General features: G+C 46.3%; 2 protein-coding genes across 2 annotated transcripts; both read left to right on the forward strand.

Moving 5' to 3' along the window:
* The first annotated feature begins 16940 nt into the window (after positions 1–16940).
* On the forward strand, positions 16941–190415 carry ARNT (aryl hydrocarbon receptor nuclear translocator). Its single transcript, XM_086947454.1, has 21 exons — positions 16941–17092; positions 46872–46983; positions 47565–47609; positions 48484–48528; positions 65963–66176; positions 66530–66743; positions 67311–67413; positions 78078–78143; positions 94548–94633; positions 97332–97408; positions 98079–98213; positions 99130–99204; positions 100270–100421; positions 104678–104788; positions 105081–105150; positions 114883–115006; positions 117565–117667; positions 137697–137844; positions 146721–146871; positions 168810–168955; positions 187511–190415. Exons 1-21 carry the CDS (start codon positions 17077–17079, stop codon positions 187598–187600), a joined length of 2283 nt encoding a protein of 760 aa, XP_086803580.1. The 5' UTR covers positions 16941–17076; the 3' UTR covers positions 187601–190415.
* Positions 190416–259733: 69318 nt separating this feature from the next.
* LOC147673571 (cathepsin K-like) lies at positions 259734–282105 on the forward strand. Its single transcript, XM_086947455.1, has 7 exons — positions 259734–261601; positions 267743–267865; positions 268804–268953; positions 272773–272991; positions 275749–275914; positions 278735–278840; positions 280906–282105. The coding sequence occupies exons 1-7, from the start codon at positions 261410–261412 to the stop codon at positions 281003–281005; spliced, it is 1056 nt and encodes a 351-aa protein (XP_086803581.1). The 5' UTR covers positions 259734–261409; the 3' UTR covers positions 281006–282105.
* Positions 282106–288358: the final 6253 nt, after the last annotated feature.

Raw genomic sequence — 288358 nt, forward strand, 5'->3', positions numbered from 1 at the left:
TGCTTCATTTCTAATCGTCCATGTGAGGGTCCATTAACCTCCCTGCCTTTTTTTTTCCACTAGTGAAAATAAGGGAAGGCCTGGGTCCTGTACTCCCCAAACTGGACCACCCAAATGTTGAAATCACAGAAAGGCGTCAAGGGAGGTTTATTTTAAATATTCGCGATAAACCTGAGACCACTAATTCTGAGGTTTTTGAGCATTTATTCTGCTTAGTTTTGATACTTCAAAAAGACATTCATAAATCAATTGGGCATGTCTTTTAAAAGGAAACACCACATTAGTAAATCACACTATTGAAACATATTTGTATAAGCCTAAGCCATTGACTTGGATGGCCTTAGGTGTCGAGCCCAAAAGACATCTTTAGGTTCAAAGACAAAAGTATGCCAGTGTTCGCTATCTGTGTCACCAGAAAGGCTAGCTACAAACAAAAGGCATAAAGGGTCAAATGACTCGTAGGAGGGCTGGGAGCGACACATTTGCGACATCTCTTTCCTAGAGATGTCTGATCCTCCCTTGCTTGTATTGTGATTTTGGAGTCAAAGCGCCAGGATACCCTTTGGGTGACAGCACGCGCTATAAGTTTGTTATACGATACAATACAATACAATACATTTGTTTTCTCTTCTTGCACTTAGGGAGGCCTCTATGCCAAAGTCTCATAGCTGCATTGAGTAACAGAATAGTGTTGGTTCTACAAGTCTGATTGCGTATTATATACATTGATAGATTGTGCCTAGTACGGCTGTGAGGCATGAAGCCAGACTTGTCATCAACACTGTATTCAGATGACTCAGTTACTAGGGAAATGAGTTATTATGACTCAGATAAAGTTTTATGTTTCCCTGTCTTATGAATAAACATAATTGTAGCCATTCGTAGGCAATAGGGCATGAATCACCCAACCCCACCCGCCTCATACATCTGGAGGAGTTGTGTTCCCAACCTACGGGATGTGCATTTTAAACAAATCTGAGGGCAAGTTAATTGGGCATAAGGCTTTCCTACTTGTCATCTTGTCCATTCTACAATCTCCTCTGTTGTTAGTGGGCTCTCTGTGGTTCCAACCAAAATACTGGACAATACTGGGTTGATATTACATCAAAAAAGATAGGGTGATTAGTTTTCCACCTTTGTCCAGTAGAGTTAAGTATTTTTCGGTGTGCTGCAAACTCCTGTGCAATCTCGTCAATACCTGTTAATAGGGATCTTCCCTTATTCTTTATCTCACCAATCCTCGGATGGCCCTTCTCGAGTTCAATAAACTATGCTATTTGCTTTCCAGCCTTGTCTCCAACCATAAATAGTCTATTTTGTGCAGCCATGAAAAGATGCCAGGCTTCACTGGTAAACACTAAGTTAAATTCTGTATTTTTGAGTTTCAGTTGTGCCACTTCCTCAGGATCTCCGTTCTCTATATATCACTTTTCTAAGAAAGTGCTCATCTATGATCTTAGTTTCGACCTTCTTTTTCTTGCTCACTCGTCTTACCCAATACACTGGAGATGCTTGGACTTATTACAACAGTTCTGAATGTCTCCTGTACTATTCCTATATTTCCTTTAAAGTAGTTTTTGTTTATTCCAGCAGCTAATCCACCAGTACCCTCCTCACCTCAGCTGGATTCTACCAGTCTTTTCTCTGTTCTAGGGACACTTCAGAGTCTTAGCTGTGACCCCTTTTTCGTTTGTGGTGTGCCTGTAGACCTGTAGTTAGGATGTGCAGTGTCAGGTGTTCAGATCTTCAGGGGTGATGGTGCTTCTAGACCAGGCGCCCTCACTCCCCTCTCTGTGTCCCCCAGCTTTAGTTTCTTCTGCTTCTCCACCAAGTTGCACCTTTAGCTCGACCACCACTGCTCTTCTGTGGGCCCTTCATGGACTGGGCCACTGTCTCCTTCAGGTGGCAGTCGTTGAGGGGACTGGATTCTTGAGATACTGCGATGACAAATGCAAGCCACGAGCGTTTGGTATGGGAGGACCGGTGCCACATTTTCTTCCATCTTTCGGAGTATTCTCCTGCTTTCTCCTAATCCTCCAAGCTTTTTTAAATTCATCCTCACTTAATTTCAGCTCCTTCTGGATGTTCCGGTAGGAGTTTAAAACAAGACTCGCTGTTCTATGCTGAGCGTTTCAGCGAGGAAACCATTTTGAGTCGTGGCCAGGATTTCTCTACTTATGAAAATGTTAATTTAAATTAAACAAGGATCTGATATTTTATCAAAACCTAACATTATGTATGGACTAAAGGCAGGTTGGTTTGTTCTTTGTACTGATTATCTAGCTGTTTCCTATAATTAAGTCATCAGCACAGATTTATAGGCATTAGAGCAGAACAAGGCCCTGATTTCAAAAGAATATTTTCCTGACTTGAACATTGTCCAACAAATAAACTTGGTGGCTGTATATGGTAGCTTCCTCTGATTCCTAAATACATCAGGAAACAATGTGCATTCTGCTGTCACTACCGTCCAAGCTAACTGGAAGCCTTAAAATATGCAATATGTATCGTTGGTTCCTATTCCTAAGTCCACAACTGCTTTACTAAGAGGTATTCTTGCCAGTAAAGGCTTAGACACTTCAATTGACTTGAAAATGTCAACTTTTTTATCCAAATGAGGAGTTTGCATGTTTAGGTTGGCAATTGTTTTAGTATGAGTGAAATGTAACTTTTAATTTGATTGTGATTTCTTTGGGCTTTCTTATATCAAGCAAAATAATATACGAGAAATGTAGGTCTGCACACTCTGGCTTACAGTTAATAGTCGTTAAGGGCAGAGAATCAGAGGACTTATGTCTATGCCAAGGGCTTTGTCATAGTTTCTTTTTCTTTTGAATTATTTATGGTTTATATTATGAGAACATATTAGTTGTGAGGTCCATATTAAAAAGTAATTGAGATTATAGTATTTGTTGTAAAAGGTGCACCAGGTCGACACAGCATCAATGTCCAAGACCCAGGCTTTTCATGTTTCACCCTTACTCATTTGGCATGGCAGTGTTTGTTCATGATCCTTAATGTAAATGGTTAAGACTCGACAAACTGTATCTGGTCATCCCTAAGGGACATGGCCAGCTCAAGTCTTCCACAAGGATTTTTCCTGAGCGTTTGCTTATTTCTGGTCTCTGCTGCAGATCTCAAACTTGAGCAATAACCAAATATAGGCGTTAGAGAGGGAGGCTAGGATTAATAAAGCTACAGTGTCCTTTCACATTGTTACATCCTTACACTGTGGGATGATTAATTGTAGGTCGTTGATGAAACACCATCATGAGGTATACACCATGCTGGAAAATATGGAACTGGGTGCTCTTTTTTTAACCGAAACCTGGACTACATCAGAGTTACTGGTGCAGTTGGGTTTTGTATGCCCAGTTGGCTACAAAATATTCCATAAACCAAGGACTACTGGGAGAGGTGGGGGTGGGGGGGGGGTTGGGATAATCTGCAAGGAAAAATTGAACTTTATACCCCTACAAATAGATGAGATTCATGGGATTGAACAACTGGGCGTCTCACTACAGGAGGTTAAGGGTAGCTTACTCACAGGGGTGCTCTGCTATAGACCCCAGAGGCGGATACCCAATTTCAAGACCTTTTTAGCTCCATTATTGATTTGAGTATTACTCATGCACATCTGCTGGTATTGGAACATTTTAATCTTTGGGACAACGGCAGTCTAGATAACCTGAGGGACCCAAGACAAACTTGTGAGAACCTTGGCCTTTATCAAATGGTAACTCAATCAACGCACCGAGGGGGCCATACTCTAGACCTCTTGTTTGCAAAGCAAGCTAAGACAGAGGTAGTGGATGTTTTGCCCCAAAATTGGACGGACCATTCGCTAATCCACTTTGTTACCACGCTATCTAGTTTAGAGGGCACCAGTAATCTTCCATTGAGTTTCCCAAAGGGAAGAGAATGGGCCAAGCAGAGAAAAAATAAGACTCTATTGCCTCTTCAGGGCTGGATGTCCTTTACCCCTTCCTCTTCTGTAGGGGAAAACTATCAGACCTACTGCAAGATTATGGCAGACTCCCTTGATACAGTGGTGCCAATAAAGTGCCTAAAAAATAGGAGCTAAATTTCTGCCCCTTGGTTCACCGATGAATTAAAACAGATGCGGGTAACATGTAAAAAGGCAGAGAGGAAATGGAGGAGGGCATATCTGGATTTGGATAGGAAAGCTTTGAAACTGGCACAGACCCATTATAAGGAAACTATTGCCAAGGCCAAGGCTGATTTCTATGCCAACTCTATCCTGCAAGCTCCTAGCGGTACTAAAGCACTTTTTGATATCGTTAGGAACCTATCTAGTCCAGCATGTGCTAGTAATAAGGTAATAGCTTCACAGAAACTATGTGATGATATCGCCAACTTTTTTGAAGACAAAATAACTAAAATTGTCGGGAATTTTCAATCTGACGTTGCGGCTGGCTTAGCTGAGAAACCTGCTTCTGAACCCCAATTAGCTACCTTATTGGATATCTTCCACTCGCCTACAGAGGACTCTTTTAACCAGCTGGCTCAAAGTGTGGCCTCAGGCTCCCCGTTAGATCCTTTCCCTCACAAAATCTGGAAAACCCTGGGGTAGAAACTTTACCATGGCTATGGAAGATCTGCTGCCAGTCATTGGAGGAAGGTGTGGTACCAGAGGCTTGGAAGCAAGCTATTATAACTCCACTACTTAAAAAATCATCCCTAGACGCTTCCGACACAGCGAGTTTTAGACCAATCTCCTTACTGCCCTACCCAGTCAAAATCCTTGAAAAGGTAGTTAGTAAAAGTTTATCTTGCTATCTAGAGGATAACTTTATGCTGGATAGGGATCAGTTTGTCTTCCACCCGGGACATGGGACTGAGACCGCACTGATTACGGTAATGGATAACCTGCGAATGCGTGCTGACATTGGGGTTTCATCTGTCCTGGTACTATTGGATTCGTCAGCCGCATGTGATACGGTCTACCGTGCAGTGTTGGTTGAGAGACTGGAAGACATAGGGGTAAAAGGACAGGCTTTAAAATGGTTTCGATCATACCTGTCAGGAAGACAAAAGGCGGTATCCCTATCTCCATTAACGTCTGACATGTCTCCAGTACTCCATGGGGTACCACAGGGCTCGGCAATAAGCCCGATCCTTTTTAATATTTATCTACGCCCTCTATTCCCCATTATTAAATCGTTTGGGGTAGATCTCATCAACTATGCAGATGACACTCAACTGGTGTTTTCATTGGAAGGGAAAAGAGCGGTATCTATTGACACCTTCCAGGAGTGCATGGGTCAAACTGCAGGTTGGGTTAAGAGAAATGCCCTACAATTTAATGAGGGAAAAATGGAGGTAATATACTGTCTTGCCACGAGAATGTCCCGGCACTTACCTATAGAGTTTAAGCTCACTACTGATGGTGACGCTTTGGCCTCAGCTAAAGTGGTGCGCAATTTGGAGTCATAGTAGATGAAAACCTCCAAATGGATGCGCAGGCCAACAAAACTGCCAATACCTGCCTTTTCTTGCTCCGAACTTTACGGAAAATCCTTCCCTTACTCCCCGAGGACACCCGTCCTCTTGTAGTGAGGAGCATAATATTGAGTAGATTGGACTACTGCAACTCCCTGTACTTGGGAGCACCACAATATATTGCACAGGGGTTGCAGAGAGTTCAATCGATGGCAGCAAAATTGGCCTTAAATAGACAACGTAGATCCTCCATGATGCTGGCCCTAAGAGACCTTCATTGGCTGCCCATCAGGGAGAGAATCCGCTTTAAATCCCTCTGTATTGTATACAAGGCAGTACATGGCCAGGACCCAGTTCCCTTACAAGAAACATTCACCTGGTACAATCCAAACAGGCAGCTCCGTTCTTCAAACTCCAGTCTGATAACCACCACCAGATTTAAGAGGTCTCGGAAAGGTGGTAGAGCCTCTGGAGTGATGACCTCTCGTATCTGGAATGAACTGCCTCTAAGGCTTAGACAGGCTAGCTCGCTGATTGGCTTTAGGAAGAGCCTGAAAACTTGGCTCTTCCCAAGCAATGGGTTTTAAGTATATCTTTTTAAATAGCTGATTCTGGTTTTCCCTTTCTGGGCTTCTCTCTGATCCAAGCGCCAGGATACCTGTAGGGTGGCAGTTTTGAGCTATATAAGTTTCTAATAATAATAATAATAAGCCTGGTCTGCATGACACACCAGAGAGTAAAAGGAGTTGTGTAGATGGGTCTGTGATGCTGTTCCCTCTTCCTGGTGTCACAAGGATTGGCCAGTTTCACTCCGCAGAGGTCCGAGACTATAGCCAGGGAGTTGTTGAGGGTCAAAGTGGAGAAAGTAGTCAGTACAATTCAAATTCCATAATTTAGTTTAATTGTATACATTGTGCATGCCAATCTGAATGTCATGCCAAGAGCTCGGCCTCATATTTTGCTTCTCTTTTCTTACTTTATTAAAAAAGAAGCAAAAAGTACAGTTTCCATGATCAACTGTAATCCACACCATTCACAGTGATTAGAATCCTAAGACCCTTATCTGCATCAAGTAAATCTTCTCTTCTTGCTGCTTTAAATGAGATTAGTGAAAAATGCATTATTTATTTCAACTAGTGATGAATTTTATTCTTAAAATGTCTCTTTTTAGGTATCCCATACTGTGAGCATTCCGCTTTCAATGCATTTTTGCTTTCGTATTCAGATATACTTATCCTGCCTGTCTGAACCTGGCATCTTTTTTTGGGCATATTTGTATCAAATTGGACAATACTATGTGGATGATGTTGCATTTTGAGAAAATTGTGGCATTCTCTAATAAATTGGCCCCCTGTAATTTTCATTTATCTAGCAGAAGTTCTCCACTTGGGCATTATGTTTCTGAAACTTACTAGATGGTTTTAGAGGGTGTCGGTTAGCCCAATTGAGGTGGTACGAAAAGTGGCTGAAGTTACTTGACAATTATGAACACCAGATTCAGAGTGCAAGCTTATTCATTCAAACACAAATGTGTTTGCTGCAGCAATCAAGCTTACACATTTTAGTATTGCATGATTCATTAATCAAAAAGTAGGACCTCGCGTGCAGCCTATCAGTGCTTGTTAAACCCATGCTACCTAACCACGTGTCACACACCCTCCTGCTCCCTGTTTGTGCACATGAAAACATCTGTACCAGGAGCAATGTGGACGATTTACAACATTACAGTGGCTGGTGTGAGTTTAACATTTTTCCATACTAATCCTTTTAAAAGTTGATAGTGTAGTGGGTTAGTTCAACCTGGTGGTTTTCAGACTGGTACGGCTATATCAGTGTTGCCCGTAAACAGGCAGTAGATCTTGTCCCATTCATTAACTTGGCTGTTATTGTACACACCAGCATTCTGAAACCCCTCAGTGGGGTATTTATTGATGGAAATGAGGAGAATTACAATTTTCCAATGATGTGCATTGGAGTTTAGGAAGTTGTATGAGGGAGAAAGCTAAAATGCTTTTATTGTTTGCTCAGAAAAATCAGAGTTTCCTGTCTGAATCGTGAATGATGGCATTTATACAGTGGTTGATGTGCATTAAAAAAAAGTATGGGAATTGTGATGCTGCACGCAATGAGGGCGGGGTGAATGAGCGTGGGGACGTGGTCAAAGGCGTGGCTAAAAATAAATATTCTGTATTTTTTTTCTGTCTTTCACCTTCAGGTACCTACACATGAAATAATACACACCTTAAATGAAAATGAAATTCAGGTTAGGTTAAGCAATGGGAAATGTACTATCATACATTATGAAACCACTATTAGTTAATGCACTGCACTAGAGAGCCACGGAACTGAATCCTGGTTACCTCGGCCAGGATACTGCTCTCCCAGGCACGCAGCTCCACCTGAAGTGCCTCTACCTCCTGCTCAGCTCCATCCCCGGTTTGAGGCCAGCGCCCGCTCTACCTCGCATCTCTGCCTGCCTGGCTGCCTGCTTTTGTTTCCCATCCGCTGTATTTCTTTTTATTTCGTTTTTGTTTCTTTGTTCTGCCCTACCCTTGTGCCTGTGCCCTTGTTATATGCCCCCATGCCTGTTTCCCCCGCCTCTCTTTTCCTGCTTTTTACCCCGCCGCTGCTGCCCCCGTGGCCCCTCCCCAAAACTCCCAGTTGCATCTCCCCCCCCCTATTGAATGGTGACCGATGCGTGTCCGTAACGCTGGCGTGCCGAAGTCGCGCCAAAGGCAAGCCTGTCTGCGCCTGTACCCGACCGCGACCAGCGCCAGGACCCATGGCCCTCCAGCACGCCAGCGCTACAGCTCCTCGGCTCTCCACGAACCCAACGCCGGCAAGAGCCTAAACTGCAAGCCCTCCTCACCACTCGACACCCACGGACTCTTCACCTGCCTTCACTGCCGCCATTCCTTCACCTCCGCCGAGACCCAGGACCCTCCTCCTCCCTCTAGCAACAACTCCATCGCACCCTAAACCCTGAGATGCATCCTCCTCAATGTCCCCTCCCTCGACAGACACACCATAGAACTCTGGGACTTCCTTGACAGCACCGCCACGGACATCCCCTTCCTCACCGAAACCTGGACGAAAACAGCCTCCGGCCCAGACATCACGAATGCTATCCTGGAAGGATACAAGTTCACCCGGAAGGATCGCCCCAAATGCCCCGGTGCAGGCATTGCCATCGCCCAGAAGGCCAATCTCCGACTGAGCACCTATACTGACGGTCTCTCAGACCTGATGGAACACCTCCATTTCAAGGTCCAGACCACCCTGTCCTCCACCCTCCAAGGCACCCTCATCTACAGACCCCTTGGACCCCGCGCTCCTTTCTCCGACTCGATCACAACATCATCACGCCGCATGCCATTACCTCCACTGATTTCATGCTGCTAGGAGACCTCAACTTCCACCTTGACAACCTCCAGGACCCCATTTCCACCTCCCTCCTGGACAACCTTCACATCATCGGACTCAAGCAGATCGTACCCGAACCTAGGCACTCAGCTGGGCACTTCCTCGATCCCGTTTTCACAGCAGGGAACTCCATCACCTTCAGCCACACCTCCGAACTCCCATGGTCGGATCGCAGCTGTGTCCACTTCACCTTCAAATCTAACATCCCCCGCAGATGCCCGCATCCGCTCCAATGCAGGAATTGGAACAAGATCTCTGACGACCAGCTCGCCGCCGCCCTCGTCAGCTCCGCTCCCACCACCACAAACGACGATGACCCCACTACCACCGCCCGCAATCTACACAACTGGATCACCTACAGCGCAACACCCTCGCCCCCCTCAAAAAAGTCTCCAAACTCCACACCAAGAAAGCCATCTGGTTTTCCACCGGACTCCAGACGCACCTGCAGACGACTCGAAAAACTGTGGAGGAACTCCAAAACCCCGACTGACCTCAACAACTTCAAAACAGCTACCGCGGGGCACCAAAAGCTCATCAGACTCTCCAGGAAGAAAGCACTGCAAGACAGAATCTCCACCAATGCTCACAACAGCAAGGAACTCTTCAGCATCATCAAAGAGTTAACCCAACCCAACAGCGAGTCCACAGACATCACTCCCTCCCAGGACCTCTGCGACAGACTCATTACTTTCTTCCATCACAAAATCAAGCCATCTACGACAACTTCGACGACGACAACTCCCACGAGGAACCCCCTCCCACTGCTTCCAGCAGCACGCAGCCGACACTTGACAGCTTGACTGCCCTCAGCATCGGAGACACACTGAGGATAATGAAGACCACCCACTCCGGGTCCCCCACGTCCCCCTGCCCCCACCATATCTACTGCAAAGCCACAGACAACATTGCCCCCAAACTTCAACAAATCATCAATTAGTCCTTTGAGACTGCCTCCTTCCCCGATGACTGGAAACACGCCGAGATCAATCCTCTACTGAAAAAACCTTCAGCCGACCCCACCGACCTCAAGAATATAAGAACGATCTCCCTACTTCCTTATCCAGCCAAAGTCATGGAAAAGGCCGTTAACAGCCAACTCGCTGCCTTCATCAAAGTAAACAACATCCTCGACTCCTCCCAATCAGGCTTCAAGGCGAACCACAGCACCGAAACCACACTCCTCGCAGCAACAGACGACATCCGCACCCTCCTTGACAGAGGAGAGCCCGTGGCCCTCATCCTTCTTGACCTCTCAGCGGCCTTAGACGCTGTCTCTCACTACACCCTAGCCCGCAGACTCCGCGACGCAGAAATCTGGAACAAGGCCCTCGACTGGATCCTCTCCGGCAGAATGCAACGATTCTTACTCCCTCCATTCCTTCCAGAACTGACTCTAACCACCAACCACCTGCGGAGTCCCACAAGGATCCTCCATCACCCTGGCCCTGTTCAACATCTACATGGCCCAGCTGGTATGTAACACTTACAACGCAACTTTTACGTCGTAATGCTGTTACAACGCAGCTATTACAACGCAGGATCCATTACATCGGATGCCATTACAACGCATGGCATTACATAGCAGATGGTATTACAACGCATACCATTACATCGTAAGTATTGGTAAGTATATAATTTTTTTTATTTTATTTAATATTATATAATTGATTTAATTATTATTAATTATAAATAAAAATATTTATTTATGTTTTTAAATATTATAAATTAAATATATTAATTTAAGTAATTTTGGGGTACATGGGTGTTTTTAGGTTTTAGGGCAGCATTTGGGTTTTGGGGTACAGGGGTGTTTTTAGGTTTTAGGGCAGGGTTTGGGTTTTGGGGTTCAGGGGTGTTTTAGGTTTTAGGGCAGGTTTTGGGGTACAGGGGTGTTTTTAGGTTTTAGGGCAGGGTTTGGGTTTTGGGGTTCAGGGGTGTTTTTAGGTTTTAGGGCAGGGTTTGGGTTTTGGGGTACATGGGTGTTTTTAGGTTTTAGGGCAGGGTTTGGGTTTTGGGGTACAGGGGTGTTTTTAGGTTTTAGGGCAGGGTTTGGGTTTTGGGGTACAGGGGTGTTTTTAGGTTTTAGGGCAGGGTTTCGGTTTTGGGGTACAGGGTGTTTTTAGGTTTTAGGGCAGGGTTTGGGTTTTGGGGTACAGGGGTGTTTTTAGGTTTTAGGGCAGGGTTTGGGTTTTGGGGTACAGGGGTGTTTTTAGGGTTTAGGGCCGGGTTTGGGTTTTGGGGTACAGGGGTATTGTTAGGTTTTAGGGCTGGGTTTGGGTTTTGGGGTAAAGGGGTATTTTTAGGGTTTAGGGCTGGGTTTGGGTTTTGGGGTACAGGGGTATTTTTAGGGTTTATTTTTTTTTAAAGTACGACTTTAATTAAATTAAATTAATTAAATTATTTTTAATTAATTAAATTTATTAAATCAAATTAATTACAATTTTAAGATTAATTCAATTATATTAATTAAATTAAATTAATTAAATTTAAATAATTACTATTATAAAATTTATTAAATCAAATTAATAAAATTATATTAAATTAATTAAATTACATTAATTCCTATTTTAAATTAAATTAAACTTATTTAAATAAATTATATTAATTACATTTTTAAAATTAATTTAATTATATTAGTAAAATAAAATTAATTATATTAACTTAATTACATTTTTTTTAAAAAGTTATACTTACCTATACTTACGATGTAATGGTATGCGTTGTAATAGCATCTGCTATGTAATATCCTGCGTTGTAATGGCATCCGATGTAATGGAAGCTGCGTTGTAAAAGTTGCGATGTTACAGCATGCGTTGTAAAATAACGCGTTGTAAAATCATAGATCCGGCCCAGCTCGCATCCATCGTCAGAGCACATGGACTCAACATCTCATCGTACGCAGACGACCCCCAACTCATTCTCTCCCTATGCAACGAACCCAACATCACATAACGCACCTTTCACAACGGGATGGAAGCAGTCGCCTGGTGGATGAAGAACAGCTGCCTTCAACTCAACACGGACAAAACCAAGTTACTCATCATGGGCCCTCACCCGGACGCCTGGAACGACACCTGGTGGCCCCTCCGCCCTCGGAGACAACCCCGCACGCAATCTCGGAATCATCCTGGACTCCGAACATAAAATGCACCACCAGGTCAACGCCATCACTTACTCCTGCTACCACACCCTCCGCCTACTCCACAAGACCTTCAAGTGGATCCCCACGAACACAGAAAAACTGTCACACACGCCCTTATCAGTAGCAGACTGGATCACGGCAACGCACTATACGCCGGAATCAACAAGAACCTCACCCGTAAACTCCAGAACGTCCAGAAAGCCGCCGCCTGACTAGTCCTCAACCTACCCCGCCACTGCCAAATCAGCCAACACCTACGGTCCTTACACTGGCTCCCTGTCGAGAAGAGAATCACCTTCAAGCTTCTCACCCACGCACACAAGGCCCTCCACAACAACAGACCCACCAACCTGAACTACCGCCTCGTGTTCCACGCTCCCCAGCACTCTCTCCCATCAGCCCAGCTCTCCTTCGCAACGGTACCTCGGATCAAGAAAAGTAGATCAGGAGGGCGCTCCTTCTCCCTCCTCGCGGCTAAGTCATGGTCCTCTCTACCTTCGACAGACTGCATCGCTCCCTAGGTTCCTAAAGGACCTCAAGACCTGACTCTTCGATGGAACCCAGTGATCCTCCGGACACTGTATGTACTCCACCTGCCTCCCTCCCCCTAGCACCTTGAGACCCGTTCTGGGTGAGTGGCTTGCGCTTTAGAAACCCTGATTGATTGATTGGTTGGTTGGTTGGTTGGTGTCGTGGAGTATAGTGGCTTGTGTATGTTTAGTGCTACAAGGCACTGTGAATATTTAAGTCATTATTTTAAAATGTAATTACACAGTATAAGAAAGGCTGCTACAAAATGGTTTAAGATTAAAAAAGTGCTTCCAAAATATAGATTTGATTAATACCCAGACTGTATGCAATGCAACTTTTTTTTTAGAACTGTCTTTTAAAACACACCCTTCACAGTTTAGCTCATAGCTCCCTTACAATACCTCCCAAAGAGAATAAATCTGTGTCAACAGGAAGCTTCAAGTGATTACATATATTAAAGCCAAGCACACTTTACATTTGGAGATTGACCAGTTGCGCACATTTACATTTCTTTCAGGGAAGCAGGCACCCTGACAAGTAGAGTTGTTTTTAGGTCTCAGCTCTAGAGAGCATGCGCTGTCTCAATAAAACATGTTGTATATACTATGTGGGCTTCAGCCCGCTCATAGATTTATCATTTGCTGGGGCCATTGTTGCTCTTATATTCCTTCTCCCCATTTGTTCATGACATGCATGCGTCATGCCTCTTCCTGTGTTTAGCCCTCCTCAAGAGCATGGACTAATTACTATTATCCCTTCCCAGCTCCAATTTTAGCAAATGTTTTCAGAATTACTTCTTTCTTGGATTAGCAGCACTTTACACGAGCGCTCAGCTTTTCATTCGCTTTGACCTATATTGCAGTATATTCTTCCTGCACTGGCTCTGGTTACTGGCATGGTGGCCAAGTAGAGCAGCAGCATTTCCCATGTTCAGCGCGACACCCTCTTCACATCCGCATCACACTTCATCTTTCAGCCTCTTTGGGAGGATCCACCTTTTTTTTAATGCATTGCACCTGCTTGTTTTGAGAGGGGGGATCATGTCATCCTCCTAGGCAGTAATTATATAGATTCTGGTAAGGAGGAGCCTCATGTTGCCTTGATTGCTTTATATAGATGTTCATGCATATATAACTTAGAGGTCTATCTATATTGGTTTTTGTTCTCCTTTTTCCATTGACTAAACTGTGTGCGAGTCTGGCAGGGGCTAAGACAGCGTGTGTTCACCACTGAGAAAAAGTTAAGATGTAGATCATTTTGTTTAGGATTTATGGATATTTTAGATTCTTTTAAAGACTTATGGTATGACTTAACATTCACCTTATCCCCTGTAAGTAGGGCACCTGCGCTGACTTTCGTTTTTTAAACACTTACATTTCATTCGGGCATCTTGCTATGATTTTTGATTGTTGCGTTCTCCACAGCCCATAGAACGTGCTGACTTTGTTTTTTTAAATAGATAGATTGAATCTGGGCAATCCGTTACGACCTTTGATTATTCCATTCTTCACAGCCCTAGAACGTGGTGACGGGTGGACCTTTAAGCCATATATCTATCAGCGTGAATTTTATGCCCTAAGTGTGGAGTGCTTGCGCTGATTTGGTTATGTTTCGAATAGTTATTATGAATTTAAGCAATTCACTATGGCCCTGGAATGTTTTATGCTCCACAGCCCATTGAACGTGGTGACGTATGGGCTTTTAGACTATGTGTTTATACAAAGTAAAATTGCTTTATTTAGTGAAATTCGCTGCGTAATCCCTGTTACTTTTGGATCAGGGCAATACCATGTAATGAAGTGAAGAAGGATTTTCCTCTATAGGCAGTTTCCTTTTAACAAAGGACCATTGAAAAACATGATGAAGTTTGCCCAACCTCCTCCCTCGTTGCTTTGCAAAAAGAACTTGATAGCTGGCTTTATACGAATAACATTGACGACATTGCACCCAGGGCCGGTCCTAGGCATGGGCGGTATGGGCAGCTGCCCAGGGCCTCGCACTCAGGGGGCCCCGCCGCCGGGCCGCAGAGTAGACCACAGAGCAGGGGGCCCGATCTGAAATGCAGGAAAAGCGCTGAGCGCACTCGTGCAGACAGTAAGGCACTTAGAGGGGCCTCACATCTTCCCTTTCGCCAGGGGCCTCAGAAGGCCTAGGACCGGCTCTGAGTACACGAGTCTCTCCTGGAACATTTGCAAACCTGAGGGGCCAGAGCTGATAACGTCTTTACTGGGGAACCAGGTGCCAATCTCCACATTTTCGATTGGACTTAAGGTCTGTCCAAGGTCGATAAAATAGGGATCAGCGAGTGTGGTAACAAGATCCCTTCCTATTTAAACATGCAAGAAAGCAATTCAGATGCGTGGCGACGGTAAAAGCATAAGATAATACACAACTATTTTATTATGACAAATAATCTAGCTATCGCAAAATGCAATGGAAGGGGTAATAAACAAAGGAACAAAAGTGGAGAAAAGATTACTGTCCTGAAGAAAAAAAATAAATACAAATCACTCATTAAGGACTATAAAGCCTTAATCATTACAGAAAAATCTAGATACTTCACAGACAAAATTAATACTGCTAAACACTCCGTCTAGGAGTTATTCAAAACAGTAAAAATCGTATCTACCTGTAACAATAATAATGCCATCAGTCTTGGCTAATCTTTGTATAACAAACTAGCAAAATGTGTACAGTCTAAAATCTTATCTTTATTGAATTTACTACTAATCAAAATGTTACATCCATGGAAGTCTACGCTCAAATGGTCATTTCGTCAGACGTCTTGAATGCTAAAACGCTGTATCGTATCTAATGTCTTCATGGTTTTTCCCCCCTCTCTGAGGAGAAAGTCACAAACCTTATTTAAACCACCAAATATGCACTCCCCCCCACCCCCCACCCCCAGACAGTATAGCAAGCAAGCATGCGAAGCTAGTCTTGCCCGCTTTCAATCCAGAAGTGTAGCAGAGTTCATAAACAACTGTCCTGTTTATTTATTTATTTATTTATTTATTTATTTTTAGAGTTTTATATAGCGCGAACTTGAACCGATTAGGTTATCAGAGCGCTTTACATAGCACCAGTTCCGTTACATGTTATCAAAGCACTTTACATAGAATCAGTTACGTTACATAAGGAACACATTTCTTTTTGTTCTAGTGAATAGGGTTATCTCTTCACACGGGGGAAGGGATACACCTGGCTATACTTAGGATTACATGCGTCTGATGCATTTTCGATAAAACAGTCACCAATGACGAAAATACTTTTTCAATTGGAGAAGTTTTCGTTAACAGGAGAATAAACCTTTTGACCTCAGAAACATACTTCAGGCCCGTTTCAAAATAGATAGCTAACAGAAGACCGTACGTTCTTTTGTTATGTTCTGAACAGTGCTTCCCGCCGCCACCCATTAGATTTTACAGCCCACCTCTCAGCCCCACTGTGAAAGATCTATGGATAAGCAAATGACTCTGCAGACACACCCCTGCCCCGATGACTTACAAAGCAGCTCATGCTGTGTCCTGGTGACGAGCTCCATTGATTGATGCCGTGACGTGTTTGTTAAAGGTGCTGCCGTGGTATCAGTTGAGGGATGAAGGGAGCGCTGCCTCATTGAAAGTCAGGTCCCCATGAGTACCGGTACTCTCTTCATTCTAGAAAAAGTGCCGGTACTCAAGGGGAGAAAATGAAGAAGTGCCGGTACTCAGTACCGGTGAGTACCGGCCCATTTAAAGCACTGGACAGAGCCAATAACTTTTGCATAGGCAAAACCTATTGGATTTGCCAATGCTTGTTTGAATCAACTGACATACAAGACAGGCTATATAAGAGCATCATTATTGCTGTTTTAAATTTAGATTCACCTTTTTCTCCACAAAAACCAAATATTTCAAGTTGAGTGTGAACACAGACAAAATGTATATAGACATTTCTGTTTTCCATATAACTTGCTTTGAAAAATCTCTGTCCAGAAACATTAAATGCATAAAAAAAATTTGCAAAGATCGTTTTCCAAAAAGTGCAGGATGTGTTTGTGAAATGTGTATGAACCCTGCTTGCGGATTCCTTAAAGGCAGAAAACATTTTTATCTAACACTCCTCTGTAGCGGAACCAATCAACATCTCAAGGTGTCAGTTCGCAACTCTGGTCATTATTGTCCATTTGTTGGGTCAGCCGCTCCTTTAATTGGTTTGCATCATCATCCGTCCTCTTATTACTGACACCATTTAGCTCCGCCGCTCTCCAGTTGAAGCCAATCCTGCCGCACCCTCTGCTGCCAATCACCACTCATCTGGGGTGCAGTTGGCTGAACTGACTATATAGGGCGGGTCTGTTTTGAGGCTCGGCTACAGATTGGAAAAACGACCTGTCACTCTAGAGTTTGGTGTACGGCTCCTCCCCCCAGAGATGCTTTGGTTCTGCTCACACCGCCATCTTTGTTCCGGACACAGAGGGACAAGAACCTACAGCTTTGGATAAGGAGGTGGATTCAGTGCCTTGTCCGGTGATGGCTGCCGCTACCGGTGAGAGGGTGGGGCTGTTAAAGGGGGGCGGGGGCATCTGAGGCAGTGTGCTGGTCAGGGGGAAAGAAGACTAATATAATGGAGGGAGGTAGGCAGGCGCATAATATTAGAGAAAGTGATGTGGTTGTGGGTTGTGGTTGGTGGGGTGAGCAAGTGTGTTAGGAGAATGATGGAAGAAACCGGAGCAGGGGCAATGGCATGGTACTGGAGAGGCGCTTGGTACTGACGAGGAGGATAATTGGGTGCCACGGGTACTCTTGAGAGTAAAGGCTATACGAGTGGTATGTTGTGTACCCTTGTAGAGGATACCTAGCTGTAGCACCTGGTTGTTGGGAGCACAGGGCTGTGTATTACGAATGGGCATATTTATAGTGTCTGGTGTATAGCGTTGTAGCGCCAAGATAAACGGAGCTGTTGTGGTTTAGTAACGTAAAACTCCCGGGCCTGTGTTGATATGGAAATGACAGTTTTTTCAAAAGCGGGATGTACGATAATGTTTATTCCCGGATCCATGAAATGCAGACCTGCTTTGAAGAACCATGGTGTCTGTACGGAGCCCTCAAGTTTCCCAGTATCACACCTGAGTAGTTCTATCAGTCCACAAGTTTACCTTTGCATTCTGGGATTTGTAGTCTTGTTCCAGCAATTATAAAAGCAGGAAAAAGTCACAACATTTATAAGGAAAAACTTGCACTGTTTGAGCTACAGGGAGCTGTGTTTGCTCAAAGTATGCCAAACCATGTTCTCGGGAATGCCAAGCAGTGCAGCTAGGAAAGGCCTTATTTAGCCTCCGGAGATGAATGAATACATGAGGTATACGTAATCTAGCGCTGCAGTCACCTCGTGGAGGTAGCTCGGCATGTTCACATACAGGGGGTGCTGGTAGTTTACCAGGAAATGAGACAAGTGAATAACCACGTTTTAATTGTTTTTTTAAATTTTTATGCAAAGTAAGAGTTTATTATTGGGGGGGCAAATTGAACGCATGCATATACACGTGTGCTGTCCATTACTACGTTAAGCTCTCCCAGGAAGACTTTAACATTTGGAATTTGCTTAATGTCGACGATTGCTTACTTCGGAAACTCTACTGACCCCCATTAGGGGCATAGATTGTGGCGATCTTAAATATGTAGTTGCCAAGTGTGGTTTCAAGTGCTAGTATTCTCCCCCGTAATCTCCTTCCACTCCATGACTTCGCACTTTAAGGTGTTAGATCAAGGGTGTATATATATATATATATATATATATATATATTTTTTTTTTTTTTAAAAAAAACACTTTATTGGTAGGTGGTATGACGTAGTACTGTAATATACTCCATGCAAGATTATTAGCTGTGATGAGCTTCAAGCAGGCATAGGTACTGGAAGTCGAGGTGCGAGGGTGCTACAGCATCCCAAAAGTAAATATGTTGTAGTTAGAAGGTGAATGAGAAATAAAGTTGTCTTTTAATGTATTTTTATCTTGTCACATTTGCTATGTGTTTAAAGAGAGAGGTCAAATGTCAGACTGTGAGTTCTGCCAAAGTGATGCTTATTCTTTTACAATGTAGATCTGTGACAACAAATAACAGATTCTTTTTTTTAAAGAGAACTATTTGACAATCTTGCTGAAGTAAAATAATTGAGATGGGAAAGGCTGCAAGATATTTTTTTCTAACACAAAATTTAAATACCTGTAAATGAATTGTACACATTATTCCAAGTATATCAGCATGAAGGAAAGCACAAATGAAGTACACTTTTTTAAAATTCTGAAGCATGATGTAAACTGATTATTGAGTCAAAACAAATCAAGACACTTGGTGATGCACAAATTATGAATATTTTCTGAAACCTGTTATCTGCACATTATCGCTTGTGCGCTATATATTTTTTTCAGTAATACTGGATGCCTGTGCGCATCTTGTGGCCGTTGCAGTGGATAATGTGCCGTCTGTAAATGACAGTGCAGCACCGCACTATGCTTTGGTGATATATTTGTGATGGTGTGCCCTAAAATTCATCACAAGCTTGCGGTGTATTTTACAGCACACCATCTCAAATATATCACCAAAGCATCGTGCGGTATTGCACTGTTCTTTACTGACAGTGCATTTCCCATTAAAATGACCACTACATTTGCACAGATATTACCACTCTCCTGCTGAGTGAACTTGGCTCATTTGCTACATTTTTTCTTTGTGTGACACTTGTATTTTTCACGATCTTTTAGACTTCAGTTATGTAATATTGATGGTAGCCCCACCACTCTGAAAATTTGTTCCAGGACCATTACAAGCAGGATTGCCAGTAGTAATGAAAAACATTTGTTTTATTCCATTTTGAGTGCCTCTACAGGGGTCATACCTAAAAGCCACAACAGTAAATGCCCCTGGTACCAAAGTAATAATGATTTATAGGCTTCTACAACATAGCATGATTCCTCACTCAAATGTCAGCTTTACATATATTTTAGAAATTAATCAATTTTTCACCAAAAATCTGCATTTGAGTTCTGAAAATTATTAGTTTTGTCTCAAATACACACTTTTCAATTATGGTTTACATATGTTAATTTAACCAAGCTAAAGCTTTTAATTTAGTAGGCTGGGCTACACACAGGACAGCTACTTAACAAGCTACTAGTTGGAGAAGTTTGCTTTAGATCAGCAGGATGGCAAACCCACCCATTATTAGGTCGAAGCCTACCAGACAGTGCAACAGTCTGGTTTGCTAAAGACATCCTAGGCACATTCAGAAAGCTGACTTAGGAATGCGTGCCTGTCTGTTACTGACTATTGGCTTTGTGGTTGTAACTCACATTTTCTGGCTTTCTATTTGCTGGCTTTATTTTCTTTTGGCTTTTTCAGCTTGAGTTCATCCCTCGTGTTGCTCAAACTTTGTTTACTGTATTCTTCCACAAACTCGCTTTCTGTAAACATGCTTTTAAATCTTGTTCTGATCAGGTCACATTTGCTGTGCATTCAAATACAGAGGTCAAATGTCAAGCTCCCTCCTCCAAGGGAGCTTAGTGTTTACTTCTCTTTCTTTCTTTGACTTCACAGTGCTAGAATTTGTGACAATCCTCCTGAGTAGAAGAGGAGAGGGTGTAGGATGTTTTTTTTCCTCTAGCACACAGCAAAAAAATAACTGTGCTGATACATAAGAATAAGTAAAAATGAAGCCCTTTTTTAATGTAATTCTGACGTGTGGTGGAAACAAATATTTGAATTTGATCAAAACACATCAATACACTATGTGATGACATTTCAACACATCATTTGTGTCAGTAAAACTGTATTTCAGTGCAAATGTAATGGTCATTTCAATTGAACATTAGTTGTCTGTAATGGCAGTGCACTACGACACCATGCATACTCCAGTCTATTCCACGCCTCTCCACTTTAAGACGTTTTACACCGCGCCACTTTAATCTACACCACTCACTTCATGACCCAACAAACCGCTGCATGCCCCTCCACAACTCTTACCCCAATCCAATCTACCCCATCCAGTGTACCCCAATATACCCCACTTGGCTACAATCTACCTCAGTCTACCCCACTCCTATTTTCCCACCCCACTTCATTCTAACCTAATATACCCTTCTCCACTGCAATCTTACCCAATCCACCGTACTCAGTTTAACCCAGTCAACCCCACCCACCTCACTCCAATCTACTCCACATCCACCCAGCTCTGCTCCAGTCTACCTCAATCTTCTCCACCCCAATCTATCCCACCCCAATCTACCCCTTTCTACTCCATCCTACACCAATCCACCTCACCCACTGTATCCCACTCTAATTCAACCCAACCCACTCCACCCTACCCCACATCCACTCTACCATAATCCACTCTATTCTTCCCCTATTTATCTCACTCCACTCAGTCTGGACGCTACTACAATCTCGACTGCATTATAATCCATCCAACTCCATCCCAGTCCCAATTAAACCTTCAGGTGGAGCTCACTTTAGAGGCTCCTGTCTAGGGGCACTGCTAATGTAGCTTACAGAAGCTAAACACAAATGAGAGAGATCTACTCTACCCTAGGGACTGTGCAGGTCTCTTTATAAAATAAGTCGAGCAACAACAGCGCAATCGCTGTTCTAGGGTCGACCTAAAAAAGAAGCAAAATATATTTATTTTTATTAATTTAGAACCTGCACCTATCAGTGTTGATCTTTGGTGTCATGCTTAATCATTGGGTTTCTTTCAGTTCTGCAGTGGAACGATGCTTGCTACAACCAATGAGCTACACGGGAGCACTGAATATAAACAAATTATTTGTAGGAGAATAGGAGCTGGGAAGGGTAGGGGTTTTATCAAAAATGCCTGGCTGATAGCAAATGTTACTTTAATAAATGCTATAGCCAGTAGGGTTAAAAGTGGGGAACAAAAATGGGAAGCTCTTAGGGGTATTGTGGCCCTTACGTCCTCCTTTGGTTTGAGCAACATGTTTCTGTCATTCTTCCCTGTGGCTTTCGTCAGGACTGGAAACTTCACTCCCTGAAACCACTACATATCCACTTAAATGAATTTTACACAGTATATACCAGTCGCACACCATTCATGCTAAGGATTTTTCTGTAAATCCAGGCAAGATGACAGTATTTGCAGGTTAATGGCCAGGCGGGGACCTTGAAGACTGTGTGACTACAGGTTTGCCTCACATTCGTGGACCTATGGAGCACTATTAAGTGTTACCAGATGCACAACGGAACAAACACCAAGTAGGAAAATAAATCCTTGGCATGAATGGTGCTTGACTGGGGTGCACCGTTTGAAAAGGTTTTATTATAATAAGTTGCTATCAGCAGGTATTTTATCAGGAACCCCTCCCCCCAAACTCCTATTCTCTTACAAATAGTTTGATATTATTCAGTGCTCCTGTGTAGCTCATTAGTTGTAGCACACCCCATTCTGCAGCGGAACAGGAAGAAACCCAATGATGATGGCCTTCCTGTCTAGCCCTCTTTCCATCATGTGCTGCTCATTCCCCAACCTGCCACTCTCACATTCTTCCCATGGCAGTTCCCCCCCCCCCCTCCCCATGTGCTACTTGCTTCCTCCTCTCATTGCCCCTGATAATTCTTCCCTTCCAGTGGCTTGTCTTACATGCTGCGCTGCTAAGACCAGGTACTTATTTGTTTGGTTAATTGAAACAAAAGGTGAGCTATACTGAAGACCATCTAGGCCCTTCAGTGTGGTCTACTTTTAGTTAATCTGTCAAAAGAAGGATGGGTGTCAAGGTAGCTTTCCTTATTGAAATCCATTACTTCTCGCCCAGGTCCACCACTGAAATACACTCTAAAGCCGCCTCCCTCCTCCCCGCCAAGAACTTCCAGGGAGGCACTCAGAGACTCGCATGGTGGCAGGCAGAGTAAAGTCCAGGCCCATTTGTCACTGATCGGCTGGGCAGTTGCAGGAAAGGCCTCTTTTAGCTTGTTCTATCCCTATAGCTTGAACTGGAGGTCGGCCATAGAACCCTGGGAGTCAACTTCTTTTATCTTGGGTACAAGTGGGAGAGCGGAGATCCTATCCTTTAGGGCCCTATTCAGGTCTCAGGCAGCAGGTTTTAGTCCTGTTTTGATCTGCCTCAGGCCCTGGAGTGTTCAGAAGTGGGTGCCTAGAGATGCCACATTTATGCCTGGCACAAGCTAAAGGGTGCGAATGCCCCTGGGGACACCCTAAACAATAGGGTAAAGGTTCCAGTGGCTAACCCTGCCAACTTCAGGCATTTTCAATATGGCCGCCGTCTTCAACCACCCTGAATTTGGGATCTGAAGGATGGGGTGTGTGTTGGTGTGCACTATGATAACTGGGGAGTCCTCCCACATTTAACACTAAAATCCAGTTTTAAGCAGTCTCTGCACCAAACTGAGGTGGAAGTCTGGTAAAATTGAAACAGACTTTTCGGCAACAGGCAGTGGAAACGGTGTTACTGTATTCTGTTTGAATTCTTTGAAGTGTATCTGTGTTTTTTTTTTTTGTCCTCATATTGCGATAACTGTATGATGCGGAGTATCAGGTATCTGCCTCTAGTTTCTTTCTGTACTGCCCCTCGATCTCTCTTGTCTTGGGAGTTTTGTCATCCTCCTGATGAACTTTAGAGGAGTTTCCTTTGCCCGTTGCATACCATAACCTCTGATTTGGGAGCAGGGGAGCTAGTCACATTGACCACTCAGCAAGTACCATACTTGTCCACCAGAGGATGAATCGCGTTAATCATCGGACTTGTGTTTTGGTCTTACTTGGGGTTTAAGAAATTTTCGAAGCTTTCCCAGAAATTAAATCTCTTACATGTGTTACCCTTCCTATCAAGTTTGTTAATTCTTATGGCCGAATTCAACCATTCTGCATGAGTTGGGCTGGAAGACCCTATCCATTTAATACAGATTTCCCTCCTTGCAAGTACTATCAATACAAAAAGAAGATTTTCTTGCCCTTCATTTGCTGTATCTTCAATCCCAAAAAGGGTAAGGGTGGTACTTACAGTTAGTTGCTTGGTCAGGATAATGCTCAGGGTCTTACCAACTTCGTCCCAGAATTCTCTCAATTGGGGGCAGTTTTTGAACATGTGGATGTCGTCTGCTTTTTCTTCTCCACATTTTGGGCATTTCTTTATTCCTGCGTTCTTTAACTTGAAAAGCTTTCTTGGTGTCCAGTAAGCCCGATGGATGGTGTATAAATGGTTCCTTTTCAAAGCCGCAGATTTCAGAGTGGACCAACATTTCCCTACGGATTTTTCCCAAATTAGATCTAGGTCCGCTATTAGTAGATCTTTCCCCCAGGTTTGTACCTCTATGTTGAGGTTTATGTCATTGGCCTTAATCAGAGCCCAATACCATTTAGCCACTTCTTTTGGTACTGGTGTTGTTTTGACCATTTCTTTTTCCAATTATTCATTTTCGTAGTTGTTAGTGGGTAATGTCTTAGAACAACTTAAGATTTGATAATATTTAAATTTAGATAGTGTGTTATTTGTCAACTCTTGAAGCTCTGTCCATGCTTTCAAGTTAGATCCGTTTAGTATTTGCCCCCAATACTTTACGTTGGCTCTTTTTAGAGGGAGTGCTAGTGTGTCTTTAAAACATTCAGGGGTTCCTGGCGAGTTCCAGATGGGAGCCAGTTTGCTATAGTACAAGATATTCAGGATTCCTCTGATTTGTGCCCACATCTTTGCTGCGTCCCTTAAGGTCTTTAGTTTTATTTTTTTGAAGTACTTGGGATGACCGAACTTATACAAGACATGGTCGTCTGATTCTGTGATCGCTTGGAAGTACCTCGGGTAGTTTTCGTGACTCTTTAGTAGCACTCTGATGTTCTTAAATTGAAAGGCTCTGTGGTATTCTACCAAATCCGGGCTAGCCAGCCCTCCATCTTTCTTCCCCCTCCTTATTTTCTTCCAAGCAATCCTCGTGCTCTTCGCAGCCCATATGAAACTTGTGATGCCTCTCTGTGCCTGAGTTAGTACCATTTTCCCAAACTCTAAAGGTATTGCGTTAAATAAGAAAGTGAACTTTGATATGATGGTCATCTTGACTATGTTTGATCTCCCAATCAGACTTAATGGTAAGGAGGCCCAAGCCTTGAGCAGTTTCCTTACGTCTCCGGCTACCTTGGTCAGGTTGCGTTGCGGAATCATTCCTATATCATGATTCACTAGAATTCCTAGGTATCTAATTTCGTTCTTTATATTGTGGCTTTTAAAGCAAGTATTCCATGTCATGATCTGTTTTCGTTTTATTTATCAGGTACCCTGAGACTTTCCCAAATGCTTCTATGGTTTCTTCGATTGTATCCTTGGCTCTCAGGTAGTCGTCCGTAAAGATCATTAAGTCATCCGCATATAGTGCTATTTTCTTTTCCCATGTATGATGTTTGAATGGAGTAATTTCTTTACTGTTTCTTAACTTGTTCGCTAGCGGTTCAATATATATATTGAAGAGCAAAGGTGAAAGGGGGCAACCCTGCCTCGTTCCTCTACTTATCTTTATATTTTCCGTAAGACTTCCATTTATTAGAATCTTGGATCCTTGTATATTTGCTTTACCATGTGGATAAAGGTTTGTCCAATGTTGTTCTTGGCCATTACTTTCTCTAGGAAGGCCCAGTTGACCCTATCGAAAGCCTTTGCGGCATCAACAGTGAGTATGGTGAGAGGAGTTTTCTCGTATGTTGCAATGTCTATTGCAGTTAAAAGTTCTTGTGTAACTTCGTGCAATTGCCTCCCTTTGATGAACCCTTTTTGATCCTGGTGCAGCAGTTTCGGCAGTACTTTCCCTAGCCGTGCTGCCATGATTTTGGTGAAAATTTTATAATCTGCGTTCAGCAGTGAAATCGGGCGGTATGATTCGCATCTGGCAGGGTCCTTTCCTGGTTTTAGGATGATTGTGATTATGGCATCATTCCAAGATTCTGGTATAGCTTCATGCTGCTTAAGAATTATATTGGCTAGTTCGGTAATGTGTGGAAGTAGAGTATCTCTTAATGCCAGGTAGAATTCATTCGGTAAAGCGTCAGGCCCCGCTGCCTTTCCTTTTTTCAAACTCTTGATGGCGTCAGCCAATTCACCTTCAGAGATTTCTTTGTTTAGATCTTCCCTTTCTTCATCCATAAGTTTTAAGAGTGGAACATCTTCCAGGTAGGAATTAATCAGCTTGTCTTGCGGGTTTGTGTCTTCCGTATAGAGTTCTTTGAAGAATTTCCAGAATTCTTGCCTGATGATATTTTCATCAGAGCTTTGCCCTGTTTGATCATCCTGAATTATACTTCTCACTTTGTTTCTGACTAGATCGGTTTTAAGTTTCCCTGCCAGCCACTTTCCACAGCCCTCGCCATATTCATGCTTTGCTAATTTGCTAGAGTCCCATTTCTTTCTCAGTCTTACTTCCAAGACACCTTCAATCTCATCTTTCTGAGGCTGTTTTTGTTGAAGTTCTTGTTTCCTGACTTCATCTCGTTCCATAGAAATAGCGATGTCTAAGGATTGTATATTATTTTCCAGATCTAAAATCTCTTGCTTTAATAGCTTATTTTTACGAGCCCCTAGACTCAGCAATTTACCCCTTAGAACAGCTTTAAAAGCATCCCATGTTATTTGTTTTGTGGTACCTATAGCGTTTAGTTCAAAGAAGTTTTTTTTAAATTTTTTGAAAACCTTTATTGCGCATGTTGCAGAAGAACAAATACGGGCCTACAACCATCCGGCCGGCCACAAGACTTTTGAGCACAGGTGCCAACAATACGGTCTCCCAATGGCATCAGGCGATATAGCAACAATTAATAACATTTATACTGAAAAAAACATGTCGCCAAGGGGAAGGAGCAGTAAAGGTTAAATTTTAAAGTTTTTTTTTTTCGGATTAAATAGAAATCAATGAAGGATAGGTGTAAAGGAGATCCGAGTCCGTACAGTAGTTCCCACATGAGTAGGCAGCAAGAATAATAGCAGCAATTGCGTGAAGCACCCCATCAGAGTGGCAATACAATAGAAAAACAAAGCAGACGACAGGAACCAAGCTCGTACCACTCCCAGCGCCACCCACTCTCAACCATCCTCTATCACAGACCCAGAAAGGAAAACAGTACAAGAAAGCGCAGGAAAGTGAGAAAAAAGGCCCATAGAAACTAAATAAGAGAAATAATATCTACCCCCCCACCCTACACCAATGCGGAGGCTACGGCCTACCCCCCCGACAATGTGCCTGTCGCCCCATAAAGAACCCGAAATGTAGTAAGAGTAAAGGAAGAGAAGAAAAGAGAAGAAAATAATAAAAATATACACTCTGAGATATAGAGAGTGAGACTAGGCCATTCTAATCTACGACTCTCAAAAACTACCAGTGAAGCGGGAGGAGGAGCCAATCCAAACATTCCCAGCCCCTCAGTCAGGAACACTATCCCCGCTCAATTTGCGACTACTGAGAATCAGACATTAATACAAAAACAGTTAGGGAAAGACAGTATATCGTGTGCGACTTAAACAAGTATGTACCACTTCCAGTCCCGGTCCAACCAGCCAAGCAACCGACTGCGTAAGAAGAACCTAGCCCTGACCCGACCTCGTACAGACCCCAAAACTAAGCACCCAAAGAAGGCCCGCCCCCACCCAGACAAAGAACCAACATGGCCGCATACTGAAGGAGAGTAAAGCAGTCCCACAAAATGGCCATCGAACGGCACCAGTAAATCTTTTGTCCTGCGCAATCAAGTTCCATAGGCCATCAGGGAAATATGGGGTCTCCGGAGCGCAGAATGAAGGCAACAATAGGAAAACCACCGAGGGGGCCAGCTGTTGCGAGTCCCGGGCATGAGGCAGTAACTTTGTTTCAGGCGGCAGAGTGACAAGCCCCGGAGACAAAGGAAACAAAGTATCGCAAACACACACACTGGTCGGCCGGTGGCAGGCATCCATAGAGACAGGGAAATTCACGTCTTCACCGCCAGTAAAGAGAGACACTGTATCCCCCGTAGGTGCAAATGAAGACAGTCCCAGAGTCGGCTGGCCCCCCGCATTACGATCCCTCCGTAGATCAGACGCCATAGTTTCGAGGCAATCACTCAGCGCTCGAAAACCCGCACTCATTTCCGTCCTAAATTCGGTCAGGGCGGCTAGGATAGTTTTGTAGGAGAGCGGTGGTTGGAGCTTCTCACATTCACGTTCCCGGAGAGGAACGAGCAAACTGGCCCCCAGTGCTCGTCGGGCGACATCACCGGCAAACAGGGACGGGTGCTCACCCCCAGTCTCCGAGGCAGCAGACCCCATCCTGGTGGTCGAGGCACAGCGCAAACTTCAATGCGAGTGCAGCGCGGTCCAACAGCAGCACAGGGCTCCAAGCCCGTAAAATCGAGGAAGGTCGAGCTGTCAACACTGGGGACTGCAGCGCTACTAGCCGTCACACCCGGCCAAGGGAGCAGGCATCCAACGTCGTCCCAACATGGCCGTGTGCTCCTTCTCTCTCTCCACCAGCCTCAGACAAAGACGCTCTGTTCGAAATGCATCTTGAGGGGTAATAGATCACGGGGCGCAGGTCGCGGCGTTCCTCAGCAGGCTGCACAACCAGGAGTCCGATTCGGGAGGAGAGTGCCACCCTCACAGCGTCGGCGAATCACAGGCAGATCAGCCGCCCCTCGGCCTCCCAGACTCGGGGACATTCGGTGGCGTAGTCCCGGGGCCAGGGCTCGGTGTCGTCACTCAGTTATCTCCGGCTGCCGGGCGAGCTGAGAGGCCCGGGAAAGTCGATATGAGTCAGCACAACGTGGCGCGCATTCCGCCGCCAAAATTACAGGATAATCAGCGCGGAGGAAAGGTAGCTGCCGGAGCCGGGAGCCTACACGTCTTCACCAGTCGCCATCTTGGCTCCTCCCTCAATTTCCAGTTCCCTTATCTGTTCATCTTGTAGCAAGGCCCTCCCTACTGTGAATCTTCTTTCCATTTCTTTTGCTGTGACCTGTAGTAGAAGTTGCACAGCCGAGTGATCCGACAAATGAGCTGGTAGGTGAGATACTTCTTTCACATTCTCTGTCAATTCACTGCTGACCAAAAAGTAATCAATCCTTGACTTATGCCCCAGCTTTTTATTATGCAGGGTAAAAGGGTGCCTATTTTCTCCTTTTTTTCTCCAGATGTCGACTAGATCAAGATCTCTTTTGTAGATCCCGATCTACTCTCATTTTTTTCAAGTTAGCCTGTCTCCCAGGTGGTGATCTATCTAGTCTTAGATCCATCACTAAGTTGAAGTCCCCTCCCAATATTATGGGAGAGGTGGCTAATAGTAACTGCGAGTACAGTTTTCGCAGGGGGTCAGCGTCGTCAAGGTTGGGCCCATAATAACCTGCAATAGTAAGGGGAGTGTTACCAATTTTTACGCTGGCTGTAGCCCATCTTCCTTTACTATCTACTTCTGTAGAGATTACAACTGCTTTTAGTGACTTTTTAAAGATTATCGCTATTCCCTTGATATTGCATTGTTGTGTGGTGCATACATGGGAGTCTACCCACCATAAGTTCTTAGTTATTTGATCCCATTCTTTTAAAAGATGAGTCTCTTGCAGTATTATAATTTCACTTTCTGCTGTTCTAATGTATTCCAGGATTTTGTTCCTCCTACTCTTTGTCCTAGGGCTATTTACATTCCACGATAATATTTTAACGTCTCTACTTGCGCTTCCCATTGATTTTGTTCATGTCAGTTTTGCTTTTCTGCGCATGCATTGCCTTATTATTTACGAAATGTAACTCCATTTTGTCCTTTCCTGTACTCTCGCAAATGAGGATTTTTTTTTTTCTCCTACTTTGCTCCCCACCCTTTGTCGTGGGATTTTTATGTTTTCTTAAGTGTGTTTTAATGTTGCCCTCCCCGGGGAAGCCTCCATCTTCTTTTCCTTCGGTTATCCTCGTAACCCTTTTAGCTTCCCGTCCCCGTGATTCTTGTCTTTATACGATTAAAAAGAGTTTTTTGATTGCCACGCACCTTCGTGTCTTATACTTCGTACTTGATTGTGTTTAGCTTATATGTATTTTTTCCCCATTGTGGTTTGTATCGTGATCTATATGTTTATGTGGGTTCCCTTAAATCTGAGGTTCCTCCGAACGCATTTGGTCTCTCATTAGCTCTATGAGAGCTTTCACCTCTTCTGGCTCTTTTATGTTTCGCATTTTGTTCCGCCACATCATGCGAAGCGATGGTGGAAATTTCATCTGCACCGTGGCGCCTAGTTGTTGCAGTTCCGACATTAGATTTCCCAGTTCCCATTGCCTGGTCTGGGAGGCTTTTGACATATCGGACCTTATTCTAAAAGTCCAACTATCTTTGTTGTAAGTTCCCTTTTTCAATGCCTCTCCCAGGATCCTGTCTTTCAGCACATATGTTTTGAAGTTGACTAAAATCTTCCTTGGGGTTTTCCTCTCCTTGTTCTTTCCAAAGGGGTCCCTATGTGCTCTCTGTATGTCTTCTTCCAGTACTGTCTTATCCGCCCAAGGGAAATGCTCTGCCAATAATGCTACTACAAACATCTTAATGTCTTTGCCCTCTTGATTCTCCGGAACATTCAAGATCCTGATGTTGTTTTTTCTCGCCTGGTTTTCCAGAGACTCCATCTTTTCGTTCATGATTTTATTTTCTAATCTCAGGGAGTTTATTTCCTTCCTGTTCTTTTCAACCCTTTTGTCCAGGGCAACAACTTCTCTCTCCACTGCCGTAACTCTGTCTCCCAGAGCGTTCAACTTATTGTCCAGTTTTTCACATACTTCCTGGATTTTGTCTTGTTTCGCTTCTGAGACGGAGAATTTCTCTTTCATTATTATTATTATAATTACATTTGTTAAGCGCGAAGCTACCCGGAGGTTTCCCGGCGCTAAGGCAAACAGAACGGTATACAGGGTGAGAGGAACATCAGACCAGAAGTTCAAGTATTGAAAAGCCAGGTTTTAATTCCTTTACGGAATGTCAAAAAGCACAATTCAGAACGTAAAGATTGGGGTAGGGAGTTCCATAAGGAAGGTGCTAGCAGGGAGAACGAGCGCCCTCCCATTTTGGCTCTGTTGATGCGCGGAATCCTAAACTTGTTCTGAGTAGATGACCTAAGTGTGCGGGGGGGAATATATTGCTGCACCAAAGCAGAAAGATAGTGCGGGGGTCTTCCAGTCATAATCTTGTGCATGAAACAAAGTGCTTTGAATTTAACTCTGCTCTCAATTCGCAACCAATGCAGTTTACGCATATGTATGTATGTATGTATGTATGTATAGGCATTTATATAGTGCACTACTTACCCGGAGGGTCCCAAGGCGCTTCGACCGCTGCGAAACCCTTCCTGGCTTCCCTGAGAGATGGTCCCTTAATGGGTATCTCCAGGGTGAGACCAGGCATCCCCGGCGGTCTGGTGGGGCCGTTAGTGAAGATGAGGCAAGCTAATGCCCAGAGTTGCCGAGTGTGATCGCTGTTCAGAGTGGGCACCGAGGCGAGAGAATTATCGAGTCCCCTGACCCTGACGCGGCCGAGGCTCTGGCAGGCAGGTTACAAATAAGGCGAACTGCCATATTCTGTACCACCTGGTACTTCCTGGTTACCTCCTTGCAGGCACCCAGGAGTAGGATGTTCCCATAGTCCAGGCGTGAGGTGACAAGAGCCTGGACTACAGTCCTCAGGGCGTCAGCAGGCAGCATCCACGTGATTTTCCTCAGCCACCTGATGATGGTGGTACAGGTGGCGGAGACTTTCACAGCGTGTTGCTTGAAGGATAGTTGATTGTTGAGGAGGACCCCAAGATTACGAGCTGTCACGGTTGGAGTAGGTAGAGGGCCCATCTCCGGCGGCCAATGTTGTGGGCCCCAGAGCGAGGTATCTGAGCCAAACAGGAGCAGTTCTGTTTTGTCCCCGTTTAGTTTTAATTTGTGCTTAAGCATCCAATCAGATATTTGTTTCAGTCCAGATTGAAGAGAGGAGGAGGGAAGATTTTTATTGGTAGAAAGTGAGTAGATGACTTGAGTGTCATCAGCATAGGAATAAATTGTGAGACCGGCCTGTTCCGCCAAAAAAGCAAGAGGTCTCGCATACAGGTTAAAGAAAAGAGGGCTAAGGATAGACCCTTAAGGGAACACCGTGAGTGGAGGGGAGTATTGACGAAACAGATGTAGAAGAAAAAACTTGAAACGTGCGATCAGAAAGGAAATTAGCAATCCAGGCCAGGGCGGAGCCACCGACACCCACAGATTTCAAGGTGGACAACAAGATGGAATGGGAGACGGTGTCAAATGCGGCACTCAAATCAAGCAAGATGAGTGCCACTGTCTCCCCATTGTCCACCTGTCGTCTGATGGTCTCCGACACACCAAGGAGAGTGGTTTCAGTAGAGAAACCAGCCCTGAACCCGGATTGAGAACCATGGAGAAGATTAGAAGTTACAACGTGGGAATTGAGCAAGGAATTGACGTGTTTCTCCAGAATCTTAGAGAAACATTTCCGCCCATATCTTCTCAAGGAGCTCGTCTGTATGGTTCTTCGGGGTTTCTTTTTCTTTATGACTCCCTAGCGATCTTACATCGTCCTCTTCCTTGTCTTCGTCCTCTGTTGACTTGTGCGCTGTTCCGACAGAGGGCTCAGTTCCGCCCCCCTCCGCCATGTGTACCTTCTGGACCTCAGCTTCTTCTTCTGCTCCGTTTCCCTTGTTGGTTTTCCAAATGTCTTCCAGACACTTCGTTTCTAATTTGGTCTTGTTCTTATTCTTATTCTTATTCTTGGTCCTCCTCCCTTTCTTTGCGCTGTCTGAGACTATTTTTTCAATTAGAGGGGGCGTCTCAGAGTTCAATTTTTGCGGGAAAGAAATGTCCGTATCCTTGATGATCTCCTCTCCTTCTTCCCTCAGGTTATCCGGAGAGGACTGTGCCCGCACGAGGGCCTGACCCTCTGGTTGCAGCCCCTGCTGTTGTACCTTGAAGTAGGTTCTTAATGAGGGAGTCACTTTTATTTTAGATCTCAATGAAGAGGCCAGTTTACCACTCTCTGAGATGATCTTAGTGTATTCTTTTGCTAGGGTTTTCTGCTTTTTTTTTGCTCTCCCTTGGTGAAATACCTTTAGGGTATTGCTCTTGCCTTAAGAAGTTTCTGTTACGCAAGCTGTAGCAAGATACTACTCGTTTGTCCTGACCTTGTGCTCCCTGGGACTCTGAAAGTACCTTGGCTCCCACTGGATTTACTTTGGCGATACTCTCCCCTAACTTGCGATGCGCCTCCTCTTTGCCTTCCTTTATTAAATTTGTTTATTTACTCATAAGCTGATAATTTGCAAGCATCTTAAATTTCGAGTTCTCAGTGTGGCAGGTTTGAGCAATATTTTGGCTGTTTATGTTGCTCTCTAACGTTATACTGTTTGCCTCGCCAGATGACCAAATCCTCTCTGTTAGTCTATTTTTTCCAGTGTCCATGCCATTATGTATACAGAGTATTCCAGATTTAGGTCTTTCAACGACCCAGCATACTAGTCTTACTGTTCCTCTCCCTGTTCGGGATATTTCTCTCTGTACTCGCTTTTGTTGAAACTGACACTGCTCTGCTGTGAGCCTCGGAGTACTGATGGAGGTCAACTCTGATACTGCCGCTCGTGCCCCGGAACTGAAAATTCAGTCTTCCGGAGGCACAGCAGCAACGCGTCTTTGCCTCCGCGGCGGTGCTCCAGAGATCTGACTGCTCCCCCGCCCCGATGCGACTCTCCAAGCCCCGTCCAGATCTGCCGCTCTCACCTATGCCTGCGAGCTCCTCCCTGGGCCCCGAACAGCGTTCTCCACCCAAGGGAATCGTTACAGCCTCCAGCCACTTACCACGCAGCAGACACAGGACTTCCTTCGGTGCACCATGAGCAGACGGGAAAAATACCAAATCAAGGGAACACACCATATCAAAAGGCTCTGCACTCGTGGTAAGAGGACCCACTTTCTCTAGCTTTTGCTCACATGTGCCCGTAAGCTCATAGTCTCATAATTCCGTTCGGTCAATAAGTTTTTTCTTCTGCGGGTGCATTCAATCGTTGCGTTTCATCAGAATCTCGGGTAGTCCGGGAGCTCTCCGACTGAGCTTCCTACCCAGCCGCCATCTTCCCCCCTCAGGTGTTGCCCCAACCTGCCGTATCTCTGTGTTGTATGTAAACATGCCAGACCTGTTAGGAGGCAACCGTGTCACGAAGCCCACCATGTTTGGGGCCTGTCTGGGAAGACACCAGACTGGCCCCGCTAAATTTTAGTTAACATTTGCATGTGACAGTTGAGGCCTCTTTCAAGTATGCCCCAAGTTTTCTATGAAAAGTCCCAGCAGACCTGTCAAAAAAAATGTGATATTCAAGCAGGACTTGACACTTTAATGTCAGAAGGATTGTTCCAACTCCCTTACATATTTTGCTTGATTCAAAGGGGTCATCTTTCCCAATTCAGGTCAGTTTTTTGTTTTGCTCCTGTGAGCAAGTTCACATACCATTATTTAAATGTGAATAACTGGCCAGCCTAAATGGGAGAAGAAAATGCATATTTAGCTTCCAGGGTCTTTAGACAGGGCAAAGGTAATTTTTAAAAGGGGACTTTACTGTTCAATTTAGAAAAAAATCAAAATTCCCCATTTAATTGAGTTTTAATAACTATTTAGAAATAGTTGCTTCATTATTGTTGTAGCTAGTCCGGTATCTGAGATAGAGGATTAGTATTTAATATTGCATTCCTGTGTGTTCCTATCGAATAGCCAAACCTGCTACGTGAAAATAGCTTTAAGGGCATTTTTTCACTGTAATGACATGTTTAATGTTAACCTTTTTATTTTATGTCCTTTTAAATATTATGCACCATGCCTTATGGACAATAAGGCCTACTTATAAATATTTAAAAGGAAGATGTGGGATTTCAAAAAGTTATTTTGATAAGTCGAATTTACAGTTCAGCCCGATACAGCCAGGCTAATATTGGCAGTCCCACTGTCATGTTTACATTGTCACTGTAGAGGATGGCACAAGAGGTGCAGCAGTCCGCTTGTGACTTTAAATTACAGGCACTGGGTACACTTTAGTGCCACATACTAGGGGCTTGTAGGTAAGTTTAATATGCAATCGGGTATTCCAAATATACCATGGTAAAAGGAGGAACACAAGAACTTTACCACCGGCTAGGAGCAGTCAAGTGCACAGATTTCAGTAGACAGCAAAATGTTAGGAGTAACCTAGCAGAGCATATTTCCAATAACTAATGAAAGCTCTCTTGCCTACATATTTGCTATGACATAGAAATAAAAGTGGGGCTGTACTGAATCAATGGAGTTTCAGTACTGTCTGCCTTCCATTTTTTTGGACCTAATGTACTTTGCTTGCATGCGATAGTACATTGATTTCAGACTAATTGATGGTTTTTATTTCTCTATCTGAGGTCCGTCATTAAGCAAAATTTGTCTGTATCCAGATATAGAAATGTGTTTGACACATTCCTAGGCTATAACTCTCTAAAGGACTTTGGAATTGCTTCTAACTTTACTGGAACAAACTTGTTATAAAAGTTGAAACAGATGTCATGTCCTTTTCTTTGTTAATTTGCTTTTAAATGAGTAACTCCTCTTCTTTTTTTTAATATAAAATAGGTTGATTTATACTGAAGATTGGCTGCTAGAGTCTCATTTAAGTATCTGTAAATAACTTAAATGGATAGAAAAAGCGTATCACTTTTTTGGTTTTACCAGGTTACATATTCTGTTTTACCAGACCAGTTACTTTATCTCTTCATCTTGAGCTTGTCATTGTCTGAGCAAATTGTTTGGCTCGTAAATGTGCTGAATTGAAAACAAATGTTAAGGGCATTAGCTTGCATTACACTGTCCTCTATACAATTGTTGTACAACATAAAGGAACATTTTTTTGGGCCATGTCAATGTTGTAGATTAAAATGCCATACTTGTTCCATAATGTTGAATATTTGTATAATGCTTTATAGTGTCACACAGTGCCCTGAAAGTGCTAATGTTGTATACATGAGGGATGGAATAGGGGCAGAGATGATAGGACAGGATTTGATGTGCATGGCTGGGCCTTCTTAAAGGGTAGCAACGTGCAAACATGGAGCCAGTGTGGGAGCAGCTGGTTTTGGGAATATGCTTGGTAGATAAGCCGGAACGAGTCGGTAGAAGGTTAAAGTAAGGGAGTAAGTGAGGGGAATCTACAATGATAGAGTTTGAAATTGTGATTAACTGTTGGACAGGTAGCCAGACTGGCCAGGAAACTCTGCTGGAGGCAAACGACTGCTTCATCACCCACTCCACAGTGTGTCAGACAGATTGTGAATGAAAATTCTCTATAATAGATGCACTTTCTTGTGTGACCATCTCTGTATAGGGACTGGATAGGAGGGAGGAGTCAATGATACTTATTTATTTTTCAAAACATATTTTTTTTCATGCGGCCCAGCCTTCTAGGATGAACTTCCTACTTTTTTGTGGAGGCTTTCTTCACCAAAACTCTTTTCTTTGGCCTTAAATTTATGGATGCATTCTGCATCTGGAAACTAATGGTGTGATTGCATCCCTTGTCTCCCTTCATGTTGTTGTCCTCCTCCTATATTTATTTGTTACAGTTTTTATGGAGAAGGGCCCCACACACCCCTGCAAGCATCTTTCCCTCTATTTAGATCTCGCTTACAAACTGGTTTTTAGCTGTATGTTGTCTATGGACTATTGTGGTCAATACCAACATTTAAAGTGGGGTTTGATTTAGCGTGTTGCCCACTATTTTTTGTGTTTTGTGTACAACCCATTTGCTTATTCAGTGGCTTTACTCCCTCTTTTATGTGTCCATCCCTTAGACCACAGCTTCCTTAGCATGCTATTGTTTAGATTACTTGTATCCTTCCACGGCTTCACAAGAAGAATCTGCTTTTTACAGCTCTTTTTGGGAGGTAGGCATTTGTTATCTTGGGTCTTTCTCCCCATGTTCTGCTTCTCCTCCACCAGACCACCAAACCTCCCCACCTCCTTCACTCCATCTTGTTTAACCTCATACTCATGGATTTGAATCCAGCAGTGTGCAGTCAACCTTTCACCCTTCTCAAAATGAGCACAATTGCGTTGGGTTACAATGATTGGTTATTCCACCCACAAATAATTTGTGATGAACAAATCCTTACAAAAACGCATTTTATGCTATGTTTTATTAGATGTGAGATAATGAGCAGTGCTGAAATTGTGGTTGAAAAGTGGTCTATTTTGAAATTTGGAATTGTACAGTAGTCTCAAGGCTTACGTTAGACTCTGTTTGTAGCCACGTCATACATTACATCCATCACCACAGTAACCAAAGTTTTGTTTGGGTTTTGTAGTGTGGTATACCCATGTGCCCATCCCAGGACAATTTGTTTTCTTAAATGTTTGGGATCCATTTTTAGGTCGAGCCTAGCGCAGCGCGCATGCCCTGCTCTAGGAAAACGACCTCTTGAAATCACTACAGCTTTTGTGCAAGCTCGTTTGTGTGGTGCTCACAAGCTATTGGCCTTTGCATCTGGCTTTCAAAATTGAAAGCACGCAATTTGCCAAGGTTTGTGGATTTTTGGCAAATGTTTCCTCCCACAGCATACAGCTTTCAAGTGCATCCTGGGTGCATCTGTTTCCAGTTATCGTGCCCGTGCTTGTTTATATTTGCCTGTCTCGTGGGCGCGTTAATTAAAAACAGATGGCAGTAGCGTTTACTTGCGGTCACGTTTACTTTTGTTTCCATGTGCCTGCTCGCACTGGCTTGTTAAGGAAGTTGTCAGGTATGCAATCAACAGGCATTGCAGGGTCAACAGTAAGTAATCCCAGGTGAACAGTGACAGACTTTTAGTCTCAACGCAATGTAAAAGTGGCGCAGTTACTGCCAGTCTTGCTTCTCGTAAGCAACGACTAGAAGTACAAAGTGTGTGTTTACGCACCGCTTGCAGGTTTTCAAAACTCACAAATAAAAGGCATTGTCATTTACAGTGCCAATAGCTCAAACTCTCGCAAAGGCGAGACCTATTGCATTGCAAATGCTTGTTACCTTTTAGGTACCAGATTCCTTTGGCTAGAGTGCTGATGCTTACAATGGTATGAAGCATAATGTATTTGATGAACAATTGAATAACTGCCTTCACAGTGGTGGCTTATGAAAGTCTGTGTCTTAGCGAGCAAACCTTTGTTCGCAAATACATTTTGTAATTTTCCACAAATGTAGATTAGCCAGAAGAAATGGTCTCGGGTAAAAGAAATATTCAGCACTTTTGAGTGATCACTCGCACACAGTGTGTGAAAGCTTCTAAGGAACAGCACAGGTTAAAATGTCCCAGTTAATTTGATCCATGGTACCTATCTAGATACATGTTCAATTTTTAAATACAATGCAATATGAATTCATATCATCTTTGCATGATTACAGTTGCAGAGTAGTTTATCTGTGGTGCTGCATTACAACTCAGTCAGTATGTAGTATTATGCATGCGCCCGGGAGATCAAGGATGCATTGGAGTGTGTTTGTTAATTTACCACTGTAGATATATTTTCACTTTAACTGAGACACCAACACTTGATTGTTACAGCAGTTGTAATTGAATGTAACAGCAGTTGTAATGGAATATAACAGCAGTTGGCCCCTTCATATCACGATAGATAGAAGAAAAAAAAACATCCAAATTAAATGTCTAAGGCAGGAGAGACAAGTGTTTGGTGCTGTCTTCTTCTGTGTAATCCAAAGCCAATATGATGTATATTACAGAAGAGGTTTATTAAAATATTCATGCTTCCAGCCACCTTCGGCTGACCCAGGACCATCTCTCCTTCAAGAAGCAGCTCAAGACCTGGCTGTTCGAGCAGTGACGCTCCCCTCTCCCCCAGCGCCTTGAGACCCTCCCGGGTGAGTACTGCGCTATACAAATGCACTGATTGATTGACCGTGCACAAAATAACCTAACAAGAAACGTCATGCTCTCGAAGTGCCTTAATTGGTCCGAGGGTAACCTGATTCATCTAACCAGAGCACTAGTGAGAATGTTCCTTTTTTGCCCGCCTCTCAGATCTCGCTATCTGGTTAACAAAAACTCACTACTATACATGTCGCACAGCTAACAAATAATTCTCTGCCATCCTAGGTCAAAAGGTGTAATTTTCATCTAGGCTAGCAAACGAATGGCCGTGACCACTGTTGAAGAAGGCCTCTTTGTGGAGAGAGCGAAGGGGCCTTTGCTAAAGCTGTACTCTGCTCTACAAGTTCTCCTCTTGTGTGCCTCTGGGTCTTGATATGCTATCGAGCCTCTGACGTGCAGAGAAGGTCAAAGGTGTCGGTGAGAGCAATTACCCGTTAACAAGCCTCTAACAATTGCTGGAGTGAGACTTCAGAGGGAGTGGGGGCTGTTCGACACCGAATGGAGAGGACGAAGTCTGTTGTGATGTACAGCTCAATCCAGTATCCTTGACCGCATGGTGACAATCAGAGTGCCTGTCATAATACCGGGCATGAGCGGGTCATGGCGTGGAACTGCCATACCGTTCTCTGTGTGAGGTTGAGAAGGCAATAATTTCACATACAAGTAAGTCTGCCGATCGTACTGTAGAAATTACTTTTACTCGAACGTGCGTAACTCATAGGTATACGGGGATATGTCTACCTACGAGTTAATCACGTTCGAGTAAAAGTCAGTTCTGTTGCGCGGTAGGCAGACTCAAGTGTTAAAGTATTGCCTTCTCAACCTCACTGTCAGGTGCGCCACAAGCTTACCTCTGCTTGTGAAGCAATTCCGCAGAGACAACAAGAGCCACCGCCCCTGTACCCACCTGACCCTTGTGGACTGTGGTACCCAGCAGGGATGAGATGGACGCAGGGAAGGGAGCCAGGAAATAACGTAGAGGCTTGGTGTGGGTGTGGAGCTGGGGTAGACCGTGGCGTTAACTGGGTAGACCGAAAAAGACCTGATAAGGAAAAGCCAACCCCTCCCTCTGCCCGCACAGACCCTAAACACACACAGAAAAGGACAAACCTGTAGGAAACTCACCAGTGCTCTTGTTAACCTCCGCACTCCTTGAAGCAAAGAAAACCAAAAGCAAGGTTCACATCCAAGCTGACCCCCTACTAGCGATCCTGCACGTAGCAAAGACCAAGAAAACCAAAGGCAAATAGAACACACAAGCTCTCCAGCGCGGTGTATTCCAAGTATCTCCTACTAGCGCTCCTGCGTGTAGCAAAGGTAGAGAAAAGCAAAGGCAAGAGAACACCCAAGCGCTCCAGCGCGGTGTACTCGAAATGTCCCCTACTAGCGCTCCTGCTCGTAGCAAAGGCAAGGAAATGTACAGGGAATGAGCAAGCGCTTCAGCGAAGCAGGAACCAGAGTGCGCACCTGCTCGGTGCGGGTCTTACATCTCCGGGCTCCTGAGAACAAACGGCGTATCCGGAAGCAGGAAGGAATCCGAAGCACTGAGCCGGCGGGAAACGCGATGTTTAAGCGTTTCCCCCGGAAGTGCTTCGGTGTGGAAGGTCGGCATCAAAAGACTGTACCGTGTCCTGACTTCCGCCCAGAAGTGAGTATCCGGCGTTCTGTGTGTGTTTCGGCCGGGAACGGCAAGTGCCGCGAACGTGACACACACGGAGAAATGTGCATCCCTTGGACTCTTAACATGGCAGTAGAAGTCTCTCAGGTCACCCTGCAATTAACGCTGGGTGTGTCCGAAACCCTTGTTCCACTGCCTGAAACAGTAGTTTGATTGCCGCCACTGTAAAATGTATATGGTGCATCAGCGAAATTTTTTTTTTTATAAAGTAAACTCCCACAACTTCATGACGGAAAAAAGGGGCAGGGCGTAAAAAAAAAACAGGAACACCCACGAATCTGCTCCGAGAATGATTGCCACATCTCTCTTCCAATGGCTAGCCTCCATTTATGGAGCTAGCCAATGGAAGAGAGAGGCGAGTTAAAGCCCCATACTGGAGTTTAAAAAATTTCGCCTGCGCGACACTGCTGCGCAGTGAACGCCAGGCGAAACCTAAAAAGTGCCATCAAGAATAAAGCAGGGTTGTTCTCTTAGTTCAACATTGCTCCTACGCATAGTCTGCCTGATCACGATGCTAAGCTATGGTGTCATCCAGAGACCATAAAAAGGTTCATTTGAGTGAACAGAATGTTTTGCCTTCAACCCAGTTCTACTGCTGGGCCTTCTATTTCTCAAACCATCAGTATCTGGGAGGTGACTTGCAGGCCCTAATATACGTAGAAAAATATAGTCGGAAAAACATATTGCAAATTAGCCGCAATCATCAGCAATTACGTACTGCAACACCAAATTATTTTTAGCAGTTTCCCGATTACCTTAATGACTGGGATATTTTAGGAGTGACAATAGCTCCTTACTGTGCTACATGTGCAGCAGCGCAGCCTGGCTTACGCGTGAACAAGCCAAGCATTGTCTGAGAAAGCTGTTTGCAAACAAGTTTTCGGAAGTGCGTGTTGTGTTCGATAAACTGTTCCTTCTGTATTGCTATTACACTCTTATTCAATAACGCCAGTTTTTGGAGAGGCTCTCTTGCTTCTTGAAACACTACCCAGAAACCTTCTTAATAATCTACAGCAGAAACTACCAGCCACTGATTCCCAACGTCGAGAAACAGTCTTCAATTTTTAACAAGTTACTTCAAGAATCATCAATATCACAGAGGCCTCAGACGAGCTGCATGTGCACAGGAAAGATCCTGGGGAAGAAGAGTAGTAGATAGCTACTATCAACAATGAAGAGTAGCCAATGCCGGCCATTTAAAGGCCTTCTTCAGCATTAAAGACCTGAGCTGAAGGAGAGGGCCTTTAAAAAAAAAAAAAAGGAGCAGGCCTTTAATGGCCAATAAAGCCTGCTACGGAGGGCTCTAAGGCTATTAGAACATTCTGCCCCTAGAGGGCAGAATGTTCCAATTTGTAAAACAAAGGCCTCCCAGAGTCCGAGGGGAGGAAATCCCCTTGGGTTTGTGAAGCCTTTGTTCACAGCAACAGCTGTGAACAAACATTACAACGTTGATGCTCTGGGCTTCTACCAGCCATTAGAAGCCCGGAGCACTCATTTGTCTTCAATTGGGCTCCCAACATTCCAAAGTTCTAATATGGGGTTTTAACGAGGGACTAGAAAAGGGAGATAGTTCTTGATCAATGCATCTTTGACAGTCTATGCTGACACAAGGCAAAGCATTTGGACCTGCTGTGATCAGCAGGAGGTATAGTCCATTGGCTATGATGCGGGCCAGGGAGCAAGTAGACCTGGTTTCCATCCTGGGCTATAGCAGTGACCAAACAGTGTGTAATACTGGCAAATCAAGTTAGCTCACATGCCCAAGACAATCTACAAAAAAAAGTAATTTATACAGGAAGCACTGTCTTTGTATTTTACCAATCACTCATCTATTTTAGTATTTCTACACATAGGGGCATATTTACTAATAGTTCATGCAGTTTTGCAAGGCAAGTTGCTGCGTTGCGTGGATGGGAGAGAGCTGAACAGTGCCACATTTACCAATACATCTGAGCCTTTACATGTAGTGCCCGTTTATCTTACCAAGTCCTGCACTGTTTGGATAAATTATATATATTTTGAATAATAACTTGAGAATCAGTATTTTCAGTCTGTTATTAGCTAAGTTAAGTCCTAATAATGCCAAAGGAAAGGTGTACAATCTATTCTTGATCAGAGGATTGCTGGCTAGTAATGCAGTGAAAAGATTTAAGGCCAGAATGATTGGAGATGCGCCCAGGCGCCCGCGAGAAGGTCTCTTTTGTCACCCTAGAGGCCTTTAAGAAGCAGCAACCTCTTGGAACATTTAATAGCCTCCTCTGGAGTCTGATCCTGGTACACCCTGCAACATCCCATCACTTAACCCAAAGGGGTGCACAAAATCAACAGGTTTCTAATACTAGAAGTAGGGGCTACCGGGGGGACTCCTTGTCATCAGCACCACCAGTTTCCTTTCACAAATGACTGGTTTTCAAGTGTGTTAGTCCAGCTGGTTCAATGGGCCAGAACCAGGACTACAATTCCCAGAATGCACCAATGTTTTTAAATTAACTCCTAGTAAGGGGGAAAAGGTGTGTAGAGATGTGATCACCTGCGCTTAGATTGTTAGCGCACTGACCAGCAGTTTGAGGTTCGGCCACCCACAATGCTGTACAACCGTGTGCTCAATTTTCTGTTTTCCAAATAAGTCAGGTTAGAAATGTTATGAAATTACTCAACACAGCCATGTTTCCCGCCCAGCCAGCAAATTTGGTATTGATTTGTGATTCAGACCCCGGGGAAGGATTCAGTCAAATCAACACATTAGATTAATGTATGGCCCAAGAGAGAGATTTGTGCAGTCTTTCATCGGAGTTTACCTCGGGCAGGGAGTTACCTCTAAACGAGGGCGCGGGCCAGGAAAAAACTAGTAAAAATCAAATTCGCTTATAAAAGTCAGAAATGTGACCTGTGGCAGGAAGCCATTGATAAAATATCAGAGAGCCAAGCAGCCCACACACCGCTGAGTAGCCCATGCGCTGCAGGGGTGGAGATCCGATTGCTCCTCTGAAGGGGTGCAGGGTGCAGGCTTTAATCACGCCTGTGGCTTGCAGGGAGCAGCCCAGCTCACACAAAGCATGCATGAGTGTTTCATTCAAGCTCAGCTGCTGTTTCCCCCTGAGTCTTACTGAGACACAGACTTCACATCAGCCAATCGGTAGCCCCACCCCGAGCCTTATATAGGGAAGGATATAAAACATGTTAAATGAAGAAAAAAAACAAAAGCAAAGCAGGCTTCATTAAATAAATAAATAAATAATAAAACACATGTTTGATATTTGATAGGAAAGGATGGAGGAACATTCAACAATGGATTTAAATGTCAATGAAAATTAATTAACTCGGTGTGGGGGCGGCGTTAAGATTCCATTTATAACTAGGCCACCCCAGAATACTATTCAGCTTCTAATGAAAATATATTTAAATCACAGGAGAACACAGACAAATATAGCAATTGAAGAATTTTTTTTGTTAGCAGAGTACCAAAAAAGGCCAGCGACCTGGCTGATGGGTAGGAGAACAGCGCCCACCCTCCACTGGCAGCGGGGGTCTTTATTTCTGAAGGAGTCTGGCTCGTGCGGTTTTAATTTTATATGAATGCAGCTTCAAAATGGACTCTCGAGCAAGACATGTGCTGTTTTATCTAGGATTACAGCAGCTGGCCCGGCTCGCGGCGGAGTCCGAGCACTCTGATCTCTCGAGGCAGCTTTGTGGCGGATGACCCTGGCGTGCCACGAAATGTCAAACGTCTGAGACACGCAAAAAATACATCCACCCTGAGCCCTTTACACAGTCAGTCACTCCCATAGCACCGCCAATCACTCCCATAGCACACCAAATCACTCCCATAGCACCGCTCCACCTGGCCTCGCACCACAATGAATGGGGGGAAGATTCCCCATCAGGTTGCCGAGGCACCAAAATATTCACAGGGTGGCGGAAAGGAGAGAGCAAGCCATTGACTGGAGGAAAGGCAAACACTAATCAGCCAAGGCATCGAGCGGTGACAGCCTGCAGGGCACGCCGAGGCTGCAAACCCCGGCGTGCAGCAGCAGCGTGCGGGATAAAAATACACACGCACCAACCTCTGTATTATCAGAAGCAAGGATTCGGAGACAAGAGAGCGTTGCACACAGAAGCAGCAGGCACAATGAACAAGTGACAGCCTTTCATAGTAACACCGATGCCTCAAAGCTGGGAGCGCCCACACGGACAGCGGAAGGGGGGGGCAGGAACGGGCACACGGATAGCGGGGGGGGGGGGAGCGGGAACGGACAGCGGGACATAGCGCAACCCACCCCTGAAAACGACACTTCCAAAATGGCGAAAACAAAGCTTTAAAAAAAAACACCGCCGACCGCCGCAAGACGATCGCAAAGGGGCGGGATGAGTAAAAATTGCGGGAACGCCCACGAATCTGCTCCGGCAATGACGGACAGATCTCTCTTCCAATGGCTAGCCTCCATTTATGGAGCTAGCCAATGGAAGAGAAGGCGGGACAAAGTGCCCATACTGTGAAACATAAGATTTCGCCTGCGCGAAACGCTGCTTGCGCAGCTGTTCGCCAGGCGAAACCTAAAAAACATTTGTGCTCATTTTCTGTTCTTCTTAGTGACCAATCTAAGATAGATCAGTAATTAAAAAGAAAACCAAGCACCCCAATTGTTTTTGTTGGTGTGAAATTCATGATGAGTGCCCCTACAAAATGATAGCCATTATAAAAATGGGGTGACCCAATAGTGGTCGTGGACCTGGGTTTAATGTGGTACCAAATACAATGGTCTAGACCTATTTTGTAGATGATACAAATCACAACCTACAATAATTACTTAACCAATAATTTCCTGAGCATATACACTGTTGGCTCACAGTAAGTGATACAATCCGTCTATTCTTGTGTGACTCGGGATCCAGGTTAGATATGTATGGGCGTCGACGTTTCGACCCGTCTTGGGGCTCAAGGTGTAATTGGGGGCCTCTGCCTGCGGGTCTTCCTCAGAACGGTGTGGGACAACCTGATTAAGGCAAAAAGCGTCTTTCCAGTACCTCGTGCGGAGCGCAGATGCCGGATATGACTTAAAAGCTCGAGCATTAATTGCCTTGGAATTTGAAGCCAGTACTTTACCCTTCACCAATGGATGAGGACTCTTTTTGCCCTAATTAGGCGGGAGGCTTCCCCAGACTCCGCAAAATCTAGCGGGTTGCCCCACACTGTCCTGAGGAGGACCTGCAGGCCGCAGCCCCAAGACGGGTCGAAACGTTGACGCCCATACATATATAACCTGGATCACGAGTTCCCAACTGTAACGTGCCACACAAGAATTGATTTGTGTATTTCGAAGTCTAATGTAATTGGATTTGGAATGATAAGAATGTGGCCAGGTTGAAAAGAGACTGAGATTTCCTTATCAGTCTAACCAATGAACAATTGTAACCATTCCTTTTATCACATTATCTGAATTTCTATTCACCCTTCCAACACTAGAGCGCTCTTTCATTCTGCACGTTCCCTTGGAGCAACTTCTCCCTTTCCCACTCTGTCCTTTTGTCCCTTGCAGTAAGGAATCTATTGTTGTTATGATGGAATAAAACCTTTGTTTTTCAAAATAATCTGGTTGTTGCACTTCAGTAGACTGATTGTATCAATTACTGTGAGCCAACCGTGTATATGCTCAGGAAATGATTTTTTTAAGTAATTATTGTAGGTTGTGATTTGTATCGTCTACAAAATTAGGTCTGGGACCATTGTTTTTCTTGCCTACAAAATGATACACACACGGGAAGCTGTCTTAAAAGTATTTTGTTTTTTAATTGAGCCATTCTCCACAGCATCGTTGTGCAGAGAGGATAAAGATCATTGTTCTATTTTGTTATTCAGGAGCATCCAATTGCATGTTTAACACTTTATTCTAGCTTTTTTGGGCAGGTGGGGTGGGTCTTAGTTTCTCTTTCTAATTCTCCACTCAAAACCGGTTTCATTCACTTTAGTTTAGGGAGTGTCCTCTGTTGTGGGGTCTTGATCTGGTTTTACAAAGGGGGTCGGTGGGCAGGTAAAATCACCTGTCAACCTAAACAAACGCATCTTTCACTAACATCCAGTCAAACATAACCTACTTTACAGACACTATCCACACTATTGTGGTGGAGATCTACTTTGGGGGTATCCATGATGTGTGTTAAAATGTCAACCTCCTCCAGTGAATTCACAAATAGTTCGGCTGGTGGTTTAACCCAGAAAACAGGCTAGTAAAAGAAGACTGTGCATGGCCGTCCAGTTTTCCCAGTTCACTCTTCAAATGTTGAACCGTACATAAGTGACATCAATGCTGTACACCTGTTCTGTGACATTTAGTGTCTTGTGATATAGCCACTTCCTGACCTGTTTATTAGTACCTATTCACTGCCTGCCTCCAGGACCTGTAGGAATACTGCTAGCCCCTTGCCTTCTGTGACCTCACTGCTCTATCCTCTTGTAATAGTAATGACCTCCTGGCCTGAGCCGCCTGTATTTATTTTTATTTTCTTGATATATATTTTTTTATTTTGATTCAGGTCTCCTGCAGTGTGTGTGTGTATATATACGTGTATGGTGAAACATGTTGAAAACTAACGTCTTTTGCATAAAGGGTGTTCAATAGCCATTATTCGGTATTGTGTTTATATAAGATTGCAGTTACATGTGAATATGATTTTCTGTGTCACTTTAAAGATTTTCCATTCTTTTGTTTCTCTTCACTTCAGAGATGGCATCAGAAGTCCCGAATCTTGGTGGCACCATGGCCTCTGGAAGTAATGGGTCAAGCACCCAAGCGGGTGGAGCCCTTGTCCAGAGAGCGAACAAAAGACGTCCTATGTGAGTGAAAATGAGTGGAACAATGCTAAGTTTCTTCAAATGTTTCCTACATAGCCCTGTTGGGCAGAGGCTTCCCAGTTGATCCTGGTGAGCGTTGGTTAGTTATATCTCCCTTAAGGTATCACCTGATTGCATGTGACTGACTCAGAGGTGTGTAATGCAATGTATTCCCATTACATGCCTTGCATCTCTTAAGGCAGTAGTGCTGGTTGGCGACTCTGTAAAGCGATCCATCCTGAATTTTTGTATTGAAGGCTTTTATTGCATTCTAGCAGACAGTAGGGAGCCAGTTCAGCCATAAATGTCAGTGTGATGCTGGTACCTATTATAGGAAGACTGTGCGTTCAGTGTAGCTCTGATGCTCTCTAAAAGATCTTTTTAGAGAGCAATATTCATATGCAACCACCTACGAAAATGTCATGGAAAGGAGCAGGGATTCATTTTGGGCATGGGTTTGGTAGGTTGTTGTTTAGGACGTCCGATAATTGACATTCCTTGTCGGGGGTCGCGGGCACATTGCAAGCTGCTTGTCCTGAGAGCAGAAAGGTTTTTATTAATGTTTGTTCTGGTTTATTTTGTAGTCTCGATTTTGATGATGACGACGATGACAACAGTAAATTCCTCCGGTAAGTGGTGAATTTATCTCAACTCAAAGTACAAGCTGTTTTATGGTCATTTGGGTACATCTGTACTGAATGTCCTGAGCCAGTCGTGATGCACTTATGGAGGTCTGCAGGATATCATGAGTCATACAGAGGACCAGACAAAGTATTTTTAGATTTACTTGGAGCATGTTGATGGTACAGTTTTCCCTGTTCTCTATTGCTTTTAAGGTACTTTACATTCTACAAAATCGAACACATTTTATTTAAAACTGCTCCTCTTTACCTAATGTCTCGCCTTAAAGAATGCAAGGTGAACGAGGGTTCAAATCGATTCATAGTCCATTTCAGTCATTGGTCCTTTTTTTCTCCTTCTACATTCAGAACTCTGTGGTGGTACTTTCCACTTTTACTAGCCAAATCAATTTTCAGATGGTTTCTCTGGGAATGTGACCGTGCTTGGATGACCATATTTTTTTGCTCTTATCTTTTCATTAATATGAACGTGTCTGCGGAACAAAATACCAAAAGCCATTTACATTGATTTAGTAATTGTCACATTTATATTTGTAAAAAAGGATCTACCCGAATGCTTTACACTTTACTTTTTGTTTGCTACACTCCTTAGTGTCTGGGGACTCTTGCCTTGGGTGACTGGCTGAGTCTTGTTCTTTGTCCTGCAGGCTATTCAGTTGCACCTAGAAATGATTTGCATGTCAGAACGGCAATCTAATTTTCTCCTTATCAAGAAGAACTTTTGTGCAAATTCTGTGTGCATATATATTTAATATATGTATGTGTCTGTCTGTGCACCACTCAGGCCCGAGGAAGTAGTATTCTGAGTTGTCCTTTGTTCTGCGCGTTTTAGTGAATAATCGTTGCTAATATCTCTTTCCAGGTGCGATGATGATTCGCTCCCAAATGATAAGGAACGATTTGCCAGGTAATATTTGTTGACTTTGCTATTTCTCCCAAATGCGTGCTGGTCACGGTCAGCACAACTAAAGCCTCTTCATCCACAGCCTGCAAGACAAATTGCATTCCAATCTTCATTGCCTCACTTCTGCACCTCACTCACGTTAATGGCAAGTGTTCTGTAGTGTGAGGTCTTTTGTGGGTCTTACTTAGATATTGTATAAGTTAAGATCTCCTGTGGGGTTTCACATAGATATTATTCAAGTTGTCTTAGTTCAAAGGTCTATAGTATGGTTTGTTTCCATTCCTACTGAACATGCTAATATATCCCTGTAACGTATTCTTAGTTTAAAAAAGCAAAATGAAACCTACTTACAAAGTTCACTACAAAGCTAAGAAATTGCCACAGTAAATGTTAGCAAAAAATGTCTTCTTTTTACCCCAAAAGGTGAACATAAAAGCAAGTAGAAAGAGGGTTTTACAATGTGAATCTGTGCTAGATTCTCATGCCGTCCATTATTCTGCCATCTACTGGCTGGTTTCTGAAAGTCCTTTTCAGATTTCACGTGAATCAGCACATTTCTGCTAGCTTGTGAGACATTATGTTTACCTACATGGTGCTTCGAGGCTGTTCTGTGATGTAAAATCCGATTCTTGGACATTGCCAGTGAACAGGGAGGCCATCTTGAGTATATGGACTGGGCACTGGTGAATAAGAGTTCCCCAGCTACATGATAGCTTCACTAAAACCAAAGATCTTTGGTATCAAATATCTCTTATTAATAAACCCACACTGATTCCAGTGATAGATTTATTATTACATGCACGCAGAGGGTACCTTAGAGGTGCCCCCTGAAAACCTACCAACCTCTAGTGTACTGGCTAACTGGTGCAGACCAACTTGCCACCACAGACTGGTTTCTGAACCCCTGCAGTTGAGAGCCCACTGTCTAGGAGGGCAGAATAATACCTGCTCCGGCCGAAGGTGTGGTCACCTCCTCCAAGCAGGACGGCAAAAAATCAGCATATCAAGGAAGGAAGCTTCAAAGACCTCTGTCGCCTTTGATATGTGACCCTGTCTTTCCCCAGACAGGGCCTATTTGGCACCAGGACAAGTGGGAAAATGAGCAAGTGTGGAGTGTTCACTATAGGGCCAGTTCCACCACTAAGGCGGGCTACCTGATGTGAACAAAAAAACTAGAATTCTGCCATCTTGGTTTTTTGGTGGAATTAGGCTCACCGGGTCTGGCTTATGCCCACTTCCCACAGGAAGGGGTCAATATAGGGGGAGTAGTCACCCTAATGTTAGTAGTCCATGGGTCACTACCTGTCCCTCCCCTTATTGCCCATAAATTGAGTCTGTAGGTGGCACCCCTGATGCCAGGAACTCAGATTTGATGGACTCCTAAGAAGAGGACAAAGCAAAGCCATGAAAACGAGAGTTGAAGACTTTATGTGGACTTTTTAGCTCCAAACCCTGCTTGCCTACACCAGTCTTGACATTCATGAAGAAACCAAATCGTCCTGCAGCTGAGCCTCTGCCAAAAAAACAGTAGACTCCAGCCCTTCGCAAGTTGCGAGCAGTCTCCCTTGGAGTGGAGGAGCTACCCTCTGAAGTCCGGAGGCACCAAAACAGCAGAGTCTGGTTTACAGTGTTGCCGCTCCCCGGTTGCACCGACGCAGCAGCCGCTCAGGAAGAGGTCACCATTCTCCAGAAGGTCAGATCCCCACCAAGTGAAAATACGCCAGGACCAACCGTAGGTGCTCAGCACCAATACCCCGGGTATTGGACCTCTTGCAGCAACTAGCCTGTTTGAGTCCAATCCAAACTCCAATGACGCAGAGACTGAGCAACTGTTTAGGGTTGTCAGCACTGCAGAGAGTCACCTCAGGAGTGGCCCAGTTGTCCTGATTTTTGCACCCTCAACCAGCGAAACAGACAGCCACCTGCAACGCACCAGCCCAGCCGGCCTAATACCTCTGCACCCGAGCTCCCGGACTTGTCCCCAGGTCCCTCTCTGCAGCATGTTATTAGGTGCCCCCTCCCACCCCCGTTTGGTTTTAGCATGTAAGGCTACCTGCCCGACCAGCATCCAGATGCCATAGCACAGGTAAACTCCTAACGGCTGGTAGTACTTTGGACCATACCCCTCTACTACCAACCTACTTGCAAGTACCTGTATGCCGTTTGTCTTTTTCTCCCTAGGAAAGCATTACGCATTAAGACTCATTTAAGCAAATCTTTTAGTTACCTGCGAAATTCGATATTTTAAAAAGTACTTCTTGGTGTCAAAATGCATTAAAAAAAAAAATACAAATTATTTTTTTTAATTGATCACGGATCTATTCTTTTTGTGTGTGTGTGTCTTCTTTATTGTCTGAGTACAACAAATGCTTAGCACTACCCTCTAAGCCTAAACTGCTTACTCACACTACCACAAAGGGAGCAGTGAGTGTTAACATTTTTGCCTCTGTAAACCAGTAAGGGTTGTCTAGAATCTCCTAACCTGGGGTCCCACTCGGGAACTCTGGGCATTAGCTTGCCTAATCTCCACAACGGCCCCATCAACGCCGGGGATGCCTGGCTCCACCTTGGAGACTCCCAGTAGGGACCATCCCATAGGCGAAAGTCAGGACGCGTTCCCCAGCGGTATACCGCGCCAGGATACTCCGGTAGTAATTGTGCGCGTTACAAAACAGCATATAACGGATATATATATATATATATATATATATATATATATAGCTACCTACAGTTGTGCATAATGTAGGAAAGTTCCCCTTTTTTAGGTCTCGCCTAGCGATGCAGCGCATGCACTGCTTGCGTAAACGAGATCTTTTCTCGCCGCCTAGCTTAGCGAAGCGGGACAGGATGGGTGCAAACTGAAGACATCAGCTTGGGTGAACGCCCTCTTGGAGACATCAGCTGTGCATGCGTACGGCTTGGCTCGCGGTGTTATCACAACGCCTGCTCTCACCATACGCGTGCACATCTGACGGCGTCCGGACATGCCATTTGCACGCTCACTGCGTCTCTGAGACCTCCGATGTGCACACTCATGGCGTGGGTCAGCTAACAGTATGGGTGCCGCCAACTTCAGCATGGAGCCTGCTGCAGCTCAGCGTGGTTCCCGTTTCAATTAGCCTGTTCTGTGTTGTCGATCACGGTCCGTTACGCGCTCCCATGATGTACCCCACACGCGAACATTCCCGCTTACGGTGAGCACCTGCACGCATGCACACTTTCCATTTAGGTTGTCTGTATCCCTACGCATGATGGAAGTGGCCGGACCGTGGACGCAAAAATACAAATGGCCTCAGTTGAAAGCTTAAGTAGGGATCGGGTAGGTGTAGAGCGGCGCGGTAGTGTTAAATTACCTTCGCTGTGTACAGCGGTAGCTTGTTAATGCCATGGTGCCCTCTGTCAGCCCTTATGCACTGTTCTGCACCTTGCAAAGCTGCCGAATGCTTGGTGTGCGCAAGATTGGTTTGCACGTTCAAATCAACAGAAACATTATTTGTTTACTTACATTTCCTTGATGATAATAGTTTCTAATGTGTGCATCTGTGTATTGCTCCAAATCGGGTGTAACTTGGCTGGCTTCCTAAACGGAGGCCAGCCATTGGACGAGAGGGGAGTCACTCAGTTCAAGCCCCGTCTTTTTGCGATTCGGGGGCGTGTTTTTTGCAGTTTTTAAGCTGTGACCTCATCCGTCACTCAACTTCTGAAATATACGTCCCTGAATCGCAAAAATGGCGGCGCGTTTGTTCTGCCATTTCTGGACGACCGCCGCCGGAATAAGTCGAGTCGTGACCACGTCTGTTGGCAGGTATGATTCAGTGCAGCCCTGTCTACCCTCCACACAACACCACTTCAAGGACACCAATGAACGTGAACTTACCTCCGATTAGGTCCTAAACACGCAGAAGCCAAGAAGGGGCCGAGGTGAGGCCGCTGCCGGTGCTAACCGTGGGCTCGGCCGGCCCAATCTGCGCCAGTGGATCTCCATGGCACTGGCAGGGCTCAGCTGTCCGAGGATGTGCGTGTGCCGCGAACTCCCCGCAGAGAGAACCAAATTGAGACAGAAATGCACCCAGAACGAGGGACTCGAAGGCAAAGCAGCCAGAGCGTGCTAAAGTGTTGATAGGGGGCGCGGGCGCAGGAAGAGAATTGTCCAGATGGACTCGATGCAGTGACTGACTGGCACAGCGACAAACACTTTTTGTTTTAGGCACATCTGCCCAATGACGCGTGACAGCCCACAGCCCCTCCCTGTATCTCCATGCTAGTCTCCCAAGGAGCCCTTGAGCGCTTTCTCCTGTTCTCTCTCCCGGGTATCTTAACGATGGGCTTCTCCATCTGCTCCCCCTCGCATTCGCTCGACTCCCCTATCCCTCCTTCCTTTCACTCTCCACCTTTGTGTCTTCTTCCCATGTCTTCCTCTCTCCCTCCAACCACCGCCTCGAGTCATTGTGGTTCTTCATTCTTTTCATTCCACTACTTAACATATCTGCGTCATCTCGCTTCCTTCATCCTGTTCGCGTCTTATTCTGGTATACCGCCTCTTTCTTAATTTTCTTCTCCCTCTGTTTCTCACTGTTTCGCTCTTCTCACAGCATTTCTTGATTCTCGCGCACTATGTCAAACTCACCACCTTTCCTTCCTGAAGCACCCTGTTCATTCATTCCGCACCTCTCTCCACACTCTCAAGTCCCGATCCATAAAACGTTACTTCCCCGCCGTTTGCAAGCGCAACTTTTTCAAAGTTAAGAGCAAGGCACTGTGTCACTTAAACAAACCTTGGCCAGGCGGGCCCTTGTGCTCTTCTCATCCCTGGGCTTTAATTTCAAGGAGCTCTTTCCTCGTGCCCTCACTCTGCTTGTGGCCACGCAGGCTCTTGCCCTCTGCCTCCTTTTCTTTGTATCTTTCTCTTTTCACTGTAACCCCGCATGGTCACCCTGCTGTACAATCCATCCTCACAAATCTGATCCGAATTATGCCGAAGGATCTGGTGGGTTACCTGATCACTCATAGGACACTCAAACCCCGCATGGTCACCCTGCTGTACAATCCATCCTCACAGATCTGATCCGAATTATACCGAAGGATCTGGTGGGTTACCTGATCACTCACAGGACACTCAAACCTCGCATGGTTGTACTTGAGGGAAATGCAGAAATCTTTCTTTAGTCCAACATCTGTATTGGTGCACATCCTCGCCATGAGGCCCCCAGAATACCATATCTATGGATTTCTCGAGTTTGACTCCTTACTAGGGGTGTTCTTTGTACCCCATGTACTCCACGGTGGCAGATTTTAAGGATGACAACGGACTATGTCACTGAATCACATTAGACAACCTGTATTGTCATGTATCTCATGTCCGTTTACTGAACTCGTGGCCCGATCTTCTGGGGCAACCGCACCTCTTAACGTGTTTACCTCCAGCAGCTAATCACTACATTTAAACTGGTATACTATACATTGGTAATGCAGTGCTTTTTCCATTAAAAGACCTACTAGTCCATATCACTTAAAATCTACACAATATTTGCATAAACGCAAATTAAATGAAAAACAGGTGGAACTCATTTCTCTTCAGGGATAATAATTGAAACTAAAACCAGGTTCACTTTGCTTGAATATGCAAAGGTTTATAGTAAATATGCAGCATAGTTTCATTTAAACTCGTGTCTGCAGAATATACCGGAGGCATGGGCGGGGGCGACCTGGTGAAATGGAGCAGTTATGACGGGCGCTGAGTCGATGTTAGGTGCAATTGGGTTGACCAAAGTAGTCCTCAGATCTAGGGACTTGGTGGTTTCTTTCAGCGAGTGGGGCTTTGTAATAGTTGATGTCGGGAGGGGGTAAGGTTGAGGGTCTGTTTTGAGATGGAAGGCTTGTGTGTGGCCAGATCTCTTAATGTTCTTAGATTTCTATGTGAGTAGCATAGCCAAATCTGTTTTTTTCTTTGCCTTTTTGAGACTACTTCTGTTTTTTTTAAGTCGTGAACAGGAGCACAGATCGCAGAATGGACTGAATGAACGAACTCCTTATACATAAGAATGGGACACCTGCGAGCTCGGTGTGACCCAGTGCGCCCAAGTAACTGTCACGTCAAATGATTTGACGACATTAGGTTCAACGAGCCTGTTAAATGCTGCTAGCTTTTTAGCTGCAACTATTTGTGGCCTTTGTTTTCTGTATATCATTGTCCGAACGGACCTGCTAGTATCAGTTTGCAAAGTGCTGTTAAAAAAACACGAATGGTTGAGGGTGGCACGCGTTACAGACAATGCGGGTAAAGCAATTTGTAATTTGGGGCCTGTGTTTGCATGTCCTGCGTAGGGTCATCTAACACCCTGGACTCCGATGGGCATTGTTACGATGAATAGGTACAATGGGGTTGGGCCTTCTTCAAATCTCGTCACTGTCTCTCTAACCGTCCCCTGTAGATTCTACCACACTCGTCATACATTCTTTAATACATCATCTCACATTTTGGGAGGGATTTTATATACCACAACAGTTGCTGACATCTGATGCAAGTCAACACCAAGTGGCCAAGGTATCACAAGCCAATTGTGCCATATTCTACACTATACATGTAGACACTAGGCTTGGCATAGCGGCACATGGCAAGGCACATTGATGTTTCCACCCCCACCCCTCCCCCCCCCCCCCCCGCCCCTCCATTTTCTCCTTGATCCCTCGATGGACATAGGGGCATCAATCAATCAATCAATAATAATTTTATTTGATTCAGACCCCCAACTCAGGTCAACAAATACCATTACATAAAAAAGATGTTAGATTATGTTTTTAAAAGCGGTTTTAGAAAACTTTTTATAAGACAAAATAGTTTAAAATAGTTTTGTGGCTCTGTGTGTGTGGCTCTGTGTGTGTGGCTCTGTGTGTGTGGCTCTGTGTGTGTGGCTCTGTGTGTGTGTGTGGCTCTGTGTGTGTGTGTGGCTCTGTGTGTGTGGCTCTGTGTGTGTGTGTGGCTCTGTGTGTGTGTGGCTCTGTGTGTGTGGCTCTGTGTGTGTGGCTCTGTGTGTGTGGCTCTGTGTGTGTGTGTGTGGCTCTGTGTGTGTGTGTGGCTCTGTGTGTGTGTGTGGCTCTGTGTGTGTGTGTGTGTGTGTGTGTGGCTCTGTGTGTGTGTGTGTGGCTCTGTGTGTGGCTCTGTGACACACACAGAGCCACCCACACACAGAGCCACACACACACCCACACAGAGCCACACACCCACACAGAGCCACACACACAGAGCCACACACACAGCCACCCACACACACACATATTAGGAACTCTGGAACAGGATTAGGCCCACTTGCCACAGGCAGTGACCCCAAGGATAAGTAGGCCATTAGCTACTGCTCTTCACTTTCTGTGCTCTTAGGCGACAAACCTTGCCTGCTCCTGTCCAGACAGTCATGGAGATCTTGACTCGTCCTTCAGCTATGCCTCCTCCCAAAACCTCAGAGGGCTGCCTGCACTTTGCCAACCATCCAGCATCTTCTTTGAAGTGGAGGAGCCACTTGCCTGAAGGCACTGCTGACCACGATGTCCGGTGTACCAATCTGCTGTCCACCTTGCGCAGCAGCCACCCAGGAAGAGGTCACAATGCTCCACGAGGTCAGATCAGTCTCCCCGCTGTGTTTTGAGGCGCCTGGACCTTTAGCACCTATACCTGGGGCACCTGAGCATTTGCAGCTACCAAGGCTTGTTGTGTGTCTAGTGCAGAAACCGCTGCCTGCCAAGGGATCACAGATCCAACTAGGATGCCCCAAAAGTGGCCCTGCTGTCTGTTTTCTTCCCTCTCTACAGGTCTGACCAAGAGCCGTGAGCGCCTTCGCACAGGGCCAGCTGACAAAACCCCTCTACACCCAAGCCCCCCAGCCCAGCCCAGGCCAATGAACACAGACTGTGCCTCCTGCTCCCCAGACCCTCACAAGCTGAGCTCCCCATTGGAAGCGCTGGGACTTGTACCCAAGTTCCCCTTTGCAGCCTGTTTCTAGGGGGCCTCCCTTCTTTGCCAATGGTGTAGCACGTAAGGCTACCAACCCGCCCAGCACCCCTGCACCTCGAAATTCCAGGGCAAGTAAACCTGAACTGCTGGTGGTTCTTGGGACCTTGAGCCCATAGCAACTTATGTCTTAAATGGGACCCCTCAAATAAGTCTGCAAGTACCGTTATGCAGTATATGTTTATTTCTCCGTAGGAAAGCATTACTGCATAAAAGCTCATTTGTGTGCCATTTTGTTTGATTCTAAAAACTGATTGCCCAAAGTACTTGCCCAATTACAAAGTTCTTGGCGTTAAAAATTATATGAATAATACCCGTTATTTTTCTAAATTGGTCTCAAGTTTCATCTTGAGTGTCATTGACTCTGTGTGTACAACACATGCTTAACACTACCCTTTTATAAGCCTAAGCTGCTCCGCCACACTACCACAAAATAGAGCATTTGGGATTATAAATGTAAGCCCTGTAAACCATTAAAGGTTGTCCAGACTTTCTACATAGTGTTTCTCATTTTGGTACACTACATAAAAAGCCAACTTCCTACATAACCTAAAAAAATATAAATATGTTACACCATTTTACCCAAGTAATACTTGATATGCATATGGCAGATTAGACTCTCTAAGTATAGGCTGAAATGCAGATCCCTTCAAGTAATGCTGTATCCACCACAAAGTGGGGAAAAAAATCATACTTTTTCTATGATTAAAACCATTTTTAATTGAACTCTTAATAGGTTAAAAAAACAAGAGAATAGTTTTGTTACATAACCCTCTCTATAAATTGCCATTAAGTGGATAGAGACGAGAAACCCTAGCTGTAGGGGTATGGGTAACTCTGGCTGGGAATTGCATTATATTTCTTGGGAGTAAGAGCTCCAACAGGAAAATTACTCCAGCTCCAAATAGGAGGGGGTTGCATTAGTAGTATTGTGATTGTATTAGATGTATTGGTAGTTCAATTATTAATTACCTTTTACACAGGGACACAGTGTCCTAACACTGTTTGTGTATTCTAAGTTTATTTACTTATGTTGAATGAGCATGTGGCCTCTATCCTACGGTATTCCTTGTTTGGCATTTCAAAATTACCTATGTCATTATTGCTGTCTTCAGTTATGCGACAAATTGAGTCATGTGATCTCCTACTGGATAAGATGTCTTCCTCAAGGCAGTGGTCCGATACACTTACTTCAAGAGAATTGTTATGTAGAGTGCCACTTGTCTTCCCTGACACATGTAAAAGAGTTTTAGGTAGCACAACGATTTGAAAGGTTCAAAGTACCTTAGAAAGGTCAAGGATCTTCTCTTTCTTTGTGATTAAAACCAGAGTGAATGTAACTTCATGCATCAGCTCTCCTGTCCTACCCAGACTGCTCCAGAAGATCTTTTTCCTTCATTTATGTCTGTCAAACCATCATTTCTGGGCTCCCACTGTCTAATAAACATGATTAACAATCATATGGTCGTAACAATTCCAATGTCTAGAGTTACTGTACATCCATTTGTTTCTAGTGGGGGGAGATATATATTATATATTATGTGTGTGTATATATATGTATGTATTCTGTATGTATCTTAACATAGCAACACCGGTTAGGGGAATCTGCTTAATGGTTGTATTTAAATTACTTAAGGAGAAGTTCCCTGTGATTGGATCCCACAATTGTTTGATCACTTACCAAATAAATTCCCTTTTCATCCTTGAAAATTACTAAATAGAAGTATTTTTATCTGGTGCTGACAATCTGCTAATGTGCCATCCTGGCCTATGTAGATGGATCAAGTAAATATATTATTTAGATTAATATTGTTGCTAAACATTTTTTAATTCATAAGAGATAGTTATGGTTTAATTTTCTTCCTAGTTACTAATAACCAACCAACTCTGCTGCTGGTGTCCATTCCTTGTGAGCCTGAGATAGATTCTGCTGTGCAGGTCTCTTTTTATGGCTGAGAACTAGGCTATCCTCGAAAAACTCTTATAAATAAATATATTTCAGTATGATTTCTGAGACTTACTCTTTTTTTCCCCCTACTTCTTGCTTTAAGGGTGCTTCTTGCTTACCCAGAGAGAGACAGATATTGCATTGTGTGACGCAATGTTTTCTGCCAATATTTACCAGAGTTTTCTGATCGGAATCTGAGAAGTCACTTCAAAGTTGTATGCAGTATACGACTTTGTCCTCTTGGAATGCGTAATTCCACTACATAGGCATCCTAATAGCACAACAACCTGTTTTCCATATCCCCTCCTTCCCACGTGTTCAGGAACATCTTTTTATTTTAATGTAGCTAATAGAAGTCAAAAAAAATGGGCTGCAGGCCTGCCACCTTTTTTTTATCCAAGAACAGTCTGTGCCTCGCGCACATGTGGACTCTACCCCATCAGCAGCAGGGAATTTGGTGTGTTAGACATATTTTCCACAACACATTTTGTAAAGTAAGACCTTTCCTTACTGAGTGGAGCCGGATTTTGTCCATGAATGTTTACAGCCAAACTCTCCATATTTAAGCTCTTAAAATGTAGTCCCTGTGGATTCTGTTGCACTTCTTATAAGGCAGTTTGTGCATGTTGCAGAGGATCAAAGTTCGAGGGTGTGATAGTGTAGTGCTGCAGGTCATGAAATAGTGTTCACTATGGCAAGCATTTATCTCTCTTGGGTACCAGCCTCGAGACCTCAATAGTATTTTTAAGTCTATCTAGAGTTACTGACAGTAAATTATTGTATATTATTTAAGATGAAACATGATATATTTGGATAGTGTCGCATTCATTGCATATATACCATCTTTTAATGCGTTCAGGCTCTCAACCAGTTTTCTACTGAGCTTGTATTTTATTCATTTCCTTAACATTCAGTTGTTGCCATGTGCACTGATGTTTCCATTCCTCTGCCGGGCTTCTTTATTCGTCTTGGCAATTTTAATTTAGACATCTGCTTTTTATTTTGGGAACTATGAGCAATTGTAGAGTTTAGTGACTTACAAAATAACTTTTATGCTCTGACCTGTCGCAGTCCTGATGTCTAGAACAACCAGATTCCTAGAGCTGGCAATAAATATCACTTATCGCTAAGCATTTTACTGTGCTTTCATCCCATCATTTATGCTGCTGTAGCATAAATCTTTGTGAATAGAAATCAATAGGAACTGCCTACCTATTACTGAGATGAAATGTTTTCTTTATTGTCTGTTGATCAAACTGAGGCCGTAATGTATATTTATAAAGGTTAACTGTCTTATGCATCAATGTTTGTGTTGCACTTACTCACTAAAGTCTTGTAATGTCAATTAAGCTGTTGGTTTTAGGGGGATTCTGTGAGTGCTCTATCTCCATGGTGCTACCTTTGGTGTTGCTGGGTTTGGACTTGAGCCATGTCACCATGTCCTGCACTGTTGTAGTATGCTGTTGACATTTGTATAGCACATGGTAGGTGCGTAAACTGCCTCGTAGCTCACTTGGCTTTCGATGTGGTGTAGGCAACTGTAGTTTCTATTTTTGGGATTTCCATTGACACCGGAGTCTTACTCATCTCGGGATGAAAATGTTCCAGGATTTGTGTACTGTTACAGGTCTGATTGTTGGTGTTGTGTAATGTGCTTTTAGTGTCTGAGTGGTATTTAGGGGGGCATTATCAAGAGGCTTGTCCTTGTCTTGATCATGTAACATGCGTTTTGCCCGGCGAGCATAGTTAGTCTTGTCCTAGTATTTCTCGCCGTTTGGTAGTTTGTGTACTTTGTCATGGTACATGCGGTGTTTGTAGCAATGTTATAGACCACTACAGGCAATAGCGGTGCTGTGTAGAATGGATATTATCTTGAGCGAATACTGGAAGCTGTGGGTAAGTGTGATAGCGAATATTTGTGTTTCTTGTTTTGTGGTTACCTACGTAGCTGGAATCAAGCCAGAAGAGTGATTTAGACCTGCGCATGTTTGCACCAGAAAGTGTACCCACAGCATGTAGGTCTAATTAATTCAGTCTGACAATAGCAGTATCTGATGCAACCTTTTCAAGTTGAGGAGGCTGCTTTACACTCTGATAACATGAGTACTGTTGCAACAAGAATATCAGTCACATGAGTATAGGCTTTGCACACTTTTAAAGGTGCAAATTTTGACTCCTCCCCTTGAGTTACAATTTTGAGCAGGTATTCTGCATAAGGTGCGCACTGCGCTCATCTCAAACAGTTTGCAAACTACTGCCTAGCCTGGTCAGTCATGCCATCCTAATACCCTCCCGTCTATATTTTGGCTCACAGAGGCCGTTGAGTGCCATTTGTAAATAATGTGGAATTCTCCTTCCCACCTTAACTTCCAACATCTTTACCTTTATTTTCAGTAACAAGTGATATTTCACAGTGGAAAATACAATTCGTAAAAAAATGGGCAACGTATATTTTGTCAAAGGAGACATACCCTACTTCACTAGGTAGCTTTGGTCACCAGCACATCATAGATTTAGAAGGAAAGAGCTTTTTTTCTAGTCTTAGCACAGGAGATCTAACAAGCATTGGCATATCCAATAGGTTTCAGCTTTGGGACCTTATAAGTGGACTACTGTCCACAAGTAGGCAGTACGCCCGTGAAAAGCACTGATGTAGTAAAGAAAATCATTCTGGTTACGGCGCAGTTCTGTCTATGACTTTTTGTTGCAGTTTTTCACATTTTAAAATGGTGCCACCTGTTTTTTATTTCTACGTTAAATGTTGCACTAAAACGTGCAGGCTAGTTCTGCGGGATGTGATAGGGCGCCGACGGGTAGGCGCACCCTCCTCTTGAGGCTAAGGGTCGCACTGGCATTGCTCTCCATCTCTGCCGCCAGGCATTCCAGCTAGCGCCCTTTGACCCTGCCTTCTAAAGCTTGCATCGTGAGAGGAGGGTGCTTGCACACGTGCGCCCCGATCTGAGTTAAAACTAGTGGACGTGGGAGGGGTGGCGATAGCGAATGGGCCACAGACCCTTCAGCCAAACTTTTTGTTTGAAAGAGGGGTCTGTTGTCCTCTTTGTGCCCGTCCATCGGTTGCGGGTGGCTGCAGTCGGTTGTCAGCACGTCTTCTGTACTGTAGTGTACTCACCTCATCGGCGCAACTCTGGGACTTCAGCCGCCACCGCGGGGCTCTCCCTCGGGCATGCGAGCCCCGCGTCATCACTGCTCTTCTGGCCGGGCACTCCTTGGGCGCGCGCTTCCAGCAGAAAACGGAAGTCCCGCCTCACGGAATGTTTCGGCAGTGCACGCGCACGTCTATTCCTGCTTGCGATCATTCCGCTCTCTCGCCCTGGGGTCGCATATCTGGTATGTACGCTACAGTGAGGTGCATTATTATACATTCAATAAAGATATTACAGTACAATATCCGATAAAATGTTATACTAGACTTTTTCAATTCATGTAAATACTTAGATGGCGTCTTCCGGTATCGATACACATACACTCCCCGCGCGAGCACCAGCTGAGAACAGAAAGGGCGTAGGTACCTCCAGAGCGGTTCTCACCACCTCCTGGTTTAAACACGCTGGGCATTGTTTGCCAGCCGCGCCTGGCGCGAGGCGCTCACAGGCTGGCCGCGTTTTTATCTTCTTTCCGGCTGGGACTTTGTCCTCACATAACTAAAAGAAGGCGCCAGCGCATCACCTCGACCGGTTAAGTGGGTTTTTCACTGCTGCTCTAACTGAGATGAAGTAGAGGACAGAGCTCAGGATGCTGAAAAGACGGGGATTGAAAACAGGAGGTAAATGGCAGGTGAAGTGAGTGAGGGAAATACTTAGGTAATTTTTTTGCCACCTTCTGGAACATCTGCAGGTGGTAATTGCCTTTTAAGCAGTGCTTCAAAGTCCATACACCCCTGACGAGGCGCGACAGTGCATAAAGAAGGTATAGTGGAGAAGTGTGGCTCACTGGTTAGAGGAGGCAGACCTGGAAGCAGAGGTCAGCCCGGGACCAGGGTTCAATTCCCGGCTCGGCGGGGTCTTGAGTCCTAAAATGTCCATGGACTCGACAATTCTCGCTCCGGTGCCTACTCGATTCACAGGTTCACACTCTGCGACTCTGGGCAATAGCTTGCTTAATCTCCACAACGGCCCCTCGCGGCGGGATGCCTTGCTTTTACCTTGCGGATACCCTGCCGGGGTTATCTCACAGGGGAATACCAGGACGGGTTCACTAAGCAAGCGTTTAGAAACCGCTCAGTGATTCGCGCTATATAAATTCCTGTACATTTACATATAGTATGCAATCTCGCGAGAAGTCGTTGGTCCGAACAGTGCCGAGTTGCGTTTTAGCCAAAGAGGTGAGAGTTTTGGTGTAGTGGTAGGTGACGGCCAGAGTGGGACATCCGTCACTGCTCTTCAGCGACTAAAAGTTCAAAGAATAATGCGGGGTAAAACGCATGATATTTATATTAACTTTTGCGCCTAGTTGCAAGAGTGGGGTCTAGGAGAGCATTGTATGAATGCAGTGTTTTGATGTGTGTGATATGTAGTGTAAAGTACATACGTGACATGCTAAGCGTATTGTATTTAGTTATTTCCTTCTTTTTTAACTATGTATACCATGCATTAATATTTATATACCAATTGACTAGACTAGGCAGCTTCGATATAAATACATTAAAATACAAATAGTGTAATGTACTTCTCATGCCGCTGGTATAATGGAGCTCGTTTATGCCTGGAGAGGAAGAAGTAGGGTGGGAAGTAACTGTGCCTGTTATTAGGGCTACCATTCTCAAGCAGGAAAGGTTCGGTTTCTTATGTAAGAACGGTCCTCAGTAATATGTCCATGCTTTTCTAGTTAGCAAAATAATTCGCTTTTTTGGTAGGTGAGCTGATGCATCCTTTGTTAGGGCGGAGCCAGGTACTAACTTCCCTTCTGAAATCCTGGCCGTCTTGGACATTTTTTGTTCTGTATTTTGACAGCACACAGCACACGTCACAAACACAACCACACACACACAAACAACCACACACACACAACCACACACACACAACCACACACACACAACCACACACACACAACCACACACACACAACCACACACACACAACCACACACACACAACCACACACACACAACCACACAACCACACACACACAACCACACACACACACAACCACACACACACAACCACACACACAACCACACACACACACAACCACACACACACACAACCACACACACACAACCACACACACACACAACCACACACACACAACCACACACACACAACCACACACACACAACCACACACACACAACCACACACACACAACCACACACACACAACCACACACACACAACCACACACACACACCCCCAACCACACACCCCCCAACCACACACCCCCCAACCACACACCCCCCCAACCACACACCCCCCAACCACACCCCCCAACCACACACACCCCCAACCACACACACCCCCAACCACACACACCCCCAACCACACACACCCCCAACCACACACCCCCAACCACACACACCCCCAACCACACACCCCCCAACCACACACACCCCCCCACCACACACACCCCCAACCACACACACACCCCCAACCACACACACCCCCAACCACACACACCCCCAACCACACACACCCCCAACCACACACACCCCCAACCACACACACCCCCAACCACACACGACCCCAACCACACACACGACCCCAACCACAAACACGACCCCAACCACAAACACGACCCCAACCACAAACACGACCCCAACCACAAACACGACCCCAACCACAAACACGACCCCAACCACAAACACGACCCCAACCACAAACACGACCCCAACCACAAACACGACCCCAACCACAAACACGACCCCAACCACAAACACGACCCCAACCACAAACACGACCCCAACCACAAACACACACCCAACCACAAACACACACCCAACCACAAACACACACCCAACCACAAACACACACCCAACCACACACACACACCCAACCACACACACACAACCACATGTACAACCACACATAACCACCCACACACAACCACACCATCAGTGCACACTTTCCCCGGGCACAAACACCACCAGCCGTCAGTGCACGCTTTCACCAGGCACAAACACCACCAGCCGTCAGTGCACGCTTTCACCAGGCACACACACCACCAGCCGTCAGTGCACGCTTTCACCAGGCACACACACCACCAGCCAGCAGTGCACGCTTGCACCAGGCAGACACACCACCAGCCAGCAGTGCACACTTCCACTAGGCACACACCACCAGCCATCAGTACACAATTTCTACAGGCACACACACCACTAGCCATCAGTGCACACATCAATTGTTAACGCATCCACAATTAACTATTGCAGCAATCGCAGTATGGCACACTTTACTTTTAAACATATTCATCTAAAGTGCAGCATGCCACCATTGCTACAAAAAGAAATACACATTTTTTTGGCCTATAATTTATTGACTTTTGTTGCAATTAGCGTTGCAATATTTAGCAATGCCAAAAGCTCAAACTTAATTACTGCGAGACCTATTGCATTGCAAATGCTTGTTACTTCAACCTCGCGTATGGTGACAAGGCGTTCAAGATTTGCCAGGACAGTCTCATACTTTCACCATCTGTGCTTGCAAATGTCAGAAAGATTTAACATGTCTGTTTTTAGAGAGCATCAACTGAATACAGTAGGAGGAAAGATTATATGTGCTAGTGCAGATTTGGTAATCTCCATTATCATGGAGCAATTTATGACCGATGACACTGCGTGTAAAAAGTTGCATTTAATTTCCATAAGCGCCTCATTGTCTGTTTTCTGTGTGGGTGGACCCTGTAAAGTCATACTATGCCTATTGAGCATTGTAAAATTGTTGTTCTATTTGTATGTTCATGCAGTGGTCCAGTTTTTTAAAATCTGGTCACCACACTCTTTAGTAATTTCAAAACCTTACCAGAGAAGCCCAGTGTTTTTGCTAAAGGTCCAATTCCTCGGCAAAGATAGCTCCTCTGTCTGCCCTATTAAAGACCTATTTTAGTCAGCAAAGTGACTTGTCTAGCACCACGTCCTCCGAGGTATTTTATTATTCATTTCTTCTTTCATTTTAAAGCTTGGAGGTTCTGAGAGTGCTGTGTGTGTTGCTGCGTTTGCATGTCTGGTACCTGCTTTGTGTTCTGTTTGTGACATCTGCAGTTAAGAGTACCTCTCCCAAAATGTTAGTATATCTCCTCCTCCCTCTGAACCCTAACTTAGATACCCATCTCTCTCACAATCACATGCTCACTCACTCTCCATTCTGCTTATGCTTATTGTATGGTCTCTTCCTATATCCTGCATACCAAACCCTAGGTTCTTAACTGACTTTACTAATTGGACCTCTGTTGGTGTCGATACTTGATAGAGTAGCAAACTATAGCATGACTTGCAAAGTGCGCCCATCTATTTCATTATGATCTGGTCTTTGTGCTCAGGGAGAACCACAGTGAAATTGAACGCCGCCGTCGAAACAAGATGACCGCCTACATCACAGAGCTGTCAGACATGGTGCCCACCTGTAGTGCCTTGGCACGCAAGCCAGACAAACTGACCATCCTTCGCATGGCTGTGTCACACATGAAGTCCTTGCGGGGCACCGGTAACACATCCACGGATGGCACCTACAAACCTTCCTTCCTCACCGATCAGGTTCTTGCAAGTTAATGTCTATATTACTTGTTGCTTCTGCTTAATTTATTAATTGAATGTTTCTAATTAGAAAACAGTGTTGGCTCAGGTAATGGCCCTCAGTACATCATTCATCAGTCCTTTTGTGTTGCACAAAAGTGCAGTTCTCCAGTAATGAATCTTTCATAGATTCACATGCTTGAACTCCCTGCATGCCTAGGTATTGAGGGTCTCTTACTTTGTTTCAGTTGTGATGTTTTACGTCCTGTCTGTGAATGCTTTGTTTTGTTTAAAACTAGGGGTTTCAAGTGCTGCATGTTCATGATTTTGCCAGAGATGCAGATGACTCACCAGTGTCATTTACTTCCTCACAGGAGCTTAAACACCTCATCTTGGAGGCAGCAGATGGCTTTCTGTTTGTGGTGTCTTGTGAGACGGGACGGGTGGTTTATGTGTCTGACTCAGTGACCCCTGTGTTGAACCAGCCGCAATCCGAGTGGTTTGGAAGTACCTTATATGATCAGGTGCACCCCGATGACGTGGACAAGCTTCGAGAACAGCTTTCCACATCCGAAAATGCTATGTCTGGTAAGAATCGCTCAGAGGAGACCGTTGTGGTGTTTACACCTTAATATTGTAGAGTGCATTTTTGATCTTGTGTGAGTGAAGGTAAAAATATTTTGCAAATGTTGCGCCATTCTTCAACCGAGATGTTGCAGTTTTGGCATGAGGGTCACACAGGCGTATTCTTCCGATGTAGATTTTGGAGCCCAAGCGCTTTATTCCTTATTAGGAGTTAGAACGTTTTTCTTGCTACAGGTTTTCATGCAGTTAATCAGTGGTTTGCATCTCTGCTTATACAGTACATATAAAGAGTTGATGCCTGTGAACATCCTGTGCAGACATATAGCAAGTTCGGCCTTGTAAAGAGGAATGATTTGTGTAGTCATACAGTTAACACTGCTTTTAAGTAGAGCGCACGTGTTGCCATCATATAGTGTGTAAATTCTTGGACATGGAGGTTGAGCAATCCCGTCCTTCTGTTGGTAGCGCTTTTTAATAGAAGATTTGCTATTAAGGTTACATAATGTGTAACTGTGTCTGTAGCATATCCATGATTTGAATAACGTCCTTTCCTTACTGCTGCTCCTTCAGGCCGTATCTTGGATCTGAAGACTGGAACTGTGAAGAAGGAAGGTCAGCCATCTTCTATGAGGATGAGTATGGGATCCCGGCGGTCCTTCATATGCAGGATGAGGTAAGATTAGGGAACTTACGTAAAGAAGTATTTGTCTGATTCTGTGTTTCTTATAAGCCACATTTTGAACACTTGAAGATTTGCTCATTAATATGTTACTTGCAAGACAGGCATGATTGCTCACAAACATGACTGCATTTAATAAGAAATGTTTACTAGGTATAGGACCTAGAAAATCAAACGTATGGTTTGAATTGCAATGCTAACTATGTTCTCAATTGCTGAAGGTTTTTGTTTAGAAACTCCATAATTTTGACATTATTCCAACTAACAGGACAGACACGGAAACCTTTCCACTTCTAAACATGTAACTTGTGGCTGCTAGGGAGATGACCAATGTTATCTTCTATACTCTTCTTGTAAAGGGCTTTTTGGCAATGTTTTGTTGCCAATCAAAAGCTGAGCAAGTGTGCCCCCTCCATGCACCATAAGGCCATTAAAAACAAGGCTCTACAATGTAACTCATTTTCCAGCTAAGAGGGGATCTACCTGGTGGTCCTTCAATAATATCAGTCTTTGGGTCAATTTAACAAAAGGATAATGTTACTTACCCAGTAAGCATCTGTTCTTGGCATTTAGAGCTGTAGATTCACATGCTTTGCATACTCCTGCCATCTAGTGTTTGGTCCGGATCTTTGCAAATTGTTTTTCTTCTACGAAGTCTTTCCAGTCTCTAAGTAGGTGATGACTCCTTTCGGTGACTGTGCTAGATTGTTTGCCTGCAGAGGGTGAGAATAAAGTTAGTAAGTAAAGAATAGAGATGTCCATGCATATGTATATAGATTGAGAGAGAACTGCAACAGGTACCCAGGGAGGCGGGTGGGCGCATGTGAATCTATAACTTTCCATGCCAGATGCTTACTGAGTAAATAACCTTATCCGTTCGAGGCATCTGTGCTGTAGATAATATGCTTTGCATAGATTATACAGCAGTATTCTCCCAAAGCGGTGGTTAACCTGTAGCTGTTGGAGTTGTCTGAAATAGTGGTCTATGTACTGCCTGGCCCACATTAGCTTGTTGTCTCGCTAACCCATCTACAAAATAATGTTTGGTGAATCTGCATGGTGTAGATCAGGGGTCTTCAAACTGTGGGGTGCGACCCCCAGGGGGGCGTGGAGTGACGCAAAAGGGGTCGCGCCTTCACAGTCATACTTCTGCCTAGGCCCAAGGGCTTTAGCCCCCCTCCTCCCTCATCGTGTGTCTCAGCCCAGCTGCTGCTGCAGAGCAACTCGAGTTGCTGGGTGTTCGGCTGGGGAGTGTCTGAAGTCATCTCCGGCACCTCCAAGTTTTTCACAGGTCTTTAGAGACCATTTGCATATTTAACATGCCTTTGTAAACTCGTTACTGCTGTCTCTTACACACTGAGCCTCAGACTTTATCTCCCAGCCCCTCACTACGTGTCAACAAATATTTAAACAAAGCGAAAAAATCCTGCGTCGATCTAACACCCCCCCCCCCCCCCCCCCCCCATCCGCATTGAAGCCTACAGGAAAAACTGACATTAACTGAATGCTGCGCATGAGGAAATCCATCATAAAAAGAACCTTATTTCAACTTACATATTTATTATTTTCAAAGAAGGTGCTCGAGCAAAAATAAATCATATACCCGGATCACATATCGTGCCTTTTGTAAATATTTTGACGCATCATGCATTCTTGATATAGCGCCAAGTACTATTATTAACGATCCTAACACCTTTCTCTGTTTGCAAACGTCTGATATGCACCCTACGCACATTTCTTGCAGCTCTTTAGTGTGGTGGGCTTGTCTCCTGCTCAGCACCAACAGAAATTTAAAGTGGCATTACACATGTCCATAGCGGACTCACATTCGTGTCAAACTATCACTGAAAGGAAGATTTGTTTCGGTACAATGTGCTCAAGCACCCTTAAGGAATTTTAGATTGGCACTGCCATCCCTGTGGACATTCTATTTGTTTAATTTCATGCCACTTGTGCATATTTCCCTCGTGTTTTCGTATTTACTTTTCGAGCAACATCTGTCTTAATTCTGCACTGCGTTGCCACTCACCTCCTTGTGTCTGGATGCATTCACTCTTTGGGTGGCTGTTTGTAACGGGCACATTTGAGATCTCTGTAGTTTAGGCTGAAGGCCGTGCAAGGGCCTTTTCAGTGGGCAATTTAACAATTCATGTGAATGGATGGATGAAAGGGTGGATGGATGACGGATGGATGGATGAAAGGGTGAATGGATGATGGCTATATGAATGGATGGGAGGATGAAAGGGTGGATGGATGTGTGGATGGATAAAAGGTTGCATGGATGAATGATGGATGGATGTGTGAAAAGGTGGGTGGGTGGATGAATGATGGATGGTTGGATGGTTGGAAGGGTGGATGGAGGAAGGATGGATGTATGGATGGAAGGATGAAAGGGTGGATGGGTGAAGGATAGATGGATGAAGGATAGATGTATGGATGTAAGGATGAAAGGGTGGACGGATGAAGGATGGATGGATGTATGGATGGATAAAAGGTTGCATGGATGAATGATGCATGGATGGATTGATGTGTGAAAAGGTGGGTGGATGAATGATGGGTGGATGGATGGAAGGGTGAATGGGTAAAGGATGGATGTATGGATGGAAAGATGAAAGGGTGGATGGATGGATGAAGGATGGATGGATGGATGGATGGAAGGATGGATGGATGGATGGATGTGTGAAAGTGTTGGTGGATGAATGATGAATGGATGTGATGAGGTCTAACAGGCGCATTTATGGTTGTTAAAAGTTGATGATGAGGAGTACCAGTTTCTAGAAACTTTTGTCGGAAGGGGGTCCTTACGCCTAAAAAGGTTTTACAAGGGGGTCTCGGCATCAAAAAGTTTGAAGACCTCGGGTGTAGACCATGTAGCAGCTTTACAAATGTCAGCTATGGAGATGTTTCCTAAGAAAGCCATAGTCGCCCCTATTTTGCGAATGGAATGCGCTCTAGGAGGTACTGTTAATGTTCTCTTTGCTTTGGCATAAAAAGTTTGAATGCATTTAACAATCCATCTGGCTATACCTGACTTGGATATGGGATTGCCCTTGTGTGGTAGTGCAAAAGCAACGAAAAGTTGTGTAGTCATACAAAATGATTTTGTTCTTTCCATGTAATGTAAAAGGACTCTTCTGACATGACATCTAAGGTGTGTAGAGCTCCTTCTGCCACAGATTCAGGTTGAGGAAATAATACCGGTAATTAAACTGACTGATGTGAAAGGCAGATACTACCCTGGGTAGAAATTTGGGGTTAGTACAAAAAACCACTTTGTCTCTGTGAAGTTGGAAAAAAGGTTCCTCTATAGTTAATGCCTGTAGTTCACCCACTCTCCTCAGTGATGTGATTGCAATGAGGAAAGCAGTTTTCCAGGAGAGAAACTGTGGCTCACATTTATGCATGGGTTCAAAAGGTGGGCCCATTAATCTTGTGAGGACTGTGTTAAGATTCCATACTGGAGCAGGTGGAAGTCTTGGTGGTATAACTCTTTTGAGTTCTTCCATGAACGCTTTGATTACTGGCACTCTGAAAAGCGATAAGTGTTGCCGATTTTGACGATACCCAGCTATTGCAGCGAGATGTAGTCGGAGAGCAGTGTAAGCTAGTCCTGACTGCTGCAAGTGTAACGGTTAACAAATTATATTTTGTATTGAAGCATCAAGAGGATGGATCTTGTTAATACAATAGATAAAAAACATTTGCAATTGGCTGCATAACAGTCTCATACATTCTGGTGGGAGATTTAGATAACCAAACTCTAACTTCAGGAGCCAGATCGCGAGGTTTAGTTGTTTGGGATCTGGGTGTCTGATTTCTCCATGGCTCTGTGTGAGGAGACTGGATGTGAGGTGCAGCTTTTGGTATGGAACTAGTGACAACTCCAACAGGGTGATGTACCACAGTTGACGGGCCCATGTGCGAGATCAGTGTGAGGGATGTTTCCCCAAGTTTCCGAACCACTAATGGAATGAGTGGGAGAGGCGGACAAGCATAGGCAAATATCCCTGACCAGTTCATCCATAGTGCCTTGCCTTTGGAGAGTGGGTGTGGGTACCTGGAGGGGAAGTTTGGGCGTTTTGGGGTGTGGCAAAAAGATCTATTTGAGGAACTCTCCAAGTTTGAAAGTATTAGAGGAGAACCTGAGGGTGAAGTTCCCATTCGTGTATTTGCTGTCTCTGTCTGCAGAGGATATCGGCAATCTGATTGTTCACTACTGGGAGGTGTTCCTCTAGGAGACAGATTTTGTGGTGTACGGCCCACCTCCAAATGTCTTGGGCCATGTGTGACAGTTGGAAAGAGTGTGTGTCCCCACCCGTTTTTGTATGTAATACATAGCTGTCATGTCTGTACACACTAGAACAGCTTTGCCTACCAGATGAGTCTGAAATGCTTTGAGCACTACAAAGACTGCTAGCAGCTCCAGATGGTTTACCTGGAGACATTTTTGCTATTGACTCCACAGGCCTTGCACTGTGTGGTGCAGAAGATGAGCCCCCCAGCCAGTGAGGGATGCGTATGCGGTTAGCATTACCTGTGGAACTGGGTCTGTGAAGGACCGCCCTTTTGATAAATTTTGTGGGTTCCACTACTGCAGAGAGCGAGGAGTACGGCTGCTTACCAACACCAGATCGGTTAACAGACCCTGTGATTGGTTCCACTGACTCGCTAAGCATTCTTGTAGGAGATGAATGTGAAGCCTGGCATGGGGAACGATTGAGGCAAGATGCCATCATTCCCAGTAGTTGCATATACACTCGAGCTGGAAGCGAGTGATTCGACTGAAACTGGAGAACTAGAGCTTGAATGTTGCAAATTCTGGCTGTGTTGTAAAATGGGAGATCCTTTTGAGTATCTAAAGTGGCTCCTAAATAGTTTTGAGTGTTGGAAGGTTGTAGATGTGATTTCAACACATTGACTGTGAACCCCAGTTGATTTAGTAACTGTAGTATCCTGCGGGTATGTTGGAGACACTTTAAGTGCGTACTGGCTTTGATGAGCCAGTCCAAGTAGGGGAAGACCTTAATGTATTTTCTTCTCAGGTGAGCAGCGACTACTGCTAGACACTTTGTAAAGACTCTGGGAGCAGTGGTGATTCTGAACAGGAGTACCTTGAACTGGTAATGTTGGCTCGCTACCACAAATCTGAGAAATGTGCGATGGGCGGAATGTATTGGAATATGAAAATAGGCATTCTTTAAGTCTAGAGTAGATAGTCGCCCTGTTGAAGAAGTGGGAGCACTTGTTGGAGTGTTACCATGTGAAAATGGCAGACTGTGTGTAAAGATTTAATTCTCTGAGGTCCAAGATTGGTCTGAGAGAACCGTCCTTTTTGGGTATGAGAAAGTAAAAGGAGTATACGCCCGACCTGTGGTATTGTAGTGGTATAGGCAGGGATATAGCCCCTTTCAAGAGGAGAGACTGAAACTCTTGTTTGATGAGGTGTAAGTGATCCGGTGACCGTTTGTGTGAACGTGGAGGAATGTTTAGGGGATTGTTGGTGAACTCCAGGCAATAACCAGAACGGATAATTTCCAGTACCCATTTGTCTGTAGTTCTAGACTGCCAGATGGGTAGGAAATGTGAAAAAGACGCTCCCCGCTGGTGTTAAATGGTTGGGGAGTGTAGGGAAGTCACTGTTTGGTATTTTAGGTGGAGAAGCGTGCAATGGAGCCTCTACCTCAACCTTTGCCATTATTGCCTCTGTAACCCCCTCCGAAGTAACCCCTAGAGGCAGAGGTTTGATTGTTGCCTTTATAGGTGGGTGGTGGTGGCATTATCTGAGGAGGTGTTTTTAGACCCTCCATGGTAGAAGGAGCTCCGAAAGGACCCACTTCCTGGTGTTAATTAAAGGGCTCCCATAGATTTGGCCACTTCTGTTTACTCCTTCATTTTTTCTAGTGAGGAATCTATCACCAGGCCAAAAAGGTGGTCCTTGTCAAATGGTGTGTTCAGGATGGAAGTTTTAACCTTTGGTTTGAATCCTAATATACATAACCAGGCCTCCCTTCTTAAAAGGACGCTGGTGTTGACAGCTCTAGCCGCAGTGTTTGCAGCATCTAGGGCTCACTTGATAGAGTTATTGGAAATAAGCTGTCCCTCCCGCACTAGGTCTTGCATCTTGGACTTGTGCTCATCAAGTAGAAAGTGGAGCAACAGCTCCATTTCATCCCAATGGGCTCTGTCGTACCTAGCTAATAATGCTTGTGTATTGGAAATGTGCCAAATGTTCGCAGACTGGGAGGCTACTCTTTTCCCCAAAGCGCCAATGAGCTTAGATACTTTGTCTGGGGATTGTGAATTGGCCCTTTTGCGTGCATTGGAAAGTACCAAGGAATCCAATGGTAACTGCCCCTTTATGTATGCTGGGTCTGATGGTGCCGGCTTATATTTCTTGTCTACCTTAAGGGGGAGAATACGTGCCCTGACTGGATCATTAAAAATATAATCTATGTGCCCGATCATGCCTTTGGGCATGGGGAGTGTGTGCGAGGACTTTTGGGTACTACTAAGAGTCTCGAAAGGGAAATCCTCTTCTAGGGATTCCGTATGCAGCTCTACACAACAGTTCTCTGTATCCTACACTGTTGTCTGCTGGAGAAAGCTTGGTAGAGTACAGATCGGAATCATTCCCTGTGGGGGAATTGGTGTTGTAATCTGTCCAGGGGTCTGTGGGTATTGGATCATTGTCCTCCGGCCCATCGTCCTGATCTTCAGGTGTATGTGTTGGTGAGTGCTCAAGTGAAATTAGTAAGGGTTGAAACTGAGGAGAAGGAGGTGATGGAAGAGGAGGCGGAGAAGGATTAGTACCTACACTTTTCCTTTTTAAAGGAATGTGGGGGACCTCTTCTGTCTCAGGTTTGCGTTTTAATGTCACCTTTGTGGTAATATGTCCATTAGTTGGGTGGATATATAACTCCTGCTGCAGATCCGGTTTGGAGGGTGGAGCATTGAAATGTTGCTCTTTAGATGGAATTGGCACATCCGTTTGTTTCGGTTCCTGGGCTTTTGATGCCATGGATTTCAGATCCGAAGACATATTCAGCGTTGAAGGGGTGGGGCTGGGCCTGCATTTTGTTTCGATCTTGAAGGTTTAAGCTCGATGCCAGTCTTGGAATGACTGTTCAGGCCTGGACGGCTTGTTGGTATGCTTAGGTGCCGAGCTGAAGGGTGGGCGTCGGAAACATGTTCTCGGTCCCGACCGTGGCCCGGAGGCGGGGGTTGGACCGGAGCTGCCTTCTTGGGCTGAGGTTGACTGTAGGGCAAGGGAGGATCTGTACTCAAAGTAAGCTGCCCTTGCGAGATGTCTTCATCCCCCTCGGAGCCGTAGTTGGAGATGGAGATCGGGTCTTGTTCCTCCTCGGCTCCCGTGGTGTCTTCCGCTTCTTGTTTCGAGCCTTCTCCGAAGAGGTCCGGAATGGGACTTGTGTGATGGCTCTGCATGTTGCGACGTCGAGCCTGACGGTCGCAAAGCTTTTTTAGATCGGGAAACTTTACGCACGTCGCACCAAATTCAGAATTTAAATGGAGTCTGTTTCATCTACTGCAAGGCAGACCGACGTGGGTAGGCCTGACTGCCTCCACCAGCTACCCGATCGAAAGAGGGTTTTTTCAGTAAATATGATACGTGGAGAATGGAATTACACGATCGAAAACAATACTGTCAAGGGTGAGTGTCTTGCGCACTGGGGGAAACCGGAGAAACCGCGTCTCATGTCCGAACCCGATGGCGGAAAAAAAACAATCTGAAAATGGAGTTGATGCCCATGCACACTGTCACCCAATGGAGGAGTCACCTACCTTGTGACTGGAAAGACTTCTTCGAAGAAAAACAACTTGCAAACATCCGGACCCAACGCGAGATGGCAGGAGTATGCTAAGCATGTGATCACAGCTCACATGCGCAGTGTTTTGCAACAAGAAGGTACAAAAGCATTTACGATCTTGTCTTGGGACCAGAAGATGCTAGTATCACCTGGTTTTCATTGTAAAACTCCTTTGTTTGTCCTTTTTATTTAACCATTAATAAATTGCTGGTTTTAATGTAAGAACTCAACTCGCTGACCGAACAGTCATGTTATATAGTGAGATTTACCATAACATACTGTATTTGGAGTAAGATTTGAATTTTAGGTACATTGAGAGACCGCAAAATGTGGGAAAGAAAATATTTATAATATTCGATTGGAGTGCGCACTTGGTATGGCTTTGATACACCATTGGTAAATAGTTCAAACACAGGATTCTGCCCATTACCATTGATTACCATAGGACTTCATGAAAAAAAATTTGTAGGAGAAGTGATGCTGCACTGCCCAAGAGAAGAGCAGTCACACGCCCCAACTAATTGGGACCTGCATGGGGGTCGCATCAAGGAAGTATGCTGCCCGGGTGATCTAAGCACCTACAAGTTATTTAGTTGAGCACATGCTTGTATTGGCCTCATTGTAAATTTAGAAATGTGAGTCAGTCGAAGGATCATACCTGTGAATGAGCAGGAACTACCACTTGACCCACCATTTTCACAGCAAGAATGTTAAACTGGACTTCTCAGGTTCCATAAGTGCCTTTGCTGCTGAAGTATGTCAAAAATGACCAGTTGGCTACAAAAAATGACCCGTTAAGTTTGGAACCGACCCATCTGTTCCTAATATGGATGCTAAATCCATTCGCCTCACTTCCTTCACTTTGGTACATTTACTCTAGAGCGTTGGAGTTTATAAGTGGTCGTCCGAACTGGGCATGGTATCCTGTCACTGACTTGGAGAAAGTGCCTCTTTTTGTATGGTTACCCCCCATGTTTTGCCTGGTTTTGATGTGGTTTCAATTGTAGTGAATAGGGTCCCTGCTAACTAGGTCCCCTGTGTAGGAAGCGGACTCTGTATTTACTATACCAAAGTAAGGTAGAGTGTGCACAGAGTCCAGTGGATCCCCAAAGGTAGGCAGAGGCTAAAGTAGAGAATATCGTACTCTCTATTTGTGGTAGTGTGGGCGAGCAGTAAGGTTTTTTCTTGAGGGTAGTGTTAAGCATTTATTGTACACACTCGAGCAAGAAATTATTTCACACACTCTTGGAATAGGAAATTTGCCCACCTCTGCCAACTCCACCCCAAAGTCGGAGGAGGCGAAGTGAAGCACATCTTTCAGTCCCCGCCATCTTAAAGCTGGGAAGACCCCTCCAATCAGGGGTAGGACTATGGCCCTCCCACAGTAGGGTAGCATAATTGAGGGTATTAATCATCCCAGGTAAGGTGCCCATTGATCCTACCTGCTACTCCCCTTAAACGCCCCTAAATGTAGTATTTAGGTGGCTCCTCCAGACCTGGAAACTAGTTCTTAACGACCTAAGAAGAAGGGCGAAGAAGACAGTGCAGCGAAATCTGAAGGCACCTACTGACTTGGCCCAGCCCTATAGGCCTGTCTCCAGCATCAAAGACCCTGCAAAAGTACGGAATGATAACTTTTGGCTAAATGTTTCTTTTCATCCCCTTCATCTCCTTCTCACCTTTTACCTCTCCTTTTTCTACCCTTCTTCAAGACGGTTTAGCTTCTTAAAGGAATTAATTAATTCAATAATGTTTCATCATTGCCCAACGAGTTAGAAGTGTGGCTCACTGGTTAGAGCAGGCAGACCCTGAAGCAGAGGTCAGACCCGGGACCAGGGTTCAATTCCCGACGCGGCAGGGTCTTGAGCTCAAATGTCCATGGACTCGATAATTCTCGCTTCGGTGCCTGACCTAATCATGGGTTCACACTCTGCAACTCTGGGCATTAAGCTTGCTTAATCTCCACAACGGCCCCCCGCGGCGGGATGCCTGGCTTTCACCTTGGGGATGCCCTGTAGGGGCTATCTCACAGGGAAAAGCCAGGACGGGTTCCCAAGGCAAGCGCGGAGATACCCCTTCGGGGGTCGATTCAGGCGATATATAAGAAACATAATAATAATAGTATAAACACTGGCATGGTGGTGGCTTCTGAGATATTTTGTTTTGCTAATGGTGCTGGTTAAAGGTGCACTGTAGAAATAAAAAAATACTTTCTTGTATTGTTGGTGGGAGGGGTGATGCAGTGTAATTGGGCATCTTCACTTGGGTCAGCAAAGACTCCATGACCAGCCTTGTAAATAATCCTTGAACTCTCCTTGCCAGTTGTAAACATTATGCCTGTTCTTGAGACATTCGGCAAGGCTAGTTTCAGTGCTTCAACCAATGTACTTTTATATACCTGGCTCTTAAAATAAGAGCAATGTCATTCCATATTATATTGCATGACAATGAAAAACCCAGTGGGACACTCACCTCTCACAAATCCTTGTAAAAGGACACAACACATCTGGGGACCCAACATGTGACCTTTTCTCGATGCAGATCTTGTGCCAGTAAAGCTGTGTGCTCACTGCAGCACATCTGCGTGGTTTCGTTTTCTTGGCCTTCATATATTTTGCCTTATGTAATTCATATACTTGACAGTATTTTAGGATTATTTTCATTCATCAAAAGTAGTGCTCATTACAGTAATGATTGGAGACCTGCCCTGCCCTAGATCCACGGTACCATTTTGCCAGTCTGCCCTCTCTACATTAACTTCACTCTGAAATGCTCTTAATAAATGTAAATCCTAGTGGATGTTAAAAATGTATGTTTTCCCTTCCTACACAGGTGTGGCAGTGCTACTGTGGATCCTGCCTCCATGAACAGACTCAGCTACATGAGGAACCGATGCAGGTAACCTATTTCCTTTCATTGATCGTATGCATATGGTTTCTAGGAGTATCACTAGAATTTAATGCAGTCGAGAATGGGTGACACTGTATCTGTGAGGGTCATATGGATTTGAAAACAGTGTCCCCTGATAATAGTTTGACGAAACAATTACCCATGTAAAAAGATCAGATCTTTGTCTTTCGGAGACCAGTTGAGAATTTTCAAGGTTCAAAAAGCCTAATACTATCCCGTTCAAGAGAAATACGGTTTTGCTCCATCGCCTTACACATTAAAAAGAAGGAATCCCTTAAAGCCTAGTATTTAAATCGATAGAACAAAAATAACAGAAAAAGGCCTGAGAGGTTTAAAATGCAGCTCTAGCAAATCATCCGGTTTTATTCAGCGGAGGAGACTTTTATAGATTTAGAGTACAGGGAAAATGTTTGTAGAAAGGTAGTTAAGGAATGTTACTTACACTGTAAGCATTTATTTGTAGTCTGTAGTGCCATAGATTCATATGCTTAGCATACTCCTGCCATCTAGAGTTGGGCTCCGACATTTGCAAGTTGTTTTGCTTTGAAGAAGTCCTTTGAATCTTGATGTAATATGACTCCTGCTATAGTCTGTACTGCGCATGTTCCTTTGCTTCTTTGTTAGATTGGGTCTGTGCTCATCGGGTGAGCTTGGGATAGTAGCAGTACAGTGACAGAAAAGGATGATCATGCGAGTAAAGTTAAGATAAAGTTTAATGTTTTAGTAGAAAATTGAATACTTCAGCCAGTAGCTTCCGGAGAGGAGGGTGGGTGTATATGAATTAACGGCACTACACGTTATGAATAGATGCTAACAGGCTAAGTAATATATTCCATTTGTAGCATTTGCTGGCCATAGATAAATATGCTTAGCATAGAATGTGAAGCGGTACTCCCCAAAAGTGGTGGTTAACTAGTGGTTGATGTAGGTGTTTAAAAAAGTGTTTGTAATACAGCTTGACCCACTCTAGCTTGTTGATTAGCTAAGCTATGAACACAGTAGTGTTTTGTGAATATATGTGGGTTATTCCATGTTGCTGCTCTACAGATATCCACTAATGAGATGTTTCCTAGAAAAGCCATTGAGGCTCGGTCCTACGTCACACTGCGTCAGCAATGTGGGCGGAGCCCAAGAGTCCTGTAGTTAGCGTTTCTGAACAGCTACCTAAAAATTCCTGGCTGCTCGAGATTTTTAGTCCTTTATTTTTGCCAGCTTCATTTCAATTGGCCTTCTGGTGCGTGTCTTTTTGGAAGAGAGCACGCAATAGGCCATATGCTGTAGAGTTGCTCTGCTTCCTGCATATTCCGTGCGGACACTTGCAGCAGAAGGCCATATTTCATCAATTACCAGCTGTCGGGGGGCGCGGTAATTGAAGACAGATGCTGGGCGCGCGTGCACCAGTCTCGAGTTTTTAGGGCTCGGGGCTACGGGCGCGCACCACTGCTCGTTATAATTCCTCACGTGAGCCTTCCTGACCTCTTCACATGTGGCTGCAGGCAAGGGAAAGGCAGCAGTAACACCATTATTTTAAGCTCTTCACAAACACGTCGGAGGGAGGACATTTGTTTTTTTGCTAGGGGAAGGGGCTAATGGTCACTGCTGGAATGTTAATCGAAAGTTTACGGTAAAAAAAAAACACTTGTGCAAAGTCGGGGCTACTCTCAGTCGCTGCTTACAAGTCGGACCCTAGAAGTGTCTTCGTTTGAATAAGTATGTTAGTGTTTTTGAGAGGTAGCCAGTGCCGGCAGTAATGCTGGTCGGGAAGCCGCCTGTTCCCTTTACAAGGATGTTTTTGCGATCTTTTCGGAACATAATATTGGGAGCGAGGGATGGTGGGGGTTGCATAGGCAGAGGGAATAGCGGCACCGTCAGATGACTGCAACAGAAAGAGTGAGCGGCACCATTACAGAGTCACACGGTGCAAGCTGACCAGGGGGCATGCTGAATATGATGTGCTCCGGGGTGAAGTTTAACGTAGTAAAACAGGTGCAGTGGCTCCAGGACCGTGATTATAGCTATATTTCAGGAGTCAAGCAGCGGCTAGGGGGCATTTCCTTCTCTGCCCTCGGGCCCATGGCACACTGGCTCCGTTATTGGTCTGCTCATCCTAGTCATTGGGTATCTGCGTGTGGCGGCGGGCCTGGAAAGGATCAGCTGCTTCTTCCATGGCCACCCTCCCACCCAATTCAATAACTGACAACGCACATTAGTAATACCTCCAGGTTCCGAGCTATGAGCACCAGGCTCCTCGCACCAAGAGCCGCAGGATCGTGGCCACCCCCAACCTCCTTGGAGACGCCCATTGCCGGCTCAGCACCGCCCACCTCCACCTGGCACCTCCCACTCAACAGGCGGAACCCTGGAGGAAGAGCAGCAGGCGGGGGGGACTCCCCGAGCCTGGGGGATACTTACACAGTCTGACTTTACTACACGTGTCCACAGAGCTACAACAGGGGCGCGACCCTACACTCCCTGCTATGCGGCTGCTGTACCCTCCGGCCCGGGTCTTGACCTGTACACACCTCCCCCTTGTATTCCACCCATCCCCTGCCCCCTCACTCCTCCACTGTCCCCTTTACCCTCTCACCTGAGAACTTTTGCACATGCTCTCTGCCTGGCATCTTCTTGCCGCGCTCTGTCGCGCTCTCTTTTCTCTCTTCTGTGTTTCCTGCCCCTCACTTTCTCTCCCTCCTTCACTTTCTCTCGCCGGGATTCACCTGCCCTCCCTTTCTGCCCAGATCTCCTCCCGTGCCTTGGACCCAGGTGTTAATGATTCCTGTGGAGGAGTGTTGCCATTGGGGGGGGGGGGGGGGTTGGGGGTGTATGTGTGAGGTTGGGTTCCCTTGGCGTTGGGGCTCAGACCATTACGAGTCACATTCGCAGGTTTTGCCACCTCTCCTGTCGATTCTCTTCACTTGGCCCATTTAAACCCGGCAACAAGCGGCTAAAGGGGTCCCGGGAGGACTGAGCGACGAGCGGCTCTGGCACCTTTCAGCGCCCTCCCTGGGCGAGCTCCGGCTTCCCACACACATAGGACGAGTCCACATCAACGAACAGCATGCGCGGCACGGCGGGATGTTCACAGGAAATCGAGGGGGGGGGGTGCTCCAAAGTAGTTTTTTTCAGATTAACATACTGTCTTCTGGTTGAGGGAACCCGTCTGGGGTAGACAGGGAATACAAAATGCAGGGTGAGCAGTGTGTGTGTGTGTGTGTGTGTGTGTGTGTGTGTGTAGGGTGAGCAGTGGGAGTATGCAGGGTGAGCAGTGTGTGAGGATGCAGGGTGAGCAGTATGTGGGTGTCTAGGGCCAGCAGTTTGTGAGTATGAAGGGCCAGCAGTTTGTGAGTATGCAGGGTGAGCAGTGTGTGAGTATGCAGGGTGAGCAGTGTGCAGGGTGATCAGTGTGTGAGTATGCAGGGTGATCAGTGTGTGAGTATGCAGGGTGATCAGTATGTGAGTATGCAGGGTGATCAGTATGTGGGTGTCCCGGGCCAGCAGTGTGTGAGTGCAGGGTGAGCAGAGTGTGAGTGTGCAGGGTGAGCAGTGTGCAGGGTGAGCAGTGTGTGTGTGTGTGTGTGTAGGGTGAGCAGTGGGAGTATGCAGGGTGAGCAGTGTGTGAGGATGCAGGGTGAGCAGTATGTGGGTGTCTAGGGCCAGCAGTTTGTGAGTATGAAGGGCCAGCAGTTTGTGAGTATGCAGGGTGAGCAGTGTGTGAGTATGCAGGGTGAGCAGTGTGCAGGGTGAGCAGTGTGTGAGTATGCAGGGTGATCAGTATGTGAGTATGCAGGGTGATCAGTATGTGGGTGTCCCGGGCCAGCAGTGTGTGAGTGCAGGGTGAGCAGAGTGTGAGTGTGCAGGGTGAGCAGTGTTTGAGTATGCAGGGTGCTCATACCTTGGGGCTGAGGCTGACCTGACCTGACCTGACTGGGCTCATCATCGTCGTGTACAGAGACAGAAACATCGTTGGATTGTGCTCCTTTGCTCCCCGGACGCGGCACCCGCTCCTCGGCTGCTGCTGGCCTTCGGATCCGCCCACACCGCTGCGGGACTGCGAGGCAATCTCCACACCTGCAGCCTCTTCCTGCAGCGGCAACGCCCCCCCGCCTGGCCATCGCATAAACTTTCGTAGCACCCGCTGCGCGGGTGCTACTCATAGCTTGGGGCTGAGGCTGACCTGACCTGACTGGGCTCATCATCGTTGTGTACAGAGACAGAAACATTGTTGGATTGTGCTCCTTTGCTCCCCGGACGCGGCACCCGCTCCTCGGCTGCTGCTGGCCTTCGGACCCGCCCACTCCACCCACACCGCTGCGGGACTGCGAGGCAATCTCCACACCTGCAGCCTCTTCCTGCAGCGGCAATGCCCCCCCGCCTGGCCATCGCATAAACTTTCGTTGCGCCCGCTGCGCGGGTGCTACTCATAGCTTGGGGCTGAGGCTGACCTGACCTGACTGGGCTCATCATCGTCGTGTACAGAGACAGAAACATCTGCGAGGCAATCTCCACACCTGCAGCCTCTTCCCGCAGCAGCAACGCCCCCCTGCCTGGGAGGATATAAACAGTGTCAGCGTCTCGCGCAGCAGGACACCCGCGGGACGCAGCTCGGGGCGAAGACCGGGCAAAGAGCGGGCCGTTTGAGGCCGTTCGAGTACGGCAGAATCCGGCCCGGGCCCATCCTCTGCCCGATCTCACTCAATGTTGGAGGAACGTATTGATTGAAACCCCAGGCAAATTGTGCATAGGTAAAAGTTATATCATATATAGTGTGGGTTGTATAGATCTACTAATACCCTACCTATTAGTGTGTGAGATATAATATAGCCATAGTTGGCCTAAAGTAGATAGTAACATGCCTTTAAGATCAGGCAAAGAGCGTACAGTCCAAATACAAACCACCAAGGGAGTTGTTTCAGGCCCACTTGATGCTTTTATTACCCGAGCAACAGGGATATTGGCAAAGGAAATAGCGATGGTGGAAAAAAGACTCTCCCTAGATCTTGTTAGCGGGAAGCGCTCCTCGCTGGGTGGGATGGCTAAAATTACCAGTCCTGTAGCCCATGCGGCATTAAATTGTATACACTCTGTCACTACTGAGGCAATAGTTCACATAGATGGAGAGGGGGAGGGCCCCTCTGCTCTCTCTGATTAATGTTGACCAGAATTTGGATGTTACTCAATCAAGCGGGGGGATGAAACCCAGAATAGCGGGGAAAACGACCTCAGTCTAGAAACCATTCATCCATCTTTTAATGCTATTAACGCTGTCTCAGATCTTTCAGCAGAGGCTGACCCCTCTGGTTTAGAACCAATATCCCGAAAGAGAAAGCAAGATTTGAGTCACCAGGGGGGGAGAGATCATAAGATGCCCAAATTAAATGATCCATCTAGTAATGATGCTTTCGCCCTCGAGCATCCCCTAGACCTACAAATACCTCCTGTACTCCCTAATGTGTTATGCCCTTCCCTTATTCCCCTGGGGTCATCTAATCCCTGCCCAATGTGCTTAAATAGCGATGAAGTTTTATTGGTAAAAATGGAGGCCATGATTAAAACCCTCCTACTACCTGTTTTGGAGCGTACTAGGCTGATGACTTCCAAAATAGACGCCCTGGAGTCCGTAGTGAGCACAAATCTGGGCTTGCTACAAAAGTAAACTATTCCCAGTCCAGTGGGAGGTGTTCTAACACAGCCAGCAATCAAGACAAAATGCACTAACAATGCTTCCACTAGTAAAGCCACTAACCCAGTACCAACTGGGGTAGCTAACAATCAACCGACAGCGGGGGGGAGATCTAGAGACACTCTTAGTACTGTAGCTGTGGGCACTCTGTCACAGGCCTATAAGAAGAAGGTCGCTGTCAAACCTTACTCTGATAGGTCTCAAGCAGCCCGTCCGATCGGGCAAAACCTAACCTCAGTACCCCTCGACAGCCACCACCTGGGCAAAAATCTATTCATCAGAGTATCAAAACCCCAATGATGGAGAAACATATTAGTACACTATCCCACGTGCAGACCTACCACCAGAGGCAACCCAATACACAATAGTATTAACAGGTGTTGCCCCATTAAAAGATGGTACTAAGGAGTCATATGGGGATCTACGCAATAAGGTGATTTTCTGGTTGAATAAAAATCGTCCCCTGCCTCCATCATCGCCCACTGAAATTCTCTTCGTAAGGAGAGTTGATTGGGTGGGATATGGCACTAAAGACTTGGAGGGTGACTGCATATTAATTCGCAAGGAAGCAAGGTTTGCTAGACAGGGGGACGTACAAACATTGGGGCTCTCATACTTCTACCCCCAAAGACAGAGTAATATTCCATTAGGCCCTACTCATAGGATACCGCCAGTTAGGAGGCATCCTCTAGCAATGACATCACACCCCCAGCAATTTCCAATAATATTTAATCATTTTGGTCCCCTTTCCGACCTCGAGGCCATAGACTGACTTCATATACCGACTAGGAAGATCAAGTCTGCTGAGGACCGTGGGTATGTGGCAGCAATGCCAAGCCGGGAGGTTTCATCTCTCGCAAATAATGTAGAGGCAAGTCTGGGGGCATTAGTAACCATAGAAGATGCCATAATAGCTGTTGAAGATCCAATAGAGGCTAAGCTGACGGGGGAAACCTTGGATAATCTTGACAGCAATAAGAGTAGGCCAGGAATTGGGGGTGAACTGGCAACCCTGGTAGCATCCGCATCAATGATTCCCTCCGTAGCCCCCCTATCTGAAATAATCAATATAGTGTCTTGGAATGTAGCTGGGGTTAAGGGCCGTATGCATTCCGAAGACTGGTTGGAGTTTGTTGATAAATTTGATGTTATTCTACTACAGGAAACTTGGGCACCAGATCCAATCTATAGGGTAGGTTTTGTAAACTTTTCTAAACCAGCTATTAGAGGTGGTAAAGGGCGATCTTCAGGGGGTTTGTTGATCTGGGTTAAGCAGTCATTGGGATACCACCCAACTGAGATATCTGTAGAGAACCTGGACCTACTGGCAATTAAATTGAGTAAGGATGGCCATCGGGATCTGGTTGTTTTTAATATATATGCACGAGGCCTACCTGGCGGCCCCTGCCCCGCTATTCTGGATGTTCTGGACCATTATCTTGCTGGACTGGCCAGTGAAAATGTTATCCTCCTGGCAGGAGATTTAAATTGCACTTTTGAGCCGCTTTATGATGCAGGGGACAGTTGGGGGTCCGCAGAGGATGCAGTTTGGAACATTCCTGATCTGATGACCAATAAAACTGTTAATTCAACTGAGGCAGCCGTGAACTGGACGGCTTTATGTCTAACCCGGGGTCTACGGGCCATTAATGGTCGCACAAGATCAGATCTATGTGCCAATTACACCTTTGACAATGGACTCAGGAAAAGTCGGATAGACTATCTTTTGTTAAAATTGGAATATTGGCCTCTGTTGGTGGACATGGAAGTGGTACCCCGCACAGAAAGCGATCACAACCCCCTGACACTCAAATTAAGGTCGCCGGGAATGAAGAGATTGAAGGAATCTGACGCCTCCCGGACAGGGGATGTGTTTTTGTCTAACAACCGAAAAAGGCTAAAATGGTCCAGGCTCGCGGGGGATGAGACCCTACAGGAGAATGTTGAGACTGGTTTCTAATGTGTTCAATGAAATATTGCCTTATGATCTGCTGGGGGGTAGCCCCGAAAACACAAACACTATTATTGACCTCCATGAGCGCTGTTTTGACCAACTAAAGATTCTCCTTTCTCTCCCATGTCAGAAGGGATCTACTAAATTAAATGTCCCCCGTCAGAAATGGTACAATAAAAAGTGCAGGGAGGCCCACAGTCACCTTATTAAAGCAGTTAAATCCCGGAATATGTGCACTGTTAAGGCAGCTAGGGCGCAATATAGGAAAATTCAGTGGGATGCCGAGTGGGAGGATATGTATTGGTCTGACCTTTTGGATGCCTCTACTTCGAATAACCCGACTAAATTTTGGGACTTAGTAAAGTGGGGCAAGGATCCAGATTCACGTACTCCTACAAACCATGTACCCCCCGAAGCCTGGGTGAATCATTACTCGGCACAATTCAGTGTGAACACTGATCCCCCTTTTACATCGGGTGAGGCGCTCTTGTCACCCATCTGTGGGGAGAAACTCAATTTTTCTCAAACCGAGGTAGAACTAGCACTTGGCTTGACCCAGTGGGGGAAAGCACCAGGGATGGACCTTATCCCTGCTGACTTGTTTAAAGCTAACCCCGCTCTTTGGGTGCCCTATATAACAAAGATTGCTAATGCAACAGCCAAAGGAGCCAGAATCCCCAAGTCGTGGAAGGGGGCGGAGATAATCCCAATCCACAAAAAATGTGACCGGTCTAATCCGGGCAATTACCGCCCGATTAGTCTCATTGACTCTCTTCAAAAAATTATTGCACGCATGGTTCTGGGCAGGGTTCAAGGTTGGATGGAACTAGAGAACATACTATCTCCCATGCAAGCGGGCTTCAGATCGGGTACGAGCACCATCGACCAGGTGTTCAGATTTTGTCTGATCTACTGGAAGGTGGTCTTGCTCGGCGGTGGTACCATCTTTGCCGTGCTTATCAATCTGAAGTCCGCTTTTGATCTAGTGCCGAGGGACAAATTGTGGTGTGTCCTGAGGGATTTGGGACTACCAATGGAACTGCTTGATCTAATAGTTAAAATGCATGAGGACAACTATGCAAGGGTGAGGTGGGGAGGACAGGGACAAGTGACGGAACCCTTCCCCGTGACCCGTGGTGTCCGTCAGGGGTGTGTCCTGGAGCCAACACTCTTCCTGCTATTAATCGATCAAGTAGTCAAATTCTTCGCAAACACTCCCACTGATGCCCCTTCGCTGGCAGGGACAAGGTTCCCAATGCTCATCTTTGCCCATGACACTCTACTCTTCTCAAAAACTCGTAGCGGTCTACAGCGGGCGTTGGACCGCTTCGAGGAGTTCTGTGTCACCAATGACCTTAAGGTAAATGTGGGTAAAACCAAGTTTATGGTCCTTAGCAGGAACCATCCTGTCCGGAGCTCTGTAAGCATGAGTGGAGTCAACTTGGAACAAGTTGAGACCATGACGTACTTGGGGGTTACCCTGGATCGTCGCTTGGGATGGAAAGACCAAGTCAGTGCTCAAAAGCTTAAACTTGCCCGACTTACTGGCTGTCTTTTGAATGAGCAAAAGAGATCAATCACAAAACGGGTCACCCCAGTGCTAAAGATCTATGATACCAAGATTAACTCTGCAGTTCTATATGGTGCACATCTCTGGGGATACATGGATCTCTCAAGTCTATTCAAAATCCAGTGTAAGTTCCTACGCAACCTGATAGGGTTACCCCAATCATCCCCATCCCTCTGTTTAGATCTGGGGTGCCATCCAATTAATGAGATGGCAAGATTTAGATTGGTGGCCTTTTGGAGGCGCATATGACCTCCCCGACCTTACCCTTTTTGCTAAGGAACTGGCCGAAGTCAGGTCAATTAGAGGTTCTGGGAGAATTCAATGGCTATCAACGGTAAAAACCATTTTGGCAGACATGGGACTAGAACAGCTGTGGACATCTCCTAGTACCAACGTCTTTCCCTCTAAACAGGAATTCAAGGCAATGTATTGGGCCTCGCTTCGTCAATCGCGAGCGTCCGCCTCCAGCTCTGTCAGTCTAACGGGAAGGTTCCTGACTTTTAAGTTGGATCCCTCCCGTGAGACATATTGGGATGCTATCACCAAACCGCTGGATAAGAAACTTTATCATCAGTTTCGGGTAGGAGCTCTACCATTGAACTCCTTTACAAAAAATTGGGCTAATGGAGCTACGGAATTCTGCAGATGGTGCCCAGGTCATAAGGAAACCGAGGGTCATTTTTTGTTTGCCTGCTCGATCTACTCAGCGCCACAAACCAAATGGTTAAAACCCCTGTTCCAGCGCCTCCCCCTCAGAGTCCTCTGAGGCTATTTGGGTTCTAAAAACCAATACCCCAGAGGTAATTGTGGTGAGTTTAGCCAAATTTTTAGGGTGGGCGTGCCTTATCAGGGTAAAAAGCAGACAAAACCCTTAATAGGGCTTCCTAATGTGTTTACAAAAAGTTTAACCGTTTTTTCCCTAAATACAGGATATTGTATTATGTATTTTTGTAATAGGAATGGTTTCGCTTATTTGTACCTTTTCAAACGTTTCGCATTTTAATACGTCTTGGTCAGGTTTGTCTTTGTATTCCTTGGATGTTTAATAACATTTTAATCTCAAAAGTGTTTTTAGTTTAGCTATATGGAATTATGCCGATGTTGGTGTTTTCTTAAATATCATTACAATGTTAAGCTCATTTAAAACTGCGAAACTCTTAAATATGTTACAATGCTGTCTTTTATGATTTTTATACGGAAATAAAGACTTTAAAACCGGAGTGTGCAGGGTGAGCAGTGTGAGAGTGTGCAGTGTGAGAGTGTGCAGGGTGAGCAGTGTGAGAGTGTGCAGGGTGAGCAGTGTGAGAGTGTGCAGGGTGAGCAGTGTGTGAGTGTGCAGGGTGAGCAGTGTGTGAGTGTGCAGTGTGTGACTGTGCAGGGTGAGCAGTGTGTGAGTGTGCAGGGTGAGCAGAGTGTGCAGGGTGAGCAGTGTGTGAGTGTGCAGGGTGAGCAGTGTGTGAGTGTGCAGGGTAATCAGTATGTGGGTGTCCAGGGCCAGCAGTGTGTGAGTGTGCAGGGTGAGCAGTGTGTGAGTATGCAGGTGAGCGTGAGCAGTATGTGGGTGTCCCGGGCCAGCATTGTGTGAGTGAGTGTGCAGGGTGAGCAGTGTGTGAGTGTGCAGGGTGAGCAGTGTGTGAGTGTGCAGGGTGAGCAGTGTGTGAGTGTGCAGGGTGAGCAGTGTGTGAGTGTGCAGGGTGAGCAGTGTGCGAGTATGCAGGGTGAGCAGTGTGCGAGTATGCAGGGTGAGCAGTGTGCGAGTATGCAGGGTGAGCAGTGTGCGAGTATGCAGGGTGAGCAGTGTGAGGGTGTCCAGGGCCAGCAGTGTGCGAGTGTGCAGGGTGTGTGAGTATGCAGGGTGTGTGAGTATGCAGGGTGAGCAGTATGTGTGTGTTCTGGTCCAGCAGTGTGTGAGTGAGTGTGCAGGGTGAGCAGTGTGTGAGTGTGCAGGGTGAGCAGTGTGCGAGTGTGCAGGGTGAGCAGTGTGCGAGTGTGCAGGGTGAGCAGTGTGCAGGGTGAGCAGTGTGCGAGTATGCAGGGTGAGCAGTGTGTGAGTATGCAGGGTGAGCAGTGTGTGAGTATGCAGGGTGAGCAGTGTGTGAGTATGCAGGGTGAGCAGTGTGTGAGTATGCAGGGTGAGCAGTGTGTGAGTATGCAGGGTGAGCAGTGTGTGAGTATGCAGGGTGAGTAGTGTGTGAGTATGCAGGGTGAGCAGTGTGTGAGTATGCAGGGTGATCAGTGTGTGGGTGTCCAGGGCCAGCAGTGTGTGAGTGCAGGGTGAGCAGTGTGTGAGTATGCAGGGTGAGCAGTGTGTGAGTATGCAGGGTGAGCAGTGTGTGAGTATGCAGGGTGAGCAGTGTGTGAGTATGCAGGGTGAGCAGTGTGTGAGTATGCAGGGTGAGCAGTGTGTGAGTATGCAGGGTGAGTAGTGTGTGAGTATGCAGGGTGAGCAGTATGTGGATGTCCAGGACTGGCAGTGTGTGAGTGTGCAGGATGAGCAGAGTGTGAGTGTGCAGGGTGATCAGTGTGTGAGTATGCAGGGTGATCAGTGTGTGGGTGTCCAGGGCCAGCAGTGTGTGAGTGCAGGGTGAGCAGTGTGTGAGTATGCAGGGTGAGCAGTGTGTGAGTATGCAGGGTGAGCAGTGTGTGAGTATGCAGGGTGAGCAGTGTGTGAGTATGCAGGGTGAGCAGTGTGTGAGTATGCAGGGTGAGCAGTGTGTGAGTATGCAGGGTGAGCAGTGTGTGAGTATGCAGGGTGAGCAGTGTGAGGGTGTCCAGGGCCAGCAGTGTGCGAGTGTGCAGGGTGTGTGAGTATGCAGGGTGAGCAGTATGTGTGTGTTCTGGTCCAGCAGTGTGTGAGTGAGTATGCATGGTGTGCAGGGTGAGCAGTGTGCGAGTGTGCAGGGTGAGCAGTGTGCGAGTGTGCAGGGTGAGCAGTGTGCAGGGTGAGCAGTGTGCGAGTATGCAGGGTGAGCAGTGTGCGAGTATGCAGGGTGAGCAGTGTGTGAGTATGCAGGGTGAGCAGTATGTGGATGTCCAGGACTGGCAGTGTGTGAGTGTGCAGGATGAGCAGAGTGTGAGTGTGCAGGGTGAGCAGAGTGTGAGTATGCAGGGTGAGCCGAGTGTGAGTATGCAGGGTGAGCCGAGTGTGAGTATGCAGGGTGAGCCGAGTGTGAGTATGCAGGGTGAGCCGAGTGTGAGTATGCAGGGTGAGCCGAGTGTGAGTATGCAGGGTGAGCACTCTGCCACCCCAGTTCAGACATGGCTATATGCAAATCAGTCTGACCCTGTGCCTCAAGGGAACAGTCCAGCCTGATCGGCCACGCCATGTCTTCCCTGGACCGGAAACAAGCTTCCGAGGACCGGTTTCTGGCATTCCAGTCGTCTTCAGCCCGGCTTGCTTGAATCCAGTGGCAAAGTGAGCCCAGCATGGGTCCAGCTCAGATATCTGGATCAGAGATTTATCAGGCCCACTTGGAGTACCAAGACTAGTCCAAGTTTTGGCTTTACTTTCTGAGACTTCTAGTTCCATATAGTCCATTATAACATAAAGTGTCAGAATGCAAAGCAAAATCAGGACAAGGCAAAGTTCCCCGGTTGAACTTTGGAATCGAAGAATCTCCCTGCCTGCTTTGTTCTGGCCCTTAGTTCGCTTACCCTTCCTCACATTCTCGTGAACCTTAGCTTAAGAGATTTAAAACATAGGGTGGTCGTCAAACAAGGACAATGTTTGTTCCATTTGGTATCGACGCAGTTAAGCATCAATGTGTTTTTCCTCTTCAGCAACTGATGGATGCGGACCGCATGGGTGACACCATGAGTTACCACACTGGGTGACATCAACCCTAGTGATGCCTCTGAGTGGATCGCTAGTGGGGAAGGGGTGAGTGGAGTGGAAAAAAAGACAGCCCCAGGCTTTTTTCTCTGGGTCTCCCACCTGACTCTGGTCTGCCCGCCCCTGAGGTTTGTTTTCAGTCACAAGGGTTCCCATTATGTTAAACGCAATTCAGATTTAACATTCAGCTGTGAGCAGGGGGGCACCCCTCCCGTATGCGCAGCTCATTGTTTTCCGCCAGGGAAGCAGATAATTAGTTAAAGTCCCTGCCTCACCCCCTAGGGATCATGGCGTATGTGGAGTTGTTGCAGAGCCTTCCACATGCACATGGATGTGGTGGGGGTTTCTGAAGAGTTGGTTCGGTGTTTATCTCCAGGCAGATCCTGCCATGCCAGTTGTTGCCTGAATGCGGATTATGCATGCCTGCCTCTGTTGGATAATCAGTATGTCTTGCATACAACTGCTTCTCTCTGGCTGCCCTGCCTGATTTTGTTTTTGATGGAGCTGCCAGTGTGTTTTGTTTTTTAGGAGAAGCGTTTGCTTGCTGTGAATACGCTTGGGGCACCTCTTACAGATCATGTGATCTTAAGTGCACAGCACTTGCCAGCTTCCCATATTTATGCCAGTCCATGTCTTTATATTTTTCATTTGTCTTTTGTTGTCGAATTGGTGGGTGCACAGCGCAACTGTCAGCAACAGATTGTAAACAATTACGTACTATTTAGATTGGCTTTGGCTTCACCCAGTGAATTGCTATTTTTATACCTCATGCAGTTGGTTGTTTTGTGCATCATTCCGCCTTCCGGTGAGTGCTTAACTGTATTGCATTTGTTTCTATCTTAAAAGTACATAACGTCTTCACAGTTTGACATTCATTTTGTATGTATACATTTTAATCAGACACCAGTCTTTTCTTGCCTTCTGCCCCCTGAAGGTGCCGATTTTCTTGCCTCTGTTCCCCTGATTGTGCCGTTTTTCTTGCCTTCTGTTCCCCTGATTGTGGCGTTTTTCTGGCCTCTGTTCCCCTGATTGTGCCGTTTTCTTGCCTTCTGCCCCTGATTGTGCCGCTTTTCTTGCCTTGTGTGTGTGGCTCTGTGTGTGTGGCTCTGTGTGTGTGGCTCTGTGTGTGTGGCTCTGATTGTGTGCAAAAGCAATAGGTCTCGCATTTGCGAGCGATTAAGCTATTGGCATTGTGAATGACAATGCCATTTATTTATGTTTTAATAACAAAAACATAAATAAAAATGTCATGAGCAATGCCAATAGCTCTAACATTACCAATGCTGAGACCATTGCATTGTAAATGCTTGTCTTTATCAGAAGGAATTTATCTGCATGGTCTTCTGAAGGAAGTCTTGTTTGAATGGTGTTTTGGCAGAAATATGTCCTGTATCAGGATGGATATAAAGCTGTTTCTGTTTAGGGTCCAATTTAGCATTGAATGTCTAAAATTGGTTCAAGAAGCTGTCCTTTGATTTCGGTGCTGAAATAGATTTGCTTTTGAGAGCGGAAGGTTTCAGCTCCGAAGCATGTTTTTGTTTCGGAGTGGGGTAGTGTTTCGGCTCTGAACCACATTTTTACTTGGAACCGGAGGGTTTCGGCTCCGAACTAGATTCGAGCCGGAAGGTTTGATTATTTATTTCGGTGCTGAGCCAGAAGGCTGGGTGTCGGAAACATTGTCTCTGTGCCTACCCTGCCCAGAAGGCAGAGATGGTTCCGTAGCCTTATGTTTTTGGAAAAGGTTTTAGGGGGCAAATGGTCTTTGGTACTCGCAGCACTCTGTCCCGGAGGCACGTCTTCGGACTCAAAATTGATCTCCAGTTTAGAATCTGATTCGGTCTCTTTGTCTGCTGCCGATCCCTCGAACTCTTTATGCTCTGATTCTTCACTGAAGATATCTGGAGTGTGTTGAATGCTTTGACGCTGCTTTTCTCGTTGTTAAGCCTGATGATCATGTAGAGTTTTCTTCAAATTAAACGACTTAAAGGCGTTGCAGGCTTACTCTTTGTGCACTGGTGTCACAAGTTACAAACTTGATGTAGGTCAGTGGGAGGGTACTCGGAGTGGCACCATTGACAGAATTGGAATGGAGTTTGTACCATTGGCGAAAGGTGAACCAACACAGCTACGCCCGAGAGCCACCCCTGATGTTTCCTTCCGAAGACGGTGTTTCCCAATCGATTCTACAACTGGGAAACGCGTACGAGAGCAATACCGTTGAGGGAAGAGTGGATTGCGCACCGAGGGGAACCCAAAGAACGGTTTCGAACTGGAGCGCAGCAATACACGTCCAAACCTGATGGCGGAAAATAGAAACAATTTAACAATGGAATTGATGCCCATGCGCACTATCGCCGTAAGATGGAGTCACCTTTCCTCGTTACTGGAAAGACTTCTTCGAAGAAAAACAACTTGCAAACATCCAAACCCAACACTAGATGGCAGGAGTATGCAAAGCATGTGTATCTACAGCACACATTCCTTGAACATGGATGAACCTAAATAGTTTGAATCTTAATTCAGGGAAGACAGAAGTTATTTTGTGTGGAAACAATCCTTCCCTCTTAGCACCTTCCAGGTGGCCAATGGAATTGGGGGTGGTAATGGATAGTAAACTGACTTTTGGGCTGCAGTTCAAAGCAGTTACCGCTCAGGATGCTTAAAAAGATCTTTCTTTTCATCCCAGCCAATTCCCAAAATACATGATCCTGACATTAGTCATGACCAAAAAGGGAGACTGCTGTAATGCTACGTACCTTAATATGCAGCATCAACATCTAAATAAACTTAAGGCCTTACAAAATTCTTCTCCCAGAATGTTGACTGGGATTCTGAAACACAAATCAGTCCCACCCGCTATCCAACATCTTCACTGGCGGACAGGCTGCAAATTAAATTCAAAGCTCTCTGACTTTCTTATAAGGCTCTTCATGGAGAGGGCCTAGAGTTTGTGAAGCAATCCTTTAAATTGTACAATCCAGGGGGAAATCGCAGGTCCTTAGGCGCCAGGAAACTGGAGGTCCAAAGGTTCAAACTTACTAATTGGGGGGAAAGAGGGTTTGTTAATACTAAGGCTAATGAATGGAATCTTCTTCACCCCAACATCAGGAATATCTCAAACCTGCTCATGTTTAGGAAGGCATTACAAATCTGACTGTTTGCTGAGTAGAAGTATTAGGTACTACCTCTACTCATAAGAGTATACTTTTGACATGCAGAAACACTAGGGCTCATCTTTTTTTCACGCCGAGCTAGCGCCTTTCCACCTCCAGTAATTGTATGCACTCAATACATTTCTATACTATAACAATTAAAGGTGCAATCCTATAATTATTGTTTTGTTTTTTGTTTTGTAGGAATGGACTGGGCCTTTCTAAGGAAGGGGATTCTCCTTTTGTAGTTGTACATTGCACAGGTTACATTAAAGCTTGGCCACCAGCAGGTACGTTTCTCCTATAATCCCTCATGCCTCGGCGTGTGTATCTGTAGGAGGGTGTTAGACCCCTGGTGCCTTGTTATTTTGAATGTTTCCCTTCGAGAGATTGAACTCTTGGCCCTTGGTATATTAAAGCATGGCCTCCATTAATTCGCTTTCTGTCTTGGGTTTTCAGCATTTCCACACATTTTAAAATCTTTGTGTTTATACGACTAAAAGCATTGAATCAAGAAAGTTGTGCAAATTACTGCTTCCCACTCCACGATTAAGACCCCCGATGCCAAAGAATATTTAATATTTTTATCTAGCTTGTCATATTTCTTAGTGCCTGGGTAAAAAAGGCATGGCTGATGCAGAGTTTTGCCTCTTATCTCTAGGCATAGTAAATCAGTGTATCTATTGATTTGGTTTGCTTGGTGAATATTAAGGATTTGTATCCAATATTTGTGCCAAGTGCCAAAGCCAGTAGCATCATAGATTATTTGTGTCATGGTATAAAAAAAATAATCGCACAAAAGGTTATGGGAGGAATTCTTGCAATAAGTCTAACCACTGGCAGTCACTAGTGGTAGAACTCCAGCCTTTTGTACTTTTCCCCACCAGGCCTCCTCAATTTGGACCCAGCCATATGCAAATCAGTCTCTTAATCCTGCTCCCCATGGGAACTGTCCAGTCCATACTGCTAGGCCAGGTCCTCCGTGAACTGAAACACATGCAACCCAAGACCAGTTTCACCATGATTGGGATTTGTCAGTGGTGTGTAACCTAATTCAAGATGCACAGTGGTCATGGAACCCACATCTGGACATACCCTTGCCACTTAGGGAGGAGCAAGCACACCTGATGTAATGGGTGGAATGCATGCAAGAAGTCTAACCACTGGCACTTGCTCGGGTGGCACTCCAACCTATTGCTCTTTTGCCTACCCTGTCACATCAGTTTGGATCAAACCATATGCAAATCAGTCTTGGCCCTTCTCCACTAGGAACACTCCGGCCTCAACTGCCATGTCAGATACTCTTTAAACTGGTAACACAATTAACCCAAGACCAGGTTTTGTCCGAGGCTGGTCATTCAGATGTAGCTTGGTTCCATTGACACAGTGACCACGTGACCCCTATCTGGATATACACTAGTCCCTTTGGGTGGTACATCAACCACTGACAGGTGATGGGAGAATGCTTGCAATAAGTCTAACCACTGGCATTCACTCTGGGCAGCACTCAAACAGGTGTGCTTGGTATGCCTGTACTGGGTTGGTGAGAACCAGGCCTGGCAGTTCTGGTTGGACGGTCTCTTTTGAAGCAGTGTCAAGACTGATTTTAATATACCAGTGGTTGGACAAATTCCAAGCATTCCTTCAATAAAATATTTTTTTGTCGGATGTACCGCCGTAAGTGACAAGTCAAAAGGAATATTGGTCCCTATGTTGTCAAGGCGCTAATCGTAACAACTTAAAACAAATGCATATACAATCAGCCTATTAATTTGTAGTTCATTATTGACCTAACTTCATTGGATCTAATGATGTAAATGGACAAAATTGATGTCTTGAAATAACAATCAGTATAAATAGGAATGATTAAAAGTGCTCCTCAACACACTTGGAATCGCAAATTAAATTGCTGAATTTGCAGAATCTTTAATCTAAAAATAAACTGATTATAGTTAGACTGTTTAGATGTTGTTTACTTTTAAATGGTTGATAAAATAATGGGCGATGGTGAGGGGCGGTAGATTTTGGTGAGTCTGTGGCAGCAGTGTTCATCATAATCAGACCCCAAGTTTTCGATATTTAGCAAATTGCGTGTTTACCGCAAAAAAACTGTGTAGTGATGAAAATCCACTCAGGAAGATGTATTTCAAGATGCTTTATTCCATAAAGATAACATGTAATAAGGTACATGACATCATATAGTTTTGTGGTAAATCAGAGCCCCACCAGGAGCTGCCTTTCAGCTGCTCAACCCATGACCAACTGTCACTTCACCTATGAGTCCCAACATTCCGAGGCATCATAAGACTCCAACATTCTACTGAGTCCGAGCACAGGCACTGGCAGAGCAGGGCTGGTAAAACACCTTTTAATATAATATGCAGAATACTACAAACTGCTATGCCTGCAAATTCATGCTTGGGTACCACCACCCTCCTCCCACCCTAATGCATGCTGGCCATGACAGCAGGGCATCATCTTTGCTGCACACCCAAAAATATGCATACCAATGATGGTATGAGGCAGCAGAGACATTGCCTACCCCCACTCATCTCCCTCCTCCACTGGTTTACTGTATTTAATTAGCTAGTGGAAGGGGTGAACGACAAAGCCAGCCCTGTCTCTGTAGATTTGCAGCGAGTTTATGGAGCACTTTCTCACCACCTGTTGTATGCTATGCTCTGCTCTGTATTGCCCCCCCCCCCTTTATTCGTATAAACATGTGGGCAATAAAACATTGCTAGGGGTTGCACAAAGAAGTCTGGTCTGTATATATATACTTGGAGACATTCTGAAAACAAGGGCGATCTTTTTACTTCTGCTGTAATTTGTCTTTTTTCAGAGCCTTGTAAACCTGTGTGCATTAAAATGTTTGATGAACTCTGCACTTCACAGGAACTACCCTGCACCAGCTTCCATGTCACTGCTAGTAAAATCTGTTTTGAATTATCTTTTTGTGTTAAGTAAAAAAGTTATTCTTATCCTCAGGAGTCTCGTTACCGGATGACGATTCAGATGCTGTGCAGGGGAGCAAGTTCTGCCTTGTTGCCATTGGGAGACTGCAGGTAAAAACTGCCCTAAGCTCTACAAGTGCTCACATTGAATCTCAGTCCGTGTTACCAGTGGCCGAACTCTGTACTATAGTAAATGTTCTTGACCCTGGGTGACTCTCTTGTTGGTTCTTAAGTGTGTTATGCGTGGGACTTCTCTCACTTAACTCTGATATCAGAGAATGACTCACTAAAGTGCAGAGTATGTTGAATATATTGACATGTCATGAACAGAAAAATCTGCCTTTCAGTCCTGTAATGAGTGTGCTAGGACTGATTGTGGGAGGTTCTTAATTGGTTTCATCTATCTAGAGCATAGTAATTGGCTGATTTGTATGTTCATTACGTGGTCAGTTGTTCATCCCCCTGTGTGCTTGCTCTAATGTTCAGAATTATACCAAACTTTGATTTAAGACTGCTTCTTGGTATAACATTAACCTCCTTTGAGATTTGTTTTTTCTTATTTGAAGTAGCTTTAATGTTTCAATTGATAGTACATATAATAGACGTTAGACAAGCAATGCAGTGTGTAACCTCTCCATATACCCAAGTAATTGTTTTGTTAGAGTTCAATGCTTTTGCTGGTGATAAATCTGCCATCTTTTATATCTAGTTTTGTCATTATATGTATTATTTTTGCAGCCTGGTCAAAATTGCTAAAGTTATGGAAATTCTCTGGTTGTAGGTCACAAGCTCCCCAAACTGCACGGACATGAGCACTGTCTGCCAGCCTATCGAATTTATCTCTCGGCACAGTACCAGTGGCATCTTCACTTTTGTGGACCACCGATGTGTGTCTACAGTTGGCTACCAGCCCCAGGTAAGGGAGATGAAAGGCAACCAGGTTTTTTGTTTTGTATTCGAGGCTGACAACCTGGCTCAATAAGCGAAGCCCTTACTACTAAAGTAGCCCGATCTGCACTATACAACTTGAAATCCTGGAAATGGCAACTTTTCATTATTCCCAGGTTGATAAATTTAGTACCATTTAAAACAAATAAATAGTAATAATAACACCTAATAGTATTTGTGATTAGAGCAAAAAAGACAGTACAAAATATTTTATTCACCTCATTTTGATAGTGGTTGGCATCCTTTTTCTTAGACTGAACTGGATCAGAAATGCATGGCACTTGTTGCAAGCCGTATCTAGCCTTTTGTCCCCAAAAGTGATTGGTCAGTGAACATTGGTGTGATGGATGGTGTCCCAATCTTTTTTTTTTTTTGTTATTTTTTTATTTTTGGAAAACCTTTATTGTGCATTCGTAGAAGTACATATACGGACCTACAACCCTCAGGCCGGCCACGAAAAAAACTGTAGCAGCACTGCCGCAAGCAATACAATGACACGGTAGCACATAATGAACACAGGCTGATATCAAAAAGTTACACCATTAAGTAGCGTGATATCGCGTCACAGGAGCTGTAAGGTTAATTTTGAAAGGTTTTTTTCGGCAACAATTAAAGTCCAACATTACTGTTTCAATATAAAATACAAGATAAGGGTAGAGAAATAATAAGGCAGGGCCCGTGCAGGCGTAAACGCATCGGTGGCGGTATGTCCACCATACAGATAATGATACAAAAATCAAGGTTCCGCAGGCAGCATGGTGTCCCAATCTTTAATATTTAACTGTAAACTGTTGTACTTGTTAAAAAGCCGATGTACTTTGTAAGTAGATGGCGCTTTTGTAAATTAAAAAGTAGTAGTTTTTGTGTGTTTTTATTTAATGTAGGAGCTTTTGGGTAAAGACATTGTGGACTTTTCACATCCTGAAGACCAGCAGCTGTTAAGGGACAGTTTTCAGCAGGTAATGTTTCCTGTTGTGCCTCAAGTAATTATAATGTATTATATATTTTTATAGAGTTTTGTAGTACCAAGCTTTCTAATTAACAGGTCTGGGTATGTTTGATGTGCATTTCAGTTGTTTTCTGTAGTACAAGTCACGCTGCAGCCAGTTTGGCTATGCAGATAGTTTGGCTATGCAGATAGTTTGGCTATGCAGATAGTTTTAAGAAATTAATGTGCTGATACTACAAACCTGATATATTATGTCAGGTAATTATTTTAAGGTACAGAGTTATTGGTGTCTATTTGACACAGATATCCAGTTTGAGGATGGTGTGAAATTTCAGAGGAAGAAGCTACCATGAGGGATGAAGAGGGTGCCGGGGGTAGCAGTCAAGGTGCTCAGCAAATTATTCTGTGAACCACAGAGTCAATTGTAGTCCGATTTATGTAGTTCATTTGAGGGGTGTCCTGAAAAGTAGGTCACTTAGATGAGCTCCAGTGGTTAGATTGAGGAAACTTAATTTCTGGGTCCTTGTACTCCAGTAGTTCTCCCTTGTGCTTCTCATTTTTCAACAAATGGTCTTTGTATTGTAGGATGTGACATTCCTCAATGGAATGTAACACTAGGGTGAACTGGTTCAAAATGGCCTACGTGGAATGTGACACTTAATTTTGTTTCTACAGTAGATATTGGATTACAAAGTCAAAAGATGTTCCTTGGATTCACCATCTATTTTTGGGGCTATTTCACTGCTGGGTTGGCCTGCTTCTGAGCCACTGCACCAATTGGCCTACTGCTGGGATGTTGTGGCTCAGGTAGGGCCTACCTACTTATAGTCCGCTGTGGCATAGGTCCACCCGCGGCTGGGCCACTGTTGCTTAGATATGCATTATTTAATCAAACTTTACTCTTATTATAATTTTACTGCTTTCTCCTCCTGGTTTACCTTTTTTGGGTCGCACAACGTGGCTAGATCTTGGATAAAGAAATTTAAAAAATGTTTGGTATGTCCTAGAAATAATTTTGCATCTCTGATTTATTGAGCCATCCGTCCGTGCTTATGCTCTTGTGTTTTGTTTCCAGGTGGTGAAGTTAAAAGGCCAAGTTCTTTCAGTGATGTTCCGATTCAGGTCGAAAAGCCGGGAGTGGCTCTGGATAAGAACCAGTTCCTTCATCTTTCAAAATCCATACTCTGACGAGATAGAGTACATCATTTGCACCAACACAAATGTCAAGTATGTACAAGAATCCTGCTAAAATAGTTCAACAATTACAAAGTTAAGCCCACCTAGATTTACCTCTGTAGTCCTTCAAATTGCTGGTCAGCGAGAACGTATAGGGTAGTGAGGACTTATGTACTTTTTAATGCTTTCTTCTGCACTGGTATTCCTATAATGCCAGCTGTACAGGTGTGGTGATTCGTCAGTGAATGTATGGAGTTTGTATGAAATCCTTACTAGTAGAACTAAGAAATCGGGGAATACTATTATCCTAGCATTGTAGTGATGACTGTGAATTAGTGGAAATTCAGTCTTTCTTAGGATGGTACTCTGTTTCTCTTTTAAAATCTTCATAGCCAGTCCATTTCATCATTACTGGCTCACGATGCTTCAGTTGCCATCTACTGCAAAAAGTGGACTACAGTGAGAGTCCTCAATTTACATCTTGGTTCCTGTTGTGGTTTGACTCATTGTTACAAGGAAAGTAATGTGTATTGTTAATCTAAAAAATTAAATTATTGCAGTAATGTATTATACTTCAATAGTATTGAGTTAAATATGTATTCTGTAATTCTCACTGTTGGGCTGTACAAGTACCAAGTCACAACTGTTCTTCCCTACAGTATCATAGTTTTTCCCTCATTTGTTTTTCACTGTCAGCCACTTTCCATATTCATAGCAATGTTTTTAAGAAAAGGCAGTGTTCTGTGGTGTAATGAGCTTGAATTTCTTCTGGAAAGCATTTCTTACCTAGTTATGACAATCAATTGAACGTGTGTGGATATTGACTCTTTTCCAAAGGTCCCTTAGAAAGCCTCCCGTCCTACCTGGGCAGGTGCTGTTATCTTTACATATTTCTGCAAAACCGCACTCCGAATAATAGGAGGGCTAGGGAAGAAAACAGGAAAGTTTGCCATTTCATTTATGAAGTGAAATAACTTTATTCGGTAACAATTTCACCATAAAAGTATACAATTTATAGCATACATATTTAAGCTAAAAATACATTAATTGATACCTCATTCAATAAAATTCCTTCAAGAGTGTGCATATTGTACAGTACACATAGTATGGTAAGGCCCAGCAATCAAATATGCCTGTGATCTCACATGACTGTCCCCTTGCACACTGGTGGGGTCCATTTTAACCACTACAAAAATACCATCAAGTATCCTAAAAAAGGGCCGTCTAGGTGTTAAGCGGGGTGGGACGGGACTTCATCCTCCTCATACATGTCAGCCAAGCACTACCCAGATATTTAGCCACGCAGCAGGCCATAAGGGTGGAGGACGTATCTGTGCAGAGTACTCGTAGGGCCATTTTGTGGCATTTAAGACCCAACCCCCTACATAGTGGTTTTAGCCAAACTTTCCTGGCAGTTTTATATGCGGGGCAAGCAAAGAGGAAGTGCGCCACAGACTCATTCGGGGCAGCACAGCAGGGGCAGGGGTTCGACAAACCGCCATCGTTGGTCCACCCCGAAGTGAAGTCATGCACCGGGAGGGTCCCATACCTAAGTTTTAAATAAAGTGCTCTATCCAGAGGCTTTGATATAAGGTCTAGGAAAGATTCCAATTTTCTTGACCATTTAAACTCTAAGAACCGCTCCGTGAGCAAGCCCCCAGCGCTGCTACGCATTGCCTCTGCCTGAACCCAATCCCAGTAGAGTTTCTTCATCACCAGTTTAGGGGGTGGCATTTGGCTAGTCCATACATCGCTCAAGCCCAAATGCACAACCAGCTGTCTCAGGTTGCTCAACCATCTGATCTTATCACTGGTATTGAGCAAAATGAGTTCATCTAGGACAGCAGCATAGTTTGTAAGCTCCTCAGTCCTTCTCAGCCGTACCCAAAATAATAGTGGGAGCAGTCGCACTAGATCTTTAAAGGAGCGCCTGCCTAAATCTAGCCGTAAAGGGATTAGCGGGGTAGAGACTGGGAGGGCCACCAAGTCCCTCAAAAATTTGTTTTCTGCTGAGACCAACTCCGAGACATTCTCAAACCCCCACAGCTCGGAGCCGTATTGGGCGGCCGGTAGAATCTGTCCCTCATAGATCGCCAGAGCCGGTGCCACAGGTTTGCTCATCGACTCCCGATGTTCTCTCAAGGTCACACCTGACACTCTTTTATGGCTGAGTAACATGTAGAGCGTTGAACAAATAAAGGAAAAACATGAGTGAAAAAATGTTTTGGAGTAGCTTGTAAATATGGATTAATTGATGGATGAACAGTGGAATGAATTGGCCAAGCAGGCATTTACAGCAGTGCAGTAGGTTTGGGGCGTAAACTCTCCTCACCTTGTTACATTGTCACAAATATAAGTGCCATCAGGGCAAGGCACTTCACCAACGTTGCACGCATTTATCATAGAGGCATGGATTAGTTTGCAAAAATAGAATAAAATGGTGTGCATCCCGGTTTCCTTCACTGTTTGAGTAACATTTTGGCCAGGTGGTCCTTCCAATTCATCCGACTATTAACCCGAACCCCCAAATAGTCGAAGGAATCTACCAGCTCCAAAGGTGTCCCGTTGAGCGTGAAGTTGTTCCTAAATCTTTTGGAGGGAGAGAGGGCCATAAGCTTAGTTTTAGAGTTATTGATGGTTAGACCTCTATCCGTGCAAAAGGTGCTAAAGCGGTGCAAAAGCTTTTGGAGTCCCGCGGGGGATTTGGATATCAGTATGGTATCATCCGCGAAGAGCAGAGAAGGTGTTTTTCCCCCGCCAGGGTTGGCGTGTCTGCCTCTTCCTCTCTCAGATGGTCCACCACACCGTTCACAAAGAGAGAGAAGAGGGTCGGCGCCTTGACACGACCCTGGCGGACTCCACTCCTCACGGGCACCCTGTCTGTCAGTTGTCCCTGGGTGCCCCATCTAATCCTCGCGTAGTTCCCCTCGTGAAGCCTTACAACCAAGCCCAAAAGAGGCCCGGGAAAGCCCATCTTCTCTAGCGTGTCCCACAGCCTTGCCCGAGGGACCAGGTCAAATGCCGTCTTAAGATCTATGAAAGGGAGGTAGAGACTACCCTGGTTGATGGTCACACTATTCCAATAGATAGCAAAAAAACGAAAGACCTGGTCCATCGTGCCTCCATTTCATCTATATGCACACCTGACACACGGGAAGTAACATGGGTGTTGGCCTTAGTTACATTTTATCTTCTTGAAAAGTATTTTGGTTTTGATATAAAATCTGACTCACTGTCATGTAATGAGAAGAGGAGGTTGTTTTTATGGTTTATTTGTGAATGTATTTGTAGTACTCCATACCTGTTGCAATGAAATAAAATTAATACAAAAGAGTTTGCTCCTCCTTAATCAAAATGCAAGCCATTTCTAAATCCCTGAACAATTCTTTTCGTAGGGAGCAATTGTAATGTGATTAATATTTCGAATAATCGTACAATTCTCAGACGTTATGTTTCATTTTGATCAATCATTTTGTTAACATTCATAATTTAAATGTATGTTTTTCAACACTGCTAAATAGTTTTTTTAATGATTATATCTAATTTACAACCACCATACTTTTACTACACTTCAGCCAGCAAGTGTTTTGCTGCAATACATGTCACTTTTTCGGGGCTTAAAAAAAAGTTATATTTTTCTCACGTTTCTTAACATCTTAATGTTCTTACAAACAGTTGTATTCCCTTAATGCATTTTAAGTTTTAACATTCTCTCTATCATCTGATAAATAACTAATACATTTCGGTACCATATAAAACGTAACTTATTGCAAAACAAATTTACAAGAACCATTCCTATTGAACAATTAAATAACAATGAAAAATGTTTTTAAATTGTAACCAAGAGCATGCACTGTAGAAAATCCCTTCAAATGTGAGGTTCAGCTATTCAGGAAATGGCAACACTATGCAAGGCATTGCTTCTCTGCAATGGGATACTTAGAATGCTGTGAGTTTTCCACTGGCCAAAAGTCCACAATGTGAAAATCAAATCAATAATTCTGTCCCTACTCACCTTTCCTTAATTAGTGGTGTATATTGTACAGTCGTTATCTGATTACGGTGAGGATATGGATGCCTCCATCAATATATATGCTATGAGTATTACTGAGCCTGGGGTATATTTTTATTGACCCTGAGAATTGTTCTTTAAAATACTGATTAACCTGTAAGCTCCCTATGAGAAGAATTGTATAGAATTTTCAAATACTATTATCTTATCCCGAACTGTGTCATTTCTGGACTTCATTTCAGTGTTATTTTACTATAGGATTCCCTAACTTTAAACATAACTCTGCCTTTACTAGGAATGCAAGCCAAGATTCTCGTCCTGCAGGATCAGCCTCATTGCAACGAACACAAATCGGCCAGAACGTTGCTATGCCTCTGGAGATGGGAACTGGTCAGCTTGCAGGCAGGTGAGTGGCGGGTTTTAACCTCACTATTTGTAGATGTCTCATTTTGGCATGTACTGTCAGCTGCACAATGAGAGCTATATCGGGGGCATTTAGGGAGCAGGCACTTGCCATATCAATGAAGGAGAGAGTCTGCACAAGAAGTGTCAGTGGTGCCACTAGATTGAAAGTCCTCTGTACACTTATTCTCTTCTGGTAACTGATACTATTGCATGAAGCTAACTTGGTGGTGTTTTTGGCTATGAGCATTACTCCATTACCCTATATTCTCATTGTTCTAACCTTTGTTGTGTAGACAGCAGCAACAGGCAGACATGGAAGTTGTATCTGGAAGGGATGGTGTTGGAGTATACAATCAGACGCAGGTAAGTTAACTGAGACTTTACCTCTGCTATTAGATTTGGTAATGTTTAGCTCCATTCATCCATGTGACTGGTGAATGTACTGTGGCCTCTTTAGGCTTCACCTCTTTTTGGATACACCATCTCTGTCGATATTAAATATACTATTTGGATGTATCAGTACACACATCAGGGTGTCGTGCAGTGGTATGTCAGTTTTGCAGTGTGAATCTTTCTGGATTTACTATGCTGTGCATTATTCTTCGGTGTAGTGGTTGGGTCCGGAATCGTAGTTTTTTATTCATAGCCCAGGTGGGCGTCGACGTCCCACCTTTTGGTGTCCTTCCTGTGACGACGGCACGCTTCCTGTGGAAGCTCCCACTATTGGGCGCCATCTTCAGATTCTTTTTTCCGCTGTTGGGTCTGGATCGTTCCCGAGAGGGCTTCAGACATTTTTGGAGAAAGAAGACACCAAAGCCTTTTTTGGATGAAAAAAGATTGGAAAAGACGACGAGAGACTACACCATCTAAGGGGACGACGAAGGAACAGAACTTCCAGAACTTCGATGTCCTTCGGAGAATGCGCGCTCAGGGGGCCCCCTGAACTCGGGAGATGGACAACACACCATTCAAATTCTGCCATAACTGCCACCACAAGTACGCGCAGAAGGACCAGCACCCGGTTTGCAACCTCTGCCTACCGGTCGACCAGGAGAGCAAGGCCTGCTACGCCTGCTCCGCCTTCACTCCGAAAACTCTTCGAGTTAGAACGAGGCAGAGGATGGCCAACGCCAGCATGCAGGGCAAGGGCCAGCCACCATCCCTTCGAGACCTGGGGCTCTCAACAGACGAAGAGGACAACGTCGCCGGAGAAAACCACGACTACACGGTCGTATAGATCGATAAGAAGACTCCTAAAAAGGTAGGAGACTAGACTGCCCCTAAAGCCCCAAAGGACACTCGACAGTCTGACCCAGACTCTCGAACAAACGTGGGCAAGTCCTCGAAAGCGCCGACGCCGAAAGCTTCAGCGTTCGCGGCTACATACAGGCCCAGCGGATCCTCAGAGAGGGACTCCCAGGCGCAGAAAGCTGGAGAACAGCAAAAGACGTCGAAAAACGTCCCCGATAAAGGAACGTTCGCCGAAAGAAAAGGACCCCAAGAGCACTTCGGCGCCGTTAAAATACCCAGAAGCCAGCTCGGCGCCGAAAGTCGCCTGGACGCCGACCAATCCGCCGAAGAGAGCGGCCGATCCATTCGACGCCGAAAAACGCAGCCGAAATGGAAAAGAAAAAGATGGCTCGAGGCAGAAACGGAGAACATCCTGCAGCGCAAAAGAGAATTCGACGTCCGGATGAAGGCCGCCTTAATCCCGACGAAACCAAGACCACAGGTTGTCGAGATAACAGAGGAAGAGGACTAAGACAGTCTGGAAGCCCGGATGGGCTGGAGGATCCAGAAGAAGAAGCCTCCGACTACGAGGAGGAGGGGTATGACAACCAGAGGACAATTCTGGGCTCTGCATCCTCGGAGACACAAGACATAGAGTGGCAAGACCTCAACGTGGACACGTATCCTTCAAGACCCTCACCGCCTGATGACATTGGGGTTTACAACACAGTCATCAGAAACGCAGCAACAGCCTTCGGGGTAAAACTCGACGAGGAAAGGCAGAAGGCAGATTTCCTCCTAGAAACCTGCTCCCAACACAAACTAGGAGCCAGTACCTGCTGATGCTCGAAAGCGTCGAGGCACATGGGAGAGAGGCTTTCAAGGAGCCTGCAACTTGCAAAGCCATCACACCCAAGACTAAGAAGTACAAACCATTCCTCCAAGGACCCGCCCTACATTCAGGGATCGGTCACGGTGGACTCCATCATTACAACTACGGCAAGGAAGAAGGCTAACGTGCCAACAACGTCAGGTCCACCCCCAGACAAGGAAAGCAGAAGGATGGACCTGACTGGGAGAAAGATCGAACGGAATGCTGCAATGCACTGGCGCATGGCCAATTCCAACGCACTGCTCAACAGGCACCAGTACCAGATCTTAGACTAACTGGGCCAGTTACTCAAACACCTCCCTGAAGAACACCAGCAAAGGGCTGCGCATCTTGTGGAAGAAGGGGAAAAATGTGGCAAATTCTTGCCTCAAAACTGCCTTGGACGGGGCTGACCCGTCCAGCAGACACATGATGATGGGCATCACGGAAAGAAGGCAACCTGGCTCAGGATTTCAGGCTTCAAGCCAGAGGTGCAACACAGCATCCTGAATACCCCGTTCAACGGAGAGACACTGTTCGGTGCTCCAGTGGATGAGAAGCTCACCCAACTGAAAAAAGATAACAAGACTGCAAGATCTATGGGGGCCTTGCAATTTAGAGGAACAAAGAGGGGCACCCCGTCTCGAAGACCTAACGGTAGGGGAGGAAACCAGCCAGGAACATCGCACCAGGCGTTCCAGCAGTCCCACCAGACCGACACCCAGACACAGCAAGGGCAACAAAAACAACCCTGGCAGTACCAACAAAGAGGCCAGTCCTTTCGCGGGAGAGGGAATGGACTAGGACAAAATAGAAGAGGGTGGTCAACAACCTGCCTCTAAGTGACTTTGTCAAGCTGCAGGTGCCCACCCATGCAAAAACTCCCCGGGTGGAGCACTGATACAACAGTGGGGTACACAAGCTAAACATCTGCGAACATGTAACACCGGTGGGAGGAAGAATAAACATTTTCTTCCAGGAGTGGAAGAAAATAACCACAGACAAGTGGGTACTCAACATCATACAGTTTGGGTACTTCATAGAGTTGGAAAGGAGACCACCGAACAAAAAAACAAAAAGAAGGGCGCTAGCAAGGAAAGAGCTTCAAGAGTAAGCAAAAGAACTCCTGCAAAAGCATGCCATCGAACCAGTACCTTACAAAGAAAGGAACAGGGGAGTGTACTCAACCTACTTCCTGGTACCAAAGGTAGATGAGACAATGAGACCCATACTGGACCTGAGGTTCTTAAACAAGTACATAAGAACGCAAAAATTCAAGATGACGTCCCTACATGAGGTACTTCCTCAATTACAAGGCGGAGACTTCATGGTCACCAAAGACCTCAGGGATGCCTACCTGCACATCCCAATGAACAGGGGGCACAAGCATCTCCTCTGATTTATCATCAACAAAGACCACTACCAGTTCACAACCCTGGTGTTCGGTCTAAAATCGGCGCCAAGGGTCTTCACAAAGTGCCTCGCAGCACACCTAAGAAGGGAGGGGATACACGTATACCCTTACCTAGACGACTGGCTAGTAAAAGCAAGTTCATACAGAACATGCAAGCTGCACGCACAAAGAGTGACAGACACACTGATGGGCCTAGGATTCTCCATCCACTGGGGGAAATCCTCAATGAAACCGGAACAAGTAAAAATCTTCCTGAGAGCACAGATCAACACCTTTAAGAAGAAGGTGTTCCCCAGCGAGAAGAGAACGCTAGCGCTGCTGAAGGAGACTCAACTCTACCAGAAGGGGTGAGCTCTGACAGTGAGGACGGCGAGCAAAGTCATGGGCATGATGGCGTCATGCATACATCTAGTGCGAAATGTACGGCTACACATGAGACCTTTCCAAGAATGCCTACAGGAACAATGGTCACAAGCTACAGGTCGTTGGGAAGATCTAGTGGTTGTAACGCACTCAGTGCAAAAAGAGCTAGCATGGTGGAACATGGGGAACATAAGAAGGGGGAAGCCTCTGACACCACCAACACCAACGGTGACCATCACCACAGACTCATCCCAGAAGGGATGGGGCGCCCACATGGAAAAACTCAGAGTGAGGGGTCTGTGGACACCAGTAGATGCAGTAAAACACATCAACTACCTGGAATTAAAGACCGTCTTCCTCGCAATAAAGGCTTTCCAGACGAAGTTGTACAACCAGAAAGTGTTGATCCAGAAAAACAACATAAACAAGCAGGGAGGGACACAATCCGCCCCGCTTTCAAAATTAGTGCAAGAAATGTGGAGATGTGCCATCCCGCTCAAGATAGACCTGCTAGCCATACATCTACCAGGGAAGGACAATGTAGAAGCAGACTGGCTCAGCAGACTGACATCGGCATCCCACGAGTGGGAGCTCAATGCACAGGAAACAGAGAAGCTGTTCGGCAAGTGGGAAACACGTCAATAGACCTGTTTGCAACACGCCAGAATGCAAAATGCCAAAACTTTGCATCCAGGCAAACAGGGGAAGAGTCCCTGGGGAATGCCCTATGGATAAGCTGGTCGAAGACATTTGCTTACGCTTTTCCGCCGATCCCTCTGATACAGAAAGTACTCAACAAGTGCAGAACCAGCAACATCACTCTGATACTGGTCGCACCGCAGTGGGTCAGGCAGAGATGACACAGAGTGCAACCCACAGATTCGGGAGACGGAAAGACCTACTCTCCATGCAAGACGGAGAGTCAAGTCAATTCAAGTCAGGGAATTTATATAGCGCACTACATACCCAGAGGGTCTCAAGGCGCTAAGGAGGGGGAGGAGGATTACTTGTCAAATATCCATGTTTTGAGTTGCTTTCTGAAAGCTAGGTGGTTCTGGGTAAGGCGAAGGTGAGTGGAGAGTGAGTTCCATGTTTTAGCAGCCAGGTAAGAGAAGGATCTGCCTCCCATGGTGGTCTTGTTGATGCGAGGTACAGTGGCGAGGGCTTGGCTGGAGGAGCGTAGTTGGCGGGGGGGGGTGTAGAAGGACAGTCTCGAGTTGAGGCATTCTGGTCCGATGTCGTAGAGTCTTTCAGGTGACCAGAGATGTGTCCGTTGCGTGGGATGTCTAATATGATTCTGGCTGAGGCGTTTTAGATTCGTTGGAGTTTCTTTTGGAGTTTAGCGGTAGTGCCTGCGTAGAGGGTGTTTCCGTAGTCCAGTCGGCTCGTGACCAGAGCATGGGTGACTGTCTTCCTGGTTTAGTTGGGGATCCAGCGAAATGTTTTTTTGAGCATGCGAAGAATGTTGAAGCAGGATGAGGAGACAGCGTTGACTTGTCTGTACATTGAAAGTGAGGAATCCAGGATGACGCCCAGGTTCCGTGCATGGTCTGTCGGGATGGGTGCTTTTCCAAGGGCTTCCGGCCACCAAGAGTCGTCCCATGCGGAGGGGGATGTACCTATGATGAGGACTTCTGTTTTATCTGAGTTCAGTTTCAGACGGCTGAGTTTCATCCATTCAGCAACTTCTTTCATTCCTTCGTGTAGGTTAGTTTTGGCGGTGCTGGGGTCCTTGGTGAGAGAAAGGATCAGTTGAGTGTCATCCGCGTAAGAGATGATGTTGAGGTTGTGTTGGCGGGCGATGGTCGCGAGGGGGCTCATGTATACGTTGAAGAGGGTGGGGCTGAGAGAGGATCCTTGTGGTACGCCACAGATGACTTCGGTGGCCTCGGACTTGAATGGTGGAAGGCGGACTCTCTGGGTTCTTCCGGTGAGGAACGAGGTGATCCATTCGAGTGCTTTTCCATGTATTCCGATGTTGCTGAGGCGTTGTAGAAGGGTGCTGTGGCAGACTGTGTCGAAGGCTGCAGAGAGGTCGAGGAGGATGAGGGCGACTGTGTCTCCATTGTCCAGTAGAGTTCGAATGTCGTCTGTTGCTGCGATGAGGGCGGTCTCAGTGCTGTGTTTTGCTCGGAAGCCAGATTGTGAGGAGTCGAGGGATTTGTTGGCTTCGAGGAAAGCGGCGAGCTGGTTGTTGACAGCTTTCTCGATTACTTTGGCCGGGAAAGGAAGGAGTGAGATGGGGCGGTAATTTTTGAGTTCGGTGGGGTCTGCTGTGGGTTTTTTCAGAAGGGCGGTGAGTTCAGCGTGTTTCCAGTTTTCCGGGAAGGTGGCGGAGTTAAAGGAGCAGTTGATGACGTCTCGGAGGTGCGGTGCTATGACGGAGTCTGCTTTGTTGAAGATGTGGTGAGGGCATGGGTCTGTGGGGGATCCTGAGTGGATGGAGTTCATCAGGCGGATGGTGTCCTCAGTGGAGATTGGGTTCCAGTCGTTAAGGGTGTTCGCGGGGGGAGAGTGTTCAGCGAGTGGTTGGGTGGGTTGGGCTCCGGGTTGGTTGTTGAAGCTGTTGTGGATGTCAGCAATCTTGTTGTGGAAGAATGAGGCTAGGGAGTCGCAGAGGGCTTGAGAGGGGGTGATGTCGTTGGAGTTGGCCAAGGGATTGGAAAACTCCTTGACGATGTTGAAAAGTTCCTTGCTGTTGTGGGCGTTGTTGTCAAGTCGATCCTTGAATGCTGTTTTCTTGGCCTTTCGGATTAGTTGGTGGTGAGTGCGGGTGGCGTTTTTGAAGGCGTCCTTGGTGCTGGTGGTTGGGTCTTTTTTCCACGCTTTTTCAAGGGTGCGGCAGAGTTTCTTGGACTTCTTAAGATAATCGTTGAACCATGAGGTCTTCTTGTTGCCAGGTTTGCTTTAACGTTTTTTCAGTGGTGCTAAGGTGTCGGCGGTGTTGGATAGCCATAGGGTGAAGTTGGCGGCGGCTAGGTTTGGGTCCGAGGAGTGGGCTGGGGTGTTTTGAAGGAGCGATGAGGAGATCTGGTCGGTGGAGATTTTGTTCCAGTTTCTTTGCAGAGTTGGTTGGAGGTGGTTGGTGGGTTTGGGCTTGTTGTAGGTGAAGTGAACGCAGCTGTGGTCAGTCCAGAGGAGATCCGTAGTGTGGCTGAAGGAGACATGATTGCTGGAGGTGAAGATGGGGTCGAGTGTGTGACCTGCGATGTGGGTGGGGGAAGTGACCAGTTGTTTAAGTCCGAGGTTGGCGAGGTTGTCCAGGAGGGTGGTGGTGTTGCGGTCGTTGTTCTTTTCAAGGTGAAAGTTGAGGTCTCCCAGAAGGATGTATTCTTTGGAGGGGAGCGCGTGTGGAGTGATGAAGTCCGTGATGTCTTCACTGAATTTTGCGCTGGGTCCTGGTGGTCTGTAGAGGAGGGTGCCTCTGAGTGTGGTTTTGGGGTCGACGTGGATCTGGAAGTGAAGGTGTTCGGAGTTGGCGAGGTTGGCGTCAGAGCTGGTTGAGATGCGGATGGATTTCTTATGGACGATAGCGATTCCTCCTCCTGTGTGGCTGGTACGGTCTTTGCGGGTGATCTTATAGTCTTCAGGGATGGCAATGGTGATGTCTGGTGCGGAGGAGGCGTTCATCCATGTTTCCGTTAGGAAGGCGATGTCTGGAGAGATGGTGTCTAGTAGATTCCATAGGTCAATGGCGTGTCTGTGGACCGAGCGGGTGTTGAGAAGGATGCATTGTAGGTGGTTGGGGTCAGGAGTCAGTGGTGTGGTCGTAGCGGAGATGTTGTCGGTGCCGATGAATTTGCAGGAGAAGCAGGAGAAAGGTCCATGGGTGTGTCCGGGAGCGGCTTGGACGCAGTTGGGGGCGCGACCGGGGTTGAGGGCTAGGAGGGTGGCGGCATCGTAGGTAACGCGGGGGGCTGGGCAGCGCGAGGAGCAGGGGGTCTGGCGCTGGGTGCGGTCCAGGCGCGGACGGGCGTAGACGGGCTTACCTTTGGCGCACCTTCGGCGCAGGTTGGGCGCGGTCGCTGCGCGTGAACGCTGCGCGCGGGGGCAACTGTCATATATGGATGGTGGAGGGGGAGGGGCGAGGGCGTCTCAGCTGGGAGGCGGGGCGGGCTCAGGTCACCACGGAGCACAACAACAACAGATCCAAAATGGAGGGGGGAGTCGAGCAGGGCGCCGGGGGGTATCGCGCAGTTAACTCTGAATCAATACTACAATGGTGCAAGCAAGCGAGGTGCAGTTAAAGCGCTTAATTAGCTGTTCGATAAAATGCACAGGTCGAATATGGCACAATCAATCAGTGCAGCGCACTTAAAGATACCGGCAAGCAGGCGAGGTCAATACAAGTATTTAGCAGGGTACAGTCACACAATGCAGCTCAAAATAACAATACTGCTTCAGGTGGAGAGGCAGGGGAGCGACCACTCAGGGCAGAAGCACAGAGGTGCTGCACTCAGAGCCAGAGAGCCTCTGCCTAGTAGCATGGCTCCTGAGGACATAGTTTGCTCATCTGAAATTACCGTAGAGCACCCTGAGGGTACTACGGGAAGCAAGAAGACCCAGCACACGTAGGTGCTATGTGTCAAAGTGGAAGAGGTTCACACTATGGTGCAGAAAAGATAAGCTGCACAAGAGGATGCAGAAGGACTCAACAGTGCTTAAGTACCTCACGCACCTGCTCGAGGAAAACCTGAGCTCATCCTCACTAAGGGTACACCTGGCAGCCATAGTCGCTTACACAAGAGGAGAAACCGGCAAGAGCTTCTTCACATCACCGATAGTAAAGAGATTCCTGGAAGGAGCGAAAAAGATCGCACCATGAAGAGGGAGCCACCACTGGCATGGAACCTTAATTTAGTCCTGACTTAACTCATGAAAGAGCCTTTTGAACCAATTCATAAGGTCTCCCTACAAATGCTAACTATGAAAACAGCATTTTTAGTGGCAATCAGCTCGCTCCGCAGGGTGAGTGAACTACAGGCGCTAACGCTGCAAGAACCCTACATCCAGATACACAATGATAGGGTGGTGATGAGAACGGACCCACACTTTATGCCAAAGGTGGTGTCAAGGTTCCACATCAACCAGACAATACAAATACCAAGTTTATTCCAGAAACCAGCCTCAAGCGCAGAAAGGGCACTGCACACTCTGGATGCCAGAAGGGCAGTCTTGCACTACATAGAGAGAACTAAGGGACACAGGAAAACAAAGCAGTTATTTGTGTTCTTCGCAAACAGTTTCATGGGAAAACCAGTGACTAAAGGAACCATTGATGGATCGCACAAACCATACAGTTGTGCCACAAACAAGCAAGACAGGAACTGGCAGAGGGGACACGAGCCCACTCTACCAGGAAAAAAGGAGCTACAATAGCATTCCTAGCTAACACACCCATTCAAGACGTATGCCTTGCCGCAACATGGGCTTCAGTGCACACGTTCACGAAGCACTACTGTGTGGATATACAAATGAACAAGGAAGCACAAGTGGGACAGAAAGTGCTTCAACACATATTCAACAACCAACGCTCATCTTCCACCCAGCCGCCACAAATATAACAAACCGCTACAAAGTCTATGCACAGCATAGTGAATCCAGAAAGATTCACGCTGCAAAACGAATAGTTTCTTACCTGTCGGTGTAGTTTTGCAGCTTGAAGATCTTTCTGGATTCACTAGCGAACCCACCCGCCTCCGCCAGAAAGATGAGGCTGGATGAGGTGGTAAAAACAAAATCAAGACTGAAACAGACACCTTGGAGGTTAAAGCGGTGAATCACTTACTTGAACATTGCCATAGATTCGGGGAGAAAACCCAATACGAGAAAAAAGAATCCGAAGATGGCGCCCAAGGGTGGGAGCTTCCGCAACTTCACAGGAAGGACCCCAAAAGGTGGGACGTCGACGCCCACCTGGGCTACGGAAAAAAAAAGACTACGATTCCGGACCCAACCACTAGACCGCGGAATAATGCACAGCATAGTGAATCCAGAAAAATCTTCAAGCTGCAAAATTACACCGACCGGTAAGAAACTATTAGTTATAGACGGCAGAACTAGGATACTAAAATGTGCAGTAGATTTACTTTGTTGTTTTCTCCCTTTCTTGTATTTTTACTCTAGATTTTTCCGCTGTCATAGTGAACCCTCCTGGCTTACCACAAGTTGATATTGCTTGAAGAGTGAATTTTGTTTTTAATACTTTCATGCACAGATCCCAGTTCAGACAGGCACTGCCACTGGACCAGAGCACAGTAAACCACTTGAAAAAGCAGAGCCCCTGTTTGGGCAGGAACAGGATCCAAGGTTCTCTGAGATCTATACTGCTATCAGCACAGGTGAGAAGTGATCACAATTGCTCAGTGAGCTGGTGGGATTCAACATTGCTCAACCAATAATGTAGTATGTAACATGGCTAAGAACCTAATGCCTGTTCAGTCTGCCCATTTCTTGCAGATATGACTGCCAAGCACAACTAGTCTGCTCATTTCCTTGTAGATAAGGATGGCAGGCCTGGCTAGTATGCTATTTTTCTAGATGTGTGTGTTCTCTCAAATTCTCTGTATTTACAAATGCTGTGTTATGTTAGGTTGGCTGATTGTGCGCATATCACCTGGGAAGGTATCCTGATGCCTAGAGAAGGGGAGTACTGGCTTGACTGGGACTAATTAAAAGAGCAATGTTTTCAGTTTCTTTCGGAATTCTAGAACGGAGTTGGCGGCTCTAACGTGGAGTTGGAGATTAAGGATATGAGAGCCGGGCGCGAGAAAGCACGGCCAGCAGTTCTGGCTCTTTGGATGCAGGGGATATGGGCGAGCAGTAGGCCAGTGGATCAAAGTTGGGTCGGAAAGAGCTAATGTGGTTCCTCAGGTGCATAGGTTCTTTATTACGCAGTGCTTTGTATGTAGGAGTGAGTAGTTGGATCAGGGGGCATTTGTGAATGGGAAAGCAAGTTGAGATCTTTGAGGTTTGTGGATATGTTGGTACGTAGCCGGAGCTAGAGTGTGAGTTTGGCCTGGAATTCATTGGAATGCTGTGTGGTGATTCCAACATTGAGTGCCTTTCTGTAGTCCAGTTTGGGTGCTCGTTCGACTGGTGTTGAGTGGAAACAGTCTGAATATTTTCCTGAGGAGCTTGAAAGTGGGGAAGCAAGAGAATGCGATGGAATTGACTTAGATGGACATTGAGTTTTGATTGTTGATCACAATCCCTAGCTTCCTGATTGACAACAGGTCTTAATTCTGAAGGGCCATGACCAGAGTGAGATGTCTTTCCTAAAGAATACTACCTCAGTGTTGTCAGAGTGGAGTTTTAGGCAGTTAGACTTAATCCAACGGGTGACTTCTGAGAGTCGATCAACTTTGTTTGGGTACATGGGGTAAAAAAAATAAATTAACAGCAGTTTGATGGAGGGTAACCCTTTCTATGGTGGACCCTCTGGACATGTGTAACTACAGGAGAACTACAGCAATAAATTACAGAAAAGAAACACCTGTATAAACAGTTGGATTCCCATCATTCACCATAGTGATTAGTATCATCTGGGTATCCTTCCTACCATCCACTTGACCTCCTGATCATAGAGGGAATTCCCGTGGATGAACTTAAATAAGTCGTATAGGAGGCACAAAGAACCAAGACGAAGCAAAGTTCTCAATGCACAGGTGTGATCATAAATGATGTATGGGAATGATGGGTGCAGTGCAGTGATGTGAAAGTGAAGGATAAAGGATTTACAAGGAAGAAAAAACTTTTATTCGGATATCTTGTTCTTTTTGTGCACAATTTCAAATATTGTATGTTTATTGATTGTTCTTTTTGTGCACAATTTCTACAGGCACACACACCCCACCAGCCATCAGTGCACACATCAATTGTTAAAGGATCCGAAATTAACTATTGTAGCAATCGCAGGATGGCGCACTTTACTTAAAACATATTCATCTAAAGTTCAGCATGACACCATTGCTACAAAAATAAAGACACATTTTTTTGGCCTACAATTTATAGACTTTTGTTGCAATTGGTGTTGCAATATTTAGCAATGCCAATAGCTCAAACTTAATTAATGGGAGATCTATTGCATTGCAAATGCTTGTTTTACATAAAATCATGGCAGTTACATGCCTTTCTCACTTCCATGATTTCCCCAAACCAAAGTGTTGGCGGCATCGCTCCCAGCAACATCGTAAAATAACCATATGAAGGTTTTTTTTACGTTGTTGCTGGGAGCGATGCGCCGACTCTTTGCTTTGGATGAAATCACGGAGGGCAGCAGCCGGCATTATCAGCGGCAGAGCGGGCTGGAAGAAGGAGCTGCAAGGCAGGGCTGGCACACGGGTGCAGATCCAGCAACAGAGCAACGGCAGCCTGGCCAGCTCCGAGGTTTCAGTGCTTTGCCTTACTTTGGTCTTGCATCTGCGAGAGTTTAAGCTATGACAATGCCTTTTATTTCGGTTTTAAAAACCAAAACATAAATGAATGGCATTGTCAATTATATTGCCAATAGCGCAAACTCTTGTAAATGCAAGACCTATTGCATTGCAAATGCTTGTTTACATTACTGCTGGCAACCGTGCCTGATGAACGGAGGGGATAGCTACTCATAATATTGCATTTGGTGCACACTAATGTAATCTGATCTGGTCACAATTACAACACTGATAATAATAATAGGTCTAGATGATCAGCATTGAACAGAAGTAGCTCTTAAAACAGAAATGGTTGGAGACATCCGAGATAAAGTGTGCAGTTAGTAGAGTTTCCGCAGGTCAGACTTGTGCTTTGTTTGAAGCATTGACTTCTTTGCAAGGATTCTTGCTTTATGAATACCATATACATACATACATACATACATACATACATAAAACTGTAAACTATTATCTGTTTTTCATAGATCAGAATAAATCTGTTTCCAGCACGGTGACTGCCAGCCAGCAGATCTTCCCTTCAGGGAACACTTTCACGCCAGCACCACGGGTTCCTGTGGAAACCTTCAGGTGAGAGTCGAGTCATTTGTGGTTACTGGGAAAAGTTGTGATGGGTACTGTCATTCATCAGATGTTTCATGGGAGCACCTGTAATGGTGTCTACAATTGAATAGCATTGCATCCGGCATACACGTGAATCTGCTTTGATAGGGTTGATTAACTCTAAACTTTGTCACAGTAATAACTCAATAAACTGAGTTTTCTATTAGTGCTGATACATCATAAAATACAGTTTTGCAGCGTGAATCTTTCTGGATTCACTATACTGTGCATTATACTGCCATCTAGTGGTTGGGTCCGGAATTGTAGTCTTGTTTTTTTTTTTCGTGGCCCAGGTGGGCGTGACATACAACCCATTTGGTGTCCTTAGTGACGTCGACGTGCTTCCTCCGGAAGCTCCCACCTTTGGCCGCCATCTTCAGAATATTTTTTCCGCCGTTGGTTCTGGATGGTTGCCAAAGAGTTCCAGAAGTTTTGGAAGAAGTATCAAGAAAAATCGAAGATAATTGACAAAAATCAAGTTTTCAGCTACACCGGACTACAGGTCAGGTAACCAGAGCAAAGAGGGAGAAGTTTTACGACCAAAACTGCGACGTTCGACAGAGAATGCGCTCGCAGGGAGCTCCCTGAGCTCTGGGATGGAGAAAACACTGTTCAAGTTTTGCACCAATTGCCACCACAAGTACGCCCAGAATGATCATTATCCAGTCTGCAACCTCTGCCTGCCGCTCAACCACAGCAGAAAAGACTGCAACGCCTGCTCGGCGATTACACCCAAGACCCTCAGAGTAAGGGAGAGGCAGAGAAGGGCGAACCACAACATGCAGGGGCAGGGGCCACCTCCATCGCTCCAGTGGAGAAGAGTACAACATCGCCGAAGGACCGGAGGACTGCACGGTCGTCTAGGTCCGTAAGAAGACGTCGAAAATGGTAAGGGAGTCTTCGACACCTAAACACTCAAGTGACAATCGGAGGTTGAAGCTAAAACCCTGAGCGACACTCGTAGAAGTGAAGCGAAGTCCTCGAGGGGGAGCTCTGCCACCGAAACACTCGACGAAAGCAAAAGCTACCAGGGACGGTGAACAGAGCGGTTCCTTCGAAAAGGTCTCCCAATTGGCGAAAACCCTCGAAAAACTGTTGAAGGTTGCCCTTGAAAAGGACACCTCGGTGCAGAGAAAAGAAGGGCCGACGTCGAAGGCCCCGGAGAGAAGCGCTCTAACCCTCTACGCCGAACATGCTGCCGAGATGGAGAGGAAGAAGAGGAGGCTCAAGGCCGAAATGGTGAGCATCCTACAGCGGAAGAAGGACTTCGATGAGAAGATGAGCCAATACATTATCCCGCCGAAACCTGCGGTCGAAGTCGAAAGGGACGACGAGGACGCAGAACCGCCGAAAACGCCCGAACCAGTCGAGGAACTGGGAGAAGAGGACTACTATTTCAAGGGAGAAGGCAACGAAGATCAACAATACTACCAGGACTCTACGTTCTCAGAGGCACAAGACATAGAATGGCAAGATCTTGACGCCGAATTGCCTGAAGAAGGTGTAGAGACTTACTGTTCTATGCCCTCGCCGCCAGACGACATAGGGATCTACAACATGGTCGTACAGAAGGCTGCACAGACTTATGGGGTGAAAATGGAGGAGGAGAAGCCCAAGGCATGTTACCTCCTGGAAACTCTACTGCCTCAACAGACTATGAGCCAATTCCTGCCAATGCTCCCTAGTGTGCTGGATCAGGGAAGAGAGGCCTTTAAGGAGCCAGCAGTATGCAAAGCTGTGACCCCTAGAACTGAGAAGTACAAACATTCTTCAAAGGCCCCTGCATACATCCAAAGGTCAGTGCCATCCGACTCCATAATTGCAGCAGCGGCTAGGAAGAGGGCTAATGTTCCCACTAATGCCGGACCACCTCCAGACAAGGAATAGTAGTAGGATGGATCTCACAGGGAGAAAGGTGGAGAGAAATGCGGCAATACATTGGCACATTGTTGGAATTTGCAAAGAGCAGCTCACCTGGTAGAAGAAGGAAAGAACATGGCAAATATATGCCTAAAATCTGCATTGGATGCTGCAGAAACATCAAGTAGACTGATGATGATAGCAGTGACCGAGAGAAGACGCGCATGACTCAGAATTTCAGGATTCAAGCCAGAGGTGCAAAGCAATATCCTAAATACACCCTTTAATGGAGAGCAACTGTAGTTGATGACAAGTTGACGCAGCTCAAGAAGGACAATGAAACAGCAAGGTCCATGGGATCGCTGCAGTTCAGGGGAATGAGAAGAGAAACACCCACGAGAAGGCCAGGTGGTAGAAATGGAGGTAACGTGCCAACCACATCACACCAAACGTTCCAGCAAGGCTACCAAGGGAACAACCAAGGCCAGCAGCAGCAGGGACAGCAGCAGCAGAACTGGCAGTACCAACCCTGGGGACAGTCCTTTCGAGGGCACGGAAACAGACGAGGACAAACACGAAGGGGAGGCCCTCAACCAAGTGACTCCGCCATGCAACAGGCCCCCACCCTAGCATACCTCTGGGTGGGCGAAAAGACAAAAAGAAAAGATGCAGCTGAACGTTCAACGACAAACAGTACCTCGAACACTCAACACCGATAAGGGGAAGAATAAGAAACTTCATCCAGGAATGGAAGGTCACATCGGACAAATGGATTCTAAACATCATACAACATGGATACTGTATAGAGTTTAAAAAAAACAACCTCCAAACAGAAAACCAAGAAGAAAGGGACACTCCGCAAAGGAGCTCTCCCTCTTGCACCAGGAGGCATTAGAAATGCTCAGCAAGGAGGCAATAGAGATGGTACCGCAAAACCAAAGGAACAAGAGGGTTAAGTCAACTTACTTCCTGGTGCCAAAGGTCGACGAAACACTAAGACTTATCCTAGATCTAAGGTTCCGCAAAAAATTCATAAGAACTCAAAGATGACTTACCTACAAGAGGTAATACCACAAATACAGCAAGGGGACTTCATGGCTATGTTAGATTTAAAGGACAAATACTTGCACATCCCCATCAAACACAAGCGCCTGCTAAGGTTTGTGATCAACCAAAGCCACTACCAGTTCACAGTACTGGCATTCAGACTGAAATCCGCACCAAGGGTGTTTACAAAATGCCTAGCAGCTGTCGCAGCACACCTACGAAGGCAAGAATACACGTATACCCCTATCTCGACGACTGGCTCTTAAAGGCAAGTTTGTACAGTCAATGCAAACTACACATCGAGCAGGTCATACTAACACGGACAAGGCAGGGTTTCTCAATTCATTGGGAGAAATCATCAACCCAGCCAGAACAAATAAAGATATTTCTTGGGGCAGAGATTGACACCATACAGGCCAAAGTGTTCCCCAACAGGAAGAGAACATTGGCTATTACTGAAGGAAACACGTCATTAATGCAAGGGGAAAGTTCTGACAATGAGGATGGTGATCAAGCTGATGGGAATGATGACGTCATGCATTCACCTACTCCAAAGTATTCAAGTACACATGCAGCCATTCCAGGAATGGATACAGCAGCAATGGTCACAGGCAACTGGGAGTTGTTAAGATCTAGTGGTTGTCACACACGCAATGCATCAGGAAATAGCGTGGTGGAACAAACAAAAAATGTCACAGGGAAAACCATTTACACAACTAACTCCAACAGTGACCATCACGACGGACGCCTCCCAGCTGGGGTGGGGCGTGCATATTCTCAAGGTGAGAGGACTATGGTCCCAACAGGATGTGGTCAAGCACATCAATTACCTGGAACTAAAAACAGTGTTCCTAGCCTTAAAAGCGTTTCAGAAGGAGCTGTACGGAAACAGGGTCTTGATCCAAACAGACAACACCACAACCATGTTCTACATCAACAAGCAATGAGGAACACTGTCAGTAGCGCTATCAAGGCTAGTACAGGAGATATGGACATGGGCCATTCCACTGAGGATAGACCTACTAGCAATACATCTCCCAGGGAAGGACAACTTGGAGGCAGACCAACTCAGCATGCAGATGTCAGCATCCCATGAATGGGAGATCAACCAACATGAATTACAGAAAGTATTCCGGAAGTGAGGTACACCTCAAATAGACCTATTTGAAACACTGCAAAATGCCAACATTTCACATCCAGACAACCAGACCATCGGTCACAAGGGAATGCGCTGTTGGTCAAAGACATTTGCATATGCTTTTCCCCCGATTCCACTGATACACAGGGTACTCAGCAAATGCACGATCAGCAACAGGTCACTGATACCAAGAGCACCTCAGTGTGCCAGTCATGGCTCTCGCAAATAGTGGAGATGGCGCAGACCCCAGCGCACAGAGTCCCAAAAAAAGGGACCTGTTAACTATGCGGAACAGAAGGGTGATACACCCAGAGCCAGAGAGCCTCAGCCTGGTGGCATGGCTCTTGAAGACCTAGAGTTTGCACACCTCAAACTACTGGCGAGCACAATGGCGATGCTCAGGGAGGCAAGAATGCCTACCACAAGGAAATGCTACGTAGCAAAATGGAAGAGCTTCTCAGAATGATGCATTAGGGAAAAATTGCAAAGAAAAATCACAAGGGAGTCAACAGTGCTAAAATACTTAACACATCTACTGCAAAGTAAACTAAGCTACACATCCCTAAAGGTACACTTTGCGGCGATTGTGGCTCACACTAGAGGAGAAACGGGAAAACGTTTCTTCACCTCCCAAGTAGTAAAGAGATTTCTAGAAGGTGCGAAGAGGATCGCACCCCCGAACAGAATGCCAGCACCAGCATGGAACCTCAACGTAGTGCTGACCCAATTGATAAAGGCACCATTCGAGCCGATGCACAAGACTACACTGCACATGCTCACGCTAAAAACGGCCTTCTCTTAGTGGCTTCACATCACTACGTAGAGTGTGAGTTGCAGGCGCGAACACTTCAAGAGCCATACGTGCAGATACACAGTGATAGGATTGTAATGAGAACAGACCCACACTTCATGCCAAAGGTGGTGTCTCGGTTCCACATCAACCACGCAATCCAAATACCTAGTTTTTTTCCAAAAACCAACCACAAGCACAGCAAGAGTGCTGCACACACTGGACGCCAGGATGGCGGTGATGCACTTTATAGAAAGGACAAAGGAGTTCAGAAAGACTATCTTTATTTCCTTTGCAAGCAGTTTTTTGGGACCACCAGTTACCAAAAATACTATTGCACGATGGATTGCACAAACCATTCAACTATGCCACAAACAAGCTGGGCAACAGTTACAATGAGCAGCTCATGTGCACTCAACAAGGAAGAAAGCAGCAACTATTGCGTTTCTGACTAACACACCAATCCAAGACATTTGCCAAGCTGCAACATGGTCTTCAGTGCACACGTTCACTAAGCACTACTGTCTGGATTTCCAAATGAATAAAGAAGTGCAAGTGGGACAGAAGGTCTTACAACACATATTCAGAAACCAGTGCTCATCTTCCACCCAGCCACCACAATAAGGACAAACCCTACATAGTCTATGCACAGCATAGTGAAACCAGAAAGATTCACGCTGCAAGTTTCTTACCTGTCGGTGTAGTTTTGCAGCTTGAAGACTTTCTGGATTCACTAGCGAACCCACCCTCCTCCGCTAGAAAGATGATACAGGAGGAAAGGGATTAAAGATGAACAAGACTTAGAAAATGAGAATAAAAACAAGAATAACACAAGACAAGATCCAAAGATGGCGGCCTAAGGTGGGAGTTTCCGGAGGAAGCACGTCGAAGTCACGAAGGACACCAAATGGTGGTATGTCGACGCCCACCTGGGCCAAGAAAGAAAAAAGACTAAAATTCCGGACCCAACCACTAGATGGCGGAATAATGCACAGCATAGTGAATCCAGAAAGTCTTCAACCTGCAAAACTACACCAACTGGTACGACACTGTATGTTTTAGTTGTGTATCGTAAACTGGCGTAGTTAGATGTACCCAGAAAACTAAAATGAATTATCCAGTATAACACAATATTTGCTCCATACTTTCATGTGTCTTGCTTCAAGGGTTCCAGCAAAACAATCCAAAAAAACATCCACCCCAAAACTGAAACAAGTCAGTGTGTTTGTCCATAGGAAGGATAAATCTGCAGAGTTGGGAATTCTGTGATTTTGCATAGCACTAAATTCAGTCTATCCACATCATAGTGAGACTTGCAAAGGAGCCAGTGAGCTGAATTTCTCATAGAGGCGATCTTGGCTGAAGTTTTCTTCAAAGACCAGTGAAAAGGGAATACTCAGGAGCTGTGTTCTTTTGAAATTATGCATTTTAAGCCTGTGGTCTGAATCCACTTCTGTCCCGCAACTGGATTTGCAATAAAGATTTACCATGGACTCAAACTTATCTATACATTTTCTTTCATCTTCTCTATCCCCATCACGGGGTCGCAAGGTAAACTAAATAAAAGTATCTATTAAAAGCCTACCTTTTCTTTTAGTGACTGGTTCTGTGTGAAACTCCCTGCAAAGAATAGAAATTTCTATTTAAGCCATCTCGGACTAGGGGAATTAAGAAGATCTTTAGAGGCGACTACTCATAATGGCCAAAGGCAGATTATTGGTACCTCCTGGATGTCATCAGGGATACCAAATGAAATTGATGATGTCCTCGTCAACCATGCATGCCATTTAACATGTTGTGAGTGATGTCATATAAGGTCATAAGCAATGCATAAGAGACTCAGAGCTGTGATTAGTTTACCTAACCATAACTGGTGAATTTTAGTGGTTTACGCCCAACCACCAGTGATGACCAATAGTTGCCGGACATCAGACTTAGGCCACAGACCATGCCATGCGTCCAACCCCTGCTACGTGCACAACCCCCCATCTGTCATTTTTTTTCCTGCCATTTTTCTCTATTGCTCTACATCACGCCACTTCTGTTGTTTATTTTTAACTCTGTGAAAATTGTGTGATTTTTCTTCCAGAAATTAGCAGGCAAATATATTAAATAAAATGGTGGATGTAGAGATTGGGGTTTGACTCTTGAATCGTACAGTTTCCATAGTTTTTTCATGGTCTGTTACATAGGTTTTTAACCCCCCCCCCCCCCCCCCCCCCCCCCCGCCCATACTGCCTGTACCACTGCCCTTGAGGGCCAGGCATTTATTCTAGTGCCTCTTCTTTCCTGGGGGATTTTCTGATGTGAAAGTCGCAATCTGAAATTAAATAGATTGTAATTTTTAAGACTGCAATTTAATAATTAAAAAACTTCTGCAGAGACCTTAATCAACTAATTACATTTGTTAAAAGGAGTTGTGAATCTCTGAATTGCGACTGTACAAAAGTGTTTACCCTTTCCAACCTACCCATTACCCTTTTCAAACACCTATTTCTTGAAAACACATTTTCACCAAACCATCGGTAGCAAACTTTGAGTATATAAGGTTCTACTTGCATACCAAGTTTGCTGTAAAACCATTCAGTACAGAGTGCACGAAATTTAGTATTCTGAAACTTAGTTGACAATGCTGTAATATTGCCAAACTCCGTGCAAATCTGTTCACGGGAGGCTGGTCAATAAAGACCTCATCGGTACGAAACTCTAAAAGGTACATTTAGTCCGCCCATTACTTACAATGTGTTGGCATTCTTATCACTCTTCTTTGCGGTCATCTAATTTGGCAGCGTCACTTCCTTTTCTTTCTGTGGCGCATGGACTAATTACTGATCGATTTATCTTAATTAGTGTTATACTGCTGCTCGCGCTGTATTAGTTTAGTCATTTTTATATAGTGCAAACCCGATCTGAAGGTAATGGAGCGCTTTAAAGGAGCACGCAAGGCACGCAGGATGTTGAGCCAACGCCGCTCCTGCTTGTTTTTAGTCATTTTCAAAGAATAGGACTCCGGCGTGAACTCTGAGCCATAGGTACTTACCTCTTAAAAGGCTGCAGTAGAAATCCGCTAACATTTTTAAAATAAATCTAATGTGAAATTCATTACCTGGTTGTTGTTTGAAGTGCTTGGTGCTCTGCACCACCACAAGGAGGAGACAGACTTGGCAGCAGCCTCGCTGCAAATACATTCCTTCGCTACTTTTGTATTTTTTTCTAATGAATGATGTTTCTAATTACCCTTGTGACATGGCTGTTGTCCAGTGAAAATAGCGAGTCCGCAAAACTTTACAACAATAATTTGAGCGCATTAAATGATTATATATTTTTTTCCATTTGAAAGGCAGCACAGACATTATGCTTTGGAAATGCATCCAGTTTGACTGTATACATATTGTATTGTGGCCAAGTACAGATAGCCCGTTTGAGGGTTTTATTACACACAAAACAACAATTTAAATTGAAAGCCGCCTTTAAAAGATATAACATCTACCAACCGTGGTGATTTAATAATTCCCATTGAAATATAGCAAATACCATTCTCGTTTGGCATCAAAATAATATTTTGTAAATGTACGAAAATGCTGCTACTGTTACACTTTAAATTCGACAATTCATTTTCAATGTTGTGCATGCATTAACACCAAAGCCCCTTCCCTGGATAGAAATACGTTATTTGGAATTCATTATGGCAGCGTATTGTAAATTAGTGCATTTCCTTAAAACAGAATATATTTTATAAATGTTCGCTGTTCATTATTTCCTTCCCATCCCAAAAATACTGCCCAGGAAAGAACCAGCTGATATATAATACCCACCTTTTCAGGTCACTTGAAAGGGGGCCTACTGAACAGGGGAACTGATCACTTATTGATTGTAATAACACTTACCAGGTAACCCTCTTACTGGAAAATAACCAAATGCTTACCGTATTGTGGATACCCTCGTTGTCTTTAACAAAGACACAGTGACCGGCATCAATGTTTGTCATTATTAAGCTGTACAAAGTATTTATAAAACAATGAGCCCTTTAAAACATGCTACAAGAGATTTACTATTCTAATGCAAGACTGAAAGAAACCAAGTTACTTACCTGTAACTTCAGTTATCCAGTATTGGTATCTTTCATAGATTCACATGCCTGAATCATTCCCCGTCGCCGAGGCGGGAGTCCCACGGTATATAAAAAGGCAGTGCCAAAAGTAAATTACAGTACACTATGAGAAGGCCTGAGGCCTAGATTGTAGTAGCCTATCTACCTCATTATGCTCAAAAGACCAAAGTCTTTGCACCAACCAATCAGCTCACAGCACCCTCTAGAACCTTCCCTGCAGAGCCAGTTCTCCTCAGATTTTCGTAGCACAAGTGGGAATGAGTATCCCAAACTTAGAGAATTGACTCTCCGGGGAGGAGGGTGGGTGCATGTGAATCTATGAAAGATACCAATACTGGATAACTGAAGTTACAGGTAAGTAACTTGTTTTCTTATCCAGTATTGGGGTATCTTTCATAGATTCACATGCCTGAATCAGAATAGCAAGCAGTAAGCCAGGCAAAAGTTGGTTGCGGATGGTGGGAGACTTATTGTGTTGCACCCCCATAAACTTATGTTTAACAACCAACAATTGCAAAGTAAATGATCTACTAATAAAAGTATGTCTAAATTCAAAAGAGTAGTCATCCAGTACTCCACGGGAAAGGAATATTAGCATAACATAAACAAGCAATCTGTGAAATATGCCTTCTTTTATATCAACAAAAATACTGAATAGTATACACATATTATAAAATGAACCAAACATTGTTATCTGAATATGCTCTTTCAGAAACGGGTGACATAAAACGGCTTGGCCAACTGCCTCATCCTCTTGATTTGCTGATTGCAGGCAGCAATGTCTTGTAAATGTGTGGACATTCTTCCATGTCGCAGCACGGCAAATGTTCTCTAGCGTCACTCCTGCAAACAATACTGTAGATGCTGCTACAGCTCTTGTAGAGTTAGACCTTACAGTCCTTTGTAGTGGTCGGTTAGCTTTAACATGGCAGAAATGGATCACAGAGGCGATCCATCTGGAAATTGTGGCTTTTAGTGACCGCTTTCCCCAGTGTAGTTTAGCCATAAGCCACGAATAGCTGATCTGACTTTCTGAAGTTCTTTGAAGATAAAACTTAAACATCGTTTAATGTCCAGAGAATGTAGTGTTCTTTCCGCCGGGGTTGTAGGATTTGGGAAGAAAACCCGCAATTTCATTGGTTCATTCAGATGGAACTGAGAAGGCACTTTGGCTATGAAACTTGGATTTGTTCAGAAAGTGACATACTCTTGAGAAAAATGTAAGAAAGGTTCTTTGATAGTGAAAGCCTGAATTTCTCCTATTCTCCTGGCAGAAGTTGGGGCTAAAAGCAGGGCGACCTTCCATGTCAAGAATTTGAGGTCTGCTTTGTGGATTGGTTTGAACGGGTTCTTCATCAGCTGTGAGGACCGTGTTGAGTTCCCATTCCGGTGGTGAAGGTTTAATTGGAGGATAAGTCCGGAAAAGACCCCTAATGAATTGCTTTATCAGTGACGAAGAGCATAGTGATGGAGTGTCAGCCACTTTCCTGAACCTGGATAAAGCGGCTAAATGGACCTTTATGGACGAGAATGAAAGACCAGAGCGAGCCAAATGTAAAAGATAAGGCAGAATTTTCTCCGTTTGAGCTTCGATAGGGTGTAAAGCGTTTGAAGCACACCAGGAACAGAAACGCTTCCATTTGAGACGATAGGTCTTCAACGTGCTCTGGGCTCGTCCTTTTTTCAAGATGTCCCGGCAATCTTGAGGAATTGGTAGGTGTTGAAATTCTAAGAAGTTAGGAGCCATGCGTGCAATTTCAGAGATTGAGGGTCTCGGTGAAGTATCTGGCCCCCGTTGCGTGACAGTGTTGGAGCCAGTAGAAGTTTGATCGGAGGCTCCTGTGACAGCAACATGAGCTCCTGAAACCAATATTGACGAGGCCATCTGGGAGCAATCAGAAGAAGACGGCAGCTCTCCAATTTCATCTTGTGCAACACTCGTGGAATCAGCGGGATAGGAGGAAAGGCGTAAGCATAGATCCCTGACCATCGCATGGACAGGGCATTCCCTCTTGACCCCTGTTGTGGGTATCTGCTGGCGTAATACCGGCATTTCTTAAGTCTGAAACACCTTGCTCAATTGCGTGTTGTCCAGCTCCCATTCGTGGCAATCCGACAAGGATCTGCCCAGTTTGTCTGCCAGGGTATTGTGCAGACCTTTGATATGTTCCGCCTTGAGAGTTATGTCGTGAAGCATTAGCCATTCCCATAACTCTTGAGCTTCTTTTGATAGTGTAGCTGACCTTATCCCTTCCTGCTTGTTTATATAAAACATGCTGGTGGTATTGTCTGTTCGGACCAGGACTGAAGACCCCACAATTCTTGGGAGGAACGCTTGTAGAGAGAGGAAGATGGCTTTCAACTCTAGACTGTTGATGTGGCATTTCTTGTGTTATTTAGACCATTTGCCTTGCACCTGCAAGTCTTGGAGATGGCCTCCCCAGCCTTCCATGGACGCATCCGTCGTCAGGACAAAGACTGGAGGAGTTTGCAAGAACGTGAGTCCTTGTCTTAGATTTTGAAGTTGTGTCCACCATTGAAGAGCATCCACTATACGTGGGGTGACTTTGATAATTTCCTCGAAGGAGCCTGTCGCTTGCTGCCATTGAAGACGTAGCTCCTCCTGTAGAGGAAGAATTTTGAGACGTGCCAGCGGAATGAGGTTTATGGCTGAGGAACACATTCCCAGAAGTATAGCAAAGAGGCGAACAGAAAGTGACTTTCTTTTGGATAGCTTTATGGCCAATGCCTGTAGACGGAGCTGTCTTTCTTGAGACAAGAATGCCTTGCATCGTATCGTGTCCAGACAAGCTAGTAAGAAAAGTAGGATTCTTTTCGGAACAAATTGAGACTTCTTTTCGTTGACAGTGAGACCTAGGGATGCAAACAGATTACGGCACACTGTTCTGTCGCTCTGCACCCTGCATTTTGATGGGCCTTTGACCAGCCAGTAGTCCAAGTACGGGAAAACCTGGATCCCTGATGAGCGTAGTGCTGCTGCTACTGGGGCTAGGCACTTTGCAAAAATCCTTGGCGCCGACTTGAGGCCAAATGGGAGAACTTTGAACTGATAATGGGCGCCAGCCACAGTGAAAAGGAGATACTTCCGATGTTTTGGATGGATTGGGATGTGGAAGTATGCGTCTTCCATGTCCAAGGAAGCCATAAAATCTCCCTCGTTGAGGCAATTTAGAATTTCCGAAAGTGACTGTGAGAAGTTGGCCTGGTATATGATGATCACTATTCTAGTGAGCACCTTGCACCAGTCCAAACAACCCTTATAGTGATGGTTGTAAAGTCAACCTTATAGACCAGCTATATCCTAGGGGTAGCATGGACAAAGCAGTCTTAGGCTAAACTCAAGAGGGCATGTGAAGCCAGCTGTTTTACCATATGCAATCCCTTTAATACCAAATGAAAGGACACCACACAAAACAAACCCCTGAACTCTTTAGGAGCACAGAAGCGCAAGCGCAAAACAAGGAACTTAATATAACATACAAAAGTTGCACAAATATGGATAGGCCGGGGTGGCCTGCTAAACCATATACTAAGAAATGGTATAAGTACCACGTCACGAACAATGGTAAGGTATTGGGCCTTGGCAATCGCTGGGGCTACACTGATCTAACACTGGTTAGGGAGCAGGAGCCCCACGGGATGCGTGTGCAGTGTCTAAAGGCACACGCGTTCACACATAGAAGTCAATGGGTGCGTAAAAGTTATAAAGTTAAAGATTTGGGAGTCTTCAGACTGGACAAGAACTTATCCACTAGAAACTAGGACACTAGGGATGTAAACCTTTACAGGAGCACCGTAGTACTCTCGTTACCGAACGCACAGGAAGCGGGTGCATAGGTCCAAAGGTGTGTCGGGTTTCGTCGTGAAGATCTATGGAGCCTTGGAGTAAAGATGCTGCAGGCGGCCAGCAGAGGAGAGTCCGGGTGGATCCAAGGGTGGATCGAAGATGAAGAGTACCTGAAAGCAGAGGGGACAGAGTCTGGGTCACTAGCCAGTGACCAGGATGGAACCAGGTGATGTTGCGTTGCAATCAGGTGCTGATGGAAAGCTTGTCTCTGCAGCCACGTGGACCAGAAGGGGTAGACAACGACCAGGATGGAGGCACGGACTGTCCCACGAAGGCTCTCGCTGTCGGCGGTGTCGGCTTCAAGATAGGGACCAACAAGCCTTGGCAAAGGCAACCCACGCAGGAGTCGATGTAGGCTTCTTACTCAGACCAGCAAGGTCTGAGGGGCTGCTGCTTTTGAGGGAAGCAAGGGCCAGTCTGGAGCAACCATACCAGTCGTGAAGTTTCACGAGATCGTCGCCAAGATGGCCACTAGCCAACGGGCAAGTGACCGGGCAGACGCTTCGAGCAGGAAAATGCAAAAGGGCCCCACGCAGAACTCGTGGAGTGTGCAGGGCTGATCTTCGGTGCAGATGCTGCTCGGGGCTGGGGCTTCTCAATCCCCAATGCACATCTTCGAGGGGGCCTCGGGGGCTGCGCAGTTAGCAGGTCGCAGACTTATCAAGATGGCCGGTCCCACGTCCCATGTCTCTCGTCGCCTCCATGGTTCTCAGCTTTGCAGGGACTGTGGATCGGGTTGTTGGCTGTCTGGGAATCCGGTTCTTGTCAGTCTCTGGGCTCGGGCTCCGGCGGAAGGCAGCGGCAAAGCAAGTCGTCGATCGCTGGATGGTGCCTGCTTGTACAGGGTGGTCACTCCTTGACCACAAGGGAGATTCTTCAGTCGTCTTCTTCCAAAGTAGAGTGATGAAGGTCCAGAGTTTCGTTTCAGTGTTTCAGTCAGGATAATCTAAAGTCTCTAGACTCAGCTCCTACCTATATACGAATCTTAGGGCCTGGATTACCTGCTAGGTCTCTCCTATGGGTGGGATCAGGGAAGGGGGTGGTTACACTCCTTTCCCCTTGTCCAGTTTCGCGCCAGAGCTGGGGCAGGGAAGCCCCAGCACCGGTTTGAACTGGACTATGCATGGGACAGCCTGTGTGCCCCAGGCAGTGTCTCAATCCTTTCAGCCCTCCCTGTCCCAATACACAAAGTCCTGTCTGGGGTGGTGCCAGCACCTCCCAAGGCAGGAAACCTATTGTCCAAGCCTCCCTCGCTGGAAGGACTCCCAGCAGCAGGAGGTCAGACTTGTGTCTGTGGCAGCAGCATCCATTTTGTGATGCTGAGGCTCTGGTTAACTTTAACCGGGAATAGTAGGAACAACATGTCTTCTCCCTCTAGAAGGGTGGAATGCTACCCCAGTCGCCAGAACTGGCGAGGGGGTAGTATTCCAAATCGTATGACACCTTACTCGACATGTTTTGATAAAGCCAAACCATAGTTAGCATCTAACCGCGAGGATTAGAATGCACTTAAGAGTATGTGGTATGGCAATATCCTAGAACAGCTAAAGGAAATGGTTCCGATAGCTGCAGACAGACTCTGCTCATGCTAGAGCATCATCTCACATAAAACCAAGCACTCTGCCTCCAAGATTGTTCAGGCCTGCCATAGGACTGACTTATAGGTGTATATATGTCTAGATATAAGGTTAGATATAGGTATACTATATCTAAGCAAGGGGTGATTACACCACCTTGCCCCAGCTGAGTGATCAGCCAGTTGTGTCAATCTTGGTGGCATAATACATGCTGCAGCCCCTGGTAGACCTTGGATGGACCTATGCCCTGGGTACCTATAGTACACTGTACAGGGGCTCATAAGGTGATCCAGTATCTAATTGGAGATGTACCTAGGGTACATGGAGTCCATTTTAAAGAGAGAGCAGATAGCCTGGGGCCCTGATTAGCAGGATCCCAGGCCAACTACGTCGAAAACCAGCTAAACACTAGGAAACAAATCTGGGGTAACCATAGTCAGGTATCCACCTTCCTATAGTGACCATGCAGAAACCCTGCTTCTTGAGATATTTGTTGAGTTTGCGCAGGTCTAGGATCGGTCACCATTCCCCTGATTTCTTTTTTATGAGGAAAAAACAGGAATAGAAGCCTGTCTGCCTCTGATGTACTGGAACTTTTTCTATAGCGTTCTTGAGGAACATCGAATGAACTTCCTTGAACAATAAGTGAAGACGAGTGGGAGGGGACCCCTGGGCGGAGTTATTGGTGGTTTGCTGACAAACTCCAGGGTGTGCCATGTTGTACTAAGTCCAGTACCAACTGATCGGATGTAATCCACTGCCACTGTTCTTGAAAGGCAGATATCTTCACGCCCACAATGAGGGAAGGAAATAAGGTTGGCGTCCGGCTGATCTCACTGTTTTCTATGAGTGTCTCGCCCTTGATTGTTTGTGCGCTTTCGTCCACCTTGGCGAGGGAAACTAGCGGTTCCAGGCTGTCGATGAAAAGACGAACTTTGCCGGTACTGAGGCTGATATTGTCTGCCTTGCTGGTAGTAGTTTCCTCTAGAGGAGTATCCACGTCCTCTAGCACCTCTAAACGATCCTCTCTTTTACTGCAAAGAACCTAGGGATATTGCAGTGTCAGTATCCGTCTTGATTGCCTGGAGATCCTCGTCGATGTGCTTCCCAAATAGAGACTCCATCATAAGCCATGTCCAGGATCTTAAGTTGGACTTCGGGCCTTAAGGTGGTAGCCTTTAGCCAGCTCTATCGTCTGAGAACTGCAGCTCCTGCCAGCTGTCTAAAGTTCGTATTAGCAATGTCCAAAGCGCAGTCGATGGTTTCTGCCGCTGCACGTTCCCCCTCCGTTACGATCTTGCGTGCCTCCTGTCTTTTATCCTTTGGGATTTGATTAATCAAACCAGCTATCTCGGACCACATTTGGCGATCATAGCGCCCTATAATCGCTAAAGAATTTGCAGCTCTGATCGAGGCAGCAGCCATGGTGGAAAATTTCTTACCAATAAGGTCCAAACGACGCCCCTCCTTATCCGGTGGTGTAGTGATAGGGGTGGCTGGGTTTTTAGATCTTTGCTGCTCGGCCTGCGAAATGACAGAATCCGGCCGCGGGTGTCCAATGAGGCATGCAGGACTAGCGAGAGGAGCGCAATATTCCTTATCTATCCTTGGCAACACTGCTGGAACTGAAGCAGGATTTTTCATCACCTTGACAGCTTCTTTCCAGATATAATCTATAATAGGAATGGCTCTTGACACCTTCCTAGTTTCTTCTTTAAAATCATGGAAGAAACATTCTGTCTGCTCCACTGTCACCGGCAACTGAAATCTAGTTGCAGCTCGCTGCATGAGATTATGGAAACCACCTATGTCTTCAGGCGGTGAGTCTGAAGGCAGTGGAGTTGGTGGAGACGGCATGGGAATAACGTAGTCCTCCCACGGATCCAACGGTGGAATATTAGGTAACTCTCCTTCCTCTACTTCCTCATCCGAAGAAGTGTCTGGGGTCTGCGTAGTCAAGGCAGGTTGTGGAGTTTCCGTGACCGGAGACCTGGGCGGTAGAACTTCAGGTTGAGAAACTTGGAGAGCAGGTTGGGCTGGGGCCACCACCTGTTGAGGTGGAAAACGTTGTTTATAATCTGCCAGCATAGCCTGTAAATCTTGGATGAGGCTTGGTGGTAAAGACTGGCCTCCGAAACTTGAGACCTCCTCCGGTATTCTATATGATGAGGGACTACAATGTCCTCCTGATAATAATGCCCGGAATAAGCATCCTCTTCTTAATCATCCTCCTGGCATTTAATATTTAACTCTGAGGGATGGTGACCTATTCCAAAAGCTCCCTCACTGTCATCATCCTCAAAACGTTCCTCTTCGTCATCAGCATAAGTCTCTAGGAGATGAGCGGACAAAAGTGGCGAAATGTTAGATTCTTGCTGTCTCTGGTATGATACTAATTGAAAGGTCTTTGAAGAAAGCGGGGTAGAAAAAAACCTGTTTCACAGCTAAAGGCTTAGATAAAGCAGTATCTTTTTGTCTTGATGCCACCGATGATAACGGTGTCCGTCGTCGTCGATATGTTCTTTGTCGACGGGGTCGACAACGAAGGATTCGCCGTCGACTGACTCGACGTCGACAGGCTCAACGTCAACAGGCTCAACGTCGATGGACCTTGCTTCTTAGTCGACGAGACGGTAGTCGACGGTACCATAGAGGACTTCGTCGACGGGGGCTTCGTCGACGAGTGCTTCTTCGTCGTCAAGGCTGTCGTCGACTAATCGTTGACGAGGGTTCTTTTAGCCACAATACAGATTCTTTTGGACAGGATAGGAGAAGTGATGGCTGTAGTGCAGATCGTAGATGTCGAAGTAGAAATGGTAGTCACAGGTGAGGAGACAGAAGAGCTCTTACTCACGGTTTTCTTAGTAGATTCCTTGGTGGCTGAGGCTTCAGAGATATTAGATGGAGATCTCTGTGAAGAGCCTGAAGTGGAGTGGGTGGTTTTAACATGTTTTCGCCCCTCACTTGAATTATCCTCCTTGAGATCTCACTCTCTTACTGGAGGTAGAGGCTCTGTCATCATCATCCGTAGAAGAGGATTTTAGCCACAAAAGTACTCCGGCTTCCCATCCCTTAAAGTTTTAGAAGGGAAGGTGCGGCAGATCTTGCAATTTTTTGCCTCATATTTAGGATAAAGGCAATAAATGCAGTCCTCATGTTGGTCCTTAACATGTACCCTTTTTTTCTCGCATTTTCTACAAGGTCTAAACCAGGTCTTCTTGTCAGATATCCTGAAGCTTTGATGAAGAAAACTGAGTCAAGACTCAGGGAGACTCCCTTCCACACGAAGTGCGGTGCAAAGACTTTGGTTTCTATAGCATAATGAGGTAGATAGGCTACTACAATCTAGGCCTCATGCCTTCTCATAGGGCCTACTACTGTAATTTACTTTTGGCACTGCTTTTTTATATACCGTGGGACTCCCGCCTCGGCAACGGGGAATGATTCAGGCATGTGAATCTATGAAAGATGCCCTTATACTGGATACCCTAATACTGGATAAGCTCTGTTATGCATGGCTCTTTTTACTACTATAGCAGCATAGTGAAGAAAAACGAGCATTGACAAAGCCAATAGGATGCGTCTATGGGAACTATTTGCTTTGGCGATGGTTTGTAACCCTGGCATACAGCAGCTTTGCAGAGTGGCTAAAACTAATTTAAGACCGTTCTATGTACTGCATTATATGAATGCAGTGGCAGAGCCAATAGTTCTCAAAGGCAAGACCTATTGGCTTTGGCAATGGGTTTTTTTCTTTACTACTCTGCTAGAGTAGTAAAGAGAATGGTGCTTAACAGAGCTTCCAGCCTTACATTAGAAATGCAAATCGGTTTGTTATGATCCAGCAAACAAATACTTAAGAGCTGAAATTCTCCTATTGCAGAACGCACCGCACAGCAAAACTTACACAAACCTCCATTTTTTGGTGGTGCTAAGCAGCTTTTTTTTCCCAAATGACATTATCAGAGCATTGCTCAGAGCATGGTGGGCAGCGTGAGCTATGGTCTGCATTGTGTACCAAAGCTGGCAAATTTTGTGGCTTTTATTCGGTCCGGTACACTGAACACAACTGAGATGCAACTGTTTTTAACAGTTTTTTTTAATTTTAATTTAGTGCTGCATTCACTTGAGCATTGCCTTTTGTATTCCTATTTTTCAAACTGTCCATTGATCAATTATTTGAGTCTGGCACTTGCGTTTAGCTGTGGATTTATCTTTTCCCACAATAATAAAATAGTGATTTTTTTTTTTTTGATGAAGTATGATTTTCAAGACAGGTCAAAGTTTTTGGATCCCTTTGGCCATCATATTCCTTGAAAAATTCAAATGTGCTTGAAAGAAATGTGAGTTTGCACATCACCATTTTAAACTTCACAGAAATACAAAAGTCTTATCCGTGAATATTCGAGTGAAGCTGAACCAGAACCTTCTTAAAATGCTAGTACCTCAAAAACGACTTGACCGAATTATACCGAGTACTCTTTCTGAGTTAAGTTCTACAATCAAATGAAGTTTGGAGTAAATCTGTTCAGCATTTTTTGCTGTAGCGGCGAGCAAAATTTTCTATGGTAGCCAAAGTGGAAAAATGTACCCTCTTTGATCCACTCCAGCCATCCTCGCCCCTTTTAAAAAAAACTTCCACCCTGGACCAAACAGAAAATGTCATGACTGGGCCTTGGCAGGATAAGCTAGAGAGTACAAATGTTGTGCAGTTCCTTCCAATTGTAACACAGTTCTAGGCAACTCAATAAAATGGCTTTTCAACTACAAGTGCAAGTGAAACCATAACTATACAATTTCGAACGTCACTATTTTATCCATAATTTTGGGTTACCTTTTTTGAGATTATGATTAACTTGTAACTCTCGGGTTCCTTAATGATGGAGAGGGCTGAAGTAATTAAGTCAGCACGGCAGGGGGTCGCTGGGAGAAAACAAGCTTTTTGGTCCTTTGAAGAAAAGCCTCATGGTCGGGGTCATCAAATGATCATGGAGTCTTTGCTGAGAGTTTTCAGTTTTACATGAGCATTAAGAACATATGCAAATTACTAAAATATGTCAGTATAACCTACAAGGGAGTAACTTGATTTTCTCTAGCTTGGGAATCTTTACGTTTAGATAGAGACGAACTGTGTGAGTTCATGGTAATCAAAAAGAAACAAAAGTAGAGCTGGGAAGCAGATTCTTTCAAATTCCTGTCTACAGGCTAAAGAACTAATCAAAGATTGTTATGTAGTTTCCAGACTCTTGGTTAAGTTAAGCACAGGGATCTGTCATATGTGTTTTCTGGAATATATGATTCAACAGAAGAAATACTTTGTGGGAAATTTGTATTACATTTATATAACTTTTATAAACTGCTGAACCTGCAGTAAACCTACAACCAGCTCCCTGTATGGGACTGGAAAATAGGGCAGCCATGCATGCAGCCTTTGTTTCCCTACACACCAAATAATTTGTTTCATTTCAATAGACCAGTCAGAGCTTAATATAAGCTCTATAACCTTTCCACGTAAAACACATTCGAGTTTGGCAAGATTCTTGCTTTTATCAAAATTGCTGTCAGTGCATTACACTATTAAAAATAACGTGCTCTGCTTTTTCAGAAGTGGCGCTGGCATGGTGCCACCTGGGAATATTATTCAGCAGCCATCAGCAGGACAGATGTTGGCGCAGATTTCTCGCCATGCTAATCCAACACAGGTGACCGGGACCAACTGGAGCTCTGGGACTCGCCCGACCTTCACAGCACAGGTGGGTATCTTTTCTTGAAGCATTAGCAACAGTACACGTTATCTTCGTGGCCTGTGAGATCTGGGTTTGATTACCTAAAAATATATGTTCGAGGCATATGAACTGCAGATAGTACTCTGTGCATTAGAACGCCACCTGGTGTTGAGCTCGGATGATTGCAGGATGTCGTCTTCTTGGAAGAAGTCTTTGCTAGTCCCAATAGGTGACTCCTCCGTTGGACAACACTGCGCATGGGCATCGGCTCCATCCTCAGATTGTTTTTTTCCGCCACTGGGTTCGAATGAAAGTTTCTCCGCTCCGGCCAGAAACCGTTTTTCTACAACTTCGACGAGCAGAACTTCATAAAGCAACCACTACCTGCCTTCGACATAGACTGCTAACAAAACAGGTGATGGACCGAATGTGGATCAATGTCACACATTCATCCCAGTCCAAAGATCTGGGGCCAAATCCATCGTTTTTTTGCACTCCACACCACCCTGGGTTAGACAATGGCGATATGCAAATCAGCTCTGACCCTGTGCCCCATGGGAACAGTCCAGTCCGAACTACAAAAGCCATGTCCTTCCCAGAACGGAATCAAGCATCCGAGGACCGGACCGGTTTCGAGGTAACACCTCTCATCAGCCCGGCTAGCTTGACTCCAGTGGTGTGGAGTGCCTGGGACCCACGTCTGGGCATCCCCAGCGCACTTATGGCGGCAATTACAAACAAAACAGGTGGTGGACCGAATGTGGATCAATGTCAAACATTCATCCCAGTCCAAAGATCTGGGGCCAAATCCATCGTTTTTTTGCACTCCACACCACCCTGGGTTAGACAATGGCGATATGCAAATCAGCTCTGACCCTGTGCCCCAAGGGAACAGTCCAGTCCGAACTACAAAAGCCATGTCCTTCCCAGAACGGAATCAAGCATCCGAGGACCGGACCGGTTTCGAGGTAACACCTTTCATCAGCCCGGCTAGCTTGACTCCAGTGGTGTGGAGTGCCTGGGACCCACGTCTGGGCATCCCCAGCGCACTTATGGCGGCAATTGCAAACAAAACAGGTGATGGACCGAATGTGGATCAATGGATGCTTGATTCCGTTCTGGGAAGGACATGGCTTTTGTAGTTCGGACTGGACTGTTCCCATGGGGCAACAGGGTCAGAGCTGATTTGCATATCGCCATTGTCTAACCCAGGGTGGTGTGGAGTGCAAAAAAACGATGGATTTGGGCCCAGATCTTTTGACTGGGGGAATGTGTGACATTGATCCACATTCGGTCCATCACTTGTTGTTTTTGCAATTGCCGCCCTAAGTGCGCTGGGGATGCCCAGACGTGGGTCCCAGGCACTCCACACCACTTGGAGTGAAGCTAGCCGGGCTGATGAGAGGTGTTACCTCGAAACCGGTCCGGTCCTCGGATGCTTGATTCCGTTCTGGGAAGGACATGGCTTTTGTAGTTCGGACTGGACTGTTCCCATGGGGCAACAGGGTCAGAGCTGATTTGCATATCGCCATTGTCTAACCCAGGGTGGTGTGGAGTGCAAAAAAACGATGGATTTGGGCCCAGATCTTTTGACTGGGGGAATGTGTGACATTGATCCACATTCGGTCCATCACTTGTTGTTTTTGCAATTCGACATAGACTGCGGCACATTTCGACGCCAAAGTTGCCATTCCGGTCATCGAAGTGGGCCTTTGGGCCTATCGACGCCGTGCGGCCTACACCTTATGGAAAGGACTCCGTTCTGAAAATGCCCGAAATGTCAAGCTAAGTTTCCACATAGCGACCACCACAAGGTCTGTAACCTTTGCCTGTCGCCGGACCACAACGAGTCGACCTGCACAGCCTGTGCGTCCTTCTGCTCGAAGAAAACCATCCGAGACCGGAGGGCCTGTCGACACGAGATGAGGAGATCTGCCCCAGCACCAGAAGACATCTTCGACGACGAGGCTCCACTCGTTCCCGAAGAAGACTCACCGGATCTCCTGATCGTCTCCGAGGCAGATGACTCCATTCCGTCGGGTCAGCGTGTGAGTACTACTGCCCCTGCCACACATACGCCTAAACAGAAGGCAAAAGTCAGCACTCCGCCCGCTGGGCCCAGTCGAGACCGATCATCTACTTTGAAAGTCCCGCCTTCCGGCTCAACTCCGAAGAAATCTTCCACGCCTTCCGGTGCCTCGACACCGACCAAGAGTCTTCCCTCGGCTCCGAAACAAAGTGTGCCTTCCGGTGCCTCATCACCGAACAAGTAGACACTGAAGCCAAAACACCCTTCGGCTCCGACACCGAAAGAAGTGCTGACACCGAAACCTGTTTCGTCCCAAAACCAAAACCAAAAGACGCACCGGCTCCGAAGCCGCACCGGCTCTGAAGCCGCACACGGTGCTGAAAACCACACAGCCTGATTCTGAGGCCTCCGAGCCCACAAACATGCCTTCCAAACCGAAAACGACACCTTTGGCACCAGAATTTAAGCCATAAAACCCTCTAATACCTCCTAAGGCTGAAGACACTCGACAACCTACGACGGCACCGAAAAAATCAGCGCCGAAGAAGGTTGCGCTTCAAGGACCTTTTTCGACCAGATCCTCAACAGAAAAAGATCTTCATCGACCCGAAAACCGGTCATGTTGGTGCCACACCACTCAAGAAGAGACCTGCAGCTACACCACCTACACCTGTGGTTCCTGCTAGAAAGGACTTTGCAACCTCTCCTCTGCACTTTTCCTTTCCTGTCTCTCCTCCTTCTCCCGTTCCCCCACCCCCCTATATTTCACCTCAAAACTCTCCTATACAATCGCCATTGTCACCACATTCACCACAGAATGATGATGAATATGATTTAGGTGGAGGGGACGGGGAAGGAGACACTGCATACCATGGAGTTGAGGGCACATGGACTTTCCCATACACCAAACCTGCTTCTGGGTGGGGAAGTGTGGCTCAGGGGTTAGAGACGGCAGACCCAGAAGCTGAGATCGGCCCTGGACCAGGGTTCAATTCCCCGCCTCGGCGGGTCTTGGGCCAAAAAATTCCACGGACTCGATAATTCTCGCTCTGGTGCCTTCTCGACTCACGGGTTCACACTCTGCGACTCTGGGCAATAGCTTGCTTAATCTCCACAATGGCCCCTCGCGGCGGGATGCCTGGCTTTCACCTTGTGGATACCCTGCCGGGGTTATCTCACAGGGGAATACCAGGACTGGTTCCCTAAGCAAGCGCCGGGAAACCCACTGCGGGTAGCTGTGCGCTATATAAGCTCAAATACATTTACATTTTCCATACCCTGCAATTGACCCTGATGTCCCTGAGGCACACTCATACCCATCTAAACCTTCTCCTCCTGAGGATACTATTCGGTTTGGCCAGCTGATCAACAGAGCTGCTACATACCATGGTGTCCCCATGCATTCTGAGGCCATTGAGGAAGATTTTCTCTTAGATACTTTTGAGCAGTCTCAGAGATCCGCTCAAATTCTTCCCATGATCAAAGGGGTGATTAAGCATGCTAATGAGGTATTTAAAGATCCTGTCCGTACCAGAATTTAAAACCCTAGAATTGAAAAGAAATATAGACCTGCACCCTCAGACCCAGTCTATATTAAAGGACACCTACCACTAAACTCATTAGTGGTGTCCAACGCACGTAAATGGGCCAATTCTCAGACCTCTGATGAAGCACCCCCGCCTGACAAAGAATCCAAGATTGACGCGTCGGGCAAGAGAATAGCTGCGCAGGCTTCCAATATATGGCGCATAGCTAATACACAAGCCCTCCTCTCTCACTATGATAGGGCTCACTACGATCAATTGGAGAAATTGCTTGAACACCTCCCAGATCAGTACAAAGATCAAGCTACTGACCTCATACAGGAAGGCAAGTTAATATCTAACGCTTCCATCAAATGCGCACCTGATGCTGCAGACACAGCATCTAGGGCTGTTAATACCAGTGTCGTTCTTAGGAAACCTGCATGGCTACGTATTTCAGGGTTCAAACAGGAAGTACAAACCACCATTTTGAACCAGCCTTTTAAACAAAACCAGTTTTTTGGTCCGGAGGTAGACACTACCCTAGAAAAAAGATACGGACCATGTCAAGTCTATGGGGGCCCTACAGTCTACCCCAGCTCGAGGCTCTTTTCGTCGCTCCTTTTATAGAGGCGGCTCCAAACAAACTGGAACAGACACTAACACGTCTTTCAAGACACAAACCTCCTCTACCAAGAATTACTATAGAGGAGGATACAGAGGCAATAATACCAAGGGCAGAGGTAGAGGTAATAACAACACTCGAGCCTCTTCCACCCCTAAGCAATGACTTCCCTACGCTCCCCCCGCAGCATTCCACTCCTGTAGGGGGCAGACTAACACAGTTCCTGCCTGTCTGGAACTCCATTACAACAGACAAGTGGGTAAGACAGATTATCCAACATGGCTACTGCCTAGAACCTACAGCTACCCCTCCACACATACCTCCCAGACAGCGTCCAATGTCTACCGATCATCTAGCTCTGCTCCAGCAAGAGGTTCTATCCCTTCTACAGAAGGTTGCGATTTAGATAGTTCCTTTACAGGAACGAGGAACAGGGGTTTACTCGCTGTACTTTCTAATACCCAAAAAGGAGACCAATTCTAGACCTCAGGCCCCTCAACCATTACATACAATCAGATCATTTTCATATGATCACTCTGTAACGAGTGCTTCCATTGCTGCAACAGGGAGACTTCCTTGCTACACTAGATCTGAAAGATTCTTACTTTCACATCCCTATACATCCTGCTCACAGGAAATACCTTAGGTTTGTACTGGAAGGCCAGCACTATCAGTTAACGGTCCTTCCATTTGGAGTGACAACGGTACCAAGAGTATTCACGAAGTGCTTAGCAGTCGTAGCAGCACATGTGCGAAGACAAAAGATCCATGTCTTCCCTTATCTAGACGATTGGCTCATAAAAGCCAAATCAGCCAGTCAGTGCGTTACACACACTCATCAGACGATCCAAACGTTGCACGACTTAGGGTTTACGGTAAACTACACCAAGTCGCACCTAGAGCCTTTGCATGTACACCAGTATCTAGGGGCTACAATAGACACGTCTACAGCTCTAGCTTATCCCAGTCCAGCCAGGATACAGAGCATTCAAAACCTAGTTGCTGTTTTTCAACACCAACAATCTCTCCCAGCCAGAGTGTTCATGAAACTCATAGGCATGATGGCATCTTGCATCTTCATAGTTCCACACGCAAGATTGCAAATGCGTTCGTTACAAGAGTGTCTAGCACGACAGTGGAACCAAGCTCACGGTCAATTAACAGACCTGGTGTTGGTGGACAGCCTCACACATCGCTCTCTGCTGTGGTGGAACACCAAAAACCTGACAAAGGGGCGGCCGTTCCTAGAGCCAGTTCCACAAGTAGTGCTCACAACAGACGCATCCCTCACAGGATGGGGAGCCCATCTCCTACAACATACCACTCGGGCCAATGGACGGCTCAACAGCGTCTATTCCATATCCACCATCTCGAGATGCGAGCAATATTTCTAGCACTCAAGTCCTTCCAACTTCACGGACAATATGACCGCCATGTACTACATTCAAAAACAGGGGGGGACACACTCTCTGCAACTGTCCCAGCTCGCACAAGACATTTGAAGATGGGCCATTCCTCAAAACATACATCTGTTAGCGGAACACCTTCCAGGAGTTCACAATCAGATAGCAGATCTGTTGAGTCGGCAGTCACAACAGATTCACGAATGAATATTGCATCCACAAGTTCTTCAGCCATTCTTCCAACAGTAGGGTCATCCACACATAGACCTGTTTGCCACCCACAAAAATGCAAAATGCCCAGCCTTCGCCTCCAGGTTTCCACACCCACGGTCTGAAGGCAATGCAATATGGATGAACTGGTCAGGCAGATTTGCGTACGCTTTTCCTCCTCTCCCACTAATTCCCTTAGTGGTGAGCAAGCTCAGAAACAGTCTCTCAAACTAATCATTGTAGCTCCCATGTGGGTACGCCAACCGTGGTTCACCACGCGGTTGGAACTTTCTCTAGTTCCACACCAAAAACTGCGGCTCACTCCATCTCTGTTAACACAGAACCATGGCGAAATCAGGCACCCAGACCCGCACAAACTGAATCTAGCGATCTGGCTCCTGAAGTCCTAGAGTTTGGTTACTTAAACCTACCACCAGACTGTATGGCCATTATTAAAGAAGCCAGGAAACCCACTACCAGAGCGTCTTACCCTGCTAAATGGAAAAGATTCGCAATTTATTGCACAAATAATCAAATTGACCCCCTGGATGCTTCCATCCAGAATATCATTTGTTACCTTCTACATCTACAAAGGTCTTATTTGGCATATTCTTCCATACGCCTGCACCTTGCAGCAATGTCATCTTATTTACAGAACAGACAACATCTGTCTCTCTTCAGAGTTCCCGCGATTAAAGCATTTATGGAAAGCTTAAAAAGGATAATCCCACCCAGGATGCCTCCTTCTCCTGTGTGGAACCTAAATCTTGTCCTTACCAGACTTATGGGACCCCCTTTCGAGCCCCTACATTGATGAGAGCTGCAATTCCTAACATGGAAAATTGCTTTCCTTGTTGCTATCACCTCTCTCAGAAGAGTAAGCGAAATACAAGCTTTCACTACACAAGAACCATTTTTTCAAATACATCCTAACAAAGTGGTTCTTCGACCTAATACAACATTTCTCCCAAAAGTCGTCACTCCTTTTCACCTCAATCAGTCTGTCGAGCTACCTGTGTTTTTCCCAAACCCAGACTCAGTAGCAGAAAGGGCTTTACACACCCTAGATGTTAAAAGAGCTCTACTCTACTATACCGACAGATCCAAATCATTTCGAAAAACGAAACAACTGTTTGTTGCTTTCTGTCCTCCGCACAAAGGCAACCCCATCTCCAAAGGCGGGATTGCACGGTGGATTTTAAAGTGTATACAAATATGCTATATAAAAGCTAAACGTACACTAACCGTTTCTCCTAGAGCGCACTCCACTCGCAAAATAGGAGCCTCTATGGCTTTCTTAGGAAATATACCACTAGAAGACATATGCAAGGCAGCAGCATGGTCTACACCACACACCTTCACTAAACACTATTGTGTTGATGTACAAGCCAAGCAGCAAGCTGCAGTAGGCCAAGCTGTCCTTAGAACTCTCTTTCAAACTACTGCAACGGATACAGGTGACCACCGCTAGAGGGGATCGATGCACAGTATACTATCTGTAGCTCAAATGCCTCGAGCGGAAAATGCTACTTACCAGTATGCATCTGTTCTTGGCATGTAGAGCTGCAGATTAGTACACGCCCTCCCGCCTCCCCGGGACTTGTATCCGTTCCAGTTTTCATCTTACTTAGATGCACACGCATGGTCATACTTCTTTTCTTTACTTCTACTGACTCCATCATTTCCCATCATGGCGAAAAACAATCTGAGGATGGAGCCGATGCCCATGCGCAGTATTGTCCAAGGGAGGAGTCACCTATTGGGACTAGCAAAGACTTCTTCCAAGAAGACAACAACCTGCTGAGCCTCTGAGGAGAAGGTTCCAGAGGGTGCTTGTGCCTAATTGGCTGTAGTTTGGACTATCATAACGACATGGATAGGCTATGGAAGTGCCTTTCCTTTCTTCTAATGTAGCTCTATGTGCTAATGCTAACCTATGGTACTTATGAGTATTTATGGTTTTAGAATGTATGTAATCATGTTTTTGGTATACATATGATATTTGCTTTTATTGCTATTTTATTTACTGTGGGACTCCCACTTCGACAACGGGGAATATTCAAGCATGTGAATCTATGAAAGACACCCCAATACTAGAGAACACAACTTTCCATCACCAAACCACAACCTGTCAAAATATCTATATTAGCACCTTTTTACTGAAGCTACGTACTCCTAATCCATTGTGAGTTTATTAACCCCTCCCCTGCTGGTGACCGTACCGCTCCGTCATCAGCCGCGGTCGTGCTGTGCTGATGACGGAGCGGTTCCGTCACGGCCCGCTCTGCACACCTGCGCTGCGCGGATTCCGCGCCTGCGCTGAGCGTTCCATTAAGCGGGCAGGCCGTGACGGAAACGCTCCGTCATGAGCACAGCGTGACCGCGGCTGGTTCCGTCACCAGCGCCGCTGCCCCCCGCCCCCTTAGCGCTGCGGCGGAATAGCCGCCGCAGTGAAGGGGTTAAATGACCAACAGTTTGTTCCAAAGAGGCTTTTGTGAAAAGGTCCTGTTTTAGCCATGGAACATTGTTTAAAAAAAAATTTGTTTTAGAAATTCTATGCATTAAGTCTTCCCTCACATACTTAAATTATGTTTATAATAATAATCTGCCAGATATCCACACAGTTCACACCGTATTGTCCATTGCACATTCCCTAAGGGTTGTCAGCAGTGATGGCTTATTAAGCAAATGAGTCCTAGTGGAAGATTATTTCATATACGTTCTGAACACTACTTAGCGCTTCTAAGCAGTGAGAGTTGTGAGGTTTAGAACTAGAGTTGGGCAGCTCCTGTAATATGGTGTTTCCATACACACCACAGTAAATTTACTTTGTTGAACCTGATTAAGTTTGGCTTAGAGTTTAAAGGCTGCAGAAGAAAGGCATTTCATCTAATTTCCTTTGAATTACCAGAAACTTTAAATTGGTCCTGGCTTTCTGTAAATCTGTGTTAAAGCTCCTAGCTAAAGACCTTGGTTTTAGTTTGCCTTGTGGTTCGGGCTTCCTTTGTTAAATACTCGTCAGTAAATCTGTCCGGGGTGTTGAGCAACTGCATTCACAGGAACTGAATGAATTTGTTTTTAAATTCCTCATTGCTCTGATTTGATCCTGGCAGGTGGCACCACAAGTAGCAAAGACGCAGAATCCCTCATTCACTATGGGGGCTTTTCAAACAAATGCTGCTGCCTTCAGCTCCATGTCTACGCAGGGATCAACGTCTTCTGCTTCTGCTTACCCCACCTTGGCCAGCCGGGCTGCCAACTTTGGTAAGTAAGAACACTTTTGCCTTCACTCTATAGCAAGATGACACTTTATATGTATGGCAATAAACAAAGTGAAATAGACACAAGGCTGGAAAAATCTTATCCGTACCATGCTTTCACTTATTTTAACAAATTGACGGCGCAAGCTCCCAAATTGCCACAATTACCAATCATCCAAGGCCAAGTTCTGTTGTTTTCTCGACTATTAATGGCACTTCTACAATGTGCCATTTTCAGAAATTATCCTCGTATTTACTCTGTCAATAGGAGGCACCATGTTGTATTTCAGTGGAGGTAAGGACACTTTCCCTACAAGATCCAGGTACAGTAGTACTGGTGTTTCCCTTTGTAGGAAACTGGTACTGTGTATGGTATACCACAAGGTGGTTATACTGTGCACAGAGTCCAGAGATTCCCCCAGAAGTGTACAAGGCTCAATGTAAACCCAAAGTGCTCTATCAGTGGTAGTGTGGGCAAGCAGCCTTGGGCTAAAACAGGAGTGTAAGATATTGATTGCACACACATTTGACCAATAACTGACACACAACTTAAAAAGGAGATCCACAGCAATTTTATTAAAATAAGCTTTGGTTGAGTTTTATTTAAGACCAAGATCTTCGCAAAAAGGAAAGTACATTTTTCAGGAAAAATACCTAGTCTTTTAAAAGTAGACAGTGCAATTTTCAAACAGTTCAGTGTTATCCTAGGGAGGAAAACAACAATGCGGTTTCACAGGTAAGTACCCAACTTACAGTTCCAGTCTTCATTGTTTGAGATCACCAAAGGGCAAGGTTCAGGTAAGCACAAAATCTGCACCACAAGCGAGACAGGCAGCTGGGTGCAGAGGTTAAATTTGAAGATGGGCTCAACGCGTTTCAATGGAGACTGGAGGTGCTTGAAGCCATTCTGCTTGCAAGTAGGTAGATCGGTTGCAGCAGCCACGCTTCGGGGTTTAGAGCAGGCACCGGGGGGGGGGGGGGGGGGGGGGCACAAGGCAGCATAAACATACACCACCTGCGGCACAGGGGCTTTCAGGTGCAGGATGCAAATGCAGCATTGGGTGCCCAATGCTTTTTGATGGAGAAACTCGGTTGGGTAAATGGGCTGCAGGTGTCGAATGAAGGGAACCAGCAATAGTAGAGGTAAGTTAAGATGTTGAGGATCATGGGTACTTCGGTCGAGGTCCCCAAGGCCCAGGGGCTTCGGGTGCAGGGGTGTCCTTTGATGTCAGATTGTTCTTGCCGGTCGCAGTCGAGGAGAACCTTTAGATTCACACTTCAGGCATCACCATGGGGTCAGCCAAAGCTTGACATGGCTGGGGGGACCTTTTCTGGACCGGTGGGCCACCTGGACACGGGCTCGAGACGTCTGGTGCAAAGTGGTCATGGATTGTGGATCCGGAGGGCTCTAGAGACCTTGGTGGTGGTTTCTTTGAGGACATAGCCACTGTCCTCAGGAGCTCTGGTCTTCAGAGGCAGGCCGTCCTCCGAGGGTTTTTGGAGGCCTCCGACTGCTGGACAGGTATTTTTTTTCACAGGATTTTCAAGAGCTGCAGACAGGCTGGTTGGTGTCTTAAGTCCTCTTCTGCACAGGATCTTCTGTTTTCTTTTTACGTCGGCTGGAACTACTTTCAGGGTCTGGGCGAGCCACCTAAATACTAAATTTAAGGGCTTTTCTAGGGATTGTCTGGCCATGGCCAATGGGCACCTTACCTGTGCTGGAGTGACAACACCCTCAATTATGCCACCCTCCTGTGGGAGTGGGTATGCTCCTAGCCATAATTGGAGAAGTCCCCCCATCTTCAAGGGTTTGAGTTGGCAGAGGTGGGCACACCTCCTATTCTTCCTAGGTTTTCCTGCCCAAAGTGGGGGTAAAAATCTGGGGCTGTCATCTGCTGCTAGTGGCAGAGGCTGGGGGTTGCTTTAAAAAGGCGGCAGGCCTTTGAAGCTTTCCTCTCGAGCACTGTACCCTTACTGGGGGAGGAGGTGTGACACCTCCGCCCAGGATGAGCTTTGTTTCTGGTCCTGCGGAGCAGAGGCTCTCGACCCAGGGGCCCAGAAACATGTCTCGTGGTGGCAGGCTGCCAAAAGCCAGTCTGTGGCTAAACCAGGGTTGGTAGGTTTTCAGGGAGCACCTCTGAGTACATGTTTCAATAAATCCCACACTGGCTTTAGTATTGGTTTATTGAGGAGCAGTTTGGTACCAAACACTCCTGTGTTCAGAAAAGCCATCATTGTGCTGGGGAACTCAAGTTGGCGAGTTTCCAGCCCATGTATTATCTGTGGCTTCACTGGCACTTATAATATCTAAGAATGGACTTAAATATTGTAGCAGCATATCTGTTCATGCAGATATGCCCACACCTGGGATATAGTGCACCCTGCCTTAGGGCTGTATGAGCTGCTAGAGGGGTGACATACCTATACCTTAGGTAGTGCTACTTGGCAAGGCACAGAGGCAGTGTGGCATGTCTACTTGTAGTTTTGTCTGCACCAGGCAATGCATGCTGCAGTGGTAGTCTGCATGGCTAGGTGAGGGGTCCCTAGGGAACCCTCTTCAGTCCCAATGCCCTAGGTACCCAGGTACCATTTACTAGGGATTTACAGCGGTCTAAAGAACTAATTGTGAATAGTTTTAGGGAAGAAGCTCTGGCACAAGGGACCTGGTTGGTAGGTGCCCTTTGCAGACAAAATGACCAAGTCGACATGGCACACTGCCTGTGTGCCAGCCAACTAGCAATGTGTTTGGTATAGGGAAGTCACCCCTATAGCAGGCCTTACTGCCATAAGGCAGAGTGCACCATGCCACAGGTGAGGAGGGCATATCTGCATGAGCAGATGTGCCCCTACAATATCAAATTCAATTCTTGGATATTTTAAGTGCCAGGAAAGCTATAGAGAGTACACATGCTGGAATCTAGAGTTCCCCAGCACCATTATGGTGACCCTGAACTGAGGAGTGTTTGGTACCAAATTTCCCCTCTCAATAAATCCACACTGATGCCAGTGTGGGATTTATTATGCCATGTACTCTGAGGGCAACTCGGAGGTGCCCCTGAAAACCTACCAACCCTGGTGTGGTCAGACATGTTTCTGGACCCCTGGATCGAGAGCCTCTGCTCTCTGGGAGCAGAAATAATGCACATCCTGAGCGGAGGTGTCACATGTCCTCCCCAAGGCTGGGCACAGTGCTCGAGAGGGAAACTTCAAAGGCCTGCTTCCTTCGTAATGACTCCCCGAGCCTCTGCTGCTAGCAGCAGATGGCAGCCCCTGGTTTACACCACCACTTTGAGCGGGAAAACCGGTGGAAAAACCGAAGAAAAGGTGTGGCCACCTCTGCCAACTGCACCTCTAAGTGGGAGAAGCGAGGTGAAGCACATATTTCAGTCCCTGCCATCTTGAAGATGAGAAGACCCCCTCCAATCAGGGCTAGGGCTGTGCCCCCTACCACTGTAGGGTGGCATAATTGAGGGTGTAGTCATCCCAGGTACGGTGCCTATTGGCCCTACCTGCTACTCCCCTAAAATGCCACTAAATGTAGTATTTAGGTGGCTCCTCCAGACCTGGAAACTAGTTCCTGCCAACTAAAGAAAAATAAAAGGCGATAAAGGCGCTTTGCAGAAGACTACCAGGCCTACCGGCCTGTCTCCAGCCCTTGAAAATACTGCACAAAAAGAACCGGTCCAGCAGTCAGCGACATCCCATTAACCCTGTGAGGACTGTCTGTCTCTAGGAAAGTCCAGAACTCCAGATAATTAGCAGCTCTGTCAACAAAGAAAACCACACAAAGGACTCCGGTGCCTGCCAGACCAGTCAGTCCTGCCCACTCTGCACCCAACACCTCAGGCCACTGTCCAGGTGGACCACGACCCAGAACCGGTTCCCCAGCGATCCTGACCTCAAGTCCAGCACTGGATGACCCCTCCTGGACTCCATGACAACGCATGTTGTCTGAATCTAGAGGCTCCCCTGACTGCGACCAGCTCTGGTAAGAAGACTCTGACGTTTGAAGGCACCCAGGCACCGGAGGCCCCTGGGCCTTGGTGAGCTGATCCGATGGTGCCCCTACGACCTCTACATCTCTACTTACCTCTGCTGTCATTGGTCTCCCTCCTGCAACCTCTGGTGCGATGTCTGCAGCCTGTTTGTCTGAAGCAAGTTCTCAGTTGAATCACATTGGGTGCCCGACGCTGTATTTGCACCCTGCACCCGGCTGTCTCTGTGCTGCTGGTGGTGTATGTTTTGTGCTGCTTTGCGGCCCCCTCTGTGCTTGCTCTAATCCCCAAATCTTGGCTCCTGCTACCAATCTACTTACCTGCAAGCAGTGTGGATCCAGGCACCCTAAGTCTTTTTTGGACAGCATTGGGTCGTTCTCCGATTTTGACCTCTGCAGCCGTCCGCACCTGTGCTGCTGGTAATGCGGTTTTGTTACTCACCAGACCCTTGCCCCTTGCTGACCTTTGGTCCAGAGGACTAGAACTGTAAGTCTGATACTTACCTGTGTAACTACATTATTGTTTTCCTCCAGAGGATAACATTGAACTCTTTAAAAATTGCTTTGGCTGTCGACTTTTCTTGAGTATTTTTCCTGTAAAGCATACCTAACTTATTGCGAAGATCAGGGTCTTAAAATCAAACTTAAACAAAGCTTATTTTTATAAAATTGATGTGGATCTCCTTTTTGAGTCGTGTGTCCCTTATTGGTCGATGTTGTGCAATAAATGTCTTATACTCCTCTGAGTTAGGCCTAAGGCTGCTAGCCCACAATATCACTAAAGGAGCACTTTTATATTGAGCCCTGTACACGTCTGGGGAATTTCTGGACTCTGCACACTGTATAAACACCTCGTGTATACCATACACAGGGCCTGCGTCCTACAGACCTACTCTGAATCTTTGCCTTCTGATTTTAGTCATTCAGATACAAATGCCTCAGCCATGCCATGCACAGATAAATCCCATCAGTCAGTAGAGCCACTCTGTACTCGGGTTTAATTTGAGACTACAACTATTCTAAATCCAAGGAGGATAAATATGTGGGATAAATTACCCATACCATATAATATAAGAATAGTGCTAGCCTCCGTGGAGTCCATAGCCATATACTACAAACTAAGCTGAAGGCAGATCCTTTGTAAGTCTGTGGAACTCCGAGGTTACTTGCAAAATCCTTATATTATACGACCGGGATATATTATTTTTTATCATACATGGTCACACCATTACCTTTCCCCAAATCACTTAAATAAACAAACATAGGAATAAAAATGTAATCTCAGGTGCAACAGTAAACCTATAATATCTGTAAGATATCTGTTGCAAAAAGATATTACAATCACTTTAATAGAAGTTAATTGTTTTTTTTTTAAAAAGTGCAGTAGAAACGAAACATAACTTTTCTATAATTACTCAAGGAGTGCAAAAAATTGAAATTTTCCCATAAATCTTATTTTTTCTTGTCATTGTACAGCCAGAGAAATCGAGCAGAAGAAAGAAAGGGACCATTTCCTTTTTTAGGTCTCGCCTGAGCCAGCTCATGCGTTGCTCTGGCGAGACATTTAGTAGCTGGGTTTTAAAAGTGCTACCCACAGGTTTGTCGGCCACCAGCTTTCTGTTATGCGCAAAAGCACGCGTGACTTGCGCAGAGGCGCCATATGGCTTTCCTCTCGCTGGGCCAAGCGTTCGTGCCTCGCTTCAGTGCCCCTCCCCCACCACAGAGCGCGTCTCACAGCTTTTTTTTTTACTTTGAGTGCGAGGCGCGCAGCCAATGCTTGTTTTCAATTGCTCTTTTAACAAAGCCTGCTCACAGTGAGTAAACTACAGCGCTTGCTTTTTTTAAATTGCACTTTAAACAAAGCATGCTCGCAGTGAGTAAACTACAGGGTCTGAGGCTAGGTCTGGTGTTCAAACAAACACGGTCACCCATTGTGCGTTACGTCTCACCGGGATCGCTTGATCTCTCGACTCTTTTGTCATGGCGGCATTCTAAAATCCTTCCAACGCTTACCTCATCCCAGACGCTCCTGACACACATTGCTGTCAAAGCTTGCTGTAAATTTTGGGACCCAAGTCATTGTGCCTGCTCCAAAATACATGTGTCTTGTCACTATCCATGCTTTAGACCAAGAACCTTGAAGAATTTTATATTTCTACAAAATTAAATAATACCCGGTGTCATTGCCCATTACCCATACGTCTGCATTGTTTTAACTCCGTTTCGCAATCCCTTTTGCTCTCCTAGCCCTAGTCCTTCGTGTTGCTTCCACCACCACCTCCGTCTATGTTGCTTCTGACCCTGTGCCCCTCCGTGTTACTTTTTCCCACTTGTGCCCACCATGCTGCTTCCATCCCATGCCCTCCTGTTGATTCCCAGACCCGCTTAATAAAAAGAAAAACTTTTGCGCAGCTTTTTTTCCTTTTATTTCGATTCAAGATCAGAAACCCTAAACCATTGTCAATGCTAACGGGGCCCAAAGGCTAGACCCATTGTCATTGCCAATGCTTTTTTCATTTCATGGGAAAATCCAACACATCTACCATGCGACGCCTAAGGCAATGTGCCAATTTGCTCGTTAGATACTACGCGTGTGTCTTTAAGTTATTTGAAACGTGTGTCTGTGTTATTTGAAACTTACTTCTTCTTAGTGTCGCACTACGGTGAAAACGCGCCACACCTCTATCGTGTTGCGCCTCTGGCAGTGGGGCAATGTACATTTTTTTACACCACGTGTATATTAAGTTATTTGTAACCGATCTTTCATGTTTTGTACAATGTTGAAAACGCACAGCACATCTACCATTCTGCGCTTCTTGGCAATGAGGCAGTGTGCTAGTTATACAGTACTTGTGTGTTCGTTCAGTCATTTGAAACCAACTATCATAGTAATTTTGTACTACGCTTGTAACACACAACAGTGCTGCTTCCAGACATAACAAGTCTAGAAACAAATTGTGCCCCAATCTTCTTTCCGCTCCTAGCCTTGCTGGTATTTTGTGAAGTGGATCTATAGCGCCGGGACGCTCTTGGAGCAGCTGAGCGCTCTACAAAACACCCAGTAACATAACATAACAGAGCTGGGGCTCAAATGCGCACTAAGCTTACAAGGGAAAGAAATAAGCAAAGGAATACAGGGGTACTTTTTCTTTACTAGATAAAGGATTTAAAGTATATTTTGAACAATATACAGGCTTTCACGTCCGGATTAACACTAAAGAATGTTTCCCATATCAACGGAGGAAACGGGCAAAAAGCCATCAGATATTAGGACGCCCAGAAATACAAGCCTTTGTTGACCACAACCAGTAAATATCTTGGCTCAAGACTTCTAACGCGGCACCAGATGCAGCTCACGTCTGCAAAAGGTTTCTAAGCAAATGGATGGAAGGGTCATAAACCCCCCACTCCACTTCAAAAGCAAATCCAAGGAATTCTTCTGGTCGAGCAAAAGGAGCCCCATACCACTTGTGCTCTTCTCAAGGAAGTGTATATACAACCTGGAGTGTGGACACGCACAGCCTTTTTTCGTGGATGGTTGATAGGTTTGGTTGTCGCGTGCAAACAGGGCTTCACTGTCTGGACCGAACAGTGTTATGAAAATAACCAAAAAAATGCAGCCCCTGGGTAGGGGTTGTCCCCTGGTGCACAGCGTAGAAAAACAAATTAATGTTTATATCAAATTTTCATCACAAGTTTAAAACAAGGCAGTCCTTTTTCAGAAGGTTTTTAATGATCACTTCACTTCAATGATCAATAGTCTTTCAAATGTTGAAATTTTTCACAATTATAATTCTAGTGACTCTCAGTTAGATGTCCAACATATATCCATAATCCCAATGCGTTTCGGGCATTTGATGTTGCCCTTCGGCAGGGGATAAATCTACAAGAAAAGATAGTAAAGGTCTCTCAAATGGGAAGCATCTCAATGTGGCCTCAAAGTATATGAAGAAGTGACCGTTAGTGCTTCACAAACGGTGGTGAGTAACAACACATGACCGTGGTTAGCCGTGATATTACAACTAATGCAATGTTCTTGCAAAGAACAGCATGAACTGGTGGGGCTGGGTAGTATTAAAGTCCGTACTAGAGTGAAGGACCGTGATACTAGGTGCGTTCACAAGACGTCATGAAATTAAAACTCAATGAAACGTGCGGGTTTTAAAAAAACATACGTGAGAAAGTGCATATAGGGTGAATGAGAGCTGGGACGATGCTACTAATGTACGTTGCGAGCTCGGAGTTAAACGCATGTCATACGGAGTGCCCAACATTAATCGTGATATGGCTGTGAGCAAAATGGTGAAAAGGGTTCTCACGTGATCAAGCGTCAGTATGGGAACATCGTTATGTAAATGAATAAATTCCAGAAACATTGTAAGAACATGCATGGGTGTAAAACGGGCGTTTACATAGCTAAAAGTCAGCGTGAAGCAGTACTTACATTTGTGAAAGTCAGGATTGATGAAATTCGTCTTCCTAGTTGGTAAGTTCGACTGTGATCAGAAGCGTGAGAAGCTCACGAACGGGAAACGCTTGTGTAGCTGAGTGAGGTTAGTCAGTGACCGAAGAAATAAAAGATGGACATATTAGGCTATGAAAGCGTAGGCGCCATCTTGGATTGGGTAAATAAGGTATCATGAGTGAAAGGCTGATGCTCAGACCCCAGATCAGGGCCCGAACAACGTGATCTATATGAGTAAATCCAAAGCATGAACATGTGCAAAAAATATATTCGAGAAAAAAATTAGTGGAGGGATAAAAGGCGAAAAGCAAGAGAATAAATGAAGTTGCCAGAAAATGACAATAAATAATAATCAGTATTAAAAGAACAAAAATTAATAAGCATTTATCTTGATGCAAATGTCATGAGCAAGAATATTAAACATGTGTCAACTTTAAAGATAGCACAGGTATTCCATCCTGTCGTTCAGCCTGTGAGGCTGCATCGTGCTAAGATAGCGGATCCAATAGTTCTCTCTTTGCAGAAGTTTGTTTTTGTTGTTGGTGCCCTCTCTGGGTTTGATCTCTAAAATAAGTAATTTCAATTGAGCTACATTGTGTCTCTTTTCCAAAAAATGAGTAGCAACCGTTGATCTCAGATTTTTGGTCCGGATATTGCTTTTATGTTCCAGTATTCGAATGCGAATTTTTCTTTCCGTATGTCCCACATAGCAAGACCCACAGTGACACTTCAACAGGTAAATGACGTTTGAGGTGTTGCACGTGGCGTTCACTCTTAGCTTGATTTTTGTGCCTTTCCTGGGATGGTTGAAATAATTGCCTTTGATAATGTTATGACAATTGCTGCAGTTGTAACATGGTGACAAGCCTGTGTATTGAGTGGGTACGTTGTGTTCAGAAGGTTTGGTGAGTAGGTCTTTAAGATTGCTTCCTCAGGTATATGCAAAAATGGGTTTGCTGTCAAATAATCCCATAAAGTCTGGTTCACTGCTCAATAGAGGCCAGTGTTTAAGGATCAGATTGCAGAACCTGTGACTCAAGAGAAACCACTACTATCCGTTTGTTGGATTCCTTCGTTTTTACTGTCAAAAGATCTTGTCTATTTAAATATTTGCATCTTGTTTTGGCCTATCTCAAGATCTCTTCCGGATAGCCACGATCTCTAAATCTTGTCAGCGTTGCATCAATTTGTTGGTCACACTGTATGGGGGAAGAAACTATGCGTTCCACTCTGAGTAATTGTGAAAAAGGTAAGTTGTTTTTGAGACCCGGTCTGTGGAAGCTATTGTAGTGCAAGATGCTATTGCAGTCGGTGCTCTTACGGAATAGGTTGGTAGAAAGTTTGCCGTCGTTGAGTTGAATCTCAACGTCCAAGAAAGGAATTAATTGTTGGTTTTGTTCCCACGTGAATTGAATGCGTTCATCAATGGTGTTGATGTGTTCTAAAAAGTCTTCCAGAGAGTTTGCTGTGCCTGCCCATAGGATAAAGATGTCATCTATAAATCTGAGGAACATTTTACCATGTTCTTGCCAAATGGGTTGATTGAATATGTGTTGTTCTTCATAATGTTTCATGAACGAATTGGCATACGCAGGAGCTGCGCAATTGCCCATGGAAGTACAGCATAGTTGGAGGTGCCATTTGTCGTTCCACTTGAAATAGCTGTGGTATAATGTAAACATTAATAATTCCATAAGGAAGGTTTAAAGATCTGCATCTGTAGAAGAATTGAGTGAAGTTTGTTTAATGGCTTCTATTCCAAGGTTGTGTGGAATGGATTTATATAAGGACTTCACGTCCTCTGTGCATAACCAAAGTTAATCTGTTTTTGGTATAGAAGTATCATTGAGTTTGTTCAAGAAGTCGGAGGTGTCTCTGATGTAAGATTTGGTGGTGATCACAAATGGTTGCAAGTGTCTGTCAATGAATTTCCCGACAGGCTCATGGATACTACCCCTGGTAGACACTATGGGTCTGAAGGTAGGTTTTTGAGGATTTTTTTTACTCTTCGGCAGCATATAAAGAGATGGTGCCTTAGGATTCTCCTGAATGAGACCTTTTTGCTCTCTCGGTGATGGTACCGTTATCTGCCGCGAGGTGAACAATTTTGATTAATGTTGATGCAAACTCGTGTGTGGGATCTCCATCTAATTCTACATAAGTGTTGACACATGTAATGCAACTTGTTCCTGATAATAGGTGCTGTCCATGATGACTAGGGCGCCACCTTTGTCAGCATTTTGGCATATAATAGATGGGTTGTCAGCCAGTTTTTTCAAGATACTCCGATCTTTCATGGTAAGGTTACAGTGTTTGGTGGTTGCTTGAAAGGGCGAGGTGGAAATTTCGTGTTTGACTTGTTTTTCAAAAGTGTCAATGACTTTATGGCTTATAGGAGCCAGGAAGGTACTGCGGGGACGTAATCCTAAGAGGATGTCATCATCTGAACTATATTTTCAAAGTAATGTCTTAATCGTATGTTTCTCATCAATTTAAAAAACTTACTTCTAGTTCAAAAGTGTTAATCATGGTGGTAGGTACACACGTTTGTCCCTTTTGCAGAGTACGAACCTCGTGTTGCGTCAACTCCTAGGATGAAATGTGGATCACAAGATTGTTGAAATCAGTCATTTTTTTCCAGCTGCTATTCTTGTTCTTGGCTTCCACAGGTGCTTTTGGTGTCTGCAGGTTTTGCCCCGCCTGGGTCTGCCTGCTTGCTTTGGCCTTCTTCTAAAAAATGTACTGCAGAAGTTGATGTGGTTGCTGTCTGTCCGGCCCCGCGTTCAGATCTCTGTGAAGGTTGTGATCTAGCATCACCGTCTGAGGATGAGGATCAGTTTCTGAGTAAGGGTTGTAAGGGCGATTTTGGCGTCGGCAAGCTTACACTTCTGCCCAAGTGTATACCTCGCCGAGCTTATAATCAGTAGTATCCCGTTTAATACGCACGGGCATTTAATGTTTTTAAAGCAACAGTTCACAACTACCCTATCAAGGTGCCTCAAACACGCACTAACATGTGGATCAATGCTACATTTACCATTTCTCATTGGTAAAAAAACAAGCATTGGCATAGCCAATGGGACGCGCTTTTGGGACCTTATAAGTCTTTAGTTATGCAGCACAATATCCTTGGTGCAACAACATCACCTGTTACATGGCTAAACACTTATAAGGTACAATGTTTAGCCATGCAACAGCTGATGTTGTTGCACCAAGGATATTGTGCTGCAAAACTAAATACTCATAAGGTCCCAAAAGCGAGACCTATTGGCTATGCCAATGCTTGTTATTCTTCAAACAGCTGCTTAAATTCTCGCTCCCCCCTGAAACAAGGCTCATCACCTCTACCATACTGTTCAAGAGAGAAGTAAAAGCAATCCTCATGGCTAAATACACTTGAACGACTATTGGGGAAAACTACAAAGACTCGATACTCATCTGTACTACTTGTTCGAACCCTTGTATCTTATGTTGACTCTGAAATTGATTTACTTGATTGTTTTATGATATCACTTCGATGTACTCCTAACATGATTGATGTATCTGCGTATACATGCTCCCCTCCTCTGTAAAGCGCTCTGATATCTGCGAAGATCTTGTTCGCGCTATATAAAACTTTCAAAATAAATAAAATAAATAAATTATGCTCTGTGACCTGACCTGCCTTTCTCCCCGGCTGCAGGCTCCTACAGCAGTCATTGGGAAATCAGAACTCAAATGTAATAAGCTATTACAGTTGAGTTCTGCCATGTATTTATAATTGGGTACTGGGTACATAACACATAGCCAATTAGAGATTCGAGACTGGTTTTTATACAGAGATTACATAATCTCATGCAATCTAAATCATTTCCATCACTAAAACAAATTTGACCAGTCTCCCCAACTAAACCGATTCATGCTGGTAGGTCAGAACCATGCAGGTTTTTAATTTGCCAGTTTCTGACCCTACTGCGTCTGCCTTGTTTCTGTTCTTTCTCGTTCAGCCTCCTAGAAGACCATTTTTGTTAGCAAGCAATTTATTAATCATTCTACCTTAAAATGAACATATTCGTATTCAGTGTCAGCACTTTACAGAGCTTTAGATTTCTGATCCCTCAACAAAAGTGACCCTCTTGTGCTGATCTTATCGGAAACCTACTGGTACAATCAAGAATAGTGACAATAGCTTTGAGGTTAACAGTATCTCTTCTCTGCAATCTTGAGTAAAGGTACTTAAGCCTGACCGACTGCACAAAAATGCCTTTCATTTACCTGAGACAGTATATCCCACAGTTTATCCTACAGGCATGCTTTATTGAACCTTAAGAACCAGGGCAACAGAGAAAATTACAGCTCCTAACTTCTGAACTATCTCGGAAGACAAAGACAATGCCAATTTCAATTTCATGGAGATGTTTATAGATGTGCCCTGGGACCAGAAAAACTGATTGTGAGCTTTTAACTGCTAGTCGTTAACGACACCACCTGAATCCTCTTTGGAGCCAGCTTCAAAAGCTTCACTTGAAGAACATACTAAAGTTATTAGATTAATTTCTTCTAAATTCTCAAAAAAAGCAGCCAAGGATGATTAAAGCCGCACAGCCCAGGTAGTCACTTCTGTATGTCAATAAGTTAATTTTCTTGGTGTTAACTGTTTCCCACCTCTAGGGTCTGCAGCTTATAGACCATGCAATAAAGTTACACAAAAGAAAGAGAGGCAACAGATATAAACAGTCAAATGACCAAAGAAATGTTTTTGAGTCTTCAGATGATGTACAAAATTATTCTTTAATGGCTTCAGTCAAGTACACGTGCAGCCAACGCATTTCTCCCTAAACAGGGCTTAATCAGGGCACTGGTAACACCACCAGGCGGCTCTTAGGGTGTTGAGTATTAATCCAGAATGAAGGACCCACTTCTTAGATTGTAGTCTTAGATCAATCCATCATGAACCTTCATTAAAACAGTTCAAGTTAGTATAGTAGCAGGGGTGACGTCCAAGAGTGTAATCCATTGGAAACGTCCTGTGAATGCTTGTGTAGATGTCAAGAACTCCCTAGAGTCTGAGGGACGTATTTAATACAGGTCTGAGCCGTGTTCAGCTCTCATTAAAAAAAAGGTCAGGTACGTGTTATAGAAGCTGCTCATGTCGCTGCTAATTCTGTTGGGCAATAATTCCGCCATGTTTATGTTCTTTTGACTTCCTATTGAGCAATTGTGTTCTACCAATTTGGCATCTCCTCTGCTGTTAACCATGCAGTGTGTGACTAAAGGGCTACCCTTTGACCTCCTGAGGCCCCAGTGAATCAGTTTCTCTCCCAAAGAGGGGTAAGGGGGAATACTATGGATGAATGTATTGAGTGTAACCACGACGGCTGGTAGTAGCATTCTGCTGTTTGATGTGAGTGACACGATCATATTTGACTGAGACTGAGCACGCACAAGTATGTGGATAGCGACAGAATGCGAGTCATGTCGCCTCCAAACTATATTCACCACCTAGTTGGATGTGGTAATGTTATATTGTATTTTGTTCACATACCAAATAGGTATGTTGACTGTTGTGTACTGCACATCAACACAGGTGCATTGGCTAGCACAACACTCTTGGGAAGCTAAGTGTTGTTTACATTATGATACACTGATTGCTACCGCCATTGTCCCGGGCTGTTCGGAAAGTGAAAGCATGCATGACGCGCTGAATGTTGCAGGAAAGCATGTCTTGCCTGCAGTAGGAGAAACTCGTACTATGTAACAAACAAAGTAAAAGGGCCAGTCCTCATGGGAGGTTACAAATGAAGACAAGGCGGTACTAAGGAGAGACTAACAAGCCTATTAATGAATCAGAAGCCATCAATTACAAAGGGCAATGACACAAGCCAATGATAAATATGGGCGGGGCTCCTATTCCATACTCCAATACAGCATGCCGCAGCGCATGCGCTGCCCAGGCTCGATCTAAAAACACCTGGTGCATTTTCTGGACCTGCAATGTTATCCTATGGAGGAGAAACATGTATTGCATTTGGGCACTCGTCAGCGACTTACGAGACTGTTCTTCTGGACTTGAGGTGAGTATGGGGCAAGGTCCAAGGCCACACCAACAGGCCACCTTGTGGAGCTCTGAGAACGGTCAGGTTGCAAAGAGGCTGCAAACAGGGACTGGGGCACCGGTCCATGGGAACCCACAGGGGGGCTCGACCCTTGAGATCCTCTGGTATGCAGGTCAACCTTTGGCCCACTTCTCTTTGGACTGTGGGGCTCTGGTGTGGTGGTGTCTTTTGGGGTCGGATTCTGGTGCAGTAGTCTCTCACGGTTGGAGGGGGCCTGCAGAAGGAGGCTGTAGGTGCCGACAAAGTCCAATATGGGCAAATCCAAGCATGGCCGTGGCTCTTGAGGGTCTGGAGATCCCAGTTGGCACTGTCACCTCCCTTGGACTCTGGCTCTGGAGCGCGGGTGCGTAAGTGTTTGAGACGCCGGGCGGCAGCATTCGCAGACCCACTTCGTCTTTGGTCTGTGCAGGGGAGCACACAGGACAGCTGGGCCACTTACGAAATGGGTCTCACTGTCCCTGAAGTCCCTCCATGTGCAGGTCTGTCTTCCTCTGCGTTAGTGTCTGGTCTGGGCATAACAAGCCTTGGCTGCTGCAAGGGTCCAGTACCCCAGGGATTGGCACTGTGCGCCTCCAGTCGGTCCTGGCATCCCCATACTTCAGGGAGGATCTATCTGACCTGTGGGCACACTGTTACCTCTTCGTGAGCGGCTGCTGCGTCTGTAGACTCCATAGGCACCAGTTCGGTGTACTGGGTCTTGCTTCTTTGGTGCCTGCAGCTGCAGGTGAGTAGCTCCTCTACTCCAGGGGAGATTTTTTGGCAATTTGTGAAGCACTAACGCCTCCGGGTTTCTTGAGGTCTGCACAGCGGCAGGGCGAATCAGTTGCTCCACGAAGGTCGGATGCCACAGTCAGGCTGGCAGGGTTGACACCAAGTCAGTAGTACTACTCTGTTCTCTGGCCAGCGGTCGTCTTCCACTTCTTTTGTGTCAAATCAAAATCTGGTATCAGAGGGTCCCCTAAATACTCAGTTTAGGGGTGTTTATGGGAGTGAGGGGTAGTAGCCAATGTGCCAACACAAAGATGGCCTCTTCTAAAAAGTCATAGCCACATCAGGTGAGGCTACCTATAGGTGGTACTAGCCTAGTTGTGAATAAGCCTAGCTGACTCACTAATTTTCCTGCCTGTCCAGATGCCAAAGTGCTCTGGACAAGATTCGCATTTCAAAGGCAGCTACTTTCTTGAAGCTTGCCAGTCTAGGAAGGCTGATGAGCAGGTCATCCTTTAGGAGGGGGTGGCGCACCCTCTTTCTGGACAAGCTTTGTTCCTGACTTCCTGAGAGCAAAAGGCTCTCACCCTAGGAGTTCAGGAACTTGTCTCGAGTGGCAGGCTGGCAGAAACTAGTCAGCCAACACACCAGAGGCTGGTAGCTTTTCAAGGGGGCACTTCTAAGGTGCCCTCTGGGTGCATGTATTAATAGATCTGACACTGGAATCAGTGTGGGCTTATTAATACGAGATGTTTGATACCAAACACAATATGTTTCAGTGAAGCCATTATGTATCTGGGGAACTCGTTTTGACTAGTGCCCAGTACATACCTTAAGATAGCTTCCCTGCTCACGTACAATATCTAGTATTCAAACTAGACATCACAGGGGCATATCTGCTCAAGCAGATATGTCCTTACATAAAATATACTGCATCCTGACTTAGGGCTCAAAGGCCTGCCAGAGGGGTGACTTGCATATATTAAATGCAGTGACTTTGGCATGACCCACACAGGTGTCATGTTTTCACTTATGATTTGCACCATGTCACGCAGCCTGCACTGGCAGTCTGTCAAATTTGTATGTGGGTCCCTTAGGGTAGCATTAGCTATGTTGCATTCCTTTAGGGCCCCTCTTTAGTACGCCCCTCTTTATTACCCCTACCCTAGGTACCAAGAATACCATTTACTAGGAACTTACAGGGGTGGTAAAGCCCTTAGCCAATTGTAGCACAATGAAACCTTACCTTGTTTTAGGGAAGGAGCACTGGCACGGAGGTCTGGTTAACAGGCCTCACTGCACTGTCAAAGTCAAAAATCAGCATCTAGTAGCAACAAAGGGGGCAAAAAGTGAGGAGTAACTGTAGCTAAAGCCCAGTTCTCTAATCCTCCAATGACCATTATTTCAGTCCTCACGTCTAAGCACAACTTTGAAGTTGGGGCGCTCACTGACAAAATATGAAAAATCATGGTTTGTGATCTGCTCATGAGATAACCCGTCATGTAAGTTGGAATTGAAAGGTAGAGACTGAAGTAATTTGTTTCTACAGGTGAAAGTAGTCCAAGTCCTCAGCCAATATGCTAACCTTCCGTTTGCAGAATCGGTGGACTACAGTTTCTTTCCATTTGTCAACCAGCTGTTTACCTTTTGAGACTAGGTGATTAAGAACTATGTTTGTTATGGGACATTCTTTTGGACATAAAAAGCAATATTAAAGTTTCCGTCCAGGAAAGAGTGCACCATGCTCCTCACGAATGGCAGATTAATGAGCTGACTCCTCTGTTGATCTTTGCGAGTGGAGTCTTGGTCACCATTTTGCATCCCAACTATATGTGAGGATTCCCTGAGGTTATGTTCATCTGACTTGGACAACAAAAATCTGTTTTGTGTAGCATTTATATATAGTTTCCTACATATATGGTGGACACTGGAGTGTATTTTCAGTTTGATAGTACCCAACATCAAGAGTTGTGCAGTGTTGGCAATGTTGTAGTTATTTTGATTCTATTTGGGATCTGTTTTGATGTGCGTGAGTGACTGTTGCAGTGCTTTTATCTTGGCCCCAGCGCATAGCATTCTAATGGAGAAGGATGAGAGAGATAAACACACAAATTATAATTGTAGTTGAGACCGACATACAGGCAGCCCCAGAGCACCACCCTTGCAAATAGGGCAGCGCAGTGCTGGGTGCATGAACATAAAAATAAATTGGAGGAGTTAATTAAAGAAGCAATTGATAGGTTGCTTTCGACACCATCAAACAATAAAACTGGTAACCCTGCATTACCCTTGTCTTCACTCAACCTGGCTTACTCCATATGCTTTTATGCTAACTTTCCCATTTCAAACCACTTGCTTTGCAATCAAGACGTCTAATAAATTAAGATGGTCCTTAGTCCTATTCGGACTGAAAATACCTTTGTATTCTGACCTGAAGCTGCTCCCTAACTTCTTCAGGGGACTTTCTAAAGGTCTGAGGTTTATAATTTAGCATACATGCTTGCAAGAAACCAGTGTGCGCATAGGTGCACCTTGAAAAGATCATCTGTAGATACACATTTGGTTTTGCGTTTTGTCTTTTTGCTTTAGAACATCACCGTAACAATTTGTAGAGTTCTTCTGATATTTTAACTTCATTTTATTCGTAGCTCATTCAGGAATACTAGTAGCCTGGTGTGAAATTCCTACCAGCTATTCCCACCTATCTTAATCGACCTAGAGGTGTTCTCTTTGAAAGTGACACTGCTAGGAGACACCTTTAAGGACTCTACCTTTTAGAATCTTCAATGGAAGTTGTTGCTTTAACATTGGATCTCCACTTGATCCTTGCTTCTTTAATGCAGAAATTGTATCAGCTGAGAGTATCTTGTGATGTTGACCTCCTCGGCATGCAAACTGGTTTTCCTCCTTTTACTTTTGAAAGAAAACTCGAGGACTTTAGCGCTCTTTCTTAAAGTCCATATTTTGTTTTCCTTAAAGAAAAAAGTATATTTTAAAGATTCCTGTATTTTTTTTTCCTGAAACGTTGGTGGAATTCAATTTTAAACCCCAAAAAATATTCTTCAGCTCCTTTAAACAAGCCTTCATGTTCCTCTGATGAGGAGAGGCTTCACAGCTTGGGTGTTTTCATTCTATTTTTAGAAGTCTTGAATAGCTTCTAATTACTCACACTGGTCTCACTCAAAGCAGCAAAACACTCAACTGGAAGGTGACTAGCTTATGGATCTGCAAACAGCGTAACACGGAAGGGTTTTCTCAAATATGTAGGGGTTCTTAAATCAGTTTCCAGACAGGTTGCATGGATGTGGAGTTAATTTGATCGAGTAAGGAAAAATAGACTTTATGAGGATTCCACTACTGTGTACTTTCTCTTCATCCTACAAAACACCCACCCATCTATCCCACTTTGAGCATGTGAAAAACTCTAACTCTGCATCACACAAAATGGAATCGGCTTGGATGATTGATGTGTGTATAGGGCTCTTGCCCTGAAAGTGAGGTTGGAACACTCAAGCTTAGATCCATCGTTAAACTTTAAAGTGACAGTGAGAAAGTGCCCTCTTTCTTGCATGGTATGCCCCCACCTTTTGCTGAATTACTGATCATCTTTGAGTGTACCCTTGGCTCCTGCTAATCAGGTACCCAGGGCCTATGTTTCTGCCCTAATACTGCAGTGAAGCCTAAACCCAATTGGCATCTCTGGCCACATGTCAGCCCCTGGTAATGGTAGCACAGATACCCAGGGCACTGTGACCAGAGAATGCCCCTAAGGGCTGCAGCACGTATTGTGCCACCCTTAGAGTCCCTGTGCCCTGACACTCTCACAATGCCTTTGCAGGCTGCGTGTCTTCGTGCAGAACAAAGTGAAGACTCGACATGCCACACAGTGTGCCATGCCCACAAACCACTGCCCTGGCATACCTCAGTCACCCCTCTAGCTGGGTGCCCTATGCCAGTGGTGAGGGTACAGGTACATGAGCCCTGTACCCCTACAGTACCCAGGTCCATTCCTGGGCACTGTAAGTGCAGTGCTTCCATTAAGAGTATATGGTGCTGGGTGTTTGTCCTTGCAAACTCCACAGCACCATAATGGCTACACTGAAGACTGGGAGGTTTGGTATCAAACTTCTCAGCACAGTAAACCCACACTGATGCCAGTGTGGCATTTAATGTAAAATGCACCCCTGAGGGCATCTTAGAGATGCCACCTGAAACTCGACAAACCTCTAGTGACCTGACTGAGTGGCTGCCACCACCAGACATGTTTATGGACACCTGGGTTGAGATCTTGCTGCTCTCTTGGGCCTGAAACCATGCACATCCTGGGACGAGGTGCCAAGCCTCCTCCCCCAGGATGGGCAGGGTTCACGAAGGGGAAGCTTCAAAGGCATGCCGCCATTGTGAGCCTCTCCAGACCATTTCCTGCTATCAGCAATTGGTCCCCACTGGTTCTACCCGCCCACTTTGAGCGGGAGAACCGGTGGGAAAAGCAAGTGAGGAAGAGAGGTGTGCTCACCTCTGCCAACTCCACCCCTAAGGTGGGGGAGGCGAGGTGAAGCACAACCTTGAGTCCCCACCATCTTGAGGAGGGGGGGGGACCCAGCCAACCAGTGACAGGCTCTCCACTGGAGAGTGGCAGAATAGGGGGTGTACCCACCCCAGGGAAGGGACCCATTGGTCCCTGCCCTTTACCTACCTATAATACCCCTACATTTAGCGTTTAGGGGCACCCTGAACCTCCCTTCCTCAGATCCAGAAACAGCAAAAAAAGAGAAGGAGGACTTGAAGCCGTGCAGAGCTAACAAGAGGACGACGCCCACTGACTTGGCCCCAGGCCTACAGGCCTGTGTCCTCTCGAACCTGCTCCTGCGAAAACCCCGGCGTGTCCAGCAGCCAGCAACCTCACAACCCCCATAGGACCTGCCTGCCTTAACTTTCCAGACTGTTTCTCCAGAGAACACGTGTTTAAACTGGAGATTCTGGTGCCAGCCAGAAACCGCGAATCCAGCCCACTCTGCACCTCCCGATTCCGGCTGGATTGGAAAAATACCACGAGGAGGTCCCCCTGGCGATCCTGACCCAAGATCCAGCGACCCCTGACCTGCCTCAAGCCTCCCGATGACACCTGCAGCCTCAATCCAGAGGATCCCCCCCCTACCGCAACCATAGCGGGTAAGAAAATCCGATGTCCAAAGGCACCCCTACACCCAACGCCCCACAGCCCTGTGTGCCCAACCCAGTGTTACCTAACCAACCCTCAACATTCAACTTACCCCTCGAAGTGGTGGTCGGTCCTGGAAGATACTCGTCCCCAAGCCTGCAATGTTTCTTTGTCCCGGAGAATCTCCATTGAAATCAACAGGGCATCCGACCTCAAAACAGCACCCTGCACCTGTACCCTGCTCTAGTGCCGCTGAGGATGCACCTTTGGTGCTACTTTGGTCCCCAACTTGTCCTGAGCTAAACCCTAGGAGCTTTGCTCCCACAACACTGTGGCCTGCTTGCCATCGGCCACCAACCTATCCTCCATAGGATAACATTGGGTCTCAACACTCTGTACCCGTCCGCCCTAGTGCTGCTGAGGGTGCAACAACCGTGCATCACTGACCCTGGAAGACACCGGAGTCTGACCCGAGAACCCTAACTCCAAAGACAGAGTACTTACCTCGAAACCGATAACCTGTTTTTCCTCGTAGGATAACATTGACACTTTTTCTCCCAAAAAGTTTCCAAGTGTCGACTTTTGAAAACTAAGAATATTCTTTAAAAATCGCACAAATAACCAAAAATAATTCTCAACTATTTGCAGGAAAGGTCCCAGTGCTGAATCTAGGTATCCAGCACTGAGTAGGAAAAGTAATGTAAAAGTAACTTACCTGTGAATTGAATTTCCTTCCATAGGATAACATTGGTGGTTTTATGTGAAAAGGTTTCTAAGTGTCAACTTTTGATAATACAAGAATATTCTTTAAAAATCGTACATCCAACTAAAACGCCTTTTCTCCAAACTGTTTTCAGGAAATGTCCCAGTGCTGAATCTAGGATCCAGCAGGGTGTTAAAAAAAAAGTAATCCGAAAAGTAATTAACTGCATTTTACTCAAAAAACCTATTGATTCTTATGTACTGAGTTTACTGCGTTTGTGCATTGCATTGCAACCCCTGCAAACTCGAATTGGTGCAAAGTCCTACTGTATTTTGAAGGTATTCAGGAACAGCATTTTATATCTGAAAAGTATTTTTATGCTTGCCTGTACCAGTCTTGCTTGGTTCTAGAAATAAAACAGTCTATTTCTTATACAAAAACAATTGACCTGGAGTTCAGTTCTTAAGTGTGTGAATTCATATGCTGACTGAGTGGGTACATCACATGCTTAACACTGTCCTCTGATACTGCCTTACTGCTCGACCAAGCTACCACTTTAGAGAGTATGGTTCTATCAAACTTTAACCTCTGCCAAACCTCTGGGGACTCTATACACACTGTACCTCACTTTGGTGCAGTATATATAGAGGCAGTTTCTTACAGTGACAGAATATTTTGTTGCATATTTTGCATTCTAGGTTTGAATGTGGACATTGCAAAACATTTGTGAACGAGCTACAGCTAGATTTGATAGTAAGTGAATGAAGATGAAGTTAATGTTTACTTTTTCTTTGTTCAACTTCCTATCTCTCTCAGCAATTGAGAGGACACAGGGCACAGCTCAGTTTCAAACCCAGGCATCAGAAGGACTACCAGTTTGGTCTCAGTGGCAGTCGCAGCAGCAAGGAAGCAGTGCAACAGAGCACCACGGGCAGCAACCCAGCCAGCCAGAGGGCTTTCCGGTAAGCTTTAGCTATTTGTCACTGCTTTTTCTGAGATGCTTTGCATTAATATAGATGAAGAATGTCCATCTTTAGTCACTTTGGCATCCACAACTTAGGATTGCTGTATGTTTAGGCTGTGACCAGGTGAGAACAGCAGTGAAACACAAAGCACAAGTGGTCTACTTTGGCTGACTCTGTCATAATCCTGTAACTAGTTTCAAGGTTGCTGATTGTTACCGGACACACCACTTGTTCTCTTTTTAAACCATCAGTTTGTTCTACTTTGCACAACTCCAGTTTCATCTGACTTATCAGCGTGCAGATACCGGTTTGTCCAGCTCACAAGCTTGTTGCCCTGTTCAGGATTCCCTTATTTTCCCAACTCATCCTGACAGCAGTAACCACATCCAACTCATTCGGCCATGCATTAATCGCCAACCTGTGCCATTGACTAGTAATCCCCAACAGTTCAAACTGCAATAGTGTACACCCACCTCATTCAAACTTACATTAACCGCCAACTCTTCGATACCTCTTGCGAGTTTTCATGCCTGCATGAAGGACACTGCCCTTTGGCTAAGAGCAAATTCTCTGCAATTCAATTCTGACAAGACTGAAGTGCTACATTGTGCTGTGGGGAAAGTTCCCTCCCCTTTCCCAGACAATTTCTGGCCTTCTTCAACTACCTCTACTCTGGTCCCGGCTAAATCTGTACGTAATTTAGGAGTTATGCTAGATGGCAACTTAAATCTGAAAGTACATGTAAACAAGCTGGTGGGGAACTGTTTTTCCCTGAGAAGAGCTTTGAGGAAGATTCTCCCACTGCTGCCTAATACGGCCAGAGCCTTGATCGTTGGAAGTATCATCCTCAGCAATGTTGGACTATTGTAATTCCCTACTATTAGTGTCCCCAAAATTCCTGATTGAACGCCTTCAAAGAGTTCAAACTTAGGCGACCAAACTGGTATTGATGAAACCCCGCCGCTCGTCAGGCTCCTCGTCCATTGCAGAGCTTCATTGGCTACCAATAATACAGAGAATTCAGTTTAAATCTCTCTGCTTGGTATTCAAAGCACTTCACGGCTTCGTACCCAAACCTTTGCAGAAGACCTTTGCATGGTTAATCCCGCCGATGTGCCTTTGTTCCTCCACTGCTTACCTGGTGAGAACTCCTAAAATTCGAAGAGCCAAGGCAGGAGGTAGGGCGTTTAGCTCGGCCGCTGCAAAGCTCTGGAATAAACTTCCTTTGGAAATCAGACAAATTACCTTTTGCAGTTTAGGAAAAAGGTCAAAACATGGTTGTTCCCTATAAATTAACATCCCTGAGGACTTTGTGTTATCCCACACCTGATGCCATCTCGGACTGATGGTTCACGTACTATAGCGCCAAGATACAAGTTGGGTGATAGCTGCGCTCTATAAATACAGCATACAAATACTACAATAGCCTCAATCTCAGCTGAGTGCAGTAATCCCCACCATATTGGACTACATTATCCTACAAATCATTGCAATGTTGTAGTTCGCCCCAAATTATCAAAATTTCCAGTGCCACTCAGCTCATACAGCTGTGCTTTAACCAATCCACATAAAGGTAGTTAACCTCTCCTGCTGTTGAACAACCTCCAGAACTTCCAGCTGTGTTATGACCAATGAGTTATCGGATTTCAGTAACAAAAAAATAAGTTAATTGGAGCACAACGTTGTCTCATGCATAGTGACCATGTGTTATGCACAACACATTGCCTTTATAATTGTGCTCTGAGTTTATGTTCCCTTATATTTGTTAAATATGTGTATACCAGTGCCTGGCTAAAGGAATATCCCTTTGTCAAATGCTATCTAATATCCTTTTTTGCACTATGGTTTTTTTTAACCAATCATTTATTCCGTTTGAGGTCAGATTGCATTTTTGCAAGGTTGTGGCATATTTTCCTCTTACTATTCAATGTATGATTAATGGATACTTTACATAAAAGTGTACAATTACTCTCCTGACTTATGGGGTGCCACAGTTGTTCGTCTGCAACATGAAATCATTATTGTCAGGGTTATAAGTAAAAGCTTGCAGATACTGGCCACAAATGGAAGTTGTGGTGGCATTAGTGAATTTTGAGCATACTGTTTCGCTGCTCCCTAGCATTAAAATCATCGCCTGAGAGGATAAGAGTTGTTTTGATAAGGGTAAATATTACGTTTTTGATTGCGTCACTGATTTGGGGGTTAAATTCGGGATGAGAGATGCTATCCTTCGACCCAATGGAAACTGAGTACGGTGGTTGTCAACTGTTAGATGTACTCTGTTGAAAAGAGAAGGTTTATGCCCTGGGTGCCTCAGTACCATATATTCTGGCCTTACAAGGGTACACCAGTAGCCAATCTGGGATGTACCCAAGAACTCACTATAACCAATTTAGGGGAGAAAGCACAGAGACTGGGGACCTGATCAGCAGGATCCCAGTCAGACTAGTCAAACAGCGTAGCACCAGGCAAAAAGTGGGAGTAACCATAAAAGCAGATACCACTTTAGTACAAAAGTGGTCTGATTGTTTCACAATTGGCTAAGGACTTTGGCACTCCTGTAGGTCCCTAGTAAACGGTGTTCCAGGCATCTAATGTATGTAAGTCACCCTAACGGCAGGTCTTTGAGCCCTAAGGCAGGGTGCATTATATTTTATGTGCGGATATAACTGCTTATGCAGATATGCCCATGTACTTAGTTCTATTACTAGATATTGCAAGTGATCAAGGAAGCCATTTAAAAACGAGCTGGACACTGGTGAAAACGAGTTTCCCAGCTACATAATGGTTTCACTGAAAATATGAATGATAGGTGTTGCACATCTCATATTACTAAACCTACAGTGTTGGATTTATTATAACAAGCACCAAGAGGATGCCTTGGAGGTGCCCCCTGAAAACCTACCAGCCACGAGTGTGCTGACTGTCTGGTTCACCCCAGCTTGCCGCCAGAGACACGTTTTTGACCCCCAAGGATGTGGGCCTCCGGAGGTTAGAAACGAAGCCTGCTTGGGTAGAGGGTGTTAACACCCCCTCCCACATGTTGACCTGCTGATTAACATTCCAAGGCAGGGGGGGCTTCAAAAAAGCCACCGCCTTTGATCTGCAAGCTGGGCTTTCCTAATAGGAGAAGAAGCCGACCCTCTTTGTCCAGAGCCCTTTGGCACCTAGACAGGCAGGAAGATTAGTCACAGAGGTGTGACCGCCACCAGGCTATTACCACCCCTAAGGTGGGCTACCTGAAGTGGACACGACTTTTCAGAGTTGGCCATCTTGATGATGGTAAACTTAGGGATTCTGGGACAGGGTTATACCCACTTCCCACAGAAAGTAGTCATATAGGGGGCGTAGGGACCCCAGGGGTAAGTAGCCCATTGACTACTAGTCCTCACTCCGCTAAATTGAGTATTTAGGGGACCCCGATGCCAGATCTTCAAATTTTGTTGGACACAAAAGGAGTGGAAGAAGACTGCTGACCCGGGAACCACAACTGATTTGTCGTCAACCCTGCCGGCCTGTCTGCTGCACCCGACCTTTGTGGAGCAACTGATTTGTCCTGTCACTGTGCAGACCACAAGAAACTTGGAGGGCTGCCAGTGCCCGCAAATTGACAAAGGAACTCCCTTGGAGCAGAGGAGTTGCTCCCCTGCAGCTGCAGGCACCAAAGAAGCACAACCTTGTGCACCAACCTGCAGCCTACGGAGTCCACCAACGCAGCAACAGCCCAGGAAGAGGTAGCGGCGCTCCTACCGGTCAGATTCATCCTCCCTCAAAGTGTGGGGACGCCAGGACCAACCAGAGCCACACACTACCAATCCCTGGGATACTGTACTCCTTGCAGCAGCAGAGGCATGTGTCCAGACCAGACACCAACGCCTAGGATGATAGACCTGCACGTCAAGGAACTACAGGGACAATGAGGCCCAACTGTCCTGTTTGACCCTCTGCCACAGAAACAAAGACCAAGATTGAGTCTTTGACCGCCACCACCCGATGCCTCAAAACACCTAACCACTCTCGCTCCAGATTCCAAGGGATGTGACGGTTTTGAGAAAGTGCCCTCTTTCTGCATGGTAACCCCCACTTTTTGTGAACTGCTGATGTGCTTTGACAGTGTGCCCTAGGCCCCTGCCAATAAGGTGCCAAGGGCCTATGCTCTTTCCCTAAACCTGCATTAAAAACAAAACCCAATTGGCATCTGTGGTCACATGTCAGCCCCTGGTAAATGGTACCACAGGTACCCAGGGCACTGTGACCAGGGACGACCACTTAAGGGCTGCAGCACTTATTGTGCCACCCTTAGAGGCCCTGTACCATTACACTCACACACTGCCTTTGCAGGCTGCGCGTCTTGGTGCAGAACAAAGTGAAGAGTCGACATGGCACACATCCCTGTGTGTCATGCCTACAACCCACTGCCCTGGCATAGATCAGTCATCCCTCTGGGTGGGTGCACTATACCAGGGGTGAGGGTACAGGTGCATGAGCCCTGTACCCCTACAGTGTCCAAGTCCATTCTTAGACATTGTAAGTGCAATGCTGCCATTAAGAGTATATGGTGCTAGGAGTTTGTCATTACGAACTCCACAGCCCCATAATAGCTGCACTGAAGACTGAGAAGTTTGGTATCACACTTCTCAGCACATTAAACCCACATTGATGCCAGTGTGGGATTTAATGAAAAATGCACACAGAGGACACCTTAGAGATGGCCCCTGAAAAACGACCTACCATTAGCGTCCAGGCTGAGTGGCTGCCTTCATCTGCCACCACCAGTCCTGTTTCTGGACCCCTGGGTCAAGGGCCTGCTGCTCTCGGGGACCTGAAACAATGCACATCCTGGGACCAGGTGCCAAGCCTCCTTCCCCAGGATGGACAGGGTCCACGAAGGGGAAGCTTCAAAGGCTTGCTGCCTTTGTGAGCTTCGCCAGGCCACTTGCTGCTTTCAGCAACTGGTCCCCACAGGATCTGACCCACACTTTGGGCGGGAGACCCAGCGGGAGAAATAACTGAGGAAGAGAGGTATGCCCACCTCTGCGAACTCCACTACTCTGGTGGGGTGGCGAGGTGAAGCACAACTCTGTCCCCACCATCTTGCAGATGGGGGGACCCAGCCAACAAGGAAAGGCTTATGCCCCCCTCCCACTGGAGGGTGGCTTAATAGGGGGTGGCCCAATACCAAGAGGAGATGTCCCCGGCGATCCTGACCCGAGATCCGGCAACCCTTGACCTGCCTCAATCCTCCAGCTGACGCCTGTAGCCTCAAACTGGAAGGTCTCCCCAACCGCGATCATGAGCTGGTAAGAAGATCCGACCCTAAAAGGCACCCCTGCCCCGACACCCCACGGCCTTGGATGGCCCAACCAATGGTGCCTAACCAACCCCCAACTTACCTCTTCAAGTGGTGGTCGCAACTAGAAGACCTCTGTCCCCGAGCCTGCAGTGCTTTTGAAAATAGGAGACTCTGCATTGAAAGGGCTTCTGACGCCCAAACAGCCCTCTGCACCCGGCCGCCCCAGCCCCAGATGCAACTTTTGTGCTGGCCTAAACCCCCATTTGCCCTGAAAATAAGTCTAGGAGCTTTGCTCCCACAACCCAGTGGCCTGCTCATCAGCAGCCACCAACTGAAGGCCCCCTATCCCCCATTGGATAACATTGGGCCTCAGCACTCTGCACCGGGCCGCCCTAGTGCCACTGAGGGTGTAACAAGAGTGCCTCCTTGACGCTGGGGGATCCCTGAGTCTAACCCCAGAACACCAACTCCCACAACAAAGTACTTACCTTTAAACCGATAACACTATTTTCCTCCAGACTGGACTTCTAGTTGGCGCATGCAAGCTCCTTCTGCAGGCCCCCTTCAAACTGTGAGGAACTCCACCTCCGGATCTGACACCAAAAGACACCACTGCACCTGAGCTCCGCAGCATGAGGAGAATTGGACCAAGGGTGTCCCTGTGTGCCCATGGATCTCAAGGGTCGAGCCACTCTGTGGGTTTCCCCGTATTGGTGCCCCAGTGCTTGCTTGCAACCTCTTTGTACCAGACCGTTCTCCTGTTGAATTTAATGGGGCACCCAACGTTGTGACGCACCTGCACCCGGATGCCCCAGAGCCCCCTGCAGTGACCTGTTGGTGTGGCCTTGGACCTTGCCCCTTAATCTCTTTAAGTCCAGAATAACAGTCCAGTAAGTCGCTGACAAGTGTCCGAATACAATACACGTTTTGCCTTCATAGGATAACATTGGCGGTCCAGAAAATGCACTAAGTGTCCATTTCTGAAAACTGTAAAAATTCATAACTCAAAGTTCTTACACGATTCCGATGATCCTTGTATCTAAATTGATATAAAATGTTTGTTTATAAATTGGTGTCAGATTTCTTTGTGTGTCCCATATACTGCCTTTGTGTTTAAAATAAATGTTTAGCACTATACCCTCTCATATACCTAACTGCTCTATCGAGCAAGGAAGATGGGGGTACTCTGAGCTAGTTGAGGTCCAGTACCCGTGCTTTATGTTGTAATATTAATCCAAGATTTGGGTTACTGTTCCTATTGAGACACGACTAGTGTCCCAAAAGAAGGTAAGTAGAGAGATGAGTTTCTAGGTTCTATTTTCTCAACATGAGACAGTCGTAAGTTATCTCTTGTTGCCCTCACACATCCCTGGGGATGTCATGCTTCATCATTGGACGCTGCTTATCGCAGGGCTGCGCTGCAATGCCCTACGGATCTCTTTAGCTGAGATCTTTTTATTTCGCAGTATGATGAGTGAGGGTGTTTGTCTTGAGAGGGGTCGTGTAGAGTGAGTGTGTGAGTGAGTATTTAAAACTGGCGCGGGAATACCACAAATATTTATTTAATGTGTTGGTTCCCCTGTCCGAATACACTAACTACTAACTTAAAGGTTATGTTTCGTGCCTTTTGGTGGTCAAAATGATCCTTGGCGCTTCATCAGGACCAAAAGAGATATTTGTAAGTGGAGGATTCTGAATAAGTTACCCCTATTGAAATAAGTGGTAGAGCGGTCCCCCTTGTGTTTTGTTGAGGGTGGCGCCAGCTCGTGGTAAACACTAGTATTCCGACCTGCAAAATTGACAAGGGATAAAAAGAAACCAGGTCAAGAAAAGAGTATGCAGTTCAGAGGAACTGCATACTCCTTTCTTAACCTTGCTACTTGGGCACGTATGCTGGAGCTCTTTAAAAAGCCCACCACATTGTCTCCTCTTTTGACAAACATAAAAAGAAACAACACACAAGCTATACATGGACAAACAATTGCTTGTCCACACTACCACAAAAGAGAGCATTTGTGGTGTTATTTGTGCCTCGTTTATTCGTTTGGGGTTTTCCTGGACTCTATGCACAGTGTACCTCATTTTGGTGCACTATATAGAGAGCCAGCTTAATACATTGGTGGTATATACGGCTATGCGTTTGCTGTACCGCTCTGTCAGTATTGTCATTCCACCAAAGAATCCACAATTGACTTTAGTTGCCAACCATATAAATGTATATATTTTTTATTTTCCAATCTGGTCTGTTAGGGCCATGGTTAAGTCCTCCAGTCCTTGTTTAGAAATTAAAAGCGTTTCCTAGACAGTTAGACCTTAAAAAGTCTGTTAGAATGTCTTTAAATTTTCAGACAAGGTCCCAACTGTTCTAAAACCATGTCATACAGAGGGTGCAATCCAGAAGCTTAACCTGGCTCCCTAAAAAAAGAAACTGTAAAACATGGAATATTGCCATGGGACCTAATCCCATTAGGGCACAACTCCAGGAGTTGCTGGCCAAGAATGATAGGGCCCTGGCAATGACAAAAATCTTACAGGGGATGGAGATGTCGAACCCGGTTCCCCAGATTTGAGATCGACAGCCCTAGCTGTTGGGTCACTTCCTCTTCCCTTGAAAGAAACAGGGAAATCACCTATTTGGTGTACCTTGATAGTTGCAAATATCCCAAAAGGGTTATACATGTCAACTGCCTGAAGCCCTACTATGGTAGAGCTGATATGACCATGCTCCTGGTTGCAGATGAGGGACAGGAAGCTGAGAGTGACCCTCTCCCTGATTTCCTCTCCAGCAATCCAAGATGGGTCTGTTGATGGAGTGGTCTTGTCAGACACCCTCACTCGCCAACAGCAGTCTGGTTGCAGGCAAGTCCTAAATCAGTATCCCGAGCTCTTCTATTTTTTTGTTTAAATCTATTTTTATTGAAATTTGTCATATTTTAAGCACACAACCAGAACAAAGCATAGGTACCATTTATAGTTGCTTGCATATGCTACGATATCCAGTACCAAACTATAAAAAGACAGATGAGTTGTTCAACAAAGTACTGAGAGAGGACTCATTACAGCGTCTGTATAGAGGGCGTATCAGTGCAAAAGAGTCTGATCACTGGACAGCTTGTAATAGTTTCAGACATGGTGCGCCTTGGGCCAAACTGTGGACATAGGGTACAACAAAATGAGGACAACCTAAGCCAAGGAGGGATGAGGGAGTCGCTTGAGACCTGCTGCCATGCCTGGTATAATAGTGAGCCAGCTCTATCTGGGGCCAGTGACAGCGGGATTATGAAGAGAGGCTATACATCTCTGGAAGTCAGCGCTACTTAATTCCTGTACCCAAGAAGGATGAGCACTAGGTGTCAGTCCTGAATATTGTCTCTGTGTTCCCCAGGTTCCATGCTTTTCTCTTTCTCTGGCCCCTGGTCAGACTAGCTGGTGTACCCTTGATGGGGACACTGGTGACAGCCTACCTGTCAAAAACAAAATTTACAGGCGGTCTGTCAGAGAGAGCATCCAAGCTAGATCCAGCAAGATGCTGGAATTTGGTGTCATTGAATCCTCAATGAGCCCCTGGGCCAGCCCAGTTTTATTAATCCCCAAACCTCACTCCAAGGGTGAAAAGAAAGTAAGGAGGTTTTGTGTGGAATATAGGGGCCCCAATGATGTGGCACAAACTGATGCACATCCAATTCCTAGAGTATATGAATTTAATAGACCGGTTGGGGCAGCCAGGTATCTGAGTACCTTTGACCTCTCATCTGGGTAATGGCAGATAGTTCTGATCCCTAGAGCAAAACAAAAATCTGCATTCTCTACTACAAATGGGCACTTGAAGTTTTCTGTGATTCCCTTTGGATTAAAGACTGCCCCAGCCACTTTCCAGAGATTGGTGAACCAAGTGCTTGCTGGATTGGAACCCTTTAGTGCATCGTATCTGGATGATATTGCTGTCTATAGCTCCACCTGGCAGGATCGCCTAATTCACCTTGGGATGGTCCTTGAGGCTTTAAAAAATGCAAGCCCCACTATCAAGGCAAGCAAGTGCCAGATAGGGCAGGGAGAGGTTGTATACTTGGGCCCCCTGGTAGATGGGGGAAACGTTCATCCACTTCAACCCAAGATCCAGACAATTCTGGAATGGGAAGCTCCAGAAACCCAGGCCAAGTCAGGGCATTCCTTGGCTTGACTGGGTATTACAGGAGGTTTGTGAAGGATTATGGGTCTATGGTGGCCCCCTCACAGAACTTACCTCCAAGAAGATGCCCAAGAAAGTGAACTGGACAGTGAGCTGTCAAAAGGGTTTTGACACTCTGAAGGATGCAATGTGTTCTGCCCCAGTCGTGAAAGCTCCAGATTACTCCAAGTAGTTCATTGTGCAGACACATGCATGGGATAGGTTTGTGGTGGTTTTACTATACCGCCCGCCCCAAACCATGGTTATGTTCCCTGCTATTCTTGCGGAGCAACTGGCCATGTTAGCCACTGATAATTCAAAACTGCTTTTGGTCGGGGATTTAAATCTCTGGTTTGATAATATTCTATCTGACCCCCAAGCAGCAGAGACTAGGGACCTTCTGAGTGATCTGAATTTAACACAACATATAGACACTCAGACCCATCAAAAGGGCCACAGTCTCGATCAACTTTGGTCATTGAATTTAGCCATTGATCTTATCGATATTAAACCTTGTAGCTGGTCTGATCATTTTATTATTAGTTTCTCATTTTGTGTTGAGAAAGCTCTTCAATTTAAGCTGAAGGCCACCAGTTTGACTCGGAAATGGTCCTCGCTGGACATGTCTGCTTTCTTAAATCAGTTAAAGTCTACTCTGCCAGAGCAGAGCTCAGATGTGGAGATAGCCGAAGGTAGGCTTCAAGACTGGCTAAATTCGGCCATTAATGTTTGTGTTCCCCTCACTCGCTTTGATAACTCGCGTGGCGCGGATGCGCATAAATGGTTTACACCGGAGTTGAGGAAACTAAAACTTGAAGTGAGGCAGCAAGAGAGAACATGGCGCTCCAACTACTGTCCTCAAGCAAGGATCGCTTATTGTTCTACCCGAAAAGCCTACCAAAAAACACTACACACCCACAAAACTGCTTATTTCTCTTCTAAAATACTTAATGCCACCAACAAGTCGAAAGAAATTATCAGGATTGTGACGGAGTTGTGCAATGATGAGAGAACTTCTCCCCCGGTTGTCCCCTCACAACTGCTCTGCAATTCGCTGAATGACTATTTTAATGATAAAATAGTGCTGATTAAGGACACTTTACCCAAACTTCCAGTTTGTGCCCCGATTGACGACACTTTTTTAAACCCTCTTACCCTGCATTCCTTTCCTTTAATCACTCACCAAACCCTTCAAGACTTACTCACTAGAGTTAAATCAGGATCTCCTCAGGATGCCTGCCCTCCCCAAGTAATGAGAGAAATTGGTCGGGCGCTCCCAAATAGCCTGATTCCACTGCTTAATAACTCCCTTGTGTCAGGGAGTGTTCCTAATAGTTTTAAACAGGCCTTACTGATCCCTCTGAAAAAAAAACCCGGCATTGATTCCTCTGACCTCTCTAATTATAGACCAATATCGTTACTGCCTTACCTATCCAAAATATTGGAGGCGCACGTAACTAACTGCCTATCAAGTTTTGTGGAGGCTTCCGGGTATTTACAACCCAGCCAGGCAGGCTTCCGGCCTGGTCACTCCACTGAGGCAGTGATATTGGCCGTCCAGAATACTCTAAGGTCTAATGCAGACAGGGACTTACACCAGGCCTTGGTGTTACTGGACCTGTCTGCGGCGTTCGACACGGTTGACTATACCATCTTGGTCAACCGTGTCGAACAGGCCGGTCTTCGAGACTCGGCCTTGGCCTGGCTCAAGTCTTTTATTTCTGGACGTACTCAATCGGTTCAACTAGGCTCCTTCACAGCCCCAAAAAAAGCCTCCTTCTGTGGGGTTCCTCAAGGATCTTCCTTGTCCCCTTTATTATTTAATTTGTACATGCGCCCACTGTTATTTTCTTTACGAGAGTTCAAGGTCGATGTATATAACTATGCAGACGACCTGCAGTTGGTTTTTGTGCTAAACTCCCACAATGCTGCTGAGGAATTTCGAGCCACCATGTCTTTTATCCAGAGGTGGATGTCCCTAAACCACCTTAAGTTAAATCCGGGAAAAACGGAGCTCATTCTACCTGGGAAGAGTGAGATCAGCTGGAGTCCTAGCTTCTGGCCATCGGACATGGGCGCGCCTCCAAAAAAATCCCGTACAGTGAAAAGCTTGGGAGTGACTCTTAGTGAGGATCTTACCTTGGTGAGCCAAGTCGGAACTGTGGTCTCCTCGGGTTTTTTTCAATTGAGGAAGATCAGAAAAATAGCACATCTTCTTACAGGCCTGGCTTTAATACAAACAGTCAGTGCTCTGGTCCTGTCCCATATCGATTTCTCCAATGGCCTCTACTTGGGGGCGCCTATTGGCCAACTTAAAAGACTGCAGTACTTGCAAAATCAAGCTGCGAGACTTATCTGCAAAGTACCTAAGTGGGAATCGATTAGACATGGACTAGAGACTCTGCACTGGCTGCCTGTGGAACAGAGAGCCACTTTCAAGGTGGGTTGCATTGTGTTCAAGGCTCTGGAGGGTAAGGGCCCTATGTTCCTTAGATCACTACTGCGCAAATATACACCTTCGCGCAGTTTGAGATCAATCCACAAAGATCTACTTGAGGTCCCTCGTTTCAAAAAGAAACGTCAAGGGGGCAGCAGCTTTCAATTCCTAGCCTCCTCATTGTGGAATTCCCTCCCCTTGACCCTGCGACATAGCAAGGATCTCCTTGCTTTTAGGAAGGCATTTAAAACTCTTCTTTTTTCCCAGGCCTACTGTAAAAAATAATTGTTTTTCTTTTATGCACTGTTATGTTTGATTCTCTCACCAGCGCCAAGAAGCCCCAGGGCGTATGCGCGCTTAACAAATAATAAATAACATAACATAACATAACATAGGTGAATTCCTAGCCCAAACAAATGATGGGCATGACCAACCTGTTGCTTTCGTAAATGGGAGACTACTCCCCAGCGAGAAGCGTTGGAGTGCCATAGAGAGGGAAGCCTTTGCCGTGGCCTGGGCCACACCTGTTTGGCATTCTCTTCCTAGTTCAGACAGACCACTGGCCTTTTTAGATGGCAAAAACAGACGGAAGGTGAAACCCACACACTGTTAAGGTGGTCTATTTCCCTACAGGGAATGGACTTTACAGTAGAAGACAGACCTGGGACTGCCCATGCCAATGAAGATTGCCTTTCCAATTTCTTCCACTTAGAAGATGAAGACTCTCCAGGAGAAGGTTAGTTTAATCCTCTTTCGTTTGGGGCTGGGGGGTCATGTCAGAGAGTGCCACTTTTGACGTGGTTAGCCCCCACCTTTTGCCTTGAAAATTATGTGGTTTAAATTGTAGTGCACAGGGTCCCTGCCAAACAAATTCCTTCTGCCAATGCTTCTGCCCTAAAACTGTACCACTATTGGCAACATCAGCCCCCTGTAAGTCCCTAGTAAATGGTACCCTTGGTTCCTAGGGCATGGGAACTTAAGAGGGTCACCTAGGGACCCCTCACCAAGGGCATGCCACTGCAGCTTGCATACCCTGGTGCAGTGAAAAACTGCAAAGTTGACATGGCACCCTGCTTGTGTGCCATGCCAACCAGCACTGCATAAGGTATAGGTAAGTTACCCCTATAGTAGGCCTTACAAGCCCTAGGGCAGGGTGCACTATATTTCAGGTGGGGGCATATCTGCATGAGCAGATGTGTCCCTACAATATTTAAGTTTATTCCTTTAATATTGTTAGCGCCAGGGAAGCCATAGACAGTTCATGGGCTGGAAACGTGACCACTTGAGTTCCTGATTGGCTTCATTTAACCCTGTAGTGTTTGGTTCCAAACAACTCCTCTTAATAATCCCACACTGATTCCAGTGTGGGATTTATTAAACCATGTACCCAGACGGCACCTCAGAGGTGCCCCTTGAACACCTACCAACCCTGGTGTGATCTCTGACTGGCTTTAGGCAGCCTGCCACCACCAGACAGGTTTCTGGACTGGACCCCTGGGTGAAGAGCCTCCAATCTCTGTGGCCAGAAACCAAGCACATCCTGGTGGCGGTGTCGCACCTCCTCCCCCAGGATGGGCACAGTACTCGAGATGGTCGCTTCAAAAGCCTGCTGCCGTTGTAATGTGACCCCAGCCTCTGCAGCTAGCACCAGGGGGCCACTCCTGATTCAAACTCCCACTTTTAGCAGGAGAACCGGCTGGAAAACTTAAGAATAGGAGGGGGCCCCCCTTCGCCAACTCAATCCCCCAGGTGCTGGAGATAAAGTTAAACACATTTTTCAGTGCCCAATATCTTGAAGATGGTGGCCCTTTTCCAATCCCTCTGGAGGGTAGCATAATAGTGGGTGTAGATACCCCAGATAAGAAACCCATTGGTCCCTACCTGTTATGCACCTACATCTATTAGGTGGCTCCCTCAGACCCTGAAATCAAGTTCCTGATGATCTAAGAAGAGCGGGACACCACAGCTTTGCAGCAGTAGTAAAGACTACAGACACCAACTGCCTGCCTGCAGCCTCGACAGTCCTGCGCCAAAAGACGAGCCATCCTGCAGCCCAGCGACCTCCAAAGCCTTGGGAGGAATGCCTGCCTTCGACAAAGATCAAGATCTCCTGTGGACAGTGGACCTGTCCACAAGAAACCAACTTTAAAGAACGACCTCTGCCCTGCAGAACCTCAAAACCACTGCCGGACTCACCTTTTTACCCGAAGCCCATGGCCCAAGTCCAAATGAACCACTGGTCCTGTGAAAGTTCCCCAACGCTTCTAAGCAAGAGTCCACCATGGACTGAACCCTGCCGGACTCCATCTCGACGCCTGCAGCCTCAACTTGAAGACTCCCCTGACCCCAACCTGCCCAGTAAGACTTTTCCGATTCCTGAGGACACCCCTGCACCTGAAGCCCCTGGACCTTTGGAGCTTGAGCAGCAGTATCTCTACGTTCCCTAGCATCTCTACGTATCTGGGCAGCAGTGGTTTTTTTTTGCCGGCCTCCTGGCCTGAGCCTGCAGACTTTCTTCAAGACCAATCTCCCCTATTGAATTGCATTGGTTGCCCGATGCTGTGTTCATACTCTGCAACTGGCCGCCCTTGTGCAACTGAGGGTGCAAGTTTGGTGCTGCCTTGTGGTCCCCATACTCTACCTTAATTCCAGGAGATTGACCCCTGACACCGCTTTACTTTCCTGTGGGCAGCGTGACTTTGATTACCTGTCTCCATTGATTAACATTGGGCGTCTGAGCCCACAATTTGACCTCTGCACCTGGCTGCCCCTGTGCAACTGGTGGTGCAGTCTTGGTGCGGATTTGAACCTTGCCTGGAGGTTGACCCCAGAAACCAGAGGCTGAATTTGTAAGTCTAGTACTTACCTGCAAAACTGCATTCTTGTTTACCTCCTGTAGGAAGCTGGCTCTGTATATACTGTATCAAAGTGAGGTATATGTGCCAAGTGGATCCCCAGAGGTATAGCAGAGGCTAAAGTAGACAATACCTTACTCTCTTTGGTGGTAGTGTGGTTGAGCAGTCAGGCTCATCAGAGGGTAGTGTTAAGGATTGGTTGTACACACTCAGGCAAGAAATATCACACACTCAATGACTGAATCCAGACCAATTGTATAAAAAGTTATTTTATTTCTAGAACCAAAATTGGCTTAGTAGCAGGTAAGTTAAACTCTTCATACAATGTTACTTTTGAAAAGACTGAATACTGGTTTGGTAGGAACATTTAGATAACTTTTGCAGTTGAGAAAACGATTGGTAAACTGTTCAAAAACACTTGAAATTACTTCGAGATTGCTTTTCTAGTTTTGGCATGTACCACACTCCTAATACAGTTTAAGCAACAAAGGACATTGAGAAACAGGTGAACTCTTGTGAAGGCACAGAGTTACTTTTTGTTTCAGTACAAGGCAGTTCAACACACAAGAATTTTCAGAGAAAACCCGCCATTCAGTCCTATGTCGAAAAATGAAGTGTTGAGTTTTAAAGGAAAGTAAACTCATTCGGGGTTGGATTTTTGGAGGGTAGAACAGAGGTTCAGGTTGGCCCTCAAAAGGCACCACCAGCAGAACTAGGGTGCAGGGTGCCAATGTTAGCCAATTGGGCTACGGGGCACATCAGTTGGGAGCTGCTCAAGGGCAAGCCACTCGGTCTTGGGAGTCAAGCTCCTGGGGTCAAGGTAAGTGCAAAGAGGGTCCCAGGTTGGCTCCAAGTCCACACCACCAGCATTGCAGGGGTGGCAGGGTGCTCAGGTGGGGTCGGGAGCCCAATGGCACCTCTGCCCAGGATGTGCTTTGTTTCCAGACGCAGAGAATGGAGGCTTTCTACCCAGGGGTACAGAAACCGGTCTGGTGGCGGCAGATGGCTGGGAGCCAGTTTGGTACCACACACGGTTGGTCGTTCTTCAGGAAACCTCTCTAAGATGCCCGCTGAGTGTATTTTTCATTAAATCCCACACTGCCATTAGTGTGGGTTTAAGGTGCTGGGAAGCTCAATACCAAACTTCAGTGAAGCCATCATGGAGCTGTAGAGTTTGTGTTGAAACACTCTCAGCTCATGGGTTTCAAAATGGCTTCACTGCACTTATGTCTGTGAATGGCGCACATACACTGTAGGGGCATATTGCTCTTGCAGCTATTCCCTCACCTGGATATGGTGCACCCTGCCTTTAGGGCTGTAAGGCCTGCTAGAGGGGTGACTTAACCATGCCACAGGCAGTGTTGGTGGGCCTGGCACACAGGGATGGGTGCCATGTTGACTCTTCAGTTTGGCCTGTACCAAAACACACGGCCAGCCATGGCAGGTTGGGGGTGTTAAGGTGAGGGTGTCTCTGAGGGTGGTACAATACATGCTACAGCCCTTAGAGGCCTTCTCCGGTCACAAAGCCCTTGGTACCAGGGGTACCGTTTACAAGGGACTTACATGTGGCCCAGAGTTGGGCCATTTGTGGATACAAAGGTACAGTTTTAGGTTGAAGCCTAACAGACAGTACAGCTGTCTGGTTAATAAAGACTTTTGGGGACACGCTTAAAGCTTCCCTGAGAATGCATTCCTCCCATTGTTTACGATTTGCATGCTTTCTATTTGCTAACTTTGTTTTATGCTTTCCAGCTTTAGTTAGTTCCTCCTGTGGTGCATAGCCCACTTACTTTATTCTTCTGTGATTGATCGTTTTCTGTAAATAGGCCTTTAAATTTTGTTCTTATCTTGTCACATTTGCTGTGGATTCAAAGACAGAGGTCAAAAGTCAGGCTCTGTCTTCTGTGGTAGCTTGGTAGTTACTTTTCTCTCTCTGTCTTCAAAGTGAGAGGACTTCTGTGACAATCTGGGGGTGTGAAAGGGGAGAATTTTTTGTAGTTCACAACAAAGTGTAAATGTTTGCTAACCAACGGTGTAAATATTTCAGAATTAGGAAAGCACAAATAAAGCACATTTTCTTTACTTCTGAAGTGTGGTGGTAACAAATATTTTAATACCATCAAAACAAATCAATACACTATGTGATGCTGTTGCCACACATTATTGCTAGTGTGCTGTATCATTTTATCAGTAAAACCATGTCTTTGCAAACGTAATGGTCATTTCAATTGAAAATGTGTTGTCTGTAATGGCATTGCGCTACCATATCATGGATACTCCACGCCACTCTACACCATGCCACTCTGACAGTCAACTCCTCAGCACTCAACTCTATGCCACTCAGGACAATCCAGGACATCCTATGACACGCCATTCAACCACATTCTATGCCATTCTACGACACTCTATGCCACTTTACTCCACGTTATTTCCCTTCATTCTTATACTTAACACTTCACAGCACTCGACTCTGACGATTCTTTATTCCACTCTGCTACACCACTCTACGTTACTCCACTTTATGCCACTCCACCACGACACTTCAAAACTCCAGTACTCTACTCTACACCACTCCACTCTCCTCTATACACAACTCCAGGACACTCTACGCCACAACTCTCCGTGTCCTTTTACTCCACTCCACTCACAATTCACCACTTGACTCTCTCCACTCTATGCTGTCGCTCAACTCCACTCCATTTTAGGACCCTTCACTCCACGTAATTCTACCGCACTATATGCCACTCCACTCTACAACATTTTATTCAACACTCTGTAACGACACTGACACTCTACTCAACTCCTTCTACGCCATGCCATGCCACTTAACTCTAGGCCACTCTGCTCCGCTCTCTGCCACTCAACTCCCACTCCATGCTATGCCCTTTTACTCTGCTCCACTCTGACACTCTACCCCTTTCTCCCTCCTCCACTTACTACACAACACCCTACTATCGGAAGACCCCACAACATGACACTAACGTTTACCCATTCTAAACAGCAGCCACGCTGGTGTACAACGTGGCTACAACACATTGGAAAAGCCAATTGCTTTTCCATAGGTGAGACTAATTGAATTTGCCAATGCTTGTGATTCAGCTTGATGCCAGCAGACATTACTGCATTATGCAGGCTGAGCATGCAGAAGTGCAAATATTGCTTGTAACCTTTGGAGTAGCCGTTGGAAATGACGGCATTGAAACCAAGTCATTGTAGGATTATTGAAGCATAAACCGATACCCTGATAGTCGGACTTTGCTCACAAATCTTAATAAATAGTTGGGAAAAGGCACAGCAGTAACTTGTTTTTTTGAAAATATTTTGTTAGCTTAGTTTAACGTTGTGGCCTATATTCACTGTTATGCTGATTCTGAGGCTCGCTGAGATGCTATATTAGGCCAAACATATTTTTAGGAATCTGTTCATAAACAGTACTTTTATGCTACTTCCCTGAATGATTTTGTTCTCTGTGAAGCATGTGAACCTGTGAGACGCAGGTTGCAAAATAAAATGAGGTGTCTGTAAATGTTATCAGAGTCAGATTAGATAATCTCTCTAATGGAATCTAAAGATATGTTCAAAGGAATTCAGCGACACTTCCTGAGCCATTTACTGTCTTACTGAATTAGATGATTCACATTCATCTTTCAGGTATGAAAACCTACAGTGCTACTGTTAAAGAAAAGGAACTTCATTTTACCTTCCAGTTGTATGTTGTCCAAAGTATTTACTCAAACAATATTTAAATTATCCTGGATGTAACACGCCTTATTTGAATTGTTCCCCCTTTCTTGTCTAGGATATGTTGTCCATACTGGGAGAGCAGGCTGCCGGATACAACAGTGAAGAGTTTTCCGAGCTGAACATGTTTCCACCCTTTGCTGAATAAATTGCTCCAGAATGAGAAGTGGAGAAGGCCATCGAAGGATGGGAGTCTGCGTGTGCCTGACTGAGACCCATTTCCTGCATTCTCACACTGCTGAACACTGGGAAGTTTCCCTTGTAGTGGGTTTGAAATGCATAAAGCATTCAGAGGATGAGGACTTGGGAGTGTTTCTGTGTGAAGCCAGTCTAAGGCTCTCTGGAATCTCTAAGCAGAGTTTACCTGTGGATGTCTTTCGCGGGGTTATACACCAGCCATGCTCTCTCACCAAGTGTTGCAGTCTAACTCTGGCACCGCTTGCATCTTGTTGCTTTTTGTGTGAAAATCTGGATCCTTTTACATGGGACAAATTGACTCAAACGAAGATGTGCTGTCACAACATCATGTACCATGTGCGGGTGTTTTGGATTAGACTGTTTGCGTACATCTGTCGGACTTCACAATGTGTGGATACTTCTAGACTCTAACATGTGGATACTCTATCCCGTGATGGACTGAGTGCCAATGTACGGCGCGCTTTATATACAGAATACCCTGTTCTACTTCCGTACATTAACATGGCTCCAGATTGTTGCCTCCATTTGAACATTTGCTGAGATCAGAAAAGATCCATTATTTAAAAATGTGAAAAGCAGCTAAAAGACACCGTTGGTCTGTGAGTAGGAAGGACAATTTGGCACTCAGGTGGGTGACGGCAGAGGTTTGTTGAGTTACCTTTTTTTCTTCCCAACAGCCGATGTCAGCTGCCCTTTTCATCTAGGCACTTTGATTTAGGTTTCATTCTCTTGAACTTTTGCAGTTACACAGATCCACACACCATCCAAATGTCTATGATAAAAGAGGAAAAAAGAAAAAGGGTGGTTATAGAGTAGTCTGATCTTGAGCTATGGAGGGTCAGTACCATACCTCCTACTGACACCCAATTCATTGCAGCCATGGAGGACTTTGTAAGGGTGCCTGCATTCTCACGATTCCAGCTGGGTGAGTAGACTGCCTCAGTCCATAACCGGTGAACCAAGAAAGGTTTTACACCTTCTTATGGTTCCTCAACAGCATCTAGGTTGTGACGCTAGAAATTCTAGGTGCACAGCAGACACTAGCCCCACCAGCATGGGCTACACAGGTGGCATGACCGGTTCTGTGCAATAACCTGATCTCCAGGTATCTTCTTTTGAAATGCTCTCTCTATTTGCCAATCTGTCACAAGAGTGCGAGAAGTGGACATCAAGCTGCAATGCTACTTCCCAGATGTCACTGTTCTGTGTTTAAGCAATCCGGATGCATTTATCGCAAGGACCAGGGAAGTGATAGGCTGGTGGGCCTATGGTGACTAAGCCAATTTTTGAGGGCAGTTAAAGTCTGAACTGTGGAGTGATACAAGCAGAACTCTTATGTGTTGAATAGCTCAGGCTTAAGCCTTACAGGAAGCAGCAGCCGCTCCCGGTTTGTGACATGCCATGCCAGTTCCTGTCCAAGTCTTGTATCAAGTTAAACATGCCTTTTAGGCACATTGTGCTCCATCCTTTACATATTAGACTTGTGCTAAGCTTGGGCTGCACCCTCTCCAGAGGCACCCCAGGGAATTCATATTTTCATGTCTGTTTAATGACTGAGTGACTACACCTCATTGTTAGTGCAGATGGAGTTTTCTATTTTAAATTGCTGGTTAAACCCACCATTTGGTTGATATTTCCTACCTCACATGAGGTAAGTAGGCAATTGAAAGCTGCTCTGAATGTGTCCTTGCACATGCCAGGACAGTGATACTTGGTTTACAAAGCTGACTTGTACCCACAAAAGACCCATGCATCAATGTTTACCATTTGTACATCAACTGAAGACCGACCAACCAAGCTATTAAAGTAACATCTAATGCAAAAAGAAAAAATGCAGAATCCTACCACTGTACGTAGTAGGTGGGTAAAAGTCCTGGGTATTTGGAGAGAGAAGTTGGCTCCAAATTCCATTTAGAGTCCATCATGAAGTTTGTTGTTTTACTGATTGCCAAGATTGTGCTTTTGGAAAGAAAAAAGAAAAAATGATCACTTTTAAAAATGCAAAAGCGCACAATATGTAAGTAACAATATTAATGCTAATATTCAGGTATAGCTAATTCCCTGCCCTAATACTTCAAAGAGGGTGAACACGGCTGAGGCGTACTATTACCCTGTCTTCCACTGTAGCATTTTTGGAGTTGCTTTTTACATGCGGAGTTCCTGCTACAACATGATTCTGTCCTAAGTCACAGGCTGGTGTTGGAGGTAGACCTTAAAAGTGCTGGATGGGCTCTGGACAAAACGCTGAGGCCGTGCAGCCTGGCAGAAAAGCTTTGGAAAGCGTGCCTCGAATTTTTTTAATTACATTGAAATGTGTTTTTTTACCACGGCTAACATTAATTATTTGGAAGAAAGCCATAGATCAGCATATGGTAAAGAGTCAGCTGCAGGAGCTCTCTGAGAGGACATTTCCTTAAAATTGGTCTTTTACGCACAAAGATCCGGCTCTGACCTAAGCAAAGGTTCCGTTTTCGGTTCCTCCATCTCGGGGGCAGACAGTGTTCAGTGCAGATCGGCATCGGGGTGCTATACAGGGACAATCGGAGGCTTTGTTTGAAGCTCAATCTCCTTTTTGATAATCAGATTTTAATACCCAATCTCAGCCCATGTTGTTGTACAGTGACTTGGGGCACAGGGCATTTGGTTGGGGCTGGGAGAATTGTGTACTTTAATATGTCCATGTAAAAGAAGGCTTTGTGTTGTGACAGAAAACTGCAAATAATTATATGTAGCAGAGATTTTACATAAAGAAATATTTTTCCTTTCACGTGACTCCCGTGTTTTTTTCTTTGCTCACGGGGTAAGTCGTGGGAATACAGAGCGAACCGTGTTGTAGGACACCGAACAACTTCCTGTAGTCCAGCACGCCACTGCTGAGTGACCTGAAACACATAGGCGTCTGCATGAATTGCCAAGCTCTTTCTTCAGCATCTATTTCAGAGCACAGGTTCACTCCTAGACCTCAGTAGCGACAACAGACAGCAAGTCACTTCCCTTTACCTCCCAGTCCATCCTGCATGCAGTTTAGAATCCTTGCCAAGGATCTGTGTATAGACTTCCGAGCTTGACTACAGGCATTAATTTATAGTCGGTATCGCAAAAGTACAGTGTGCACCTACCCTACTCATCACTGTGGAAGGGCTGCAAAATCATTAATTATTGTATTGGCAAATGACACCGATCTATCATCGTGCCACTGGTCAAAAAGTAGCTGAATTACCTACTAGACCTTGTTGTCATTATGTTCATGTATGGCAATTAGTTGAGCATACAGAAATAGTAAGTCCCTTAGCCAACTGACTTCCATTAGTTTGAGTAATATTTAATAGGTGGACAAAGTAAGATGCATGTATCAAATGTTTTTGCCGAACATGATGCCAAGATACTATCTGTGGTAGAAATATGGGAATGGCTGATAAAGAGTTCTGGCACCTCTTTATTAGCCATTCCCATATTTTACTTTCAAACATGCGTCTGACTTGGAGTGACAGAAGTGTTAGAACCCAGCCTAACAGCAGCATACCGTAAAGAGACTGTCCTTTGTAAGAGCAGTCAAAATAATTCTAGCTTGAGGCATTTGACTAGGCAGAAACGAGCACTGGTGGCACCCTGACATATTCAAGGACCCTGTTAGAACTAGAATTCTGAATCCTAGAATTGACAAAAAATATAAACCCGCTCCCAGTGATCCCGCCTATATCAAAGGTCAACTTCCTTTAGATTCCCTAGTGTTAACTAACGCTAGAAAATGTGCCAACTCTCAAACCTCAGGTGATTTGCCACCTCCGGACAAGGAGTCTAAATTATTAGATTCTTCTGGCAAACGAGTGGCTGCCCAAGCAGCTAATAACTGGCGGATAGCCAACACATAAGCATTACATGCTGGGTATGATTGGGCTCACTATGACCAACTAGAAACCCTATTGCAGCATTTACCTGATCAATACGAGACCAAGGCCAATGATTTAATTCAAGAAGGGAAACTAATAACTAATGTGTTAGACCTAGGGTTTTCCTAGCCAACACGTGGGTAGTATGGCACCGGGCTAAGGCTTGCTCCAAGGAATGTGCGTGTACAGCTTGCGTAACCTTTCAGGAACTCAGAGCCCATCAATTCAAAAATGACACCACACCTTTCCTTTAGGAAAATAAGGTTGTACTTTATAAAAATATAGGCTTTGTTCTCTTTGGTATGATAGTTCACTTTTTCACATTAGTACATCACCTCTTAAATTCAGTTTCAGTAAGAAATACAATTTTGTTATCACTTCTTCTCCCCCTCTGTAAGAAAAGTTTACATAATACCCAACATTCTTCGCCGTTAGACAGTATACAGATATCTCATTGAAAAGAACCACCTCCCTTCTTCACTTTGTCTTGTACAGGGTTAAAATGGTACCTGAATCCCCCAACTTGCAGGCTTAACACTGGTGGTAAACAGCAGTTCCTCAATCCCCCTTCAGTTGTCAATATTGTCTGGTCTCTAATTCACAGCTGGCTATGCAAAGAAACAGACAAGTTCAATACCATTGTAACAACACATGACCCTCTGTTATTCCTAGTACTAGTTAAGTAAACAGAGCAGATAGTGCAGATGTTTCAGGAGACAGGACTCCCTTTCGGTATGAGCGTGTCTTGTCCCAGGCAGTTGCGCTTCTAAAGAATGGGGGGGGGGGGTTTATTTATGGATATCCCCTGGAGGCCACTCATTCACTGCCCCAAAGTTAGATGGTTTGGTTTCCCTGATTACGGTACGCTGTCCCAGCAATTTAATGGAAGTTCTTTTCGAGCACTGTCTGAGGCGTTTCAGAGGAGCGGAGGTTTCCCTGGGCGTGTGCTTGTCTGGGGAGCGTCTACACACACCGTCCCCCCACCAGAAAGGTTGACCCGGCTTACTTTATTTGCTGACGCTCCTAAGCGGGAGGAAGGAAATCGAGGTAGGCAGCTCCGGCGGCGGCTCCTCAGTCGCGGGGCTCTCCCATTCGATGCTCCCGCGGCGGGGCTCCCGCCGTGTGATGGGTTGTTCCTCGCCTGCTTCCGACGCCCAGCGCTTCCTTCCCGCAGCCGACTCCGCCCGTCGATGGGTCCGCCCCTTCCTTCCGGACCTCTGCGGCTGGGGCACACTAACTCCTGTTGACGGAGAGGTTCCGGGTCGGGTTCGCCACCTCAGCAACGCCGCTTCTCCTCTTCACTCGCCGTTTGGACTCCGGACCCGGCACAGGAAGGCTCCTCACGCCGTCGGCACCTCAGCTGGCACCCTTGGTCTCCCTCACACGGTGAGTGCCACGCAGCAGGGTAATAAACGCTTCTCTGGCAGTTCTGCCAATAGGCTCACGTTCCCGGCTCTGACAGCAGCTTGAATTAGCGGAGCACTTGCTGCTAGTCAGTGTCCAGTTGTTTTTGCGGTGCACGTATTCCAAAGGTGAGGAAACGTGAAATCTTCACCACAGCCTTGGGTACACTGTTTGGTCGGTACAACAAGGGGAAATGTCCATTCAGGTGATTGCCGGCTTCTTAGTCGATAGTCCCCTAATACAGCACCGTCCTCCTTATTTGATCGCCTCTCTCCTGTCCTGATGTACCTTTTGCCTCTGGCTCAAATGACTACACAAAATGGCCACCTCTGACCTGTCCTTTTATAGGCTAGGTCCAGTCGGTTGGGAAGTTCTGGTGGGTTCTAGAACCTTCCTCATGTAAGTTCATGGGACCGTTCCCTGGCGGTGGCAGTTATGTCGGTTGGGGGCCACCATCTTAGGTCCCAGGTGTTTGTCTAAATTTTGATGAGGGTAACTAGGCCTCAGTGAGGTAAGGGAATAAAAGGCGAAAAATTTTGGGGAAAGGGCCAAGTCTCACATAATGCATCAATCAAATGTGTCCTTGATGCAGCAGACAACACCTCTAGGGCCATTAACAATAGCGTGTTATTCAGACGACATGCCTGGTTGCGCATCTCTGGCTTCAAACAAGAGGTACAAACAACTATCCTCAATCAGCAACAACTATTTGGACCGGCTCTGGACACCACTCTAGAGAAAATGAAAAAGGACACAGACTGCGAAATCCATGGGAGCAGTGCAGTTTCCATCCCCACGTGGTTCCTTTCAACGCTCCTATAGGGGAGCATCCAAAAACATGAATACAGACACTGCTTTTTTTTAAAGTAATTTTTATTGCAGGTTTACAGTACATCTGATATTTCAAAGTAATCATTGCTTTTTCAATCGTATTTTGTTCTCCCTGCTATTTTGTTCCGTACACAGCCATTTAGCCCACATCCCGGAGGTCGGGCGGCGTTCTGCAGAAGGATATGCCAAATGTCTAGTATCCTAGCAATTACGTTCTTTTCCTCAGGAAAGTGTGTACTCCTGCTTTTGTAACTGTTCATCCCCCCCCCCCCCCCCCCCCCCGGCTCTTGCCAGAATACTTTTAACTCAACATCCCCCCCTTCCTCCCCATCCCCCCCCCCCCCCCCTTGATCCCACCATCCCCATAGGAATGCTCCTGTTTGACTGCCTTTATGGGTTTTTCCAGGAGTTAGTGCTCATTTACTCGCGTGGTGTACCTGGTGTGCCCTGAGGGCTGTCATTGTTTGTATTCGGGGCCTCTTCGTCTTCTTGTAATGTGCTATCTCTCAGTGCCTGCACCATCATTTCCCACGCTGCCGCTGTGTCCATTGCTCTTATGTCTGGCTTTCTACGGGCTGCTTGGTATCGGATCGTGCTTTCACAAGCTGCCCATTTCAGTAACTCGTTCACCCATCTTCTGTGTGTAGGACCCACCGTCGCCTTCCATACCCTCGTAATTTCTCTCTTGGCTAGAATTAATCCCATATCTATAAATTTACTAGTGGTTTTATTCTTAGGTGTATGTGGGAACCAGTGCAGTATGCAGGTCGCCATATCAAAGTTCACTGTTCTGTCCGTGACCTCGTTAAGCGTCTCACCAATCGCCTGCCAGTAGTCATGTAGGTCTAGGCAGGACCATGACATGTGGTCCAGCTCCGCTCCCTCTAGAGTGCATCGTGGGCATCCCGCCTCGGATATCCCAAAGTATTTCTTAATTTTGCCCGGTGTCATGTAGGCTCTATGTAATATGTAAAAGTGAATCTGTTGGAATCTCGCGTTTCTCGTGCTCTTGCGAGCCTGTCGCACTATTTGGGCCCAGGTGGTTTCCGGCATATCCTTGCCGAGATCTACTTCCCACTTGGCTTTTGGCGCCGTGAGTGGCTGTAGGTTCTCCCGTAACATTCTGGAGTATAGACACTGCCTTATAAGTCCCGGCCGTCGTCATTGTATATTGGCAAGCCATGGTGGTAGTTGGTTCCATCAAGCCCGCCTTCCAATGTGCCTGAATGGCCTTCGTCACTGCTGCATTTAATAAATAACCTCCTCGCGGAAGGTCATATCGCTCCTGAAGATCCTGGTAGGGTATCAGTGCCTCTTCCTCATATAAGTCGCCAATCATTTGTAACCCCGCATCCTCCCACTGCTGTAATTGTGACCAATATCCCCCATGTGGGAGCGCGGTCACCATCCCTAATGGGATTTCTGGGGCATACGGGTGTTGTGTGCCCACTCGGCGTTGCGATCGGTTCCAACACAGACCGAACGTCTGTTCCTCAAGAGTTAGGTCTTTCAGGGCAATCTTCTGTTGCAGAGTTATGTACGCTAGTACATGACGTGGCGTTCCCCTATCCCTTTCTTGTTCCGGGCCACGGAACACTCTCGTCACTTCTTGTGTGAAGAGCTGCAGTTGAGTTGCGAGGTAGTAGAGCTCAAAGTCTGGGACTGCTAATCCGCACTCGTCCTTCGGACGGGTGAGCGTCGTCAGTGCCATTCTACATCTTCCTGAGTTCCATATAAAGGAAGTGAGCTGCGACCGTAATCTACGGAATACAGAGCTGGGCACCCAAACGGGCAAGGTGCGAAAGTAGTAAAGCAGTCGCGGCAGGGTGATCATTTTTAGTAAGGAAATGCGGCCTGTCGGCGACGGCGGTAGTGTGGCCCAGAACTCCATGTTTCCCCTTAATGTTCTTATGCATCTTCCCACATTGCCCTCTAACATGTCTGCTGCCTTATGGTATATATAGACACCTAGATACTTCAAACAGGTGGGTACCCACTGAAGCTGTAGTCGGTAATTTGGCTGTGGTGTACCTTGGCGCAGCGGGAATAAGCATGTCTTGGACCAATTAACCTTTAATCCTGAGATCTCACCAAATCTTGCTAGTAACCTCTCCGCCCCCTCCAGTGCTTCTTTCGCGTTCTCTAGAAATAACAACAAATCATCCGCATAGAGCGAGATATGCTGTAGGCCCCTGCTGCTGTCTAGGCCTCTGAAATGGTTCCCTGTACTCGTCTCCGCTGCTAGGGGTTCAATCGCCAGTGCAAACAACAGGGGAGATAAGGAGCACCCCTGTCTGGTACCCCGCTCCACCGGGTATTGTTGTGATACAAGGGGGCCCACTCGCACTCTAGCCACTGCTACAGTGTACAACACCCTAGTCCATCTAATGTATCCCTCTCCTACTCCGAATTTTTCCATAGTTTTGTATAGGTAGTCCCATTCCAGGCTATCTAATGCTTTCTCTGTCTATGGATAGCACTAGAGGTGTCTGGGCATTCGTGTATGTGTCTTCCAACAGCCGTGTGAGTCTTCTAATGTTTATGGTCGTGTTGCGTGCAGGTATAAACCCAGATTGATCCGGGTGAATTAAAGTAGGCATATGCTGCAACAGTCTAGTTGCGAGTATGGCACTCAGGATTTTATAGTCTGTAGTCAGCATGGATAGCGGCCTATAGGAGGCCGGATTGCTGCTCTCCCTCCCCTGTTTCAATAATGGGATCACTAGCGCTTCCCGCATAGACAGCGGGAGGCAGCCAGCGGTTTTGGCCTCATTGTACACCGCTTGGAGGCGGGGTGCAAGGATGTCTGAGTATTTGCTGTAGAATTCAATGGGTAATCCATCTAGCCCTGGTGTTTTGTTACGGGCCATATGTTTAACTGCTGCCTTGATTTCGCTAACCTCTATGTCCCTGCTCAGATCTTCTGCCTGTTCCTGTTCCAGTTGAGGCAATTGTAGGTCCTCGAGAAACCTATCAATGTCATTGCCACGCCCCACTAGTGTACTCTTATAAAGGGCCCCGTAGAAATTTTGAAAAACCTCTAGTATCTCAGTCTGGGTGTATATCATTTGTCCTTCCTCCCCTTCTATGGCTAGTATCGGTGAACTCCGTTTAGTGGGGTTGGCCAGCCACGCTAGTAGCGTCCCTGATTTATCTCCTTCCATGTGTGCTCTCAGCAGATATGCCTTGTGGTCGAAGCTTCGGAGGCGCTCCACCTCTACCGCCACTGCCTTTCTAACTAGGTTAACCTCCTCCTGCTTCTCAGGGTGACTGGTCTTGCTATTTCAACCTTTCTTAAGTTGTCAGCTTTGGTCAGATCATCCTGCAAAACCCTACGCATGCCCGCATGCTTTCCTATGCATTGGCCTCTCATTGTCACCTTAAAGGCGTTCCATTCCATTGCTCTAGAGGCCGTTGATCCCTCGTTTTCTACAAAATAGTGCGTCATCCCTTCCTTCGGTGTCTCGTGAAACAGCGGGTCGTCCAGTGTCTCCGGGCGTAACTGCCATGTGGGGACACATGGAGTCTCTGTCATCCAATTTAAGGAGGACAACAGAGGATTGTGATCCGATATTGTTCTGGTGAGGTACTCGGTCCTCGCTACAAACGGCATCACTAGCGGAGACCATAAGACTGCATCAATCCGCACATGTAGGTCGTGTAGTCCCGAAAAATATGAGTAATCTCTTTCCGTTGGGTGTTGCGTACGCCATGCATCGAACAGTCCCCACCGTCTCTGCCAGTCCAATCTACCCTTCGTAAGGCGGTGCACAGGGGAGTCTTGGAGGGGTGGGTGTGACCTATCTAGGGCGACGTCCGTTATCGAGTTAAAATCTCCCCCAAGTAGAACGGGGCCCGCCAAATAATGTGCCAGCGTACCAGAGAGGCGTGTCAGGAAGTGTAGCTGCTCAATGTTCGGCGCATATATGCTGCATAGCATTATGTCCCTGCCCTTGAGCCTTCCCTCTACTGCTACATATCTGCCCTCAGTGTCGATCACGTGTTTCGTAGCTTGAAAAGGGACCCCCGCTCTTATCCAGATTAAGACTCCCCTAGCATATGCCGAATAAGTAGTATTAAATATCTGCCCCCTCCATCTCCTTCGGCAATGCTATACCCTCTTGTTTTGTGAGATGTGTTTCCTGGAGAAAAGCGATATGTATCCCCCTACGAATCAGGTAAGCATGTATTTTGTGTCTCCTCGTCATTGAGTGTAACCCCTGGACATTCCAGGTTATGCACCGCAACACACCCGCGTTAGCCATTGTCCCAAAGGAGGTGCCTTAACATTTCACACTGTTCCGTTCCTACATTAGTGGTGGATTTCCCCCAACAGTCCCCAAAAACTCTACAACTCGCACTTCTCCTGTGCGCAAAATTAACCTGTTGCCAACTGACAAATACCCCTACAGTTCCCAAAACCTCCCTCTCCAGAACAGGCCCCAATATCAAGCTATCAGTTCCCATCCAAACTCAGGTGTACCCCTGCACTCCCCAATTACCCCACAGTCGTGACCGTGGATGCCTTAAGGGCTAGTGAGGTGTGGCTCAGGCCAGACGGCGGCTACGCTCGCCCCCGCGCCCTCCGATCCCCCAATGTCAGGGTCTGTGCACTAGCCCCATGACCGCCCCCCGCATCAGCTCCGATCTCTCAGGACCCCTCTTACTCAGATAGTGTCCATCGCCTGGCACCTTCATGTCATTGGTTCAGGATCTCTTCTGAGGTCTGCGGCGTCACCAGCGGGCCATTGGCGTTGAGTAGGTCCGAATGGTCGGTTTCCGTGCCCGAGACGTGGCCTTCCAATTCTGTGTCCTGCTTAGCGGAGGAGGTTTGGCCCCTCGACAGTGATTCCACTGCTTTCAGCGCTGCTTTTCTCTCCTCGTCCGTTTGGGATGCAGTGGGTTTGCGCGATCCTTGCCGTCTTCTACGTATCCTCTGCGATTTCCACACCTGTGTCATCGCTCTCTCTCTTTCCTCCCGGATTCTAGCTCCGTCCGTGCCCGCTTTATGTGTCCCACCATGACCACGCGTCAGCAGATGTGAAGAAAAAGAGTGACTTATCATCTACTACCACTCGAAGTTTCGCCGGGAAGAGCAGGGAATATTGAATGCCCTCTGTTCTCAATTCTCGCTTGATGGACAGGAAGGAGGCTCGCATTCTCTGCGTCTCAAATGTGTAATCGGGGAACAATGTCACCTTGCTGTTCGCTATTTGAAACGGCCCGCATCTCGAGCCCGCTGGAGGAGCACATCCCTGTCCCAATAGTGTAGCAATTTGGCGATAATCTGTCTTGGTGGTTGTCCCGGCTTAGGTGGTCTGGACGGACACGGTGGGCTCGTTCCAATGTGCCACCTCTGATTTAAGCCAGGTATTCAATTATATCTCCCCCTTCTGATTTTTCCGGAATACCCACTATTCGGATGTTACTGCGTCTACTTCTATTTTCCGCGTCCTCGGCTCTCCTTTCTAGCGCTTGGATGTGGTCTAGGGCGTCCGCTAACCTCCCCTCCGTTGATTTGTGGGCTGGAACCAGATCTTGCAGGGTGGACTCCACGTTTTTCACTCTGTCTTTGAGTTTGTCATGTTCTGCGTGGTGAAGGCCCAAGCCCGTGGCCACCTGCGCAATGTCCTGTTGTAAGGCGTCTCTGGTCGCCGCGATGGCCTCCAGTATCCGGTCCTGTAGCTGCTGTAGATCTGCTGGTCCCGTCGAGCTCCCATCTGAGGTCTCCGTTGATGTTGCCCCCTCTGTTTTCCCTTTAGACTTCCCCATGGTTGCCACTAGGTCCAGTGCCGGCTCCACTTGTGTGTGATTATGGCTCTGCTGGCGCCACTGTTTACAGAGATGTTGTTCTCCGGCCAACACTAGCCTCAGTTGGACCACAGGTGCGTAGGCCCTTCCCGGGACCGGGTTATGTTTACTAGCGGAAGGGTGAGCAGCGGGGTTTCTCTTCTGGGCTTCTTGCACCCACCTTGGCACCTCGCTGGAATTTTAGGCGTGGCTCGTGGGGTTCCCAGGCCCCTGGGCTATCCTCACGGGTTCTGTCCACTTACAGGCCTCTAATCCAGTTGTACTGTTGCGGTGCTTGCCTCTCTGCCCTTCGTCGTCTGTGCTCTTCCAGTGCTCTGCGCCGAGCTTACCGCTCGCGACCAGGGCCTCCCCGCTGCCACTGGAGACTGTTCTCGTGGCTTATCGGCGTAGGCTCTGTTTTTCAGACGTGCAAAGGTTTTGCCTCAGGTGGTCCCCGTGCCTCAGATCTCTCTCTCCCCGCAGCCCTCCACTCCTTGTCAGGTCGAAGCCAGCTCCGCTGCCGCTGTCCCTGTGGAAGTCCGCCGCCACCGTACCTCTTATTCCCACATGGGTCCGGGGGGGTCGTTGGCAGACTGTCGCCCAGGAGCACTGTTCGCAGCAGGCGCTGGCGACAGAGCCTCTTCCCTGCCACCTTCCGTCGTTCACTCGGCAGTCGCTGTCCCGTCTGGAAAGCAGGGGGACCCTTCCTACCTTCACCGACCAAGCAGGGTGGCTTTGTTGCTTCCGTCGAGCCCCTAGTTGCTGCCTTGGTCCCCCTTCAACACCTCTCAGTGGGTTTGGCACGTCAGCTCTTCGGTTGCGCTGCCTCGTAGACCGGTCCTCTTTGTGGCCTCAATCCCGACCAGGGCCGGTGCTTGGTGAGCTCCGTTCGATTACCGCGCCGCCATTGTTTAAGCGGTCCTTCCGGCAGGCCGAGTCCCAGCTCGATCGGGACTGTTAAATCGGGTATCGGGGTCGCCGCCGCTCAGCCAGTTTCCTCAGAGGGTCCTCTCTCTGTGTGTGGCTGGCGCCCCTAAGTAGCACTCCTCCGTTCAGTGCGGCTTCTGTTTCTTCGCCGTCTCAGCCGCGTCCGCCATCTTGGAAGCTCGCTTACTTCGATCGGCGTTCGCGGGTGTCTCCCGCTCAGCTGGCTCCATGCGTGGGCTCGGGGGAAATCCCCCGCGCTTATTTTATCCGCAGCGTGCCGGGGAGAGCAGCCACGGGCACCTCAATGCTCGGTTTCAGGATTAATTCGGGGGATCGGGCGCGGAGCTCCGAGCTCACGCAGCCATCTCCCTCAGCGTCCAAGCCACGCTCCCTAAATACAGACACTGCTTCATACAAAAATACCACACAAACATCCCCCAACAGGGGATATTTTAGAGGTGGCTACAGGGGAAATCACAACAAAGGGAGAGGCCGAAGTAACCACAACACTCGCACCTCCCCCATTAATAAGCAGTGACTTCCCTCCACTCCCTCCAGACCATTCCACTCCTGTCAGAGGAAGACTATCACAGTTCCTACCTCTCTGGAATTCCATCACTACAGACAAGTGGGTAAGACAAATTATCCAATATGGTTACTGCCTGGAACTTACTGCTACTCCACCCAACATACCACCCAAACAGCGCTCAGTGTCCGGGGAACATCGATCACTCATCTAACAAGAGGTTCTTTTACTGCTTAAAAAAATGCAATAGAACCAGTTCCCATACAACATCAGGGAACAGTGGTTTACTCCATGTATTTCCTAATACACCCAAAAACGGGACCCTAGGGCCAATACTGGACCTCAGACCTCTTAATTTGTACATGCAATCAGATCATTTTCACATGATCACTCTTCAGCAGGTTCTTCCACTCCTTTAACAAGGCGACTTCCTTGCCATACTAGATTTCAAGGACGCCTAATTCCACATTCCCATACACCCTGCTCACAGAAAATACCTGAGGTTCACAGTAGACGGCCAGCACTATCAGTTCAAGGTCCTTCCATTTGGGGTGACCACAGCACCCAGGGTGTTCACAAAGTGCCTTGCAGTAGTAGCAGAACACTTGAGAAGACAGCAAATTCACGTATTTCCATACCTGGACGACTGGCTGATAAAAGCCAACTCATACAACCAGTGTGTTCAGTTATCAAACCAACTATTACACAACTTGGGGTTCACACTGAACTACACCAAGTCACACCTTCAATCCTTCCACGTACATCAGTATCTAGGAGCCACAATAGACATTTGCAAAGTTCTAGGATACCCCAATCCAGACAGGCTAGCCTGCATGCAAACCCTCAACAGGTTTCAGCCCCAACACACTCTCCCAGCACGAGCGTTTATGCAGCTCATAGGAATGATGGCCTCTTGCATTTTCATCGTACCTCACGCAAGACTTCAGATGCGCCCTTTACAAGAATGTTTAGCACATCAGTGGAACCAGGCTCAAGGGCAACTTACAGATCTGGTGTTGGTGGACAGCCGCACACATCGCTCTCTGCAGTGGTGGAACACCCAAAACCTGTCCAAAGGATGGCCGGTCCTAGAGCCGGTTCCACAGATAGTGCTAACAGACGCATCACTCACCAGCTGGGGAGCCGATCTCCTAAACCATTTATTTATTTTATTTTAAACATTTGTAAAGCGCGAAACGAAGGCCCGTGGGCATCTCGGCGCTAAGTAACTGCAATGTTTGGCAAACAAGGGGACTGGGAGATCATTGATTAAAAAGCCAAGTTTTGAGGTTTTTTCGGAAAGACCAGAGGGACGTGCTGGTCTTGATCGAATGAGGCAGTGTGTTCCAAAGTTTTGGAGCAGCCACAAGGAATCTTCTGTCACCCCAGTTGACAGATTTAGTTTGGGGGATCACCAGGTCCAGGGAGCTGGAAGAGCGCAGTGCTCTAGATGGACAGTAGGGGGTAAGGTTCTGAGTGAAGAACGCTGGGGCAGCGTTGTGTAAAGCCTTGTATACCAGGCACAAGGTTTTAAACTTAATCCTCTTCCTCACCGGAAGCCAATGGAGTTGTTTCATGGTGGGTGAGACCGGATGGAATTTGGGGATTCGCCCTAGGAGCCTGGCGGCCGCGTTCTGTATAGACTGCATTTTTGTTAACACTCTCTCCTGGGCCCTAGAAACAAAGCGTTACAATAGTCTAGGGTGGAGAGCACCAGGGAGCTTACCAGCGTTTTCGCCATGTTTTCAGGTAAAAAGGGCAGAATTTTTTTGATGAGCCTAAGTTTATGAAAGGCTGAAGAGGATATCTGGTTGGCATGTGGAAGGAAGTTCAGACGGTTGTCGAACATGACTCCCAGGTTCCTCACTTTGTCAACCGGGACTGGGGGCTGGCCCATGGATGACGGCCACCAAAGGGGGGACCACTCCGGAGAGAGATTGCCGAAAATTACAACCTCCGATTTGTCGGAGTTTAGCTTCAGACAATTGTGTGACATCCAGTTGCCGATAGCCGACATGCCTTGATTGAACATGTTGGCTTTCTGAAGCCCGTCATTTTTGACGGCAAGGACCAGTTGAGTGTCATCAGCGTATGAAGTGAGGCTCATCCCGTGTGCCCTGATGACGTTGGCAAGGTCCGACACATAAATGTTAAATAGTGTCGGACTAAGGGATGAGCCTTGGGGAACTCCACACGGTAGTGACAGGGGGGAGGATTCAAAAGGTCCCACAGTGACGACCTGGGTCCTGTTGGCCAGGAAGGAGGCAAGAAGATTTTTGGCGTTACCTTGAATGCCAATGCTCTCGACACGGTCGACCAAGGTGGTATGGTCGGCCGTGTCAAAGGCCGCCGACAGGTCTAGTAATATCAGGACAGCGGTGCCTCTCGCATCCCGGATAGATCTGATGTCATCCGCCGCTTTGACCAAGGCCGTCTCGGTTCCGTGGAAGCGACGGAAGCCAAACTGGGATTCATCTAGGCATTTGTTATCCTCGATGAAGGAGGAGAGTTGGGCATTCATAATTTTTTCCACTATTTTTGCTAATAGCGGGAGACTGGCGATGGGGCGGTAGCTTTTGAGTCCTTCTTTATCAAGGGTGGGTTTTTTGAGCAACGGTTTTATTAATTATTATTAAACCATACAATTCAGGGCAGGTGGACCACTCAATAAAAAGTGCTTCACATCAATCATCTAGAACTACTAGCAATATTTCTAACTTTAAAGTCATTCCAAGTACTTCTTCTCAATAAGACTGTCTTAGTCCGGACGGACAATATGACAGCGATGTATTACATACAAAGCAAGGAGGTACACATTCTCTGCAGCTCTCTCGCCTAGCGCAAAGCGTATGGAGATTGGCCATTCCACAAACATATATCTCCTGGGGGAACATCTTCCAGGAGTAAGCAATCAGATCGCGGATCTGTTAAGTCGTCAGACTCAACAAATACACAAATGAGAACTTTATCCACAAGTTCTTTAACCTTTCTTCCAAATGTGGGGCTAACCAGACATAGATCTGTTCGCCAAACATGCAACCGCAAAATGCCCAACCTTGGCCGCCAGGTTCCCACACCTGTTGTCCAAGGGCAATGCGATATGGATGAGTTGGTCAAGCAGATTTCCAGACGCTTTTCGACACTCCCGCTCATTCCACTAGTAGTACGCAAGCTCAAACAGTCTCTCAAAATTATCCTAGTTGCTCCCACATGGGCACGGCAACCATGGTTCACAACACTACTCGAACTATCATAAGTCCCTCATCAAAAATTATGCCTCTCCCCAAAGCTGCTGACGCAGAACCATGGAGAAATAAGGCACCAAGATCCAGCGCAACTGAATCTAGCGATCTGGCTCCGGAAGTCTTGGAGTTCGGTTACCTGAACCTCCCACCGGACTGTATGAATATTGTTAAGGAAGCCAGACGCCACACTACTAGAGCTTGCTATGCAGCCAAATGGAAAAGATTTGTTATTTACTGCAAAAATGACAAAATTGACGCATTAGATGCTTCAATACAAAACATTATTTGCTCCATCTACAAAGATGCAATCTTGCATACTCGTCAATTAGATTACATCTGGCTGCCCTTGCCACCTACTTACAAAACAGACAACATTTGTCATTGTTTCGGGTACCTGCTCTCAAAGCCTTCATGGAAGGCCTTAAAAGGATAATTCCACCCAGACTTCCACCATCTCTGGTGTGGAACCTAAACATTGTTCTTACTAGACTCATAGGTCCCCATTTGCACCCTAACAGAAATGCGAATTACAATTCCTTACATGGAAAGTAGCGTTCCTTGTCGTAATCCCCTCTCTTAGGAGAGTAAGTAATATCCAGGCTTTAACCTTACAATAACCTTTTTTTACAAATGCATCCAAACAAAGTGTTTCTTAATACAAATCAAAAATGTCTTCCAAAGATAATTTCTGCTTTCCATCTTAATCAATCCGTAGAGTTACCAGTGTTTTTTACAAAACCGTAGCAGAGAGAGCTCTTCACACGCTCAATGTCCAAAGAGCTTTACTTTATTACATAGACAGGAATAAACCCTTTAGAAAAACAAAACAGCAGTTTGTAGCTTTCTCTCCACCTCATAAAGGCAACCCATCGCCAAAGCTGGAATTGCCAGGTGGCTAGACAAATGTATTCAAATAGACTATCAAAAAGCACTTTAACATATCACCCTAGAGCCCATTCAACACGCAAACTAGGGGCTTCCATGGCATTCTTAGGGAACATTCCCCTAGAAGACATTTGTAAGACAGGAACTTGGTCTACTACACACACCTTCCCCAAACACTATTGTGTTGACGTGCAGGCCAAGCAAAAAACTTCTGTGGGCCAAGCTGTTCTTAAGGCACTTTTTCAAACAAGTGCAACAAATACAGGTGACCACCGCTAGGGGAAACACTGCTGTACAGTCTGCAAAAGTGTACTATCTGCAACTCATATGCCTTGAACCGAAAATGCTACTTACCAGTATGCATCTGTTCTTGGCATGTATAGCTGCAGAGTAGTACACACCCACCCACCTCCCCGGGAACTGTATCTGTTCCAGTTTGTATCTTAATTAGATACACTTACATGGACATGTATTTTATTTCTTACAAACTCCATCATTTCCCTTCATGGCGAAAAACAATCTGAAGAAGGAGTTGATGCCCATGCGCTCTATCGTCCAAGGGAGGAGTCACCCATCTTGTGACTACAAAAGACTTCTTCCAAGACCACAACAAGGTGCAAGCATCCAAGCCCAACAAAAGTGTACTACTCTGCAGCTGTACATGCCAAGAACAGATGCATACTGGTAAGTAGCATTTTCCTCCCCACCCCTCCCGAAAGTAAAACATCAAAGCATCGATTGACGCAGACTTACTCTATTATGCATCTGACATTCACGACTACTGCAAATCATTCAATCTTCTTTCACCCATCTTCTTTACAGTGTTGTGGTCAATACTGATGAAATGTAAAGTCTGTTGATACCTTTTCTCAGATTCTTCATCTTATGAATACTCCTTCCATGCTTCACACTGGTCAACCTTTTTTCCCCTAGCAATGATTCTCTAGCACTGCCAGGTGTAGCTATAGCTGCAAATCTTACTCTGAATGAAAAATCATCCGAGTATTTTTGGCGCCTAGCTAGTGTACTAGTGAAAGGTCCTGTTTTTCCATGTCACCAGGGCGGTTTGGAGCTGTCTCTCAGGGTCTCACAAGTTTTATCTGCTTTTGACAGCAACTGGGTCAAATGCCTAAACAAATCTCTCTGGCTTCAAGCCTTTAAAAAGTTGGTGCAAGATAATCCCTCTTTCGGATCTCCAAGTTGACTGTATGTGGTGTCCTGAGTCAGAGCATAATGCTGTGGCCTGTTCTTCCGGCACCTCAATGCTCCCAAAGGCCAAAAAGGGTGCAGGATACAAAAACTATTTTTGAGTGAGGTCCACATGGACACCCTAAGTGATCATCCTCTTCGAGATGTATGGTACCTGGGCTGATGCCTTCAGATTCTGCTGGTTTCAGGGCCTGTTGAATGCAGAAGGTGCAGGATTTTCTGGCACCGCTAATTTGGACTGCTCTCGACTGGGCAAGAAGGATATGGTATGCCAATCTGCCTGGTCTTCCCCTAAAGCACAGAACAGATATGCTCTCTGAGCAGGATGGTCTGATCCCCTTCTGATTCCCCAGATGCTGTTGCACGCAAGGAGACTGACTTGCAGGGAGCTGCAGTGTCAAAATGTTCAAGAAAGGTTTGGCTTATAATACTGCAAAAAAGTAATACTAAGACTTTTACATCGGCAATAGCACTTCTTCAGTAGGCGTGGATTAGCTCTATGCAGTTCAGATAAGGTAAAAGTCTTGGTTCAATGGTGTGTGGCTGTAATTACACATGCTCCGCATACTCCTGCCATTTAGTGTTGGGTTCGGAATTTGTACAAGTTGTTTTTCTTTGAAGAACTATTTCGAGTCGCGCGGTAGAGTGACGACGACTCTTGGTGATACTGCGCATGGCCATCAACTCCTTTGTTAGATTGTTTTCTCTCTGCTGTCGGGTTCAGACTTGGGCGCCTTTCCTCCGTGTTCGACTACCCTCTGGTACGACTTATCCGTCCTATCCTGTCTTTGACAGTACTGTTATTTCGATCACCCTTTTCCATTAATGTGCCACTTCAAATTCGTAAGTTTGGGTACCGATCAGTCACCCCTCGGGCCACGGCCAGTCAAGGGCCTACTAGCCACGTGCATTGTTGGCACTGAAAATGTATTCCTGATGGAACGGACACCTTTTTGAATGTGCTCCCATGGTCACGCCAAGTATCTGCACATGGACCAATATCTTGTGTGCCATCTTTGCCTTTCGCCCAATCATTGGGAGGTTGATTGTGATGAGTACAAGTCTTTCTGATTGAAGTAGACTCTCTGGGGTCGAGAACACATCACCTGGAAATGTCTTGTCGCTCCGAAGAAGACACTCCCAACATTTTGGAGAACAACATGCCCAGGAAGAGCATGGTGCAGAGGAAGAAGCCTTTCCCATTGAGTTGATTTCCGGCTCCGAAGTGGAGGACGAATTGGAGTACAAACTGCCTGTCAGGCAGCGTGCAAGTATTATCGACCCTCTTCCTCCAAATAAAAAAACTCAAAATCTTTGCCCTTTCCATTATTGGAGGTTGCCTGACTGCCGCTCCCACCTAGACATGGTCGGATCAAAAAAAAGACACTTCGAATGCCCCACCCTCAGGTCCGGCACCAAAACTTCTACCAAGATTAAATCCTCTGTATCAACCTATTTGGATCGAGCACAACCATCAATTTCCACCCACTCTTCGGGACCGACCCAGCAACTGACTGCTTTTGCTTCGGTACCAGCCCCAAAACATCTCCCCGCTTCAAAAGAATTGGTTCGGAAACATCCATTCAAATGTGTTACATGTAAAGGTCTTTAAGTTTTTATGTAACTCCCAAAGTACATTCCACTTGAGCAACTATGGCCTTTTTAGGAAATATTCCAATATCTGATATTTGTAAAGCAGCTATATGGTCCACACCACACACACTTACTAAACACTACTGTGTGCATATTTTAGTACACTAAAAAGCTAATGTAGGCCAGACAGTGTTGCGTACCTTTTTTCAAACTACTACAGCTACTTCATGCTAGCCACTGCTTCTAAGGAGGTGACTGTTTTACAGTCAATGTATAGCATGTGTATCTACAGCCATGCATGCCTTTGAACGGATTATGTTGCCCTGTAAGCATCTGTTCATGGCATGTAGAGCTGTAGATTCACATGCGGCCTCCCTCCTCCACGGACGCTTGTGGCCGTTAGTTATGTTTTGACACATCTCTCTGTTACATTCACATTTTAGCATGGACATCTCTATTTTTACACTTTCCTTACACTCCTTTCTCACCCTCCTGTGGGAAAAACAAACTAACAAAGGAACACTGGACAAGACAGTGGATCCAAAAACAGAGGTCCGCACCTATCCCGCAGTGTCCCAAAATACTTCAACTAGCGACAAGAGCCATATATCTGACCATGTGCACACACTCCAAGCACCCACTGCCAGATGCGGTCCAAAAAATGGACTATACAAATTCTAACATAATTGAGAGGTGCACCATATAATATTTAGATGAAGGATATCAGAAAGTCAAATTACCAATTATTTCATTATAATTTTCACTGATGTGTTCAATTATTCTTTTATTGTTCGATCAAATTCATATTAAAACTGTGAATACAGTCAACAAGTCTCGTGCAAAACATTGGACTTCTTCAGGGCAATGATCCAATTGGAGTGGAACCAATGAGATCCCCTTTCCAGTTGTAAGTTTCTTGGATATGTTCCACACAGTTCCAATGTTGTAGCCCTATCCCTAGAGGTTTGTCAAGAAATAAACATACTTGTGTCTGTCAATGAGAAAGAAATTGATAGGTGGTCCCTGTCGGTCCAGTTCCAGGGTTCCAAGCGGTATCCGCTACAGGTCAATTTAGCCCTTATGAGTCAAGCCACAGAATCCGTGCCGCTAGCAACCGAATACCACAACGCGATCAGCAGGAATGAGGAAATCTAACAAAGGAGTTGATGCCCAAGCGCAGTATCACCGAGAGGTGAGCTATCGCATGACTCAAAATAATTCTTCAAAGAAAAACCGCATGTACAACTCTGAACCCAATGCTAGAGGGCAGGAGTAGACATAGAATGTGAATCTACAGCACTACATGCCACAAACAGATGCTTACAGGGTAACATAATCCTTCCATCGTTTGAGGAAATTCATTTCTCTAGCCACTGTTATATGAACCACCCCTCCCCCAGGTGATAGACATAAACAAGACATTGGACAAAATAACTAACTATTCATTGCAAGGTATTATTAGACAAAACGCAGACATCCAGTACAAATATGCTATATAATTGGTTATTTTCAGGCTCACAAAATTATGCAACCACACCAATACAATAAACACCAACCAACTGCAGTGTACAAAAAGCCAATCATGCACCGTGAACAGTCTGTGTAGGTCATGGATATCACAGCTGGCTAACATGACCCGCTGACTCCAGTTAGTGCACACTCACATAACACCATGCGGGACAGTGTGCAAGCCGAAGAATTTAGAGGCCACCAAGCTTTTTGGTAAGTACTCTAGCCACACCCATCAAACCTTATACTTAGCAATGATGGGCATACAACAAATGTAAGCAATAACAAAAAAAATATGCTATGACACCTCATAAACCAAATTAGACTTTGACATGTAACGAAACCCTTAAACCCAGGTTTGTAAAGAAGCAACCTCGGTTAGTGCTATGAGGCTATACGAATGGCATCACACATACTATAAGAATACGAGTACCACAACAGATGTTATTACACCTGTAGTAGGCAGTGTCCACACACGAATCACACCCAAAGAGGGTGAGTATTCTTTTTTTCTTTGTTTTTTTATTGATTCAGTTCAAAGCCATATATAGAAAAAATAAACATGTCAATATTTCAACTTAGTGATTTACATATTCAACATAAATAAACATAAAAGCGATAGAAATGATTTTAGCATCAAATAAATAGTCTAAACAGCAGCTTGTCTTATTTAATGGCAGAAATAGTAGTAACTAGTGATCCAAGTAATCTATCAGAGTCTGCCATATTTTGTACCCTCTACGCTTTTTCGTAATTGATTTAATGCGATATAAATTAAATTCTAAATGAAAAATATTATAAAACTTTGCTCGCCACATTTCATATGTAGGTGCTTCAGGTTTTAACCACATTGATGATATACAAAGGCGAGCTACAGCCATAGCCATGAATATAATGTATCTATTTTCTTGATAACCTAGAAACAATTCATTATCATTTGATAAGCCAAAAATAATCATCTCTAGAGATTTTTAAATCACATTTTGTAATGTGTGCTAAAAAAAATTCTATGGATACAAAAAACGGTTTTAATATAAGGCAGTCTGAAAATATATGTATAATATCTGCCAAGTCACATTGACATCTATAGCATTTCCCATTATTTGCATTACTCCATTTTAGCATTTTAAGTGGTGTATGATAAAGATTAAATAAAGTTTTAAAATGCTGTGAATATAGATTGGCAGATAAAATAATTTTATCGGCCATACATATTGATTCTTGAAAGGGTACTACAGATGTACCTATTCTCATACACCATTTTGATGCCTGCTGTTATCCTGCTGTAAATTTAACAGATAGTTGTATATAATCCCTATGCGTGTTGGTTTTTTAAGTATTTCCATAAATTCATTATGACAGAGTGGTACAATATTTGGATGTGTATAAATAAAATTCCGTATTTGCAGATACTTAAAGAAGTCATGTTGAGAGAGCCTATATTCATCTTTTAACTCCTGGAATGAAGCAATTGTACCATTTTTTAACCATGTCACCAATGGCTGTTATACCTTTTTCCCGCCATATACCCATATACCCATAATGCGATCCCTGAATATTACCGGAAGCACTTCTATAGAACTACAAGGAGTATAAAAGTTAATACGTCCCAATGAGATAAGCTTCCGTATAGATCGCCATCCTTTAAAGGCAGGCATTATAAGTTTAAATGTGGTTCTTTTATAGTAACTAGGTTCTAAAAAGCGAAGTAGCATTTGCCGAGATTGTGGGCCTAGTAGAAGAGAAGAAATATCTGGGCTTTCAAATATAGGTGGAGTTCCACCTATTGAAAAATATTTAATGTTTTGCATAAGACATGCCAAATAATATAATGCAAAATTTGGAACTCCCCAACCCCCACTTAAGATTGGTAGTGTTATATATTTAGATTCTCTCCGCGAAGATTTCCCACTCCATAAAAATCGATCAGTTATAGATTGCAATTTCCTCAATTGTAATGTGGATATCTCCAATGGTATTGCTCGAAAATAATATAAAACTTTCGGTAAAATAGTCATTTTTAAAACATTACGTCTCCCAACCAATGATAAATGTAAACATTCAATTTTCTCTAGTTGACTTTTAACTGATACTAGTATATCTGACCAGTTTGCCATAACTAACTGTTGAGGTAACAATCTAATTTTAATGCCTGGAAATTTAGCCTCTAGAGTAACCCTGCTATCATTAGTACATAATCCTGCTGAGCATATAACCTGTGTTTTCTGAATGTTAAGTTTATACCCAGCCACACTGCCGAATTCTTGAGTCAGATTTTCTATTTCAATTAGTGCAGATTCCGGGTCAGATGTTATTATTATTACTGCGATATCGTCAGCGTAAGCTAACACCCGTATATCACCTCCAGGCAAAACCATGCGTTGTATATATTGGGATGACATTAATGCCTTTAGCAATGGTTCTATATACATAGCAAATAGAAGAGGTGAGCAGGGGCACCCCTGCCGTGTGCCCCGCGTGATATTGACTGCCATTGACTCTTGTCCCGAGATACAAGTCTTAGCCCTCGGGTATCTATACATAATTTGTAAAGCAGATATAAATCGTAATCCAAATCCCATTTTCCCCAAAATCGCCCACAAAAATGCCCATGAAACGCGATCGAACGCTTTCTCTGCGTCTAAAAACACCAATCCAACGTCCATATGATTTGCGGTAGCATAATCTAATGTTGCAATAACCCGGTGTATATGATTGATCGTGCCACGGTCTGGGAGGAAGCCATGTTGTTGTTCAGAAACTAAAGTTGGAACAATTTGGCTCAGTCGGTTGGCAAAAATTTTAGAATATAATTTTGCATCAGCATTTATAAGTGAAATGGGACGATATGACCCAGGTAGATGCAGAGGTTTATCTTTTTTACGAAATATAACAATGCTAGCATCTTCCCATGATGGCGGCGGACAGCCATTTTGGGCTTCTAAAAATGTTGCGAGCATATCACTCTTGATTATGGGAATAGCATTTGATAAATTTCTAGCAGGAGTTTATCAGGGCCACGAGCCTTCCCCAGGGCCAGTTCTTTCAGGGAGGTCTCGAGTTCTTCAATTGTAATTGGGAGTTCTGATTGAGCTCTAATTGTTCCTGTTGTGCCAGATCTAATTGGGACAGTTCCAATTTATCTATATATTGGTCAAGTAGATCAGATGAAAAATCTTCTTGGGTATAAAGATTTGTATAATACTCATAAAAGACCTGCAGAATCCCCTCTGGTGACTCGATTAGAGTTCCCTGATTATTTTCTATAGAATTTATGCGCTGTATAGTCTGTCTCCCACGCATTCTCTGAGCTAGACATCTACCCACATTTTCCCCATATTCATATCTTTCTGCACGAAAGGTCTTATATTGTTGTGCTATATCCTGACTCCAGACCCCATTTATCTTAGCTTTATGCTTCGCAACTTCGTTTTGTGAAGTTTCGCTATCTCGATGTAGTCTAATATCACGCATTAAATCTTGTTCTGCATTGATTAGATCTTGTATTAATTGTGTCATTATATTTTTTCTTTTCGGTTGTATACTCCAACTATAGCTACAGGTTTCGCCTCGTAAGCCTGCCTTGAAACAATCCCATACCATTGCATAAGATGGAGAGCCTCTATTAAGGTCGAAAAATTGCTCAGCCCAATCTATTACTTGTTTCGCATATATTTCATCTAATAAGAGTTTCCTATCTGTCGTCGGCCTTCGACACCGTAAATCACGAAGCATTATTGTCCAGGCTACGGGATAGGATGGGTCTATCAGGAATTGTGCTGAAATGGTTCATCTCTTTTCTACAGAACAGATCACAACGATTCCTGGTCAACCAGTCAATTTCACCTCCCTGTCCTATTTCAATCGGAGTCCCTCAAGGGTCTACGTTATCCCCAGATCTGTTCAACCTTTATGTTGAGCCGCTTACAGAAATTTTCCAAAAAGCAGGGATATCGTATCACATGTATGCAGATGACACGCAAATATATCTAAAGATCTCGTCCCTACAAGACTTGGAACGAGGAAACAAGGCTTTAAAAATGGCTCTGCAATGGTTAACTACCAACCAACTGAAGCTTAACGCCAACAAAACGGAGTTCCTACTAATCTCACCAGCAAGGAGCCGTACGGAAATAAAGGAATGGACGAAAGTGATGACTGCGCTAAACTGCACCCCAACATTAATCAAGTCAGCGAAATCTCTAGGAATCACTCTGGATGAGAATTTAGACATGAAAGCCCACATCAACGCAATGGCCAAGAATGCTCGATTCCACCTGAACTACTTAAAAAAACTGAAACCTTTCATCTCAGAGGCGGATCTCAAATTGGCTATCCAATCCTTAGTTATCTCTAGGATTGAATATGGCTGCACCACCTTAGCGGGCTTACCAAAAATGTCCACAGCACCACTGAAAGCATGCCTAAACGCTGCGGCAAGAATTATCACCGGATCCAGGAAATACGACCACATATCGCCACACCTGAAAGCTTTAAGCTGGCTACCATATGAAGCCAGAATCCAAATGAAGATAGCTTGTATCACCCATAAAGCGCTACACCACAACACCCCAGGATACCTAGCGAAGAAACTCCAGCTTTCGGGAGGGAATCGGCCAGCGAGGAGTACTGAAGAATTTCTACTACGGCCAGCCTTTTTCCACAAGAAAAAAACCTATGACCGAGCGTTCTCAGGAGCTGCCCCCAGAATATGGAACTCAATTCCTCCTATCATCAGGAAGATCCAAAATGTAGAAGCATTCAAGCGAGAGTTAAAGAGCTATCTGATGAAAAAATACACTACCTAGAACTGATCAGTCTCGAACTGACAATGAACTAAATATCATACCTGTTTACACACTCTACCTATGATAGATATATATCCACCTACGACCTTATTTATCATCTACCTCCTATCATCTACCTCATAGTTGCTTACACATCTTCTCGTGATTGAAGTATATCCAACACTGTCTATATTTATTACCTACCTCTTATCATCTACCTCATATTTGTTGTCTGTAGAACTGTTTGATATATATGTCTTTCGTCCACGCCTCATATGTAATTCGTTCTGATGCCCGTATAACTGAGTGATATATATTGTCTGTCGCATACGCCTATATGTTAAGCGCTCTGATACCCAGGGGTCTTGTTCGCGCTATACAAAACTTTCTAATAAATAAATAAATAAATATTAAAAGTAAAGGATCTTTGTGTTCGTTGGGTGTTAAATATAGGTATATCTATAACGATTGGAGCGTAATCTGATGTGATGCGTGGTTTAACTAACATGCAAGATGCTTGTGCCATATGTCTGGGTATAAAAATATAGTCTATTCGAACAAATTTCTTGTGCGGCGAAGAAAAAAAAGTAAAGCCAGGATCCTTCAAATGCGCCACAGGCCACCCATCAATCAACCCATGTTGATATAAGAGTTGGCGTAATGCCTTAAATACCTTGGGCTTCCTGCCTTGATATCTAGTAAATTTTGGATTCCAAGTATTCAATTCCCCATGAATATTGAAATCCCCCAGTAAAAATAATGGCGTGCTCCAAAGGGCTAATTCTACATTTAGATATTCTATCACTGCGGTGTCATCCATATTGGATCCATATACTGTACAGATCGTGGTAACAACATTGCCGATAACACATTCTGCAATTGCCCAGCGTCCTAAGCTGTCTACTTTAATTTTCCCCGTTGCAATTACAGACCGTCGTCCCAAAATAGCCACACCTCGATTCATAGTAGATTGTTGTGAGGCAGCCAACACTATAAACCCGAGATCGTTCAATACTTGTCTTTTCGCCCACGGTATGTGCGTCTCTTGAATACATATTATGTCCGGTTGTATTAGGCGAATTTCATGCATCTCACGCTTACGCTTTTGCACATTATTGAGACCACATACATTAAATGAGCACATTCGAAAATTACAGCTCGCCATAACCAATACGTAGATTCATTGCAAAAATTACATTATACCATTGTACCATTACATCAACAAAAAAAAGACTATTTATTTCAACATAATATTCTATGGCCTTGACTGAATTTTTCCCCTTTTTCCCCCCAGCACACCCTGTGTCCGTCCCACCCAAACCCCATCACTCCATTCCCCCCCCCCGTGACCCACCCCCAACATTAAGGCAAAGGGGCCTATTGCCCCGGTGATGTATGTGAGAGCACCACAGATGTTTGGGCGTATCCATAACTCTAAAACATTAGAAAAGAATGAGTTATACCACACAGACATCTAATATCTAACAATCAAATCTTGCTCCTTATTCTAATGTATTCAAATATGCTTTTGCAAGAGCTTCGGCGGTAAAGAATCTATTTTGTCCCTTATATACAATCTTTAGTGTGGACGGTTGAAGCAGAAAAGCTTGAGCGCCCTTTTTTTGAAATGGTTCGATCATTTGGCGCATTCTCCAGCGGTTTACTACAGTAGAGTGGCAATAGACGGGGCGTACGAAAAACTCTATACCCTTTCCAGAGCGCTTCTTATCCTGTCTTGCAAGATCGTACAGTTTTTGTCTTGCCAAAAAGTTATTCAAGGATATCAAAATGGCTCGAGGGTATTGCCGTGTTTGGGTGTTACGTGTCGTTTGCTTGCGAAAAGGAAAGCGGTGTGCCCTCTGAATCTCCTGAGACCTTTGCCAGTCTTTAACATCAGGAAAAGCTTCTTCAAAAAGTTCCACAACAAACTGTTGTACATCTTGCCCCTCGCTTGCTTCTGGAACACCCAAAATTCGCAGATTATTACGACGGAGTCTATTCCCCAAGTCAACCAGTTTAGAATTCACATCTTCTTTCTGCCCCTTGGAGTCATCAAGTCTAGTTTTAATGTGTGTTACTTGGTCCTCTAGTGAGGATATACGTCCTTCCGCTTCTGCCATTCTATCTGTAAAATCATTACATGACTTGGCTAAGCGTCGCACCGTGTTCTGGAGTTTTTTTACAAGCATTGTGAGTTTTCAAGTGCTCGGCTTTTGCCTCCAGCCGTTGTTCTGAAATGGCTTTCAGTATAATATTTATTGGTGTTTGATTAGGAAAGCCAGGACTAGAGCTGGTTTGTTGAGTAGAGTCTGCTAGATCCTGATCTAGATCTTGATCTATTATAGTTGGGTCTCCATCTGAAGTTTCCTCGCTCCAGGATCTAGTTGCCCGCAGATAGACTGTAGCAGTGACAGGTGTTTCCTTGCTTGTATTTTCCTGACTTGTATTTTCCAGCACCTCCTCTAAACCCTCTTCCAAGTCAAACCCCTCAGAGTGTTCTGAGAGTGAATAAAATTCACTATCTTTGCTACCGATGGGGTCACCAGGGTGAGTATTCTTAAACAAAGTCCAGACCGTGAAACACACAGACTTCTACAAATCTAGAAGGCAGTAACACTGCAAAATTAATAAATGCAATGAGTGCTGAGTACTATTAAACATACTATACTTTCAATGTACTTTCACATTCACAGCCAGTCACTTTCACCGCCTATCTACCAATAATTTCTGTTGACAGATCTAAAGTTTCATCATGTTAGTGGGCACAGGGATTCCAGTAGAGGTTCTTCATTAATAACAACATATACTTCAAATACACAAAAACACTCAAGGTGTACAGCAGACACACAGAGCGCAAACAAATTGACAGGCTGTATAAAGTGATAGGAAACCACAGAGTACAGCAAACACCCGAAAAGTACAACATACTAACATAACGCAGACAATGACATACAGAAAATGCACAACTGACACACAAGAAGAAAATAGTGACAAAAACACTCATAAAGAAGATAATGAAATAGAAAGCGGACTGTGACAACACTCAGACTACACACAATGACAGGCAAAGGATGCAACGATTGACACACACCAAGAATGCAAAAGATGCACACGCTCAGTCCAGACCGGAAACAGAGAAACTAAAAAGGAACAGACAGTGACACGCTGAGTAGTGATTGTGACACACAGGGTAAAAATAGTAACACACAGATAATAAAGACAATGAGACTCAAATGGCAGCAATTACACATACACAGACAAACAATATGTGCAGAAAGCCTCAGTATGCATGCACATATTGCCAAAGACATGGTGTAAGTATCAAGATTTGGGTGACTGGAGGACTCTATCACCTGGACAACAGGTTTTCAGTACGGCGATTTCATTAAACACATTAGTGCATTGTGGCTAGGAGATGATTGGGTTGATTCCAATAAATCAACTACCTGAAAGATATTACTGGTTAAAGGAAATCCGTGACTGGATAACTGGTGGCGCACACAGCCGTAATAATGACACAAACAAGGTGCTGACAGTAGTTGGAAGTGGTGGTCCCAGTTTTGGGAACCAGGACTTATTTTCCATTACCAACTTTGACCCCAAGCAGGACAGATAATGGTGTAAAAGGAACAAAGTAGAAGGAAGCAAAAGCTATGAAAACAGTGATAAAAAAGAACCTTCAAGTTTAGGATCGAGACACTCAGGGGGATATTCTCAAGAACGCGTGATAACCATCGGAAAATTACCTTGTGTTCACTAAGTATCCACAACACGGCGGTACCATGAGATAGGCACACGATAACGCATCAAATTACGGTGTTAAAACCAACGCGACGCTGCAAAAATGTAAAGCGCGAACACAAAAAAAGCTGCAATGTGGCCAATCGCGATACAAAAATCTGAGAAAACCAGCGACTGGCCTGCAATTCACACGCGTCACCATAAAAGTAGGAAAAAAACAGACAAACAAATGCCAAACAGCAGTGAAGCACAATGGATGTTGCCGGAGCAAGTACGGAGGAGAACCAGAAACCCCCCCCCCCCCCCCCCCCCCCCCCCCCCAGAATACCTGCCTGGGACCTCGGGGTCAGGAAAGGCCAAGGAGAAGAAGAGTTGGAAGAAGCGGTTCAGTCTGCAGGAAAACAGGATCCTGTTAACTGAGGTGGGCGAACACCATCATCAACTGTTTGTCACCTCCACTGTGTAATTGGCAACCAAAAATGGACAATGGCAGTCCATCGTGGACAAGGTGAATGCAGTCGGAGTGCTGAAGAGGTCAAAAGGCGCTGGAATGATGTCGAGTGCAAAACCAAGCTGAAACTCGCCAACAACCGGGAGGTAGCAATGTAGACTGAAGGTGGGAGTCCAGCGCCACAGAAGGAGCTGGATGAGATGGAGGAAATGGTGTCCACAGTAATCAGTGTGGAGACGGTGGCAGTTGGGGGACCGGACACTGCTCAACATGACCGGGCACAACAGCACCAGGGTGAGTAACGACCAGGGACTGGGGAGATAGGTACAATGGCACACATGTACAATTGAGCTGAGCACATCTGCGGACAAACCGTGCCCCAGCCCCCAACTCCCACCAAGAGACCAATGTACCCAAGTATGCAACATCTCAGCACAGTATTAGCACAGAAGTCAAAGGCACACTGCATGAAAGGGAGAAGGGGCACCAAAATCAGAACTGCATGGGTGTCTCCCCTAAAATGCAGCACACACACAACATGCAGAGCACATCAACACTGACAACAATGTGGTACAAACCGCAACACATCCACAACAGAACACAGGACACAACTGGTGCCGACTGGGTATAGACACTGGCCAATCGCATTTGGCATTGCAGGGAAATGTGAGTTGATAATGTACAAGTACAAATACACACACGTCATCTTGTCAAAATGTCCACTGTCCCTCATCAAATAGGCAACCCCTCACAAACAGCCACAATGTACAGTCATGCCGTCTGTATGAAAACATGTACAACGCGAAAACACACATGTGGAAACATTGTTAAACTGCATTTCCCCTTCACATTGCAGAGGGAGAATCAACACCTCGAACCACTCTTCTCTGATGACGAAGAGGACCCCCACAGCATCTACTCCGATGCCCTCCAACAGCTTGTGGACAGCCTCTGCAGCACACCTCCAGGAGCAGGGCAGTCCAGCTGCTCGAGGAGACCCCACCCCCTACACAGACCACACAGCAGGCTGCACGTACAACCATGGCTACCTCCCAGGACCCCCACAATGAACAAACGGCCTTCCAACACCGTGTGTTGGGATGCCAGGAGAATCTGGCTGAACAGGTGCGGGTGGGCTTTGACCGCATGGCAGACAAACTAGATGCCATACGTGGGTATCTAAGTCCCATCAGGGGCCACTCACAATCCCTTACGGACACCTACAGTCTGCTCCATGCTCTCCAACGTACCATGGTTGACATCGCTGGAGCCCTGCCTCAGAGGATAGTACAACTGTTCAGTCAGAGTGGCACTAGCAACGTCACACAGGAGTTGGGAAACATGCGAAGGTTAATGGAGACCATGGAGCGGGTGAATGCGGAAAGAGCGGCTGCCACGGCTGCACACCAGCGAGTGGTAGCTGGGTTCCTCAATGACCTCAGGACCATCCTCATGGCATTGCTGCCACAAGGCCAGGCGCAGATGCATGCTGCTGCTACCACTCCATCCACATCTCCGCCCCCTGAAGTGTTGGTGCCGCACAGTGCGGCAGACATTCCACCTCCAGCCCCTGAGGTGTCACTGCCACACAGTGCAGGAGACAGAACACCACCACCCACCCGTGAGGCACATGCAACAGCAGTGGACGAAGATGCGGATGAACCTGCCTTCTTGGTACGAAGGACGCAGTAGCATTCTTCTCCGCCATATGGGCTGTTTCCGCTTGGTCCTGCCCTCTGCATCAACACCTTCCACTGTCCCCTGATGCACTCTGCGACACCCTCAACATGGACTGCCATGTGCCATTTGATTGCCATTGACACAGCAATCGGACTGCAGACTGAACTCTTCCTCTTCCTTTGGACTTGTCATTCCCTGGAGGACTCTGGCTGGCCCTCCACGGGCCCACATCGTCATGTGGGCTTTGCATGGTCCTGTACTGTTCCAGATGCAACACTCCACTGAATGTGCATTAAACATTCCTAATCACACAGATGTGTCATGTCTATGATCTTTCAAGTGTGGTAATATGGATGAATGCAGGATAAGTGAATTCCTCTTATGTTCATGTGGCTCATGTCGTAGAACTTGGGTCACAGGGTGATGCATTGCCGAATGCGGTCCGGGTGGCGCAGACACAACAACAGTGACGCATGCATTAGTTACTTCCTTCTCCAGCCCAGTTGAGAACTACGCCTAGAGCCCCGGGGTCATTGTTCACACCCTTACACTGGACTGGCATACGCCAGGGCAGCCCACTCCGCTTATGCTCACAGTGGGGGGGCAGCAACGCTACATGTCCCTAGTCTTCTCTGTAGTGATCTCCTGGTCACCGGTCTAGTTGTCAGCATGCCACAGCCACTCCCTCACGGCTGGTGTACACCCACACCCATCCAACACATGCGTCACAGGACATGTGACCCTGTCAATACAAAAGAGCCAGACGCACGTGCTGGACGCCATTTCCTCTCTCTATCTGTTATCTGTGTCTCTCTCCCCCTCTCTTTCCGTCTTTCTCTCTCTCCCCCTCTTTGTCCGTCTTTCTCTCGCAGTTCTAGGCTGTTGATGTGTTGTTGTTTGTACTGTTGCGACCATTTGCTTGTATCTGCAAATCTTGGAGATGACCTCCCCATCCTTCCCTGGAGGCATCTGTGGTCAGAACAAAATCCGGAACCTCTTGCAGAAATGTGAGACCTTGTGCCAAATTGACTCTCTGTGACCACCAATCGAGAGCGTTTACCATGCGTGGTGTGACCTTGATGATGTCGCTGAAGGAACCTACAGCTTGCTGCCACTGAAGGATCTGTTCCTCCTGTAGAGGTCTCATTCTGAGTCTTGCAAAAGAGGTTTATGGCCGAAGAACACATCCCCAGGAGTGAGGCGAACATGCGGACCGAAACTGACTTTTTTTTTAGACCTGAAGTGCTAGCTTCTGAAGACGAAGCTGTCTTTCTTGTGACAAGAATGTTTTGCACTGAACCGTGTCCAAACAAGCCCCAAGGAAAGGAAGAACTTACATCGGATGTAACTGGGATTTGCTTTTGTTCACAGTTAGCCCCAGAGAGTTGAAGAGATGTCGACACGTTGCAATGGAAGTCCTGACTGATTGCTCTGAAGGTCCTTTGATTAGCCAATCAAGGATCTTTGACAGGGTGACCATGCAAAATCCTTGTTTTTTGAGGAATCTGTTCAGGTTGCGAAGATCCAAGATCGGTCACCATTCCCCTGATTTCTTTTTGATCTGGAAAAAATGAAAAAAGAAACCTGTTCGTCTCTGATGTACGGGGACCTTCTCTATGGTGTTCTTGAGGAGCATTGTACAAGCTTCTATGAACAATAAGTGAAGACGAGAGGGAAGGAGTCCCCTGGGAAGAGTGGTAGGTGGCTTGGCGACAAAATCTAGGGTATGCCCGTTTTTCACCAGGTCCAGAACCCACTGATCGGTGGTAATTTCTCGCCACCTGTCCACAAATGTTGAAATCTTCGTACCCACGGGAAGGGGAGAAGGTGTGAATGGCGTCCTGCTGAGATCACTGCTTCCTGCTAGAGTCTCGCCCTTGGTTCTGGGATCGTTTTCGACCTCCCTGACAAGAGAAACTAGCTGTATTGGATTGGCGATACAGTGATTAATAATTCTGCCTGTATTGGAATTGTTACTGCCTGTTCTGCTGTTGGTAACCTCCTCTCAAGGAATAACCACGCCCCTTAGCGCCTCTGAATGTTCCACGTTTATATTGTAGGGAACCTAAAGATCTTGCTGTGTCCATATCGGTTTTAATTAATTGGAGGGCCTCATCGATGTGCTTATCAAACAACGATTCGCCATCGTAAGTCATGTCCAATATCTTCGTCTGGACTTCTGGTCTGAAGGTGGTGGCTTTAAGCCAACCTTGACGCCTGAGAACTGCAGCTTCAGCTAGCTGTCTAAAGTTTGTATTTACGATGTCCAGTGCGCAGTCAATAGTTTCCGATGCAGCTCATTCACCCTCCAACAAGATCTTCCGTGCTTCCTGCCTTTTGTCTTCAGGAATGAGATCACTCAATCCAGCCATATCTGACCACATTTGGCAGTCATAGCGCCCTATGATGGCCAGGGAGTTAGCAGCTCTGATGGAAGCAACTGCCATATGTAGGAGGGTAGCTCCTGACTATGGTTGCCCCCAACTTTTTGCCCTGCGTTTTAGCTGGTTTTTGACATAGTTGACCTGGGACCCTGCCAATCAGGACCCCAGGCCTACTGCTCTCTCTGTAAAATGGATTCCATGTACCTTAAGTACATATCCAATTGGTACTGGGCCACCTTATCAGACCCTGTAACTCAGGGCATAGGTGTACCCAGGGCCTACCAGGGGCTGCAGCATGTATTATGCCACCCCTGGCTGGCTATCTAAATCTGACACAACTGGCTGCACGACAGCTGGGGCAAAGTGGTGTAATCACCCTTTGCTGTAGATATAGTATACCTATATCTAACCCTAAAATGGACACATGTATTCCTATCAGTCACTCCTATGGCAGGCCTTAACAATCCTGAAGGCAGAGTGCTTGGAATTATGTGAGATGGTGCTCTGGCATGAGCTGAGCCCGTCTACAGCTTGCGGAACCAAGTCCTAATAGCTGTTCTATGATAACGCGTACCATATACTCTTAAGTGGCTTATAATCCTCGCGGTTATTTGCCAACTCTGGTATCGCTTTATCAAAACATGTCGATTAAGGTGTCATATGAATTGGAATACTAACCCCTCGCCAATTCTGGCGACGGGGTTAGCATTCCACCCTTCTAGAGGGACACGACATGTATGTAACTGTGAACCCCGGTTAAAGTTAACTCGAGCCTCAGCATCACAAAATGGATGCTGCCACCACAGACACAAGTCTGACCCCCTGCAGCTGGGAGTCCTTCCAGCGAGGGGAGCTTGGACAAAGGGTTTCCTGTCAGGGGCGGTGCTAGCACCATCCCAGACAGGGTTTTGTGTATCCTAGGTAGGCAGGGCTGAATAGGAAGGTGACTGCAAGTGGCACCCCGGTGCTCACTGTGCATCTGCCAGTTTGAACCAGTTCCAGGGGCACACCAGCCCCTGAGCTGGGGAAAGTCCGGCATGGGAGAGGGGTGTAACCACCCCCCTTCCTGGTCCCACCCATGGGCAGGACCTAGTCCCGTACCAGCCCCTTTCTTTAGTATAAAGGTGGGAGCGGGGACCCTTCCAAATTAGATCATCTTTGAATCCTGAAACTACTTTTCACGAAAGGAACTCAAGACTTCTTCTCAAGATTTCTCCCTTGTAACTAAGGAGTAGTCACCCTGCATCTGCGGGCACCAACTAAAAACACTGCGGTCTGCTGCACGTCCTTCCTTCGGAATCCGACTGACCAGCACGACGAGACCTGGCACCTCTGACCTCTACCTACATCGTCAGCTCAGCTGAGATCCGTGGGTGTGACGAGACCTCGAGGGACCGGCCATCTTCAGAACTGCACGACGCTTATCGAGCACGACCGCCGAGGGATCCTCGAGTGAGTGCTTTGGGGTTCGAGAAGCCCTGACCCTGAGCAGCTCCAGCACCGAAGTCCAGCCCCCCCAGCATCCCCGAGATCTGCGTGGGGCCCTTCTGCTCTTTGCTGCTCACCGCGTTGTCCGGCTACTTGCCTGCTGGCTTGTAGCCCTCTTGACGACGAACGACGATACTTTCCACGCTGTTCTGGTTGCTCCAGACTGGCCCTTGCTCCCCTCCAACAGAGGAGCACCCCGGACCCTCCTGGTCCACTCCAGACGCCATTTTGAGTCCACCGCGTGGGCTTGCATTTGCCAAGAGTTGTTGCCCCAATCCTGGGTCCAGCGACGTCGACAGTAGATATCTTCGTGGGACAGCTCGCACCTCCATCCTGGTCGCCGACAACGCCTCCTGGTCCGAGAGACTGCAGAGCCCTGCGTCGCCCACTCACCTGGTCGAGGTAACTTCGTCCGGTGCCATCCTGGTGCCCATCTAATCACTAGCTTGTGATTCAGAACTTGGTCCCCTCTGCTTACAGGTATCCTCCATCATCGATCCAGGCTTGGATCACATCGAACTTCATCACTGGTCGCCTGCCAGCAACTCCTTCTTTCAGGCTCCATAGACTGCAACGAGGATTCCCGACGTCTTTTCAGCCCTATGCAGCCGCAGCCCCTGGGCTAGGTAACCTGAGCATTTCGGTGCTCCAGCATAGCTTAACTATCTAAGTGTCCAGATCCTTTTTCGTTTCAGCTCTACCTAGTCGGATTCGTCCGATAACACTAACTTTACAAAATCTAGCATCCATAGACTTTGTCCCTTATCCCACGTGAGAGTGCACACTCTGCACCCGATCTCCCTAGGCCTCCTGCTCGTAATCTGAAGGTTCAGTAGTCCAGTCCTAGCGATCCTAAAGCCTTTGAGACTAGATACTTACCTGCTAGTATTTCGCATTCCACTTTTAGAGTATATGGTTTTTCGTGCCCCTCGGGCATTTGTGTAAATTGTGCGACATTCAGAATTTCTTTAAGAGCTTTGTATTGTGCTTAGCTCCCTGTCCTCATAAAGAGTCCAGGGCTGTTGTGTTCTAAATAAATATACTTTTATTTTCATAACAACTTGTGTGGTGTCCTTTCACTTGGTGTTCAAGGGGTATATGTGATGGTATAACAGCTGGCTTAACGCGCCCTCTACAGTTTAGCCTAAAGACTGCTTTTGTCCATGCTACTAGGATAGCTGGTCTAAAAGGTTGACTTACAACCAATCATCAATAAGGGTCGTTTGGAATGATACACAGTGATCACTAGAATATTGAGCACTACATATCAGGCCAACTTCTCACACCATAGTTGAAAAGTTCTTCCCAATGAGGTCTAATCAACGTCCCTCCTTGTCCGGCGGTGCAGTAATTGGTGTTGCCGGATTCTTAGACCTTTGTTGTTCAGCCTGGGAGATGACCGAATCTGGTCTAGGGTGACCAATGAGACAAGATGGGTTAGTAGCTGGGGCCCGATATTTCTTGTCTATGCGTGGAAGCACCACAGGCACAGATGCAGGGTTTTTCATGATCTTGACGCCTTCATTCCATATGTAGTTAATTATAGGTACGCCCCTGGTGACCTTCCTAGACTCTTCTTTAAAATCATGAAGGAAACATTCCGTGGTTTCCACAGTAACCGGGAGCAAAAATCTGGCAGCAGCTCTCTGCATGAGATTGTGAAAACCCCCTATATCTTCTGGTGGCGAATCAGATGGTTGGGGAATAGGTGGCGAAGGCATAGGGATAATATATGAATCCCATGGATCCACATGAGGATTCTGTTGTAATTCTCCTTCTTCAGCTTCCTCTTCAGAGGATGTATCTGGATCCTGAGGAGGTTGCGAAGGTTGACGTTCCTCAGAAGGCTCTATACACGGAAGCATCGGTATTGGAGCCTCAGGTGGAGGTAAAGGATCTGGAACTGCCACAGGAGGAGGTGAAGGGATCACCTGCTGTGGTGGAAATAGTTGTCTGTAATCTGCAAGCATGGCTTGTAAATCCTGGATCAGATTAGGAGGCAGATGGCTGGTGTCAGACTGATGAACTTGTCTATGATAAACCTTATGGTGTGGAACCACAATTTCCTCCTGGTAATAGTGCTCACTGTAATCCTCTTCTTATTCCTCTTGACACTTTATATGTAGCTCAGAAGGATGATGAGCTATTCCAAAAGGTCCTTCTTCAACCTCATCCTCGTAATCGTCATCCTCTTCTTGCGCATATGTATCTAAAAGATGCAACGGAGTAAGAGGCGAAATAGTACAATATTCATGTCTTTGAAATGTCTTCAGTTGAAAACTCCTAGATGGAACAGGAGTTGAGTAAGTTGGAGCTGCAACTAAAGCCTTAGCTGTAGCCGGTAATAGCATTGTAGATGGCATGGTCGTCGACGGGCTCTCTGTTATCGTTGACAATGGAATCGTCGTTGACAGGCTCGCCGTCAACGGAATCGTCGAAGGGATGGTCCTCGACGGAATCATCGTCAACGGGATCGTCGTCGAAGGGCTCGACATCGATGGGATGATCGTCGACGGACTAGAGGCCTTCGTCGACGGGGCAGTCGTCGATGAAGCAGTCTTCAACGGCATAGAAAGTACCTGTGTCGTCGTCGACTGTACGTCCCTAGTCGACGATGCATGCTTCGTCGACGGAGCTTTCGTCAACGATTCTTTGACGACGGTCTTTTTAGAAGTCACAGCAATCCTCGTTGACAAAATAGGAGATGTGATTGACGAAGTAGATATAGTTTCCGTCGACGAAGGAGCAGAAGAAGTGACAGAAACTGTTGACGATGGAGGGAAAGCCAGAGATTTAGAAAGGCTTTTACTCACTGTTTTTGAAGATTGTTTGTGAGAGTCCTTGAAAGCAGAAGTCTGTGGAGACTTTGAAGGCCCAGAGGACGTAGGAGGAGACCTCTGAGGGGGGCCAAAAATAGAGTGGGAGGACTTAAGATGTTTTCTCCCCTCACTAGAAGAACTGTCCTGAGAACTGTCTCTCTTGCTAGAAGTTGAGGCTCTGTCACCCTCTCCAGCTGAGGAGGATTTAAGCCACAACAGGACTCTTGCCTCCCTATCCCTCAGAGTCTTAGAAGGGATGGTGCGGCAGATTTTACAATCTTTAGCCTCGTGCTTGGCGTAGAGGCAGTAGATACAGTCCTTATGTTGATCATCAACATGAACTCTTTTCTTGTTGCAGGTTCTGCAGGGCTTGAACAAGGCCTTATCAGACCTCTTGAAGAAAACAAAACTGAGCTGGCACTCAGGGAGACTCCCTTCCACACGACGTGCAGTGAAAATCTGAGGAGAACTGGCTCTGCAGAGAGGGTTCTAGAGGGTGCTGGTAGCTGATTGGTTGTAGCAAAAGTTTGGTTCTTTTAGCATAATGATGTAGATAGGCTACTACGAGTTAGGCCTCAGGCCTTTTTCTTTAGGGCCTACTACTGTTATTTACCTTTGGCACTGCTATTTTATTTACCGTGGGACTCCCGCCTCGGCAACGGGGAATGATTCATGCATGTGAATCTATGAAAGATACCGCAATCCTGGATAATGGAGGAATTCCTTCAACACCTCCCAGAGCAACAAAGGCAGCATGGCCAGGAGCTTGTCACAGAAGGCAAGATAATGGCGCAGCTGATACTGCAGCTACAGGAATTAATTCAAGTGTCCTAATTAGGCACCAAGCTTGGCTTTGTGTATCTGGCTTTAAGCAAAAAGTTCAACAGCATCTTCTAAAGAGGCCGTTCATTGGTGAACATCTCTTCAGGCCACAGGTGGATCAAATGCTGGAGAAGCTTAAAGATACAGACATGGACAAGACAATGGGTGCTCTCCAGACCCCCTCTCCCCAAGGCACTTTTTTGAAGGCCCCATTACAGAGGGGACAGTAAAACCACCTGCCCAGACTTGCCTGCCGCTCCCCAACAGCAACAACAGGCAACCACGGGTTACTGTTGAAGACGTTACATAGGTACCAACACTAGAGGCAGTGGAAAAGGGGGTGCGGGCAAGGATCTTGCCTCCACTAAGCAGTGACACTCTCTTCTTTCCCCACTCAAACTACACATTGGGAGTAGATTGCTGGTGTTTCTCTTGCAGTGGGAAGGAATCACCATCCACCAGGTTTTCTCCATCTTACAACACAGTTACTGTCTAAAGCTCCTATATCCCCACCAAACATCCCACCCTGCAGACAAAACCTCTCAATCAAACATCAGCGCCTCCTTCAATGCGCTCATTTCAGTGGAGTAATAGAAACTTTGCAGCCCTGCCAGGGTGGCAAGGGAGTGTACTCCCTTTACTTCCTAAGATGTAAAGATTTAAAGAAAAGACAAAACCCCAAGGCATATACTCTACATCAGGCCCCTCAACGAGTACTTTCTGTCAGAACATTTTCATATGGTTACTCAACTAGCTGTCTTCCCTCTACTGCAACATGGCAACATCATGAACGCTCTTGATCTGAACAATGCATCCTTCCACATACTCATCACTACCACTACCTGCAGTTTGTAGTCTGCATTATCAGTTCAAAGTCTGCCCATCGGGATCACTATGGCCCCAAGGGTATTTACAAAATGCATAGCTGTGGTATCCACTCAGCTCAGAAGGTGCCGGATCCAAGTGCACAAGTTACTTACCTTCGGTAACGATATATCTGTAAGAAACAGTAGTTAGTATTAAATTCCTTACCTTAGAATATCCCCAGGCGTCAGACTGGATCCGGAAACTTTTGCGTAGCAGTACCCCTGCGCTTCGGTAGACGTCGTCTGCGGCTCTCGTCCATCGTCGGCGTCGTTGGTGCCGGGATGACGTCACAGAGTACTTAGACGCCGCCCTCGCGCGCTGACGTCAGTTCTTATACACAGCTTTTCCGCGCCAGAAACGCAGAGCCATGATAAAAACCAACAATGGTGCCATGAAACCAGGGCCCTGAAAGGGGGTGACCTTAACCCTAGATATCGGTTCGCAGAACGGAGATGATGGGTGGGGCGGTAAGGATTCTAACACCAACTACTGTTTCTTACAGATATATCGTTACCAAAGGTAATTAACTTGTGCATCTGAAAGAAACAGGTTAGTATTAGATTCCTTACCTTAGAATAGATACCCCAGCAATACCAACCCCGGTGGTGGGTCTGCGAACCAATAATCACACCAGAAAGTCCTGGAGGATGGAACAGCCAAAAAAGCCATCAATCCAGACTTGGCTGTCCAGGGCAGTAGTGTCTTGCGAACGTGTGCAGCGAGGCCCACGTAGCTGCCTGACAGATATCCTGCAAGGGGACTCCCCGGCCCAGGGCAGTAGTAGACGCCGTGGCCCGAGTGGAATGCGCTCTCAGCCCAACAGGGGGCTCCTTTTTAGCCAAAGAGTAGCATACCTTGATGCACAATACAACCCACAGAGAGATGGTCCGCTTGTGCACCGCCCGACCTTTCTTAGCGCCTACGTAACCAGCAAAGAGTTGGTCATCCACCCGGAACTGGCGTGTGTGATCCAAATAGAATGAGAGCGCACGTTTTGGGTCCAGACGGTGGAGCTGCTCTTACTCTTTAGAGAGATGCAGAGGTGGAAAGAAGGTGGGCAAGGTGATGGACTGCCTGATGTGGAAGGCTGTGACTACTTTGGGCAGGAAAGAGGGTCTTATCCGCAACACAATCTTGTCCGCAACACAATCTTGTCCGGATGGAAAGAAAGGAATGGAGGCTTGGATGAAAGAGCCTGGAGCTCACTCACTCTCCTGGCAGAGGTGATGGCAACCAGGAAAGCAGTCTTAAGGGTAAGAAGATGGAGAGGACAGTTATGAAGTGGCTCGAAGGGAGCGCACATCAGAAAAGTAAGTACAAGGTTCAAGTCTCACTGAGGCATCACGAAAGCAACAGGGGGGAACATATGAGTGATGCCCTTTAAGAATCTGTTAACAACCGGGGACTTGAACAAAGAAGGCTGATCAGGTAGCCTTAAGAAGGCGGAAAGGGCAGAAAGGTAGCCCTTGATAGTGTCCAGAGCAGAGCCCTGCTGGGCAAGAGAAAGAAGGAAGAGAAGAACCTCAGAAAGAGGGGCAGAAAGGGGATCCACAGCCTTTGCTGTGCATCATGCCACAAACTTGTTCCACCTGCAGGCGTATACCGACTATGTGGAGGGACGCCTGGCTGCCAGAATCACATCACAAACTTCAGGAGGCAAGTCAAATGGCCTCAACTGTCGTCGCTCAATCTCCAAGCATGGAGGTGGAGACTGGACAGGTTCGGGTGGAGGACCGTCCCCTGCTGCTGCGACAGAAGGTCCTCCTGAAGAGGCAGACGAATCGGGGGATTGACAGACATACTGAGTAGCTCGGGATACCAGTATCTTCGTGCCCAGTCCTGAGCCACAAGGATAACTTGGGCCCGGTTGCGCCTGATCTTCTTCAGCACTCTGGGCAGAAGTGGTATAGGCGGAAAGGCGTACAACAGACCGCAGCTACACTCGCGACGAAAAGCGTCTCCGAGCGAGTGCCGCTTTGGAAATTCCAACGCGCAGAACAGATGACATTGCGCGTTCTCTTCTGCGGCGAATAGATCTAATGAAGGCTCTCCCCACTGCTGAAAGAGGCCTTGTGCCACGTCCGAGTTCAGACGCCATTCGTGATCCATCATGCACCGACGACTGAGTTCTTCCGCCCTGGCATTCAGAGAACCTGCCAGGTGTTGAACCACCAGGGTCACGCCCTGATGTTCCAGCCACTGCCAGAGGCGAAGAGTCTCCTGGCATAGGGTCCACGACCCCACCCGCCCTGTTTGTTGCAGTTCCACATGGCGGTGGTATTGTCCGTGAACACCTGCACTACACTCCCCCGGACAGAGGGGAGGAATGCCTTCAGAGCAAGCCGGATCGCCCGCAGCTCCAGAAGGTTGATGTGGAGCCGGGACTCCGCCGGAGACCAGAGGCCACTGATCTCCGCCTCTCCCAAGTGGCCTCCCCAGCCCTGGAGGGATGCGTCCATCACAACTACGTGCTCCGGTTGGGGTAGGGAGAGGGATCTGCCGCTGACCCAATCGCGGTCCATGAGCCACCACTGCAACTGTCTTGCAGTGCCCTCCGAGATCAAGACATGGTCGGACAGGTTGCCCTGATGCTGGGCCCACTGAAACTTCAGGTCTCACTGCAGAGCCCGCATCCGCCACCTGGCGTGATACACCAGAAGGATGCAGGAGGTCATCAGCCCCAGAAGCCGCAGCGTCAACCTGACTGAGACTCGGGATAACGGCTGAAAGATCGAAATCAGAGCCTGAATGGGGAGGATAAACTCGAAACTGCGCCGAGTCCAGAACTGCTCCGATGAGGAGGAGCTTCTGAGAGGGACACAGGTGTGACTTCGGCACATTGATGGAGAATCCCAGCAGGTGCAGGAGGTCGACCGTAGTCTGGAGGTGGCTGACTACTGTATGGGGTGAGCCCGTCTTCAACAACCAGTCGTCGAGGTAGAGGAAGACTGAAACCCCTAACCTGAGCAGATGAGCTGCGACCACCGCCATCACTTTCGTGAACACCCGTGGGGCGCTGGTAAGGCGAAAGGGGAGCACGGTAAACTGAAAGTACTCTTGGCCTACCGTGAACCGCAGGTATTGTCGGTGGGCCGGCAGGACGGGGATATGAAAATAGGAGTCCTGCAAGTCCAACGCTACCATCCAGTCTCCTGGGTCCAGGGCAGCTAGGACCTGAGCTAGTGTCAGCATCTTGAACTTCTCCTTCCGGAGGAAGTCGTTGACGTTCCGTAGGTCCATGATAGGGCGTAGGCCCCCTTTGCCCGTCTTGGGTACCAGAAAGTAGTGGGAGTAACAACCACACCCTACTTCTGGCCCAGGAACACGCTTGATGGCCTCCTTGGCCAAGAGGGCCGTAACTTCCTCTCGTAGAAGTGTCAAGTGATCCCCCGACACGCGGTGGTATCGCGGTGGCATGGCTGGAGGGGTCGCCTCGAAGGGGAGGGAGTAGCCCCTTCGGACGATTTGCAGCACCTACCAGTCCGATGTGACAGTGTGCCAGTGGAGGTGGTGATGGCGAACCATGCCCCCCACTGGCGTCACATGGGCCTGAAAGCTCGGACTAGGAGGGTTTTGAGGCGGATGCTGCAGGGGCGGTGTGGACTGGCCTCGCCGTTGTCCCTCACCGCCGCCACAGCAGTTTCCACGTCTGCCACCATGCTGGACGGTAGTCTGCAGCCCGTGGCTGGCAGGACGTGTGGGGGCGCCCCTTCCTTGGCCACGAAAGGAGCGAAAAGCAGGCGTTTGCTGGCGCGGGGCCGAGAGGCCCAAGGACTTGGCCGTAGCCCTGGAGTCCTTAAAGTGCTCAAGCGCATGGTCTGCATTTTCGCCAAAGAGGCGACGGCCATCAAATAGCATGTCCATAAGGGTGCTCTGGACATCAGCCGCAAAGTTGGCGGACCTCAACCAGGCGGGGCAACAAATTGCCACCGTTGTTGCCATCGCTCTGCCCAGTGAGTCCGTGGTATCCAGTCCACACCAGATAGAGTACCGTGCTGCATCTCGACCCTCCGCAAGGGCCTGGGTGAGTTTAGTCTGGACCTCCGCCGGACATTGTGGCAGCACATCCGCGATCGTGTTCCACAGAGAGTGGGTATAACGGCCCAAGAGGCACGCGGTGTTGACTGACTGCAGCCCTAAACTCAGGGAGGAGAATACCTTTTTCCCGTATTGCTCGTACCTCTTGGATTCCCGATCGGGGGGAGCCGTCGGGAATGCGGTCTGGGAGTTAGAGGCCTCGATGACCAGGCTCTCGGGGGGTGAGATGGGTGGACAGGAAGCAAGGGTCGCCCGGAGCAGGGCGGTGGCATCTGGCCACGTTCCTATCTACAGGCTGACCTGTAGCGGGCTTGGACCAAGTGCCCAGAAGAAAGTCCGACAAGGCCTCATTAAACAGCAGCAGAGGCTCAGCCGAGCTTGCCTCCGGTTTAAGGACCTCAGTGAGGAGGTTAGTCCTCACGGCCGCGACGGGGAGCTCCAGGCCCAAGGCCTTGGCCGCCCGCTTCTTCACCACACTATAGGCAGCCCCCTCCTCCGTAGCCAAGGTAGGAGGGGGAGACAAAACCAGTGTCCTGCGAAGTGTCCAGACCACTGGTCTCCCCTAGCTCACCTGTCCAGTCCTGATTAGACTGGCACTCCTGTGCCAGAGGGTCCTCAGACCCCTCCCAATCCCCCTCCCCACCCATCTCCTGAGGCTCCGGACCAAAGGATGGGGCCGGGTCATAGAAGTAGAAATCTCCCATCGGTGTCGAGAGCGGCGCCGGACCCGAATCGAGGGAGGGATCGGGAACGGCGCCGCCCAGAGGCGACACCCTGGGGGCCACCGCCGGCGAGGTTGTAAGGTCGACTGGCGATGACCCGGATCCTGCGGGGGCCTGCGGCGCCGGGACCAAAGTCAACGGCAGCGTCGGGACCGAAGCACGGCCGAAGCGCCCGACCCGCTGTGATCCCCAGTCGGTCTGCTGGGCCCGAAGGCACCGCGGAGCCCAACGGAGGAGTGAGCGACCTCATGGCCGTGAGGAAGGCCTCGATCTCCTCAGGCGTCGCGTTCTGCCCAGGGACCGACGGGTATTAATGCTGGTATCGACGCCCGCGGCTATGGCGGATCCGCTAGGCGGTGTCGCCCGAACCCCCGGCCGCGTCACGCGAGCGTCAGGGGAGTCGGAAGAGCGATGACGTCTCTTCGACTTCTTGTGCTTACCTGAGGACTTGAAGACCGAGGACGACTCCGGAGCTATGGTGGGTCCGACCCCGCGACCGGTCCCTCGACCTCCTCGCGGACCGGGACCTCGAGCGGCGCGGAGCCGACTGCCGGAGCTCGCGTTGCTTGCGGGACCGCTCCCGCCTAGCTTTAGACTTCAGGGCCTGACAGTCGGAGCAGGCCGTGTCATCGTGGTCGAGGCCCAGGCAATGGAGACACCGGCGGTGGGGGTCGGTAACTGACATCAGTCGGTCGCAGTCGGCGCAGGGTTTAAACCCAGGCATCTCTACCGGCACCGTCGGAGGCGTTAGACTTCGAAAAGGATCAAACATGTTTGAAAAAGTTTAGTCAAAAATTGACTAAGGGGTACCACTTTTTCCGGATCTGCGCTTGCTGGCGCGGAAAAAAGAACTGACGGGGAGTAGCCTAGCCTGCGACCATGATGGCCGCCTGATCCTTCGGCTCCGCCGACCCTCTCGCTTCCCTCCCGTCCCGTGGCTTATCCTGGCATCAATCCTGCTCCCGAGTTGCGTTTTCGGGTCTGGGAGGTGACCCCGACGCCAATGGTGTGTCTCCATATCCCCTTAGGTGCTGCCTCGGTGCATTGGCCGACGGCAGCACTACCTCCCCAGTGCTGCGCACGACCATTGAACGTCCATTCAGCACTAGTTCTAATGGACAGCGCAGCACTGGGGAGGAATGTGTAATAGCAGCTATGAGGTTAAGCGCTCCCTGCGGTGGACACGGTGGGACGTTCTTTCCTTCTCCCGGACGCTACCCGGGAGAAGGCAAGAACGGGTCTTTGTTCTTCGAGATCGGCTGACCTTACCCACAACAACAGCGGCCACAGTAGACGGGGCTGAACCGACCGACGGAGCGCAGAGGCTGCATTGTGTCTTCCCGCTGCTGCATCATATTCTGCCTCGCTCTTCTCCTCTCTACGCGGAGGGCATGTAGACTGAGATCGCAACACTGTATCACCGCCCAGGCTTGTGAATGCTTTGTTTGCTTCTTGTCTCGCTTTGTGATGCGGCGGGAGCCATTTTGAACATCGATCATCTGCAACTTGTTTTTCACAATCCCAGGCTGTGACTGGCGACACGGCAGCTGCTGACGCTGCGTTTCTAACTGCACAGTGCACAATGGTTTGTGTTCCCTTTATGCCCCCGGCCCGGCGATGCTATGCGGTGCACCGGCGAGGTGATCAGCTTTGCGATGGAGACGTGGATGACCAGTCTTGTGGGCTGCTACGAGTTTCAGAGCCCAGTGAGGTCTGCTGCATCCTTCCCTCCCGAGGCACCAGTGCGGATTGCGGACATTCTGAGAGCCCTGGATGCTTTTCGAACTGCTCTATGTGACAATGCCTGCGACCTAGGGCACCGTCTGGATGCTGATCTCCCAGTTGTGCCCTTGCCCGACCGAGCGCATTCACAGTTGCGGGACACTGCGCCACATCTTGTGTCCGATTTCTGTGGACTACTTACCCAGGTGCACTCGGATGAGTTGGAGGTATGTGATCCCGATATCCCCGAGATGCTGTCTGTGATGGAGATGCAGTGGTTAGATGTCTGTGTGCTTGCTCAGGGGATGGGTTCTCGTCTTCAGACGCCATGTTTGGATGCTCCTTGGTGGTCTGTTGGAGATGCTTCCTACGTTCTTCTGCAGCTGATGCTAATGCCCAGGCAGGGTGGACTGTTACAGTGTGATATCCCCCTCTATATCATTGTCGCACGCATGGCATTGAAATGGACAGACTTTGTTGGACAGAGTCATGCTCTGCTGGGGTCGCTTTGTTTGTTTGTCCCGTTCAAGATGGCTACAGTGCAGCTGGACTACGTCGATACTCCTTATCACAGGGGCCAGGGTTGAGTTCCCCCTATCAATGACTGCGGTAGCGTACGCTGCTGGGGCTGCAGGGGGTGGACGGTGGAGCTGCCTATTGTTTCCTTTGGTTCGGGGATCCGGGGATGGGCGGCCGAGGTCTTACATGCTGGCTGTTTGAATTTACGTGTATGGCCCTCCTCCGGTCTTATGTGATACCTTTTTTTCTTTTCTTCTCCTTTTTCCTTTATCTGTATTTCGGGTACTCTTTTTGGGGCGACAGACACACTGCTGGGGGGGGTAGGCCGTAGCCTCTGCATGCGTGTAGGGTGGGGGTAGGGGGGTGGGGCTTTTATTTTGTCAGTTTCAGTTTCTATGGGCCTTCTTTTTCTTTTACTTTTGGTTCTCCTTCTCTTCCTTTTCTCTTTCTTTCTTGGGTCAGTGGGGTGGTTCGGTGCGTGAGGGGCGGCGATTGGCATGTAACTTATCCTGCTTTTACTATCCTATCGTACTATTCTCATGCCGCTAGCCTGATTACGTATTTTGATGCTCGGACTTCTTCTGTTTGATCTGCCCTCTCATGTCATTGGTGGACTGTTGGAACTCTGATCCTTCCTATTGTTTATATTTTGGAATATACTAAAACTTTAAAATGTAACCTTCACTTCTCCTGTCGCTCGGTAGTGCGAAGATGTCCAGTGTAACCCAGATTGATTGCTATTTTATGCTCAGATACTATTGAGTTATCACTTTGCTTGCTACCTTGCATTAATATGTGTCGAGGCCGGCTGGATGGTTGTAGGCCCGTATTTGTTTTGCAATTAATGTGCAATAAAGGTTTCAAAAAAAATATTTTTTTTTTAAAAGAAAAAAGAACTGACATCAGCGAGCGAGGGCGGCGTCTAAGTACTCCGGCGACGTCATCCCGGCGCCGACGACGGACGTGGAGCCGCAGATGACGCCTACCGACGCGCAGGGGTACTGCTACGCAAAAGTTTCCGGATCCAGTCTGACGCCTGGGGATATTCTAAGGTAAGGAATCTAATACTAACCTGTTTCTTTCACATGTTTCCTTATTTGGACGATTGGACGAAGAGTACAAACAGGCAACAGTGTCTTTCCCGCACATAGAGCACCATAAACCTTCTAAACAATCTAGGCTTCATGATAAATACAGTCAAGGCTCACCTTCAACTCCTTGAGGTCCAGCCCTTCCTGGGTGCATTTCTCAATACAATCACCAGGAAAGCTTACTCCAGACAAGCATGGGCCTAAGCTTTCTATCTATTACTGCATCTTTTTCAGTCAGAACACCACCTGACGCTTACAACAGTTATAAGCCTTTTTAGCATGATGCCTCCTCCATTGCTATTTTCCCCCTTGGAAGATTACACGTGTCCGGTACGAGAGTATTTAGCAGGAAAATGGTGAATGGGAGGAGCTAGTGACGCTATGGACAAGCACTGAGTTCCCTGCAGTTCTGCAACAGCAATAACCTGTTGCAGGTCCAGCCCTTTCTAGACCCAGTTCCGCAGGTGACCATCACTATGGACACCTCTCTCTTTGGGTGGAGAGCACATCTGCAGCACATGACTGCCTAAGCTATGTGGATGCCTCGCCAACAGGGCTACCATATCAATTACTTGGAGCTGCTGTCCACACAGCTAGCACTCAAAGCCTTCTTTTGCTAGGTTCAACTCAATGTGGTCCCTGTCAAGACGGGCAACATGACAGCCATGTATCACCTGCAACAGCAAGGACAAACACCACAGCTGTCAACACTAGCGGAGAGCATTTGGTGTTATGTACTCTGCTAGGGAATGTATTTTATGGTGAAGTGCCTAACAGGAGTGGACAATGACTTTGAAGACCTTCTCAGCAGGTTGCAGGAATAGGTCCATGAGTGGGAACTCCAACAAGTCCTACTCCAGTACTTCCATCATTATGGGTTTCTGGACATCATCTCATTGCCAAGGCCCAAAGAGCGAAATGACAAAGCTGCATTTCTAGGTTTCCACACCCGTAGTCCATGGGCAGTGTACTATGGATGAACTGGTCAGGGATATTTGCCTACACTTCTCAGCCTCTCCCACTCCTTCCATACATGGTTTGAAAGCTTTGGCAAACATGCTTCACTCACATCCTAGTGGCTCCCACGTGGACCAGACAACACTAGTTTAAGACCCTTCCAGACTTGTCAGTGGTTCCCAAAAGAAGTTTCCCAACATGGCGGACCTTCTCATGCAGAACCAAAGTACAATCAGACTTTCGAATCCCAGGCAACTCAATCTAGTGATTTGGCTTCTGAGGTCCTAGAGTTTGGTTACCTTAATCTGGCTGCTGAACATATGTCTATTCTTAAAGAGGCACGGAGACCCACCACACAGACCTGTTTTGCGGCCAAGTGGAAAAGATGTGTAAGCTACTACGTTCTAAAGTGGATAGAACTGCTCAAACCAGTGGCCCAAGGCAGTTTACTTTCTTCTTAATCTTCAGAAATCAGGTTTAGCTTACACTTCCTTGGGCTACACCTAGTGGCAGTTATAGCTTACTTATTTAGAGTCCCCATCATCCAGGCTTCCATGGAGGGGCTCAAAAGAGTTATCCCTCTCAGGGTACCTACCGCCCCTGTGTGGAACCTCACTCTTGTACTTACCTAGCTCATGGGCCCTCCCTTGGAACCCCTACACTTGTGTCTACTGCAGTTCCTATCCTGGAAAAATTTCCCTTAGTTGCCATCATGTCTTTAAGGCGTGTCAGCGAATACAGGCTCCTACTATGGAAGAACCCTTCTTCGAGGTTCATAATGATAGAATAGTCCTAAGGACCAACTTTAAGTTCCTTCCAAAGGTGGTATCCCCCGTTCCATCTCAAGCTATTGAGCTCCCAATTTTCTTTCCACAAAAACTCTTTGTCAAAGAATATCCTGCATACTCTGGATGTCAAGTGTGCCCATGTGTACTATATTGTTAACACCTAGCCTTTTCGTAAAACTCAGCAAATCTTTGATGGTTTACCCAAACCACACACATGACACTTCCTGTCCAAAGCTGGTATAGACAGATGGATTGTCAAGTGTATCCGAACTTGCTATGTTCAGGCTAAAAGACAGTTGCCCACCCCGACCACACTCCACTCGCAAGAAGGAGGCCACTGTGACTTTCCTTGGCAATATTCCCATAGCTGGCATATGTAAGGCAGCTACATGGTCCACTTCACACATTTTCACCAGAAACTACTGTGTGGATGTCTTAGCACACCAACAAGCAAAGGTTTCCAAAGCTGTTCTACAAACTCTTTTTCAGTCATCGGTAACATCCTCCGGCTAGCCACTGCTTGGGGAGGGGGGTACTGCTTTACAGTCTATGCAGAGCATGTGGATCTACAGCCACACATACCACTAACGGAATATAGGTTACTTACCCTGTAAAAATGTGTTCCTGGTGTGTAGTGCTATTGATTCACATGAGCCCACCCACCTCCCCAGAAGCGTTTTTGGTTGATGCAGATGTTCTTTTCTCTTTTTTTCCTTTTTGCATGGTCATAAGATATTCCTTTCCTGTGCTCCATCTTCTTCGTGACCTGCCGTGTGGAAAACAATCTAGCAATCGAGCATAGATGCCCATTTGCAGTCATGGGAGGAGTCGCTATACCTTGTGACTCAAAATATTTGTTTGAAGAAAAACAAGCTGCAAACATACGAGCGCAGCACTAGATTGCATGAGCATGTGAATCTACAGCACTACACACCACAAACGGAGGCTTATTGTGTAAGTAACATATTCCATTTTGCTGGTCTCCAGAAAGAACCAGCTACTCCAAGTGTATTTTCAGTACTCATTCACCTCCATGAATATTTACTTTCGTTTTGAAGTGTTGGTTTCTCGGCACTGCTGTGTGCTGACTGGCTAACTTGGACGGGCCATGCAGACGGGTCTGGTCTAGTCATTGGTCTCACATGCTTCTCTGACTGAGTCACCATATTGTGACTTGTTCGCAAAGCCTTGTGCACGAGGTGGGCAAGGTGAGTCATAACTGTGACTGTTACATAACTGTCCACTGAAGCTTCTCTATCAGCAGACATAAGGAAGATCAGCAATTTTTCCTCACAGTGACAATGTGGCATTGTTTCTCTTGATTACAATAAAAACTTGTCTCCTAATTTATTTAGAAAGATGAACATTTGATTTCACCACAGATGCACTGATGTGTTCCCTCTTCTACTTGTAAGTAACCTATTTTATTGCATGAATACATTTCAGTGTCTTCCTTCTTTGGTTGGTTGCACGCACTAACACGAACTCTTCCATTTCATATCCACAACTCCAAGTTCTCTACACTGTCTGCCTGATAACGATCTTGGCAGACAGTTACTCCATCACAAACGTGACTGATATCCCGTCCGCCATATTACAAGTCCATTAGATCCTATGGAACTTGTAATACTGCGGACGGGATAGCCGTCACATTCGTGACGGAGTAACCCTGTCCACCAAGATCGTAATCAGGTCCAAAGTACCTTGTACTAGGGAATTACAAGTAAGTTAAATATGCCAATCAGGGATCAGTCAATTCTACATGTTTTTAGAGGCCAGAGCACAAACACTGGGTGCTGGATGTCAGCACCCCACTGTTCAGAGTTGGAGAAGTTAGGCTGCTTACGGTACATGCGGCAGTGTCAAGCAGGTGCAGGCTCTACCCAGCAGCTTCCAGCTCGCAGAGACCATGGTAGGTCAAGTTCTCTTCAGCAGTTGGAATTCAATCCTTTGGTCCTGACTGGAGAGTGCGCCGTCCTCTTTGGTAGCTCCCTGGTCCTCGGGTGAGGTGTGGGGAAGAAGTAAGGGCAGATCTCACGGTGTGGCCAGACCTGCTGGTCACAGCCTCACTCCAGACCCGGGCGACGGCCCAACATCTTTGGTGATCTGGTCCCTCCACCTCCTCCTGGCACACTGGGGTTGCTGTTATACCTTCCTGGTGCAATGCAGACTTCTCGGGGGCAATCACCCACACCACAGTGGCCCCTGCTGGCATATGGGGTCGCCACTCAGGAGTTCGAGCCCTGGCATGCTGGTGACACAAATACTTCTACTGTGGCCCCCGCTGGCACAAGGGTTAAATGCAACAAGGCTTTGTGGGTTTAGCACCCTCCACACAGCAATCATTACTTTGCTCAGTTTATGGCATACAGGGGTCACCAAAAATAATCCTGTACATGGGCCTATGGCCTGATCGGTGCACAGCTGAATCCTCACACCTTCTACAGGGAGTCCTCACGGTGGGGTTCCCCACTGTACCATGCTCCCTCCAATGCTCTCCTCTTCCTCACAGGTTTTAAAAACCAGGCAGGTGCTGGTGCTCCAGAGCAGGTGGTCTTGGTTTCCCTGGATGATGCCCCCTCACCCAGCAGGGAGAGTAGCAGGCCTTAGACCCCAGTCCTGGTCACAGGCAGAATTTTTCCAGAGCTTCTACTTCTCTTTCAGCCTACTGGCTGCATGGCTGATGACACATTTTCAGGGACCCCCCCCCCCCCACCCACACTTCTAATAGTCCTTTTCCAGACCCCTAATGTGTTTGCGGGTCTGAATCTTTGAAGTATTATGTTGGAGATATGCTTCTTTTGAAGTGGACACTTCTCTCTTTCTTCTTTCCTCATGAAAGATGTTTGTCACTGCAGGGACAACTTGGAAAGGTGATTGTCCCACAACATCACTCATGGGAGTGCCCAGAGTTCACACTTGGATATCAGCCACAGTGATATGTGCATCAAAGGGTTATTCCCAGACACTCAGCTCTACTCTTTATGATTCCCTTATCAGCCCCATCTCCCTTCCTGAGATGTCGCGGTCCCTGCCTTGTGATCTATCACTGAATCAAAGAGCAGTCTTTTTGAGGTGTAAAGGGAGTTTTCTCCTTATCCCACCAGTATGTGTCCCACCTAACTCACAGGAATGCAGCAAATCTGTCTGTGTAGGCCTGGGATACCCGAGGTCCTCCATAAAATGTACCATTCTCCTCCACTCAACACAATCAATCAATCAATCTATTTGTAGAGCGCGCTATTTACCCGTGAGGGCCTCAAGGCGCTGAGGGAGGGGGGGGGGGGGGAAGCTTCACTACTGTTCGAAGAGCCAGGTCTTGAGGAATCTTCTGAAGGCGAGTAGGTCTTCGGTCTGCCGTAGGTGGGTAGGAAGGGTGTTCCAGGCCTTGGCGGCGAGGTAGGAGAAGGATCTGCCGCCTGCTGAGGTTGTTCGTTGGATGCGGGGGACGGCGGCGAGGGCAAGGCTGGCGGAGCGGAGCTGGCGGTGAGGGGTGTGGAAGCTGAGTCTGCTGTTCAGGTAGGCTGGTCTGGCGTTATGTTATGTTACGTTATGTTAAAATCATTTATTACGCGCACAGATGCTCCAGCAAAGGAGCGTCCTGGCGCCCGACAAGGTAGCAACACAACACAACTGGACAGAGCAAAAGGAATGATCTAAGGAAACAAAAAAGTTTTAACAGCTCGACGAAAAGAGAGCGAATCCCTGAGGGCATGGATTTCAAGGGGAAGGGAGTTCCACAGAACCGCGGCGCGTACTTGAAATGAGCGGCCGCCAGCCCGGCAGCGCATGAAACGGGGGACGACCGCAAGTTCTAGGTCCGAAGATCTTAAGGCACGGACCGGGACATAACGGGAAAGGAGGTTAGAAAGAATCAAGGCAGGGGATCCCTTGAGAATCTTATAGGCTACACAGAGAACCTTGAACTGGATCCTTCGCACAATCGGTAGCCAATGCAGGGTGTGCAGAGTATTGGTTGTGGGACAGAATCTAGGTAAGCCCACAACAGCTCTAGCCGCTGCATTCTGTACGCGCTGCAGGCGGGTGATTTCAGCCTGATTTAGCCCCACTAAAAGGGAGCTGGCATAATCGAGTTGTGGAGTGCTTTGTGTGCGTGGGTGAGGAGTTTGAAGGTGATCCTCTTGTCGACGGGGAGCCAGTGTAGGTTTCTCCGGTGGGGGGTGATGTGGCTCCGGTGGAGGGTACCCTCATACATCCTCCTACTCCCCAGCCTCACACATCCACTTGCCTAACACCCCAGCATGACACAGAAAGCTAGCCCCACACCCGGGACCTTCAATAAGAGTCTGCACACTATGTCACCCATCGTGCAAAACCCACCCTCCTTCCTTCAACTCTTTCCCCACACCTCCTACAACTCGCTTGTTGACACCCCTTTGGGCATTGACCCACCCCCATCACCATCACATCCAAGCGGAACAATCAACGTCCGAAACCTTCTCGCCTTAACTCTCCACTTCTACCCTTTCCACCCCACCCATATCAGACTCTTCTGACCCACAAGCCCATTCCAACGCCTACCACAAAAGAACTCAATAAGCCTCAGCCCTCTTCTGTAGACCACTGGCCCCCTTTCTCCGCACACTTGTCCTCTTTATGTTATCTCACAAAGAAAACAGACATTCTTACTACCCAGGTCATCTCTCATTTCAGAATCTCACTTACCTCTCTCAAATGCTATACACCAATTCAAGTGCACTTCAAGAGCCTATCTAAAGGCTACATCTTGAAAGCCAAGGCATCACTATCAGATCCCTCCTTGATAAAGCCAAGAATAGACCAAAACAACTATTTCAGGTAATTAATTGAGCCAACAACCCTTCCTCAAGCCCCCTTTTAAGGCATCAGAGATACTGTGCTATATCTGTGCAGAGCTCTTTGACAAAAATGTCAAAAGCCTTAACATCTCCCTTCTGGTCGAACTTGACAACATAATCGAGGAGAAACTGCCTAGAAAGGCACTGCAGCCATGGTCCTCCTTCCCCCCAATCTCAGAGGCAGATCTTCTACTAACTCTTTCGAAGGTGAAACCATCAAACCGTCTTAGCGATGCCATTCTGGGTCCATCAGTAAATCCTCAGCTAAACTACTTGTCCTCATTCGCTTAACACTGGTTAACTCCTTGACTCTCAAGGCGGTATACTCCCTGACCACAGGGCAGGGGTCCTTCGGCACCCGCCGTGTTGGCCGACCGGGCAGATGACACACTTTGGCAATCGGGGGCACAATCCTGTACTGTCTTTGCAACACCTAGTTTGACGATAAGCAAAGTGAGGTAACTCTGGCGACTCTTGCATCTAGCTGATAGGAAGTACTCCCATTACTCATTGGTACATGTGCTGCACTCCAGACTGGACATGATCTTTGCCCCGCCGGCGTTGGTTACGCAGTGCAAATGAGCAGAATATCTGGGATGTATCATATCCGATCACAATCCCTTGCTGCTCTCACTTGGGGTGGGGCAGGTCTAGGCAGAAGATCCCCACTTGTCACTTTCCCACCACTGATTTAGATGATGTGGGGTGCAGTTCACAGATTGGTGAAGCCATACACCAATACTTCCAGGACAATGAATGGACAATCTCAGACACCCTGGTTGAATGGATGCATTTAAAATGGTTTTACCTGGTTTTGTTTAAAGACAGTGTATGGTGTACGGAGGGGCTTAAATGTGGAAATGATTATGTAGAGGACTACCTTGGGAGGTTGGAGAGGGAATGTCTGACCAACCATAGTAGGCATGCAGCCCTGTTGAGGGAATACAGGAAGCTGGTGGACAGGTTATCCAACTTTGATTATAAGGTACACCTACAGCAAACATATGAGTATGGGGACAAAACCGGCCAATTATTGGCATGGTGGTTGTGTTTAGAGACCCCAAGATGCCCAACTGCTGCAGTCCTACTCCAGACGAAACAGGTGGTGAATACTCAAATAGAGATTAAAGGGGTGTTCGAGGGATATTATAACGGTAGGTACAGGGAATCTACAGAAGTGGGATCGGACGTGATCGCTGCGTATTTAGCACAAATCAAAACCCCCACAGTTAGTCCCATGCATCAGCATGAGTTGGACAGCCTGGTTATATGGGCAAAAGTGAAAGGGGCGATAGCACAGATAGCCCGCAGGAAGGTACGGAGTACTGACGGGTTTCTGCTCGAATTCTATGCGTATTACTGCGCCGAGTTGGCCCTTACTTGCTGAAAGTATATGAGAGGGTGGTGGCTGGTGAAACCTTGCTGGCTTTCATGAGGAAGCAGTGATTGTTTTACTTCTTAAACCTGGATGTGACCCTTTATATTTGCCATCCTATCACCCTCTAAAACCTTGGCTACAAGGTTCTTGGCAACATTCTGGCCAATCGTTTTACTGCCGTGGTCCCCTCTTTAGTGCACTCAGATTGAAACAATTTTATTCCTAGGTACAACACATTCATTACTCTGCTGTGGTTATTGCACATTAAGGACAATGTAAAGCACACTGGGACAGAGTGTTAGGCCGCCTCCCTTGACATTGAAAAGGCATTTGACAACTTGGGATGGCGTTATCTTAAGGCGGTTTTAACGCACATGGGGTTTGGACAACCCTTCGTTAGATAGGTGGTATTGCTGTATACTAGTCCGGTTGCCCATGTATGCACAGGGGAAGTGATAGCAGACCCATTCCCGGTGGCTAGAGGCTCAAGGCAGGGCTGTCCTCTATTGCCATTATTGTTTGCTATGGCGAAGAAACCTTTGGTGTGCATGCTGCCGGACACCCCGATCATATCCCTATATGCAGATAACGTAATGGTTTATTTGAGGGCAGATCAAACTGTACTGCTTGGGTTGATGTCGGACTCCAAATTAACTGGGAAAAGTCCTGCTTGTTTTCTCTGATGCCAATACCTATGATCAGAGAGACGCCCTGCCCTGCACGGAGCTGGACTTGCAATTCGACTTGCGTACTTGGGGCTGCAAGTCCATTACGAGGCACATGCCCTCATGGAGGGAATCCTGGAGAAGGTAGTAGCCTCTGTTCGTCACTCACTTCCCTTCGGTATCAGGATGCCACTGTCACCGATTGGCAGGATCTCCATTGTGAAAATGTTGCATTTGCCCAGTTTGTTATACTTCTTTGCCGCCATCCCGCTGATTATACGGAAGGCTTTCTTTTAGGATTCATGGGGAGTTTTGACAAGATTGATATGAGGAGAAGGCCGGAGACGGGTGGCTCTTAGTAATTCATTTGCCCCGTTGGAAGAGGGGGTCTCAGTGCCCCCGACTATCAGCTCTATTATGCTGCAGCTCAGTTGTAGTGGCCGATGCAATGCTTAGATGGTGCATCTGAAAGAAACACTTTAGTGTTAGATTCCTTACCTTAGAATATCCCCAGGCGTCAGATTGGATCCGGAAAGTTTTCGTCAGCAGTACCCCCTGCGCGTCGGTAGGCGCCTTCTGCGGCTCCGCGTCCGTCGTGGGGATCGCCGGGATGACGTCGTCGGAGTACTTAGATGCCGCCCTCGCGCGCTGACGTCAGTTCTTTTTTTCCGCGCCAGCAAGCGCAGATCCGTGTAGAGCTAGTACCCTTAGTCACTTTTTGACTAAATTTTCATCTTTTTGACTATCTCTTTTCGAGTCGACTTCGACTCCTGGTGCCGGCAGGGATGCCCGGTATCAAGCCGTGTGACGCCTGTCACCGACTGATGTCGGTTACCGACCCCCATCTCCGGTGTCTCTACTGCCTAGGGGCCGACCACAGCAACATGTCCATGACGTCGAAGGCTAGGCGGGAGCAGTCCCGCAAGCTTCTCAAGATCTGGCAGTCGGCTCCGCGCCGGTCAAGGAAGAAGTCGAGGGGCCGGACGCGGAGCAGGAGCCCGCACCGTTCGTCGGGCTCCAAGTCCTCGCATTCAGGTTAGTCGAGGCACTCGAAAAAGAAGTCGAAGAAGCGGCATCGCTCTTCAGACTCCCCTCGCCGGTCGCGCAACTCGGCTGAGGGTTCGGGTGGCACCACCCACGCTGCTCTGCCGGAGCCGCAGGCGGTCCCTGTGCTTCCTATGGTTACCCCCACTTTTTGCTGTGATTCTCTGGTTTTTCGACTTTAGTGTGGCTGTGGGCCTGCTAATCAAGCCCACAGCCCAGCTGTTCTCTCTCTTAATTGAAACCATGTACTTTAGGTACATACCAGATTGGTTACTGGGTCACCCTTGTGAGCCCCTGTATAGTGTACCATAGGTACCCAGGGCATAGGTGCACCCTAGGCCTACCAGGGGCTGCAGCATGTATTGTGCCATCCCTGGTTTGCCTTCCAAACTGACACCACAGGGCTGTACACACAGCCTGGGTAAGGTGGTGTAATCACCCCTTACTTAGATATAATATACCTATATCTATATATACATATAGACACATATACACCTATAAGTCACTCCTATGGCAGGACTTGACAATCCTGGAGGCAGGGTGCTTGGTTTTATGTGAGAGGGTGCCCTAGCATGAGCTGAGCCCCTCCACAGCTTTCGGAACCATCTCCTTATAGCTGTTCCATAGTATAGTCATACCTTATACTCTTAAGTGCATTATAATCCTCGCGGTTAATGCTAACTTTGGTTTGGCTTTATCAAAACATGTCGTGTATGGTGTCAAACACTTTGGAATACTACCCCTCCCCCCGCCAGTTCTGGCGGCGGGGGTAGCATTTCACCCTTCTAGAGGGAGAAGACATGTAGTTACTGGTTTACCCGATTAAAGTTAAACAGAGCCCCAGCATCACAAAATGGATGCTGCTGCCACAGACACAAGTCTGCCCTCCTGCTGCAGGATGAAACTCCAGCAGGGGAGGCTTGGACAATAAGTTTCCTGTCCAGGGAGGTGCTGGCACCTCCCCAGACAGGCTTTAGTGTATTGGGGCAGGGAGGATTGCATTCAGTGAATGTTTTTCAGACACTGCCTGGGGCACACTAGGTGCTCCATGCATTTCCCAGTTCAAACCGGTTGCTGGGGCACTCAGTCCCAGCTCTGGCGCAAAACTGGCTAAAGGGGAAGGGGTGTAACCACCCCACCCCAGGTCCACCCATAGGAGGGACCCTAGAATTAGTCCAACCCCTAAACTTACTGTAAGTATAGAACCCCAGTCCCTAGGACTTTAGATTACCCTGGACGAAACTCCGAAACATATATCCTGGACCTTCGACATTCCATTTCAACTGGAAGACAGAAGATATCTCCCTTGTGGTCAAGGAGTGACCACCCTGTTCAAACAGGCACCAACAGCATCTTTGCCGGTCTGCATTTTCGAGGCTCCTGAAGAATCTGCGACACAGGACACGGACTTCCAGACATCTCTGACCCCGACCTTCGCTCACAGCGAAGCTGAGACCCGTGGCGGACACGAGAGACGTGGGACTGAAGCTCCTGGACATCCTGCACTTTGCTACCTGCATCGACTTCCCGAGGTATCCCGAAGTTGTGCATTGGGGTGCTTGAAGCCCCAGACCCGAGCACCTTTTGCACCGAAGCTCAGAGCTCCACACTCCACGAGTAGCCCGTCGGCTCGCTTTGTGCATTTCCGCTCAACGCGTCTTCGCGGTTCCTAGTCCGTTGGCTAGTGAGCCCCCAAGAAGACAATTCTTTATTTCAACTTGCCTTCCTGGTTGCTCCAGGCTTGCTCCAACTTCCCTGCAAAGGAGAAGTTCCACAGACCTTGCTGGTCTGCACCGAAGCCAATCTCGACATCCTGCGTGGGTTGCGTTTGCCAAGGCTTGTTGGGTCCAATCCGGATACCGACACCGCAGTCAACTAGAACCTTTGTGGGACAGCTCGAATCTAGCTCCTGATTGTCGTCGATGCCTCCTGGTCCTCGTGGCTGAAAAGACAAACTTCACCTTTTCACCTGAAATCACCCGACATCTGGTGGCATCTTTTTATCGCCACCCTGGTCACTGGCAAGGGGCCCAGACTCCGTCTCCTCTGCTTTCAGGTTCTTCAGATCTTCGATCCACCCTTGGATCCACCCGGACACTTTTCCTCTGGTCGCCTACAGCACTTATTTGCAGATCTCCATTGAAATCGACTACGAAACCCGACACCAAAAGAGACCTATGCACCTGGCTTCCGTGGGTGAGGTAACACGAGTACTCTGGTAGTCTCGAGGGTATTGGCCCTCCTAGTGTCTAAGTCTAAAAGGGTTCCATCGTAGTTAATTTAGAAGTGTCCTTAAATTGTAAAATTGTAACTTGTTTGTTTCCCATAGAAAGTCAATGGTAACCCACGGCTGTGTTTAGTCACTGCATGCGTCTCTCGTGGGCCTCCTACATCCTAACCTTTGGTTGTCCTGAGTAGCCCCAGCGATTCCACAGGCCCGAGGCCTGCTTTCTACTGACCGGTAATAGGCTTTTCTGATGTAGGGGCCGTAATTAAGGATTCGGTAATTTACCGAATCAGTAATTTAAGGAATCTGTAAATTATCGATTTCTTCAATACCGATTCAGTAAATTACAGAATTCCTAATGTAGGGAGCACTTAAATGAGTGCTTATCCCATGTTAGGATTCTTTATTTACCACCAACTACAAGTTGGTGGTAAATAACCAAAAAAAAACAAAAAGCAATATTATGCAAATTCCTGCAGTGCCATGTTGCAGACATACATGCCCTTAGGGCATGTATGTCTGCAACATGTGCACCCATACACATTTGAGGGGTGCAACAGGGTGTCAAAGTGACACCCTGCCACCCTTCAATGTTTTCCCCCTTTTACCGAATCAGTATTTACTGATTCGGTAATTGCCATTCATTCCTATGGGCCTCCAGGACCATAGGAATGAATGGCAATTACCGAATCGGTAAATACCGAATTTTACAGATTCAGTAAAATTTACCGAAAAATTACCTACATACTATTTACCTATTCTTAAATACCGAATCGGTAAAATTCAGTATTTAAGAATAGGTAAATATTATTTACCTACATCTGGCCCTAGTTTCAAAATCTCCATCATGCATGTCTCACCCCACAGAAGATTGGTAGGATGTTCCAGGGTGCGATTAGCAAATGCCCCAGACGCGGAGTGGAGGTAGCAGATTTCCCCCACATGGTGTGATCGTGCGTGGTGATAGGCCCCTTTGGGTGTAAGTTATGCAAACCGTGTTGGAGGTGACGAGCTGTCAGTTTCAGCCGGATCCTGTTATTTGTTTACTCGATGTAGAACGTGTTACTAAGAAAACTAAGGGTTTGGGGCTGTTCAAAAATCTGGCACTGACTTTGACTAAATGTTGCATTATTTTGGTCTGGGATTCGGCCGTGGTTCCCCCACTGAATCGTTGGCAGGCCGACATACGCTGATGGGCGCTGGCTGAGCTGGTGGTCTGCAGACTGCTACGCATAAGGGGGTATGGGGTAGACCCTCTGGGATATGGATAATCACCCTCCTTGAGGACACAGTTGAAAGCCCTGCGCAGGCACAGATGTGGGGGACCCCAACCCTGTCACGATGCTACTGACCATTCAGATAGATTTAGGGATTGGGTGGACGCATACACTGGCTGGACCAGAGGAGATGTTTGTGGGGTCGTGGACTACGAGATATCCCGACCACTGGTTAGTGATACATGGGGTACGCAGAATGTACAGGTGTAGGAATGGTTTAAGATAGGTCTCAAGTACACACACGCAGTTTTTTTTTGGGGGGGGGGGGGTATTTTTCTGTTTTGTATTGTTGGGTTGTAAATGAACTGCCTGTTTTCTGATATGGCGGTGTTCTACCTTTTTGTTGTTGGCAAGTAATGCGTGCCATCCTGGTCAGGTACGTAGGCCCACCCGAGGTACAGGGTCTCAGTGGGGATGGAGGGCAAACACAGTACACTGTATTAGAAGGCATTATGAACAAATACGATTAAAATGCATCTGACTTCCTTCCTTTGATATGGAGTGTTGTTAATGCATGTCATTTGTGGTTCTGCTACATATGTAAATCAAATAAAGATATTTAGAAAAAAAAACCCTGGTTAACTCATCACTAGATCAGGGCTCTCTTCCAGACTGTCTAAAAATAGGTTACACTTCTGTCCAAAAAAAACAAAAAAATCATCACTGAACCCGAATGACTATAACAACTTTTGAACAGTATCCGCCCTGCCTCCCCAAAGCAAGGTGATGGAAAGTTTTGTAACCTCCCAGAAGTCATCCACATCCAGGACAACAACCTCATTGACTCCCCTCAATCCGGATTCTGTCAGGGCCACAGCACTGAGACTGCAATTCTGCAGATTGTGGACGACGCCCTCTGCATTCTCCACACTGACAACTCCTGCCTCGACCCCGCCTCTGCATTTGACAAAGTCAACCACCAGGCTTTATACCCTGAAGCATAAAATGGGGACTGATGGTGTCTTCTTTTAAGTGGTACACCTGCCTCATACCTAACAAACTTCTCTCAATAGTGTAAACATTGTGAATGCCGCCTTGGATCCAGCGAGCCTGCAACAATGTGTCCCCAAGGTTCAATTCTCTCCCCAACTCTTTTCAACCTGTACCTGGAACCCCTCTGCACAATCCGCAGCAACTCCGAGTCCTCTTCCACCCATCTGCCAACGACAGCCAAATTCACTTGACGGGCTCATTGGCCAATAGACTTCCCCTGCCAATTAAACTCCCTGAATAGAAATCAAGCCTTGATAGCAAACAACCACCTCAAACTAAAACCAGTAAAAACAACATTTCTTCTCATAGCTCCAAACAAAGTTAACTGTTCGACCCAAGAATGGATGGATCTATTCCTGTACATTGTGGGCTGTCCCTTCATCACTCAGAATGCCAAATCCCAGGGAGTCCCCTTCGACAGGTCTCTTGACCTCCAAAGTCGAATCTCCTCCATGGGTAACAGTGTCCGTTTCCAGGTAATGCTGCTTTTGGTAATCAGGAACCATATCCAGGGTGCACCCTTACATCTGTCGTCCAGGCGCTCGAGCTCTCCGGATTCCACCACAGGCTTGCACTCCTCTCTGGCATTTTCAAAGTCCATCTACATCCTTTCCGGGCAGCCCGCTTCATCACAGGGCACAAGAAATGTGATCACATCTCCTCTATTTCATGGTCCCTTTAGTGGCTTCATCAATTTAAAAGTGCCTGAACCACTCAAAGCGCTTCACCTCTCTTTACCCTCATACCGCTCATAGAAACTGAAAATCTCAGGCACCAGCCGAGATTTAAGAAACGCTCAATTGCTCTAACTCTACTAACCCACCTTCAAGCATGGGTGATACATGAACCAACCCTCCTCCGGCAGTGGCACAAGAATCTGGAACTCCCTCCAGCCGAGCCTCCACCTGACCACCTCATGTCACCTTCAAAAAATACCTCAAAACTCTTCTCACTGAACCACACCTGGCCTAAACCCTTACTCCTTCCAAACGCTCCCATCAATCACATATCACCCTCAACCTGCACAAACTATTAATGACACAGGGTACTGTACCACCTGCCTTTCAATGCTATGTTCTACAATGAATATGTGTGAAGCAATTTACCTCCTGGTATAGAGTCACCTGCTGATCACTCCATTTTTAATGTACATATATATTTTCTATTTGTTAATCATATTAATTCTGAAGTGCTCTGGTGCTTCTGGGCCATGTCTGCACTATATGAAATCACAAAAATGAATATATAAATGAATATGGGTTTTAAAGGTTATGAGATGGCAGGAAGGGAAAGTACAGAAGTTTGAAGGCGGGCATTGGACTGAAGATTAAGGGTGGATGAAGCACATGGAACTGGAACTGAAGATGAAGGCTGGACATTCAGAAAGGAACTGGAGTTTAAAGGTAGGCATGGACCACAGAAATGAAGGTAATGGGATGTTATTGGAGTAAGGAATGGAAAATTGAAGATGGGCCGAGTGCAGGAAACCTGAAGACGAGGGTGGACGTGGAGAAAACAATCAAAGGGTTGATGTCAACAACAAAGCACAGAATGGAAGATTTAAACTGGGCTATAAGCATGGGACTGAAAGTTAACTGAGGACATGGGGAAATAGTTTTTAAAAAAATGAACATGAAAACATGAACAGTGGGTTTAGGGATGTGGATGGAAGACGGCATGGGGCTGACATGATGAGAATGATGCTCACATGCCAAAGTATGCCAAATACTGTGCCACTGGATTTAACCTAGCCTGGCTAATGAAGGGTAATACCCAGAAACCGGTCCTAGGATGCTTGTTTCCGGTCCAGGGAGGACCTGGCTTGGCAGTTTTGTCTTGGCTGTTCCCACGAGGCACAGGGTCAAGATTGATTTGCATATGGCTGGGTCTAAACTGGGGTGGCATGGTGAGCAAAAGAACAATGGATTTAACCCAGATCTCTTGACTGGGGGTGAATGTATGATTTATTCAGCCTTCCGTCCATCATTTGTTTGCGTAGCAAAGTCCAAAGTAAGCATGGACCAAAGAATTGAAGGTGGTATGTGGTCACGGACCATGGAAGTAAAGTTAATAGTGGGCATAACACATGGAATTATAGGTTAAAGTACTGTAAGAGGCACAGACATGAAGCTGGAAAGTGGCAGTGGCAGTTAACTAAAAACAGAGGGCTGAAAGTAACGAGTGGGGAGGGAGCCTATGACTGATCATCTAGGACAGTGGCAGCCAACACAAACAAGAAGTGGGTGGCAGGGTAATAATACATTTGCTCCTCTGTGTTCCTCTTATTCCTGGTCCCAGCAGACACAGGGACAGCATTAGAGACTCTTTGTGCAATCCCTGCACTGTTCTCATGCTATGAGAGCAGCTCAGGGATTGGTCTGAGCGGGCTGGTTTAATGCTCGCTCAGGCACAGGGAGCCGGTGGCATTTCTCCAACCCGGCTGTGCAACACAGCTCGGTTGGAGAAACCTAACTGTTCATGTCTGTTTGGCCAGCCTCAGACAGTCGGACAAACAGACATGCACACTGTTCTACTGCGCTACCATGGCCTGGCCCTGCCCCTCCCTACACATGCTGGCCCAGCCAGCAGGTGAAAAATAAAACAATAATAAAATATTGTTTTCTTTTTCAGCTGCTGGCTTTCAGCCAGTGGGGCGACCCTCCTCCGCCATTGTGGAGGAGCTGCCACTCTCTAGAAGTAAGGAACTGAAGGTGTTGTGTGGGCATGGAGTACAAAACTACTTCTGAAAAATAATCTGAAGAATGAGTTTCAAGCTTCAGGGTGCAGCCAAGTCTGATTCACTTGTGATTGGTAACTGTCTGCAGTAGGACAGTTAGCAAAAACATAGGGATGACTCCTAAGCAGCCCAAAATATTTAGTGGTGGCTGAGATTAATTTAGGTGTTTCACATCTTTTTTCTTATGGGGTACCTTAAATGTGACCGGACTGCCCAGATGTGGATTCCAAATGCAATTTCACACACATTTTACCTCAGTTTCAAGGCCCAGGTAGTCCAAAATATGACTTGGGCTGATTTTTACTCCCATGCAGAGGGAAAGTGGTCTACCAGTTAGAGTTGGACTATCACTCATGGGTGGGGCAAGGACTCATTTGCATGTGGTTGGTCCCTGTCTGTCGTGGCACTGTAACCCTAAACAAATGCATCATGAGTAATTAAGAGTGGATGACATTACTTCAAGTTTTTTTCCCATCACGTTTTTAGTTCCCATAGTGAGACGTTCTTGTCTTGTTTGTGTGGTAGGCACTGGTCTCGTAGGTCACGGTGCCACAAGACTCAAAACTTCACCTCCATAAAAAAGCCCAAATATGTCTAGCTTTGTTTGAGTTCTGTGGACAGAGCCTAGCCATTCGGAATGCATCCTTTGGGAAGTGGGGAGACTAGCTCTGTGTTTCTCTGCCAAGTGTCACCCTGAGTTTTTGGGGGCCCTGGTCAATCAAGACACATTTTAGTTGTTTTTGTGTGATCCTCTTTGTGAAAATGTAATGCATATTTTAATATCATTTGGTATCATGCAGCCTTAAGGCAGCAGAAAAAAGTGTAGTGAAATGTAAAGTTGGGCCCCAAAAGATATATTGCCCGGGGCCTCAAGAGTCCTTACGATGACACTGGATTTAGTACAGTGATTGAAGTGCATTAAAAAAAAGTATGGGAACTGTGATGATGGGCACAATGGGGCTGGGGTGAGTGGGTGTGGGCAAATGTGTGGCTAAAAAAACTAAATATTCTGTAACTTTTTTCAGTCTTTCACCTTCAGGTAACTATATATAAAATACTGCACAACTTAAATCAAAACTAAATGCAAGTTTGGTTAATCAGTGGGAAATGCACTATTGTACATTATGAAACCTCTTATTAGTTAATGCACTGCACCAGTGAGCCACATAATTGAATTCTGGTTGGTGTGGTGGAAAATTGCGACTTGTGTATGTTTAGTGCTAAAAGGTCCCAATCTGTGACAGAAAGCACTGTGAACATGTAAGTCATTATTTGAAACTTGCATTAAATACAGTATAAGATAGGCTGATAAGAAATGAGAAAAATGGTTCACGATTTTTTTAAGTGCTTCCATAATATAGATTTGACTTATACCCAGACTGTGAGTAGTGCAATTGTTTTTTTCCCAATGGTCCTTTAAAAGCACAAACGTCACAGCTTAGCTGGTAGCTCCCTGATAATACCCCTCAAAAAGCATAAATGTGCATCATCAGGAAACTTTAAGTGATTCCATCAATTTTACTCAATACCAGCTTCCAAGCACCCTTTACATTTGCATATGGACCAGTTGGGCACATTTACATTTCTTTTAGACAAGCAGCAGGCACCCTGGCAGGAAGGCTTGTTTAGCTGTCTGCCCCTCTCCTGGTTTCACAGCACAGGAGATACCCTGCCTTAAACTTAGTTGTCTTCTCACAAAAAGTAGGGGAATCGTTTTTCTAAACACTAAAAAAGTATGGTTACGTCGTGCCCCTCAGATCTCCCCCACTTCGACCACTGGTTTAGTGTGGGCATGGAAGTTAAGGGTGAGTATGAGACTGAAGGTTAAGGGTGAGTATGAGACTGAAGGTTAAGGGTGAGTATGAGACTGAAGGTTAAGGGTGAGTATAGAGCACCAGGCAGAAGGTGGCAGACTAGGTAATGGAGGGTCATAATGGGTGGAAGGCATGGGTGCTGCTCGTTTTAAGAACATATGGGCGTATATTTCATTAGCATGGCACTAAGGTCTTTGGCTGAGCACTGCAAGGCAAGGGTATCATGCCAGTGCTGGTGACATGCCAACACCAGTCCAGACCCTCTTTTGCACGAGTGCTTTGTGTCAGTGACATCTGTACCTCGTGGACATTCAGTCCAGGGCTGCGCTGTAACTTTGGAAAAAGCGTCTCAGTGAATTGAAGCTAAAAGGGGGTCCTTAATGCTCGCTGAAGCCCTTGCGGGTCTCCGTGTTTTCTACCTCGAATACGCGTGAGTTTTAAATTAGAACTGGAGGAGAAGGATTTTCCGTTCCTAACACACGAGGCAGGTATGATTCAGCCGCGCGGCGGGCCGGGTCATCTTTCCAGACAGCCCCGGCACTTCCCCCCCACCGAGCACCATAAAACCCCCTGGGCCCCGCAGGCCGTCCTATTCTTTGCAGCGTCGGAGGCCCTTCAGTTTTCAGAGGATTCATCGTTCTACAACAGGTACAGTGTGGGGTGGAAACCCTGAGATTCCTGCGGCACTGACAGGCACAGCAAGGGGTTCATAGCGATAGACCTCTGTGGCACTGACAGGTACGGCTTGGAGTCTGTAACCTCTGGTCTCTGCAGCACTGACAGGTACGCCTGAGATCCCTGCAGTTATGACTGGCACAGGGTGAAATCTCACCACCTACCCTGAGATCCCTGCAGTTATGACTGCCACAGGTTGAAATCTCACCACCTACCCCGAGATCCCTGCAGTTATGACTGCCACAGGTTGAAATCTCACCACCTACCCTGAGATCCCTGCAGTTATGACTGGCACAGGTTGAAATCTCACCACCTACTGAGATCCCTGCAGTTATGACTGGCACAGGGTGAAATCTCACCACCTACCCTCAAATCCCTGCAGTTAAGACTGGCACAGGGTGAAATCTCACCACCTACCCAGAGATCCCTGCAGTTATGACTGGCACAGGGTGAAATCTCACCACCTACCCTGAGATCCCTGCAGTTATGACTGGCACAGGGTGAAATCTCACCACCTACCCTGAGATCCCTGCAGTTATGACTGGCACAGGGTGAAATCTCACCACCTACCCTGAGATCCCTGCAGTTATGACTGGCACAGGGTGAAATCTCACCACCTACCCTGAGATCCCTGCAGTTATGACTGCCACAGGTTGAAATCTCACCACCTACCCTGAGATCCCTGCAGTTATGACTGGCACAGGTTGAAATCTCACCACCTACTGAGATCCCTGCAGTTATGACTGGCACAGGGTGAAATCTCACCACCTACCCTCAAATCCCTGCAGTTAAGACTGGCACAGGGTGAAATCTCACCACCTACCCAGAGATCCCTGCAGTTATGACTGGCACAGGGTGAAATCTCACCACCTACCCTGAGATCCCTGCAGTTATGACTGGCACAGGGTGAAATCTCACCACCTACCCTGAGATCCCTGCAGTTATGACTGGCACAGGGTGAAATCTCACCACCTACCCTGAGATCCCTGCAGTTATGACTGGCACAGGGTGAAATCTCACCACCTACCCTGAGATCCCTGCAGTTATGACTGGCACAGGGTGAAATGTAAATGTAAATGTAAATGTAATTGAGCGTATATAGCGCACAGCTACCCGCAGTGGGTGTCCCGGCGCTTGCTTAGGGAACCCGTCCTGATATTCCCCTGTGTGATAGCCCCAGCGGGTATCCACAAGGTGAAAGTCAGGCATCCCGCCGCGAAGGGCCGTTGTGGAGATTAAGCAAGCTATTGCCCAGAGTCGCAGAGTGTGAACCCGTGAGTCGAGAAGGCACCGGAGCGAGAATTATCGAGTCCGTGGAATTTTTAGCCCAAGACCCGCCGAGGCGGGGAATTGAACCCTGGTCCAGGACCGATCTCAGCTTCCGGGTCTGCCGCCTCTAACCCCTGAGCCACACTTCTCCACAATCTCACCACCTACCCTCAAATCCCTGCAGTTAAGACTGGCACAGGGTGAAATCTCACCACCTACCCTGAGATCCCTGCAGTTATGACTGCCACAGGTTGAAATCTCACCACCTACCCAGAGATCCCTGCAGTTATGACTGGCACAGGTTGAAATCTCACCACCTACCCTGAGATCCCTGCAGTTATGACTGCCACAGGTTGAAATCTCACCACCTACCCTGAGATCCCTGCAGTTATGACTGGCACAGGTTGAAATCTCACCACCTACTGAGATCCCTGCAGTTATGACTGGCACAGGGTGAAATCTCACCACCTACCCTCAAATCCCTGCAGTTAAGACTGGCACAGGGTGAAATCTCACCACCTACCCTCAAATCCCTGCAGTTAAGACTGGCACAGGGTGAAATCTCACCACCTACCCAGAGATCCCTGCAGTTATGACTGGCACAGGGTGAAATCTCACCACCTACCCTGAGATCCCTGCAGTTATGACTGGCACAGGTTGAAATCTCACCACCTACTGAGATCCCTGCAGTTATGACTGGCACAGGGTGAAATCTCACCACCTACCCTCAAATCCCTGCAGTTAAGACTGGCACAGGGTGAAATCTCACCACCTACCCAGAGATCCCTGCAGTTATGACTGGCACAGGGTGAAATCTCACCACCTACCCTGAGATCCCTGCAGTTATGACTGGCACAGGGTGAAATCTCACCACCTACCCTGAGATCCCTGCAGTTATGACTGGCACAGGGTGAAATCTCACCACCTACCCTGAGATCCCTGCAGTTATGACTGGCACAGGGTGAAATCTCACCACCTACCCTGAGATCCCTGCAGTTATGACTGGCACAGGGTGAAATCTCACCACCTACCCTGAGATCCCTGCAGTTATGACTGGCACAGGGTGAAATCTCACCACCTACCCTGAGATCCCTGCAGTTATGACTGGCACAGGGTGAAATGTAAATGTAAATGTAAATGTAATTGAGCGTATATAGCGCACAGCTACCCGCAGTGGGTGTCCCGGCGCTTGCTTAGGGAACCCGTCCTGATATTCCCCTGTGTGATAGCCCCAGCGGGTATCCACAAGGTGAAAGTCAGGCATCCCGCCGCGAAGGGCCGTTGTGGAGATTAAGCAAGCTATTGCCCAGAGTCGCAGAGTGTGAACCCGTGAGTCGAGAAGGCACCGGAGCGAGAATTATCGAGTCCGTGGAATTTTTAGCCCAAGACCCGCCGAGGCGGGGAATTGAACCCTGGTCCAGGACCGATCTCAGCTTCCGGGTCTGCCGCCTCTAACCCCTGAGCCACACTTCTCCACAATCTCACCACCTACCCTCAAATCCCTGCAGTTAAGACTGGCACAGGGTGAAATCTCACCACCTACCCTGAGATCCCTGCAGTTATGACTGGCACAGGGTGAAATCTCACCACCTACCCAGAGATCCCTGCAGTTATGACTGCCACAGGTTGAAATCTCACCACCTACCCAGAGATCCCTGCAGTTATGACTGCCACAGGTTGAAATCTCACCACCTACCCTGAGATCCCTGCAGTTATGACTGCCACAGGTTGAAATCTCACCACCTACCCTGAGATCCCTGCAGTTATGACTGGCACAGGGTGAAATCTCACCACCTACCCAGAGATCCCTGCAGTTATGACTGCCACAGGTTGAAATCTCACCACCTACCCAGAGATCCCTGCAGTTATGACTGCCACAGGTTGAAATCTCACCACCTACCCTGAGATCCCTGCAGTTATGACTGGCACAGGTTGATATCTCACCACCTACCCTGAGATCCCTGCAGTTATGACTGGCACAGGTTGAAATCTCACCACCTACCCTGAGATCCCTGCAGTTATGACTGGCACAGGGTGAAATCTCACCACCTACCCTCAAATCCCTGCAGTTAAGACTGGCACAGGGTGAAATCTCACCACCTACCCTGAGATCCCTGCAGTTATGACTGGCACAGGGTGAAATCTCACCACCCACCCAGAGATCCCTGCAGTTATGACTGTCACAGGTTGAAATCTCACCACCTACCCAGAGATCCCTGCAGTTATGACTGCCACAGGTTGAAATCTCACCACCTACCCTGAGATCCCTGCAGTTATGACTGCCACAGGTTGAAATCTCACCACCTACCCTGAGATCCCTGCAGTTATGACTGGCACAGGGTGAAATCTCACCACCTACCCAGAGATCCCTGCAGTTATGACTGCCACAGGTTGAAATCTCACCACCTACCCAGAGATCCCTGCAGTTATGACTGCCACAGGTTGAAATCTCACCACCTACCCAGAGATCCCTGCAGTTATGACTGCCACAGGTTGAAATCTCACCACCTACCCTGAGATCCCTGCAGTTATGACTGCCACAGGTTGAAATCTCACCACCTACCCTGAGATCCCTGCAGTTATGACTGGCACAACAGGGTGAAATCTCACCACCTACCCTGAGATCCCTGCAGTTATGACTGGCACAGGGTGAAATCTCACCACCTACCCTGAGATCCCTGCAGTTATGACTGGCACAGGGTGAAATCTGCCACATACCCTGAGATCCCTGCAGTTATGACTGGCACAGGATGAAATCTCACCACCTACCCAGAGATCCCTGCAGTTATGACTGCCACAGGTTGAAATCTCACCACCTACCCAGAGATCCCTGCAGTTATGACTGCCACAGGTTGAAATCTCACCACCTACCCAGAGATCCCTGCAGTTATGACTGCCACAGGTTGAAATCTCACCACCTACCCTGAGATCCCTGCAGTTATGACTGCCACAGGTTGAAATCTCACCACCTACCCTGAGATCCCTGCAGTTATGACTGGCACAACAGGGTGAAATCTCACCACCTACCCTGAGATCCCTGCAGTTATGACTGGCACAGGGTGAAATCTCACCACCTACCCTGAGATCCCTGCAGTTATGACTGGCACAGGGTGAAATCTCACCACCTACCCTGAGATCCCTGCAGTTATGACTGGCACAGGGTGAATCTGCCACATACCCTGAGATCCCTGCAGTTATGACTGGCACAGGTTGAAATCTGCCACATACCCAGAGATCCCTGCAGTTATGACTGGCACAGGGTGAAATCTGCCACATACCCTGAGATCCCTGTAGTTATGACTGGCACAGGGTGAAATATTGGCAGGTACACGTTAGGGTTAATACCCCAAGAGCTCTGCAAACGCAACTGAGGGTATGCTGTAAGTACCCCGAGATATTTGCAGCATTGCAGGTATAAGAGGAAGTCGTGAAAGGGGTTTATATGCCTAGGTCGGTGCAGATCTGATATTTACTGTACATTGTTCATGCCCTGTGATCTGATAGCTATGATATGGTGTTTTTACCCTGAATTTCAGCAGCCGTGCCAGGTATTTAATGGGGTTTGGCATGGGATCTCGGCAACCTTGACAGGTCACTATAGAGACCTCGACAATCTTGACAGGCACGGTACAGAGTGCATACCCTAAGATCTCTGCAGCCCTGACACGTGCATTTTGGGGTTTAATAGATTGAATATCTTCAGTCGTAACCTTTATTATTCGACTACAGCCTGAAATCTCAGGTCCCCAATGTGGAGCAGTAAGGGGTCGTTAAACTGAGATGTCTGCAGGCCGAACAGGTACAGTTTGGGGCGGGTAACCTGAGATACCTTCAACTCTGACAGGTACTCTATGGGGTTTCTGGCAAGAAGCCTCTGTCATCCCTACAAGTATACTTAAGTGTTTATCCTATAAAATCTCAATAGACGCCACAGGTACTATATGGTCTCTGTTGCCCTGGCAAGTACAGTATGGGGTATATACCCCTGGTTCTCCGCAGACGCGACTATTACCATGTGTGCCTACTATCCTTAGCGCCTCAAAGCCCTCAGAGCTATGGTATGGAGATACAGTAGAAGACGAATGCAACATAGGCAGGTTTAGTTTAAGGTGCAAACCTGGGACTCTTGTGCTTGTGACAGGTGGGTTCATACCGCGATGCCTCGTGAACTGTGCTGTGATTTTTCTAATGCGAGATGTGATGCTCTGTTTCCATCCACTAGAATGTCCTGGGCTGCTCTCCTACTCCTGCTGCTCCCTGCGGCCATTGGCTCCCTGTATCAGGACGAGAGCCTGGACTCCCAATGGGAACACTGGAAGAAGATTTACCGGAAGCAGTACAATAGCCAGGTAAGCGTCCGACCCGCGGGCCCCAAACGTGGACCAAGTGAGCTCTAGGGATATCCACCAGAACTGGCCTGTGGGGGCTGAGTATAGGGAGCACAGAACTCCCTGATGCACGGGGTGAGGCCCCAATCCAGACTGTCACAAAACCCCTAGGAGAAGTGCTGTTAGAAAGCAATATAACCCACATATGGCCCGGTGAAAGTCAAAGAGAGACCTTTATGATGGACCTATAGAGTGAGGTGAGGAAGCAAGATGGTCAACTTATGGACTGGTGAAGTCCAGAAAGATCGACCAGGTAGCCAGCTAATTGCTCTACCACAAAACCCCCCTTTTTAATGTTCCCAGCCAGAGAAGTGAATAAAAAATATTTTTTCTACTAGCCAGGGAATTTTTAAATCCCTTTTTTAAACTTGCACTCACATATTTAGGTCCCTACACCCCACTGATATCACCTACACTGCACCAACACATAGCCTTCTGTCACAATAATTAGTGCTCCCGCGTAGTTCGTAGGTTGTAGCACGCCCCGCCCCGTAGAGGGACGGGAAGACCCCCATGATGAAGCATGACACTAACGGATTCTTAGTGTGTGAGGGGTATTTTAAAAGCACATAGTGCCCTCGTCTTACCATACCTAAGAGAGAGCCTAGTACCACACCTATATTTTATAAAAATAAATAAAAATTAGTCACCATCACACATTGATAGAATCCTTTTGTTTAGATAAATCTGTTAGAAGGGTGATTCTATCATTACCTCTACACTTCCTCTATTGTTTTGAAGTCCAGAAAGAGACACGCACGATGGGCCAATGAGCAGTACGGCTAGAAAGCAATGTAATCCACATAAAATGTAAATTGTAAATTTGATACTTGTATAGAGCACTACTCACCCGCAAGGGTCTCAAGGCGCTTGTACGAATACCGCTGTGGCCTGGCTTTCCCTGTGAGGCGTCCACTCCTGGGCACCCCCAAGGTGGAGGCCAGGCATCCTTAGCATTGTGGGGGCCGTTGTAGAGATTAAGCAAGCTATTGCCCAGAGTTGCTGAGTGGGACTCCATGATTGGAATAGGCACCAGGGCGAGAATTATCAGGTCCGTGGAATTTTTGAGCCCAAGACCCACCGAGGCGGGGAATTGAACCCTGGTCCCGGGCTAGACCTCTGCATCAGGGTCTCCTGCTCTAACCATTGAGCCACACTTCTTCACATAGGGACTAGTGAAAGATTTGTTGATGAGCCAGTGGAAAGTTATGGTAGGAAGTGTTATACACTCTGAATATGGGCTGGGACGGTCAAAGATAGACATTGATAATGGACTCGCGGGGAGCGAAGTTAGGAACAAAGCGTTTCATGTACAGGTCCAAAGATGGAGATTCATTGTCAGCCCAGGGAAAATGGGGTGGGTCATGAATGGCTCACGGGTGGAGCGGTGAAGTCCACAGAAGGGGACCGTGATGATCCTATAGGAATGGAGGTCAGAGGAGAGAGCACCCCGTAGTTTATGGTCCAGAGAAAGAGAAGAATTAGGAGTCAATGAGAGTGCAGTTAGTTAGATTGGAATAACCCTCATGAGGAGCAGTGAGGATAGAAAGAACCATGTTGAGCCCATGGAACGTGTGGCTAGAGTGTAACAAATGTACTAATAAAAAGAAGGAGGGCCTTCATGGCCCCGTGAGCCGTGGTTAGGACTTGTGTACGGACCAGTGAGAGAGCCAGTGACGGGCCCACTGACAGTGGAGTCAGAGAGTAAAGTATAACCCTCCTACCTAAAGGTGAGGTCCAATGAACTAGAACCCTGAAGAAATCACAGGAAGTCCCATTAAACAGTAGAATATTCCATGTAAGGACTAGTAAAGTGCAGAAAAGATATCGACATAGGGACAAGAGCAGCAAGGATCAAAAACAAAGTATCCCTTATAGGGAACGCGAGGACCAACCACAAGGAGATCATGGAAAGTGGGGCGGAGAGCCTGAGCAAGGCCGTAGAGGTTAAAAAAAAAACCGAAAAGTATGATGGGCTCATGTGAAGTGGGTGTGGCCCAGAGAATAGCCCCTATAGGATCACGGACGTCAAAGAAGGGTACATTAGAATGGATCCACCGGAAGTTGGGTTTAAGATCAGAATAGCCCAAACCAGAGAGGTCCAAAGAAAGCAAGAAGCCAACTGGTCCTAGAAAATAACAGAGAGGACAGAGTATTTGAGGTGAAGGTGGGGTCCAAGAGAGAAGGCGGAAATACGGATACTGAATGAAACATGTCACAGACAGACCCCCGCCGTGCAAAGAAATAAAGAAAGAACACGATGTGCTCAAAATGCAGCACCATGCAGAATATTCCACATAGAACTACGAGGCAGGAAGAAAGAGTGAAGTCAATGAGATGGATGTAGGAAGAACAGGCAGAACAGGAAATATCCGACATGAGGACCTACAAGGCCCAAGAAAGATATCTACTGTAAGCCAAAAGGTAGTAGTATACAGCCAACATGGTACTACGGACGCCTGGAGAATAATATCTATGAGAGGTGTTCAGAAAGCACAGACAGAAGAGGTAAAACAAGATCTCAAATATTAAGAGGTTTTAAGACAGAGGGCGTTCCAGACAAAGACAAATCAATGCAGAATGGTCAAAAAGTGAATATCCCGTTTGTTTTGGATGCCAGGTGGTGCGGGTGTATGGTTTTGAGACTTGAAGGCAGCGCTGGTGACTACTCTGGGGGAACACCCAGGTGTGTAATGTGGGAGAAGGGAGGTACCATGTTGTGAGAGGTTGCAAGGGGGAAGTAACTCGTGGAGTCAAAAGGTGGGGAGGTATATTGACCTGGTGTTGTTAGCCCACATTTTTGCCGGAGTGTGCTCTGAGTTTAGTCGTCATTCTGCAAAAATAGAAAGATTTGACAGATGTGTTGTACTGGATGCAGAGTATGTTCGTGTTCGTTTTCATGTGCTTTATTCAGTGTGTGCATAGTGAAAGTGGTCAGAGTTCTGTCTGAAGTGTTTGAAGTGGCTCTGATGTGTGGTAGGTGAGTACCTCTTTACCTGCTGATGTGGTATGCTGTCGAAGGTTGTATTGCTGGACTGCTCAAGTGTTTGATTCTTGTGTAGTGTCTATCATTTTTCAGTACACATCCTGTGGAGGTTGTCATTCATTGTGTTCGGAAGATGTTTAACGTTTTCTGATGTAATTTCCAGGCAGTGCAGTGCTACATGCAGAATAAGGGCTTTCTTTAGCCTAGCACCTGTTCACGTTGGTTTGGTCAGCTAGTGTGACTATGTGTAGGGGAGTTGGAGTGTTGGACTGCACGTTTGAGCACAAGTGTTGTTTTGGTGACAGGTTTTGTGTTGGAGTCTGGTCAAAGGAGTTTTGAACTGAGGTGATGTATGGCTAAACTCTCTATTTTTGATTTGTGAATTGAAAGTGTAGACATTGAGATGAGGGGGAAACCATTTGTCGAAGGTAGCCAGTGGGTTCCGTGTCATGGCTGTCACGTAACTGGGCGCCTGTTGACGACATGTCCTACATACATAAATGTTGTACGGTGTCATTGTGAGTGTGTAGATATGTGGTGATAGGGCCTCATATCCGAGACTTTCTTGTAAAGAGCCCATTGTGAAATTCTAGTCACAAACTAGTTGGCTCGTTTCTTTGGTTGAACTGAGGTGTGGGAGCCTCGCATCTTAAACCACTGCACAGCTTCTGTGGCTGCTACTTGTTGTCTTTGTGTGCCTGCCTAGCTATTGGAGAGTTTAACATGTTCTTTTTGGGTGAATAGGTAAGCTATAGATACTGGAGATTGAGTGACTGTGAATGACTGTCCCTGTACTTTATATACAAGAGAACGGCTGTTCTTTGTTTTATTGCTTGTGAGAAAGGGCGGTGTGTAGTATCCTGTGTGCTCTCATTCCCTGTATGTCTGCCCAGTGTCTGGATTGCTGAGAGTGACTGATGTGATAGGATGCTGGCGTGTGGTCTGCAAAGGAAGCCAGGAGATACAGATGGAGGGAGGATGGAGCCCTGACAGGACCTACCTGCTGTTGCTGCAACCTAAGGGCCTAACACTGAATGAAGAACTGGGCTGAGAGTTTGGCACCTCTTCTTTAAAAGGGCCCTCTAGTGAATGATGCCTCTAGACTTAGCAAAACGCATGCAGACATAATCAAACACAGCTGCATTCTATTCTTGGTGATTGTTAGAAATGCAAGACTGGGTAAAGAGAACTGTTGTTTTACTGTACACTGGCTGGCCCCTTTAAGAGTTACTTCAAGTCCTGCTGGGGACAGCTGCCAGTTGTGTCCAGGTCTCTGGTATGAGAGGAGTATAGAATATCTTTTCTGAGCACAGTTACTTTCAGAAGTCAGCTCTGTATATTGATTGATAGCACATCGGAGAGGTTGGGTACACAATGCAGAGGTTGGCCCAGTATTTCCGCTAAGGAGACCCCAGAAGCTCCAAGGAGATTAAAATGTGACTCCTTTGATTGACACGTTAATCTGTAACATTTAGAATGTAGAACAACATCCTATTTTTACCTCTCTGCCTTCCGTTTACTGTATCTTCCTACACCTTCTTAACCCTGGTTGTGCCTCTTGTCTCCACACCTTGTTCTTTCTTCTACTTCCCTCTTTAGTTCACTGTTTGAATGCCTCTGCTCGTTCCTCTGCATCTTCCTCCTCAAGTTATTCAAGGTTTTATTGGGTATTTGTACCTTAGAAAGTGAAAAATGTATTCAAATCGGTTGGGTTGGGCTGGGGTGAAAGCGACTGTGGTCAAGTTGTGCGACTCTTTGTTATTTTATGCATTTGTATAGCACATTTGAAAATATGTATGGTCCACAAGTGCTTTTGGATCCCTTGCAGCACTGGGGTCTTCACTGACCAGATTAAAAATGGTCTGCTGAGATTGTATTTGATTTTGTTTCCTATGATGTAGACGTCAGTCGTGCTGGATTGTGGTCAGTACGGTAGGAGTCGACTGATAGATAATTCAGTGATGGAATAAATTGGATAGTGGCTGGGTGGATCCTGTTATAGATCTGGTGAAGATTATGATCATCACAAATGCTTGCGCTGAAGGTTGTTGCACTTTCTTTCATTCTGCTGACGACTTTACCGATGCTGATTTCACAGCTCCAAGTGATTCTTATAAATCAAGTCAAATTTCCCCATTATGTGATTTTGATTCCATTTAATATGTAGGCAGGTGTGGATGTATTTGAGTGGATGCGCCGCTGCGGTGACCAACGCTTAGTCAATAAAATGGCTGCTAGCAGGGAAGGAGTGCCCGAGTAGGAATGAGGAAAGGTGCCAGATGTTGCACAGAGGTTGAAAATGGTGTGGCAGACCAGCTTCAGCATCCGTTGTAAAATATCTTTTTTGAGCTCTACTATGTCCCATATTCCATTGGTGAGGTGGACCATTAGATTGGGTGCTTCCTATTCTTTTGTTTTCATCACAATAACATGTCCACTCACATTTAAAGCCAGTCTCAGACAGGTAGGATTTGTTGGGCGAAATCTGTGACTTGCTTCGAATGTGTCACTGAAGTTCTCAGGCTAAGGAGCTCCTTTCTCAGGAGAGACGTGTCCTCTCGGGATCTTTTGATCATGAACTAATCCTATGGTTAGCTCTTCCTTCTAGCTATGTCGATTCTTTACTGTAATCGTTGGTCATATCCAGAACTGTGGGTCTTTCTGGATCATGGCAAGTTGCCAGTGAGATCGCCCTGACTCCTTCCCCCCATCTCTGCTCTAATCATCTAGCTTCTCATTATTTCCTCACCTCTTTCACTCGTTTTTACCTCTCATACATACATCTTCCCCTTTTCTTCTCATTTTTTCTTCTATCTTGGGTCTCCATTTCTCTTAATCGTTTCTTACATTTATGTTGCTACTTTCTCCCAAGTAGTCACCTCTCCAAGCCTTTCAGCCTTCCCCTTCCATCTTTCCTCTCGTTCTTAGGCATCCATATTTTCTCGCATTATCTCCCCATTCTTGTTCTTATTCCCTCTGCTTCTTCCACATCGGCCTTTTGTCTACATTTTAAACGCCCCTTGTTGTAATCCAATGGCATTTACCTCTCCTTTGTTCTTTCTAGTCTCCCTGCTTGTTCCTACCCTTCATTCGAACTATTGTGTCCCCTCGTTTAGGTGGATGAGCTCCTGCGACGACTCACCTGGGAGAAGAACCTGAAGTACATCAATGCCCATAATTTGGAGTACAACCTGGGCGTGCATACCTACGAATTGGCCATGAATAACCTAGGAGATATGGTAGGTGTCCATCTCTTGCATGCTCACTCCTTTATGTACAAGCTGAGAAGCCTACTCCTTGTACAAATGCTAGTAATCCCAGGCTTTGCCTTTGCGCAGATGCGTGGGACCTCTGGACTAAGCCATTATAGAGGTTTTCAAAACCCATGGAGTGGGTCATTATGCTGATGCCAATGGCCATTGGACTCAGCCTTTATACAGATGCGCCTCTTGCCCACAGACTCAGCTATTATATTAATGCCAATGACTATCTGGCTCTTCGTTATACAGATGTTCCTTCCTATCCCAGACTGGACTGCTATACTGATGCCACTGACTATCAGGCTCAGTCACTATAGAGATGTTCCCTATACTCCAGATTGGGTCATTATATTGTTGCTAATGACATCGGGTTCAGCCTTTATACAGATACGTCCCACCATCATAGTTAAGCTAGTGACCACCTGGGTCATCTCTTATTCAGTTACCAACCACGACCTGGCTGGGGCAGTACTGAGCTGTTTGATGTCCCAGTCTTCACCTTTGATGACTGTAGCCCCCAAGGTGGGTCATTCTACTGATGTCCCTAGCCACAGGGTGGGTCTTTATGAAGTTCCCTGTGGCCCTAAGGTAAGGCCATTTTTCAAATGTGGTGGACCCAAGATTGGCCTGCATGCAGATGCTGAGTGTGACCATGCTGGATCATTACAAAGATTGACTCAGCTCCCTTAGATGATTATACAGATGGGAATAGCCCCCAACCCGGGAACACTTTAAAAAAAATCCGAGATTAATCTATGCCCTAAGTCTGATCTTCAGGCAGACTGTACCAACCCAAAGTCTGGGCTTTATGCATTTATGTCCCCACCACAGGACACTTGCACTGACAGCCATAGTTTCCAGGACTGCCGTTTATACAGATGTTCATGGCTTTCTGAATGTTTATTTTTTTTGTCCAGACCAGTGAAGAAATTGTGGCGAAAATGACAGGCTTGCGGGTGCCAGCGGAACGACAGAGTAACAACACCTGGATCCCTGACCGGGCAGGTCGCGTTCCCGATTTCATCGACTACAGGAAGAAGGGCTATGTGACGCCGGTCCACGACCAGGTGTGTTGGGACAAGATAAGGCATGCCTGCATGTGCATCTCTTCACTTCTGTGTATATCTTATGTGGAGGATAGTGCAGACTACCTTATCTAGGGGTTCGGCCAAGGTCGGGAGGCCTTACACCTAACCTGCTGATAGGAACAATGCATTTTCCCTGCCTCTGTCACTGACAACTCTGGCATAGATAAGCCACTTATTACAGTGCCTCACTTTGCCTGTTGATTTTTTTCCAGTGTATGAAGGTAGCGATTCACAAAATTTGCAAATCCAGAATTGATTTGCAAATTATTCAGAACATGGTGGTCTAAAAAGGCAAAGTGCAGGATGGCGAATGCTCTTTGATTCACAAATCGTTTGCCAGTTTCCATGTTTTTTCCTGGTGGGGAACTTGAGTTTTTCATGCCTCTTGGGCCCCGTCAGCACTCCTGTGTGTGTGCCACCTCTGAGGATGGCCTTGCATAGTTGTGGAAAATTTGTGAATCTGAACAGATTATTGATTTTCAATATACCTGGAAAATTTTTTTTAGTCCTTCTCAATCAAGCCAATCGCATTTCTCAAAAAATTCTAAATGTGTAACAGGAGTCACAAATCATTTTTCGTGATTTTAAATGGTACGTATATGCAAATGGGTTAACCCTTTAAAGTCCATACAACAACAATTTTAAATGCTTATATCTCACAAAGCTACTGAACGCAACAAAATCATGATTTCTGAGGGAAATTCTACTTTCATGTTCAGTATGGTGTCAATCCATTCAACAGTTTGGGCTGTTGGCTCATGCAAATTTTCTGGAAGAGATACAAATGCAAAACATTTGTTTCACCCCTGCACAGGTCTGCACGAAAATATTAATGCCAGACCTCAGCTGACTAAGGAAAAAGATTTCCAAAATTGGTGCAGACACATCCACGGGTCAAAAGTTATAAACAAATCAAAAATGCCTTTTCAATGTAATGTTGACTGAACCATAATTAAACAGTGGAGACTGCTGGTGTGATATAAACGGTGCTAAATGTGTTTCTTAAACAACACTTTTGCGAGCCCTTTTGAAATGTAACCCACTTTGATGGACCTGCTTGAAATTGAGAAAACCGAAAGCAGAGTAAACAAGCTAAGTCCCAGCCAAATTTGTTCCATTAAACTTGCCAAAGCTACTAGTAAATCAAAAAATAATTGACCCCTTGAACCACGTTCGCCCATCCCCAGACCACTGAAACTGCACGAAACGAGAAATACCTTCACTAGGTGTAACTTCATAACTGCTTGCCCCATTTGATGCATACTCATTAAACAGTTTCAAAGTTATAAGCAAATGGCATTTTTATTAACACCCCCGTTTAACTTTGCCAACCCTTTGATAGATTGGAACAAAACCTGACATACAAATACAATACTATTCCTTCCTTACCTCAGCCAAATTGTGTGCCCATGTATCACACACTGCCAAATGTATTAGAATAATTAACACTTTTTGACTCCCCATTTTTAGCCAGATCATCCATTGATGGATCTGCGGGGATTTTAAAGTACCAAGAGTAATTTTAACATTCTAAGTGTCACATTTGCCAAAGGTTGCCAAAGTTATAAACAAAACAAAATGGCATTTCAACTGATAATGTATACAAAGGTGTTACTCCCTTCAAGCACATCCTCACCTTTTTCAAATTGCTAATTTCTGAAAAACTACTGAGTTGATTTCCACCAAACGAACAAAAGCATGCTTTCAGAGTAAAGGTCTACTTTAATGTTAAGGTTGGTGTAAATTCGTTTAATGTTTTTGGCTCTAAGCATGAGCAAAATTTCCTACTGGATACAAAATGGAAAAACATATCTTTTTTGAAAGCCTTCCTTAACTTGTATTACCCAGCAGCACAGAACTCGATACATTTGGCATGGCAGACCTCAGATGACCACACTGAGTGCCACATATGGTGCAGATCTGTTAAAAGTGTGTGTGTGCAGGAGGGGGCGCCAACTAAAAGGCAAATCAAGAAATTATTTTTCAATGGACAGTACAGATGAACTACATTGTGGAGATTGCCACTGTGATATACAGAAAGTATTCTATCCTTTGCTGTTTTCAAGACAGACCTCACTTTTTAAAAGATATAGCTTTTCTTGAAGAGTGCCCATTATTGTCTGTTCATCCCAGAGTGGAACGGTGGAAGCAGGACAAATAATCAGAATGCTTTCAATCTCTGTGGTTTATTAACAACGATTATAGGCCCGTTCAAGAATAATTTTATAGCTGCCGGCCAACTCCCACCCTGTTACCCAACTGTGTGCTCTACCAGTAAGTTTAGACCTCAAACCACTCCTCTGTATTTTATTATAGCCACCATCCCTCCCTCGAAGTCACTTTACTTTTGCAGAATTTAGGAAACCAGTGGTAAGTTCAGCACATCGAGAGCACAGGGAGAAAATGGCCCCCCTGTCTTGCACCAGAGCTCTGTCGCTCTCTTCAAAGAAGTTGCTGTCGTTGCCACAGTGTTCAAGCTGTACTCTGTGCTTCACTGAAAAGGGACTGTAAGCCAGAATGCCAGGCCAAAAAGCAGTAGAAAAAAACATAAACATAATATTTTAATTATCTTTTTCTTGTTTTCAGTGGCTGTTCGGGGTTAATGTCTCTTAGTGAAGCAAAGGGTGGAGTCGGTAGGCCCATCATGCTGTTCTCCTTTTTTTCAGCAGGGGTACTTTTACCCTTATTTAATTACCGACCTAATAATTATAGCTGTATATTACCCGTCCACGCTTTATGCGTGCTAAATTGTACATGGGCCTTTAATTGCTGGGTGCATGCACTGATGCACAACTAGTTTGCTGTATCATATTGTGTTCAAGTTCCAACCTTTATCACCTTTTAAAGTAAACTCTGATAAGTAGTTTCTAGGAGATGATCAAAGTACCACAGCAGAATCAGCTCTACCACATTAAGGGCCAGATGTAGGTAGCCAAATACCGGTCGGTAACGACGGAAATTCAGTAATTTCGGCCGTTACCGACTGGTATTTGGAAAATGAGATGTAGGAGTCAAAAATATACCGATTCGGTAAATATGAGTCGTATTCTACCGAATCGGAAAATACCGAATCGGTAAATACCGAATTGGTAAATGCCGAATCGGTAAATCCCATTCATTCCTATGTGCCTGGAGGCCCATAGGGTTGAATGGTTTTACTGATTCGGTATTTTCCGATTCGGTAAATACCGAATGGAGATTCCGAATGTTACCGAATCTGTAATTTTTACCGATTTTTTTTTTTACCTACATCCCGTTTTCCGATTCTGAAATACCAATTCGGTATGATTCGGTATTTAAGAGTCGGTAAACTGTGATTACCTACATCTGGCCCCAAATGAGGTCAGAGTAAGGAATCAACATGCAGGAAGACCCGTCAATAGACAATAACTGTCTTGGAAATTCAAACATATACATTATTGATGACACATTAGACTTTTGATGACAATGGCTCTCAGGAATACAATGAAAAATACAAATGGTTTTGATGGCAGGTTACTCTAGTCATTGAGGAGTCAAGATCCTGAAGGAAATGTTTGGCATCTAAAGAATAGGCAAACAGAATCGATGCCCCGGGGCGATGAGCAGTAAATAACACCGACTAGCTGCCCGAGGTACTCAATAAAAGAATGAAACCCTAATGGCAGGAACCAATATCTTAGCTGTTGAGGTTTCGAAAGAGTTTCTGGTACATTTCATGAGTGAGGTGATAGACCAGAGTCCTAGAACAAGCTTCAGGAGGATATTTGAGCGAGACCCGACAATTTTAGGTGACACTTAATCATTAATATATTCCAGGGTCACTGCGGCTCCTGTTGGGCGTTCAGCTCTGTCGGTGCTCTGGAAGGACAACTCATGAAGAAAACTGGGAAGTTGGTGTCCCTCAGCCCCCAGAATCTGGTGGACTGTGATAAGGACAACTATGGCTGTGATGGAGGCTACATGACTAATGCTTTTGGATACGTGCGGGACAACCAGGGGATCGATTCAGAGGTTTCATACCCATACATCGGCCAGGTAAGAGTCTTGACCTCCAATGGGACTTCTGATCATATCTGAACTGTCGGGTGTCAAGGGCTAGCATCAGCCGTGAAACTCCGTGTGACTACACTGGACTGGGATGGATTCTTATAATGTGGACGGTTAATAAAAGACAAGAGTTTGGAAGTACAAATAGGGTCTCAACTAAGGACTCAAACCTTCAGCAGTATGGTGAGGGACCTAGGACAGACAGACTGTGTCTTCATTTTTTTGGTAGTTTTTGTTCCTCAGGCTAGAAGACGGGGAGGTGGGACTGGTGAGTGGAGGCTGCGGGAGAAGATTCAGTAGTGGAGAATCTATGGAAATACCGAAGCAGAATGAGTAGACAGAATTCAGATCATCTCAAACTGTATTGTCCAGAGCAGGGATCATTTCAGTGTTTAGGTTCGGAACAGTCTTAGAGCATCTGGTGGGGATAGCTCAATGTCCAGAGGTGGTGTAGTGTCTAGTCGTTCGGGATTATTACTATCAAAGTGAACAGTGCATGGATCATTTTAGGATAACCAGGGTTGAAACTGCCTAAGGGCTCCAAGCTTGGATCCGTTTCAGTGTCTGCGCCTCTAATTTTCACAGATGTCTAGGTCTGGGATTGTCTCAGGATATGAGAATTTTAGATCTCTTGCACTGTTTGGGGCAGGGTTCGCCTCTTGATATACAGGGCTGCACCCATCTCAGGATATCCCTGCATCAAACCATCTTGTGATGTCTAGGTCAGTGAACTACTAAGTATGTCCAAGGCTCAGATCATTGTGAGACCATCTACCTCAGATCTTCACAATGGTTTCCAGGATTGTCTTAATGTGTAGGGCTGGAATTGCCTCAGGTAACACATGTCTAGGATGGTTTTAGATGGTTTTAGAATTGCCTCAACATCCATGATACGGATCATCTTTTTATGTTCTGGTTTGGGATCATGTTGGGATGTACTGGACTGTAACAATTTTTTAAGCTTGGATCATTTCAGGGATTATTTCAGGAAACTAAGATTTGGGACAGATTTGGGACAGATTTGGGACAGTCTTTGGCTATCTAGTTCTAGATTCATGCCAGGGTGCAGAGTAAGCATCCTCCCAGAGCACGCAGTGTGTCTCAGAATGTTACATTCTTGTACGGTTCCGGTGAGCTTGGATCTGTCTTACTAACTATGGAGAGGAGAATCTCAGAATACTCACAGATATATAAATAAAAGCTTCAGGAGATGTCCAGCTCACCCTTCATTTCTGGGGCTGAGCTAGATTGGGGATGCTCAGACAGACAGTATTTTGATGTCTGGGGAAGGGATCATCTCAGGATATGTAGGGATGAGATTGTCTTTGGATATTCAGGGCCAGTTTTGGATCTGTAGAAAGTGCTTGAATCACTCAGGTTGCAAGGCTTTGACAGTGCTATGTTTAGGCTTGGGATCATTTCAGCGTCAAGATCTACGCTGGAAATTCTATGCTGTCCATGGCTGGGATTATCTCTGTGTCCTTTCAGATAATGATCTTAGGTGTCACGGCACTGGAAGGTGTTTGGGTGTTACAAGATGATGTTCAAGGCTGTTATGTCAGGATGTTCAGTACTGAGATCATATCAGTTTCCAGGGATACACTGTCTTGGAAATCCCAAGCCAGGAATTTTGTCAGTGTTCATACGTAGGGATACTGTGGAATTCCCAGGATCAATACCATGGTGTAGATCCAGCAATAGGATCATCCCACTTCTAGACCCATTGCTATTATGGTATGGCCAGATTGTGTCTGATATTGATATATACAAAGCTGGGAGTGTCTCATAAAAACCAAAGTTCTTATTATCTTGGGTCGTCTGAGACTTAGAAAACTTCAGGATGTCAAGGACTGCGGTCATCTGGAGATGTTCGCGACTGGTGTCCTCATAACATGTCACTGCTAGGATGGCCGTAGGATGTCTGGGGGCCAGGATCCTCTCTGGGGCTTAAGGCTAGAGCAGTTAAAGATATCCAGCTCCTATGACCAGCTCCAACAAAGGCATTATCTAAACACTGGACAGCTGGGAATGTCTTATGACGTAATATTATTGTCTAAGCATTTCCAGGACTGGGACCGTGTTGAGATGACTAGCGCACAATTTATGTTTTCCAAGATCAATACCTCAGTATACCTAAGGCTTTGATTATACCTGGTTGGACAGATGTGTGACTGTCTGGTTATTCAATATTTTCTGGCATATATCGACTGAGGAAGTCATACTAATTAGACCTTGTAAGGATGTTGAAATCTGGAATGGTCTCATTAAGTGTCTCATGAATCCCATGGATGCGATCATTCTAATGAAATGTCCATTACTGGCATTGTCTCATTGTCTCACTGTAAAGGGCTTCAAGGTATCCAAGATTGTGATTGTCTCTGGATATCCAGGGCAATGACCGTCTTGTAATGCCCAGGGATAGAACAGTCTAGGAACGGTCAGGAAGCGAGATGTCACTGGATGTTGATGGACTGTATCAGTCTTCAGCGTTGTGACGATCTTCAAATGTCAAAGTCTGGACAGCCTTGGGGTGTCCCAAGCTGGTAGCACCCCAAGATTTCCTGAGTTTGGACAGTCTTGGGGCAATGTGGCTTATTAATGCTGTAGTGCTTCGGCTAAATTAGTCAACGGAGGTCAGGAATCTGAAGATCTTGAGATATCGAGGAATGGGATGATCTTATATAACAAAGACTGCCATTCTTTTACCGGCCACTACTCTTTTCTCTCTCTCTCTTTTCTTTTAAGGATGAAAATTGCCTTTATAACCCAAGTGGTAAAGCTGCCGGCTGTGCTGGATTCAAGGAGATACCCAAAGGCAGTGAGAAGGCCTTAAAAAAAGCTGTTGCTAACGTGGGCCCTGTGGCTGTCAGCATCGACGCAAGCCTTGCTTCTTTTCACTTCTACAGCAAAGGTAACACATGCAGCAGTGCTTTAGGTGAATTGCAGTGTGCGGCATTGTTCTGAGACACTGTCGCCAAATTTAAATTATGGGGTCTGAAGACCACTTGCTTGGCAGGCCTCTGGATGAGGCTTCATGATGGGCCCTAAGTAGAAGCATGCACTGGTTATCAAGCTTGCCTGGACACTGGCTAGAAACATACATAGGGCACTGTACTATATTGTGTTGGGGCAGAACTATACTTGGGGCATTGTGCCAGCCTCTAAGTGAGGGAACCTTGATAGGCGTGTCCTGCTTGACTGTGCCCTAGATTAAACCCTGCACATGGCATCATTTCATATATGGATAAAGCAAATATGAGACTTTGTGCTGTTATGTGTTCTATGCATTACACAACATACCTTGCACTACCCTAAATCCTCCTGATGGGCCCAGCATCGCAGCAGCCGTTGATAGCATTGACCATTGCAAGATAGCTGGAACATTCCACTATTATCGAATGGAGAATGCTGCAAGTTCTGGCCTCACACCAGTTCTTTTTAATAACTCTAGCTATAGGACACCGCTCACTGCAGCAGTGCAAACATCAATTACCGCACACATGGCGTTGGCTCTGAAGTTTATCTCAATCTTGATGAAGGCTGTTTTAATTTCAATTGAGTATAAGCCTGCCTTCAACACATACAATACTGGATGGTGATTGAACAGAAATGATAGTGATGTGTTCAGTTAACCGCATGCGCGCTAGCGGGTTTACCCGCTGTGCGCTGAAATTTCAAAAATCGCGGGTTACGTGACAAAGCCAGCTCGTCATGCGCGCAGCGCAGGTAACGCCCATGACGAGCTGGCTTTGTCACCAGCATCGAAGGGGTTAATCCGATTTTTCCCCTTTCTGGCTTACCCATCCTCTAAGCCAATCTCACGTGCCTGCTCAGACTTGCAACTTAGTTGACCAGTGTGACTGCTCACGTCTCCATTATGGCTAGCATTAATACATTTACGAAAGGTTGCTTTCCACCCTCTACATCTACTATGCAGGATCCTCCCTTACTTCAGGCATCTCACAAAAGGGTCCTGATCCTTGCAGTTGTAATGTCCCATCCGGACTACTGTAATTCCTACTATTAAAGGCAGACCAACCAACACATGCTTTAATTTCAGAGAGCACAAAACCATATAGCTCATCTCCTTTTAGTGTACATTGCCATGCTCACATTACACCCCGCCTGCAATGAAAGCCTTGCAGTGGTTGTGGGTTAAAGAAAGAGCACCGTTCAAGACTTCTCGTTTACAAATAATGACATATCCATAGTCTACGATACCTTTTAAAGTTTACTAACCCTGCAGATCTTCCTGAAGTCTAAGATCCACCAAACTCAATCTCCTATTCATTCCTAAGGGGAAGAGATTTTTAATTGGCAGATCATTACATGTAAAAGACTCAACTTTTCAGAAATCTCAGATTATACAAGAGCTTGAAAATACACCGTATTTTAGCTGCTTATGGTCCCAACGAGGTCCAACCTCCTAACCACCTAGGTCTCCTCCAGCATATAAACTTCCCAGCACTTTGTGACTGGGCGGGATACCGGAGAATGGCTGCTTTTCGTTGGCAGATAATCCAGTTTGTGGCCACTCCTAGACACATGGAACACACTGCCAAAAAAAAAACATTTGTAGAAAAAAGAAAAAGCGAGCCACTTGGGATCCCTGTCGAAGAGCATAAGAAAAAATGCACTAATTTGGAGTCATGCCAGCTGTAGGCGTGAGAGAGTGATTTAAACTTTTCTGGATCCAGTCTTGCCCTAGGAGGAAATTCAAGAGGAGAGGAAGCTTCAGGTTGATAAAATCTATTATAATGAGATTGCACTAGCAGTGGAGGCTGGTAAGAAAAGAGATCCAGATAATAATGGTAATTTAAGACTAGCAGATTGTGGGCAGAATCAGCTGCTGAGCCTAAGCTGAGCGAAGGAGGCAGGCAGGGGTGTAATGGGCTTGCACCCCTTCCTGTTGGACCACGGTGCCGCATTCTTATTAGGAGCTTTAAGATTCAGGCCTCATTTACGAGGTTTTGCCGTAGGGCAGCACTGCAGGCCTTCCTACGGCACTGCCCTACCAAAAACAAAAAGAGCAGGAATGCGCCAAATCTATCAGATATGGCACATTGCTGTCCTTTTCCCCTGCGCTGGCACACAACGGGCTGGTGTGCGCCAACTCAGACACCTTTGCACCATGGTGCAAAGGTGCCAGTGTTGCAGGGATGAATATTTTTGTGTAGGAAGCAAACCTACCTGCACAAAAACAATCACAGGGCTTTTTCTTCTTTCTATGTGTGCTGAATTCTGCAGCACACATAGAAAAGGAAAAAGATGGAGAACTTAAGATATTGCTCCTCGTTGTACCATTCTTATGCCTCCCCTGGGGAGGCGTGAGTTTTTGGCATTGCCTCAGAATTACAATTTCTCATAAATCAGGGGCAGAGTCAAAAAGCCATGGATGTTGCTGGGAACTCCCTCAGCAACACCCATTGCACCCCCCTTTAACTCAGAAAACTTTGTTAAAGGGAACAATATTTACGAAGCAGCATTGAGCTAAAGTGTCTGAGTGCAGCCTGGTAAATATGGAGCAGGCTGCTGAGCCACCGGAGCATGTTCCGGCGGCGCACAAGCGGCCTTGTAAATGAGGCCCTCAGTATTGTAATGAAACTTGACCTGCTACTTTTTTAGGATAGATTGATGGAACATTCAGAGCTAATACAAGAAACGTTGCCTTATGTCAGAAACCCACAATGTGTGCTAGGTCTCCTTACATGTTGCATCTCTGCCCATCCAGGTGTGTATTACGATAGCAGCTGCAACCCCGAAGGCATTAACCATGCGGTGCTCGTGGTTGGCTACGGAAAGCAGAAGGGTACAAAGCACTGGATTGTCAAGAACAGGTATGCCTTGGGGACTATGCTTATTACACACACAATGACATTTAAGGAAATAAGAGTTTATTGGCAGATAACATTGTGAGAACTATCAGTAAACCCATGTCCTGGTCCTCTCCTAGTCCACTGTAAGCATCCTCAGGACAAGGGGATACAAGGGACAGCCTGCATAATTAGAAATGGGAGGGATTTTGAATGGTGTGTTTGATCTGGGGAAAGGAGCAATATGGTGAAATAACTGTGGACCTACCGAAATTCATGAAAGAAAGGTCTTCGGGGGTTGGCCCACTATAGGTTGAACTCAAAGAAAGGTTCTTGATGGTAATAAATCGCATCAATGGGGCAACATAGTTCTGTCCCTTGTATCGCCTTGTCCTGAGGAAGACCCTCCGTGCCTTTTACTCAATCACGCACCCTTATTGGGTCGAAATGTCGACGTTCTTGTGATAATCCTGACCTTACTCTCTCCGCCGTACGTGAAATGGAAATTTAAAATCCCAAGCGGCTCAGAGCTTTATGTACCTAGGGAAGGATGGCCTTTGAATGACCAGTTCTAACAATTCATACAGCACTGTATATATCTTGTTCACATTTAGCACTTTTTTCCACCAAATCACTTGCGCCGTTGGAACAAATTGTATGTTCATGAACTTTGACAGCCTTCTAATGTCATCTCGACACCATAAAATGTAAAAGAATTTGTGGATTTATCGCTAAATACAGACTTTGATTGATTTGATTTTGATGTGTTATTTGATTCATGATCTTTGTCCTTTATTCTCTTTAATTTTCTTTGATTATTATTTAAAAGTTTGAATCATGTTTTTTGTTCTTGATTGGTTATTATTTAGTAAACAGAGAATCCATTCTGCGCCCTGTGATTTTAGCAGTAAACGACGCAGCGGTGTGCATCCACTACCATGCACACAGCACTCCTGAACACAAGGCTTACAATGCTGAGGAAGAATCCAATATGTGTTGGCGCCTCTGCCCCGTTTTTATCACATCACAGCAATACACAGACTCCTAGTGGCTGTGCCTCTTACACGTAACACACATTGGAAAAGCCAATAGATCTTGGTTTAATTAGGGACTTCGCTTCAGGGGGGTGTTTGGGGCAGTACACCCCCCTACTAAATGTATTCTGTAGTAATTAGTTGGTTGGGAACAGGCGCTTTGAGTCGTGTATGGTGAGGTGTCCGATTTCACCTAGGATTTTTACATGCGCACACAGACTAAAACACACAAACACACACGCTTTCTTCAGATTTGAAGTTCTGAAAAAATGTTGGTTATTTTACCAAATATTTTAAGTACCGCTAACAATCTGCACTGCTCTCCCTTTCCACTGCCCTCTAAGCCCACCTCATGTCCTGCTTCTCAGATAATGTATGTCAACAAAATATGTGATTGTAGGGAAATCTGGTTTCTGAAGTTCACGACTTCCCTCACCCCAACCCCTCCCAAGCTTGCTGACCAAGCTACGCCCCTGCGTTTAATAACCCATGCAGCGTTAACACATTAGAGCGAGTCATGAAGTAGTCCCCCACTCCCCCAGGCATTTCAGTGCAGGCACTCAAGTGGAGTTGCAGGGATACACCCAAACAGCCAATAGCAGTCATTATGAGATGAGCATCACTGTGCATACCCTAGGCGCGATTGTACTAAGTCTGAAGCAAGTGGGTGAAAGGGACGAACACAATATACACACACACACACACACGCACGCACGCACACACACACATACGCACACACGCACACACACACGTGATATTGTTAGTAATAGATGTGCTGTCAAAACCAAGACCAAAAAAAAGACAGGATGTCAAAGCTGCCGTGCCCAAAGAGAGAGGGGGCTTCTCTGTGCCCACCCTAAGGGCCACATACAGCCGGGTTTCGTTCTTCGTGCCAGTCGTGGGCAGGCTGAGGCTTGCTGAGTGGTTGTAGTCTGTAATGAAGGCAGATGTACGTGTTATCGAGATGGGATGTGCCAGGCAGTACCATGTGACCTGCACCAGAGAAATGCCCACTCAAACTCCAGTACTTGATATGTCCCCTCTCTTTTTTCCAGCTGGGGAGAATCCTGGGGCAACAAGGGCTACGTCCTGATGGCCAGAAACAAAGGGAACGCCTGTGGGATCGCCAACCTGGCCAGCTTCCCGGAAATGTGAGCGGATCAGAGGCCCTTGGAGGACGAAGCTGGGCTCGAGTGGTGAGGGGAGCACCTTCAGGAAGGCATTGGCCCAGGCGATGCCCATACGGAGGCGTGCCCCTCGAGCGAGAGGAAGAAGAGCCTCGGACACCCTGCTCGCCCATCCTCAGTGACTGCATCAGCTGCTCTGCTTAGCCCTGAAGTCTTCCCTCGCCTCTGTTGTTTTAATGTACTGTTTCTATTGTCATCCACGTCTTAAGGGGGTAATGCCCTCTCTGTGGCTTTTCTACCGCCTCCTTCCCAGATGGCCGTGCCCTTCCTGCGCCCTGTCGAGTCTCCTCACCTCATACAACCCCTGGCCGTACTCCCTGTGCCCACTCGGCGCTCTCTTCAGCCAACTCCAAGTTTCTCCAGTGCCTTTCCTTCCCAGCCTTATACCGAGTTTATTTGGCGTGTTCTTGGGTGACTCAACACCACCCTCTTCTGGCCAGTTAGATTATGACATGAAGTGTTCAGTTTTGTTTTATGATTAGGAAATGTTCCTGTACACCCATTGCAACTCAAAGTGTGATGTAATTTCCGTTAAGTAGAAATCCGCCAGGAGTGCTCCCAACAACTCTTTAAGTATCCGTGCTTCCATTTTCATGTACTTTCCATCTTCCTTTGTAGAAATAAAGTACAATTCATGATGAATGAGTAGGCTGTGTTATTATGGATGACGTCCTCGCTTTTGAGTGCCGCAATTCTTTCATTACTAACATAACTCACACACTGTGGATTTAAAAGCGCCCTAAAATGCTCGAAGGGGCTGTTGTGGTCTTTTCTTCCAAATGATTCTTCAAGTCGTTCTCGACTACGACCATGTAAGGGGATGGTGAACAAGCATTGGCAAAATCAATATGTCTGGTATTAATACGCAGTTGCGTGCAAGCATTGTTTGTACATGGCCGTATGTGCACGTTAAAGTTAGACCTAGGCTGTGCAAATGCTTGCTCTTACTGGAAATGTACAACCTATATATGCTACGTGCAAGCACGTTTCCAGCCCTGAGATAGCATGACATAAGACTATTACACCAGTGTTTGTTGCAATATCTTATTAAAAGCAAGTTCTAACATGATGTGTCTGCCTTTCTTTTTTTACTGTGTGTCTCCCCTCCACCCTGGGTACGATGCTGCGGAGAATGTTGCTCTCTCACTTGGAATGTTGGTCTGATAGTTACATCAGTTGAGACCAGAGGCTGGCAAAGGATGTCCCAGGATCTGGGGCGGTGTCTTGTACATATATGAATATATATACATATAATACGTGTAATTTGCAACCAAACCTAAGGTTTCATGAAATAATCCAGGCCAGTTAGTGTATACCAGAGACTTCACAACATTTATGGTGCCTCCCATAAGACCATCTTTTCCTTGTCTGTTCGATCTTGGCAATGTCACTTATGCTTCTGCTTATTTAATAATAATAACAATCCGCAGTGGCTCCTCTGTTATGGCGTAGGAGCGTCACCTCACCTGCTGTGAGCCCAGCAGGTACACACATTAATGTTAATAAATTATATTTTATTATAATTTGTCACAGGCTCGCGCTGTTACAGTGTGCGGCTGATTCGTGCAACTGCATTATTACTGCACCCCTGCCAGTGTGCATATGAGATTGGCCGGCTGTCCAATCTGACATGCACACTTCAGAGCTAGCAATCTCAGGGCAGAGAAAAGCCGGGGATTGCAGCCGCAGGCCCCCCGCCTCTAAATGAGCGTTGGGTTAGCCTGTTCTAACCAATCCTGGAACTGCACTGCAGCTCCAGGATTGTTGCATTCGCGTTGCACAAGGGAAGAAATCCTTCCACCGCCCGAGGAGAGCGCCAGGAACTGTACTCAAATCGAGCAACATATATGGCGATAGTATTAATACATTTATAAAGCACATGGCTACCTCAAAGGTGTTTCCCAACACTACCAATAACGAAGAAGCAAAAAGAGTTAATAGCTGTCCTAGAATCGCCAAGTTTTCCACAGTCCATGAAACTTCAGAAAAGAAGTGCAGGCTGGAATTTTTAAAGGAAGAGAGGGGCATATTAACAAGGTCTTGCGATAATTATCGCTCAGCGCTTTTAGCGCGAGGATAATTATCGCAGGCTTACGCTGGATTCTATTGCGGAGATAGCGTGCTATCATCAACGCTTATCTCCCAAGCAATAGGAATCCATGCGTTAGCTGGAAAACAGTGTGATTATCTAATCACACTGCAACCAGCGAAACCTTACTGATAGGGCAGGGTGATCTTAGCCATGTAATCCACCTCCCATTGGATTACATTAATTATTAAGGCTTGAACAATAGTTTCTTCTGCAGAGAGAAGAAGAACCCTGAGAATTTTCCTAAGGCATTTCAGCAAAGTAAGGCCGCAATCTTTGAGATTTGGAAATCCACCAAGAGCTTGAAGTCAAGCCAGACACCCAGGCTCTTTTTTTCCTAACACTTCTTATTGGATTTCTAATTCTTATACAACACCTTCTCTATTAGCACAAATAAATATTGTTGCACAGTTATCCAGCATAGAACCTTGGTTCGTATAGGACTTCCAATCCCCCCAGATCGTTTGGTGCTTTTCGGGACAGCCACTGGACTTGTATGTAGGTTTTTCTACTGCAGCTCAATTGTTCAATCCATGTGTTCATTCAGTTATCAGTGGACATTGCTCAGAGCGCCAATGCCGTGCAAGATGCCTCTTTGTAATAAGGAAGCCTGGAGTGACAAAAAGCCTTGTGTATCAACTCCCCTCCCCCCATTCATCAATTAAACCACGTAGGATCATCTTTGGGGCCAGGTTGAGTGACCTACCCACTACAAGTGATAGTGTGGAACAAACTGTTCTCCAGTACAGCTGCATAACAGGATATTCCCATAAGGTGTGAAAAAGTTGGCCAAGGATTGATGACATCTCAAACATAGTGGGTGTTAAAACTGGGGGTCTCTAGTTGGCAGAGGTAGGTGCCACTGTTCAAATAGGGACCCTTGCTTCTGGTCAGGGTAAGGAGGAAACACTCTTTAGATAACCTCCGCTCACCCCCTTGGTAGCTTGGCACAAGCAGTCAGGCTTATCCAAAAGCAATGTGTAAAGTATTTGTACCAACACTCACAGTAACACAGTGAAAACACTACAAACTGACTCCACAACAGTTTAGAAAAATAAAGGCATTTAATCTAAACTACACAAGACCAAAACAACAAAAATCCAACATACACAGTTCAAGAATATGGTTGCAAAAGAGTTCTTAAGGTTGCGATAAAAGAATCCAAAGTTGCGTGAAAAGTTCACAGTTGCGTCACGTTTTGCCAACTGTACCTTTTAAAAGCGACAAAGTTCCAAAGCAGAAGCTGGTGCGGTGGAAAACAAGCGATTCGTTGCTCCTGAGACCCTGGGGAGGCAATGCGACAACCCCGCTGCAGCAGCGGGCGTATTGCGACGAATCCGGTCTGTATGGGGAGGAAGGTGGATTTGTATGGATTCCGGTGCGTAGGTTCCGTAGGAAGTTTTCTCTTGCAAAGGCATGATACGATGATCTTTGGAGTTGCGGCGATCTCTGGGGCGACGATGCGCAGACCAGCGGTGATCTCTCTCGCAACTCCTCGATGCGATGGCTTCTGCAATGACACTCACAGTGACATGATGCGATCCGCAAGCAATCGGTGCGGCAATCTCACCCAGCAACGAAAGGCTCTGCAACGGCACTCGCAGCAATGGTAATCTTCCCGCACTGGTCTGGTGCATCCCGCAAACGAAGGATGCGGCGGCTCTGGCAGCGGTAACAGGCGCTGCGACAATCTCGACCTTCGTAGCAGCGGGAATTTCCATGCACTGTCGGGGATGCGCTCCGCGAGCGATGCGACAAAACTTGCAGAAAGTCTTTAAAAGCTTGGTTTCCACCTCCCCAACACAGGTACAACTTCCAGAGGCACCACACAAGGGCCACACACTCCAGGAAGGACAGAACTCTCTCAGTAGAGTTCAGGGAAGCTGGGGGTGAAGTCCTTTTGCTCCTGGGACTTCAGAACAGGGAGCCAGCTCTTCCTGGAGATTCCTTCAAACAAGCGGACGCAGCACAAAGCAAAGTCCTTCCCCTCTCCTTGGCAGAAAAGCAACAGCTGGTCAGTCCAGCAGAGCAACAGTCTTCCTTCAGTTTCAGCTTTCTCCTTGGCAGAGGTTCCTTCTTGATTCCAGGATGATCTACTTTTCTGTAGTCTGGGGTCCTGTACTTATACCCCTAAAAGTCTTTGTTCCCTTTGTGCAGTAGGGCTCTGAGCCCGGTCTGAACCAGTTCTGGGGGTTCCTTGAGCACCTTGTTTTCCTTGCCTCTCCTTTCCATTCAGAGAGAGGGGCAGGGTCGTCAGCCGCACAGCAGGAGGTGGAGCCAGCATTGTGGAGGGAAAGCACAGCCCTGGAGCACTTTGTTGACATGATTCCTTCTCTCCTTTCACAGTGCAGGGCAGAGACATTAGACACACCACAGGGGGTGGAGCCAGCACTGTGGGGGGAAGGCACAGTCCTATTCAGGTCCCAGGTGCTATCCCCTCCCACCACTCAAGATGCAGATGCAGTCATTCAGCCTAGGGCTGGTTCATCCAGCCTCCTGGGGGCTCCCCAGCCCCTGTCACTCTCAAACCAGACAGTCAATTCACAAACAGGCCAAGGCACACAGAAAGGTCAGACAAGAGAACTGCCACTTTCTAAAAGGGCTGTTCTCAAACACAGGATTTAAAAACAACATTTCCTAAAAGATGTGTCATTAAACTCTGAGTTCAGGGATACTAGACATTTATGTCCTATCTTGCTCTTATGGGAAGATATGCTGGTAGCCACTGTAGCCAGCGTCCCCCATGATAGCCTATGGGGCAAGATAGCCTTACAATAGTGAAAAACGAAATTGGCTGTAATTCACTACCAGAGCATGTCACCTGCACAAGTACATGCTCTACCATTCACATACACTGCACCCCGCCTAGGGGGGTACCTTGGGCCTTCCACAGGGGTGACCAATGTGCACAGAAATGGAAGGGTTAGGCCTGGTCAGTGGGGACACTGACCAGGAGGACATGGCAGTTCACAGACTGCACACAGGCACTACGGTGGCAGACCTGAGACACCATTTTAGGGCTACTCATGTGGGTGGCACAATCAGTGCTGCAGATCCACTAGTGGCATTTGTCATCACCAGCCCTGGCACACCCAGTGCACTTAACTAGGGACTTCTTGGTGATACAAATATTTCAATCATGTATATCCAATTACAATAACAATTTGCACAGAGAACATATGCACTTTAGCACTGATCATCAGTGGTAAAGTACTCAGATTCCTATTGCCAACAGCCACAGGTCAGGAAAAATAAGAGAGGAAGAAGCAAAAAGTTTGGGGATAACCCTGCAACAAGGGCCAGTTCCAACACAACCCCCTTCCAGCCTAAAGCCAAGGTAGACCAAACAATACCTCAATGGGATTCCCTGCTTAAGGGGATAGAACACGGAAACTGGCCCAAACAGCAGGGGAGTCCTGTTCTACGCCGTCCTAAACCCAGTTGGATCACTCTATCCATACTCTCAAGGTTCACCATGCCAATCCATGTGGCACCCTTCTCTTCACCTGTGTACACCACCTGTGCAGCACCTAACTGTAACTAACTCACAGGTGTATCCCAACATACAGACAGCAAGCCACAGTGACCACCAACCGTGATCAGGGATGAGACTCAGGCCTCAGGCCTCTCAAGGCTCTCAAACCACTGTGGCGTCAGACGGGTGGGGGGCAGTAGACCCAGGTGCTGGGCACCATTTGTCCACTCCCTCTTTTGTAAGGTCAGGTCTGATATCCTGGCACTGACCCACCAGTCCTGGACCTGTATCTGGTGGCTGGACAGGAGGCTGGGGTGGTCTTCCCCACACCCGGTCCTCCTCTTCCTTGGGGCTCTGTACCCTCCCACCTGAAGCAGTACCCCCTTCTAGAATAGCCAGAGCACCTGTGGTAGGTGTCCCGCACCATTCATCCGCCAGTTCAGGGGTTAAATCCTGCAACTTGTATCCCAGGTCAGGGGGGACACCCCGGACCTGGCCCTCAAACTTAGGCTCCAAAGCCTCCAGGTCAGCCAACACCTGAACCTGGCTTTCCCACCCAGGGACCAACCTCTGCGGTGGAACACTTGCCTGGCGCACCAGGACTTCACTCACAGATATGCCCACACTGGTACACAGTACCCACCTGGCCAACACAACGGTGTGGCCCAGTCCACCCCCAGGGTGGGACTCCTGCCCCCTTCCAGGGGCAACCCTGTCCACCAGGACAACCAAGAACACAACTCTCTTACCAGTTCAGGACCTCTCTCCAGCAACTGGTATCCCAACCTAGGGTTTAAACCCTCAGGTTGCACCGGGGTCAGAGGCGATGACTCCCTCCCTCTGCACCCCCTTCCAGAGCGCTGCACCCTCCCTACTGGAGGGGTACCCCTGGAAGCCAAACTGGCCAGGACACTGGTTACAGATGTCCTTTCTTCCAGGTCAGGCAGATCCTGAACCTGGTCTCCCAACCCAGGGACCAATACCTGCGGTTTTGCACTTGCCTGGCACACCAAGACTTCTGGGGACTCACACAGTACCCCCTTGAGGGTGACGCACAACTCATGTGACCTGTGACAGTCTGCCTGGCGCAGATCTCCAGACCACTGTCCACCTGACAGTGCGTGAAGATCCCCCAGGACAGAGGTGGTATCACCATGGTCACTCCTGGGAGACCCAGCCCTTCTGGATGGCCCTTGACCCACTGGTTCTTCCACTGGGGATTCCTTCCCCCTCTCACCCCTCAGTCTGGACTTCTACACCCTCCCAACTGGAGTGGCACTGCCAGACACCAGAACTGATGGAGGCCTGGTTACAGGCACTCCCTGTTCAACAGACACTAGGAGATCCTCCTCAAATGGCCTACTGGCACCTTCTAGGCCTCCAACCTGGTGTTCCCTTAAGGAACCCTCCAGGCCCTGAGACTGGGTTTCAGGCACCGTGAGACACACCGTCCCAGACTCACTCCTTCTCCACTGAGACTGGACATGAGCCCCTACACCCCTCTCACTACACTGGGACCCAACCGGGCTACACTGAACCTCTTCCACCTCACAGGTCTGGAAGATATCTGAGCCACTCCTTTTGGGATCACTCCCCAATGCCTCCTCAGACTCTCTGGAATCCACCAGGGGGTCTGTCTCCAATGCAAGCCACCTGGAATCAGAGGACTCGCACTCTACCGGGTGTTGGCATAGCTCTGGAAAACAGGGACTTAAAACATGCTCTCCAACAAATGAATCACACAGCCCCCCACAGTT

Source organism: Lissotriton vulgaris, chromosome 12, assembly GCF_964263255.1.
Source record: "Lissotriton vulgaris chromosome 12, aLisVul1.2, whole genome shotgun sequence".
Lineage (NCBI taxonomy): Eukaryota > Metazoa > Chordata > Amphibia > Caudata > Salamandridae > Lissotriton > Lissotriton vulgaris.

What these genes read in the sequence shown, in the direction of transcription:
- ARNT (XM_086947454.1), top strand. An exon ending in ACTGGTCAGCTTGCAGGCAG is followed by an intron (nt 104,789 to 105,080) that starts GTGAGTGGCGGG and finishes TTTGTTGTGTAG; the next exon opens with ACAGCAGCAACAGGCAGACA. An exon ending in CAGCCGGGCTGCCAACTTTG is followed by an intron (nt 146,872 to 168,809) that starts GTAAGTAAGAAC and finishes TATCTCTCTCAG; the next exon opens with CAATTGAGAGGACACAGGGC.
- LOC147673571 (XM_086947455.1), top strand. Translation starts at nt 261,410, where the DNA reads ATGCCTCGTGAACTGTGCTGTGATTTTTCTAATGCGAGATGTGATGCT. An exon ending in TGAATAACCTAGGAGATATG is followed by an intron (nt 267,866 to 268,803) that starts GTAGGTGTCCAT and finishes TTTTTTGTCCAG; the next exon opens with ACCAGTGAAGAAATTGTGGC. An exon ending in CACTGGATTGTCAAGAACAG is followed by an intron (nt 278,841 to 280,905) that starts GTATGCCTTGGG and finishes TCTTTTTTCCAG; the next exon opens with CTGGGGAGAATCCTGGGGCA.